This window comes from Staurois parvus, unplaced genomic scaffold, assembly GCF_062004578.1.
Source record: "Staurois parvus isolate SC_StPar_1 unplaced genomic scaffold, SC_StPar_1.0 ptg000670l, whole genome shotgun sequence".
Lineage (NCBI taxonomy): Eukaryota > Metazoa > Chordata > Amphibia > Anura > Ranidae > Staurois > Staurois parvus.
Window position 1 is genome coordinate 2,308,126 of NW_028318466.1, and position 288,358 is coordinate 2,596,483.

The following is a 288,358-nucleotide window of genomic DNA, read 5'->3' on the forward strand; positions in this document are numbered from 1 at the left end:
GCAAAGTGACTAATATATAATAAAGTACATTGACTGCTGAACAAAGATCAGTGACAACAATCAAGTGGTGACACCTCTTCTGTGGGACCTTCACCCCTATGCACTCACCAGAAATCTGGCAAACATACGCCCAAAATGATATAATCTGTGATGGCCTCCTTCCTCACAGCGGACTCCAACCGAAGTGACCAAGATGCACCGTAAGAAAAAAGTTCACACATGGAGCCCAAGGAGATGTGCATAGTGTAGTACTTTATTAAAATAGCAATAAAATCCACATGGAGTACATGAAAACTACTGCGGCCGTACTTACATCAATGGCCGCCGGACCAATCACAGCCTCAACGGTGTGACATCAGCACATAGGCTCCTCTTTGCCAACTTCTTCATTTTTACTAAATGTCCACCTGCAGCTTTAATAAGTAAATAAACATACAGCTTTTGCTGCAATACTTGAATTTTTTCCTGGTGCAGACAAACCTCTTGCTGGCAGGGACGTATCTGCCATGAGGCAAACAAAGCATCTGCCTTGGGCGGCATTTTTAAGGGGGTGGCATCACTGAAAAGGGCTGTGCTTGGGCAGGGGGGCATGCTCGTGTGTGGTAGGGTGGGGGGGTGTGTTCATGTGTTCGAGAGAGCTCGTGTGTGCTCGGGCGGTGAGAACGGGTGAGACGACTGAGAAGCTGCCAGCAATGGGGCTGCCTGGATAGGAGAGGGCTGCATTTCTCGGTTCCCCTATGTGCCACCCAGCCGCCTCTCCTATCCATCTCCTGCATGCGGTCGGCTCCTGTATGCTCCCCTGCGGCCGCCCCTACCCTCCCTCTTCTCCAGCACTGGGGGGATCTGTCAGCATATGCAGTTCCCAGTGCTGACAGCCCCCCCACAACCACCACCAACACACACACACACCCCTCCTCCCGCCCTCTTCACCTATGTCTGTCCCTCCCACATTTCCAGCCAGCCTTGTGTCTTCTCTCCCTTCTCTCTCTCTCTCTCTGTCTGTCTCCTATTTCTTTTCTTTTTTCTTTTTTCTCTTTCTTTCTCTTTATTTCTCTATTTTCCCCTCTCTCTTTCTTTCTCTCTCTGTCTCCTATTTCTTTTCTTTTTTTTCTTTCTGTCTCCCATTTCTCTTGTTTCTTCCTTTCTCTCTCTCTCTCTCTCTCTCTCTGTCTCCTGTTTCTCTCCTTTCTCTCTCTCTTTCTCTTTCTTTCTCTCTCTGTCTCCTATTTCTTTTCTTTCTCTTTCTTTCTCTTTCCTTTCTGTTCTTTCTTTCCTTTCTTTTCTATCTTTCTTTTCTTTTCCTCCTTCTATATGTCTTTTTTTTTCTCTCTCTGTCTCCTGTTTCCCTCCTTCCCTCTTTCCTTCCCTCTTTATTTCTTTCTCTCCTTTTTTCCCTCCTTCCTTTCTTTCTATACGTCTATCTTTCTTTCTCTCTCTCTCTCTCTCTCTGTCTCCTGTTTCCCTCTTTCCTTCCTTCCTTTCTCTCTCTCTCTTTCTTTCTTTCTTTCTTTCTTTCTTTCTTTCTTTCTCTTTCTCCTTTCTTTCTTTCTCTCCTTCCTTCCTTCCCTCCTACAAAAAAAAAATATATATATAAAATTGTAAAAATGTAAATAAAAACCTACTGACACTAATGGCAGAACCACCAGGGTCACAAAGGTCGCTCTTGTGACCAGCCCTGGCATTTCCCCACCAGGCTTCGAGGAAAGGGTCCTGGGGCTTTGGGCTTCTCAGTCCAAAGTGCCCGGGCCTATTTTTTATCCCAGTCTGGGCCTGGCCATGCCCAATAAAGGGCACGATGTCTATGAAGATCTACAGGTTCTACTTGTTTTACCAGGAGGTGCAGTATGTGCGTCTTCTCTGGAGGTGCTGGATGTTTAACTATATTGGTGAAAGCTTGATATAGACTTCATAAATTACTTCATTGTATTTTATATTGTGAATTAGTGGACATGGTGCCAGAGCTGGGATTAGTCCTGTTAACTCTTTGAGTGGCTTCAAGGTCTTACGGGTTGTGCAGCACCCATCTAATGTGTGTAGGCAAACCAGTCATCCATAGTGCTTGGTATAGACCAGGCCTTTCTAGCTGGTTCACAGTCTCTGACCATCTCCTGTATCCCGTCCACAGTCTCTGACCATCTCCTGTATCCTGTCCACAGTCTCTGATCATCTCCTGTACTATGTCTGCAGTCTCTGATCTCTCCTGTATCCTGTCCACAGTCTCTGACCATCTCCTGTAGTATGTCAGTTATATTAACTTTACTTCTCCATACAAGACAGTAGTAGTCATGTCCTGACGAAGCTCAAGGTCATGTAAGTGAAACATGGTGACATAGACAGCATCAATAAGCACGGGCTTCACCCAAATTAGTGGCTTCCAGCTTGCTGCTTCACCTGCCTGCACCCTGGGATGCAATCTGAGAATATAAAAGCTCATCATTATCACTGGCATGGAGCTACACTATAGTGAGGTACAGACCTATTGGGAGAAGCATTCATTTGCTTACAACCGGACCCAGGAGTGGTATGGCATGTGAGCATTGAAGTATTTTGTATAACAGTGTGGGGAGGAATATGATGGACTGAGCTTACGCTATTTTGCTAATACCCCTACTGCCATTCCTGCTTCACAATGCACTATTTCACTTGCCTACCTAACGCTGATATATGGCTTTATGTCTGAAGTAAATGGAAAACTGGCAGATGGATGATGTTTGTATGTGCATGGAAAAGACTTTGGAATGCCAAAGGTTCCCCATGACTATTAATAAGGGTGATGAACGTTGGTAGTCTGGAGTACAGTATATGGCCAGTATTCTAATGGCTGCCGTGTTATTATTTGAATGATTGATCCCAACAGGCTATGCTTCACTTGGATAAAGGACTATCCCATGCTACTACCATCTTGTATGGAGAAGTAACATTAATATAACCCTGAAAGGGTGGAGCACTACTGCATTAGTCCTTAAATTCAAGTGGGTAGCTCCACATTGACTGGCTAGAGCATTAAAATTAGCTAAAAATAGTGGTGCATGGATGTGTGATGTATGGGTGGCCCAGGCTTTTTCTTTTTAAGGTGACAACGTTGTCAGTCATGAAGGTTTAGACTTAATATATTTGATATGTGTGGAATTTTTTGATATTTATACTCTATAAATATACTCTATTCTCTACTCTATACCTCCATAATTTGTGTTGACCTGCTTCAAGACACCTGGATTTAAAGTAACTATGCTGGAAATATATTTTAAACATTAGATTTAGGAAAGACCTTTGTAGGAGGGGTCTGAAAACTTGAGTTGCACTTAAACTTGTGCTGTTCCCTGTGATATTTATCAAATTTATGGGTGTGCTTGTTTTTTTTATACTTGTACAGTGTTTTGGGCTAAGTGGATAGCACCCATTTGAACTGATACCTCAGGCATTGCACATATGCTTCTATGTATGGTGTGCAGGGGACAAATTAACTATTTCTAACTGTATATTTAAAGCAGAACTATAGGGTTATAACCACTGTTAGATTTTTTTTTTTTTGCCATCTATGTCCCATTGGGGAGATACAGTAAATCTTCATTCCCTGTCCCATAGACAACACAAAAAGTGAAAGGAAATCCCTACAAATTAAGAGAAACCATTTGAGACCCCCAGTTCACCAGAATTAGTGTTCTCTTTGGAAGTTTTCTTCCCTGTTTCTTTTCTGGGGAAAACCCATAATTTACTTTCACTTTCAATGATAATGGTAAACAGGACAAATAGAGAGATTTTATCTCCCTAATGCCGACAGACAGCAATAAAAACCAGATGGGTGTTTTAATCCCTCCTTACTCTATTCAAAACTACAGCCTTGGCCAAAAGTTTTGAGAATGCAAAAATATAAATTTTCACAAAGTGTGCTGCTTCAGTGTTTTTAGATCTTTTTGCCAGATGTTACTATGGTATACTGAAGTATAATTACAAGCATTTCATGAGTATCAAAGGCTTTTATTGACAATTACATTATTTTTATGCAGAGTCAATATTTGCAGTGTTGACCCTTCTTTTTCAAGACCTCTACAATTTTCCCTGGCATGCTGTCAATCAACTTCTGGGCCACATCCTGACTGATAGCAGCCCTTTTTTGCATAAACAATGCTTGGAGTTTGTCAGATTTTGTGGGGGGTTTTTCACCTGCCTCTTGAGGTTTGACCACAAATTATCAAGGTGATTAAGGTCTGGGGAGTTTTCTGGCCATGGACCCAAATTTTCTATGTTTTGTTCCCCATGCCACTTAGTTATGACTTTTGCCTTATGGCAAGGTGCTCCATCATGCTGGAAAAGACATTGCCAAACTGTTCTTGAATGGTTGGGAGAAGTTGCTTTCGGAGAATGTTTTTGTACCATTCTTTATTCATGGCTGTGTTCTTAGGCAAAACTGTGAGTGAGCCCACTGTCTTGGCTGAGAAGAAACCCCACACATGAATGTTCTCAGGATGTTTTACTATTGGCATGACACATGACTTATGGTAGCACTCACCTTTTCTTCTCCCTGGGTCAATGTTCTTTCTGAAGGCCTCGGAACAATTGGAAAGGGGATTCTTCAGAGATCAGCTCTGCATTGGTTGTGCCCCGATCCCACAGGTGAATCAACTTTAGGACACCGTCCTGGCACTTGCTGGACTTTATGTTTGCCACCTTAACCCATTATAGTTTTTCTGGCCCCTTCCTACACGCCTTGCAAGCTTTATATTCCTGCCCAACCTCCCAGGTGCAACTGGCTTCCTTCATGTCGCAAACATTTCCCCTTAGTAATGGTACTGCCTTTTATCGCCCTTGCTCTTTGTCCTCTGCTTGGAACCCCATGCCGAGGCCATTCGCTCTCAGCCGGATATTAGAGGGGTATCTTTGCGACAGCGGGAATACAAGTTGTCTCTCTTTGCAGAAGACATCCTCCTGACTTTAACTCATCCCTATGTATCCATCTCAGTTTTACATAAGATTTTGAATTCCTTTGGCTCTCTATCGGGATTTAAGATTAATACTACTAAGGCAAGTTTCCCTCTTCATATTCCATCTACTGTTCTCACCACACTCAAAATGTATATTCTTCCAAAACTTCTATATTTATTTGAGACTTTACCAGTCTCTATACTTCTATCTCAACTAAAATCACTTCAGAAATCTTGTTTGAATTTTATTTGGCACAACTCCTCCCATCACATTGCTAGATCTGTCCTTCTGACATTACAATCTAGAGGAGGTCTGGGGGCACCAGATATTCTGAAATATTATTATGCTATTCATTTGTGGGCTGTGATGTCTTGGTCAGCACGATATGCCTCAAGTCAATGGTCTGAAATCGAAATGGGTATTACGTGTCCTGTGCACATAAGCTCTCTATTATGGTCAACTCTCACTCATTCCATGCCCCAATTATGATATCCCTGTCTAGCTCCAATGCTATTTATTTTGTCAATATGGAAAAAATACCATAAAAGGTACTCTCTCTCTTCCCCATGTCCTCTTCTATTGAATATACTTTTCAACCGAGACATACCAGATAGTCTTTCCTTTTGCTGAATGCTTCTCTGGTCACAAGCGGGGATTTTTAAACTTCGACATTTAGTACACCCCACAACCCGCAAGATTTTGTCTTTTGATGACCTTCAATCTAAATACCATATTCCTAAAAGACTTTCCTATTCATATCTTCAAATAAAAATTAAAAAAAAAAAATTTCTACTAGATCCTCATCTTTGTCTCTTAATAAGCCCATTAGTTTTGAACTTTTATGTGTTAGAGGCCCTTATAAACCGCATCTGATTTCTGCCATGTACAAAACTTTACATGAAGTTACATCCATATCCCAAGATAGTCATTCTTACATTAGCAAATGGGCACATACTGTATTTTAAACCAAACTATCACTGTACCACAACTGTACCACAAGATTTGGGAAGCCACTTCCAAGTTGTCCCGGTGTGTGATGAAGAGAGAGACCACCTATAAAATTCTTATGTTTTGGTTTAAAACTCTGGATCTTTTACATGCCCGCAATCCGGAGGTTTCCAGGGATTGTTGGAGATGTCATAATGCTAAAGGTACCCATTTCTAGATTTTCTGGGAATGTCCTCTTATCAAATCTTTTTGGGTCTATGTTCAATCTCTTTTGCAAAGTTTATTGAATATGGTGCTTCCTTTAGATCCTACGTATTATCTGTTGAATTTACCCTATCCTTGTATTGCTAAAGCTGCCAGGAGATTGATGTCCTTTGTTTTATTAGCAGCCAAAAGAGCTATACCATTCTGCTGACTCTCAGTCTCTCTCCCCAGATGTTCACAACTCCTGTCAATCATAGCTGAGATCCGCAGAATGGAATATCTTACAGCGATGGTGAAAGTTTCAGTGCCAAGATTCTCTAAAATATGAGATACATGGGATGAGTCGGAATTTTGCCCCGAACATATTTCGCCAGACATTTAGTAGGCCACCTCTTGTGTCTTTTATATCCTGATTACTTCTTGATGGAACTTTTTGACTTTTGAGATCCATGGTATACCATTTTGTTATTTCTTGATTGACTAATCTGTTACTTGGCTAGTAACTATGCCTATGCGTTCCTGCTGTATATGTTTTAACTTGGATGTTCTTGTAGTAAGGCGATACACGCTCCTTATCATTCCCAGAGCTTACTTTATTTGATTGTGGTAATTCTCCACTGTTATACTAGGAGTATTGATGACACTGTATAGTCTTTTTACCTTCTGTATACAACCTATTTTGTAAATTTACAATCCTAATAAAGAAACAATTAAATATAATACAGAGGGTCACCTACACAGCTTTGTTCCTGCTTAGTTACCCATACCTTTTTGATCATTCCAACATCAACAAATACTCACACTCCTTTATGGTCAACCTTTGTTAATTCTGGGAATTTCTAGGTATATGGCCACAACCTACCATCTTTCATTAATTTTTCTCTTCATGCCCGTTACCTGTTCAAAACTTTTTTCAAATCTACTTTGCAGTGGAGTAGCTAATGTCCAGGCCTTGTCCTGGGTGGAGCAATTTGGCTGGGGGGAGGGGGCAATATTTGCACAGAGGAGGAATTTTTTGGGAGGGATGAAGGATTTATGAAGGATGGAGGATATGTGTTGCGGGTTAGGATTTGTACTGAAAGCCCCCTTCAGGGGGGGGGGGGGGAGTTGATGAGGCAGCCCCCACAACCACTGCTCCTCCTTTCAGGGACACATTGGCCATGAATGTGGATCATGACACTTTCTGGAAAACTGACCAAGAGGTTCTTTCACGTAACCTCTTTCATATTTGTTCCCTCTGGGATAGTGGGATGGCAAGCTGAGATTTGCCATTTTCCCCATGTATCAAAGATCTAAAATGGTGGCCAATTAGTAATGGTCCCTCTCCTTCCTCTCCTTCATAAAAATATTGCTTATAACAGTGGTCATCACTATTATAAGCAATCATAGTTACAGTTATTCTGGCTGAAAAAAGACCAGAAAGTTATAATCCTATACCCACAGTTGATCCAGAGAATGACAAAAAAAAAACAACAGCAAAGCATGATCCAATTTGCTCCTGCAGGGGGAAAAAAATTCTTTCCTGATCTTTAATGTTACGGAGGGTACACACCAATGGCCAAAGGCATTTAACGTAAATGTTATACCCAGTGACATCTCATAGATAGGAATTGTATGCCTCTCCTTGAACTTCTCTTTACTGTTGGTCTCACGAATGTTCACGGACAGTGACTGCAAATAGGCTAGATTTTGTAAGTAACAGTTTGATAGATAACATTTTTAAATTTGCTGTATGTACTGTATCCAGTACATGTGTACGGGCACCATCCATCACTCCTGATGAATATATATTCAATAATACTATGAGTTGATACAGTATTCTACGTTTATCACAACATGTTATTGAAAAAGATATGAGCAGGAGTGTACCAATGTTTTTATACTTTATAATGTGTGTTTTTATGTACTGTAATTCATAAATAAATCATTGAATTTTATTGCTTTGAGACAGTTTAAATACATTAAAAACCCCATTTATCCCAAAATCCCATACATAAATTTGCAATCATAAGCATTTATATGGACATCCACCAATATTAAACAGGGTAATTACCACTGATAGTGGTGATCATATAAAGAGACAAGAACCACTGACTACCAATATTTAACAGGGTACATATCATTGAGCACCAACAGTTAAAGTGGTATGTATCACTGTTCACCAACATAAAATGGCACATTCATGATCACTACATTCTTTAAACTGTTCTCTGCATTATATATGTAGTGTCCTCTGGTGTACCTAATTGGTCAGAATAGGTAGAGGCTTGCTAGAAGTCTGGGTTTAGTCAGAGGGTTACTTCAGGTCAGGGCTGGAGAGCTCTACAGGTCAGTCCTCTGGTATCTCCCTCTGCTTTAGAAACTTGGAGAAGCTTCTAGAAGCCAGTAGGTGGAGGTGAGGAGAGGCTGATCTGCATATTTATGGGAGTCTGACCAATCCCAGGCAGGAGGTCTGGTAGTGTGGCAAACCAGCCCATAAATATGACAGAACCTGGCCAGCAAGGGGAGTCAGGTGGAAGATGGAGTGCTGAGAGGTGCTGCTATGTAGCCTAGGAGGGAGCCCCAGAGAAGGGGGGTTCTGCTTCCAAGCTGAAGGCTGGAAGCTAAAGGAGAGCTGTAAGAGGGAGCTCCACTGCTCTGTAGTGCACTGGGGAAGAACAGCCTGCAAAGTTTGGAGAGAAACCAGCTGACTGAAAGCAGTTTTATCCACAGCTGCAGGACAAGGACAATGTGTGTACTTCTACACCCCCAGTGCCTAGAAGGGAGAAGTCTGCTGGAAGTAAGTTCCTGGCAAGTTTTCAGGGGACAGTGCATAGCTTACCCAATCCCTTGTCCTGGGATCAGATACTGTTGCCAGGTGGGCTGGTATTTTATTCACCCAGGGGACTGAGAGTTCCTACAAGTTGGGATTTGGTTAAAAATCCACTCATGGGGACTCAGAGCTCCTGCAAGCTGTACTTTGCTAAAAAGACTGTCCTAGTTCTGGCTGGAACATAGTCAGAATTCTGCCATTTTTGTAGCCTAGAGAAGGAAATTGTCCTCAATTCTTATTCTGCAATTAAGTTGGGCATCTCATAACCCCTTTACCCTATCCAAGTTAAATTCCCTAATAAAACAACAACAACAAAAAAGCCCATGGACTGTTTCTTGTGTCTGGATAGAAGTGGAAAATGCGTGATGCCTGACTGTGCAGGAAGTAAAGGGGGGCCCAAAAGAAAAAACACCCAAAAGAAGGTAGCACTACAGATAGTTCTATTTCCTACAGCCTGGGCATTGTACAGTATTATATGCTTTGTTATACAATCCATAGCACTGGTTGCTTTTTTATGGCATTGTTGGCAAACATTGTGTCTTGATATGAGGGGGGGGGGGGGGTGGCAAAGAGGAGAGATTTCTTTCAGAGGTTTAAAAAAAAAAGGAGAGATGTACTCTGTCTGGGAAGGAGGAAGATGGCAAGGATATGTCATTTCTGTCTGGGGAAGGATGGAGATTGCTAGAAGCGGTGCTTACTGCAGGTAGTAGGTGTGGAGGGATAGGTAACAGTCCATATTGGGTGGATGAGGTTGTAGAAAGCAGCAATGTTATGAAGGGACAGAGATGTCCAGTGAGATTGGAAGCAGAGCATTTCATTATATTTGCATTATATGCAATCAGTTGCTATATGTAAACTGGCACATCGATCACAGAAAAAGTCACACAAGTTACAAAATAAAATTGCAGCAAATCAACATGATTTTTCTGAATGCAACTGGAAAAAAGTTGCAAAGCCATTCATAAATGTCCCTCATAGTTTGGACTGCTACAATGTACATGAAATGCTATACATTACACATCTTTGACTCTTGCGTTGTATAAAGGTTGTACAATACATTGTCGTGACCTCTGTACTCTATTGTACATTACACAATCCTGGATCCTGCACTCCATGTCCTATATGCAACATTATAAAATCCTGAATGTTGCACTCCTTATGATATGTAGCACTACCCCCTTAGGAGTTGCTGGATTATTTTTGGGCTCCTCGTCGCTCTAGATCCCTTTCTGAAAGCCCAACCCCTGCTGACACCACAGTGCACCCTTAACCGGGATAAATTACCACCAGGGAGTAAACTCACACACTGATTGGAGTAAACTGGTAAAAGGTTTATAGCAGATTTAAATGTAGCTTGATTACACAGCATAAACAAACTAAGCATATGCAGAGTCCGTTTTTACTTGTGTCAACTTTTTTTTTTAATCCAAACAACTTTTATTGTCAAGATAATAGAGAAAATGGAACAGTACTTACATAATCCACAAATACATTACTGCAACAGCAGGATTACACATAAATAGAACAACGTGGATACACAGATCCCAGAAATGGTAACCAAACAAAACAGAGACCACAGGGATCCAAAACTTCCTTGACAATATCTTGCTTTTTCCTTTTTACGTCTTATTCCTTCCTGACCAGATGTAAACAGAAATGGGGGAAAGGAACAAAGCCCAAAACATGTCTTCGAACAATAAAAAACCCCCACATCAACAACAACCTCTGGTTCAACCGAGATGTCTCATCAAAAAGAATGGGAGATGCACATGAAGTCCCCGGGGAGGAGTGGAGCCACACACCTGATATAAAATATCACACCTGCAGAAGTCGGTCCACTATCAATTGAGGAGGGGCGAGCCCAGGTGTATCCAGCCAACCCTGCCATACCTGCTGGAACTTACGATAAGCATTGCGATATTGATGCGTGAATTTCTCCCGTGGGAGTAAAGAATTAACATAATGTATCCATTGCTTACTAGTCGGAGGAGCTGATGATAACCAGTACCTTGCTATCAACTTCCTAGCCAGATATAAAAGTCTAGATACCATAATATACCTTCCTGGTTGTAACAGTTCTTGGACCAGTGCCCCCAACAGACAATGCAAGGGATCCTGGGGAACAGTATATTGCGATACTAGAGAAATAAGTTGGAGAACCTCACTCCAATATCTATGTAACTTGGGGCAATGCCAGAGCATATGAATGAAATCAATCTGTTAGATCCTACACCTCGGACAATCAGGGGAATCCTGCCTGCCTCACCGATACAGTTGCACAGGGGTCCTATACACTCGAGAATAAACAATTGAGACAATTTATGAGAGGGAGAAAGAGAAATTCCCGGAAGAGATTCCATCTCCAGAAAACTCTCCAATATCCTGGGACCACTGCTCCCTGCTTTGGAGACTAGCTTGATCCTGTACTGTGGAAATTAGCTGGGAGTATACCCGAGAAATCATGCCCTTCTTATGGGCTGCCTGAGTGACATCCTTAAGAAAAACTGAGTCTGTCAATGTGAGATTAGAGAGCGAAGACTGTACCGCATGGCGTAGCTGAAGATAACAATAAAAATGCTTATGTGTAAATGTAAATTCCAGTTGCAGTGGAGAAAAGGACTTTAGGATTGCCTCCGAATACAGCTGATATACAAATTTCAGGCCTCGATCTCTCCAGTTGAGAAATCCTCAAGTTTAGCCAGTTCTACATATTGCGGATTATTCCACAAGGGAGTTCAGGAAAGAAAGATGGTAATATTTGGCAAACAGATGACACCAGAAGTTTCAAGAGACGCAGCCGCACTCTTGAGTGAGCATGGCGTAAAAATAAATCCCTGAAAAACTTTACCCTCTACAAATCCGCTCTTCTCAAATACAACTCCAGCCTCCACGCTGCTAAGCAAACCTACTATAACACTCTCATCAAGACCCTCTCATTCAATCCTCATCAACTCTTCTCTACCCTTAATTCCTTACTCCACCCCTCACTGATTCCACCCACCAACTTACTTACTGCACAGGAGATTGCCAGTCACTTCAAGAAGAAGATCGACACAATTCGTGATGAGATCTCCAGTGTCAAGCTTCCTCCTCTAACCAACATACCAGGTCCAACATCAAACTCTACACTCTCCTCCTTCGACCCTGTTACCACTAAGGAAGTTACCGAACTCCTTTCCAAGGCCCACTTCACCACCTGTCCCCTGGATCCTGTCCCCTCACGACTGTTGCAGCCTCCTTCCTGCTCTATCCTAAACTCTCTAACCCACATCTTCAACCTCTCACTCTCCATGGGCTCCTTTCCCTCCCCACTCAAACATGCACTGGTTACCCCCATCCTCAAAAAACCCTCACTGGACCCCACCTGTTTGAATAACTTAAGACTTCCTGCTCCCGTTTGCCTCCAAGCTTCTCGAGCACCTTGTTCACAACCATATGAACTTCTACCTCACCGACAACAACATTCCACAGAAACTGCCCTACTAAAACTCACTAATGACCTACTAACTGCTAAAACCAACGACCATTACTCCATACTCATACTCCTTCACCTTTCCGCTGCCTTTGACACAGTCGACCACCCGCTTCTCCTCAGTAAACTCCACTCCATCAGCCTCCATGACGCTGCTCTCTCCTGGTTCTCCTCTTACCTTTCTCAGCGCACTTTCAGTGTCACATACAACTCCTCCTCCTCCGCTCCACTTCCTCTTTCTGTTGGGGTACCCCAAGGTTCTGTTCTTGGGCCCCTCCTTTTCTCTCTCTATACCTCCTCCCTGGGCCAACTGATAACCTCCCATGGCTTCCAATACCACCTCTATGCTGATGACACCGAGATCTATCTCTCCACTCCCCAGCTCACCCCCTCAATCTCCTCACGTATCACAAATCTACTAAGCGACATATCAGCATAGATGTCACATCACTACCTTAAACTCAATCTTTCAAAAACTGAGCTTGTAATATTTCCTCCTCCCCGATCCCCCACTCATGACTTTACCATTAAGATCAACAGCACTACCATTGGTCCTTCCCCTCATGCCAGGGTGCTAGGTGTAATCCTAGACTCTGACCTCTCCTTTGGGCCCCACATCCACTCACTGGCTAAATCCTGCTGCCTCAACCTCTGGAACATTTCCAAAATCTGCCCCTTCCTGACCAATGACACCACAAAACAACTTATCCACGCCTTGTTTCTATCACGCATCGATTACTGCAGCTCCCTCCTCACTGGTCTACTGTTACACAGGCTATCCCCCCTTCAGTCTATTATGAATGCTGCTGCTAGACTCATACACCTTACCAACTGATGCCCCTCTATGCCAATCCCTCCACTGGCTTTCACTAACCCAATGTATAAAATTCAAAATACTAACCACAGCTTACAAAAGCCATCCACAACACTGCCCCTAGCTACATCACCGACCTCATCCACAGATACTGCCCAAATCGCCCACTCCGCTCCTCCCATGATATCCTCCTCATGACCTCCTCCCATGCTCGCCTCCAGGACTTCTCCAGAGCCTCTCCCATCCTCTGGAACTCCCTATCACAGCATGTCCGGTCAGCCCCCACCCTGTCTGCCTTTAGGTGATCTTTGAAAACGCCTAACCCACCTCCACCTAAGAACTGTACTTGAATCACCTCCGCCAGATCATCCCAGATGTTGTTGTTGATGTGGGGTTTTTTTATTGTTTGAAGACATGTTTTGGGCTTTGTTTCTTTCCCCCATTTCTGTTTCCCTGACCAAGGAAAAAAAAACCTGACCCTTGACCCTGACCTTGACTTTTGTCCCTGACCTTGACCCAAACACTAACCTTGGCACTGACCTAGATCAAACCTTGATATAGGTATTTTGGTTTATAATTTAATTATTTATTTATTTTTTACACACAATTGTTTTTTTTACTCTCTGAAAAGACAAAGAGAGATACAATGTATCTCTCCTCCATTCAAAGAGAGAAAACAAGAGGAGCAAGCTTCACAGTGACTGATCACTGTGATAGCCAATCAGAGGTGACCCCAAAGCGGGAGTTCTGGGTCCCGATCATTAGAACGGGACCCGGGGCTCTCAGTGGCACCCTGGTCTTTGTGCTAGGAGCACGCCATGCAGTGCGCTCCAAGCAGAAAGCCAGGTACACAAATTAGCGGCCCCACGGAAAAAAGCCCAGTTCTGTGAGGCCACTAATTTGCGCGTGGTCAAGGGGTTAAAAAAAGAAAAGACAACACTTATCACAGAGCCACAAATAGTGTTAGCAGTCTGCTTTTCATAAACTATCCCAATACCTTCAACCTGAGGTGGCTTTTTAGTCCCCAGCGTACAGCAAGAACTATTAGGCAAGGCTAGCTCACTTTGGGTCCTCAGGACCTGATGTAGCCTGGGATGGCAGGGATGTAGACTGAAATTAAAGAGCTCTTTAACCCTGAAGTAATCAATGTTCCATTTAAGTGCAATGAAGAGACTTTTGCGTGCATGATAGGGCCCAGATGGTGCACAATGAGAAGAAATGTGAATAATGTTTCTCTGAAGAACAATGCAATAAAGCAAAGGAGGAACAGCACTCCCCTTGAAAGTGCCAGTGAACTAGTATAATGTCCTTTTAAGTGCATTGGTTACTAGTAAGTAGATTTGATAAAAAAGGATGTTGAGCTGGCAGAAGTGATTGTTGATACAGGGTAGCTCATCTCTGGACTGTAAGACTATTGGCGCAAAAGGAAGAGGTTTCTTTAAAAGGGTAAATTGATGATGATATTGACTGGCTGTCCTGCTATCAGTGCTGTTGTCAAGGCTGTGTCAAGTGTAGTTAAGAAACAGTGGCTGGAAGAACTAGGCCGCAACCTTTAAAGACTGTATGCAATGCCCACAACTGTGTGGAGAAATAGCAACTATGGAGCAAGTGTTAGTGTTTATTTCCCTGGGCAAGACTTTGCACTCTCTCACCCGAGGAAAGGCTTCTGGTGGATCCTTATGATCTTTCTCACTCTCCAGATGGGACCCACTCAAACTCTATGGTCTCACCTGCTACGATATGCCTGGTCACCTGCTGACAGATCAGTTCTCTGCATCAAGCAGCAAGGTCAGCAATCAGCATATTCTCTTTGCCTCCCTTCTCTCTCTTCCCGGAACCTGGTTCGGCTTTCAGGTGATTAACACACTTCTCTCTCTAGATCTCTTCCCTCTCACTTCCTGTCCAGTCTCCCGGGCTTTTACATATGCCCCCTGCTCACACGCCATTTCCTCTGGGAAATCTAGTTTCTAACTGCACTACTTAACCACTAGCCTACAGGGCACTTATACCCCCTTCCTGCCCAGGCCAATTTCCAGCTTTCAGCGCTGTCATAGTTTGAATGACAATTGCGTGGTCATGCAACACTGTACCCATATGAAATTTTTATCATTTTTTTGAGACAGATAGAGCTTTCTTTTGGTGGTATTTAATCACCTCTGGGATTTTTATTTTTTCTTAAACAAACCATAAACCACTGAAAAGTTTGAAAAAAAAAGTTTTTTCTTAGTTTTTGTTATACAATTTTGTAAATAAGCGATTTTCCTCCTTCACTGATGTGCGCTAATGAGGTTGCAGTGATGGGCACTGATAGACTGCACTGATGGACACTGATAGCTGGCACTGATGAGGAGGCACTGGTAGGTTGCACTGATGGGCATTGACAGGCATCACTGATGGGCACTGAAAGGCAGCACTGATACATGACACTGATACATGACACTGATATATGGCACTGTTAGGCGGCACTGACTGGCACTGTTAGGCGGCACTAACTGGCACTGTTAGGCGGCACTGACTGACACTGATAGGAGGCACTGACTGGCACTGATGCACACTGTTAGGCGACACTGACTGGCCCTGACAGGTGGTGCTGATTGGCAGCACTGATAGGTGGCACTGATTGGCATTGATAGGTGGCACTGACTGGCACTGATGGGTGACATTGAAAGGCAGCTCAGATGGGCACTGATATGTGCACTGGTATGCATTGATATGTGGCATTGATGTGGCACTGATGGGCACTGGCACGTGGCACTGATGAGCACTGACAGGTGGCACTTCTGGGGCCACACTGATCATCAGGGAACACTGATCATCAGTGCCCTGATGATCAGTGTACATGTCCCCTCCGCGGAAAGCCAATTACCGGCTCTCCTCTCCTCTCGAGCTGTCAGCGTGACAGCTCGAGAGGAGAGAAATGCCGATAACCGGCATTTCCGTGTTTACATGTGATCAGCTGTGATTGGACACAGCTGATCACATGACCGAGCCGTCATCTTCGGCTTTTTCCGTGATCCGCTGTGTCCGAGGGACACAGCGCACCGGCGATTGACGTGCTGCGCGCTTCCTGAGCCACGCATGCACAGTGAGAATGTAGGATGTCATGTGACGTCCTATCAGAACGAGAGAACCACCTTGCGCCCGTCATTGTACTATAGGGTGGGCGGAAGGTGGTTAAAGTCCTGTGATTCAGCATACAAGTTCCATAGAACTGATCTTCAACATGAGAATGCCACTGTTCTACAGGACACTACCATCTTGTGTTGACTTCAACATTCTGCATCAAACATTTATAGCAGGGTGTTACAGATGTGTTGTATGTTACGCAGTCCTGACCACTGTACTGTATATGTTTTGTTGTACATTACATTGTCCTGATCACTGCACTGTATATGCTATTGGACCCTACATCATTCTGCTGTACTTTACATAGTCCTGACCTATGCAATTTTTATAGTATTTTGTATATTACATTGTCCTGACTGCTGCACTCTCTATGATATTTTGTATGTTAGTCCTGAGCACTGCACTTTATATTCTTTGTTGTGCATCAAATATTTCTGACTGCTGCATTGTATGTGCTATGTTGTGCATTACATAGTCCTGACTGGTAAATTGTATATGCTTTTTTTTTACTTTAATAGTCTTGACTGCTGCACTTTATATACTGTTCTACCCTACATAATCCTGTTATACATTACATAGTCCTGACCAATGCACTCTTTATAGTATGTTGCAAATTACATAGTCCTGACTGCTGTACTTTATATGGTATTTTGTATGTTACATAGTTCTGAGCAGTGCAATGCAGACACTATATTGTACAGTTTCTCTCCTCAGTGAGCTCCAGGGTCATAACAGCCAAAAACAGCCAAAGAGCACAAAAATGAAAAACTAAAGTCCTTTTGATCAGTTAAGGAAGTTCATAGAAAACTCCTTAAAGACAGCTGAAATTAATAGGGTTAAATCCTGAGAAATGTACACTGACGGTGCCTGCTATCACTCCTACTGAAGGACCTGGGTGCTCCAGGGTCAGAATACCAGCAATGGCCCTCGGAACATTCTGTTTGCCAGATTTTCAGTCTACACCAGTCTATTACCCAATCTTCAGTCCTCATGCACACTGGACATGTTGATAATGCTGGTAACATTAGCTGTGTAAAGTCACTTTAAAAACTCAAGTTTTTCAGCTTTTTTTAGCATTTTTGCATTAGCATTTAGCAGCGTTTTGTCGCGTTTAGCTGTGTTTTTCCGCCTTTGCATTTTTTAGCATTTTGTACCAAAAATAAAATAAATATTTTGGTAAAAACAAGTCCAAAAACACAGGTTTGCGGTGTTTTACTGCATTTTACCGTGTTTTGCTGTGTTTTTCAATCTTAGAGCATTTTTACAGCTCCTCTAGAAACCCACTAATCCTGGGTTTTTTTTCCAGCCAAAAAACGTCCCAGCCAAAAAATGTTGATTACAGCCTATGTGTGCATGGACACATGGATAACATGCTGGGGGGTTTACTAACTGTAGAAAAAACCGTCAAAAGCAGCAGCTGTAAAAACATGAAGTGTGCATGAGGACTTAACCATAAAGAGAGAAACAACTTTACAGATCGACAGTTTAAAGCTAAGCAGCCTACCTCACCCCTTCTGGTCTTTATCTACAGGGGAACAAAAGTACTGTTTGGTACTATACCATACATTTTCACTGTATCTTTCTCAGGAGTGGTTTCTCCAGAGCATATTACTAGCAAAAAATAAGTGAACATATGGCTTGCAGAGTCAGTTAAGTGTAATCCAAGATCATTTACAAATTTGTATAGGTAATTTTTGGAGGAACATGCAGACATACGGTTTTCTCTGATATTCTCTAAACCCCAGCTGCATTAAATATATATAAAATTAGTTACATGTTGCTATTATAGATAAGCAGTCTATACAAATTGCCTAATCGTTTGAAAATCATATGATCTATGCCTGTGATCCTGCTACAGTCACTGCTCTGTCTCTTCTTAACTTTTCTCTTTCCTTTTTTAGGCCTCTTCTTAGGCCTCTTCTTAACACCCTTAGCTTTTCTCTTTTCTTTTTAGGCCTTCTATTTCCAATTGTTAATACAATTTATAAAATACAGTACTTGTTAAACAATATCTGCCTAGAACAACAGATATTTGGGCTGGCATCCCCAGGCTGGAGAGCTGAGGGACATTTTCCTGTCTGTTAATCCCTTGGCACAGTGTATAAACACAGACGTATGGATCGTAGGGAAATGAAATGACTTGCTTTTCTAAAAGACATATGGCCCACATGTCTAAACGAGATCCTATAAAAACAAAAACTTTATTTCTCTTTTATTAAAGTGGGACTACAGGCAAGACAAAAAAAATGAAAATAAGATGAAGTCTATTGCTAACAATAACACAGCAGTTTATGTTTTTCAAGCCCCTCCTTTTTCAAGTCCTTCTTATGTTTTGAGTCCCCCCTTTAAGATAGTTGTATTACCTGTTGATTAAAGCCAGCAGATCTGTTATTTTTCATTTAACATTAAGTGGTCAAGCTGTCCAGCAAAAGATGCAATTATAGGTTTGGCACATTCCATTTTACATTTAAAGGAGTGCTTATGATGGTTAGCCTGTGGGTAGGGCTTAAATGCCCACTGAGGGACCTTTTAGTAGTGCTTGCTAATGCCAGCACCTACAGGCTTAGGCCATGATCATGTGATATCATCATTAGGGTGGAACTTCGACATAAAAGTGAACATGATTTACTTGTACAGTTCACCCCTTGTGTATGTGATGCTTCCTTATTGCATTGTTCCTTGATGCTCTGTAACTTCTTCCAATGGATGCAGCACTTTCGGGTGGGTATCATGGAGTGTGTACCCACTCCACCAGCACAGCCTGATATGCCACCTCACTCCCAGTGACATTATAAGATGTCTCCTTTCTCAAGGCCTCTCTCTCTTCTCTTCTGTGATGCCTCTAGGTAACAAACCCTCTCACTACCAGAGCCTTCCATCACCCATGCTGTGGCCGTGCCATCACAACTCCTGCTGGCTGGCTGATTAAGCACCAACATTACTCTGGTTACCGCTAGCAATATAGCCTTGAGTACTTCAGCTCCACTGCCTGTGAGACCTTTGTAATGTTTCCTCCTCTACTTCTCTTCATCCCCATAACAAGCCCCGTTCTTTTGTACACCATATGTGCACCCCTTTAGTGACGCCCAACCAGGCAGATTAGCTTAACTATTAAAGTTCTTTACTGAAGAAGTTAAATATAATAGATTAACTGTTCTCAGTAGCATCTTCCACATCTATTCCTGTACATGCACTTCTAAGGGCCACTTAGTTGTTTCTGCTTTTTAGTAATGCCCCTGGTGCTACCTTCTGCCCCATGAAATATTCATATAATAATTAGGAGAAAAAGCCTTTAAATCCATAGTCCATTTCAACAACACAAGTCCATACCCCCGGGAATCCCAACTGGATTTCCGAAAGGGGTGGTAAGGCAGAAAAGTGGAGATTACATTCTTTTTTTTTTCATTTCCCATGCAGAGAGCAATGACCCTTTACCTAGACACAGTTTCCCTTTTTGTATGAATTGTCTAGCAGAGGGCGATACTTCTCAGAAAAGCCTTGGAAAGCTTGGCTAGCAGAGTTAGCCCTTACCTCTCCTTCAGCACCACTTTTTCTGGGCAGCATCAACTAAATAGTGCAGTTAACACAGTAGAAAATAGGAAAATACATTTAACCCAGAGAATGTTAAACACAACCACCATAGTAATACCTCTGTAAGAAGTCTTTTTCAAAGCAATAGGACAGTCATGACAAGCACAGACTCTTCTGCGGCATCAGTACATCAGGAAGCATTGTGGAAATGAAGGAGGTCATCTTTATGTTTACCCTGGTTTCGGGGCTCAGCGACAGCCCCGAAACCTGACAGTTTTAGAGGAGATCTGTGTGGAGGAGTGGGCCAAAATCCCTGTTGCAGTGTGTGCAAACCTGGTCAAGAACTACAGGAAACGTATGACCTCCGTAATTGCTAACAAAGGCTTCTGTACCAAATATTAACACTGATTTTCTCAGGTGTTCAAATACTTATGTTCAGCAGTGCAAGACAAATAAATTCTTTAAAAATCATACAATGTGATTTCCTGAATTTTTTTTAAAATTCTGTCTCTCAGAGTGGGAATGCAGCTACAATGTGAATTTCAGACCCCTCCATGATTTCTAAGTGGGAGAACTTGTAAAATCGCAGGGTGTTCAAATACTTCTGTTCCTCACTGTATATGTGTATATATATATATATACTGTGTATATATAATTGTATATAGTTGTGTGGATCATGATAAATTATGGAGGACTGTGTTGCAAATGGGAATACCTAAACACATAACACAGTTAATAAAGAACCTTTACAAAAACAAGGAGCCGAAAGGCGTAATATGGTATTAGAACTGAAAATAAACAAGACGAAGATCATGAACACAGAAAATGATAACAATTTTGAGTTTGACAGAATAGAAGTTATAATACATTTTAATCTCTCTCATAAACAAAGAATCAACTAGCAGGGATAAAATATTTTGCAGAATTGCACTTGGTAGCTACATAATAAAGAGTCGCAACAAAGTTTTCAAATGCAAAGAAATTGCACTGAAAACAAAGATCAGACTTGTCTATGTTCTCATTTTCTCTCTTGACAATTACGGTTCTGAAAGATGGACACTACGAAAACAGGATAGAAAGAAGATTGACTGATTTGAGTTTTGGTGCTGGAGAAGGATTGTATGTGTGCCGCGGACTGATACCTCACTTTTTTACATTTACAAAATTTGATCCAAGATTGAGTTCTCTGTTTTCAGTTGATGCCAGCAGTTTCAGCCACACTACAATTTCTAAAACTCTAAAGTAACCAAGAGATGAGTGCATCCCTTTTACCTTTGATATCCTTGTCTGGTACCATACAATGAACCATTTCATACCTAGGCCTTATTTTATGAGTCTGTTCTATTCTTAACTACATGGTCGCTTCTCTTTATTTCTACATACAGTATTTCTAAAAGGAATCCTGTTGAGTGCAAGTTACTGAATTGATAGACAAAGCAGAGCAAGCCATGTTATGGTCAATATTATGATAGAAGGGGGTGGAGTCCAAACCTATATAGGGAAACACATTACATTTTCCAAGGGCCTTAAAAAACAATATCCTAGGCAACTGGTTTATTAAAGGAATATAGAATGGTCAGGAGGGAAAACTGTATTTGATTAGTTTGTGAGGGCAAATAAAAGAAATGGGATTTTTGCTTGTGTTTGTTTGGATAACTGAAATGAATGCAGCTTGAACATTTTTTTACTAAGCTATGCGAATATTTATTTTGTAAACTGAACAAACTACACCTTTATTTTACCTATTCCTATTAATAAGTACTGGTTGGATAAAGACCTTTTTTGCATACAGTATAAAATAATTTCACAGACATTTGTTAGTATAAGATGAGAGGCTCACTGACCAATCACTCAAAAAGAAATGTCACTTGTTTGCTTGCAACACTATCCGAAAGTAATATATGATGTATATAAAGAATCCCCCATTTATTTTATTAATACCACACATACAGAAATAATACATGAAATAATTTTATTGACAACTGAAAAAAGTAAAAAAATGCATATCTAATTTTTCTCCCTACAGCAATTTTAATCAATGGAAAACTACTGCTAAGTGACTGCCACAAATAAACATATAAATGCTATTTCAAGTAATGTTCCTTCCAATGACCTAAATATCATTACAAGACACTGGAGTAATGTGGGGGAAAGCGTGATAACCAGTGAGTGCTGTGGGTGATCAAGGAGATCAACAATCCCCGAAGTGTCAGTTTCTAAGCAGATTTAGTCAAGGCATCTTGAATTGAGGGGTGTTTTGTTGGTGCGAGCAGTAAGTTAAAGGTAACTATGAAGTCTCTTTTTTTGCAGGAATGGCTGTTTCAGTTTTTTTTTTTTTTAAAGACAGGGTTGCTTTAAGTATTTCTGGATCTAAAGCCAAATTTAGGAAACTGTAAAAAAGTTGCTTACTTGTTAATTTTTAACCTTTCCTGTAATACCTGAGATTATCCTCCTAGTAAGTTCTTAAAACTTAGAATAGGAAATGTTAACGTGAGTTACATTGAAAAATTGTCAAAAGCCCCTTTGGACTTTTGGTATAATATTTAACGTGCAACATAACTATGAATAAAAATAGTCCACCTAAAGCTCATAACCTGTGCATAGGTGGACATAGATGGGTCAGTCATCTCCCAGGTTCACAAGTCATTCTGAGATCCTGGAGACAACCACTTGCCCGCCGTCATAAAGTAGAAGTACTGCTACAGGGCAGCAGGGCTGCACAAAATCACATATATATATGTGATTTGCATTTCTGGTTAGGGGCAGCCCTACTCGCGCCGCCATTGGCGGCTAGAGATGTCAATCACCGGGTCAGCAGAGAAATACTAAGCAGCATGTCTCCGTTGTAAAACAGCACATAACGTGAAACACACACAGCACACAGTTAACCCTTTGATCAACCCAAATGTTAACCCCTTCCTGCCCAGTGTCATTAGTACGATATCAGTGCTTTTTATTAGCACTGATCACTGTATTAGTGTCACTGGGGATGTTAGTGGCAGTTAGTCATGTAGAAGAATACATTTTTGCCTGAATTTATGACAAAATTTCTTCTTTAACAATTTTTGTTTATAGCGCAAAAAATATAAACCACAGAGGTGATTAAATACCAGCAAGAGAGCTCTATTTGTTGGAAAAAAGGATATAAATTTAATTTATGTACAGTACTGCATGACCGCGCAATTGTCCGTTAAAGTAGCGCAGCGCCGTATCGCAAAAAATGGCCTGCTCAGGAAGGGGGGTAAATCCTCTGGAGGGCAAGTGCGTTAAGCCATGTATGGGTCACATGCTGAATGACATGCCATTCCAGTTAAAGTTAGGCTGTCTATTCCTTTTTTATGAAGAATAAATTGGAGCAGGTGACCATGTCCAACACAAAGAGCTGTTTTTTGGTGACCAGAGATGGAATTTATGGGAAACGGTTTTTAGGGGGGTGTGGTCAGGGGCGGACTGACAACTCATGGGGACCCCGGGCAATAGAGGATCATGGGGCCCCTGTGTCCTTGCCCAAACTTAAAAAAAAGCCTATGAAAAAGGTACCAGGGGCATCTCATGGCGCCCACTACTGACCCCGGGCCCTCGGGCAGTGCCCAAATTTCCAAATGGTCAGTCCGCCCCTGGGTGTGGTTTACACTTAGCTACCAGAATATTACAACACAGGAGCAGATAACCAGAACCTTAGGATGTCTAGATAAAGCTCAGTCTGTGTGACACTACTTTTTATTCCAAGCTAAATATTATGTTCCCTTTTAAAACATTTAAGGCATTTTATAGTGCCTGAATTTCAGTTATTTTTTCCAGATATGTTGTTAATGCTGTAATGCAAATTTCACATATAATTTCTACTGAAGATCTCCAACAATTATTTACTCTATTAAAAACTTTATTATGTATTTGTGAATCTTACAAAATACTTTTTTGCATTTGCACATTTTAAATTCCTATTGCTATACTTCTTTAAGCATCACAGTACTAAAAAATACACAGCTTGGTGTATTCTACTCTTCTTCTGCGTTATTATGTAATGCTCCAAGGTCCAAAGAGAAAAAAGGGGTACCATAAACTATCTATACATAGCATTTCTTAAATACATTATTTAAAAAAATAATTAAAAATGTTTAAACCTAAGACTTGAACCATTTCCTGGCACATTTTATTTAAAAGGAAACAACAGTGATTTTCCGCTCTGTGATCATTTCCACTGACTAATACAAATACATTAATGCCTGATATCACTGGTCATGTTATATGCAGAACACAGGGTAGAACAAACTAATGACTCTATGATTTAGCTAGACAGACAGTTTCACACTGTTCTTGTGTTTCAAACTGGTTTTTGTTTCCTCCGCAGCCACCATACCAGAACTGGACACACTCGTTCTGATTGGAGTTGTACCACCACTTCAGTACATAATCTTGGCAGTCTCCTGCTTCTTGTTTCAATTGACATATATCTGCAAAGGAGAACATTGGATTTAAAATGTATATTTAAAAGAATGGTTGAGACTGTTATTAGTACAGTACAGGAAATTAAAGCAGTACTCCAACACAAAATAAAATGGCTACTAAAATATTAAATAAAAAGCAGCTTTTGCTGCAATACCCACCTTCAACCAAGCTGTCCCTACTTCCTTTCTGTTACAAGTTCTAAAGTCTTCCAAGTTTAATGGCAGACAGGATCATTCAACCCACTTCCTTTAAGGCCAGGCTATCATGGGCCTACCCTCAGTCTATGACTGGTTAGTGAAGCTGAAGTAAAAGTGTGATGGGCTCATCTTTCACTCACTAGCACATTAACTGATTTGGCTCCTTGTGCTGCTTCTTCTTTAACACTTAGAGACTGCAAGAGGCTGATACCAAATCACATTCAGGTACTTGCAGTGGCTTGCATTTAAAAAGTATATATTTTATAATTAACCGGTTCCTGACCGCCCTATAGCAGAACCACTGCTACAGGGCAGCAGGGCTGCGCTAAATCACACACACACATATATATATAAAAGTGATTTTCCATTTCTGGGTAGGGGGCACGCACGTGCGCCACTCTACTGCCATTGGCGGCTACATATGTTAGTCACCGGGTCCCGGACAGAGATTCCCCGCTGGCACCTGGCGATCACCGAGGAACAGTGACAGGAGAGAGGTCTGCATGTAAACAACATAGATCTCTCCCCTGTCAGCACTGACATGCTGCTTTGTATTGCTCTGCATACCAGAGCAATACAAAGCAGCATATTTCCCTAGTAAAACAGCACACATTTAACCCTTTGATCGCCTCAGATGTTAACCCCTTCCTGCCCAGTGTCATTAGTATAGTGTCAGTAATTTTCATCAGCACTGATCACTGTATTAGTGTCATTGGGATGTCAGTGGCAGTTAGTCAGTTTCCCCCCCCCCCCCATGTCAGAATGCCCGCCGCAGTCCCGCAGTCCCACAATAAGTCGCTGATCACTGCCATTACTGGTATAAAGAAATAAATTCTAGTATATATACCGCCATTTGTAGATGCTATAACTTTCACGTAAACCAATTAATTTACATGTATTGGGATTTGTTTTAGTAGACATGTCCCAGAATACATTTTGGACTAAATTTATGATGAAATTAGATTTTACATTTTTTTACTGGACATGTTTTATAGCAAAAAGTCAAAAATACTGTTTATTTTCAAAATTGGCAGTCTTTTTTTGTTTATAGTGCAAAATATAAAAAACACAGAGGCGATCACATATCAGCAAAAGAAAGCTCTATTTGTGGGAAAAAAAGGACATAAATTTAATTTGGGTGCAGCGTTGCATGATTGTGCAATTGTCAGTTAAAGTAATGCAGCACCATATCACAAAAAATGGCCTGGTCAGGAAGGGGGGTAAATCCTCTGGAGGGCAAGTGGTTAAGTTATATTGTATGTTTTATCTGCCTAAAGTTCAGCTTTAAATGCATACTAAAAACTGATATCTTAAAATATGATAGAGTATTCACAAGTATATACTGAACATATGTTTAAAATCAAAATTTGCTCTCAGACCTTTTTGTTTTCATTGTGTGGGCTTACAGATGTGATAACAATATTGTTATCAAGAAGTATGACAGTATTACTTTGGAAATTTGAATTCCATAGAGGCTTGTAGGCTAAACTTTAAGCAATTTTGTTGCTTAATTAAAATTACACAATTGTGCAACTTATTTACCTCACAGGATAAAAAGATAAATGCATCTCTGTGCTATAAAGAAGGGAGCAGCGCAGTACTGCCAACATCACAGCATCTACATGTCTGCCATAGGGAGACTAGATCATCCACTCACCCTCTGCTTCCACCCTTTGGGGAGAGACCAGGGGGTCCCCCCTTTCTATAGTGAGAGGTCACCACAGCATGGCGGGGACTACTGAGAGGGCTATGATGATACTGCTAGCAGGGGCTGAGCCACTGAGAGCAGGACAGCAAGTGTACCCAATCCATACTGCACCCATACTGCATTCAGTACTGCACCTATTTGAAACTTAGAATGCACCTATACCAACACTATACTGCATTATACCAAAACCTTTACTGCATCTGAACCACATCTACCTTGCACCTGTGCCGAGTCTATACTATACCTATACTGTACCTATACTGCATACATGTATAGTAGAACTGTCTTTAACCAATTCAATACCGGGCAATTTTACACCTTCCTGCCCAGGCCATTTTTCAGGTTTCAGCGCTCTCACACTTTGAATGACAATTGCGCGGTCATACAACATTGTACCCAAACTAAAATTTTATCATTTTCTTCACACAACTAGAGCTTTCTTTTGGTGGTGTTTAATCACCGCTGGGGTTTTTATTTTTTGCTAAATTAACAAAAAAAGACCAAAAATTTTGAAAAAAAAAGTTTTTCTTTGTTTCTGTTATAAAAGTTTGCAAATTAATAATTGTTCTCCATAAATTTAGGCCGAGATGTATTCTGCTACATGTCTTTGGTGAAAATAACTCAAATTAGGATGTATTTTTTAGTTTGTAGGAAAGTTATAGAGTTCACAAACTATGGTATAGATCTGAATATTGATCAATCCTGAAGTACTGACAGCCAATCTAATTTCTTGAGGTCCAAGAATGTCAGAACAGTACAGATATCCCCCAAATGACCCCTTTTTGCAAAGTAGACAGTCCGACGTACTTCACAAGAGGCATGGTGAGTTTTTTGAAGTTGTATTTTTTTGTCATAATTTTTTGGAAAATGAAAAAATTAAAAAAATTAGTTTCACTATTTTTTTCTTACATATTGTCACCAGTGCAGTACAGCATTATCATATAACTGGCATGGTGGTGATCAGGGACACTGACTGGTGACAGTTTGAAAAAATATATATATTTTTTTTATTATTTTTATTTTTTTATTATTATTTTTTATTACATTTTTTACTTTTTGTTAAGATTTTTTTTCACATTTCACAATGACCAAAGTAGTACAATGTTACCATAGTAACATTGTACTACTTTGGGGAAGTGATCAGTATTTTTTTTTTTTTTACACAATTTGCTTATAGAAAAGAATTACTTTGCTATAAGCAAGCATTTACCTGAATGACATCGATTCATTCAGGGTTTTTTTTTTGTGCTTAGCTGTGATTTGGCCACAGCTAATCACATGACATGTGCATGTTATTAGCTGTGACCATTCACAGCTAGACACTAGTATACAATGGATGGCATGAATGAAGCCATCCATTGTATACAACTGTCATGTGACCTGCTGTGGTACAGAGGTACATGGCCAGTGACAGATCGTGCCGCTGCGCCACTCTGCAGGAGCGCAATCTGCGCATGTGTGGGAGGACGCCATATGGCGTCCACACGGAACGCTGATGACATTTGCCGCCAGCCATTCGGCCATAGGGCGGGCGGCAAATGGTTAAGTACACCAAAACTCAAAAGGGCCCCAACAATAGCCAGCAGAAAAACATCTCAAATGACTGCCTTTGACAGACAGAGAACAGAGTATGAACAGCGAGTGCAGAGCAAATGCACAGGACTGGCCAGGAAGATCTAGATATGTGGCTGTGAACACTGAAAATTGCACAGCCAATGTTTCACCTAATGTATGATGTAGGTTAACTACTTTCCCCCGGCTATATGCATATGCAGTGTCTCAGTGGGAGGACTTTAATGCTAAGCAGCTGCATTTATACATCCTTTGGGAAACACTTTACTGCGCTGAGAGAATGCTCCCTGCACACTCTCAGCACAGTTATGAGAAGGTACCAGAAAGCTCCCAATGCAAACCTGTGATCGATCAGGACTTTCCAATCATGTGACCACTGTGACTGCCAATGACAGCCATCACATGATCGGAAAGTCCACCTCTGCCTCCAGGAATTTAGATACTGTTAAAGAGCCAGGAGGCAACCGGGTACGGGGCTAAAATTAGCAGTATAAAACTAATGTTTTTATGCATTTTAATTTAAATGAAAATATGTTATTTTTAGCATACTATGTACAGCATTTATCAAGATTTATATGATTTTTAACTTTTTTTTTTACCATTAATCTCTATGGGGTTGATTTACTAAAGGAAGGTAGGCTGTTCTGTTTTTAAACAGAAAACATCTTTGGCAGATCAGAAGAAGTGGCAATGATGATCTGTCAAATTAATTTATTTTTAGACCAAACAATGTATTTTTTTTTGGATTGTGTCACTGTGTCACACTGACCCACAACATCTGTTCATGTTCTGAAAGAAAAATAGTACAGAAATGAAATAATTTAAGTGAGCTTTTGCGCTTTCCACATCCATGTTTGTAGATTACCTGGTCTGGGTGTGCAAGAATTAGGTTCTATGTCCTGTTGTGGATGAAGTAATAGCCTTAAGCTGGGTACACAATTGTAGTCTTTTTCGTTCAACCCAGAGAGTTGAACAAAAACCCTGACCGAATGCCCTACCAACACAAGCAATGTTGGTGTGGCAATCTCCTCTGCTGTTCTATTGACTTCTGAGAGCAGGTAGGATTCCCCACTCCCCCTTCCCTGCCAGAATTCACAGATCGGCGCTCGAAGGCATTGGCTGCAAGCGCTGAATGAATGCTGGTTTTCCCTTTGACATTGCATCTGTCGAAAAGACAGTTGTACACACTGACCATTTTTCAGCCAGTGTGTGCCCAGCTTTAGACAAGTTTGTCATATCTGGCATATCTATTGACCTCTGACAGCAAGGAAGCTTCCCTGCCCCCCTCCCCTGCCAGAATTCACAAATCAGCACTCGCAGTCATTGGCTGCAAGCGCTGAATGGATGCTGGTTTTCCAGCATGTCACTTTGACATTGCATCTGTCAGAGAGACAGCTGTACACACTGACCGTTTTTCGGCCCGTGTGTGCCCAACTTTAGAAAAGTTTGTCATATCTGGTAAATACCTAAGAAATAGAGCTGTATCCTGTGTTAAGTTTGTTCAAAGTCAAGGTCAGGCTAAGGATTGCTGGAATCAAAATGGAATAAAAAAGTGGATAATAAATGAAAAAACTCAGATATATATAAATATCCGGAAATAATGATGCCAAAGCATTTCTGATCAGTTGACGGGCAATTCCTCTCCGTGGAAGGAAAGTTTGACAGCTGTATATATACACTGTATAAATATACACGTTTGTCCTGGAAGGCTTATTTGCTGCTAATCTACCAATTTTTCATTTTTTTTTTTTACTGGCAGTAGATATATCATAGACCCCTTTAAATGCCTGGTATTACTGAAAAGAGGGAAACTCACATTTAAAGTGGTACTAAACCCAGGACCCTGCATTCACTATATCTGGTCTCCCACAGTACACAGAACATGGAAATGCATTTATTTTAGTAAATATAAACTGCTAAATACCTTTTATCTTTAGCAGTTAAAACAGTCTTGTGACTTCTATCAGTGTCCAGCCCACTGCTAGCTAAAGCTTGTAGGAGGAGTTTTCTTTCTGCTCTAGGAGGATGAAAATCCCCTGACCTCTGTCTGGACAGCACTGATTGCCCTGTTCTGATCACATGCACTCTTCCAAGAAAAAAAAAAACTTCTCTAGCAATACACACCAAACTGAGCATGTGCATGCCTACGGTTCAATCTGGAGATAAGAGGTGGTCATTTGAAAAAGGGGAGGAGCATAGAAGTAAGGATCAAACAGCCCTTTTACACGATGCAGAGGATTAACCCCTTAGGTTCCACAGTGAGTATAACAAGCATGCTTTACTGCATGTACAGACTGATTTTACTGTTGTGTGTTTAGTAACACTTGAAGATCGGAGAAGGCACAAAAATGAGATCCCTCTCCTCTAACTGTTGGGGATGTAGGCCAGGAGGATATAATGGAAGTGAGGGAGTTGAAAGGGTAAGGTTATTTGTTTAATTCATCTATTTATTTTTGTGTCAGTAAAGTTAAAGAGCAAGCACAAGGTGCTGTGACACTTTCCATCCACTTTTTGTGCTTTGTCATGTTAGGTCAGGTGTAGGGAACGTAAGGGGAAGCATCACTGCTCCCTGCTTTGGCGCCAGATGTTTCCTATAGAGTAGCCTATAAAACAGCTTTTACATCTTGGTCTGCACAGCAGAACATTTTCAATAAGTATTTTTTAACACAACCACTACGTAGGCTAAAATATATATATTTGAAACAAATGCAAAATACCATAAGTAAGTGATTACAGTGCTTGTTAAAAAGTAGTAGAAGGCTCTATTCACAGTAGTGCGATTTCAGATGGGGCTGAATCGCATGACAATGGAAATCACATTCTGTTCACATCAAGGTGACTGAGCACATTGGATTTTGAAGAAGGTTCCTGTACTACTTTGGTGCGATTCCAGTGTGATTTTGTACCCATAGAATATGCAGAGCTTATCAAACTTGCATTCAAACTGCATCCAAGATGCACTAAATAATAATCGCACTGAAAATCAGATCAATCCCCCTGCCTGGGGGAGAGGTATGTTGTGCTGTTGAAACCTCTTAGGCCTTCTGCCTCAGAGGGTGACCATGTGGCTAGACAGGGGCCTGGATTTTGGGGCCTTGCCTGTGGAGCTTGGGGACTTGGGAGCCATGGAGCACCTCCAGATGTCTTGGGGGCTGGGAGAAGCTTGGATGTGGAGCTTGGACCTCACTGGAGTATGGTGTCTTCTACCCAGGGTGCCGACAGATGATCTTTAAAGTGATTTACAATCAGGATCCACAATCACATAATTCTGGGTCAGCTTCAAGGTTCTTTATCTGTGTTTGTGTCTGCTAGTTCATGGGTGTCCTGTGCCCTATTCCTCTCTCCTTGGAGTTTTCTGTGTGAGCAATAAATTTCTTTTTGTTTTGCATCGTAAAGTGACCAGTGCCCATCTATACGTAATCTGCATCCTGAAGTGAAATGTCAGCCCACCCTGTCTCTGGGAGTTATCACCATTCCTCCTGGAGGTCAAGGGAGTTCTAATTTTTTTTCTTTTTAACTAAAATTTTGTGTCACTTTAAGGTTCATACTGCAAATACCCAGTTATAATTTAAAATATTGATCCAAACTACAGGTTGTCATTAAGAAAAACATTCAGAAAAAAGCATGGTTGGAGATATGGATTTCACAGGTTAGTCGGTATAAACAACTCTTTTCACAGACCACTTAAAGCTGAATTCCCAGCAAAAATACAAGGCACAAATTAATGTAGTTTTTGTTTTATTATTACAGCATTAAGCATTCCCTTATACAGCAGAACTGAGACTGGGAGAGGGAGAAGGAGCACAATGAGCACATCAGTTCTGTTGCAATGTTCAGGTGCTAATAAGGAACATGTTGGGAGGGGAGGGGAGAGTGACAGAAACATGAGCTCATCAGTCTTCTGCTTCTCCTTTCACTGTTCAGTCTGAGAAACAAGATCTGTAAGATCATATTTAGAGAACCATCTAAGGTGAGGTATGATAAATCTGGTACCACAGCCCACAAAAATATGGATACGAAAACCAAACTAAGTTAGAAAACATGTACCTAGAAAGTCCTATTTTCTGCCCTTGTTTGATTTTTGAACTGCAGAATATTAAAATTAAGTCTCTTCTTCGGCGAAGACAGGACTTTACTGTGTAAATCTCAGGACAGGATTGGCAGAAATACAACTCCTTTAGCAGGTAAAAAGCTTCCGTATATGTGTTTCATCAGTGTATTTAGCTGTTTGCCTAGAGATCAGCTTTGATTTCATTATCTGACCTGACTTTCTGGTATTTGTTTTAGCTATCTTTTTGTTGCTTTCAATTTTTATGTTGTTTTGGACCAAAAAGTAAAAGCCAAAGTGTGGTGGAATCATTCAAAACCATTGCAATGCCAAGTGATTGGCCACAAGGCATTTCTAATCGATTTCCAGTTCAGTTATATTTATTTGATCACATGAAACCCAGAAACAATGAAAAAAGTATGTTTTAACAGCTTGGTGACCTCATATGTGTCCATATCTACACAAACATTAACCAAAGTAATATAAAATATTTTCTAAAACAAATTTAGCATTGACTTACTAGTATGTATATCATACCTTTACTAAGGAGTGCTGTTCCTTTACTAGTTCCTTGACCTGCTTACACAATTAAAAAAATAGAGATTACATATTTCAGCAACTTGATTGAATACAGACTAATTTCATTTGTATGATTCCCTCAAGGGTAAATCGAATAAATAAAACTGCATTCACAAAAAAGATTCCTGCAATTTACAATGTTGTTGCTTATCATTTTATAAAAAGAAAAACATTACACATAAAGAAAGAATTCATGCAATAATATTTTAACACATTAGTAACAGTGCAAATGAAGTTATGGATGAGAGACTGTGAAAAGCAATGTTGTGTAAAGGAAAGTTGTGTAAAGGAAATAAGAAGACCATGGTAACTACAGAAATTAATTGATTTAACCTACAGAAATCTCTGTTGTATGCTGAACACAGCAGGTTTACGCATTTCAGTAAGCTTAAAAAGTGTAACTTCAGACAAAACATTTTCTTTCTGATGATTTTGGATGGAATAGGGAATAATTAATACCTTTGTAATGTTTCCTCTGCTCCTATAGGGGAAAGTTCTCCTAGCGTCAAGGAATTAAGGAAGGTGGGGAAATTCCAGGAATCAAAGCTAAACTATGGACACCAAAAAAAAAAACCTACCCACACTCCAAGGGTTAAATGCTTGTTAGATCTAAAGTTAGAGGGATAAACCTGAAATGCTTTGGCTCAATCTTTATTAGATGGCATCTTCTACAATGCACCACGCACCAAAGTGATAGCGAACAGATGAACATCTAAGACATTCTCCCTATGGACCAAATAGGTCTCATGAAAATGATCTTTCTCCCTAAAATTCTGTGCATTCTTTGGCACTCCTCAATTTATATTCCTCTATATTTCAAAATTATTGACTCTCTTCTTCAATCATTTATCTGGGGAAGCAGTTATCTCAAATTATCCCTTGAAGAACCCTACAACATTAGGGGACACTTCTCCCCCTGACCTGGGCTTATACTACTTAGCAGCTCAATTGTCTCACTTATATCACTTTGATAAATCTGATAGGCAAATGTATCTCTCTTTAGTTTGTGACCCTTCCTGTTCAGCTTTTCCACACCCCTATTGTGATATCTTGAGAGGACTAAGAGGCTCTCATGATGCTGATGCTCACCACAGTCTTCCTTTTCATTACAGATGGATTTGGGACCTTGTAATGTTCTGAATCCTTGGTTTATCATAGTGACAATTCCTTATCCCTTAGCAAAACACTACACAAATTATTGCAGATCCCTGATCCGCAGGTGTGGATCTCCAAAGGCGTATATATGTTCTCGTGTACTTAGGGGTGGATCACTTAAAACATTTGATCAATTGAAAGCCGAATTACATTTACCGAACTACATGTTGTTTTAATATTTTCAACTTCAGCATGCCCTTCAAACTCAATTTTCTGGTAGTTTCCCTACGGTGTCCCTGCTGGAGACACTAGAAGTGATTTATGGTGATAAATCTCATAAACTGATCTCTACCTTTTATTATATATTGCTTTCCCTAGCTGTATCTCAATTAGCATACTCATTTAAGTCGCATTGGGAAGAGAATACTGGTGTTATCGAGAATGAGGACTGGGGCGAAATACTAGAGGCCTGTAAACGAGTATCCCCCAAGGTATCAGACCACCTCATGAAATTATATATTATTCACAGGACAAACATCACTCCGTTGCGCTTAGCTAAATTCTACCCATCTCATAGCGCATTGTGCCTTAAATGCCTTATTGCTCCAGGCACATTTAGTCATTTAACCTGGCAATGTCCTCTGATTCAGGGTTTTTGGAAAAAAGTTGTTCAATTTCTCTATGACCACATCCACATGAGTTCTCCACTGCAACTACACCCCAAGCAATGCCTTTTGGGCTTTTTTATGGAATCTGATATGGATAAACATTCTATAAAATTTCTACATGAAACTTTGCAGCCAGGAAGTTGATACCTAGAGGTTGGTTTCAGGCTGTACCTCCCACTATACAGGCTTGGATGTCTGAAATTAATACTTTACCCTAAAAAAAGTTATCTATATTAACAGAGTCTGCCAGAACAATTACTATATGATTTGGCATAGGTGGTTACAGGCTGATACCACATGTACCTCTTAAAGAGTACACATAGTTTTGCTACCTCTCAATGTGTCATACAATTTCCTGCAAAGGTATTTATGTTAATCCCGTTATAGCTATTTCCTCACACGTGAGGTCTCAGGGATTTGTGTATCATGCACATTGTATTGCTGTGTATTTTGTATCTCAGTTATTGTGGATATCTGTCTATTCTACTTTATGTACTTACTGTTATTGTGATAGAAGCTACCATGCCTTGTTTGAGCCTTTTCGTTTTACTGTTTTTTGGACTATTATTTGTATTCGCTTATCTCAATGAAACTGGATTCTTTGATAAAAAAAAAGTTAGAGAAATAAGGTGTAATACTTACCTTATTCCTTGCTCCAGCTGGCTTTCTCCATCTGTGCAACTGGTCCCTGAATCCTTCTCTCTAAGGCACTCCGGATGGCAGTCACATCAAGTATAATTTAAGACCAATAGTCTTGCATTGTATGTGAGGACCTCAAGGGTGTCAGAGACAAAGAGTTGAGTGCTGGAGCCTTCTGGAGCAAGGGATAGAGTAAGTATACACCTTATTCATCAGTCCCTTGCTGAAAGGATTTTTTTTACAGACCCCAGAGTTCAGTTTTAAGTGAAACCAAGCAATGTGCTACTAACACTAATAATATCCACCACCCTACAGGTGGGCAAAAGGTAAAGTTTGCTCAATGTATTCTGAACATTATGCAATTCATTATATACACAGTACCTACAGATCAACACAGAAAGCAGTAGGAGAGAACAAATAATAATCAAACTTCCCAAGCAGGTCTGAATATGAATGGTAAGAAACATCTTAGTACTGAACCTTTTTTTACACCAAGCTTCTTGAATTTGATAGCAACAAGGATATACCAGAAGTTATTTTCCAAGATTTCAGATTGTAGCTAAAGGAAACTGGGGTAGAATGGTGCACTACAGCATTGTCTGGAAAAAAACAAAACTGAAATACTAAACAGTCAGGCTGTGCTCCCTGCAGGTATCTCAAGACAGGGTATACATGGCCAAAAATAGTCTGGCTTAGTAGGAGCCAGCAAAATGTTGCTTCATGTGTACTGCTGTCTATTGTACAGAAGCTGGTCCAGCGATCGGCTTCTCTCAAATGGTCCTGCTGGAAAACCAGCATTTGATCAGCACTTGCAGTGCTGATCTATATATTCTGGCAGGGAAGAGGGGAGTCCCAGAGTCCCTAAGTCCCTCTTTTCAGGATACAATAGCATGGTAGGGAAGATCCCTGCATCCACATCACTTGTGTTGATTCATAGAACTGTCAGTTTTTGTTTTTTTTTTCGTTTAACCCACAGCAGAAAAACCGCTGCTAATCAAAGTAAACACTACACATATGGGGGTTTATTTACTAAAGCTGGAGAGTGCAAAATCAGGCTCACTTCTACATAGAAACCAATCAGCTTCCAGGTTTTATTGCCAAAGCTTATTTGAACAAGCTGAGGTTAGAAGATGATTGGTTTCTATGCAGAAGTGAGCCTGTTTTTGCACTCACCAGTTTTAGTAAATAAACACCACAGTGTCACAGTATAAATAGTGAAAAAATTAGCGATAATGTACAAAGTCAAAAAAGCTAATTGCAGATAATCAGATTTCAGTATAACATAATTGAATTCCATTGCTATGAACAGCAGTTATTCATACCACACTTAGTTTTTTTTAATAAGCCACACCTTTTTGAATAGTATGCCAACTACCCCAAATTATAAATGCAGTCTGCTGTCAGTATGTAAATGCCCATAAATGCATGTACACCAGGTACCGTATTTTCCGGCGTATAAGACGACTTTTTACCCCTTGAAAATCTTCTCAAAAGTTGGGGGTCGTCTGATACGCTGGTTACGGCATGCTGACACTTTTTAGGGGGGCGGCGCGGTGCCGCCGCCACCCCCCCCTTCCAACAGAAGGGAAACTAAGTATAGGGGTGGGCAGGGGCTGCTGTCTCTTACCTGGCTCCGGTCCCACCACGATCCGGTCCAGGAAGAGCGGCTGCTCCTTCATTCAGTTCGTCCACTGAATGTTCGCGCGGCTGCTCGGCTCTGCCTCCTCACCGGTTATTGGCCGCCAGAACTGTAACTCAGGAAAGGCACACAGGCGGCCAATCACCGGCGAGGAGGCGGAGCTGAGCGGCCCCGCGAAAATCGAGTGAAGGAGATGCAGGTAAGTGTGCCGTGCTTAGGTGCTGCTGCAACCACATATGCTGGCTGCAGCAGCACCATACTGGAACAGGGGTCAGCAAGTGTCAGTGGGAGGAATAGTGCCCCATCATTGGTGTCACTGATACCAATGATGGGGCATTATTCCTCCCACTGACACCAACGATGGGGCACTTTTCCTCCCCCCTACTGACACCAACGATTGGGCACTATTCCTCCCCCCACTGACACCAATCATGGAGCACTATTCCACCCCCCACTGACACCAATGATGGGATACTATTCCTCCCCCCCCCCCACTGACACCAACGATGGGGCACTTTTCCTCCCCCCACTGACACCAACGATGGGGCACTTTTCCTCCCCCCCACTGACACCAATGATGGGGCACTATTCCTCCCCCCCCCCACTGACACCAATGATGGGGCACTATTCCACCCCCCACTGACACCAATGATGGGGCACTATTCCACCCCCCACTGACACCAACGATGGGGCACTATTCTCCCCCCCCCCCCCACTGACACCAATGATGGGATACTATTCCTCCCACTGACACCAATGTTGGGACACTATTCCTCCCACTGACACCAATGATGGGACACTATTCCTCCCACTGACACCAAAGATGGGGCACTATTCCACTGACACCAATGATGGGGTGCTATTCCCCCCACTGATACTAATAATGGGGCACTATTCCTGCCACTGATACCAATGATGGGGCACGATTCCTCCCACTGACACCAATGATAGGGCGCTATTCCTCCCACTGACACCAATGATGGGGCGCTATTCCTCCCACTGACACCAATGATGGGGTGCTATTCCTCCCACTGACACCAATGATGGGGCACTATTCCTCCCACTAATACCAATGATAGGGCACTATTCCTCCCACTGACACCAATGATGGGGCACGATTCTTCCCACTGGTGTGCACTGGAAGAGGGGTCGTCTTATACGCCCAGTCGTCTTATACGCCAGAAAATACGGTACATGGGTTTATTGCCACACAAAATATACTTTGATTGTGGGTGAAAGTCAAGACACCACAAATGACATTCAATAAAAAGTACTGCAGTCCCAGTGTCAGACCCACAAATTTAGAAGCCCTGATTGCACACCAAAATATCAGATTAAATGCTTTTGTGAAACATCTGAGAACAGAAAGGTTCAGTTGAACCTTTCCACCAGAATGGTTTGTATTCACTATTCAACAAAAAAAAAAAAACTACAATAGTAACAAAAAAATCTGAATGACCTTGAGTTTAAACAAAGAGAATGGAACTAAGTGAGGAGATCTTAATATTCAGATGGAAAGAAAACTACAGAATACACTTTTTTCCTTCGGTTAGCTTTATCCTGGCTTTTTAACGTTTTCCTTCTTCCACTTCTGATGAGGAGTTAATGCAATATACTTTCATTCCAATTTTTACAGGGCTTGAATATTTTACTAGCTGATGTTTTTTTCCAAAGAAATTCACTGTGGATTTTTTTTTCACTGGAATAATATAACTTTAGGAAACAATATGAGGATTGCATTTTGTTTCTCTCCTGCAGAAAGTTCCAACTTCATCACACAAGCCACAAAACTAACACATAACATGCTCTTTGTTAGGGTTCCACAGAACTGAATTTGACATCTCTTTCTTGTGGGCCAAACAAAACTTACGTTTGGAAGAGCAAGCTTGTAGGCACTCATTCTCAGTGCTAAATCTGTTCCCGTTGCCATCGCAACCTCCATACCAGAACTGGGAGCATGCATCAACATCTTTTATATAGTACCACATGCGCTGGAAGTCCCTGCATGTTGTGCCTTGGTCCACATCCAATAGGCACTTCTCTGCAACTAAAAGAAGCAGGGTTAAACAGAAATGCCCTCACTACTACTAGTGCCTACATACGTCACATCTAGTATAATATAACTTTTCTTTAGCTTTCTTTAAAATAGGCTGTGCCTAAAACAACATAATTTCCTGCTTTTTTCAGTTTTTTCTTGATTTCTGTGATATAGTTAACTGGTTTTAAAGCTGAACTAAAATAAAAGAGAAATTGAAATAAAGGAGAGAAATTATTTCTTCCATGAGAAAAGGAGCTTAAAGTGTTACTAAACCCTGGACCCTGCATTCGCATATATCTGGTCTCCCACAGTACACAGAACATGGAAATGCAATTATTTTAGTAAATATAAACTGTTTAAAACCTTTTCTCCTCAGCAGTTAAAGCAGTCTTGTGGCTTCTATCAGTGTCCAGCCCACCGCTAGTTAAGGCTTGTAGGAGGAGTTTTCTTTCTGCTCTAGGAGGATGGAAATCCCCTGACCTCTGTCTGATCAGGACTGATTGACCCTGTTCTGATCACATGCACTCTTCCAAGAAAAAAAAGAGCAGTCGTGTGACTTCTATCAGTGTCCAGCAGAGCACATTTTAAAGATTATAGGAGGAGTTTTCATTCTGCTCTAGGAAGATGCAGGACCCCAGACCTCTGTCTGGTCAGTGCTTATTGGTCCTGTGCTGATCACATGCACTCTCCCAAGAAAAACAAACACACTCTATCAATACACACCGAACTGAGCATTTACAGAGTGACTCCATGCGATATGTTTTATCAGGAGTTAAGAGGGGGACACTGGAAAAAGGGGAGGATCAGAAAAGTCAGGATCAAACAGCTTTTTAACACAATGCAGAAGAATAATCCCTTAGATTCCACAGTGAGTATAAGAAGCATGCTTTACTGCATATACAGACTGATTTTACTGTTGTGGGTTTAGTAACACCTTTACTGTTACTTCTCACTGGAAGACATGGCTAAATCTTATTTTTAACACACAAATTTCCATAGGCAGTACCACACAGGAAAGACATTTTAAAATACTAACAAGGTGGTGTTCTTACCCTCGCCTTCTATGCAAAATATTTCCCAGCAAGCAGTCCTGACACATACTGGCATTGGTTAGCTTCGCTGGGACACTATGGCCCACATTTGGTGGGAATGTTCTGTTATGCCACTTTTGGGATACCGATTTTGATTTATAAATAAAAATAACATCCAACCACATTCCTAAAATCTTTGCAAACAAGACTTCTCTCCATGATCCCAGGTTCACTTAAAGTCAAGCAAGGGCTTCTTCCTCATTACAGATCATGCTGTGATTCCTAGACACTGGAAATCAACATTTCCATCTACTGTAAGAGAATGGGCTGACGCATTAAACACTCTGATGCAGTTGGAAGAACCTGCAGCCCAATTACATGATTGATACTCACAGTTGTCTGAAGTGTGGCTTTCTTGGTTGATGTTTTGTAGCAGTTGTGATTTTGCTTCACTAGTGACTTAAGTGATCTACTTTCCTCCTCAGTCCTTCCCAACTTTTACCTTATATGTTAGCACAGTGTTTCTCAACCTTTTTTCATTTAAGGCAACCTTTATAATTATGGACAGTTTTGAGGCCCCCCTCTAAAATAATGGACAGTCTCGATGCACCCTTTAAAATTATGGACAGTCTCGAGAAACCCCATTCGGAAATGTAAAAAAGTATTCAAATAGTTTTATATGACACAGCAACATCCACACACGTAGGGCACCCAATGTCAGAGGTGATTTATTCTTCCAAAGCAAATACACTTTTTCACACTGGTACTGACTACTATTCCAATGCCTCTTTTCTCCCTCAATGTTTCTCCATCCCTCAGCTAATGTTACCCCAGCACTGATGGAGAGGGACAGGGGAGGGTCAAACAAGGATGCTGTGCAGGCAACCAACATCCTCCTTATCAACTGATGATGTCGTTGGTTGTTAGGACACCGGCGGGTAGAAGGTCGTAATGGTGCACATTGAAAACCTCTGTTTTTTTGTAACTAAAAGGTAGGCTTGTTCCACCCACTGTATTTATATACAAATTTTGGGCACTTTATAGACATTTTGCCAAGGCACCCCTTAAGAAACCCCAAGGCACCCTAGTTGAAAAAGGTTTTGTTAGCATACTCAGCCCTCACCCAATGAACACTGATGGGTAATCCTCTCCTTGATACCCCTAATGTTCCCTCCCCCTTTGTTTCAGCCGCTTTGTTCCAACCTCCATCTCCAACTTTTCATACACCCTTGATTCATGCTCCTGCTTCACATTGGTCCTTAAATGTATCATATAGACTAGGGTTTAGCCTATTAATCCCCATATTTACTTCCCCCTGAATCACTCCACTTATCCTTACACAGACCCTTGGCTACAACAGGAAAAGAGATGAAATCCCTCAAAAAGTGAGGAAATTCCAGGTTGTCACCAGGGTCAGCAAAGTGAATGTCCCCATTGGAAGATTTCTCCTTTATTATTGTTCAGGGAACAACTCAAAATTTAGAATTTTGTTTACTTTTAGTTATAATGATAAACATGACAAATAGAGATTGCAAATGGGGCACAGGCAGCAATAACAACCCTGAAAGGTGTTCTAATCCCTCTCCACTCTATTTAATATGAACCCCTTCATGCCAGCGCCTCCCGACACTTTAAGGGGTTTCTGACACCGGGAGGCGGGGTGGGGTTTAGGGTCATGTGACCGCAGTGATTGGCTGTCACAGCAGTCACAGGATTGGAAAGGTCCCAATTGCAAGGAGAGATCGGGACCTTTCCGTGGGACGCCGACATAAATGGTTCGCAAATATGTGGCTGTTTGGCGTCAAGGCCCAGCCGCTGAGAGGCTGCATATTTGTGTACGGTCGGCATGAAGAGGTTAAAAACAAAATGCCTTTAGTTATACTTTAAATACATTTTTGCAAACGCAAGCCAAGTAACTTCCTGCATTTGATTGGTGCCAACCTCCTAATACAGCAGAATTTAGATGATCATGTGCCGGCAAGAGACATGCTGATAGGTGGAGAGAGCAAAGTGGCAGAGATATGAGCTCCTCAGTCTGTGACTATTCATTTCACTGTACGGTCACAGGTTGGGGGAAGAAAAAGATCTGCAAGTATCAATTAGCTGTGGCAGAGAAAAATCAAGTTTTCTGCCCAGTGCTGATCCTGTCTTTAATTTTGTTAGAACTTATGACTAGTGATATTTCATGCTGTTCTGTTTGTCCAAAGTAGTGTCCAGTGCAGTGGATTGTGTTCTGCCCAGCACAGTCCTAACGCACCTGGTGTGAACGAGTCCTATATCTGAGGACTGGATGGACAAAAATACCAATGTTTTGGTAGGTAAAACAGCCTACACAGCATTCTCTGAGATCTGACATGGATAGCAGGATGGCATCACCCTTGCCATGCCCTGCAAGAGGAAGCTGTGGAAAGGGAAAGGTACGTATCCTATCTAACTCTTAATCCACACATTTATTTTTTGTAGAGGTACAAAGTCCACTTTAAGTGATATTTCACTGGTTTCAGATCCACATTGTGCTGCCTTACTGAATACATTTTTATAGCCCATTAAACCTGTTGTAATATCAAACATCCCACTAGGTTCAGAATAAATGTTATTTTATATTTCCCTTTCTCTGACTGGGTGTTTGAAAGAAGAAAGTCTTATTGGCAAGGATAAAATAAAGCTTAGCTTCAGGCAGATATAAAACTGCCATTTAATCTAGTAACCTGCCATTTAAAAAATGTATCTAATGTATTTTATACATGACTACCATAAATACTAGAATCTGTTTTAATATCAACCATCTGTTATATCCTGCACTGTAGGATTTGCAAGAAAAGAAAGAGAGGCAGCATTCTGAGCCAGTCTGGTTATACAACAGTATACAGTACTGTCAGTCTCCTTCCGGAGCAAACTTACAGTACATTAGAGAAAACAATAGGTTTGAACTCATTAGTATGCTTTTGCTCCTTATTGCCCTATCACTTCGGGGCATCGAGGTCAGTAACTGTGAATCCTGAACTGCTTGTGCAAAAAAGAATAGAAAGAACACAAGCTCATCTCACATAGTGATTTAAAATCCAGGACACGATGTGGGTAGGACACCACGCACATGGAAGTTTTTTCACTTCACCTCTTGCCTTTCCTACATGAGGCCCATTCTTCTTGTTTCTTCATATATAGCTTACCCCCCTGAGGCCCAGTTCCAACCCTTCAATCCCTATACGTCCCCCCCCCCTCGCTTTCTTTTGTTGGTTTTGGTTTATAATGTTTTCAGTTTCTGGGTTTCTCAACGAGCCCCCTTTATGTTATTTGCCCATACTAAGTGAAAATATACCCCCTTGAGGGGTTTCACGTGGGCTCCTCTACTTCTCAAGATGTACTCAAATAGTTTTCTTAATAAATATTTACCTACATATACAAGAATGATTTCTTACTCTTGTGATGTAGAGTTTACTGTCATCAAGAGAACATAAATAAAAATATATTCAACCTAAAATCCAGGACACATCTATAAAAATTTTAAAATAATCAACAACAGCAATCCTTCCTGAGTCAGGACCCCTGCATCTTCAGCACAGCTAGCACACTTCATTCAAGTCTAATACATAATACACTATTTGACAACTTCTGATGTGTTTGGAGTGCAAACTGCACCCTTTCTAAAAAAAAAAAAAAAAAAAAAAAAAACACAGTCTACCTACAGTATATACCTCATAAACTCTTTCTCTCCCAGGAAGTAGTTAAAATCAAATTAAATAATAGGATGAAACCTATCCATTTTATATATCCGCTGTCATGTGAGCCAAATATGGCAACGATAAGCAGAGGCAGCAATTAAAGCAATATTAAACCCAAAAGAAAACATTTATTATATTGCAGCTTTCAAGTTCTTAGAGGTGATGGCTGCATTATTCTTTAGGTTTTCCCTCTTTTATTTTCACCTAGTGATCCTGCCAGTAGATCTGTTGTTTTTCAACAGAACAAGCTACCCTGCAGGTATAGGAGTTAGAGAAATGAGACAAACCATTTACTTCAGGGTACCCACAGTGATCAGCTTTTATTCAGTTATGTAAAACCTTTAAAAAATTTTTTGCTGTAACTGCGTATAAAGCACTAGCTGGAGTTTTGCTTAAGTTTGTTAGTGTATTTAAAGCTGCTAGTCCACCTGGCCAGAACACCAGGTGAAATCAGAAAGAAAAAATCCTAGAAAAAAAAAGAAAATGTGAAGAGCAGGGCCTGGCAGCTAAGGGGTTAAGGGACAACTTGTACTAAAGGTCCAAGATAAAACAAGCTTCTATAGCCCTTAGTAGCTATTTAAACCTCATTGCACCATTAAAATCCACCAAAACACCCTTAATTTGATCTTTCCCATTGATCCCAAAGCATTTTGCAATAATAGCAAATTTCTGCAGAAGTCTTTCAATTCATGCCAACATTTTGGAGAAACGAAACTCATTGGCTCTCATTTCTGCCAATAACAGTGCTTGAAACAATCCAAGAGACTACTGTAGAAATAGAAGGAGCATGTGTCAGTCAGATATCTGTTATGCAAGTGCAATTAAGGGAAGAGCATGCTAAGAAGTTTAGTTAGGTATTGGATGTGATGTAAATAGAAAACAAAAAAGTTATACAGGAAGTGAGAATTATCAGTGCAAACCCAGCCTTATACACTATATAACAATAATAATAAAATATTTGGTAAATGCAATTAATTTAATTCATAAGAATTCAAAGAATAAAGTATATGAAAAATCAATTGACTGCATAACTATTGCTCAGCTATTTTCTGTCATGCTCTTAGACTTGTATGTATAGCCAGGACCTTTGTTAGTCCTGAATTGAGTAGGGAAGGAAAGAAACCCCCATCAGGGGGTGTCCCATAGGGAAGATATTACTTTGCTTTCCATCCTTAAAACAGATCAGAAAGAGAGAAGAAAAAAAAATAGTATTTCCCCTTGTCTTCTGTCTTGACCATGGTCACCAGGGGAAATAGAGGGTCAAATCTCCACAATGGGATGCAAACAGCAATACAACTTTAACAGAGACTCTCTTCTAAATTTAGAAATAAAAGTTCTGCCTTTATATAGACTTTAAATACCATGCATCTAAAAGTTCTTAATATACTTTACTAATATACTAATATAATGTACTGTATGCTTATGAACAAACATAGGAAGCAGATTATCCAGTTATTTTTGGTAGGATACCCTACCCTACCTTGGGTCTGTGTGACATGCACTGCAAAAAGCTTCACAGAGTTTGGCAAATAAAAAAGATGCAGCGAGTATCTTGCTTGCAATGCTTGTAATAACCTGACTAAACTATGAGGCATAATTTCAGAGTAGCTCTCACCAATTTCATTAACATTTAAAATTAATTTTCAATTTTATTAAGTGTAGCCAGGTGCTAGCTATATTATTATGCCATTCAGGAACATTTACAGATGAGACTATAGTTAATACTTTTTCCCCCTAGTGCCCAGTACTGAGACTGCTACAGCACTTCCTCTTAGAGTGGATCCAGTTCCTCTGACAGTAGGGGATCCTGGGAGCTGTAGTCCTATAGCCAACACTTACTGTATTTCGGAGTGCTGATTGAACTACAACTACCAGAGAGCTGGGGAACTAGAAAGTTGCTGGGAGAGCAGATATATTCTACATCAAGGAACTGGCTTGCTCTCTTGGGGGCAATATTCAGAGCTGAACACGGGGGACTGGCGTTCTCCTCCAGAGACAGATTGCTGGTTACTAATGTGGGACTCTGCATTAGAGATGAGCGAATCGAAGTAGGCGAAGTGGAATTCATTTCGAATATTAGAAAAATTTGCGTCGAATCCGAAAATAAGCAGACTTCGGATGCGCGAATCAAAATTTTTCCTAAAATGGCGGCGACATGTGCGGCGACGGAGCGGGGATGTCTGGGAAGGCGCGCAGACAAGGCGCGCTGACCCATAATGCATTCATTCATGACATGTGATCGCATTAGCCAATCAGCAGCCAGCCAGCCAGCACAGTGTAATGGTCGAGCTATAAATGGCGGCCATTTAAGAATTCTCCATTTGCCTCCAGTCATTCAACAGAGGCAGACCTGGCTGTATTCAGGGAGAGAGTTAGGGACAGAGAAACGTTACTTAGGGACACAGAAACGTTAGTTAGGGCCACAGAATCGTTACTTAGGGCCACAGAAACGTTACTTAGGGCCACAGAAACGTTACTTAGGGCCACAGAATCGTTAGTTAGGGCCACAGAAACGTTACTTAGGGACACAGAATTGTTACTCAGGGACAGACAGAATTGTTACTGAGGGATACAGAATTGTTACTGAGGGCCACAGAAACGTTACTTAGGGCCACAGAAACGTTACTTAGGGCCACAGAAACGTTACTTAGGGACAGACACAGAATTGTTACTGAGGGACACAGATTTGTTACTGAGGGCCACAGAATCGTTACTTAGGGCCACAGAAACGTTACTTAGGGCCACAGAAACGTTACTTAGGGCCACAGAAACAATACTTAGGGCCACAGAATTGTTACTTAAGGACAGACACAGAATTGTTACTGAGGGATACAGAATTGTTACTGAGGGACACAGAACCGTTACTTAGGGCCACAGAAACGTTACTTAGGGCCACAGAAACGTTACTTAGGGCCACAGAATCGTTACTTAGGGCCACAGAAACGTTACTTAGGGCCACAGAAACGTTACTTAGGGACACAGAATTGTTACTCAGGGACAGACACAGAATTCTTACTCAGGGACAGACACAGAATTGTTACTGAGGGACACAGAATTGTTACTGAGGGACACAGAATTGTTACTCAGGGACACAGAATTGTTACTGAGGGACACAGAATTGTTACTGAGGGACACAGAATTGTTACTCAGGGACAGACACAGAATTGTTACTCAGGGACAGACACAGAATTGTTACTGAGGGACACAGAATTGTTACTGAGGGCCACAGAACTGTTACTTAGGGCCACAGAAACGTTACTCAGGGACACAGAATTGTTACTCAGGGACAGACACAGAATTGTTACTGAGGGACAGACACAGAATTGTTACTGAGGGACACAGAATTGTTACTGAGGGCCACAGAACTGTTACTTAGGGCCACAGAAACGTTACTCAGGGACACAGAATTCTTACTCAGGGACAGACTTAGAATTGTTACTCAGGGACACAGAATTGTTACTGAGGGACACAGAATTGTTACTGAGGGACACAGAACTGTTACTGAGGGACACAGAATTGTTACTCGGGGACACAGAATTGTTACTCAGGGACAGACACAGAATTGTTACTGAGGGACACAGAATTGTTACTGAGGGACACAGAATTGTTACTGAGGGCCACAGAACTGTTACTTAGGGCCACAGAAACGTTACTCAGGGACACAGAATTGTTACTCAGGGACAGACACAGAATTGTTACTGAGGGAAACAGAATTGTTACTGGGGGCCACAGAAACGTTACTTAGGGCCACAGAAACGTTACTTAGGGACACAGAAACGTTACTTAGGGACACAGAATTGTTACTCAGGGACAGACACAGAATTCTTACTCAGGGACAGACACAGAATTGTTACTCAGGGACACAGAATTGTTACTGAGGGACACAGAATTGTTACTGAGGGACACAGAATTGTTACTGAGGGACACAGAATTGTTACTCGGGGACACAGAATTGTTACTCAGGGACAGACACAGAATTGTTACTGAGGGACACAGAATTGTTACTGAGGGACACAGAATTGTTACTGAGGGACACAGAATTGTTACTGAGGGCCACAGAACTGTTACTTAGGGCCACAGAAACGTTACTCAGGGACACAGAATTGTTACTCAGGGACAGACACAGAATTGTTACTCAGGGACACAGAATCGTTGAATTAAAGAGTATGTCAGACAACATGCAGAGGAGTGGCAGAGGAGGCAATGTTTTAGGAGCGTGCAGACGTGGCAGCAGAGGAAGGGGTCGAGGCAGAACTATTCGCAGCCAGAGGCCAGTGCTCCCGGTGTCATCCAGAACAGTGAGGAAGAGCTAACAGAGAGCGGTCAGGAACGGGGGGAGACATCCGCCTCTTCAGCAGCCAGGCGAAGAAGTAGTGGCGAGGAGAGTGGCTCGGTAGCCGGTCTAGAGACAGGTCTGTCTCCTGACCCACACGCAGCCGAGGGGGCTAGTAGTGAGGTGGAGACCCTAATTGATGATGATGAGGCTAATCGCACTTGGCAGCCTCGTCGTCATCAGGCTATTGCTTCCGCATCATCAGGAGAAGAGGGTGGCAGCTTGGCAGCGAGCAAAACAGTCGGTGGGTTGTCTCCATCGCCACACTCTGCCATGTGCCACTTTCAGGTCTCCTCACACACTGCTGGTGTGTTCCATTTTTTGTCATAGGGTGCTGGCAGATTACGGGCCTCCCATAGCTGCTGCCAGGCCCCTAATCTGCCATGGGCCCCTGTACCGCCTCCTCATGCTGCTGCCAGGTCCACAGTGTCTCATGCCATGTGCCACTTTCAGGTCTCCTCACACTGCTGGTGTGTTCCATTTTTTGTCATAGGGTGCTGGCAGATTACGGGCCTCCCATAGCTGCTGCCAGGCCCCTAATCTGCCATGGGCCCCTGTACGCCTCCTCATGCTGCTGCCAGGTCCACAGTGTCTCATGCCATGTGCCACTTTCAGGTCTCCTCACACACTGCTGGTGTGTTCAATTTTTTGACATAGGGTGCTGGCAGATTACGGGCCTCCCATAGCTGCTGCCAGGCCCCTAATCTGCCATGGGCCCCTATACCGCCTCCTCATGCTGCTGCCAGGTCCAGAGTCTCTCATGGGTCCCTGTACGGCCTCCCATTGCTGCTGTCTCCATCGCCACACTCTGCCATGTGCCACTTTCAGGTCTCCTCACACACTGCTGGTGTGTTCCATTTTTTGTCATAGGGTGCTGGCAGATTACGGGCCTCCCATTGCTGCTGCCAGGCCCCTAATCTGCCATGGGCCCCTGTACCGCCTCCTCATGCTGCTGCCAGGTCCACAGTGTCTCATGGGTCCCTGTACGGCCTCCCATTGCTGCTGTCTCCATCGCCACACTCTGCCATGTGCCACTTTCAGGTCTCCTCACACTGCTGGTGTGTTACATTTTTTGTCATAGGGTGCTGGCAGATTACGGGCCTCCCATAGCTGCTGCCAGGCCCCTAATCTGCCATGGGCCCCTGTACCGCCTCCTCATGCTGCTGCCAGGTCCACAGTGTCTCATGCCATGTGCCACTTTCAGGTCTCCTCACACTGCTGGTGTGTTCCATTTTTTGTCATAGGGTGCTGGCAGATTACGGGCCTCCCATAGCTGCTGCCAGGCCCCTAATCTGCCATGGGCCCCTATACCGCCTCCTCATGCTGCTGCCAGGTCCAGAGTCTCTCATGGGTCCCTGTACGGCCTCCCATTGCTGCTGTCTCCATCGCCACACTCTTCCATGTGCCACTTTCAGGTCTCCTCACACACTGCTGGTGTGTTCCATTTTTTGACATAGGGTGCTGGCAGATTACGGGCCTCCCATAGCTGCTGCCAGGCCCCTAATCTGCCATGGGCCCCTATAGCGCCTCCTCATGCTGCTGCCAGGTCCAGAGTGTCTCATGGATCCCTGTACGGCCTCCCATTGCTGCTGTCTCCATCGCCACACTCTGCCATGTGCCACTTTCAGGTCTCCTCACACACTGCTGGTGTGTTAAATTTTTTTGACATAGGGTGCTGGCAGATTACGGGCCTCCCATAGCTGCTGCCAGGCCCCTAATCTGCCATGTGCCCCTATACCGCCTCCTCATGCTGCTGCCAGGTCCAGAGTCTCTCATGGGTCCCTGTACAGCCTCCCATTGCTGCTGTCTCCATCGCCACACTCTGCCATGTGCCACTTTCAGGTCTCCTCACACACTGCTGGTGTGTTCCATTTTTTGACATAGGGTGCTGGCAGATTACGGGCCTCCCATAGCTGCTGCCAGGCCCCTAATCTGCCATGGGCCCCTATAGCGCCTCCTCATGCTGCTGCCAGGTCCAGAGTGTCTTATGGGTCCCTGTACGGCCTCCCATTGCTGCTGTCTCCATCGCCACACTCTGCCATGTGCCACTTTCAGGTCTCCTCACACACTGCTGGTGTGTTCAATTTTTTGACATAGGGTGCTGGCAGATTACGGGCCTCCCATAGCTGCTGCCAGGCCCCTAATCTGCCATGGGCCCCTATATACCGCCTCCTCATGCTGCTGCCAGGTCCAGAGTGTCTCATGGGTCCCTGTATGGCCTCCCATTGCTGCTGTCTCCATCGCCACACTCTGCCATGTGCCACTTTCAGGTCTCCTCACACACTGCTGGTGTGTTCAATTTTTTGACATAGGGTGCTGGCAGATTACGGGCCTCCCATAGCTGCTGCCAGGCCCCTAATCTGCCATGGGCCCCTATACCGCCTCCTCATGCTGCTGCCAGGTCCAGAGTGTCTCATGGGTCCCTGTACGGCCTCCCATTGCTGCTGTCTCCATCGCCACACTCTGCCATGTGCCACTTTCAGGTCTCCTCACACTGCTGGTGTGTTCCATTTTTTGTCATAGGGAGCTGGCAGATTACGGGCCTCCCATAGCTGCTGCCAGGCCCCTAATCTGCCATGGGCCCCTGTACCGCCTCCTCATGCTGCTGCCAGGTCCAGCCGAACGTAGTCACACAGGGGAGGAACTTCTCAGTGTAATGAACAGAGAAATCGACAGATGGCTGTCTCCGCGCAAACTGAAAATCGGAACCATGTTGACCGACAACGGAAAGAACATGGTGTCTGCTCTGCGTCAAGGAAGGTTGTGCCATGCGCCATGCATGGCTCACGTGTTCAATCTGGTTGTCAAGCGGTTCCTAGAATCCACCATCCCACTGCAAGACATCCTTAAAATGTCACGTAAACCTTGCATGCATTTCAGCCATTCCTACACCGCAAAGCACACCCTCCTTGAGCTGCAGCGGCAGAACGGAATTCCACAGCATCGCCTGATCTGCGACGTTGCAACAAGGTGGAATTCAACCCTACACATGGTAGACCGCCTTTACGAACAGCGAAAGGCCATCACCGATTTCATGATGTTACAAGCGGATAAAGGTACTCCCCTGTGTAACTTCGATGTCAGCCATTGGCAGCTCATGCGTGACACCTGCCGCTTGCTCAGGCCCTTTGAGGAGGCCACGCTATTCGTGAGTCGGCAGGACTATGGGATGAACGACGTCATTCCTCTGTTGCACGTCCTGGAACAAATGCTGTTAACAATGGCTGGTCAGGGTGCGGTAGACGTGGCGCACAGATCTCAACGCCACATGACCCCTGTGGGGGCAGGACAGGAAGAAGAGGAGGAGGTAGAGGAGGACATTTGTGCTCAGGAATTATTGAGTGAAATGGGTGGTTTTTCCACTCAGCGGACAGGAGTGGAGGAGCAGGAGCATCTGGTAGAGGAGGAGGAGGAGGAGACAGAGGACCCAGACGCACCGTGGCAGTATGCTGTGGAGATGGAGGCAGGGAGTCCCTCGCATTCCTTGGCACAAATGGCCCATAGCATGCTCGGTTGCTTGCGTAGCGACAGCCGAATAATAACCATCAGACAGAGGGATGACTTTTGGCTGTCCACCTTGTTGGACCCTCGTACCGTTCAAAAATGGTGGCCTTTTTCACACCTGCTGAGAGGGAGGCCAAAATAACGTACTATAAAAACCACCTATGTAGTCAGTTGGTCTCTGCCTTTGTGCGCCAACGTCCATCCTCAGACACTGTGGGCCCTGTGCGCTCGCGTTCCGCTGCCATGGCAGCAAAGGAGGGGTGGGGTGGTAGGAGCAGTGGCAGCTCCACTAGCAGCGGCTGCCTCAGTCTGCAGTCGATGATGAGTAGCTTTCTTCACCAGCGCAGTGAGGAAACTAGTAACCAGCCGCAGCAGCAGCAGCATCAGGTGGACCTGGAGCAGGACCTCAAACAACAGGCTTGGGCCTACTTGGACAGCACCCTGCCAACCGAGGTAGACAATCCCCTTGACTACTGGGCAACGAAACTTGACCTTTGGCCCCAACTAGCTGAATTTGCCCTTGAAAGGCTGTCATGCCCGGCCAGTAGCGTGGCATCGGAGCGCGTGTTTAGTGCGGCAGGAGGTATTGTAACTCCGCGGAGGACACGACTGTCCACCCAAAGTGTTGAGAGACTCACGTTTGTGAAAATGAATCAGGCGTGGATTAGTCTGGATTTCAAACCACCAGTTCCTGACACAACTGACTAAATCCGCCATAAATCATGCCCCTGCCATGTGCCACTTTCAGGTCTCCTCACACTGCTGGTGTGTTCAATTTTTTGTCATAGGGTGCTGGCAGATTACGGGCCTCCCATAGCTGCTGCCAGGCCCCTAATCTGCCATGGGCCCCTGTACCGCCTCCTCATGCTGCTGCCAGGTCCACAGTGTCTCATGCCATGTGCCACTTTCAGGTCTCCTCACACTGCTGGTGTGTTCCATTTTTTGTCATAGGGTGCTGGCAGATTACGGGCCTCCCATAGCTGCTGCCAGGCCCCTAATCTGCCATGGGCCCCTATACCACCTCCTCATGCTGCTGCCAGGTCCAGAGTCTCTCATGGGTCCCTGTACGGCCTCCCATTGCTGCTGTCTCCATCGCCACACTCTGCCATGTGCCACTTTCAGGTCTCCTCACACACTGCTGGTGTGTTCCATTTTTTGTCATAGGGTGCTGGCAGATTACGGGCCTCCCATTGCTGCTGCCAGGCCCCTAATCTGCCATGGGCCCCTGTACCGCCTCCTCATGCTGCTGCCAGGTCCAGAGTCTCTCATGGGTCCCTGTACGGCCTCCCATTGCTGCTGTCTCCATCGCCACACTCTGCCATGTGCCACTTTCAGGTCTCCTCACACACTGCTGATGTGTTCCATTTTTTGTCATAGGGTGCTGGCAGATTACGGGCCTCCCATTGCTGCTGCCAGGCCCCTAATCTGCCATGGGCCCCTGTACCGCCTCCTCATGCTGCTGCCAGGTCCACAGTGTCTCATGGGTCCCTGTACGGCCTCCCATTGCTGCTGTCTCCATCGCCACACTCTGCCATGTGCCACTTTCAGGTCTCCTCACACTGCTGGTGTGTTACATTTTTTGTCATAGGGTGCTGGCAGATTACGGGCCTCCCATAGCTGCTGCCAGGCCCCTAATCTGCCATGGGCCCCTGTACGCCTCCTCATGCTGCTGCCAGGTCCACAGTGTCTCATGCCATGTGCCACTTTCAGGTCTCCTCACACTGCTGGTGTGTTCCATTTTTTGTCATAGGGTGCTGGCAGATTACGGGCCTCCCATTGCTGCTGCCAGGCCCCTAATCTGCCATGGGCCCCTGTACCGCCTCCTCATGCTGCTGCCAGGTCCACAGTGTCTCATGGGTCCCTGTACGGCCTCCCATTGCTGCTGTCTCCATCGCCACACTCTGCCATGTGCCACTTTCATGTCTCCTCACACTGCTGGTGTGTTCCATTTTTTGTCATAGGGTGCTGGCAGATTACGGGCATCCCATTGCTGCTGCCAGGCCCGTAATCTGCCATGGGCCCCTGTACCGCCTCTTCATGCTGCTGCCAGGTCCAGAGTGTGTCATGGGTCCCTGTACGGCCTCCCATTGCTGCTGCCAGGAGGCAGCAGGGTCGCAGCAGTGTCAGTGGAGGCAAACGGCCACGGAGTAGAGCACCAGCTCCACTGCAGCCTACCACCACTGCCAGTAGTGGTGCCGGTGTGCACGGAGGAAGTAGCAGTCAGCCAGTGAGGAGTAGCGGGGGCAAAGTTTCCTACTCGGCGGTGTGGCAATTTTTCGTCAAGCCGCCCGAGGAAGTAAACGTAGCCGTATGTCGACTATGTGGCCAGAAAGTCAAGCGTGGCCAGGGGGCCCATGTTGGGACTACAGCGTTGCGTCAGCATATGCAGCATCGCCATTCGGTGGCCTGGGAAAACCGTGATAAAGATACGGCGGTTCTGCCTGCCCCAGCCCAGGGTTCCATTTTGTCATAGGGTGCTGGCAGATTACGGGCCTCCCATTGCTGCTGCCAGGCCTTAATCTGCCATGGGCCCCTGTACCGCCTCCTCATGCTGCTGCCAGGTCCACAGTGTCTCATGGGTCCCTGAACCGCCTCCCATTGCTGCTGTCTCCATCGCCACACTCTGCCATGTGCCACTTTCAGGTCTCCTCACACACTGCTGGTGTGTAGAATTTTTTGTCATAGGGTGCTGGCAGATTACGGGCCTCCCATTGCTGCTGCCAGGCCCGTAATCTGCCATGGGCCCCAGTACCGCCTCCTCATGCTGCTGCCAGGTCCAGAGTCTCTCATGGGTCCCTGTACGGCCTCCCATTGCTGCTGTCTCCATCGCCACACTCTGCCATGTGCCACTTTCAGGTCTCCTCACACTGCTGGTGTGTTCCATTTTTTGTCATAGGGTGCTGGCAGATTACGGGCCTCCCATACCTGCTGCCAGGCCCCTAATCTGCCATGGGCCCCTGTACCGCCTCCTCATGCTGCTGCCAGGTCCACAGTGTCTCATGGGTCCCTGTACGGCCTCCCATTGCTGCTGTCTCCATCGCCACACTCTGCCATGTGCCACTTTCAGGTCTCCTCACACACTGCTGGTGTGTTCCATTTTTTGTCATAGGGTGCTGGCATATTACGGGCCTTCCATAGCTGCTGCCAGGCCCGTAATCTGCCATGGGCCCCAGTACCGCCTCCTCATGCTGCTGCCAGGTCCACAGTCTCTCATGGGTCCCTGTACGGCCTCCCATTGCTGCTGTCTCCATCGCCACACTCTGCCATGTGCCACTTTCAGGTCTCCTCACACTGATGGTGTGTTCCATTTTTTGTCATAGGGTGCTGGCAGATTACGGGTCTCCCATAGCTGCTGCCAGGCCCCTTATCTGCCATGGGCCCCTGTACTGCCTCCTCATGCTGCTGCCAGGTCCAGAGTCTCTCATGGGTCCCTGTACGGCCTCCCATTGCTGCTGTCTCCATCGCCACACTCTGCCATTTGCCACTTTCAGGTCTCCTCACACACTGCTGGTGTGTTCCATTTTTTGTCATAGGGTGCTGGCAGATTACGGGCCTCCCATTGCTGCTGCCAGGCTCGTAATCTGCCATGGGCCCCCGTACCGACTCCTCATGCTGCTGCCAGGCCCGTAATCTGTCATGGGCCCCTGTTGTCGCTTGTTGGCATATTCCGCTCGTTCAGATGCTCCTTCTCCTGCTACTCCTCTTCACGGATTCCGTCAGCAGTCTTTCTTGGAATCCGTTTCCAAGAGACAACAGTTTGCGAGCACGCACCCGACGGTGCAGAAGCTGAATGTCCTCCTGTCCAAGTTGCTGCTGCCAGGCTCGTAATCTGTCATGCGCCCCTGTAACGCCTCCTCATGCTGCTGCCAGGTCCAGAGTGTGTCATGGGTCCCTGTACGGCCTCCCATTGCTGCTGCCAGGCCCGTAATCTGCCATGGGCCCCCGTACCAACTCCTCATGCTGCTGCCAGGCCCGTAATCTGTCATGGGCCCCTGTACCGCCTCCTCATGCTGCTGCCAGGTCCAGAGTCTCTCATGGGTCCCTGTACGGCCTCCCATTGCTGCTGTCTCCATCGCCACACTCTGCCATGTGCCACTTTCAGGTCTCCTCACACTGCTGGTGGTTTCCATTTTTGTGATAGGGTGCTGTATGGCCTCCCATTGCTGCTGCCTCCACCGCCACACTGTGGCTCCACACTCTGGTTTTGGCCCCGTGACTGCCCAAATGAGTGAAGTGTGCGGTGATTCTAAGATCGACGGCACTCATCTGCATGTCATACTGACTGTCAGTATTATTTCTCTTCCCCAGCAGACTCCAAGGGCATTTAAATTAAAGGTACAGTGTTCTGCACTAATATAAAGGCTCTCTGAAGCCTAGAAACACCCTTTTATAAGTTAAATTCGCAGCGAATATATTCGACTCGAATCAAAATTTTTCCACGAATTCGCCGAATCAGTCGAATCGAATTTTTGAATAATTCGCTCATCTCTACTCTGCATGTCAGTTCAGCACAGTGGTGATGCCGATCTCCACTCTGGGATCAATCAGCATCTCTACATCAGGCCAGTCATCTCTGCTTGCTGCACAGACAGGCTATCAGTCGGTAACTCTGCACTTCTCTGCAAAAAGCCAAAAAGCCTGTGCAAGAATCCTGTTCCTAGGAGGCGGTGCCATCCATGAGATTGGTGAATGGGCAGACCTCTTTCTGATAATACTCTAGACACACTGCATGCAGACACCTTTTCACCTCAGTACCAAGAGATCTTTCAGCAATTACCACAGCCCGTGGCATCTTCATTGAATTACTATTACTCACTACTGTAAATGGACCCCACCATTGCTAGCAAAAGACAACAGCTACTATCACATAAGGAACTTTAACCACTAGCCTACAGGGCACTTATACCCCCTTCCTGCCCAGGACAATTTCCAGCTTTCAGCTTGTCACATTTTGAGATAAATGAAATCTGTGAGCGCTTCAGATGATAGCAGCTATAGCACGCAAGGCAACCAAAAAATAAACCTCATAAATATATACCGGTATATAGAAAGTGCAGCGCTAAAATATATATATATATACTCAAATAAAATATGTTATTTTCAGTGTGCTCTCCAAATCATATGGATAAAAGAAGTAACACAATAAAATATTAAAATAATAAATAAATAAATAGTGACAGCTCGTGATGAGTGAACTATTCAGGAGTTCCTAGTGACTTTCCGATCCTGTGGTCTGGTGACAAATAGTGAAAATGCGCACTCACCAGATGTGTATTTTCAATACGCCTGTAATACATAAACCAGAGGTCCCCCTCATGGGATGGGATGGATGAGCTGAACCGTCTTAGCGGACTCTCCTTCCTCTAGGTGTAGAGCAGCCAAACCATTGTCTCCCTCTAAGAAATGGGCAGGGTACTGGGCAGCCTACATGAGGGCGTGCATCATCCTTAGGGTGGTATCATGTGTCACAGACTTTGGATGCTTGGGCTCAATGTGCAGGCCCCTTTAACGCGTTATGTACGATAGCACTTCATCAGAAAGGCATGGCCATCACGCCAGTGCCATGCGTCATGTATTTCATATGAAATCCTCCCAGAACGAGAGAACCACCTTGCGTCCGTCATTGTACTATATGACGGGCAGGAGGCGGTTAAATATCTCAGGACTCAAGTTGCTATTTCTAGTTAAAGGAACCTCTTCCCATCAAAGCCATTGTTATTCAAATTAGGGTGTCTATACCCATTTAGTGCATATATACAGTATATTTCCAAAAGTATTGGGACGCCTATCTTTACACACACATGAACTTTAATGGCATCTCAGTCTTAGTTCATAGAATTCAATATTGAGTTGGCCCACCCTTTGCAGCTATAACAGTTTCAGCTCTTCTGGGAAGGCTGTCCACAAGGTTTAGGAGTGTGTCTATGGGAGTGATTGACCATTCTTCCCGAAGCACATTTGTGAGGTCAGGCACAGATGTCGGACGAAAAGGCCTGGCTTGCAATCTCTGCTCTAATTCATCCTCACTGTGTTCATTCATAACTGAAACATAGTAAACTGTGTTGGTTTTTTTGGGGGAGGGAGGGGGCTGTCAAGTTGGCTGTGAGAGGCCCCATGGTTTCTAACAGCAGCCCTGGCTGGGTTTTATCATCACTTTCAAATGGACAATAGGCAAGCAGAGAAGATTTTTTTGGTAGAGTAAAGAAAGGTTAGACACTGGCACTCTTCTATCAAATATTGAACTGGGTCATGGAAATACTTTACATTTTGACTCTTCCCTATGTTGTCCATAAAATGGCTGGAGATAGGCTTTAATACATTACTAAGTAAGTTACATATTACAGTTGTTTCCACTAAACACTACAAGTTCCTCAGATCAGTTACGAATATGTTTTCTTTTATTTCATTTATGATAGTCCTATTGACAGTTTATAAAGAAATATATACAATGTCAAAAGTATTGGCCTGGAGTACTGAAAATTTTTAGCCAAACCGAAATGAAACAGTTGCATTACAGTGCATTACAATCCACTTGCTAGTGTATTATGGAGGGTTAAAGCACATGCCTAATTGGTTTAAATAAGCTGCAAAACTTTCCCAAAAGCTGTTTAGCAAATGTCATTTGAAATATTCACTTGGGATAAGTTAGATGAAGATGAAATTCTCCAGAACCTTATTACTGGGACATATTGTGCATATACATGCTAATACATACCAGTGGTTTGGACCCCTGTTTCAGTCGATAGACTCACTGTCTCTGTAGTTTCTGAAACAGTATCACTCTCTGTTTCTTCCTCATAATAGAACTCTTCCACTTTTCTTTCTGCAAACTCTCCCGTTTGTTCTGTGGGTTCAACTTCAACTTCAGTGTAGTAAGCACTAAAGGGATATCCCATTCAATGGTTATTATATTGATGGACATAATTATTGTCATTACCACTAACACACAAAATAACAGATGATATTAAACAAAAAAAAATAAATAAAATAATGCTTTTATCAATAATAATTACTTACTTGACCCTGTTAAAATCTATATCAGCAAAAGAAGAAATCTATTCTGTTTTACTAATTTTTTATTACCACAGCTGTAAATGTGCTTATTTCTTGATACTATAACAATGAAAAATGGATCCATTGCCTACGGCGAACCAAAATATTGTTTTCAGACTTATTAAGTTTCACATACAGTGTCAATGTCTTTGAGTAGCAACCTGTTCAGGGCATAATCAGCTGGGATCATGCTATCAAACAAATTGGTGGATGTGGCACCATCCCTTTCTTAACTTACCCTTTAGACTCCTTATGATTTTTTGAAAGGGTTTGTCATCTCATTCCACACTTACTCAGGGCATACATACATACATATATATATTATTATTATTATTATACAGGATTTATATAGCGCCAACACTTTGCGCAGCGCTTTACAATATACAGTTGCAAGAAAAAGTATGTGAACCCCTTGGGATTACATGGAGTTTTTCATGAATTGGGCATAAAATGTGCTCTGAACATCATCTAAGTCACAACAATAGAAGAACACAGTTTGCTGAACATAATACTATACAAACATTAGATGTTGCCATGGTTTAATTGCACATAACATGTAAACATTCACAGTGCAGGGAGGAAAAAGTATGTGAGGCCCTAGCTTAATGACTTCTCCCAGAGCTAATTGGAGCCAGGAGTGAGCCAACCTTGACTCCAATCAGTGTGATGATATTGGATGTGTTGCTGACAGCTGTCCTGCCCTTAAAAAACACACACCTGTTTTGGGTTTACTCGTTTCAAGAAGCACTGTTTGATGTGAACCATGCCTCGCAGAAAAGAGCTCTCAGAAGACCTACGATCAAGAATTGTTGATTTGCATGAAGCTGGAAAGGGTTACAAAAGTATCTCCAAAAGCCTTGATGTTCATGTGTCCACGGTAAGACAGACTGTCTACAATTGGAGAAAGTTTAGCACTGTTGCTACTCTTCCTAGGTGTGGTCGTCCTGTAAAAATAACTGCAAGAGCACAGCGCAGAATGCTACATGAGGTAAAGAAGAATCCCAGAGTGTCAGCTAAAGACCTACAGAAATCTCTGGCACATGCTAACATTTTTGTTGACACATCTACAATAAGGAAAACATTAAACAAGAATGGAGGACATGGGAGGACACCACGGAGGAAGCCATTGCTGTCCAAAAAGAATATTGCAGCACGTTTGAAGTTTGCAAAAGAGCACCTGGATGTTCCACAGCACTACTGGCAAAATATACTGTGGTGAAACCAAGATTGAGTTGTTTGGGAAGAACACACAACACTATGTGTGGAGAAAAAAAGGCACAGCACACCAACATCAAAACCTCATCCCCACTGTAAAACATGGCGGAGGGAGCATCATGGTTTGGGGCTGCTTTGCTGCCTCAGGTCCTGGGCAGATTGTTGTCATTGATGGGAAAATGAATTCCAGAGTTTATCAAGACATTTTGCAGGAAAACTTATGACCATCTGTCCGCCAACTGAAGCTCCGCAGGGGATAAGTGATGCAACAGGACAATGACCCAAAGCATACAAGTAATTCAACAAAACAATGGCTGCAACAGCACAGAATACGCCTTCTGGAGTGGCCCAGTCAGAGTCCTGACCTCAACCCGATTGAAATGCTGTGGCATGACCTTAAGAGAGCGATTCACACCAGACATCCCAAGAGTATTGCTACACTGAAACAGTTTTGTGAAGAGGAGTGGTGTAAAATTACCCCAGATCGTTGTGCAGGTCTGATCTGCAACTACAGGAAACGTTTGGTTGAGGTTATTGCTGCCAAAGGAGGGTCAACCAATTCTTAAGTCCAAACGTTCACATACTTTTTCCTCCCTGCACTGTGAATGTTTAGATGTTGCCATGGTTTAATTGCACATAACATGTAAACATTCACAGTGCAGGGAGCAAAAAGTATGTGAACCCCTTGGGATTACATGGAGTTTTGCATGAATTGGGCATAAAATGTGCTCTGAACGTCATCTAAGTCATAGCAATAGAAGAACACAGTCTGCTGAACATAATACTACACAAACATTAGATGTTGCCATGGTTTAATTGCACATAACATGTAATGTTTGTGTAGTAATATGTTCAGCAGACTGTGTTCTTCTATTGTTGTGACTTAGATGACGTTTAGAGCACATTTTATGCCCAATTCATGCAAAACTCCACGTAATCCCCAGGGGTTCACATACTTTTTCTTGCAACTGTAAGGGAGACAGTACAATTACAATACATTTCAGTACAGAAGGAATAGGAGGGCCCTGCTCATGGAGCTTACAAGATATATATATATCTTTTTTCTATTTGGACCTAGAAGATTACTATTTCCATCAAGGATTAAAATGCATAAAAGGATTGTTTTTCATCCTTACATTTATACAGCATGAGTCATTGCTTACAGGTAACAATTGAATTTTTTTGTGCTGTCATGGCATGCCATAGTTACAGTATTAATTAATTAAATTTTCCTATCAGCTGGGACTTTATAGATGCTAAACAGATTTGATGCACTAGTACAGACTTCTCTCTTGTTAAAAATCTCCTCATTCATTATAATCAACTTGTTTAAAAAGCATTAATGTGTATACACAGTTGCTATAACATCATCATGCAAAACTAATGAAGGTTCCCCTCTCTAAGATTCACTAGGGGTCTTTATATGTCCAAAATGTAGACACAATGTGAACATTGCTTTCTTTCACAAAGTGCCCTAATTGTCCTCACCCATCAACTTAATATCTATATACTGTATATCACTTTAGTCTTGCATGTTAATCATGACTGTAGGGCCCAGGTAGAGTTTAACATGTTTCTAATATAAACACACTTCACCAGGAACTGTCAAAAAGATACAATGAACTGGCAGTCAAGTATTATGGGCCTCCACCTCACCATATCTTCCACATAGGAAAGAAGGTACAAAGATAAAAGTAAAGGGGTCCTGCTGGGTGATAGGACCTGGCGTAGAATGAAAATATTAAATCATGGCGTAGAGTGGGCCACTGCATATCTGGGAGGATAGTACCCTAACTTGCCTCCTGACAGTGCCTTGTTTTTTATTGAATTGGATCTAGATATTTCATATATATGTTTCTTTATGTTTACCTCCTATTTTTCACCTCTCCAAATCTGGAAAAGCGTTGTGTGTGTTCACATTATAATAAACATTCCCCCCCTTCATTGCTTTAATAGAATAAAGTTCATATAGGCAAGTGACTTATTCTTCCTCGCTATAATCTTTCACATAGAAACTTATTGAGTATCAATAATGTCAGGGCAGGAGCTGTGGAGCGGACAGGCAGGTCTCAACAATGTAACGCACTGGCTGGCGACAACCACCACCCACAGACCGAAGTCCCCCAGGGTGCGGAGTCTAAGTCCCAGGCTGCCCTTCACCAGGGCCCCTGATGGTGGGGATGGACTTGACGCAGCCAGGAACCAGGTCGCGGCCCCCGAGACACCTCAGTTGCGGTAATGGCCACCGCCAATGGCGTGTAGCTGGTGGAAAAGACAATAGAGTAGTCGGGCAGGCCGGGTCGACAACAACGGGACAAAAAACGGTACAGGACAGCAGACGAGAATCACGGGTCACGGGCCGAGTTCAGCAACGGAGGGTTAGATCAAAGGAGAACACAAAGAGTGGTCAGGTCACAAGCCGAGTCAGATACAGGAGAGTCACGAGAGTCAGAACAGAGTTATAGCAACACAAAGACACAAGACACAAGTGCAAAGAGCATGTGCGGACCACAGGCTTATATGTAATCAGCCACACCCCTCTGGGGGATGGACCTCAGAGACCAGAAGGCATAAAAGATTCCCACCATGCTCTGCAGAAATCCAACATGGATGCCAGCACATGGAGAAACATAACCTCTGGGAAAAGGTAGGACCTTGACAAATATCCAGTGCAGCCAACAGTCACTCCAACAAAACAGGGGAGGTAGGTGTAAAACCACTGCCTATCCCCTTGAAGTCAGTATTAATAACATGTTGTTTAATTTTTTTCTGAGGTTCTAAAACATCAGCACGATGTGGAGTTAATTGTGCCAGGCAATTGGTTATTCTTAGATTTCTTTCGTACTCAGTTTGTTTAGACACTGATCCCGTCTTATCTAGAGATTGCTTTAGGACTTCTAATGACGAAATGTGGCCACAGTACCTGACTCGTGGTTTTAGTTCGCATTTGTAAATTTTCCCCTGCATCCTTAAAATATTATCCCCATATTTTTTAGAGTTTACAGAATTGATGTAGTAACAGCTAATAGACACTATAAACAGCCAGAACCATTGTTTGAAGTTGCTCAGCTCATGATATTCAAGGGGAATTAAAGCCAAGTACCATAAATTATACATACAAAAACTCAATTTGTTTTCCAAACAGATTACAACCAATACAGATTGCTCCTGGCTGTTCATCCCCTGACAGATCCTGTTACATGAATGTTGATATATAGATTTATGCATCAAATGTTGAAAAAATACCTAATTATATGATCAAAAACATATCAAATAATCTTAAAACCTTTAATTGTGTCTGATAAATGTAGACCTATCATGCAAATGTACTATGAAAAGTTTGCTCTTGTTTTACAAACCCATAGAAACATCACATTAGCATTTACAGTATAGTCACATTGCAAAATTTATATTCAAGATGTTTTTATTCTGATGCTTAATTAAACGCAAATATTCACATAACACATTGGTATTTATAATCACATTAATCTCTCATACATATTTTGCTCTACCATAGAAAGTAGGGTTCACACAGTGTCAGGAGTGCAGTGCACACACTAATATACAATTCTGTACTCATAACACAAAGCCCCAAGCAGGGGCGGTCTGACAACTCATGGGGCCCCCGGGCAATAAGGGATCATGGGGCTCCTGTGTCCTTGCCCAAACTCAAAAAACCCTATGAAAAAGGTACCAGGGGCATCTCATAGGGCCCCCTACTGACCCCGGGCACTCGGGCAGTGCCCGAGTTTCCAAATGGTCAGACTGCCCCTGGCCCCAAGTGGTTTACATAACTGCAAGAAATTCTTCTTCACCTATCCTCTTCTATTATGGTCTCATCTCAGGTGAGGTTATAATCAAAAATCAAAGGCAGATATTCACTCACATATTTTTTCAGGTTGCATATTACTTGAATATTTCCTTCATGTAAACCAAATATACTGAAAAGGAATAATAATATAATATATATTACCTTTCTGCAAGAGAGATCAGTGAATCTCCGCGTCCTTCACATTCTGCTTGAAAAGCTGATCCTGGATAAGAGTTAATATCATCTTAAAAAAAAAAAACTAAATCAGTGATGAAAATGGCAAATAGCTAGAAAATCAAGTTGCTATAGAATAATAAAAAAATAAGCAGGTTACATTTTAAGTGTCACTAAACCACATAACATAGCAAGAGCCGGGGCATGCCACAGCTCATCTGTTATCACTGCTGACAGCAAAGTGTGCAGCAATCAGGGGCGGACTGACCATATGGAAACTTGGGCACTGCCCGAAGGGTCAGTAGGGGGCCCCATGAGATGCCTCTGGTACCTTATTCATAGGCTTTTTTGAGTTTGGGCAAGGACACAGGGGCCCCATGATCCCCTTTTGCCCGGGGGCCCCATGAGTTGTCAGTCCACCCCTGGCAGCAACTCCACCTCCTCAGTTCCACAGTCATATTTATAAGAGTGAAGAATTACAGCACTTTTGCTTGAATAAAACAGGCATCTTTAATTCATTCTCAGTTATAACATTGACATAAGTATGTGCTTATTCTTTTCAGGCTAAGTGTGCTGCTAGATTAATATGTGGTGTGTCCAGAAAGTAAAAAGAATGATATTTTATAAATTAATTCAATGAAAATGTTACAATTGATAATGGTCTTCTTCACAATATGTACCTTGTGAGTGTACACAACACTCCCAGAGATTTTTCTATTTTTCAGAGCATCCATGGAAGTGTTCAAGTGGAATGGCATTCAGAGCCTGTGTAGTGGCTCTTTGGACATTATCCACATAATCAAAATGGTGTCCTTTCAAACCCTTCTTCATCTTTGGTAAAATGAAAAAATCACAAGGAACCAAGTCAGGGCTGTAAGGTGGATGGGGAGGCACTGTGATGTGTTTTTCAGCCAAAAACTCTCTGACAGCCCTAAGGAACTTTGACTCGGTACATTGTCATGATGAAGGATCCAAGTTTAGCTGACCTCAGGAAGCACATGAAAAACCGTCTCAAGTGACCAAGATTTTCCTGGTAAAATCTTTGATTCACAGTTTGACCAGTAGGTAAAAATTCCTTACGGACAATTCCAGGTGAATAAAAAAAACAATGACCATTGCTTTTACATTTGACTTGGCCATTTAAGCTTTCTTGGGGTGAGGTGACGTGGGCATGTTCTTTTCTGAACTTTCTTTTTTGTCTCAGCATTGTATTTAACTACCCAGGATTCATCTAAAAAAAATCAGGCTCTCTTTCTAAAGGGGCCAACAGGTCTTTGCAAACGAGTTGGCGTAGTTCTTTGGAAAAAGTTTTGCACACACTTTTCTCGAGTTCAAATCCTGAGTCACGATTTCAATGAACAATTGACTTGGTAATTCCCATTTCCTCTGTAATCATTCTGATAGTGAGCCGTTAGTCACAGTTGAGAACAGACCTCACTGCATCCACATTTTTTTCTGTTTTTGATGAAGAGGGGTGTCCTGATCATTGTTCGTCTTCAACACCTTCTCGTCCCTTCCTTGAAGGCCTTGTGCCATTGGTACACTTATACAGATGATAGCGCAGATTCACCATTTCCAAAGCTTCTGATGCACTTTTACCCAATGTCACACAAATCTTTATCACGTATAGCAGTTCCAAACTCATTGATCTTTTTCTTAATACAAGGCACTTGAACGGGATGTCACAAAAAAGAATGTCTCAACTCTGACAGAGCTAAAATGCAACTGATCAGTGTTCTAACGTATGCCTGGCACCCCACACGAAGTGACCTTGGCCAACTTCTCCCTTCACAGAGGTCTTCTCGAATGTAGGAACTTCATTCTCATTATATTCTGGACACACCTCATATATAGGTTATTAGGTTATTATCTTGCATGGCACTAAAGCCAAGAATAGAATACCTGTTTAATACAGAAAAACAAAATTAGCAATAGGTGCTCTGACCAAGTGATATATTAAGCTTCTGGCTGCCTCCCAAATGTAAAAAAAAACAGAGGAAGCTGCTAAGGTATTGCTTTTAATACTAGAAGACCAAGATTTAAGAGACTGCTGGGAAGAGGGCTGTAAGATCATCAAAACAGACCCGAGACTGCTATTTTCTGTACACTGTAATCTGCTATCTGTTAAAATGTTACTAAACCCAGGACCCTGCATTCACTAAACCTCTCTAGCAATACACACCAAACAGAGCATGCGCAGATTGATTCAATATGTCTTATCAGGAGATAAGAGGGGGGCACTGGAAGAAGGGGAGGATCAGAAAAATCAGGTTCAAATGACAATTTTACACAATGCAGAGGATTAACCCCTTAGGATCCACAATGAGTATATCAAGCATGCTTTACTGCATCTGACTTGTCTCATGTCTTGTCCCCCTGCCCTTGTACAGCGCTGAGCAAACCCTTTGGCGCTATATAAATGCTGAATAATAATAATAATAATATACAGACTGATTTTACTGCTGTGGGTTTAGTAACACTTTAATTTCACTGGTATTGTCAGGAGCAAATTAGTTAAAGATGAACAGTGCCAGGCAATTGGACATCTCTTCAAGATTTGATCATTAAATTTTGAGATCAAGCACCTTAGCACAACATAGGAACTTCAGGAAGATACAGATAAGATGGTCCTTTAATTCAAGAAGAAGTGCTGGCCTTCCTAGCCTACCTTTGCTTTTAAATGTGACCACAAAAGCCACATATTTTAATGCTTGCCACTTTGTAGACTGCACAGGGGAGCAACTGCTAATTACACTGTTCAACAAATTTTTATTTTTTGCCAGTTTTGGAAACAAAAGGATCCATTTCTTAATGAATTTCACATTCTGAGTTCAAATATAACAATGAAATTTGTCAATTGGCTCTAGTTTTTCTGTAAACGGAAAGTTTTCTACTATAGGCGTAATGACTACATAGTGCACAATAATTATATAGATAGATGTCTTTCCACAAATATAAAGCAAGTGATATTGACTACATAACAAAGCCTAAATGGCATAATATATTGCATAGGATTACCAAGAAAAATTATAGCCATAAGCTAAGTTGAATCATTTTAATACTTAGGATTCTCACTAGTTTTGTCTTCAGTTTGTGTCGGTTTTGCTTCTCTTGGCTTTTCTCTTGTATTCGAGGAAAGGGCTATCTCTTACAACTGCACATGACTACACGCTTCAGGTTCTTCCTCACTTGACTCAACCACGAAGGATTCTGGTGCTTTAGGAATTGGTAGCCCCTCTCCATGAGGAACTGGACGTATTGCCGATGGAATATTTGGATAGTGCACAGATAAATTTTTCTTCTTATTTAGCCCTTTTGTTGGAGGCACCATACAAAAGTAACAATTACTAACATGATCTGTTGGCTCTCTCCAAATCATTGGCACAGCGAAAGGCATAGATGCCTTTTTTCCATTCAACCATTGCTCCAGTGCCGTCCCACAAGAATTGCAGCATATATGTGGTGCCCAGCTCTTGTCCTGGTCTCCTATCTTGCAGCCAAAATACAAGTTGTAGGCTTTCTTAATCATTCCTGTTATCCTCCTTTTTTGTGAGATAAAAGTTATTTCACTGCAGATATAGCAGAAATTATCTGCTTTATTCACACAAGTTCGAGGCATTACTGAGTAGCCTATATAAGCATAAAACGAAATGTAAAGACGCTGTCGAACTACAATCAGCTACAGATACTGCAGCTTTTATGGAGTGAAGTGATGCAATTAAAGGCTAATATTGCATCATCTCAGTATACATGCAATTTTCTATTGGTCACCAGTATCAATTGCGTAATATGCAGCTGAAGTTGCATCATAATTTTGAATGGCTTACGTCATTAGATGGGTGAATATATCATGGAAACTAGAGCCAATCAACATTTTTTAGGGTCATTTTCGTTTTCAGCACCCCAAAATTATGTAAGATTAGCTAATTTTATGCCCAAAACTTTTTACCTGTTGAACAGTGTTATTGCAGCTCTTTCAGTTTAAAGCTGAACTTCACTCTCTCAATCAACATTGACTATTTGTAATCCTTATGCTGCTAGCATTGCTAAAGAGATAGGAAAGTGTATCATATTTATTTGTATTAAATGGTTTCCATGCCTAGGCAAAGGTTGTCATACATCCCATGAGTCTTCAGGACAGGAGGAGGGGTTTTCTCAGCTAATGGAAAAACAGAATGGTTGGCCGCACAAACAGCAATGTGGTGGATGAAATCCTTTATTGGAATCCTTTACATGCAATATGATAAGAACATGACAGCTCCAAGACAAGACAGAGGAGCAGTAGACGTGTTTCACACGAACATCTGCTTAGTCATTAGTCATAGTCATCAATGTAATGACTAAGCACGTGTTCGTGTGAAACGTGTCTACTGCTCCTCTGTCCTGTCTTGGAGCTGTCATGTTGCATTTACAGTAAAGGATTCCAACAAAGGATTTCATCCACCACAACGCTGTTTGTGCGGCCAACCATTCTGTTTTTCCATTGCATCTGTGATCACGGATCGGGCCAGCACCTGCATGTCTGTGGAGGGGTCATGCAGATTCGGCACTCACCTGGAGCAGACCTTTTGCTCTTCCAGTTTTCTCAGCTAAGCACACCCTCCTGTCTGGCTGCCTGAGAGAAGGGCAGATGGATTCCAGAAAAAAAATCATCTGGCCTTACTCAAGATGGCCATGGCTAGAGAAGCTAGGGGCTATTTCTCAACAAAATAAAGCATTGAGACTTGGATGGGTGAGTTTGCTTTGAATATTAAACATGAATTAAACAGTGTTTTTGGTTTGTGGTGCTCAGATGAAGTGTATTTTCACTTTAAAGTTAATCTAAGTTATACCCACAAAGGGCAAAGCATCAAGTTCATCTTAATTTAGCCCTTCCCAGCAGCCTTTACTTTTGCTCCCCCACTATTCATTTTAGCAGCTTGTAACAAAAGAAATCCCTGTGTAAGTAATGAGTCCTAGCATAAACAGGGCTATAGACTCGCCATGTGACACAAGTGATAGGCCAATGTACACATGGTGCAAGTTACATACTTTTATCTGGAAGTATTGGGTGTTCCCAGTGCTACATGGAGTGTGGAAAGGGAACAAAGGAAGGTAGCTATATACTTGGGAGGAGGTTTTAAAACAACCCATTGGTCTACCCTGAAAGGTTATCATGCTCTTTCAATACTTGCATCATTATCAGCCATATACAGCTGGGATAAGATGACAACCTACAATGGGAATCAGAAAGATAACCCCACTGCTAAAGTTTATACTACCTGTCACACTAATAAGCAGCACATTAGTCACTTTTACCTGGGGTCCAAGGTTGTCATTGTTCTGTTTACACCCAAACATCTATACATTAAATAATACATTGTCACTTACTACTCAGAAGATGAATGAAAGCTTGGGTGAATCTCTCGGCATATATTAGCTCAGGCTTTGCAACTGCAAGTAGATGTAGGGCATGCTGGTCATGGGGGAGGCTGGACAGTTCATTCAGTTCACTGTGGCTTACTTCCTTTCCAAAAGCAAGGACAAATAATGTGAACTTTTCACACTTTGCTTTTCTGGATATTTCTTTTAGTTTCTCTCTGTCCCAGAAACTTGTTTTACTTCCCAGGATTGTAAAAATAACTTTGTGCTTTCTTGGATAGGGAGCCTTTTTGAAAATATTTTCTATGGTCCACTGAAGAGAATAGCCCAATGAAGATGGACCTTCCAGTTGTGTCACAGCTTCCTCAATGTATCGTTTCATTAGATTCTTATCATTGTAACTAACAAGGTCAAACTCTGTCTTGACGGGGCTTATATTTCGATTGGGCAGAAAGCTGGGATTGGCTTGTTGAACCAGAGCTGCTCTAGCTCCAGTGCCTTGTACTCTTGGCCGAGATGATAAAACAATATGATCAAGCATTGAGCTAACAAAGTCTTTGGCATGCAAAAATACATCACTCCTGATGTTCCGAGAACTGTCCAGGATAAAGACGATGTCCATGTCTATTTCAGTGGGAGGTATGGGATCCAATTCACATTCTTCATCAGGTATACATTTATCTGAAACATAACAACATGGGATCTTTACTACTTAATGAAATCCCTAACTACCATATAAAAAGCAGCGGACCTTTTTCGTATTTAAATATAATTTTTTTTTGTTTTATTGCACAAAGAGGCAGTATAAAATAGGTACAATAAGACAGATTTATTTCTATATAAGTGTGCTTGTACAAAAATTACACTACTCCCCCATTCCTTTCTGACCACTAAAGCATCTTTTACATTATGTACAGCTTCGACCCCAAACCTTTTTTTTGTTTGAGAAAGGGTTAGATCCTTAACCCCTTGATGCCGAAATATGCGGCCTCTTGGCGTCTGGGCCTTGACGCTGACATATTTGTGTGCAATTATAAAATACATATGTGCTGAGAGCGCGCTCCCAGCACATATGTCCGCGACTCCTGGAAAGGTCCCAATCTCTCCTTTCGATCGGGACCTTTTCCGATCATGTGACTGCCGTGATGGCGAATCATGGCAGTCACATGACCCTAAAACCCCGCCCCACCTCCCGACTTCTGAAATTCTTAAAGGGCCAGGAGGCGCTGGTGCGAAGAGGTTAAAATGGTATTAAACACAAAAGCAAACATTGATTATATTGTAGCTTACCAATTCTTAGATGTGATGGCTGCATTAGTTTCCTTTTTTAAGTTTCCTTTCTTCTATTTTCAAATGGTGATCTGGCCAGCAAACCTGTTTACTTTCAAAAGAACAAGCTCTCTTACAGATGCTTTAGTTGCTGGGATGAGATAAGCCATTTAACACTGGCAGGGGTGCTTAGAATGATCAGTTTTTATTTATTCATGTAAAAACTTTATCCCAAAAGGAAAAGCTGTAGCTGCTTACAAAGGATTAGCTAGAGTTTGGCTTCAGTTTGTCAGTGTATTTAAATTTAGTTTAACACTCCCCTCCCCCAGATTGACAATGCTGCAGTCCAAATGTGTGCACCGTGTTCCTCCATCTAGAGTGGGGGCGCTCTAATACAGAAGGTGTGTTATTGGCCATATCACCAGGTGAAAACACAAGGAAAAAAAACCTAAACAAGAAAACTAATGCAGTCACCATACCTAATGATTGCTCCAATATATTTATCCTGGAGAGGACACCCAGGCTGCTAAGTGGCGGAGCCGCGGCTCTCATAGGACTGTCATGTGGTCCGTTTTCAGACAGCGGTCCGCCATTTACTGATACATGATTTAGAGCATCTGTCAGACTTTTGTTATTGTTTTTCAATGTGGATGGGAGAATCCTCACACAGAACCCTTGCATTCTAACAGTGAGGCGACTTCCCCGCTGTCAAAGTACACTGATCAGCGCTGCCAGCTATAGCCTGTGGTGCTGATCAACTGGGAAAAACCCAATGATGGTTGTACAGAAGTTGATGGGTAGATCAACTTCTGTATAATCACCCTGCCCATACATAGATTGATATTTGGCTGACCCCTACTGAACCAGACAAATCTGGATTCATGTATATTTATGCAGCTCCCACAGCAGCTACATCTGTTAGTGAAGTAAATTGTTTGTTTGGACCAACGTGGTCCAAATAAATTATTTAAAGTTCATTAGCCTCCCTGGCGTTATTCCCGAGTGTAGCTCGGGGTGAAATTTCAGTACCAAAAGCAGTATCCCCGAGCTCCCGCGATGTGTCCCCTGCAGCGTCCCTGGCCATCTCCTCCGGCCGATGCTGGCATCCGGCTTCCGTGTTCCGGTCCCTGTGACGTTGAGACGTGCGGGGGGCGGAACCGGCGGCAAATTTAAAAATTTTAAAAACTGTCTTTTTTTTTAAATGAATATTACATAGCAAAACATTGCTGTTTCAAAGCATTTCACATACATTTTGTCTCCAGTGCTTTGTCCTGTGCCCTGCCTGCATTTTTACTGTTCTTTCTGCCTGGAAACTTAGGAAAGTCCATGGTGTCCAAAAAGCATCCTTTTAGGTCAAAAGCGGTTTTAGACCAGCTAGAGAACAGCGATCGTAAATCAGAACCACTTGCAGAATTAAGTGATAATGATTTGTGGGGAAATTCATCATCAGATACTGAAAACAATTTTGCGACTTTGCTCAGCAATGTGCGAACTTGGCGCTATATTTCATATTTCAGTGTTTTTGGTTTGATTATATTATTGAATTAAATTTATTATATTATTATTTTTTATGATTATGTATTAAATTATAATTTATGATTTCGTGTTTCAAGTTTTATCATATCCGGAATGTTTACTAGACTCTTGTTCAGGCAGATTTCAGTGAGTTATTCCTAAAAATGACAGGCCTACAATAAAAAAAATACATATTTCCATGCAAAATAATGGTACCGCTTTCAGCACCAAAAATCTGAAATAATCATACCGCCAGGGAGGTTGAAACCTGGAGATTGGCTTTAAAGAAATTGGACATCTTTTAAATATTTCACATTAAGCATATACAGCAAATAGTCACTGCTCCCGGCCAAATAGATTTACTTTTTTAGCACAGACAATTTACATCTTTTATGTGATAGATTCAGCTCCCATTGCTTTCAGTGGGGTTCAAGTTTACCTTCTGAACTTCACTGACCCTGTTCAAACCAAATGTAGGACAATTCAGCTAGACAATACATGTGATGTTCACCAATGACACTACGATTTTAAATCATAAGTTTATTATATTTTCTCTCTAATTATATAAGTTAGAAGATGTATAGGATTTGGCTGGGCTGACTTACCATAACATAAAGTGCAATATAAAATCACTTCCAGACTTTGTTCTTGTAGTCTTTTCCATACAAACAACTGAAATCTTCTGCTTTCATCCACCTAATTAAAACCAGTGATGATTTTTGGAACAAAAAAAATATAATCAGCTTTGATTATTTATTTTATTACAGGTACTTATATATTGCTGTCAATTTACGCAGCACTTCACAGATATATATTGTACATTCGCATCAGTTCCTAACCCTCAAGGGGTATACAATCTAAAGTCCCTAACTTACATTCATACATACTAGGGCCAATTTAGACAGGAGCCAATTAACCTACCAGCATGTCTTTGGAGTGTGGAAGGAAATTGGATTACCCGGAGGAAACCCACGCAGGCACAGGGAGAGCATGCAAACTCCAGGCAGGTGGTGCTGTGGTTGGGATTCAAACCAAATACCCTAGTACTGCCACGCGGAAGTGCTTGCCATTTAGCCACTGCACTTTGATACAGCTATGACTAATAAATATTTTTCCCCGCATATTAATTTGTAATAATTTTGGTAAGCTCTAAACCATAAATAATATCAAACTCTATTCTGGTAGCACAGTGGCTAGGTAATTAGTTGTACTGCTCTAAGGTCCTGAGTATATACAACAGGGACACAAAATTGTATGATCTCCCCACGTTTATCTGGATTTTTTCTGGCATTCTGGTTTTCTGAAACAAAAATAAACTGGTAGGTTCATTACTGATGATACAAACTGGCCATGTCCAAGTGTCTATGGCTTGATCTTGAGAACAGGGACTGATAAGGATTAGTTGGTGTTATCTCTAAAATGATTCTTGTCAAGTTTACATAATCAGATTTCTCCCTACTAGCAGACATGCAAGCTTTAAAAACTATAACAATATGGTTGATAGGTTATTTTTTTTTATAGAAACAGTTCTTCCACTTCACAAACTATAGAATATGCTCACACTGATCAGAGTGGGAATAATTCATCAACTTCATTGTGTCCAGGAGTAAGAAATAATTGCAAAAATAGAAAAAAGGATACAGATATTGAGATACAAACAAGCCGCTTTTAAGGAAACAACAGAATATAAGGAAAAAGAGGACCAACTGCAGGAATATCTGAATAAACAGGATACAGATACTAAACTATAGAATATTTCTGCTAAGATCAGCGTTTTAATGGTAATGTCATTGTTTTATTCTACAGTCAGGATTGAAAACTTTTCCTGATATCTCCCAAAGATGTTCCCTCCAGAGCCTGATGTAATTGCTGTTGCAGACATTATTCCTATGCTCATTCTAAATCATCAATAATATATTGTAATTGTAATAAGTCCACCCACCTTGCCGCATCACTCATTCACAGTATTCTGTAAATGAACTACCACAACGCTGTTGAGTGCTGTTGTAGTTCATTGATTCTTTCTGTCAGTGTGTATCTGCCTGCTCATAGGAGCGCACAAATACACTGACAGTCTGCAGGAGTCCTACATGGCACCAGCTATCTGCTGATTGCTGGTGCAACACTTTCCAGGTTCCCAAAACCAAAAATAGTAAATTCACATTTTTTTCACCTGCAAAAAAATGTGCATGTATTTTTTTTTGATAAAAGGTGAACATATCCTTTAATTTGTCTAGCGCTGAAGATTTCTTGCTGACAGACATAGGGTACATCAGTTTTTTTTACAAGTGTAGTACCCTCCTAGTTCCTACTATTACCAATGAGTTAGATTATTGTTAGCTGATCACAATGAAAACTGTGGTCAGTCCTATGTGAGACAATTACCAACAGATTTGGTGAAGCTGAAGCAAACCTTTGATAAGAAGATTGTCAGCAGTTTACAAATAAAACTATTGGTTACCCCTTAATAAATGAGTTTTCTGTGAGTCCAAGAATGATTGTGTTACATGGCCACTCTAAAAAGTTCACTGTAGTTGCTAAGTGTTAGAACGTGATAGTGATCTTTCTTGGGTAACTGTACTACTGGTGTTGAAAACCTTAGTTATGTAGAAGAATTTATAGTAGGTGATAATAAAGTCAGCCTTGCTTTGGGGATTGTCTGCAGGTCACAAAAAATATGGGTAACTGTTAGCAAATTACAATGATAAATATAATGCATGCTGTCAATTTCAAAATGCACACCGTTGTCAGCTTAAAGTGGTTTGTAAAGGCTGAATTCTATGCATGAAGGTAAAAAACCTTCAGTGTGCAGCGGCCCCCCAGTCCCAACCCCAATCCTTACCTGAGCCCCCTCTGATCCAGTGATGTTCTCGGCAGCCTCTGCTGTCTGGGATTCTTCCTTCTCATTGGCTAAGACAGCAGCAGGAGCCCATTGCCTGTCAATCAGAGCCAGTAAGTCACTGAGTAGAGCATGGGGGGGTGGGGCCAAGCCATGTCTTATGGACACATAGAGCAGTGGCTCGGGGATGAGCACACAGCAGTGCCCCCAGAGTGAGCGGCTTGAGGGGGAGGAGCCAGGAGCACTGGCGGTAACCTGAAGAAAGGAGGATCGGGGCTGCTCTGTGTAAAATCACTGCACACAGCAGGCAAGTATAGACATGTTTGTTATTTTTAAAAAATTTTAAGCTTTTTAAGCTTTAGCGGCACTTTAAGGAAAAAGTATTATTAACGCACAATATAAACTGAAAGTTATCCCTGGGCAGAAGAGTTATGGTTAGATTCCAATAAAAGAAATTGGTCACTGATGTGTATGAGGAATTGTTCACAATGAAATTGAGTGTCAAAACTGGCTAATCAGTTGTTACAGAAAATTGTAGTAATTTTTTCTTATTATTATTTATCACCTAGTCGTGAAAACAGTACTCCCACAAACAAAAATATTGGCAACCCAGTGGAATTTAAGTTGTATTAGCTTTTGAATGAAATGAATGAATTATAAAATAAAGAAATTACCATAGTATTATGACAACAATCAATAACTCACCGCAAAGGCTGTCCTGACATTGGGAACGTCCTCAAAGGCAATAACTGCAGGGACTATATTGAGAGCGCTAAGTTCCAGTACAGCAGTATTTATTGAAGCAGCATCTACTGACCTTCCATTAGCAAAGAAAACAACAACTTTCCTTATGAGAACTCCATGTCTAATACGCTTAAAAATGTTTCTACCCACAAATCTCATAGCCTCTCCAATGTTTCTCAGAGCTGTGGGCTTTTCAGGTTGAATCTTACGAATTTCATCCAAAAGTAGATTTTTCTTCTTGAAGTCAGAGAAACGAATTACATGTTTCACAGTTTTGCCGTAAGTGACCACTGCAACACGAGCCCCTTTGGGGCAATTGCTCTCACTGATTTCCAATTTTTCTACAAGAGAAATAGTTATGTCCTTCATTCTTTGAAAGGCTGCAGGTGGAACATCTTGAGAGGAATCAAGAGCAAATACTACTTCGGTTGGATAAACTGGGCATTTAGAAGGACCTTAAAATAAAAAAGAGATGGTTTAAATTGTATTTTCAATAACGTATAATTAATTAAAATATGATAAAATTATAGTTTTACCTGAGAAGCAGGCTATAAAGAAAGAAATGAAGCATTATTAGTTTAAATTGATTCATAAAATGTTTCCATATTTATAAATATAGAAGATGCATTTACTTACGGCAATTCTCTTTTGTGAAATTTACAAGCTCGCAAGTCTAAAAAAAAACAATAAAATGATCATAAAGTGTTACTGTTAAAGTAAATTCAGCAATTCATAAATATATACACTGTAAAGTGATTTTTTTTTTTCATTTGTCTACTTTTCGTCCTGTTAATGTGTACTAGAAATTCCACCTAAACTGTTCTTTTTATACTACTGAAAAGCTTTTTATTAAATATTAAATTGTTTTGGCTGAATGTAGAGTATTAAAAATCAATTCCAAACTTTTTTTAGTTTTGTATACTCGAGAAGAGTAAATATCTTTGTAAAGTTTGACCCAGTTGGGGAGTTTGCAGTTCACTAATGTAACAGCAGGGCAAGAAATGAAGGGAAGTGGTTGTCAATGGGATAGGAAGACTAAGACAATAGTCATAACCTGACAGAGGTGCCAACACTTCCCCTTTTTAGTAAAAATGAAGAGTTTTGTTGCACTTTGTATGCCCACTGAGGAAATTTCTCATAACTTCCTGCCCGTAAATGGAATCTCACCAAAAAAGACAAAGACCAATGTAAAATCCTGACAGTGTTTTTACCCTGTATTAAAGATCCTGCCTATAGTTGGTCCTTGATACAAGTTGTTTTAATTCAAATATATTAATAATTAATATAAAGTGTAGGTAACATTTGCACTACCTTCATAAAAGGGTTGGCGGATGTTATTTCTAGAAAGATGCAACTAGCCAAATCTAACCAAAGATACTCTCAGTAAAAGTAAAAAGATCATATTTAATATATATTTAAAAAACATGGTTCCTTCTAACAATACCTCAGGTTAGTATATTGTGCAGCCCCTCAGGACTTCCCAGGCCTAGAACTACAGATTTTGTTATTGTTATTGTGATAAAAGTCACTGTCAAATTATAATATAGTCATAACAATAATTAATATTCATATTATTATACTTTGAGGGTTGTTGCATCTAAAAAGATAGACTTAGCCCCGAGCCTCTTTATAAACAGTAGCAAGTTTAAAGTTCCATTGATTAATATTAGAAGGATGCGGACACTGAAGTTCCTTTCATAATAGTTCATAGAGTCAAGAGTCCACTTCTTATTTAAACTGGAAATCCATTTAACTTTTACATTTAATAATCAAATGCTCTTCACTAAAAAGACAAAGCTGGGGGCAGAAATTTAGGAAGCTATAAGTATTTAAAAGTTGCTTTTATAAAAGAACAAATCCTTCAGCATCAAGTAAGTAATATGCAATACAGATAAATAGAAGTAGGTTGCTCACTGTGAAGGACCCTGTTCCTTGTGGTCCTTTGGAACCCTGTGAAAAATAAGAAAAGGTATGATTAGCAAAGTTTAAATTAAAGAATAGTAATGTTTTGCCTTAAACATTGTCCTTACCCTGGGCCCAGGAGGTCCCCTCTCCCCTGGACCACCTTCTTCTCCTGGTCGACCAGAATTACCCTGAAATGTAAAAATGTAAATTTATATAAAAATCTGTATATTTATATATTGTGGTTCATGCACAAATCCTTGATAAAATTCCCACATGCATTACGTAAAGTATAGGCAATGCAGCTCTAGTTGAACACGAGAACATGAGAAAAGAATAGCATAGTGCAAGTCACTGAATTTCCCACTAGTGGCAAAAAAACCTTAAAGTTTATTTAAACTTTTGTAGTCAGATTTTGGAAAACATTAAATAGTGAAGGCCCAATTCAATACTATATTGATCACACTAACACTGGTAGATATCATCCCTATAACTGCCTAAAATTGTACAGAAAATGAAAAAGAATGGGACTTTGATTATACATTACAGTATTATAGACTATAACACTGGTAAGGTATAACCAAAGTACCATTCTTTTTGGTTTTCTGTACAATTTTACGCAAATTTTAGAAACCCTGCTTTTTGTTTGTTATGTGTTCCTATTTACACAACATTCCTAAAAAGAAATAAAATTAAAATATAATAATAAAATTTAAATGATTTTGAGGAGAAGGTGTCATGAATGACTGCAAGCATTACTCAGCTCAGCATGATCTGTATCAATAGCTCGGTTGGGCACTGGCTTAAGCTCCGCATACACATTGAGTTTTTTTTCATTCAACCCAGCGGGATGAATGCAAAATAAACAGAGAGATCGATGCCCTATCTAAGCGATGTTAGTACATGGATCTCTCCCACTGTGCCTTTGTGTTCTCACAGGGACTGGATTGGATACAGGTTTTCCAGCATATCCATTCAATAAAAGCTGGTCCTTAGACCGGATTCTTTTTGGAAGGACAGAGATCCTGATAGTCCTTGATGAGAGCTCCTGATAGTGTTTTAGCTGTGTTAACCCCCGCTGAACTGGAAGATTACAGCTGGGGGTGTGGGGGGCTAAGACAAAGGTAGATTTCCCCTAAAAGAAAAATCAGCACAAGGGACACATGATACTAACTGTACGTTATGTCCCTTTTGCTGATGTTTATGTTTTTGATCCTAGCTAAACTTATTATATCTATGAAAATTAAATGAAGTCTTCATGAAGGATACCTATTCAATGCCTCAGGTGGAGAAATCAGTTCAAGAATTAGGGCCACCTTAATACATCACCACATTTAACAAAGAGTTATTGGCAAATTGCACTTTCCAAAAAGGCTAATGAAAAAATTAATTTAATGTGCTTGTTGTTTCACTGTGCAAGAATGTCATTTGGGTTGCACAGGGCTGCACAGGGCCCTGGCCAATGCTCAGAGAGCCACAAAGAAAGTCTTGAGACCCCATAAGGAATTTTCAGGGCCATGCCTAGATGATAATGTCACCTTTGGCTGGGACTGGAAACATCCTCTAAAAAGGCCAACTAGTGAGGCAGAAGCAGCATTCTGCCAGATGAAGCAGACTTTGTGCCAGGATACAGTCATTGTAAAAATTTCAGAAAGCATTTCTGGTGAAAACTGATGCTTGAAATCTGGACTTGGGTATAGTCTTGTCCTAGCTAGTTGGGAGAGAATGTCACTCTGTTCTCTGTTTAGTCCAGAAGCTCACTCCAGCCATCAAAACTATTCTATTGTACAAAGGGATTCTCTTGCAATAAAGTGAGTATGGAAGGCACTCCAGTACTACTTGCTTGGCCAACCCTTCAAGCTGGAGCCAGATTATGGCCCCTTTTGTGGATATATTATTGTTATGTTTGTGTGTATTTGTTTGCAAGGTGGCAACTTTTTCAGGTGAGCCCAATTAAACATAGAGTGCCTTACCCTGGTGTTAAAACTTTATTGTTTATTGTCATCAGAGTTTATTTTCAGGCATTCCTGATGTGACATTTACCCATAGTTAATTATCTCCTCTAATTTAAAACACATGCACCAGTAAAATTAAATTAACCTGCAGTGAATATTCCATAAATGTCATATTTACTGCTTAATAAATATGCCCTTCCCCGGTCTTTTTTCATGTTTGCTTCTTCCGTTTCCCACTAAGGCCTGGTTCACACCCATACATGTTGCAATCTGCTGTGGGAAAAAAAGTCCCTGACCATTTCCAAAAATGCCATTTATCACAAGTTACTCACAGTAACTAAAACAAACATTTTGGCAAGGTTAATTTTAAATTAAAAAACATATTTTTGTTGTTTCAGCATGCAAATATGTTCTTTAAAAAACGTAATTCTCACCCTACTACCCCTGCCTCCTTTAGGACCTCGATCTCCAGAACTTCCAGGATTTCCATCGTCTCCCTTTTAAAAAAGAATTGATTGTTTTAAATTGGGTTTTATCAGACTTTTGCCCAAAGTTGCTTTACTAAATTAAATGTCTGTTTTCAAATGGCTTACAAAATAACAGGAGTTTTGCACTTCCCATGAAATATGTTTCTTGGAATTCATTAAAGGTCACGGACACAGTTATTCTGAGGCAGTTGGGTTATACTACTGTGTGGGAAAAAAGTGGACACTGACAAACAAAAAAGTCATGAACCAGCATGGTGTATAACCTATTCCACTCCCAACATTATTATTATTATTATACAGGATTTATATAGCACCAACAGTTTGCTCAGCGCTTTACAATATAACAGGAGACAATACAGCAACAATACAGTTCAATACAAGAGGAATAGGAGGGCCCTGCTCCTTGGAGCTTACACTCTAGGAGGGAGGGGCTAGTGGTACAAAAGGTAGTAACTGTGGGGGATGGACTGGTTGAAAGAGTAGAAGATTCCATTATTAGCTGAGGGCAGGATAGGCTTCCCTGAAGAGATAGGTTTTCAGAAATCCCCTAAAAGTGAGCAGAGTAGGCGATAGTCTGATAAATTGGGGTAGAGAGTTCCAGAGGATGGGGGAAGCTCTGGAGAAGTCCTGGAAACGAGCATGGGAGGAGGAGACAAGGGAGCTAGAGAGTAGGAGGTCTTGCGAGGAGCGGAGAGTACGGTTTGGGTGATATTTAGAGACAAGATCAGTGATGTAATTTGGGGCATTTGTTTTGAATTTTATCCGTTGGGCAATGGGAAGCCAATGGAGGGATTGTCAGAGAGGGATGGCAGATACAGAATGGTTAGTATGGTGGATGAGTCTGGCAGCAGCATTAATGATAGACTAAAGAGGGGATAGCCTGCGATTAGGTAGGCCAATGAGGAGGGAGTTACAATAGTCAAGGCGAGATATAACAAGGGAGTGAATAAGTTGCTTAGTAGTTTCCAAGGTTAGGAACGGGCGTATCTTGGAGATATTGCGGAGGTGAAGTCTACAAGATTTGGACAGTGAATGGATTTGGGACTGAAAGGACAGATGGGAGTTTAGAATTACACCTAGTACACTGGCATGAGGGGAGGGACTGATGATTGTGTTATTGATCTTGATGGAGAAGTCAGGGGAGGGGGCACGGGCTGGGGGGAATACTAAGAGCTCAGTTTTGGAAAGATTGAGTTTGAGGAAGTGGAGTGACATCCATGCCGATATGTCACTTAGTAGGTTAGTAATGCGAGAGGAGACTGAAGGGGTGAGGTGAGGGGTAGAAAGATATATTTGTGTGTCATCAGCATAGAGATGGTACTTAAAGCCATGGGAGTTTATCAAGTGACCAAGGGAGGAGGTGTAGATGGAGAAGAGAAGGGGTCCAAGGGGAGAACCTTGAAGGACCCCTACAGAAAGAGGGAGTGAAGAGGAGGAGGCAGTGTTATAGGTAGCGCTGAAGGAGCGCTGCGATAGGTAGGAGGAGAACCAAGAGGGAGCAGAGTCTCTGAGGCCAAGAGAGTGGAGTTTTTTGAGGAGGAGGGGATGATCAACCATATCAAAAGCCGCAGAGAGGTCAAGTAGTAAGAGTATGGAGTAGTGGCCATTGGTTTTAGCAGTTAGTAGATCATTAGTGAGTTTTAGTAGGGCAGTTTCAGTGGAGTGTAGTGAGCAAAAGCCAGACTGTAAAGGGTCAAGAAGGTTGTTGTCAGTGAGGTAGGAGCTCAGGCGATTGTAGGCTAAGCGTTCTAGGAGTTTAGAGGTAAATGGCATCAGGGAGATGGGTCTTAAATTGTTCAGGTTGGTGGGGTCCAGGGAGGGCTTTTTAAGTATGGGAGTGATGTGTGCATGCTTTAGAGGGGAGGGGAAGGCACCAATAGAGAGGGAAAGATTGAAGATGTGAGTCAGGGAGCATAGGATGGAAGAAGAGGGTGACCATAGTACAGTAGTTGTGAGGGAACAGGATCCAGGGGGCAGGTAATTAGATGCGCTTCTGAGAAAACCTTAGTGACCTCTTTGGTAGTAGCAAGGTCAAAAGAGGAAAGTGTTGAGGGAGGTTTAGTATAAGGTATGCTAAGTGAGATGGATGTCTGTGCAGTGGCGATGCCCCTACGAATTGCGTCAATCTTTGTAGAAAAGCATTATTAGGAGTACAAACACAGAGGGGTGGGACTTGTGTCCCTAATGATCGAAGGATTCAGGTATTTTGGGACAATTGGGACATCCAAAAGCAGTCCAAATGATAGCTGGCAAGCAGTAACAAAACGTCAATAGGCTCATTATTAAAAGTAAATTTTGATATTTTGTACTAGAGCCAGAGAAAGAACAATGTCCTTGTTGAGGTAAATGATGAAACCACCATAGGAAAAAAAAGAAGGTTCCAACTCTCAACACCACCCTATACCTGTGTAAGACCAGACAGGGTTCTTTATAGGACATGTCTGCCAGCTCATACACATTCATAGCAGCGGTGATGGCAACAAAGAAAGGAAAGTGGGTGAGAGTAGAAGGAAAAATACCCTAAATGGGCTCAAAAAGCAGTTTTTAAATAGCTTATAGGACAAAATTTAAGTCTGACTGAATCACAGGTGGCTGTACAGGAGGAGCTACATGAGATACACTCAGTACACAAGTATTGACCAACAAATGGGAGGCTTTCATTCTTCGAAATAACATTGCAAGGGTCAAGATTCGCCCCTTGATGGTACTCAGGGCCAAATGATGATCCAGGCCTGATTTCAGAAAGGTTAGGATTCTTCCCACAGCATATTTCCTGTGAAATCTTCTTTCCTTGCACAAGGTGGAGTAAGCTTTAAATATGTGATGGTAGACCCTGTAGGAGGTAGACCTCTTAGCATTTAATAGTGTGAGAACTACTGAATCAAAGGGACTCCTTTCTCTCAGGACTTCAGCTTCAACAGCCATGCCATTAAAACCAGCAACCATGAAGCAGGGTGGTAAACTGGTCCTTGAGATAGGCGATCAAGTTGACCAGGAAGAGCCCACTGGGTGTCAGGTCAAAGTACCATATCTATCTAGGGAAGCTCAGAGCTATGAGGATAGTTGTAATGCCCTCGATACTTTGGAGTGTATGAAGACATTTTACAGGAATCACCAGAGCATCTACTGCTTCCTGTACTGAGTAAGGCTGTACTGAAGGGGGTCTGTGCTGGAGGGGTCTGTATTGAAGAGGTCTTTACTGGGGGGGGTCTGTACTGAGGGGGTATGTACCGAGGAGTGTCTGTCTGTGCTGAAGGGTGTCTATAGTGAGGGAATTTGTGTGCTGTTCCCCTCATATTTGTTTTTTAACTGTGCATTGTATTACCAATTCTTATTTCACCATGTTTGTTTCTATGTCTTGATCTGTTGCTGCCATCTGCTGGCCAGAATTTGCATGCTGCATGCCTCTGTTATAGCTAGTAAGTGTTTTCTCTGCTGGGTGTGGTTTTAGGCAAGCCTTGGTTCTGGTCACTTCCTGCAGCCATTTTATCTGCTATATAGCTGTGTGACAGGACATTCAATACCCTGGGCTTGTGAAGGCATCAGTTTTTGACCAGCAGTTAGCCTCTGGAAAGATATTACAGGACAGCATCAATACCTCTACTACCTTACAGTATTGTATCACTGTTTGTCGCTGTATTTGGACCAAATAAACCCACGCTGATTTCATTCCTGTGTATACGTTTGGATCCATCTAACCTGAACATCTGCCGGTCGGGTCTGCTCCACTGCTTGGATACGAAGGTAGGAAGTTACACAGCCATTATTAGTTATACCTTCATTCGCCTTCATGTGGGGACAGAACAGTCAAAAACTGCCTTAAAGTCCATACCCCGCTACAGATTCCCTCAGAGTCCAGTACCACACTCAGGAATCTCCCTAGCAACAGGCCCACTTGCAGCAAATCTGCCCGGCTACAGTGCATGTTCCACAAGCCTAGGCGGAAGCACTGCACATACGCAGTATCTATAGTCTCGCCTGGAAGTCCTCCACAACTCGCCAAGTCATTCCTAAAGTCCTATATTAACTTTTCCTCGCATAACAGAAGTACTGTTTATGCACGTTCCTTACACTGCCGTGGCCGCCGCAAAACCCCGCAATTCATTCTAAATATCTTAGAAATTTTGTCAAGGTGCCCTATCAGAGCTGTACGGCGATTTTCAGTGTCCAATTCAAGAGTTCATTTTCTTAAAGAGACAGCGCACCTTAAGTCAAAATGGCCGAAAAGGACTTTGCACAGTTCCCCAGTGATGAACTAAAGCAAATGCAACCTGATACTGATCATTATGAAGGGCAGGGAACAGAATCCACACTTCCAGCAGAACAAGTCGTACGACCAAGACGCTTTCTCAAACCGACAGTAAAGGTCATTGAAAATTATCACACCACGAAAGATGAGCTATGTGATAACCTGGAGGAACAATGGGAACGAGTTTCCTCCCTCATGTCCGGACTTAAATCCTCCTCAGGTGATGCCACAAGCTTACAAGTTGCCATCGGGCGGCTGGACACAGCTCAAGAAAGATACAAGAGACTGTCCACAAGGTATATAACCTTTCTAAAAGACTCTAATATCGATGAAGCCCTATCAGAACTGAGCAAGGCAGAATCAATAGCCAGACAAAGAGACATCATGGTGCTGGATGTTAAAGGTAAAGCGGAACTCCGTATCTCGCATTTGCAAGAAACTAGATCACACAGATCAAATTCATCTAAACATTCCTCTCGGTCATACAAATCATCGTGCTCAAGAAGCTCAGCCTTGAGCGACAGATTACTAGAGGCCCGCATAAACGCAGAGCAATCCAAAGCGAGACGCTCCTTCACAGAAAAAGAAGCTCTTGCAAGGGCAGAAGCAGAGGCCAAGAGGGCAGAGGCAGAGGCCAAGAGGGCAGAGGCAGCGGCAGAGGCCAAGAGGGCAGAAGCGGAAGCAGCGGCAGAGGCCAAGAGGGCAGAAGCGGAAGCAGAGGCAGAGGCCAAGAGGGCAGAGGCAGAAGCAGAGGCAGAGGCCAAGAGGGCAGAGGCAGAAGCAGAGGCCAAGAAGGCAGAAGCGGAAGCAGAGGCTCGAATAAAGATTTTCGAATCAGAGATGCAGGAGGAAATTGCGTTAGCTAAAGTAAGACTACTTGAGCAAGCATTGAGCCAAGGTCTTGATCCAGTCTGCTCGCTACCACAGGAGATAGATGATCCAGTTGACCGCACCAGTGACTATGTACTGAATCAGGTATCTGCGCCACCCCCAGTTTGCACGACCGTCCAAGCCGACAACACTGAAACCTCCAGGTCAGCTCTACCTGCGGTACCACTGCCACCCACAGCACCCGAGCAACCTAATAACCGTTACCCGGATGTGCCCTCTGAAGGACGGTTGTTACAGAAAGATCGCTATCAGGCGTTTTCTGGCCTACCTCCACAGCTCAAGCAGCAGTCATCACAATCCACAGAGGCTAAACGAAAGTTTAACCCTGCAGCTACATCATTCTACCCGGAAGCATCTCGCCCTTTCACGCCAGGCAGCCCATACGCCCCAGGGGCATCACAAGTCGTCATGGCAACAAGCAGTGAGAAATCAGATATGTCTGAGTTTGCCAGGTTTATGGTGAGCAGAGAGCTAATCAACACCAGTCTCTCAAAATTTGATGACCGTGCAGAGAGCTACAGAGCTTGGAAGGCAACCTTCAAGGCCGCCATCGCTAACCTCAACCTAACCGCAGAGCAGGAGTTTGACCTCTTGATCAAATGGCTGGGCCCAGGCTCCACAAATCGTGTCAAAAGCCTCAGAACTGTCTACGTGGGACAAGCAGAAGCAGGTCTAGCTGCCGCCTGGCAGAGACTCGAACGTACCTTCGGCAGTGCAGAAGCAATAGAGAAGGCCCTATTCAAGAGACTGCAGAACGTTCCAAGGATCAATCTCAAGGATGTCCAGAAGCTTCAGGATTTAAGTGATCTGCTCATGGAACTGGAGCTTGCCAAGGGTGACCCTCGTCTGTCCGGGCTGTGCTACCTGGATACAGCTCACGGAGTGAACCCAATTGTCGTGAAGCTACCATACAGTCTGCAAGAAAAGTGGGCGGCATCAGTCTCAAGGTACAAAAGAGAGCATGACGTCACCTTTCCCCCGTTTATTCACTTCTGTAGGTTTATTGATGAACAGTCCCAGATGAGGAATGACCCCAGCCTCGACTTCCTGGAATTCAACACTACAGCTTCAGCAATATCATCATCAAGGTATGAAAGCATCACGCATAAACACAGAGACTTCAAGAGCAGCGTGAGTGTTAGAAAGACTAACCTACCATCTCCTGCAGTACCCACGGGTAAACAGTACACTACCTCATCAGGAGATAAGACCTTCAATCGTGAATGTCCCATTCATAAAAAACCACACTCTCTGAACAAATGTAGAGGGTTTAGATCCAAAACCATACAGGAGCGCAAGAAAATCCTCACCGAGCTCGGGGTATGTTTCAGATGCTGCGCTTCATTGGAGCACATGGCTAAGGACTGTAAATCTGTCATCAAGTGTGAGGAGTGTCATAGTGAAAGACATGCCTCAGCTATGCACCCAATCCCACTCTCCAGAGATTCACTCACTGCCGTCACCACCAGTCCTGCTCCAAGTCATGGCGGGGAGCCCCAAAATTACGCTAATGCAGCGACTGCTGTTTCCTGCTCATGCTTGGATGTATGCGGGGAGGGCCAGTGCGAGAAATGTTGTGCCCGAATATGCCTAATCAAGGTCTACCCAGAGGGACTACCAGAAAAGGCAGTAAAAATGTATGCCATCATCGACGACCAAAGCAACCGGTCGCTAGCAGGTCCTAAATTCTTTGAAGCCTTTGGGATAAAGGGACCATCCGAACCCTATACCTTAAACACCTGCTCGGGCCGCATAGAGACTAGCGGCAGAAGATCACAAGGATTCATCGCTTCTCCTGTCAGTGGGGATATGGAAATACCCTTACCGACGCTGATCGAATGCGATCAAATACCCAACCATAGGGATGAGATTCCTACCCCAGAAGCTGCATTTCACCAACCTCACCTAAGGCACCTAGCCAACGTTATCCCACCTATGGACATCAACGCCGAGATTCTACTCCTGCTCGGCAGAGACAATCTAAGGGTACACAAGGTGCGTCAACAGTGTAATGGTCCTGACTATGCACCATACGCCCAGAGACTGGACTTGGGATGGGTAATCATAGGAAATGTATGCTTAGATCAACCAGGAATTGACTCCTTCAAAACGTACGTGCGTGCAGATGGACGCACAACTTGCATTAAGCCGTGTCCTCATCACTATGAGGTGAGAGAGAAGTCTCCAAGCCTCGTACAACTACCTGACGTCATTACTCCCCTCTTCGCCGACAACTTGGGGAGATCAGTCTTTCATACAACCAAGGACGACGATAAAGTAGCCTTGTCAGTAGAGGACAGAGAATTTGTCAAGATAATGGACAGTGAGTTCTTTAAAGACGAAACCAATCACTGGGTTTCTCCATTACCCTTCCGAGCTAACAGGGTAAGACTCCCGAACAAGCGGGAACAAGCTCTGTCTAGATTTAACTCTCTTCAGCGTACCATGAACAGCAAGCCTGAAATGAGAGAACACATTGTTGCCTTTATGGATAAAATATTCCGTAACAACCATGCAGAACCAGCTCCATCCTTAAGGAAGAACGACGAATGCTGGTACTTGCCTTCATTTGGAGTATATCATCCACGAAAACCTAATCAAATTAGGGTTGTCTTTGATTCAAGCGCCAAACATCAAGGTGTATCTCTTAACGATATTCTTCTCACAGGTCCTAATCTGACTAATAACCTAGTCGGAGTGCTGATGAGATTCAGGAAAGAGCTTGTCGCCATCACTGCTGACATTGAACAGATGTTCCATTGTTTTGTAGTCCAAGAGGACCACCGGAATTTCCTCAGGTTTCTGTGGTACAAGGACAATGACACCAACGCAGAGATGATGGAGTATCGTATGAGGGTACATGTGTTTGGAAACAGCCCTTCACCAGCCGTAGCGACGTATGGCCTTCGGAGAACTGCAATAGAGGGGGAATCTGAATACGGTACAGATGCCAAAGACTTTGTGGAAAAAGACTTCTACGTGGATGACGGGCTCAAATCGCTACCAACTGAAGAAGCTATCGATCTGCTCAAAAGGACTCAAAATATGTTGTACCAAGCTAAACTTAGACTACACAAAATTGCTTCAAACAGCCTAACCGTAATGAGAGCCTTCGAGCGAGGTGATCATGCACCTGGATTCAAAGACATTAACCTGGGACTGGACAGTCCACCTGTGCAGAGGAGCTTGGGCCTCAGATGGGATCTCTCGGCTGACTCCTTTGGTTTTCAAATAAGTTGTGCAGACAAGCCATACACAAAACGTGGTGTCCTATCAGTGGTAAACAGCCTATTTGATCCGCTGGGATTTGTAGCGCCCATCGCCATACAAGGTAAATCCCTACTGAGACAGCTTTCTGAAACCATCAAGGATTGGGATACCCCACTTCCCTCTGATAAGGAGCAAAAATGGGAAGCCTGGAAGCGATCTTTGTGTGCTTTGGATGAGATCCACATCCCAAGATGCTATATTAAAAACTCACTTACTTCTAGCGTAAAGAAGGAACTCCACGTGTTCTCGGATGCCTCCACAGAGGCCATAGCAGCGGTCGCCTATCTGAAAAGTCACAGAACCCAACAAGCAAAATCACGTTGGATTCGTCTTTGGTAAGGCTAAGTTAGCTCCCAAGCCTGATCATACTATTCCCAGACTTGAACTCTGTGGGACTGTGTTAGCAGTGGAGATTGCAGACTTCATACAAGAAGAACTAGGTGTCAACATAGATGAAGTTCAGTATTACACGGACAGTAAGGTCGTTTTAGGTTACATCTACAATCAGACGAGACGATTTTATGTGTACGTCAGTAACCGCATAGAGAGAATCAGGAGGTCCTCCAAACCTGAACAATGGTACTATGTACCATCCGAACTTAATCCAGCAGATCATGCCACTAGACCTATATCTGTAGGTTCCTTTACTAACTCTACTTGGCTTACAGGTCCGGAGTTTCTGCTAAGACAGGCGGACGAATGTGTACAGGAAGTTTTCAGCATCCAGGATCCGGATAATGATCCAGAAATCCGCGCTGAAGTCAGTGTATTGGTCACTGGAACAAAGCAAACCTCCAGCCTCGGTAACCAGCGCTTTGAACGTTTCTCCAGTTGGATGAGACTCGTCAGGACTATCGCAAGGTTAGTGCACATTGCGAAATGTTATCACAATACTCACGAAGATAAGGATTGTCACGGTTGGCACGTCTGCCATAAACCCTTCTCTGCGGAGAACATCTCTCATAGTGAGTCCCTCATAATACGTCACGTCCAACAAGAGGAATTCAATGTAGAATGGAAGTGCTTATACAACAAACAGCAGATTCCAATAAAAAGCCCTCTTGCCAACTTAAATCCAGTTATTGACAGTTTTGGCTTGCTCAGAGTTGGTGGTCGTTTGAATCAAGCCCACCTAGGAGTTGCAGAACAAAATCCTCTCATCATTCCCAGCAAACACCATATCACCGTCTTGCTGATCCGACACTACCACAAAAAGACTGAACATCAGGGCAGGCAAATCACTGAGGGCAAATTACGGTCTGCTGGCCTTTGGATTATAGGTATGAAAAGACGTGTGGCCCAAGTATTGCATGACTGTGTTCACTGTCGCAAAGCTAGAGGAAAACAACTACACCAACAAATGGCTGATTTGCCTGCGGACAGACTATGTACAGAGCCGCCTTTCACCTACGTTGGCCTAGACGTCTTCGGGCCATGGATGGTGTCCGCACGCAGGACCCGTGGCGGTCATGCAAACAGTAAGCGTTGGGCTGTACTATTTACTTGCATGAGTGTGCGAGCCGTTCACTTAGAGGTCATAGAATCCATGGACACATCCAGCCTTATTAATGCCTTAAGACGGTTCTTCGCAATCAGAGGACCAGTGAAACAGTTGAGGTCTGACCGTGGAAGCAACTTCATTGGAGCCTGTAGAGAACTGAACATAGACACCAAATCCATTCAAGATCACTTGGCGGAAAACATGTTCTTTGTTACAGGTTGTTCTATATTTTATGGACATTCGTCATAGTGAAATCCCTTATGGAATTTCAGACGGGGAGTGTGCTGTTCCCCTCATATTTGTTTTTTTAACTGTGCATTGTATTACCAATTCTTATTTCACCATGTTTGTTTCTATGTCTTGATCTGTTGCTGCCATCTGCTGGCCAGAATTTGCATGCTGCATGCCTCTGTTATAGCTAGTAAGTGTTTTCTCTGCTGGGTGTGGTTTTAGGCAAGCCTTGGTTCTGGTCACTTCCTGCAGCCATTTTATCTGCTATATAGCTGTGTGACAGGACATTCAATACCTTGGGCTTGTGAAGGCATCAGTTTTTGACCAGCAGTTAGCCTCAGGAAAGATATTACAGGACAGCATGAATACCTCTACTACCTTACAGTATTGTATCACTGTTTGTCGCTGTATTTGGACCAAATAAACCCACGCTGATTTCATTCCTGTGTATATGTTTGGATCCATCTAACCTGAACATCTGCCGGTCCGGTCTGCTCCACTGCTTGGATACGAAGGTAGGAAGTTACACAGCCATTATTAGTTATACCTTCATTCGCCTTCATGTGGGGACAGAACAATTTGTACTTGATGGGGTCTGTTTACAAAGGGGTGTCTGTACTGAGGAGGTTCTGTACTGGGAGGGTCTGTACTGAAATGGTCTGTACTGGGGAGGTCTTTACTGAGGAATGTCTGTATAGGGGGGCTGTACTGTGGGGTGTCTATACTGAGAGGGGTTTTACTAAGGGGGGTCTGTACTGAAAGTATCTGGACTGAGGGGTGTCTGTATTGAAGAGGACCTAAACTGGGGTCCAATGAGAAAAAAAGAAGACAGGAATTGAGGAAGACTCCAAAGTAATTGCAATCCTGGGAAAATTGGTCAAGAAGAGGCACCTTTGGTTATGGTGAGAGGCAAAAATGTGATGGAAACCACTGAAGAACCGAATGTGTAAGTCATCAGGATCATCAGGGATTTTATGCAGTCTTCAAGCTAGAAGTGACCTCTTTTAACGTCTTGTACTAAAATTCTAAACCAAGAGATCTGTTGGCATAGTTCACTGAGTGGCAAACAGTCTCCAACAGCCAACATCATAGGTATGACTTGCTAATACAGGATCCCCCCTTGTAGGTAATGCGTGCTCACCCGAGGCATGAAGTTGAAGCTACACCTTGGTCTTTACGAGAGCACCTTGCAAGGAACGATGAACCTAGTGGTCTATGGGCAACTTTGTCTGGCATATTTTTCCAGGTTGTGGCCCTCAGGTGGCAGGCAATAGTGCTCAGTGTTCAAGCAGAGCTCAAAGTAGGCGACAAGGCAAGAGTAGTTAGTGTCTCTGTATAGGGTGAGACAGGTGGTAAGTGAGAACAAAACAGGAAAGAGTCAGCAACTAGAGCAGGAGATAATGGCAGAGTCAGACTGCCCTGACCAATACCGAGCAAGACATGAATCAGGAATCATGTTACGAACAAGGAAGTTGGTTAGAAGTCACAGCAGTGGCCACCATAAGGGAGGGCTCAGGATTATGATTTGAAAACCCGGCTACTCGTCTTCCCAAATGATTTTCTTTATTATAACAAGTAAGATGTACAGATAAAATGGCTTACGCCGTTTGTAAGGGAAGGGGTTTAAATACCATCAGTGACATGTGTGCATGCCCAACATCAGGGACCCACGCCAAAGCAATTTAACGCCAACAACACATATTTATGCATGCAACCAGTCATGGGAAAAAGGTCATGATGCAACATGCTCGTGACAATCTGCACATAGACAGGATGGATCAGGCCCCCTGGAAGTACAGATCTGCATCCTAGAGGTACTGTAACACTGATGTTGGCAGCAAAAAATAGGTCCTTGGTGTATATTGCATACCATTAAACATTATGCTTTTTTTCTGAGCAAAATATACAGTATGCTGCGTTATAGTAAATCTAGCACATTGATTAGAAATGTATAGTACTGGTATAGTACTCATATCGTCTTGTTTATTCCCTTAACTCAGCCTAGCTAACTTTGAAATTAAATTATATTACAATACATTATAAATATATCACATACTTATTTACTTATTATATTTTTATGTTAAATAATGTTTGAAATAGACAAGAAAGAGACAGTAGGATGAGATGTATTTTATACCTGAGGTCCAGGGTAGCCAGGGAATCCCAGGTGACCCTGAAAATGGATAGTTTGGGTTAGTGATAAAAAGATATAAAGCATTCACACATTTTACAGTTTATTCCTTTAAAATTAGGGATCTTATAGAGGACCTAAACTGTGGAAGCTGTACCCAGAAAAGGCAAACAGAGGACAAAGGGTTTGTCAGCAGTATTCAACGTTGGCTCACTGTTGCTAGAGTTGCCCCTGTGGTGACTGGCTGGGTAATATTAAAAAACAGCAGCAGAGGGACCACAAATCCACAGAATAAATAACGCAGAAGCTGGGAGAACTTTGCACTGTATGTTCCAAGGTCCAGCTTTACAGCAAGGAAAATGGTGAGCGGTACAGTAGTGACATCACCAAATCTCTAGCAATGAGAGACGGCACGGCTTCAGATGATGTGGATAAACAGCTAAGAGGCTCAAGTCATATTATACTTAGGCACACTCATGGTTTAATTCTAATTTTAAAGATGAATTTTAAATACAAAGTGACTTTTTTAGGGTACTGCTTAGGCATGAATTTACATTTCTAAATGTTCCCTATAGGATAGAAAATGTTCTTTTTTTGAGATCATGTTCACTTTAACCATTATGCAGAGTTATGCCAACACAATTCTTAAAATCATAGTTTTTTTTATGAAAACTGACCAGCAAGACACTTCTTTTATGGTGGAAAACCAAATGATGTGTGTTGGACTATAGTATACATTTGTGAATGTATCAAAATGCATGTCCATCACTAAAAGTTAATGTCTTACTGGGATTTTTATGGATGTGAATACTAAATCTCAGGGTTTGCGCAATACAGCAGGAGAAAAGAGATGATGAAATGTGAATGCTTACAAAGCCTCTACCATTACAGCTATACAACAGTACAGCTCAAAAAATAAAGCATTAGAAAAAACAAAGCTGGTTGCTTGAAGATGTTTTAAGTAGATTTAAACAACTCACCTTCTCTCCTTTTTTACCAGGAGCACCATATCCGTCAATGCCATCTATGCCCTGTCAGTCACAAAGAGACAGTAGAAAAGAGGAGATTTAAGGGGCAATATGATCAACATGTACAAATACATCAGTGGTTCATATGGTGAACTCGGTGTAGAGCTATTCACCTTGAGGTCATCACAGAGGACAAGGGGGCACTATTTACGTCTGGAGGAAAATAAATTTAAACTCCAAACACGGAAAGGTTTCTTCACAGTGAGAGCTGTGAAAATGTGGAATAGACTCCCACAAGAGTTGGTTCTGGCCAGCTCAGTGGATTGCTTCAAAAAAAGCCTGGATTATTTCTTAGATACACAGAATATAACTGGATACTAACATTCAGGGGCGGACTGACCATTTGGAAACTCAGGCACTGCCCGAGGGCCCGGGGTCAGTAGGGGGCCCCATGAGATGCCCCTGGTTCCTTTTCCATAGGCTTTTTTGAGTTTGGGCAAGGACACAGGAGCCCCATGATCCCCTATTGCCCGGGGGCCCCATGAGTTGTCAGTCAGCCCCTGATGGACTGATAGGCACTGAAGGGCACTATTTGCCACACTAATGGGGCTACACTGATCACTAGGACACTGATGATCAGTGCCCTGATGATCAGTTTAGATGTCCCCCTGCGAAATGTCGCTTATCGGCTCTCCTCTCCTCACACTAATAACCAGCATTTCCTATTTCCTCGGTGATCAGCTGAGATTGGACACAGCTGGTCACATGGTAAAAGCAGCTGTGATTGACCCGTTCCTTAGTCATGTGATCAGCTGTGTCCGAAGGACACAGCGATCACAGATCGCGTGCAGTGCACACCCCAAGGGGGCATGCGGAAGGGGCACAGTTCTGAGAGGACCCCCATGGAAGCCCTCCCAGAACTAGCAAACCACGCTGTAGCCATCTTTTGGCTATAGCGCGGTCGGGAACTGGTTAACTAAAGAGGCAAACACCTCTCCTTATCCCTGATTGGTTTTGGTGTCACTGCAATCAATGCGGGTTCACACTGATGGAGGTTTGAATATGGAAGGGATCATTCTATTAAGGTATAAAAATATTTAGTACACTATATTCTGCGCTGTATGTTTCCTCTTTCACACCACTTCATTGCATATGCCATACTGTACATTTCCTATTCCAAGCCGCCTTATACTGTATGCTATGCTGTATCTTTTATATTCCACACTGTCTCCTTCCACATGACATACTTTATGTGTCCTATTCCACACCTCCTCATTCCATATGCCATGCTGTAAGATTCCTATTTCACTCCACCTTATGCCACGCTGTATGTTTTCTATGGCACACTACCCCACTGTGTATGCCATGTTGTATATTCCCTATTCCACACCACCTCATTCCATATGCCATGTTGTTAGCCAGAAGGCCAGAAGGTCAGGTTAGGCCAGAAGGGGAAGGTTTGTGTTTGTAATGGAGGGGTGGCTGTATTGAGGGGTTGAGCTGGAAAGGGGGTCTACATTGAGGTGGTGTGCTGAGAGAGAGGATTCAGGGGCTTAGTGGGGGGGATTTATACTTGGGGGAGATTTGGCCATTGGTTGAAATTTGTACTGTAACCATGGCCCTTTAAACCCCTTCCATTGTTAGCACAATTGGCCACACCTGCAGCTTTATTCTTTCAGTTGTTTTTATATTTTTAAAATCAGCCCTGGGTGCCAGATTTTCTAGGTACGCCGCTGCTTCCTATGCCAGAATTTTGCTGTAATGGAAGAAAAAAATTGTTTCCAAACTTCCTATGTGGCCAGCGCCAGTATGCCAGCTTGGCACTTCAACTACTTCCATACCAGCTGGTGAAAAAAGCCCCTTCCTCTCGTTTATGGTCTGGGTAGCCTCACATAAACATTTTCTCGTGCATCATCACTATAGCTTTAGGAAATCTTCGACAAAAAACTGCCCTCTGGCCTATTTGAGTAGCTTATATACTATCCTGCTTTTGCTTATTTTTTTCAGTAGTGTATTTAATATATTAAGCTGTAATTTGTATTGTAGAAAACACACTTGCCTAATTTGTGTCTGTACAGTTTGAATTATTCTACTTACATAGGTACATGCATCAGGCCATATTATTTGTTTTTGTACATATGTTAAACTACCATATTGACTGCTGGTCAGATTTATAGAAGTGTCTCTAGGACGGAACATTTTCATATTTAGTGTAACAAAACCCCAGCTTTATGTCTAAGCTTTTTCCTTCTTACATCCCTTTTTTTGAGGAAATAGGCCAATGCAGGGTTAATGAATGGGAAACGTAAAAATAAAATAGAATGTTTATGAGATTTTATTATTATTATTATTATTATTGTATTTTTGTTTGGGTTTAGGTTTTTATTATTATTATTATTATTATTATTAATAATAATAATAATAATTATGATGATGTAATATATTTTTAAGGGTGAGGGGTTAATTGTTATTTATTTATTATTACATAGCATTTATTTATGATTATTTTTATTTACTTGTGTATTTATTTAACATGTATTTATTCATTTTTTATTATTATTATTATTATCATCATCATCATCATCATCATCACCCTAACAAAAAACAATAAATACATAAAATAATTAATACAATTATTAATAATTTAATAATAATAAAATAATACATTCATTATAATAATTAAAAAAGAAATATAAGCTGATGGTAAAGCTGAAGCAGAAAAACCTAGCAAAAAATGATGCAATAGATGATATTTTTCTCTTTTGGCTAATAAAAAAAACGCCAAAGCTCAAAAACGCTGTATGAAAACACGGAAAAACACACACAAATCGCGGTAAAATAGCCGTAGGTCCACTTTAATGTATAAAGATGTTATTCAGCAAGAATTTTCTGTGGTAGAACGCGTTTACTCTAGTGAAACAAGATGAGCTCTGCCACAGGAGCAAGGATTGGGGTTGCCACTTACTTGACAAATAGGAGTTTTTTAATTCACAGCGATCCTAACATCCAGAGAGGGAGCCTCCACTAGACACAGAGGACTGCACCCACCTATCCCATAAAAGGGAACTCTGGAAGATCCTGATATTGACGAATCCAGAATCCATCCACCCATAGATGAAAGACCCATGATGACCATTAGATGACATCAAATCATTACTAATGCGCATTTACATGCGCTTTATGGTGAGTGCGCATTGCTTATACACTTGTATGCACAACCACCTGGCCCAGGAAGACGCATGATTTTTTGAGCACTTTACTCACTTTATGAACTTTCATCAGCGATTGATGTTTATGTCCATTTTATGTTGATTCATCTATAGACTATTTCTATGATGTTAGCGCCGCACTTTATCTTGTTTCATTTATTGGAGGTTATGCTTGGTCACCTTGTGCTTGGCTGCTTTTTTATTCATTTTTTCCATCACTCATTATCTTGCTTACCCAGTACCTTTAGGCGCTCACATTTACCCATATTTTCTATGCGTTTACTCTAGTAACAGATGTCAGTGGAGCTAGATATAGACCACAGGTAGCTGGCTCAAGCAGCGGCTCTGCAGAATGCAACAGCCTGACTGAATACTGTAAAGCTGACCATACACTGATAGATTTTGCTGTTTGTACAAAAATCTCATGAGTAAATTCCATCTGTACATTCCATCTACAGAGATTTGGCAAATGTTGTTCAAAAGTGCTTCAAAATTTTCATGTGCTCTAGATATTCAATTTTAAAATTAATGCAATTGCCTGAAATAAAACTCATACTGTTAGAAATGCATTTGTAGGAGAAACATTTTCCATCCAGCTTCTCATCACTAAAGTCAAAAACGGACATCAGTTTGACCCTAAGAAATGATCACTAAGAAATGATCTTTTGAGAAAAAAACTTTTCAAACAAAATTCTAACAGTGTATAGCCAACTTTAGTATGGCTGGGTTGTACATGTGCAACATTACAGAGTGAAGGTTGTAGTTCTAGTGTATAGCAATAAAAGACATCTACAATTTGATTGGTTAAAGGTGATCCTGGTTGTGGGCTAAACAAACTTGTGTGTTTGCACTAGTTTTTATAAATGAGATATGTTGCATGATTTGTTTTCTCATATTTGTTGGGAAGAATATATATTTACTGTAAAAATATAAATAAAAATGAATATTAACAAATTAGCGTAACTGTAGTATTAGCCTCCTATTGTATCACAAATTTAATATTTTACTACTCTGCTTTTGACTCGGAAAATGCATTAATGACCTGAAATTGCCAAGTGACCATTGCTTCTTGTTGCTTTTTTCTGTTTTAATTTGTTATTTTAATTAGACAACTTCTGATCTCTTCTTATTTCTTGTATTTTTATTAATATTACACTGCTTGTTGTAATATTATACATTTGAAAAAATAAAAAAAATGATTTTACAACAAAACAAATTACTTATAAATAAAGTTTTCTATATGTTCTAAGACTGTCATCAGCAAAAAACAAAAAAACAAAAAAAAAGGAAGGTACATAAATGATTAAAGTATAGATTCATTTTCAGACACAACATTGGATGAAGTGGTGGGGAAGTGAAAGAAAGATAAGTATGATTAAAAGGCTAAAGCAACTGGTTTTCTCTTTCATATTTTTGCTACATTAATAAATGAAGATTTGTATAAATAAAGATTTGTATACTAGCCACTAGAGGAATCTTTTGACAGCTGAGATAAAACATCATCCACTCAGTAAGGCTAAATTTCTAAAGGGGGTTGAATTTGAAACTTCACTCAAATGTATGAAAATTCACATCAATAATTGAGTCATGTGAAAACAAAACCCCCGATTTCTTTGAATACACAATCAGTTGCCTGGGATAATTGAAGTGAATACTCACACAATTTTTTTAAATAAAGATTCTAATCTCCTTTAGTACATCAGCCCTAGTGAGTGCCTCATTTTTGATGAGTAGGCCAACTCACAGACTTGCCTTGTCTGAGGGAATGATGATGTACAACCATCGTGTTTCACTACAAACAAGTATATGTAATGAGCAAATGTGCCTGCACATATAAATGAATAATTAAAATATTAGCACATTTCATAAGATCATTTTCATCAAACACTTTTAAATAGCCAAGAATGTATTAATCCCCAAGCATTCCTTGAAGGTGCCTCAATCTCTATAATTTAAAACCCATGCACCAGGAAGATACACTACATCTGCAGTGAATGTTTGATGAATGTAACATTCACTGCTTTATAAACATACATCTAAATTATTAGGGAATCAGTGAATGTGCAGGTACATTTTAATCTAAATCTAGTTAATAGGGAATGATGTTTATTTGTAGTCGACTGGGAAATCCAATGAAGTTTCACATATCAAAGGTCAGTGCAATAAAATATAATATTTTCCGGCGTATAAGACGACTTTTTACCCCTTGAAAATCTTCTCAAAAGTTGGGGGTCGTCTTATACGCCGGTATACGGCATTCTGACACTTTTTAGGGGGGCGGCCGCTGCCCCCCCCTTCCAAGGGACACTAAGTACAGGGGTGGGCAGGGGCTGCTGTTTCTTACCTGGCTCCGGTCCCACGACGATCCGGTCCAGGAAGCGCGGCTGCTCCTTCATTCGGTTCGGCTACTGGATGTTTGCACGGCTGCTCGGCTCCGCCTCCTCACCGGTGATTGGCCGCCAGGCACACAGGCGGCCAATCACCGGCGAGGAGGCGGAGCCGAGCGGCTCCGCGAGAATCGAGTGAAGGAGCGTCTGGTAAGTGTGCCGTGCTGAGGTGCTGCTGCAACCACATATGCTGGCTGCAGCAGCACCATACTGGAACAGGGGTCAGCAAGTGTCATTGGTGTCAGTGGGAGGAATAGTGCCCCATCATTGGGGCATTATTCCTCCCACTGACACCAATGATGGAGCACTTTTCCTCCCCCCCACTGACACCAACGATGGGCGCTATTCCTCCCCCCCCACTGACACCAATGATGGGGCACTATTCCTCCCCTCCCCACTGACACCAATGATGGGGCACTATTCCTCCACCCCCCACTGACACCAATGATGGGATACTATTCCTCCCACTGACACCAATGTTGGGACACTATTCCTCCCACTGACACCAATGTTGGGACACTATTCCTCCACTGACACCAATGATGGGGCACGATTCCACCCACTGACACCAAAGATGGGGCACTATTCCCCCCACTGATACTAATGATGGGGCACTATTCCTGCCACTGATACCAATGATGGGGCACTATTCCTCCCACTGACACCAATGATGGGGTGCTATTCCTCCCACTGACACCAATGATGGGGCACGATTCGTTGCTCTGACACCAATGATGGGGCACTATTCCTCCCACTAATACCAATTATGGGACACTATTCCTCCCACTGACACCAATGATGGGGCACGATTCTTCCCACTGGTGTGCATTGGAAGAGGGGTAGTCTTATAAGGCGAGTATAGCCCAAACACTACATTTTAACAGGAAAAGTAGGGGGTCATCTTATACGCCCAGTCGTCTTATACGCCGGAAAATACAGTACTTATTTTTTAGTTGGTTGCTCTGTGCCACTTTTTATTGTTTTTTAAAATAAAAAGCAAAAGTACATTAAAATAAAAAGCAAAGCTGCACCTACCAAAATTTCACAAAAGCAAAGAATTACAATATCACAGAATAAAACTCACTGGCAAACCTCGACGTCCTGAAATCCCCATTTCACCATTTTCTCCGATGTCACCTGGTTCTCCCTATATTTAAAAGGAAGTAGCAGTTACTATTTATGTCAAAGGACTTGGAACTTTTCTGAAAGCTATAACATTGCCTAGGACATTAATAAGGCCCAACCATCTTGAAGAACTGGCTAATAAATTGCTTCAAATAGACTAATAGTAGTAGACTGCATTGATGCTGAACAAGAACAGTTTTGGCTTTCAACTCCTGTTTCTCCTATCTACATCTATGGGAGTCTCATGTTTAAAGCTCTGGGATGGGCAACTAAAGGTAAATAGGCTGTTCACTTTGCAAGAAATTTTCCTCAGAACTTAGTGAATGTGATGAAATTTTACTGTGCACAGAATACCCAGACACATGCAAGGAAAAAAACGGCACATTTTTTTTGCACATGATTGGATGATGGAAATAAACAGAACTTCACCTCATTCCATTAACTCTGTGGAAAATGCACTTGCAAAGTGCAACATCCCTTGCAAAGTGAACACTATATTTACCTTTTGGAAATTGACCCCGTAGTTTCATACATCAGACTAAAGTTATCATCCCATATGGAAGAAAAATATATTTGAAATATATTTTAAACATATTCTTCCTAAATATATTAATATATATTTGAAATACTAAAATTTTGGCCATATTCAATATATTTCAAAATATATTTCAATTATTTCAAATATACTGTATGTCTTTAAAAATACAATATGTTGAAATTAGTTTTATATATGTTAAAAAAAATCTCAAGAATATATTTAAAAAATATATATTTTTAAAAATATATATTTTCAACGACATACAGTATATTTGAAATGTATTTTTAAAAATATTTTTCATATATTTTGTAATAATAACGCATTTCAACATACAGTGTATATATAACCTGTACTACTTGAATGGGAGTGGCCTAGAATTTCAAATGACGGCTGCTAGATACCACTACTTGCAGCCAAATAGATGATAACCTCAGTTGTTAACAAGATGGCATCTGTGCAACCGAAGGCATTTTGTGTTCTCCAATGTAAGGGTGTTTATGTAAGGGGAAAAATCCAGGGTGACCATGCACTTCAGAGGAAAATGTGCAACAAATTCAAGAGGCTTTTCAGCTAAGCCTGCACAAGTCCGCTCGTCATGCTAGCAGAGAACTTGCAATTCCTCATACAACTATTTGGCATGTGTTAAGAGGATATTTGTTTCTGAGGCCATACCGATAGCAAATGGTGCAAGCTCTTCATGAAAGTGACAGAAGAAAATGTTTAAATTTCTGTCATATGCTCTTAGACGACATGGAGGACGACATATTCTTACCACGGTTGCTTTTTAGTGAAGAAACAATGTTTCACCTAAGCGGAAAAGTTTCACGTCACATTGTCTACACATGGGGTCTTGAGAAACCACACAAACTTGTACAGCATGAGCATGATTCACCAAAAATGTATGTGTTTTGTGTGGTTTCCTTTACAAAAATGTATGGCCTTTTCTTTTTTGAGGAAAACACTGTTATGGGACATTCCTATCTTGAAATGCTGAAGGACTTTTCCCACAACTTATTGAAGACTCCGCAAGATAGAGTACCGCTACAATGGCACAACCTAGTTTGTCGGTTTCTAAATTAAACATTGCCTCAATGTTGGATAGGTTGCACGGGACCGCAAGACTTGGCACTACACTCTAGGCCCCCAACATCTCCAGATATTACAACCTGCGACTTTGTCTTGTGGGAATATGTAAAACAACGTGTTTATATTCCATCATTGCCCACTCTCTTGGATGAGCTCAAAAACAGAATCACGGCTGCAGTAACTTCTATGGAAGAAGACCCTCTCAGATGTGTTGGGGATGAATTCAGCTATTGTCTTGATGTTATCCATGAAGCAGGTGGAGGACACATAGAGCTTTTATAACATGGGAAGTGAAACTTGAAGACTTACTTAATAGTTTGTAATGTATGTAACTGTAACACATTTTCACTATTAACCTTTTCACGCCGGCTGCACGTAAATGTGCGGCCTCTTGGCGTCTGGTCCTAGACGCCTAGCGGCCACACATTTGCGTGCAATTAAGAAAAACATATGTGCTGAGAGCGCGCACCTTGTGCGCTCCCAGCACACATGTCCAGTACTCACGGAAAGGTCCTGATCTCCTCTTTCGATCGGGACCTTTCCCGATTATGTGGCCACCGTGACGGCGAATCACGGCAGTCACATGACCCTAAAACCCTACCCGCCTCCCGGCTTCTGAAACCCTTAAAGGGCCAGGAGGCACTGGCGCCAAGGGGTTAAATATAACTATTTGGAATTGGTTCATTCTTTTTCAAACACACTATATTGCATGAACAAAAGCAAAACAGGGCACACTCTCTTCGTGAATTAAGAATTTTTTAGGAAGCATAAAAATGCATACTCACAAACCAAAGGAGGATAAAAACAGACAAGAAGAGTCCATAATGACAGTCTAAAATGACGGTAGACCCTTATGTCATTATGGACTCTTCTTGTCTGTTTTTATCCCCGTTTGGTTTGTGAGTATGCATTTTTATGCTTCCTAATAAATTCTTGATTTACTACGTTAATGCACGAAGAGAGTGCGTCCTGTTTTGCTTTTGTTCACCAGTCTCAAGATTTCCCGATCTTTAAGGGCTGCACCTCTATGAATGACAGTTTCAGTTATCCTAGTTTGCATGAAGATTTGAGCGCTGGTTTAATTTGTTCATTTGGAACACTGTACAGCATATTGGACACAAACAGAATCAATAAATAAATGCATAAAGAAAATATTTTCCAGGTAAACAGTTGCCATAAAAGCCAAGTGAAAACTTTAACAACTTTTTAATTCTGGTTCCATATGCAAATTTAGTATTTGTCCGGTGGTAAAATCTAAAAAGCACACTTTTAGAAACAACTTACCTTTTGACCCTTAGGTCCTTGACTGCCAGGGCCCCCAGGAGCACCCACAGCACCAGGTGTTCCCTAAAAAAATAAGGACATGTCTGGATAATAAACAAATTGACAAGTATTGTTTTAACAGCATTTCCATGCAACAAGTGTAATCAGTCAGTAAAGTAATCCTTTCCAGCAGAAACTTCAGCTGTCTTAAGTGTAAAATGTTCACTCGTTTTATGTTAATGTAATGGTAAATATCAGTAATCCTTATAATTGTGGGCCCGTGATAGTTTTGCAATATATACAATGGAGCTCCATGTCATAATTTCTGGGTATCTTATGCAAGACTATGATAATATATTCATTGCTCACATGTATCATTTTCTCATTCCGTGCATGTAGCGAAATGCATTGAGATCTTAGAACTACTCCACAGCCAATGACATTTTGTAATATTCAATGTATATGTCTATCCTGGATCCAGGTAACTTTAGTTATGATTGCTCCCGGGTTGGATAAAAAAAATGTATGATATGCTGTAGATAGGTCTGTACCCATAGGGTTTGTGTTCATAAGGGTTAGATGTTTTGTATGTTTTTACTGTCTTGGTTTTTTATTTTATTTTAATCAATAAACCTGATGTTTGGTTGAATTGTAAAAATAAATGCTGGATTTTAACAGTTATATATGTGTATGTTGATACATAATATTATTGGGATGTGGTAATCATTCACTCTACTTATACCCTTGGAACTGATATATTTGAAAAAACTACAAATGTTTAAGCACTTTATGCATTAATGGCCAAACCATGGGCAGCAAAATCCCAACCACGGTGCTACCTGCCTGGAGTTTGCATGCTCTACCTGTGAATGCGTGGGTTTCCTCCGGGTACTCCGGTTTTCCTCCACACTCCAAAGACATGCTGGTAGGTTAATTGGCTTCTGTCTAAATTGGCCTAGTATGTGTATGTATGAATGTGAGTTAGGGACCTTAGGTTGAATGCTCCTTGAGGGTTAGGAACTAATGTGAATGTACAATACATGTAAAGTGCTGTGTAAATTGATGGAGATATATAAGTGAAGTATATTGTGTGTAAAATAATTATATATATATATATATATAATATTGAAACAAATACTGTTCATTCTTGGACAGGCCCCAGTGACAAGACCACTTTACACATCAAAAGAACTCTTTGCTATGTTAATGCAAGGTCACCTTGGTATTGAGGAATAGCCTGTTTATCTAATTAGACATTCCAAAGGGTACATTGTTTACATGTTTACTGATGATAAAGAATGTGATTTGATCATACTAGAAGTATTTATTGATGGTAATTAGACTCCAGGGGGGTATTATATGGTGAAAGGATGACTTGATTACCTGGTAAACACTATAGTGACCCTAATTGATATTTATAGTAATGACAAGTGAAGTCTTTTCATGTAAGATCAAAAGTACCTGTAATAAATTAAAAATAACCCACAAACGTGAATGCCTTTTTTTAAGTGTCGGGTGATAACATACTACTTTCCCAGTATTTCAATGCAGAAGGTTTGTAATGAGTTTTCAAATTTTTTTTTTTGTTGTTGATATACTGTGGATAAATCCTGCACTAAATTTTTTGGACTTAAAGAACCACTACAACAAAAACAATCTGGCATTCTGGTAACTGTATTTGGTTAATACCTGTAATGATAATATGTCGTATATACATTCCGTTTTATTTCACATGCATTTATTTATATTTTTCCACATTTGCCTACAGATCAAGCAGTCAAAGTGGCTGTTGGGTTGAGAAAAACCATTTAACACTTAAAACCGTTAGCTTTTATTCTTGTAGTTTAAAACCTATTTTTTTTTAAAAAGGAACACGTGCTGTTAGTGCTTACATGTTAGCTGCAGTGGGGCTTTAAAGTGGTTGTAAACGTCAGACATGAAATATGAAAAAAACACATCCTTCTATACTGTGTACTCGTCTCTCTCCATAGCTCTGAGTGTCATTTATCTCTGATGTCTTGTTCTTCTGTTATCAGCATGACTAAGGTATGGCAGCTTGACACCAAGAGTTAAAAAGGTAATGGGGTGTTAGCTTCAGCACTCAGCCTGTGAATCATATTCACAGTTAGGCTCCATGCACACAGGGCGTTTTAATAATGCTGGTAATGTTAGTTGTGGAAAGTCACGTTAAAAACATGTTTTTCAGCGTTTTTTAGCGTTTTTGGTATTAGTGTTTAGCTGTATTTTGCCACTTTTTTTTGCTTTTTTTCACGTTTGAGTTTTTTAGAGTTTTCTTGACCCAAAAAATAATTTTTTTTTAAATTTTTTTTTTTAGTCAAAAAAGTTCAAAAACACCGGTTTGTGCCATTTTACCATGTTTTACCGCATTTTGCAATGTTTTTCAGCATTAGAGCATTTTTACAGCTAAAAAACTCCTCTAGAAACCCACTAGTTCTGGGGTTTTTTTCCAGCCAAAAAACGCCCCTGCCAAAAACGTTGATTACAGCCAATGTGTGCATGGACACATAGGATAACATGCTGGGGAGTTTACTGGCTGTAGAAAAAAACGTCAAAAGCCAAAAACAGCAGCTTTAAAAATGTCTAGTGTGCATGAGGACTAAGACTCTGTGAAGACTTCATGGTGTCCGTTTATGACACAGAGAATAGTTGCGATTCAGAAGATCACAGCTATTCTCTGGTCATTCACAGTTTATGACACTCAGGAGATCAGCGGAGAACATGTTCAGCCCTTCACTGGAGATCTGTGTTCTCCCTCCAGATTCTCCAGCCCAGAGCTGGAGAATCGGAGGAACCGAAAACTAAGCAGCGATAATTTACCTCTGCTTAGTAAACTGATCTTTTACTGTAATCTTGCGAGATTATAGTAAAAGCAGCCATTTTCCAGCGTTTGTAGACCGTTCTCCCTTCGTTCAGAGAACTGATCTACACCGCTTCATAAATGGCATTCACAGGAGAACTGTGTTCTCCGAGAATTCCGGAGAACTGAGCAGAGATCATTGGTTCATAAACGGACATATATATCCCTGATCTCTGCTCCTAGATCAAAGGAGAAATCCTTTTCTCTATGAGTTTGTTAGATTGATTTACAGAAGAAATTGCTACAGATAAACAGGTACAACTTATGTAGGAGGATTAGTTTAGTCTCCGTATCACCAAATGCTAGTCATGGGTATATGTACAGGTTTATAGCCACTGTAATTTGTTTGTTGATTATGGATAGTCCAAGCTACATGCCCATTTTAGAGTACTCTAGCCACATGGTGACAATTCTGTGCAATTTCACTGCAGAATGACCAGCTTTGTCACCCTGTTAAGTAAGGGAAAAATAATAGATCTAAAATAATAAAACAATGTTAATGGCTCTCCTTTATAAGGTCATGGAAACAGAAATAGAGCTGGCACCTGAATGCTGTCTTATACATATCTTGCTGTTGTCTTTGAGAAAATACAAACGCTCTTTAGTGAATCACCTGATTGACGCAGCCAAATCACTGATTCCTCTTCATTGGAAGTCAACTTACACCCCGATAGTTAAAGATCAGCTTCACAAAGGTAATATACTATGTGACATAGAGGAGTCTCTTGCCAGTGTTACAGACAACACGGACCATTTCCACAACATGTGGAAAGCCTGGTACATCTTTATGTACTCTACAGACTATGATAATTTATGGTGTGGTTGAAAAAACTACCAATGTCTGTTGTACATCTTGCTAGATCTTATATTTGGTGAAATTTATCCTCCAATTACAAATTACTTAACCACCCTAGCAGTCTGATTATGTCCATATTTCTGTGCTCAAAGCGGTACATTTTTTTGCATGGAAATATGTATTTTTTTTATTGTAGACCTGTAATTCTTAGGAATAACTCACTGAAATCTGTCCGAACAAGAGTCTAGTAAACATCCCGGGTATGATAAAACTTGAAACACGAAATCATAAATTATAATTTAATAAATAATCAAAAAAATAATTATATAATAATAATAAATTTAATTCAGTAATATAATCAAACCAAAAACACTGAAATTTGAAATAGAGCACAAAGTTCGCACATCACTGAGCAAAGTCGCAAAATCGTTTTCAGTGTCTGATGACAAATTTCCCCACGAATCATTATCACTCAATTCTGCAAGTAGTTCTGATTTACTATCGCTGTTCTCTAGCTGGTCTAAAACCGATTTTGACCTAAAGGGATACTTTTTGGACGCCATGGACATTTCTCAGTTTCCACGCAGAAAGAACGGTAAAAATGTAGGCAGGGCACAGGACAAAGCACTCGGGATAAAATGTATGTGAAATGGTTTGATACAGTAATGTTATACTATGTGATTTTAGTGTATTTAGTGAATGACACTTTTTGTCATTTTCAAATTTCCCACCAGTTCCGTCCCCGTACGTCCCGACGTTGCAGGGGACGGAACCAAGATGACAGATGCCGGCATCCGCCGGATTACATTGCCAGGGACACTGCAGGAGGGACATCGCGGGAGCGCAGGACAAGGTAAGTGATCGAGGGATCGCGGAACAGCGCCGCATGGTAAGCCCGAGTGTAGCTCGGGGTTACCGCTTGTGGTACTGAAACTTTACCCCGCGCTACACTCGGGAATACCGCCAGGGAGGCTACAGGTTACTGGTGGTTTGAGTATCTAGAAAATGATATGTGAATGGTAGTCACAGATTTCTTCATAGGCAGTATGTCATTTGTTTTATTTTGCTTTTAACTATTAGCAAACTCTGCTTAACCTCCCTGGCGGTATTCCCGAGTGTAGCTCGGGGTAACATTTCAGTACCAAAAGCGGTAACCCTCAGTACCAAAAGCGGTAACCCCGAGCTACACTCGGGAATACCATGCAGCACTGCTCCGGCATTTGTTCTTCCCTTACCTTACCCTGCGCTCCCGCGATGTGTCCCCTGCAGCGTCCCCGGCCATCTCCTCCGGCCGATGCCGGCATCCGGCTTCTGTGTCCTGTCCCTGTGACGTCGGGACGTACGGGCGCAGCCGCCGGCGGCGGGACATTTAAAAATTTTAAAAAATGACATTTTTTTTTTTTTTACATTTTACATAGTAAAACATTGCTGTCTCAACCAATTTCACATACATTTTGTCCCTAGTGCTTTGTCCGGCGCCCTGCCTGCATTTTGTCTGTTCTTTCTGCCTGGAAACTGAGAAACGTCCATGACGTCCAAAAAGTGTCCCTTTAGGTCAAAAGCGGTTTAGATCAGCTAGAGAACAGCGATAGTAAATCAGAACTACTTGCAGAATTGAGTGATAATGATTCGTGGGGAAATTCATCATCAGACACTGAAAACAATTCTGCGACTTTGCTCAGCGATGTGCGAACTTGGCGCTATATTTCAAATTTCAGTGTTTTTGGTTTGATTATATTATTGAATTAAATGTATTAATATTATATTATTATTTTTTATGATTATTTATTAAATTATAATTTATGATTTTGTGTTTAAAATTTTATCATCCCCGGGATGTTTACTAGACTCTTGTTCAGACAGATTTCAGTGAGTTATTCCTAAATATTACAGCCTACAATAAAAAAACTACATATTTCCATGCAAAATAATGGTACCGCTTTCAGCACCAAAAATCGGAAAGAATCATACCGCTAGGGAGGTTAATACTTATTCTAATAAAAATATTAAATAATATACCTGAGGTCCTGGTAATCCTTGCTGTCCTTGTGGTCCTGGTAGACCAGGCAAGCCTTTGAGCCCCTAAAAATAAAAATGTCAGAATTAAGATACGTTATATATAAAATAAAGTTACAAATCCCAGCTGTGTAAACTTTGCTAAATGTCTACCATAAAATATACATTTAATGTGACATCATACATTTATTTCTGACTTTCATACAGTACAAGTCAATGCGCGTAATATCTGCAACACAGTACCTAAAACATAGGTTAAAAAAAACAATAGTTATAGTAATCTTTTGATCATTATATAATATTTAATTAGATATGTGCAGAGACCAGAAGGAAATCAGGTGGGCACCAGGAATGGCGGTATATGAAATTTCTAATGATATTTATATATGCATTACTCCATCTACTGTATATTGTCATCTGAAATGTAGTAATTTGCATGTCAAGGTTTTTTTTATAATCAAATATGATTAATGCATAAATGCATTTAATACCATACAATTAATTATATACAGTAAATGGAAAGTTGTCCAGACTTTATAGACCTCATTTAGATGAAATACGTTTGATTCCAATAATATACCTGTATGCCTCGAAGTCCATTTTCTCCCAAGTTCCCCTTTAGTCCAAGAATTCCACGTTCATTCTACAAATCAAACAAGGCCTTAAAATGAAGGTTCAGATTTTTATACTAATAACCTAAAAATTCAAAGGTTGCAAAATGAAAGCTAGCATCTTCATGTTGCTGATAACAGCAATGTTTTTGAAATAGTTCTATAAAAATATGTTGTGCTGAGGTCTATTCATTGAAGTTTCTCTTTTCTGCATGTTTTCATACATGCAATAACCCAACAGAAATCTTACAAACGTCTAGATTAGAGGCATACTGTGCAATATACAGAGCTAGTAACATTAACTGGTGAGTAGTATTTATAATTTTTTTTACTATTTCTTTTCACTTTCTTTTTACTTGCAAGCTCCCTTTATATTTTTTCACTCTTTCTATTGCTGCTACTACTACTGCTTTCTGTGACTACTACACTTTGTTTCTCCTATTTTTTAACCTTGGCTTTTCTTTTGTTCACATTCTGCTCTCAGCAGGGAATCCCACTGACAGCACATGAGTCATGGTTGTTACAGACGTGGCAGCTGACCGCCTGCCCGCTCCTTAACAACCAGCTATTCATTAATCCATTTTTGTTTCATTTTTATTTATTTCGGAGTTGTTGAAATTTGTTACTGCTGTTATTTGGAGATTAGGATATATCTGAATCCCCGAATAACCAAACTTGTGTACAAATTTGGATTTGCAACGAAACAAATTGCGTGAGCTGAACCACACTTAGATAATAACACTTAATTATCTTAAAGGACTTTAAAGAACATTAACAAATTAAAGTTTTGTTTAGTAATATCAAATATTATGTATATACTGTACAAACATATATGTATATATATATATATATATATATACATATATCAGATTGTAAGCTCCAAGGAGCAGGGCCCTACTAACCCTCTTGTATTGCACTGTATTGTTACGGTATAGTTTCCCTTTACTTTGTAAAGCGCTGAGCAAACTGTTGGCACTATATAAATCCTGTATAAAAATAATATATATATATACACACTATCTATCTATCTATCTATCTATCTATCTATCTATATATAGTATATATTTATTCATTTATATTACAAAAAGAGCCTTTCAATTTGTTATTATCTATACACAGTATAATACTATTACACAGTGACATCAGCCACAGCAAATTTAAAAGTAAAACATTATTTAAGTAATGATTTGAAGGTTTCCTCTCCTTGGCATACAGCAGTTGGATGAAGAGCATCAACTTGAATTAGGAATGACGTTCCACAAATCAGCACTAGCTTTCCAGCACCTCGCCTTCACAGCTCCATGTGATGTGACTCATCCATGCCAGGCAGCATTACTCTACTTGGCTCACAATTCTGTGTAAAGTATGTTTCTTTGAACCTACGTATGTGCTGAACCTGCACAAATCCTCGATGGCAATCAAACCTTTGCCAAGCAAAGCAAAATAAAACATTGAATGCTTATGTTTTATGACACATGTGCTTAAAATCAAACACAAACTAAGTATAATAATAAAAAAATATAAAATAAACATTAAATCCATTCACAAAAATGTACCTCTAGAAATATTTACAATGTCTTTCTAGGTATAAATGAAGCAAATGGGTGCTCACTAGTATATAGAACAGGCTCACCTTTAATCCAGGAGGTCCTCTGCGGCCTTGTGGACCCTTCACAAAAAAATTAAAACGTGTAATGAAACTTTCATCTTCGAACAAGTTAAAGAATATGTAGTTTAATGTAAATTACTAGTTTTTGGAAGAACGTGACCCACATTTGCCTATTGAACGTTCTGTAGTTTTCAGAGCATAACAACTTGCTTGGTGACTTAAAGCCAAACTCTACCTTTAGCCTCTACCAAATTTTACCTGTTGGCAAAATTATTGCTCATGGCTGCTTGGTAAAATGGCCAGAGGTCTAGGCATTGTTACATGAATTCATCTGAAGGGTATTAGAGACTGATGTTCAGGTGCAGAAGACCAATCAAGCTTGCATGAACTCTGATCCTACACTGCAGCATAGATTATATGACCAAATGCTTACCTATATTATTTCATAACTCATTGAGTTTGAAATCAAAGACGCATTTTATGCAACAGACATAGCTCTTACAAGTTTTTGCTTTTTATATAGGTCAGGGGGCAGAATAGGGGCTGTATTTTCACAACACAACCAGTCTGCTTAAACAGGCTTTCTGTTTTTGTGGATGGTTATTGGAGTGTTTCTGTACTAAAGACAATTTATGCAGATCAGACGGTGAGTCAACTAAAAGCAGAACTTCACTCTGTCAATCAACATTAACTATGTTTATTCCTTAAACTGCTAGCATTACTAAATAGTTCAGGTACTTTTTGGTTTCCAGGCCTTGCCAAATGATGTGATATATCCCAGGGGGGGAGGAGGGGCTTTCTCAGCCAAGTACACCCTCCTGCCTGCATGCCTGAGCTAAGTGAAGATGTACTCCTGGATGTAAATACTACATGAATCATCTGCCCCTACTCAAGATTGGTTGGTTGAACTGGATGGACCTGTGTCTTTTTTAACCAAATTAACTATGTAACTATGTAAGATGGCCATGGTCAGCAATGCTAGGTGGCTGTTTTTCAACAAAATTGTTCTCAACAAAATAAACCTTGAAAACACGGATAGGTGGGGAAGTTTGCTTTGAATATTAAAAATTAATGAAATATCTTTTTTTGGTTTGTTGGTGCTCAGATTACAGTGTAGTTTCACTCGAATTTTACCCATTCTAGTAAGCTAGAGAAACTTAGACCCTAGAATAACCCACTCTGGCTAAAGTAACTCTTCCTAATATTGGGGATCTAATTTTGTTGGAAGGATAGCATTAATAAGCCATATGTATTTTACCTCCGGACCATCACCTCCAGACTCTCCTAGTACGCCATCTTTTCCTGATTCACCCTGTGAAAATATATTTTCTAATTAATTGAACATGAAACATTAGGTCATCCTAAACTGCTCATGATATAACTGCCATCTACTGAACTATTCTGTTAGAATCTATAACAAAGTAACATATGATGATTTTATTTTCTTGCCTTTCATGAGATCAGTAAAAGAGAATAATGTGTGAAGTGACTGTAGTCTAAAGTGTAAAATGTATGCTAAGGATTTCTAAAATGATAGAAGTGCTCAGCCTTATTATAATACAGTGATACCTTGGTTCACAAACGCTTCTGTTCATGAACAACTCGGTTTGTGAACAGAAGAGTTCACAAAAATTTGCTACAGTTCGCAAACTCCCTTTCTTTCATGAACACGAGCTACAGCCATCTTCCCTGTTCTGACAATTGGTCGTGACTTCCTGTAGGTCGCAGTCACAGGCAGACACTGAAAGTGTACTGTGAAGACACTTACAGTACTGAGAAGCTTTTTGTTGTGCCTTTTAGCATATACTGTACAGTATTGTACATCCCTGTGCACACTTGCTGTAAAGTTTTTTTGTGTACTTTTTAGCACATACTGTAGCGGACATCCAGTATGACTCCAAAGAAAATTCAGAGCAAGCATGGTGGTAAAAAGAAAGTGTGGAGCTGTAATGAAGGTGACAAAAATGTGCAGAGCAAGCATGTTGTTGAAAAGAAAATACGGAGTGGTAATGAAGGTGACAAGAATGTGCACAGCAAGCATTGTGGTAAAAAGAAAGTGCAGAGCGGTAATGAAAGTGAAAAGAATGTTCAGAGCAAGCATGGTGGTAAAAAGAAAGTGCAGAACAGTAATGAAGGTGACAAGAACATGCAGAATGTTAATGAAGGTGACAAGAATGTGCAGTGCAAGCATGGTGGTAAAAATAAAGTGCAGATCGGTAATGAAGGTGACAAGAGCATACAGAGAGGTAATGAAGGTAAAAAGAAAGTGCAGAGTGATAATGAAGGTGACAAGAGCGTGTAGAGCGGTAATGAGGGTGACAAGAATGTGCAGAGCAAGCATGGTGGTAAAAAGAAAGTGCAGAGCGGTAATGAAGGTGACAAGAGCGTACAGAGAGGTAATGAAGGTAAAAAGAAAGTGCAAAGTGATAATGAAAGTGACAAGAGCGTGCAGAGCGGTAATGAAGGTGACAAGAATGTGCAGAGCAAGCATGGAGGTAAAAAGAATGTGCAGAGCAGTAATGAAGGTGACAAGAATGTGCAGAGCGGTAATGAAGGTGACAAGATTGTGCAGAGCAAGCATGGTGGTAAAAAGAAAGTGCAGAGCGGTAATGAAGGTGACAAGAATGTTCAGAGCAAGCATGATGGTAAAAAGTAAGTGCAGAGCAGTAATGAAGGTGACAAGAATGTGCAGAGCAAGCATGATGGTAAAAAGTAAGTGCAGAACGGTAATGAAGGTGACAAGAATGTGCAGAGCAAGCATAGTGGTAAAAAGTAAGTGCAGAGCAGTAATGAAGGTGATAAGAATGTGCAGAGCAAGCATAGTGGTAAAAAGAAAGTGCAGAGCAAGAATGGTAAGAATAAGGTTGTGAAGAAAATAAATGTAGAGTTGAAGAAAGAAATTGTAGAAAAGCATGACCGTGGTTTTCGTGTGACTGATCTGGCCTCGGACTACAAGATGGCGAAGTCAACAATCTCCACTATTTCGAAGAAATCTGCCATCAAAGGAGCTGATGTGGCAAAAGGAGTAACAATGTTAACCAAGCAGAGGACACAAGTGCTGGAAGAGGTGGAAAAACGTTTGTTAGTTTGGTTGAATGAGAAACATTCAACATTGAAACCAGCAAGGTGGCGTCTCTTAAAGGGACCACATTTAGAAGTGGCTGTAAAGAGCTGGAGGTTGATCCACAGAATGATACTCACCTAAACGCTGTATGACTTATTTCTTTTAGGTCTAATATTAAGGTGAGCAGGCACTGCACTTAGAGGTGGATATTTGCAGCACTGAGATTTGGAGCACTTATATAAGCAAGTTTATGTTGTGTTTGGAGGACTGATCACATTGTATGGGCACATGCAAGTGAATTAGTGTTTAGCATCACAGGTCACAGTATACTGTGTAGAATTAACTTATATTTTTCATAAGTTGTATGACTATCACAATTTGTGTACTGATGTGTTATTTTTGAGATTAGCATTCTCTGTGCATATTTGGTTTATTGATATTCAAAGGAACAGCATGTTATTTTTTCCTATACAACACCTGGTTATAGGTTACTCACATCTGTGTAGATTATGTGGTAATATTCTACCACTCTATGATGGTACACAGAAAATAGACCACAAGCAACTTGTGAAATAATAGGATGAATGTATTATTGAAGGGTACACAATTGCAATGCATAGAAAAATCAAACAGGACAACAGAAACATTAGAATAACTGACAGGTAGGTTAGCCTCACCTGTGGCCATTAACTTATGCAGCAATAAGGTTAAGCCTTATTATACTAGTCCACACAGTATCAGTAACAATTGCATCAACCATGAAAGCATGAATGGCATAAAAGAAACCTCACTATTCTTAGAAATAGCTAATCAATTAGTTGGTGGGTATATGATTTACTGGCAAAGGGGTACTCCTGGTGGTGTCTAAAGTATCTGGCTCCTAATTGTCAAGGTTAGCCAGATGTTAATGGGGCTCTTCTGTAGGGTGGTGCATGTGAAGCTGCCCGCAATAAGATTTAATGGACTATTAAGTGAGGATTGGTCTCTATAGCATCAACTGTGGGCAGTAAGGGATTAGGCTCTGTAGTTCCGATGATCACTCCCAGTATGCATTGTGTCAGTTCGGGTACAGATAGCAATCAGTTGTCCCAGAAGTCTCAGGCCTCATGATCATGTCCTCTATGATGTGGTCGCCCAAGGCAACAGGTCTCCCCAGCTTGGTTTCCAAAACTCAGAGGTCTTATGCTGTTCAACGTGACTGGGTGAAAAGTACATTTTCACCACATTTACTAAACTAAGCAACAATTCTCTTGCAAAGTAATCAGCCTACATGCCTTTAGTAAATCAACTCAAGTGTGTTGCTTTATTGCACGCTCAATGTTTAGGAGCCTGCCATGACTCCTTTATCAGGCTAGAGTGACCTGTCACTGTTTGAATATTTCACATGTCGCTCCAAGCAAGATCAGGCTCCACAATCACATCTCAGGTGCTGGCTTAGCTCGTTTCTATCAAAGCAATCAATTGTACAGCAACAGGAATGCCACACAACAAGATGAAAAATATTGTTCTTTCTTTATTAAAGCAGCCAGCAGGAACATGTTCTATCCTTTTGTTTCAAGCTAGGCACAGAACGTTGGGGTCTTCTTCCCTCTGTCTGTTAATGGTGCCTGATGAAGTCCTTTGATGGTCTAAAAAGGTGACTTTTTCTACATTTGAGCATTAATGTTTCTCTTTGATAGCTATTTGGTGTACTGGAGCTATTTGTGATGCTTGACCTTTATGTTTGCACCATTCACTGCAATTTCAGGAGACACTCCTTTGTTAAGGTCCTTAAGCCATTTGGAGTGCACTTGGATATACATAACTACTTGCTTAATTGGAAGCATTGGGATTGGTGCAAAGTGGGGACTTAGGGGAAGCAGGAGAAAGCTACTTTAGGGTGTACGAACAAACACAATCCACAGCATCTAGTTCATCTTGCACTCTCTTTCTTTACCTGCCGTCCTGGTTTTCCTTTCTGTCCTTTTGGTCCAGGTACATTATTATTAATTCCACGGTCACCCTAAAAATTTAGTTAGCAAGTTATTCTTTATATCAATAAACTGTCATTTTTACAAAATAACTCAGAAGTAATGATAATACTGGGAAACAAAATCACAGATTAAGGGGTATATTTACAGTATAAAGTAATGAATGTGACATTCAGCAAACATTCACTGCACCTGTATCTCCCTGGAACATGTGTTTAAAATTACAGCATTTGATTCACCTGCATTGAATGCTTGCTGAAGGTTCCATTTACTGCTTTATAATTATGCCACCATATATCTTGTTTACAGTGGGACTACAACCTTTTAAAATACTTTCTTATTTGGTGAAGTGAGAAGGATTAGTTAGTAAACTCTGTCAAGTTTAACTGTTGCCTGTTTCCCCACTGGAGAAATGTTCCCCTATTTTTATCCATAATACAGTGCTTACCAGAGAAGAAGAGGGGATATTTCCTCTATGAGGAGTCACACAGCAATAACAACATAACAGAGGTCCCATGCCTTCCACACTACCTCAATTTTTTTCTGTGGACTAACACTGCACAACAGTAGTTGGAAATGGATTGGCTGATAATGACATTTTCTATAAAAACCGACTGTATTCTGGCAAATGCACAGCATGTCTTTGAAATAAACTTGTACTGGATTGATGGAAACGAAGTTTGCTCATACTTACATGGTCCCCTCTAAGCCCAGGTTCACCTCTTTCTCCAGGCTCTCCTCGAGGTCCCCTGTTGCCCTAAAACATTTTAAAGCAAATATAAACTATTATAGCACAACAAGATACATCAATAAATAATTCATTTTTGTAAGTATCTATGAACCAAATGCCCCTGGTTTGGATTTGGGGTAAGATTGCGAACCTAAGGACCGCACGGATACTTTTTCTGAACCCCATTGACTTGATTGGAAGCCAAATCTATAAATCAGTAAGGGCCCTTTTGTGGGCTAATAAGCAAGAGATTGTAAAAAAAAGGACATGGGGAGCTGAGCAGTGCCCTGTCGGCGTGTACTAATCTAAAAAAGGCCATTTATAGTTCAGTGAGGAGAGGGTCTTTTCAGACAGCTTAAAGGTCTACATTAAAAATATGCAGTTCCTTTAAATGATGAGCTTGCAGATGACTCGAAACTATTATGATTTTCAGGAACAGTACCAAAGCCAACATATTGTATAATATGTAATATTATAATTTAATAATAAAAAATAATTTAGTTTACTTTTACATTATTTATTGGCTCACATACAGTACATCTGCATCAACCCAACATGACTGATTTTCATTCCAAAAAAGTCATAATTAGATTGATTTTCAAAAATAATGATTTTTTTTTTATGTGTAGCAGTGATGTAGTGGATTGTGATAGACAGTCCACGTTTTATTAGATGATCAGTAAAATGCCAATTTTATAGTCTTGCTACTTTCTGTTTCTTGCTCTTTAAATTCCTTACTCTCTTAAGTAAACAATCAGATATAGGTTGACAGAACAATGATGATAATTAAGATGGCGCCTTCATCCGGAGTCTCACCCTAGGTGACTCATTAGGAGAAAAGTATCTTTTAATGTAAACAACTCGCCCGTACTGTCATTGCTGCAAGGAGGATCTGAGAAAGTGATAACCCCAGGAGGGGAATTAGGAGATTCCTAGCTGGTCAGAATATCTATTTATGAGCAGCTGTACAAGGGGAAAGAGGAGAGCACAGGAGAACCCCTATAGATCCACACCTACCTTCTGGAACAACTTGCATAAGAGTATCATCCCATCCCATCAATCCTGGAAGGATTAAAAGCGTATTTGCCTGGATTCATTCAGGCAAATATTAAGGTGAGCGCATAGGGAGACCACTAAGCACTCGGCGAGAGGGAATAAGGAATCCACCTGCACATTTCACTTATTTGAAAGACTTTGACTCATTGTTTTTTATTATATGTATTTGCACTTGCACATTTATATATGTTTTTGCACAATATAGATGGAGTGATCACAGCAGATTAGAGGGGCACAAATTTAGGATTGCATTTATTTGAACTTAATTGTATTTTTTCACAGTCACATTCAATTAAGGGCTGATTGTTATCAGTCACATGTATGAAGGTTCTTGATTTATTTATATTTATATAATTTCTTTGATTCACTAGCCATAGTGATTCACTATTGATTTATTATCATTTATTATTTAATAATTTTATTCACTAGTCACAGTGATTTATGAATTGTCTCAGATATGAATTTATGTACCCCAAGGAATAAGAGATTTATATACAAATAATTAGGAGCGCGGCACTATATATTTATAACATTGTATATACACTAGCAAGTGAGTCGGTGCAAGTGCCAGCGCACCAAGCACATTAAACTAGCAGATAACTTTATATTATCCACTGAATGCCTCATTTATAATAGCTCACAAGTATTCACTATTTATATTAAAGAATAATTTTGTATCTATTTTATAAGGCTGAAAATTGATTCTGGTTTGAAGAATACATTTTTAAGCCTTTATTGCATAGGTCACATTTTTGTACAGAGAGAGAAAAGAGAATGAATCCAAACTTAAGGACTTAGCATCTGTCTTGTGAAAAAATGTTACAGATTTGCACCACAGCTATTAGGCCTGTATGGACAGGTTTCAATCTTTGAGTGATGGAGTGGGCATATTGCATCTGAAATTAAAAAATAGTGTCTTGATTCAGAGACTGAAAATGGAAAAATGTAAGCATTTTGCACTACAAGTTTTATTCCTGTACAGGAAGCCAGCCGATTTTGAGTGGGTATACTGCATTTGGAAATGAAAAATTAGGGTATTTTTTATTAAAAAGATATACATTGTACAGGGCAGTAAAAAAAAACACAAAATAGGTGTCAATTTATGTTTATTTGATCACAAAACTATGATTAGAAGTTGGTTAATCTCCAAGCTTTTGAAAAAATTATATATTTCTTATTGGTAATTTAATTGATGATGTATTTTATGGCTGCCCAGTTTGGGATGTAACTAAATAATTATGCTAATTTACACACCTTATAATGGTAATCATTCTTACTTGTGTAGGAGTTGCTGACCCCTGATTATGGTAAAACTCTCCTTTCCCATTACAAACACTTTTTTTTGTAGATACTTATAGTAAAAACCAGACCGATGGCAACCAAATCACTAACTTTAACTTTCCATTTTGGCAAGTTGAATAGAATATTGAATGGTGTACAACTTGTCATCTGAGCACAACACTGTGTTCTATCTGGTACATTAGAGCATAACTCACTGTATATGTATGTATACAGTATATGGTATAAACATTTCTTTTTTTATGGAAGCTAAGAAAATATTTTTAAATGTAAATTATTTTTAATTGTTATTTGGGGGGCCCCTGGCGGTCACAGAACCTTAAGCAGCTGATAAGTTCCCTTATGCATCACATACCCAAAGCCATAGCTGACAAACATACAGCATGAAAAAAGAATTTGAAAGCAACATACCTAATACACTTTTAAATCTAATAGCTGAACCACTTGAAAGTATAAGTAGCAATTAAAACTGAAAGGCATTCCCAGGTGTACTGCCAGTTGACACCTATAGTATATGTGGAAAGTCTTTTGCTTTGTTTAAAAGTTGAAATTTGACTACCTGTGGACCAGGGCTGCCTGTTTCTCCCAGCAATCCAGGTGTTCCATGCCCACCCTGTAATGATATTCAAACACTTATAAGTCTGACAAAGTGAGTCTTATACAGCATAAAAAAAACAAACATACACAAAAATACTGTAAATAAACTATTTGTACTTTTACACTGCACTGTACAGTATGCACACAGCAGCACAACTGTGACAATGTCCGTCAGACACATGAGTTACTTCCGCGATTTGTTCGCATCTATGAATGTTCATAATGCGAGGTCCATTCGTATCTGTGAAAGTTCACAACACGAATGTTCCTAAATTGGGGACTTACTGTAATCTGATTTGGAGCAACAAACATATTTTTGTAATTACATAATAAATGTTTAATTCTCCTAAATTGCATTCTCTTAACAATTAATACAGTCTAACCTTTAACCACTTGCTGCGCAGCCACTGTAGAAATACGGCGGCAAGGTGGCACGGCTGGGCAAAAGCACGTTTTAAAATGAGCTTTTGCAAAACAGGTAGGGGGCGCGCACGAGGCGTGCTGCCGCCCTACCTGCACCGCTGATCCCGGCCGCAGGTGTCAGTCGCCGGGTCACAGCCGGTCATTACTGGCTGTGTCCCGCCGATTAGCAGCAATCACTGACAGAGAGCAGGGCTGCAGTAGCTCTACTTTCTGTCAGTTCCCTGACAGGTCCTGACATGCTGATCGGGAGAGAAGAGTTTATCTCTCCCGATCAGAGTGCCCCCGTGCAGTACACACCCCCGCCCCCTAGTAAAACACTCCCCTCACACAGTTAACCCTTTCAGCGAATAAAAAAGTTAACCCCTTCCTCCCCAGTACCTTTAGTACAGTGTCAGTGGTTTTTTTTTGCACTGATCACTGTATTGGTGTCACTGGGGATGTCAGTGACCCCAAGTCAGTTCCCCCCCAGTGTCAGAATGTCCGCCACAGTCCCCCAGTCCTGTCATAAGTCGCTGATCGCCGCCATAAGTCACTGATCATCGCCATAATTAGTATAAAAAAAAAAAATCTGAGTATCTTTCCCGCCATTTGTAAACGCTATAACTTTCACGTAAACCAATTAATTTACACGTATTGGGTTTTTTTTTTTTAGCAAAGACATGTCGCAGAATGCATTTTGGCCGAAATTTATGACGAAATTTGATTTTAAAATTTTTTTTACTGGACATGTTTTATAGCAAAAAATCCAAAATATTGTTTTTTTTTCTCAAAATTGTCAGCCTTTTTATTTTTATAGCGCAAAAAATACAATTTCACCCACTGATACCAACAATTGGAGCATAATTCTCCCCATAGACACCAATGAAGGGGCACAATTCCTCCCATTGACATCGGGACATTTTCTACTCCCAACGGCAACCCTAAACTCTGAAGGACAGTAAATTGGCCCCTTGTTTAGAAAGTTTGGAGACCCCTGCTTTAAATCAACCTTTCCTTTACCTAACCTTAAACATAAAACTCCAACACTTTATCTGAACTTGAAACTGTGCTTTTTCCACACAGGACAAAGCAATGAGCTCACCTTTTAAGCTGGACTGCCACAGAATCGAATACTTACTGTACCTTCTCATGCTGCTCCACAATACATGCAAGGAGAAGCTACTCCATGTCAACTCCCAGTCAATTCTACTTGGAGCTTGTTTAGGGCTGAGCATAATCTTCTTGCTCTTATATTAAAGGGTTTGGCCAATTACCAAGCACAACTGTTACATGAAAAATTAAAAATGCTATCTATGATTATAAGCTATTACAGTAATTGGTAACCCCTAACTTCTGATCCTAACCTTAATCTTTAGCCCAACATCTGTACCTTGTTTACAACTTTAACCTAATTTTAACCTCAACCCCAAAATGTAACTGTAAGTGAAATTACACTCATTTTTTAAAGTGCCCTGCACAGTTCAGATCTCAGTAGATCATAGACAGTTGAACATATGACTGGCAAGGGTGTAGAGGTGGCTCAAAAAAAAAAAAATTATAACTGTACTAAAAGAGCAGTTGCTCTTTAACGTCCCAAATGCTAGATTTACCTTACTGACACTGAAAGCATCAGTATCAAAGAATAACTGTCCCATGCAGAAGACTCATCAAATCAAACTGTTTGAGAAAAAGTAACTTTTATTTCAAGATCAAGGTTTTAGGAGCAATATAGATAGGAGCAATACAGATCTGTTGTATACTGAGTTTAGATGGCTTCTTGAGTTGTTTCACTGTTTCTAACATGTATTCTTGATCACAAAAACAGAAGATGAGACTGCACTCTGACATTACACCATTCAATCAAGCTGGCTTCTGATGTTGTCCCCATCCATAGCCACACCCTTCTGCTGGATTTCACCCCAGTTGGGCTTAATTGCAGTGGTATAGAGATGTGTCAGTGGGGTGTGGCTATGGGCAGGGTCTGTGTCAAAAGCCAATCTGATTGAATAAACCCATGGTGTGGCATAATCAGAGTGCATCCTCATCCTCTGTATTTGCTTCTATACAGAGTGGGACAAGCTCTTTGGGGCTGGCACCTGGAGCATTGAGGGAATAGAGGAGTATACACAACGTTTGGAGTGGCGTTGTTTCCTTTTGATTCACAACAGTGTATTCTGGATCAACTAAAATGTTGAGTGCTCATTGATATTTGAAGTGCCTTCATACACAGTCCTAACCCTTCTCAGAAAGGTTCTGAACTCTTACTGCCAGCCCTTTAGTAATGTATGTATGATGTACAGTATGTTTACATTTGTCTCCTAATTACATAGACTATCAAGTATAACAGAAATACATAGAAAACACTAGAAAAATAAAGTTAGGGGGCAAGTAAGGTTTCACTGGAATTGGATTTTTATTTTTACAAATAGCTTCTCCAACCACACTGCTCAAAAAAATAAAGGAACACTCTTTACTCAGAGTATAGCATCAAGTCAATTAAACTCCTGGGATACTGATCCGGTCAGTTAAGTAACAGAGGGGGTTGTTAATCAGTTTCAGCTGCTTTGGTGTTAATGAAATTAACAACAGGTACACTAGATGGACAATAATGAGACGACCCCCAAAACAGGAATGGTTTTACAGATGGAGGCCACTGACATTGTTTTTCCTACTCATCTTTTGTGACTGTTTTTCACTAGTTTTGTATTTGGCTAGAGTCAGTGTCATTACTGGTAGCATGAGGCGATACCTGGACCTTACAGAGTTGCACAGGCAGTCCAACTCCTCCAGGATGGCACATCAATACGTGCCATTGCCAGAAGGTTTGCTGTGTCTACCAGAACAGTCTCAAGAGCATGGAGGAGATTCCAGGAGACAGGCAGTTACTCTAGGAAAGCTGGACAGGGCCGTAGAAGGTTCTTAACCCATCAGCAGGACTGGTATCTGCTCCTTTGTGCAAGCAAGAACAGGATAAGCACTGCCAGAGCCCTACAAAATGACCTCCAGCAGGCCACTGGTGTGAATGTCTCTGACCAAACAATCAGAAACAGACTTCGTGAGAGTGGCCTGAGGGCCTGACGTCCTTTAGTGGGCTCTAGGCCCCACTAGTAATAGGTCAGTGATGGTCTAGAGAGGCATACCCATGGAGGGATGTACAGACCTCTACAGGCTAGACAATGGCACCCTGACTGTCATTAGGTATCGGGATGAAATCCTTGGACCCATTGTCAGACCCTACGCTGGTGCAGTGGGTCCTGGGTTCCTCCTGGTTCACGACCATGCCCAGCCTCATGTGGCGAGAGTAAGCAGGCAGTTCTTGGAGGATGAAGGAATTGATACCACTGAATGGCCCCCACACTCGCCTGAACTAAATCCAATAGAACACCTCTGGGACATCATGTTTCGGCCCATCCGATGCCGCTAGGAGTTCAGTGATGCCCTGGTCCAGATCTGGAAGGAAATACCCAAAGACAACATCCATTGTCTCATTAGGAGCATGCCCCGACATTGTCAGGCATGCATACAAGCATGTGGGAGCCATATAAACTACCGAGTACCAATTTGAGTTGCTGCAATGAAATTTCAGCAAAATGGACTAGCCTGCTGCATCATTTTTTCAGTTTGATTTTCGGGGTGTCTTTGAATTCAGTCTTCTGTAGGTTGATAATTTTAATTTCCATCAAACGATGGGGCATTCTTACATTCCTAACACATTACCCAGTCCATATCAGTATAGATATTCAGCATGATATTTTACCTTATTGAGATCTGATGTGTTTTCAAAGTATTCCTTTAATTATTTTGAGCAGTGTATAATGATTATGGAAGCTATCGATCCAGAGAATCAATATGACAGCCTTTGTCAGGGTTAAGAAAGGATTTTTTCCCATATTAAGTAAAAAATAGGAAGCTGTCTCACTGGGAATTTGTTTTCCTTTTCTAGATGAATAGATGGAATTGATAGATTTTTGTAAACATTGTTATATTGCACAAGTAACATATTTTCAAAACATTTGTTTCACCTGTTCTCCGGGTATACCATCAATTCCATGCTCCCCATCATCTCCCTAAAAAAAAAAAAAAAAAGACAGGTTATGTATTTCTGAAACTATGTACATTGTAGTTTTGCTTTATCATGTTTACAGTTAGGAAGTGCCAGAGTACAAATATACACATACAATCTTTACAAATGTTTCTACTTGCCAATTTACAATAACAGTAGAGCACACATACAACATTCCTGCTTCTACCTTTAATTATAAGAATTATTTACGTGAATCAAAGTAACAATCATCAAACTTTAACTAAGTGCAGTCATAGCTCACCTTATCTCCTCTAAAGCCTCGTGAACCCTATAAAAAATAAAACAAACGTTTGTAAATAAAACATACTAAATAATGATACAATACATAGAGTCGAAGTGGCTTTTCACTGGAACAATTCTGACATCACCATATCACAGATTGTCCAAGTACGGCAGGAAAATATGTATCACACCAACTGCCAGGACATTAATCAGATGAGTGTGTCTTCTGATATCTGCTGATTATGCATAGACAAGTCTAAGCAGAGGAAAGCCAATATGGCTTCCCTTCTGGTGTGATTTGTTTGTTCCTGTATATCCTAATAGTTAAGTTGGTGTATATATATAACACCTTACTGTTTAGTTTCGTTTTTTTTTTGCTTTTTTTCATATTGTTTGAGTCTTTCCCTATTCCTCATTGGCTGTTACTTGATTTTTGCTTGCTTTGTTAGTTTTGTAACCCCATTTTTTTCTGATAACACAACCCTTTCTGGTATTTAACTGATAGACTATGATTTTACTTATTTGAGCAATCTAGGCCATCAATGAGTATGCATGTTAGACTATTCTGTACAATGTCTTCTGCCTACTGGCTCCATCATTCTTATTTTGCTCTTTGTGCAATTTGTAAAACTTTGTAAAAATGTAATAAAAAATACAAATATTTAAAACTATGGGGATCACATTGTCTAATTTACCTAGATAGTAAGATCAAAGACATACCATATTTTTCGCTCCATAAGACGCACTTTTCCCCCCAAAAAAGGGGGGAAAATGTCAGCGCTGCTTATGGAGCGAATGTAAAGCGGACGGTCCGGTATTTCTGCCGCCACCATGTCAGAATATCGGGCCAGCCACTCAGCCCTTCTCTCCTGCAGGACCTTACCTATTCCTCGCTCCAGCGCTGCAGTCTTCCCGCGGCGGCTTCTGTGACAGCCGGGTGCCCACTGTGCATGCATGAGAAGCGCTGCGCTTTGTGAATGGTCTGGCGTCTTCTGGGACACATACAGGTCCCAGAAGGCTCCAGGCCATTCACAAAGCACCAAAGTGTCAAATTCAGGTACCCGCTCCCCCTCCCTCCCCAAAGGTCCGCAGTCTCTGGTAATCTCCTTTACTGTCTGCAGTCTCTGGTCATCCCCTGCACTGTCTGCAGTCTCTGGTCATCTGTACTATGTCCACAGTCTCTGGTCATTCCCTGTACTGTGTCTGCAGTCTCTGGTCATTCCCTGTACTGTGTCCACAGTCTCTGGTCATCCCCTGTACTGTGTCCGCAGTCTCTGGTCATCCCCTGTACTGTTGGCAGTCTCTGGTCATCCCCTGTACTATGTCCGCAGTCTCTGGTCATCCCTGTACTGTCCGCAGTCTCTGGTCATCACCTGTACTGTGTCCACAGTCTCTGGTCATCCCCTGTACTGTGTCCGCAGTCTCTGGTCATCCCCTGTACTGTCGGCAGTCTCTGGTCATCTCCTGTACTATGTCCGCAGTCTCTGGTCATCACCTGTACTATGTCTGCAGTCTCTGGTCATCCCCTGTACTATGTATGCAGTCTCTGGTCATCTCCTGTACTATGTCTGCAGTCTCTGGTCATCTCTTGTACTATGTCCGCAGTCTCTGGTCATCACCTGTACTATGTCTGCAGTCTCTGGTCATCCCCTGTACTGTGTCCGCAGTCTCTGGTCATCCCCTGTACTGTGTCCGCAGTCTCTGGTCATCCCCTGTACTGTGTACGTAGTCTCTGGTCTTCACCTGTACTGTGTCCGCAGTGTCTGGTCATCACCTGTACTGTGTCCGCAGTCTCTGGTCATCACCTGTACTGTGTCCGCAGTCTCTGGTCTTCACCTGTACTGTGTCCGCAGTGTCTGGTCATCACCTGTACTGTGTCCGCAGTTTCTGGTCATCACCTGTACTGTGTCCGCAGTCTCTGGTCATCACCTGTACTGTGTCCGCAGTCTCTGGTCATCACCTGTACTGTGTCCGCAGTCTCTGGTCTTCACCTGTACTATGTCCGCAGTGTCTGGTCATCACCTGTACTGTGTCCGCAGTTTCTGGTCATCACCTGTACTGTGTCCGCAGTCTCTGGTCATCCCCTGTACTGTGTCCGCAGTCTCTGGTCATCCCCTGTACTGTGTCCACAGTCTCTGGTCATCACCTGTACTGTGTCCGCAGTCTCTGGTCATCTCCTGTACTGTCTGCAGTCTCTGGTCATCACCTGTACTATGTCCGCAGTCTCTGGTCATCCCCTGTACTGTGTCCGCAGTCTCTGGTCATCACCTGTACTGTGTCCGCAGTCTCTGGTCATCCCCTGTACTGTGTCCACAGTCTCTGGTCATCCCCTGTACTGTGTCCGCAGTCTCTGGTCATCACCTGAACTGTGTCCGCAGTCTCTGGTCATCCCCTGTACTGTGTCCGCAGTCTCTTTTCATCACCTGTACTGTGTCCGCAGTCTCTGGTCATCTCCTGTACTGTCTGCAGTCTCTGGTCATCACCTGTACTATGTCCGCAGTCTCTGGTCATCTCCTGTACTGTGTCCACAGTCTCTGGTCATCCCCTGTATTGTGTCCGCAGTCTCTGGTCATTCCCTGTACTGTGTCCGCAGTCTCTGGTCATCCCTTGTACTGTGTCCGCAGTCTCTGGTCATCCCCTGTACTGTGTCCGCAGTCTCTGGTCATCTCCTGTACTGTCTGCAGTCTCTGGTCATCACCTGTACTATGTCCGCAGTCTCTGGTCATCCCCTGTACTGTGTCCGTAGTGTCTGGTCATCACCTGTACTGTGTCCGCAGTCTCTGGTCATCACCTGTACTGTGTCTGCAGTCTCTGGTCTTCACCTGTACTGTGTCCGCAGTGTCTGGTCATCACCTGTACTGTGTCCGCAGTTTCTGGTCATCACCTGTACTGTGTCCGCAGTCTCTGGTCATCCCCTGTACTGTGTCCGCAGTCTCTGGTCATCCCCTGTACTGTGTCCACAGTCTCTGGTCATCACCTGTACTGTGTCCGCAGTCTCTGGTCATCTCCTGTACTGTCTGCAGTCTCTGGTCATCACCTGTACTATGTCCGCAGTCTCTGGTCATCCCCTGTACTGTGTCCGCAGTCTCTGGTCATCACCTGTACTGTGTCCGCAGTCTCTGGTCATCCCCTGTACTGTGTCCACAGTCTCTGGTCATCCCCTGTACTGTGTCCGCAGTCTCTGGTCATCACCTGAACTGTGTCCGCAGTCTCTGGTCATAACCTGTACTGTGTCCGCAGTCTCTTTTCATCACCTGTACTGTGTCCGCAGTCTCTGGTCATCTCCTGTACTGTCTGCAGTCTCTGGTCATCACCTGTACTATGTCCGCAGTCTCTGGTCATCTCCTGTACTGTGTCCACAGTCTCTGGTCATCCCCTGTACTGTGTCCGCAGTCTCTGGTCATTCCCTGTACTGTGTCCGCAGTCTCTGGTCATCCCTTGTACTGTGTCCGCAGTCTGTGGTCATCCCCTGTACTCTGTCCGCAGTCTCTGGTCATCTCCTGTACTGTGTCCGCAGTCTCTGGTCATCTCCTGTACTGTGTCCACAGTCTCTGGTCATCCCCAGTACTGTGTCCGCAGTCTCTGGCCATCCCCTGTACTGTCTGCAGTCCATTGGTTCAGAATATTTTTTTTCTTGTTTTTCTCCTCTAAAACCTAGGCGCGTCTTACGGTCAGGTGAGTCTTATGGAGGGAAAAATACGGTATGTATCCTTACTATGTGTCCTTTGAACTGTTTTTTATGTATTTTTGTAAGTAATCTGGAATATTGAAAACATTTCCAGTAAACAGCCTAACAGCAACTAACACATAGTTAAAAGATCTTTTATGCGAAAGTCATTCACAGAATTGCAGTTAGAGTTAGCTCTTAACTCAAATGCTAATGCTCTTGCTATAATGGATAAATGAGAAAAAAATGTGTACAAAATATTTTTCTGCATGTGCAGTATACACTTCAGACGTGCTAATAGTAGGAGCCAGTTGCTGTGATAATGTATGCTAGCATGGGAATCTCTCAGCGACCTAAGAAAGAAAATGCTGGGCTGAATGAAGACCAGGAAAAGATGGCAGCAGCAGTGTGGAGCATAGACCTTACAACAATGGAGCAGGTTAAACTAGGAGGTAAGCCTGTCCTAACCTGTGAGAAAGCACATTATGGCAAATGTTTTAGGGTGCTACTATGGCTTTAGTTCCACTGGCACAGGTGGCTTTGATCAGATAGACAGCGTGAAAGTTCATGCAGGAAACATTACCAAAACCAAGGGTTTATTTGCTGTAAATTCTGTAGGTATACTGTTCATTTATGCACATAATTCTGTTTTTTAAACCTTGTTAAGTTCATATTCTTTAAAATCTACACAAAGAAAATTTATTTAGTATGAATATTGATAAAATTCCTCAGCGATTGCTGTTTTATTTATGATTTCGTGGGGAGGCCCTAGAATTATGCAATAGTCAATTATGGGTCAGGCAATTGCCTCTATATTCACAGATTACTGCGCTTGTAGAAAGCTATACATAATACAGCAATATGAAATACGTTGTATTTTACATTGCCTGTAAAAACTTGCCTTTGTTCCTCTGGATCCTGGGCATCCATCTTCTCCCCGTGTTCCATTTAGTCCACGTAGCCCTCTGTCACCCTAAGCAAAAGAGTAAGTTGGAAAGTTTACATTATATTTTTCTACTATAATTGTTATTATATTAACAAGATTTAGAATCTCTACTCAAAATGACAACTGCTGTAATGACGAAATTGTGCAGTATAAGAAGCTACCTACTATGGTGCTGCGAGCAGAAGGGACCAAAGCTGCTGATTTTCTACAAAAGCCACATGCATATGAAGGTAATCATGATTTGTACAATGGTAAAAACTCTTCAAAATAATATGACAATTTTCAAAATGTGAAAACACTGATTTAATATTTATGTGGTGTCACATTTGGACACCATTACAGTGTTTTCCACGGTTGTTTTAGAGCCATCTTCTTTCACATTGGAAAATTCAGATTTATATGACATTGCATTAATTAAACACAGCATCAAAATATTACATAGGAAGAGAATACCAGAACATTTGACATACAGTATATTCAAGCATCTGGCACAATACAGCAATATTAAAGTAGATTCTGCTTGTCTTGTACTCCCTGTCCTAGGCTGACAAGGTAACAGCAGTCTCTCACTGCACTATAACTATAAAGGAACAGTGTTGCCACCCTAGGCTGCTTGCCCGACTAGATATACCTCTTCTGCTTAAGTTCCATTACATTAAAGAAAAAAGTTGCAAACTAACAGAAGATATCTGAGAAAGATGATAACTGATTGAAATTTAAGTCCAGTGCCTAGGAAGTTATAAGGACACTCGATTTTTGGTATGGCCAACTGGTAGTTTTCTTCCTTTGGAAAAAGAAAACTGATGCAGTCAACACACCTAAAGACTGATAAGCTGCAATATCTTCTTTTTTTAATGGATTTAGGTATACTTTCATTTGTTTATGCAAGAGACAACTGCACAATTTTACTTATGTCTTAGAAGTCCTCCATAGTCTTATTGAGGGCACTATAGCCTCACCCCCTCTCTCCTTCTGTGCCTCATCACTGGCCCATCCCTGCCAAAAGAGAGGCGTTGGAGGCAGAATGGAGCCTTTCTAATGGACGCTTATATTTGCATGATAAAGCAACCAAGGTTTTACTGACAACTGAAGACATGTGTAAGCACTTCTGAGGGCCTGAATTATTATTTTCTTGCCTATTTATACACTGTGTCTGAATACAGCTTCACTTTAATGTTCAGCTCCAGCCAGCTCTTGATGCTCACTTTTTTTAACAGAATGAGAAAGAGTTAAAATCCCTGTCATGTTTTTATTGCTAAACACTTTCTTGTTGAGGAGACTCTCCCTATCTTCTTGTGTGAGTACTGGGACATGAGGTAAAACTGAAATTGTCAGCCGTGAATGTGACTTTCACCAAAACTTCTCCAGTGGGAGAATCAATCACTCTCATTCAAATCACCTGGAAGATTAACCTGCAGAATGTTTGCTGAATGCCCTATTGACAACTTCATAAACTTGCCTACAATTGTAGAATGTCTTACCCAACTCTCTAATAAGATGATTTCCCGGTACAATACATGGTTCCACATTTACCCAAACAAATGTCAAATCCAATGTGCTGTAACTTTTTAAATTATATTAAATTTAAATTTAAACTGTTTTTTAAATTTGTTTATTCTAATCAAGTAAGATTTAGTAAATTTTACGTACAGGTCCACCTTCCTCCCCAGGATGTCCAGGAGACCCTTTTACTCCAGGCCTTCCCTAAGGACAAAAACACAAAATACAAATGAGCTCCATACACTCTGTCTGTTCATACAATTAATGGGACAGACATCACATCTGTTCCCACAGTCAAAGTCAACTATAAATGTAAAAATACACTATAAAAATAGAACCTACATGCCTTTTTTACATTTGCAATCATTTAGTGTAAAGAGTGTGAACTCACCTGCTCCATGCTCTTGTATCTTTTGGCATTCAAATTCCAAACTAATAGAATATTCTTATCTTGTCTTCTGGTCTTGTATTTACTCCCCATACTTTTCTAAAGTCTACTTTTTGCAAAGGTTATATTCATCCCAGTGATCATGTCATCACTACTTTTAAAAGGTAATATCTAGGTACGTAAGGTAGGTTTGTATGCTGTGTGGCCATAAAACAATATGTGGCCATAAAAGAGGTTAAATAAGAAACATACACAAATACATTTCCAATTGTAGTCTTAAATTATCAAAGATCCTCAGTACTGCACCTACGTTTGTAGACAGAAAACATCTGGCTAAATTTCACATGGTTGCATACTTATCTCTCTAGCTATGCTAGCAGATTTAACAGACATACAAGAATACAGGATAAATTTATTATAACTCCATTAATTTAATAGTAATACAGTAACACAGACCATGTGCGATGAGTTAGCAGATCACAACACGTCCGCATCCAGTATAAAATAAATACGTGCAGTTTGGGAATAAAACTCTCCAAACAGAGCAAAACCAGCCAATAATTAGGAACAAGAAAACTAAAGAAAAAAATATACAACTGTGAGAAATGAAATAGTGTGCTAAACTGCGTAATTTTCATGTAACCTAGATTTATTTTATTTGGATGAACGTTCCAACTATAACAACTCTAGGGGGCATGGAATAAATAGAGCTACTTACCTTTTACCTTATTCCCTCAGGCTTACTGAAGTTCAGCTTTAAAGATGTCTGCAAAGTACTCTGACTTCACCTTGTCATGCCCAATGTGAATGTTTGTTTCAGGTAAGTGTCCTAAAGTACTGAAGGTGAAAATAGCCAGATAGATAGCATTTCCAGAATATGGCCCACCATGGCATCCCCATGTTTCCCTCAGTCTCAATACTTTGAGGAACGGACCCTGAACAAACTGGAAGGTTGCAGGCTAGAGTCAGAAGTCTCTGCATACTAATGCCAGGCGTGTGCCACAAAGAGCATTGTAGACATTAGATCACCATGGCAGCCAGGCAACTAGCATATGTAGCAGAGGCCAGTCAATTACAGTTTCTATGTTCCCTCAATACAGGTTTCCTTTAAGGTGTATGTATTGAGCAAATTCCTTTCTGCTTTGGATAGTGTTGGAAAGGGTTAGACACCTGTCAGCTTATTTTTTGTTGCATGTGTCCTACTGGGGAGATTTCCCAAAACTTCTGGAGAAACATTAGGAGGAGAGGAAATCTCTATAATTTGGGAAGAGGAATTCTCATCTTAGACAGTTATTACTGCAGCAGATTTCCCTATCATTAGAATTGCCCTCAACTTTTTTTCTGGTGAGAACTGTAATATTTTGGATCTCCACTGACTTTCTGTCTCAGATGCAATAATCATCAGAAGAAACAAATAGGAGGATCTCCCTATAGGAGACACAGATAATAATGGGGTCTAACCCTTCCCTACTTTAATCAATGCTAAAAAAGTGTTTGGGCTATGCACATGAGTAAGAGATAACATGCATCTATTCAAAGAGCATAAGCAATTATGCCTGTATGCAAAAGGGACTGCAGTAGTAGTCAATGTCCTACAGTGTAGAGGATGACAGGAAGTCAATACAAACACCTTCAGGTACTTATCCTAGCTGTATTTAACACAAATGTAACATGAATCATCAGAAAAATAAATATATTGATTCAGTTGAATAGTCTCACCTTTGAACCTGAAGGACTAGGAAGACCACGAGGACCAGCATGTCCGAGACATTTACAAATGACTTTGCAACATTTTCTTTCAGCAACTGTGTCCTGTCAAAATGGACATAAAACTGAGATAGTTATGAAAGCAAACATATAATAAAAATGAAAATAAAAAATAGCTAATGTATAATGTAGTTATTTCAATTTAAAACTTACGATTTCTTTTAGCATTACACTCGGCAAATCATAAATTCCAACACTTAGTGGCTGTTCGTAGGAGAACCCTCTTCCAAACTCAAGTTCCTGTAATTCTTTAAAATTATGCACACCTTCCAGTCCAACCAACAATAAAGCATCCAAACCTGGATAACAAGAAGTTAGATGACATTTTTTATTTGCTGTGTACAGAAATAATACAGAATAGACAACATTTATAGCAATTCCTGATCATGAACATGTTTTAGTGTCCAACTGGATGTTTCATAGAATGACAGTTTATTACATTCCACTGTAATGTTAAACCTTGAATTTTGCCTTTTTGGTTGAATATTACAGAAAATACTCAATAAAAATGGCAAACAGCAAAATGCTGTCAAAACACAGATGAACAAGTGTAAGCTATAGTTACTTTCTTAGTTGCTGATGGCTCCCTTGTACAGATATTTATTCAGTAGAGTGATTAGCACTATTTCTTGTAAGGATTTTCACAACAGGAGTGTAGGATATGAAAACCACATAGGAGAGATTTTGGCAGTACTACTTTTGCATGTTCATTGCAGCTTAGTGAGATAATATAATGGATTTCTAAGTCATAAATGGTATTCCTACCATATTTTAAGCCAAACCAGATGGTGTATATTGGTCACTATGAACTTGTAGTACATAACAACAAATTCTGAATTCAACATTACAAATGCTAGTTTAACAAAACAGGCCTTTGTGAACATAAAAAAGTATATAATTTTGCTCAGTATTTTAGCAGTAAACAATCATTACTAATACACAATTACTCAACCCTTAGAGTTGGCTTTAATCCTAAACATAAGATACATTACAGCATTACAAAAATACATCATGCTACACCCTGCTTCTGACTGATTTGTGTAGTGACATGGATGGAACTTCTTGAGTGCTTAAAATTATGTGAATCATAGGTTTCCATTTTGTGCTATGGATCAGTTTCAAATCTTCAAAGGTTTTATAGCAACACAAGATATACAACAGCTTTTGTCATGGTCTGCTCATAATATAGAAATACCTTTTTTTTTCATAAACTTGGCATGACCCTGAAAAATTATCCAATTTGCTTGGCAAGTTCCTGACAAAGAATCTGATGTGCTTGACATATCTTTGAAAGAATGTCCAAAGTTCTCAGTATTTCTCTAAAATTGCTCCTTGTATTCAGCATGTACCTTACAGAAGGTATTGACATAGTAGCACAACATGTCCCAGAAAAATGTTTGTTGCTCAGCATGTCTTTGGCAGAGTAGTTAATGTGCTCAGAATATCTTTGGCAAAGTAGGCAGTATATGTTCATGACCTTAACAGGTTGTTCAATGGATTCAATGTGCACCTGGTAGAGTGCCATATTTCATCTGGCATGTCTTTATCAGGGGTTCACATGTGCTCAGAGTGCCCAGAGAAGTAAGAGTTAAGCATGTCCATTGCACAGTGTTTAGTGGGATTCACCTTATTTAGCATAACCTTGCCAGGGCTCTACATATATGCAGTCCATGTGTTATAAATATTTATTGCAAAATGTACAGTGCACTCAGTATGTATATTACCCACCTAAGGACCAAGCCTTTTCTGGCACTTTTTGTTTACAATTAAAATTAAGTATTTTCTGCTGGAAAATTACTTAGAACCCCAAACATTATAAATGTTTTTTAAGCAGAGACCCTGGAGAATAAAATGATTCTAAAAGCGACCCAGGGGCTAATCAGCCACTCAGATTGCTTTTATGAGAAAGAGAATAGCTGGTTGGAAAAACAAATACTGGGTTATGACCGATAGCTTCAGCCATAACCCTGGTAAACCACTTCAAAGCTGCAACATATATATATATATATTGTGACAGTATGAACAGCAAAGTGATGGATGGACGATATGTGTCACCTCGCATGAGGTCATACTGTGAGGTGTAAGGTGGAGTCCACTCCGGGTTTTCGGGGCCACAATGGCAGAGGTGGTTCCGAACCAGAGTTTGAACTCCACTAATGACCACCAACAGGTGATATAAAAAGGGCAGGGCTGGAGCAAGGAGTTGCTCGTGGCCTGGGACTCAGAGAGGTATTCTGAGAGAGCTGTGTGTGTACTATACCTACAAGAAAAGGTTTGCTTTTGTTTTGTTTTTGGTGACAGGGAGAAGCCCTTCACCTCTGAGAGAGGAAATGTCTTCTGTTTAGTTAGTGCCTGGATGGCAAGGGTTTATTTTGATGTTTTGTTTATTTTGATATTTTCTGCAAACCTTTTAAATAAAACTGACAACCAGTCAGATTTTGACGAAAGCCTGCTGTGCGGTCTACCTTTGTCCCAGGGAAGGAGATCCCCCACCTGAGCTAACCCCACAATATATATATATATATATATATATATATATTGCGATCTTGAAGTGGGTATTACAGCAAATCCATTGCAATAGGTTTGCCCCTGGCAGTGTTGTTAAATGTTCACCAGGTCCCTGCAAGAGTGTTCAGTGTATTTGGCCTATAATTTGCAGAGTATCATATGGTTAGCATGGCTTTAGTAGTGTAGTCTAAATGGTTAGCAAAAACAAGCAGATTGCTCCTTTTGTTAAATGTGTGTCGGTATGGTAATCTTATGTATAGTCATGTCCCTGGTACTAGCATAGCCCTAGCAGGGTGCCCAATGTGTCCAGCATGTACCTGATATGCTTTTTTGCTATATTAATTAACCTCTTTTAAGAAGAGTGGCATAATGGATAACCATACTCTTGGGCCAAACATTTTGCAATCTAGAAAATCATATTTAGTGTCCATGACCCAAAGCTGCCCCATTGCCCATAATAGAGGTACTTATACAACTAGTGCCCAGAATTAACCTTCCATGTATGGTTTTTGGTGAGCTGGACATGTATAGAAATGGACAGTTTATACGTATAATAAATCTCTGACACTAAAAGGTCATATATATGAATAAATATATCCAAATGAAACTAAAGCCTTAGATCCATGTGTCTCTTTTAATCATACCAAAATATCTAACAGTCAATGAGATCAATACCCACGTTTTACGGCTCTATTAACAGATATATTGCTGAGGACCGGTGCTCCTGGCTGGGATGTTCATTCCCAAAACATAAATCCATGATGAATACAAGCTGCTACCTGGTGGGGTCCATAATGCAAGTCTTTATTTGCTACATATTAAAACAGTGTGTACAGCTGTATTATGGATTATGGATATTATGGATTTAGACTTGGATTTTGGAACATACTGCATAGCTGAATTATATTCATCAGGGATACTAAAATATCTACCAAAACAGCCTTTTGATTAAACGGTATATCTAAGTGAATATTTCCACAAACCTTGCTTACGAAGGGATTCTGAAGTCTTCTTTAGAGCTGCTATAGAATCATCAAGTCCATCCGTAAAAACAATTATGACCTAGAAAACAAATATGTACTTAGCACAAGGAGAATTTTAAAACAAATCAGAAGGGTAACATTGTGATAATGCACAATTAAAAATATGTAAATGCTAAACTCAACATCCCACTCCTAAAGTCAACTGGTAGGCCTGACATGGAGTTATGTTTGACCGTAGTATGGGGTGGTGTCTGACCTTTTAAACCTGACATGGAGGTTTAGCCCTTTGAAAAAACTAACTTTCAAAAAGTCCATATTTGCATGGAAACTTTTGGGGACATCCTGGTAAGGGTGCTTGCCATACAAAACAAGTGTTATTTTGTATCGCATAGAGGTTTACATTAAGTCAGGTTTGTTATTTATATATTTATTTATTTATATATGTAAAAGCACTGCGTAAATTGAAAGCGCTATACAAGTACCTGAAATAAATAAAAATAAATAAATAAGAAATGCATTAAGGGCAGAATTTCCCGTTTCTTTTGACAGACCAAAGCAAATAATGGTGGAACCAAATTCTAGAATCCTGGGGTAAAGTTATGCAGCAAATTACAAATTATTGCTCCAGTTTTGAACAGCCCTAGCATCACAAGTTGGTAGTGACAGTAAAAAGTACTAAATGAACAGATTTATAAAGATGCCTAACGCTGTAGAGTAACAGTCCTTTTTTTGCACATGCAGGATATCTTGTTCTACCAGTAGCATACACAAATTTGGTCATTTGCTCAGGCAGACTTGCCTACTCTTTTGATACTAGAAGCCCCTATTATAGGCATGCATGGGGAGGAGATAGGTATGTAGAATCTACTTTTTGGTCAGTAACATTGCACTAAATATAAGCAAAGTGGTAGACCTGTAAAGTCTATTAAAGTAGAAGCATTTGAAAAAGCAAGCTTTGCTGGAAAAGTAAATGCGTAGGCTTCTTCATTTCCAAGTTTACATTACAACACTTATGATTCAAATTCCAGAATATTAATGTGCATACCATATGTAAGGTGCAATTGGATTCCCCAGGTTCAAAACAGATTTGTTAGTTTGCAGACATAGTATTTTAACTGAAGATATTTCATTACTATTTATAGCTGTGTCAATGGCCAGTATGGATATTTTTGTGACATATTTTATGGCCAGGAGGATCATACCAAAGACCCAACATCATCAGATGCAGATACAAGAAACTCTGTTTTACTATTGGTATGGCAACTGATTTGTAACCACGCAACACTGTAATCATAATACCATAATGAAATTTAACGTAAAAATAAAGAATTTTTGCAAATGAATGAGTTTGTAAAAGCATGAGTATGCAATTTTATTGTGCAATTTTGTTTGACAGTCAGTGTCAGTATGATGCCACAGCATATACTACATTTATGGAAGTGTCCTAAATGAACTATTAACAGAGCTGCTTACTGCCCACGCTTTTGATACTAACCTCTGTGTACAGGTGTCTTTCTGTGAATTCTATGATCTCTCCTCCATGAATATATAGGGGTTCTTTTACAAAAAGTGGAAAGTGCAAAATCTGGTGCAGCTCTGTATAGAAACCAATCAGCTTCCAGGTTTTATTGTCAAAGCTTAATTGAAGCTGAAGTTAGAAGCTGATTGGCTACCATGCACAGCCGTACCAGATTTTGCACTCTCCAATTTTGGCATATCAACCCCATTTCATATAATATTGCCAGTGGCATAATTAGCAGTGATCAAGAGTATACTAAGTGTGGAAACACCACCTTTTGGTCTATAAACGTTTAGCAAAATACTGAGATTGAATTTATACTCTTATTTCCTGCTTTTTTTATAGTCTCCAAGTTACATGACCTTTACGTAGTCATGAATGGCTTTCATTTATTTCTTAATCTGATGTTCATCCAATTTGTTTAGTTTTTACAGTATGTATCCATTAGATGTTTACTCTTATTGAATTTTATTAGCTATTATGTGTTTTTGATTCTTTACGAAAATCAGCAGAAAGATGCATCAGTTTAATTAAACACTTGAAAAGTATATAATTTATGTTGATGTCTTTGTGTTTTCTCCTTCATTTTCTACTCCCTTTTGCACTTGTGCCACATAAGAAATAAGATCTACATTTCTAAAAACTGCCAAAAAAACCCCCAAAATCTCCAACCATTGCTGTTCAGTGATTGCACCAATGGCTGTTACTAAGGAGTAAGTGGATGCCTAGTTTCTGAAAAGCCTCCTAAAATGGACCTACCTTTAGAGATATTGTGTAAGCATGGCTCAGCCAACTTCTGTTGCCTCTTACCTTGTGAGTTGCCAGAAAGCTACGATGTTACTACAATTCCAGTCAGTGATCACTAGTGGAGGAGTGACTGAAGAAAAGCTTTATGTTGACTGGAGCAAGTTAATAACATAATTCCCCCAACATGCATATTTGAGACCTAGTTAATTCCACTATTGCTGTATGAGGTGTGACAATTTAATTTCTGTAATGGACTGTTAAAAACCCTATCAAACACCTCTGCATTCTTCAAAAGATCGGTTGAAATTTGAAGATGATGTTCTTTCTGATCCCAATATTCCCAAATCCTCCATTAGCATCCGCAGCACTGTTTTCCTGTTCATGTTCAATTCTTCTGCCATCATTCACACTTTCAACTTCAATCAGAATGTGCGAGGGTTCACACTCTATCCATGTTTGCGTCTTTGCATTTTTGACTTCCCACTTCTAGCGTCATTGTGGACATCTTCCCATCGTTCCTTAAACCACCTATACCATTCAAAAACACTTAATTGCTTCATTGAATGTTCACCAGAAGCCTGTTGTAACAGAGCTAAAGCTTCACTCGCACTTGATGCAAAATTTGATGTTAAAGGATAAGTTCACTTTTGGGAACATGTAAAATGTTCCCGATCCTGTAGCCGATCCCCCCCTCCCTGTGAAAGAAGTATGGGGAGAAGTTCTCCATACTAGCTGTCATTTTTTAAAAACAGCGTGGCCATGCTGGACTTCACCCAACACAGCTGCATCAATAATTCACAGTGTTTTGTGAGTTAATGGAATACTAGTCCCTACAGCCTTAGTGGCTGTTGGCTTGGCACTGTGTAGTTCATTGAGTCTTCCTGTCAGAAGTATCGACTTAAAATGAAAAATTACTTCCTGAGGACGCCGCTGGGCGAAACGTACGTCGAAGTGTGATTCCATTACTTCCAGGTTCGGGGATGTGACAACTGGCCCCAGTGAGAGCAAAGCATGGAGTGCACGTCGGCCATTTTTGGTATTTACAGGCTGTAAATAATGGTGCTGGTTTATTAGGCACTGCCACATGTGAGTGCATATCTGTTTGATTTTTATCCAATTGCCACATTAATAAATGCTACACTTAGAACACTTTAAAATCATTTGGTTTATTTGAGCGGCTTGTCATTATTTCTCATAAGGAAAGGGGCATTCTACATTGAGTATCCAGTTAAATTGAAGAATTTGTTGACAACCTACAATGCCATATCCCGGGGCTTGTTCTGTGGAGAGCTGATGAAGGGGAGGAACACCCTAGGATTACCAGAGGTGAATGGTCCAATGTACTGTCAAAAAATACGCTTTTGACCGCCCTAACTGGGGTCAAAAAGGCCTGGTGAGTGAGCAATTCACTTATATCTCATTGGCACCTGGTGAAGACACATACATTTATGGGCTACAGCACTGCAGTTCAAAAGGACTGTCACTTTTCAATAACGGTTATATATGGACTTTAATTGGTTAATATATATTAGGATGACCTAGCACCTAAATAGGTGCAATCTACACCAGATGCCTTGAGTTTGGGGCATTGTTTGTTGTTGGCTTCCTATATATATATATATATATATATATATATATATATATACAGTTGCAAGAAAAAGTATGTGAACCCCTTGGGATTATGTGGCGTTTTGCATGAATTGGGCATAAAATGTGCTCTGAACGTCATCTAAGTCACAACAATAGAAGAACACAGTCTGCTGAACATAATACTATACAAACATTAGATGTTGCCATGGTTTAATTGCACATAGCATGTAAACATTCACAGTGCAGGGAGGAAAAAGTATGTGAGGCCCTAGCTTAATGACTTCTCCCAGAGCTAATTGGAGCCAGGAGTGAGCCAACCTTGACTCCAATCAGTGTGATGATATTGGATGTGTTGCTGACAGCTGTCCTGCCCTTAAAAACACACACCTGTTTTGGGTTTACTGGTTTCAAGAAGCACTGTCTGATGTGAACCATGCCTCGCAGAAAAGAGCTCTCAGAATACCTACGATCAAGAATTGTTGACTTGCATGAAGCTGGAAAGGGTTACAAAAGTATCTCCAAAAGCCTTGATGTTCATGTGTACATGGTAAGACAGACTGTCTACAAATGGAGAAGGTTTAGCACTGTTGGTACTCTCCCTAGGCATGGTCGTCCTGTAAAAATGACTGCAAGAGCACAGCGCAGAATGCTGCATGAGGTAAAGAAGAATCCCAGAGTGTCAGCTAAAGACCTACAGAAATCTCTGGCACATGCTAACATTTTTGATGACACATCTACAATAAGGAAAACATTAAACAAGAATGGAGTACATGGGAGGATACCACGGAGGAAGCCATTGCTGTCCAAAAAGAATATGGCAGCACGTTTGAAGTTTGCAAAAGAGCACCTGGATGTTCCACAGCACTACTGGCAAAATATACTGTGGACAGATGAAACCAAGATTGAGTTGTTTGGGAAGAACACACAACACTATGTGTGGAGAAAAAAAGGCACAGCACACCAACATCAAAACCTCATCCCCACTGTAAAACATGGCGGAGGGAGCATCATGGTTTGGGGCTGCTTTGCTGCCTCAGGGCCTGGACAGATTGTTGTCATTGATGGGAAAATGTATTCCAGAGTTTATCAAGACATTTTGCAGGAAAATGTACGACCATCTGTCTGCCAACTGAAGCTCCGCAGAGGATGGGTGATGCAACAGGACAATAACCCAAAGCATACAAGTAATTCAACAAAACAATGGCTGCAACAGCACAGAATACACCTTCTGGAGTGGCCCAGTCAGAGTCCTGACCTCAACCCGATTGAAATGCTGTGGCATGACCTTAAGAGAGCAATTCACACCAGACATCCCAAGAATATTGCTACACTGAAACAGTTTTGTGAAGAGGAGTGGTCCAAAATTACTCCAGATCATTGTGCAGGTCTGATCTGCAACTACAGGAAACGTTTGGTTGGGGTTATTGCTGCCAAAGGAGGGTCAACCAGTTATTAAGTCCAAAGGTTCACATACTTTTTCCTCCCTGCACTGTGAATGTTTACATGTTATGTGCATTTAAACCATGGCAACATCTAATGTTTGTGTAGTATTATGTTCAGCAGACTGTGTTCTTCTATTGTTGTGACTTAGATGATGTTCAGAGCACATTTTATGCCCAATTCATGCAAAACTCCACGTAATCCCAAGGGGTTCACATACTTTTTCTTGCAACTGTATATATATACAGTCATGGCCGAAATTGTTGGCACCCTTGATATTTTTCCTGAAAATCAAGTATTTCACACAAAAAAGGTATTGCATTAACACATGTTTTGCTATACACATGTTTATTCCCTTTGTATGTATTGGAACAAATATAAAACAGAGGCAGAAAAGCAAATATGACATAATGTCACACAAAACCCCAAAAATGGGCTGGACAAAAGTATTGGCACCCTTAACTTAATATTTGGTTGCACACCCTTTGGAAAACATAACTGAAATCAGTCGCTTCCTATAACCATCAATAAGCTTCTGACACCTCTCACCCGGAATTTTGGACCACTCTTCCTTTGCAAACAGCTCCAGGTCTCTCTTATTGGAAGGACACCTTTTCCCAACAGCAATTTTAAGATCTCTCCACAGGTGTTCAATGGGATTTAGATCTGGGCTCATTGCTGGCCACTTCAGAACTCTCCAGCGCTTCTTTGCCATCCATTTCTGAGTGCTTTTTGACGTATGTTTGGGGTCATTGTCCTGCTGGAAGACCCAGGATCTTGGACGCAAACCCAGCTTTCTGACACTGGGCCCTACAGTGCGACCCAAAATCCTTTGGTAATCCTCAGATTTCATGATGCCTTGCACACAGTCAAGGCACCCAGTGCCAGAGGCAGCAAAACAACCCCAAAACATCATTGAACCTCCACCATATTTTACCGTAGGTACTGTGTTTTGTTCTTTGTAGGCCTCATTCCGTTTTCGGTAAACAGTAGAATGATGTGCTTTACCGAAAAGCTCTATCTTGGTCTCATCTGTCCACAAGACGTTTTCCCAGAAGGCTTTTGGCTTACTCAAGTACATTTTGGCAAACTGTAGTCTTGCTTTTTTATGTCTCTGTGTCAGCAGTGGGGTCCTCCTGGGTCTCCTGCCATAGCGTTTCATTTCATTTAAATGTCGACGGATAGTTCGCGCTGACACTGATGCTCCCTGAGCCTGCAGGACAGCTTGAATGTCTTTGGAACATGTTTGGGGCTGCTTATCCACCATCCGGACTATTCTGCGTTGCAATCTTTCATCAATTTTCCTCATCCGTCCACGACCAGGGAGATTAGCTACAGTGCCATGGGTTGCAAACTTCTTGATAATGTTGCGCACTGTGGACAAAGGCAAATCTAGTTCTCTGGAGATGGACTTGTAACCTTGAGATTGTTGATATTTTGCCACAATTTTGGTTCTCAGGTCCTCAGACAGTTCTCGTCTCCTCTTTCTGTTGTCCATGCTTAGTGTGGCACAGACAGACACACAATGCAAAGGTTAAGTGAACGTCTCTCCTTTTTATCTGCTTTCAGGTGTGATTTCTATATTGCCCACACCTGTTACTTGCCCCAGGTGAGTTTACAGGAGCATCACATGCTTGTAACATTCTTATTTATCCGCAGTTGTGAAAGGGTGCCAATACTTTTGTCCAGCCCATTTTTGGAGGTTTGTGTGACATTATGTCGAATTTGCTTTCTTTCCTCCCTTTTTTTGTTTTGTCCCAATACACACAAAGGGAATAAACATGTGTATAGCAAAACATGTGTTAATGCAATACGTTTCGTGAGAAATACATGATTTTCAGGAAAAATATCAAGGGTGCCAACAATTTCGGCCATGACTGTATATATATATTGTATTTTTCACAGCGCTTGGCTATTTAAAATTATTCTTTACAGAAGTATCGGCTGGCCCGTACGGGATATACGAGCAAGCAGATACACTGATAGTCTGCAGAAATCCTGCATGGCATCAGCAATCTGCTGATCTGCAAAAAAATGTGCATTCATTAGTTTTTGTAGAAATGTGAACTTATCCCTTAATCTACTGCTCCAAATTCCTGTCTGTCATTTTCCACCAACAATGCAACACGCACACACATGTTATTTCTTTTACTACTCCATAAGACTAAGTCAACTGGTCTACGACCCAGGCGAGTGTGAGTTAGAACATGTGAGAACATGGTCAAGTGCAAATGGCTGTGTGACTCACCATGTAGTGCTACACCGTGGGCATTCCAGGAATTAAATTGTCACACCTTGTATATCGTTACATGCCAGAAATGTATTTATGCAGACTCAAAGTAATTGTTGGATTCACTTTTATATACTGTACAAACAGACATTATAAAACGGTACTCACTTTTGTTTTCTGTGGAGGCAAAGCCTGCATTTTTTTCCAAAGTGATTCCAGGAACTGGCCATTTAAAAAGTTGTCAACCGTTGACTGAACCTCAATATACTTTCTAAGAATGTCTTCATTATATTTTTCAAAATCAGATTCAAAGTGAAATGTGGAGTCTGGACTGGGAACAGCATATCTAAATTGTATGTTTACTGGTGACCCAGTTATACAGCTCAGGTTGCTCAGGGTAGACACATGCTGTAACACTTCAGGAAGGAAGCGGTTAAGTTTTTGCAGCAGAGCAGATGTAGTGGATGGTCTACTTCTTCTAGAGTAGTCAACAGACACTGTGATGTCTATGCTGCAGTCTGTAACAGGAGAATGTTGGAGTTAGTAACATTAAGAAAACTTACTGATTACATTTAGTGAGGCTCTTAAAAGAAGTGCTGAAAGAGAAAATAAAAGAACATTCAGCTAAAGAAGAGGCTCCTGTATGGAAATGTTGCAGAATAAAAATAATGGAAATTGAGAACAATGGACTTGATTTAGAAAAGTGTCTGCATTACAAATTACAGTCCATGTTTCCTCACATCAAGTGACTGGATTCTTCCTTTGCAGTACCATAGAAAGAAGGGAGATTCGAGAAATACATCAATTATTGAGTGCCAATCAGATTCCACCTTTAATTTTTCTAGTGATGAAATGTATGTAAACCCATTAGAACTACTTATTGCATATAAGCATTGCAAAAGACCCTAACAATAACTGGACATGCATTGCATAATTGCTCTAGGCTCAATTACCCTTTTGTCTATTGTATTGTGTGGTCAGATGATGTAGCCCGTGTACATCAGTTCCCAATGTTCCCAATGTTCCAATGGGTCCTTAAAGAATTAAGCTCTGTCATTTCAAAGCCATTGTTTCTAAATTTTAGGGACTCTTTAATGACTGTCATAGTACCACTGGATTGGCATACGCCCAATGTGGTGCCAATATTTAAAAGGGGGTCAAAATCTTTACCAAGTAATTATAGACTTGTTAGTTTAACTTCTATAGTTGGGAAGATACTGGAGAGTTTAATAAAAGACCACATACAGTTGTGTCCAAAATTATTCAACCCCCAATGCTGTAAAGGGGTTTAGGGACTATAGTGTACATTTGGAATTGTATTCAGAATCAAATCCTACAAGGACGTTGTAACTACCCAAATGCAACTAAAATGACATCAATTGTTTATGTAATACAGTAGTAAATGGTTCTTATGTGGTTTCTTCATTGCCACAATTATTCAACCCCTTAAAGACTACCACTCTGAAGAACAGAGGTTCATACAGGTGCTTTCCATCAGGTATTGAAAACACCTGTGGATGTCACCGAGCAGCAATCAAGCATAATAAGCACCAATTAGGCAGCTTTAAAATGACTGTGATACTCAGCTCCTTCTAGACATTTACTGGTGTGGTTACAAACATGGTGAAGGCAAGAGAATGGTCCAGGAAGACAAGAGAAGAGGTGATTTCTCTTCACAGGAAGGGCAATGGCTATAAGAAGATTGCAAAGATGTTAAACATACCAAGAGACACCTTAGGAAGCATCATTCGCAAATTCAAGGCAAAGGGCACTGTTGAAACGCTACCTGGTCGTGGCAGAAAGAAGATGCTGACTTCGACTGCTGTGCGCTACCTGAAGCGTAGAGTGGAGAGAAGTCCCCGTGTGACTGCTGAGGAACTGAGAAAAGATTTGTCAGATGTGGGTACAGAAGTTTCAGCCCAGACAATAAGACGCACACTGCGTAATGAAGGCCTCCGTGCCAGAACTCCCAGGCGTACCCCCTTGCTGTCTCCAAAGAATAAGAAGAGTCGACTGCAGTATGCCAAAAGCCATGTGGACAAACCACAAAAGTTGTGGGATAGTGTTCTGTGGACTGATGAAACAAAATTAGAACTGTTTGGGCCCATGGATCAACGCTATGTTTGGAGGAGGAAGAACAAGGCCTATGATGAAAAGAACACCTTGCCTACTGTGAAGCATGGTGGAGGGTCAATCATGCTTTGGGGCTGTTTTGCTTCTGCAGGTACAGGGAAGCTTCAGCGTGTGCAAGGTACCATGAATTCTCTTCAGTACCAGGAGATATTGGATGGAAACGTGATGCAGTCCGTCACACACCTGAGGCTTGGGAGACGTTGGACCTTTCAACAGGACAATGATCCCAAGCATACCTCCAAGTCCACTAGAGCATGGTTGCAGAGGAAAGGCTGGAACATTTTGGAGTGGCCATCGCAGTCACCAGACTTAAATCCGATTGAGAACCTCTGGTGGGACTTAAAGAAAGCAGTTGCAGTGCGCAAGCCTAAGAATGTGACTGAACTGGAGGCCTTTGCCCATGAAGAATGGGCGAAGATACCCGTAGATCGCTGCAAGACACTTGTGTCAAGCTATGCTTCACGTTTAAAAGCTGTTATAACTGTAAAAGGATGCTGTACTAAGTACTAAGATTGAATGTCACTTGGGGGTTGAATAAAACTGATAATGCTGTGAGCACAGAAAAGACATTTGTGGTTATTTCATTATAACTGTTATGTTATATTTGTCTGACCTACAAGTGCCTCTTTAATGTAAATGTAAGCAAGATGACTGAATGATCAAAAGCAATGTCAAACTGGCCAAAACACTCAATTTCAGTGGGGGTTGAATAATTTTGGACACAACTGTAGATGAGTTCTTGCTGGAAAAAAATATTTTAAGCAACAGACAGCATGGATTCATGAAAGATAGAAGTTGTCAAACAAATCTGATTTCTTTTTATGAGGAGGTGAGCAAAACTTTGGACAGAGGGGTGACAGTGGACGTGGTATACTTGGACAGAGGCTGGCAGTGGACGTGGTATACTTGGACAGAGGGGTGGTGGTGGATGTGGTATACTTGGATTTTGCAAAAGCATTTGACACAATTCCCCACACACGGCTAATGTGTAAGGTAAAGTCTACATGCTTGGAAAAATCAGTATGTAAATGGATAGAAAACTGGCTAAAAGATCATATTCAAAGAGTAGTGGTTAATAGTTCATACTCTGAATGGTCTGGGGTTGTCAGTGGTGTACCCCAAGGTTCAGTGTTGGGACTCTTACTTTTTAATATATTTATAAACGATATAGGGTCTTGGATTAAAAATCGCATTTCAGTCTTTGCAGATGACACCAAGCTGTGCAGTGGAATAACATCCTAACAGGATGTCTCCAACTTACAAGCCGACCTCAATGCACTGTTTAATTGGGCAACTATGTGGCAAATGAGGTTTAATGTTGATAAATGTAAGGTTAGGAACTTGGGGACTAAGAATATGCATGCATCATACATACTAGGGGGAGTACAACTGGGGGAATCAATGGTGGAGAAGGATCTGGGGGTTCTGGTAGATCACAAGCTTAATAATGGTATTCAATTCCAAGCTGCGGTTTCTAAACCAAGCAAAATCCTCTTTTGTATTAAAAGAGGTTATTAAGATTATAGAGAGAGATATCATATCACCCCTGTACAAATCATTAGTAAGACCTCATCTGGAAGTGCAGTTCAGTTTTGGGCACCAACTCACAAAAAGAACATTGGGGAACTGGAGAAAGTACAGAGAATGGAAACCATGCCTGATAAGAGGCATTGAGGAGCTCAGCTATGAGGAAAGATTAGAGGAACTGAATTTATTCTCTCTTGAGAAGAGGAGATTAAGGGGGGATATGATCAACATGTATAAATACATCAGTGGTTCATATAGTGAACTCGGTGTAGAGCTATTCACCCTGAGGTCATCATAGAGTTCAAGGGGGCAATCTTTACATCTGGAGGAAAAGAAATTTAATGTGCAAATATGGAAAGGTTTCTTCACAGTAAGAGCTGTGAAAATGTGGAATAGACTCCCTCAAGAGTTGGTTCTGGCCTTTATAGAAGGCCTGGATTCTTTCTTGAATACACAGAACATAACTGGTTACTAACATTTATAGGTAAAGTTGATCCAGGGAATATCCGATTGCCTCTCAAGGGATCAAGAAGGAATTTTTATCCCCTGCAGGAGCAAATTGGTTCACGCTTTTCTGGGATTTTTGCCTTCCTCTGGATCAACTGTGGGTGTAGGATTATAACTTTTTTTTTTTAATGGTTGAACTGCATGGACTTTTGTCTTTTTTTCAGCCAGACTAACTATGTAACTGTATAACTGTCTGATAGTGGGGTGGAGATTTGTTTCAACATGTGATGAAGCTCTGAGACCAATCCTTATATGAAAGAACACATTCCTGGCATCCCTTTACACTCGCATGCTCCTCCCTGCTGGCCACTGGGTGTTGCAGACTTTACCTGTAGAATTGGCTGATTAATTTCTTGATTACATTCTTGTAGACATACTGTAGTTTTGGAACATATTGCACAGCTAATGTCTACAACAGCCAGTTGCTGTGAGGGAGCAACATGCACATTTAAAAGGATGACAAGAATGTGTTGTTTCATATAACTCAATGCAGAGCATGGCTTCCACACAGGGGAAGATGGAAAAAGCACAGCAAAAGTGGCAGTCTCAGTGAGTATTTTCTAAGCTCTGTCTACAAATATGTACCCTGATTATGAAAAAGAAGTATCTGTAAGAAAGCTGGTGTATTCAAGTCATAAAGAAGTAATCGCATGACAAGTCACACCCTATTTGGTGGCAATGGAACCACTCAAATATGTGCGACTGCGACTTTGTGCTGCACCAATTAGAAAAAAGGTTTATGCACTATTTTTTGTGATTTCAGATGTGACTTGCATAGACATCTGTGCATGTAGTCGCACAGATATCTTACAAGTCACACCTGAACTTGCACTGACATGTACCTTTGAAATCGTGCGATTTCAAATGAAGTCTGACAATTTAAAAGTTATATTCAGTGTGAACAAGGGCTAATCCTGGAAGCTGATTGGTTTTTCTGCACAGCTGCACCATATTCAGTTTTAGTAAATCAACCCCTCTGTGCTGATTCACACATGTCCAGTGTAGATTGAAACTCAGGTTTCACAGCTAATTGATACATTAGTTCACAGGTTCAGGTCAGGTTCAGGACAGGATTAGCTCAGGATCTTATCTTGTTCACACATATGCGATTTAGAAATGGTTCCCATAGAAGCAGGGGCGGACTGACAACTCATGGGGCCCCCGGGCAATAGGGGATCATGGGGCCCCTGTGTCCTTGCCCAAAATCAAAAAAGCCTATGAAAAAGGTACCAGGGGCATCTCATGGGGACCCCTACTGACCCCGGGCCCTCGGGCAGTGCCCGAGTTTCCAAATGGTCACTCCGCCCCTGCATAGAAGTTAATAGCCTGTAATCTGCACCTGAACCGGACTGCACTGCTCAGACATTGGATATGGCCCTTTTTAAAACCACACTGAATCCACATTGAATCTTCACCGGCCGTGCACTGGATATATGTGAACAGGCACCATAGGAAGCAATATTTTTTCACATGTCATGCAGGCTGGATGCCGTTCAAACGGCATCCAATCCGCCTATATGTGAACCAGCACTAAGTCTCTCTTTTTGTCCTGTTGAACTCTCTCTACTTTTTCTCCCTTGATTACATTCTTAGCATTCAGTTCTGCGATTTCAATGCAGCAGAGACAAACATGGGCAAAGTTAAAAAAAAAGTATTTTTGAGGGTCAATACATTAAAAATAGAGAAATATTTCCAGTGTTCCAGTTATTTTTTAGGGTATTGTAATTACATTGATTTACATGTCTTTTTGTACTTGTCATGATTATGTAGAGTTGTTTAAAAAGAATTTAAAAAAAATGGACAAATGTACATGTATTAAATAGGTATGCTGAATATGTTTTTGTAGATTTTGCCCACACATGCACTTTGGGGTCTATTTAAAAATGCTTTTACATAGCAGGGCTTTTTTTTCTCAAAACATAGGTGCAGGAACTCCCCCATTCTGAGCCCCTTCTTGTCTTCACCCTCCTACCCACCTCCAAGTACCTTCACTTGGTTCCACCCCCTACCCACCTCTCAGTACCACTCCTTTTAAAGAATACAGAGCCAAGTATCATTTTGTGGTGCTAAATCATTTGTATGGAACTTGTTACTAATACCAAGAAAAGCCAAAAAATAGATCTCCCGCAGCCAGCAGAATTAGACACCCCCCGCAACAATAGATTCGTCCAGCAACAATGGACCCCCAAAACAAAATACCACCCTAGCAATAATAGACCCCCAGGAGCTACAACAAATCTTCCAGCAGCCAGCATCAACAGACTTTCCAGCAGCAGTAGACAGTAGACCCCTCCCTCAACAGTATTTATTTCAGGTACTTATATAGCGCTGTCAATTTACGCAGTGCTTTACATATATATATTGTACATTCAAATCAATCCCTAACCCTCAAGGGGTGTACAATCTAAGGTCCCTAACTTACATTCATACATACACATATTAGAGCCAATTTACCTACCAGCATGTCTTTGGAGTGTGGGAGGAAACAGGTGTACACAGAGGAAACCCACACAGGCACAGGGAGAACATGCAAACTCCAGGCAGGTGGTGCCATGGCTGGGATTTGAACCAACAACCCAAGTACTGGCAGGTGGAAGTGCTAACCATTTAGCCACTGTACTGCCCAGTAGATCCCTTCCAGCAACAATTTACCCCGCCATCAACAATACATACCCCATCAGCAACAATAGACTTCCCCAGTAACAATAGATCTTCACACAAAAGTAGATCCCCTTCAGTGACAATAGATCCCACAGCAGCCAGCAACAACAGATCCTCCAGCACACCCTAGCATCCTTTGCCATGACATACTGTCAGTGTTGGAGGTACTGGAACTGCGATCCCACTGAAAAAAAACCCTGTTACACAGGATTCACACATCTTTCACCTGAGATTCACATGTTTTCTAATGGCATACAATTGGAGAAATGCATGAATCATGGGTGAAAGTTGTGTGAATTCTGGGTGAAAATATTTATAAATAGACCACTTAAATTTATATTGGTAATCTCACAATATTTTTTTATTGTGGAAAAATATTTGATACTGCGCAGGAATTGAGCCAACATAAAGTTATATTAAATGTAAAAATCAGCCTTTTTTAATCCTTCTACAGCAGAATGTAAATAACTTTCCATTGCTCTTATGTCATTCCATTCAATTGATGGGCACAAGAAAATACTCAGTATTTCTGGGTATGGAACAGCTGGTGAATCAATCCATTTACAAGTGCTTTCGCATAATGACTGGCCCAGCACCGTCACATGGGGCAAGGAGAGTTCTTCAGTTCTGGCAACTGAAAGGAGCGAAAGAGAGTCAAAGGGAAATTAAGTATGTGCTGCTGCGGAGGCAAGCATTAATGAGCATTTGTTATTTTTTTCCATTATGGGTAAATAAATTGCTCACTTTAAGGGGAAGTTTCATTTTCTAAAGTCTTTTTTTTTTTTTTATTTGCGCATTGTTCAAATTTGTAAACAATACATAGTTTCTGAAAAGATGCTGAACTGCTGAAAGGCAATACAAGTGCTTTGAAATAAATATGAATTACAGGGGAAACTCAAAAAATTTGAATATCGTGCAAAAGTTCATTTATTTCAGTAATGCAACTTAAAAGGTGAAACTAATATATGAGATAGACTCATTGCATGCAAAGCAAGATAGTTCAAGCTGTGATTTGTCATACTTGTGATGATTATGGCTTACAGCTCATGAAAACCCCAAATCCACAATCTCAGAAAATTAGAATATTATGAAAAGGTGCAATATTTTAGGCTCAAAGTGTCCCACTCTAATCAGCTAATTAAGCCATAACACCTGCAAAGGGTTCCTGAGCCTTTAAATGGTCTCTCAGTCTGGTTCAGTAGGATTCACAATCATGGGAAAGACTGCTGACCTGACAGTTGTACAAAAAAACCATCATTGACACTCTCCATAAGGAGGGAAAGCCTAAAAAGGTAATTGCAAAAGAAGTTGGATGTTCCCAAAGTGCTGTATCAAAGCACATTAATAGAAAGTTGTGTGGAAGGGAAATGTGTGGAAGAAAAAGGTGCACAAGCAGCAGGGATGACCGCAGCCTGGAGAGGATAAGTCAGGAAAAGGCCATTCAAAAGTGTTGGGGACTTTCACAAGGAGTGGACTTAGGCTGGAGTTAGTGCATCAAGAGCCACCACACACAGATGGATCATGGACATGGGGTTCAAATGTCGTATTCCTCTTGTCAAGCTGCTCCTGAACAACAAACAATGTCAAAAGCGCCTTACCTGGGCTAAAGAAAAACAGACCTGGTCTGTTGCTCAGTGGTCCAAAGTCCTTGTCACGACTATGGTTTCCCAGGGCGCGGGGTCTAAGCCCCAGTCTGCTTGTTCACCAGAGCCCCTGATGTTGGGGATGGACTTGGAGCAGGCTGGAACCAGATCGTGGCCCCCGGTACACCCAGCTGAGGTGGAGGAGACCACTAGCGGAAGGAGGATACAGGGTGACTATTACGTACCGGACTGGGGAGCCTTAAATGGAGAGAAGGCGTCCTCTTACCACTCCCGCTAGGAGTCCCTGAAGGTGGGAGCAAGGGTGCAGAGCCAGGAGTGACAGAAGTGCCGTGCGGATCTTGCAGCTGTCAGTAGGTAGCTGGGAACTCAGGAGATCCGGACACAAGCCAGGTGCGGGTGCAGGAACGTAGGTGCAGCAGGCAGGTGTGGTGGTAGTCTGGATGCAGAACCGTGAGTGCAGCGGTAGGTATGCAAGACGCAGGTCAGGTGCGGTTGCAGACAGGGTCATACAGCAGAGTCAGGCAGGGCGGGTCGGTAACTAGCGGGCAGAAAGTACAAGAGGAGCAGGCAGGAGAATGGTCAGGAATAGCTGGGGTCGGTGCAGGCGGAGTTCTTTCTTAGGCGATAGTACAGGAAAGCAGGTATCAGGATCAGAATCAGGAATTTCAGCACAGGAACGTATTTAGACCAGAAGGCAATGATTCTTCCTTGCAGCAGGTTTGAATAGCCCGCCGGCCACGACGTGGGTGCTTACTGCGCATGCGCGAGCTTCACGCGCTACCGTGCATGCACGGCCGCCCGCTCCTGCGCCTGTGTGGCTGCACGCTCCCGCGCCTGCGCACTCGCTCCGCTGCTACTCGACGGGATCCGTCGCCGTCACACCGCTGCACAGCGACAGGATCCCTGACAGTCCTCTTTTCTGATGAGAGCAACTTTTGCATCTCATTTGGAAACCAAGGACCCAGAGTATGGAGGAAGAATGAAGACGCACACACTGCAAGATGCTTGAAGTCCAGTGTGAAGTTTCCACAGTCTGTGTTGATTTGGGGAGCCATGTCATCTGCTGGTGTTGGTCCACTGTGCTTCATTAAGTGCAGGGTCAATGCAGCCATCTACCAGGAGATTTTGGAGCACTTCATGCTTCCTTCCGCAGATGAGCTTTATGGGGATGCCAACTTCATTTTCCAGCAGGACTTGGCACCTGTCCACACTGCCAAAAGCACCAAAACCTGGTTCAATGACCATGGGATTACTGTGCTTGATTGGCCAGCAAACTCGCTTGACCTGAACCCCATAGAGAATCTATGGGGCATTGCCAAGAGAGAGATGAGAGACATGAGACCGAACAATGCAGAAGACTGAAGGCCGCTATTGAAGCATCCTGGTCTTCCATAACACCTCAGCAGTGAACTTTTGCACGATATTCAAATTTTTAGAGTTTCACCTGTACATTTGCAGAAGCAATGTCACAGCAAAGAACTCTGGTGTTTTGGCACCACCTAGTGTATTTTTATATACTGCATGTGAAAATATACAGCTTTCATTTACCTCTCACATGTTTATTTAACACATTCTGAACAAAAGCATATGGTATTACACATCCAAAACTTACACAGGAAACCTGATCATTCTACCACTAGCTCAAATAAATTAAAAAAGTAAATGAGATAACATAAGCAAACAAAAAGATGATTTATAATTTCTACTGCTAGGTTTACACCTATGCAGTTTGCATTTGATCAGTTTTTGCAGTGCTTTTTGTGGTGTGTTTTGTGTTTTTGCACATGCGTTTTTGACCTGTTTTTAACATGTTTTTGATGCGTTTTGCATTTTTTTCCAACGCGATGCTGATCAGATTAAAATGCAAAATGTGTCAAAAATGCATCAAAAATGCATCAAAAACACAATACGTGCTTTTCTGCTTTGTCGTCATTGAAGCCTACAGAACCAAAAATGCAACATTTCGCATTTAAAAAAGTCCCTAAACCCTATCCAAAAACCACAGGGAGTGAAAACGCAGAGATGTGAACCTGTCCCATTGGAAATCATGATAAATTGACTGATGTGCGTTCCTGCAAAACGCAGCGTAAAACACAGAGGTGTGAACCTAGACTAAACTATTTGAAACCTAGTTGTACAACAGCTGTAGAGTTATAGCTGACTCCATTGGTAATGCATTTAATATTTACAGTATGAATACAGCATCAACAGATGACAGAGTGTTTTAAATTAGTTTTAAAATAGTATACATTTTAGTTTCTGAATGCTGGTCATAATGGGAAAAACATGAAATTCTGCAAAAATATTTGTGAGCATGTAATAAATGTCAATATTAGCCATTGCAGACTGCCTAGATTACACAGTATATATTGTGTTTTGTATATGCTTTGGTCTATTTATTATCTCCACAACTAAAAAGTAAACATTTTATTTTCTCGTAAATATTATCATGAATATTGCTTATAAATATACTGTACCATATTTACAACTTCATAAAGCAAAAAGTTTAAATAAATAATATTGTATCCATGTACTATGCAATACAAATTGCTTTCTACATGATCATAATTTTTAAAAAAGGAAATACATTAGTTGCCATTTCTGACCCACTTTTTAAAACCTAAGCTGCATGGTTGTCATGATGATCCGCTGCTTTGTCTAAGTCACTGACTTTTCTCTTAAATAATATCATGAATATTGCTTATAAATATACTGTACCATATTTACAACTTCATAAAGCAAAAAATTGAAAAAGATTGTTGTTTTAAGAGCCAAATAGCTCAAACTCAGATTAGGATAAAAGAGAATGAGCCAGAGAACCTCAGATCTTCTATCTTCCTTTTATGCCTGTTCTGTTCTGTTCTGTTCAGATGGGGCTATATAGAGTTTTGGTGAGAGAGAGGCTGAAGGCAAATCTTCTACTGTGCTCTCCCCTTAAAGTGACCCTGTTGCTACATTAAAAAAAAAAAAAAAATTAAAAATCATTTATAACTCTGCCCCAAATTACAACACAAATCTTGTCTCCAAATATCACCCAAACTGTCCTCTCCACTCCTCCCGTGACCTCCTGCTCTCTAGCTCCCTTGTCTCCTCCTCCCATGATCATCTCCAGGACTTCTCCAGAGCCTCCCCCATCCTCTGGAACTCTCTACCCCAATCTATCCAACTATCGCCTGCTCTGCCCACTTTTAGGCGATCTCTAAAAACCTATCTCTTCAGGGAAGCCTATCCTGCCTTCAGCTAATAACAGAATCTTCTATTCCTCCTATCAGTTCATCCCCCACAATTATTGCCTTTTATACCACTAGCCCCTCCCTCTTAGATTATAAGCTCCAAGGAGCAGGGCCCTCCTAACCCTCTTGTATTGAACTGTGTCCTTTCTGTATTGTCTCCCTTTATATTGTAAAGTGATGAGCAATCACTTGGCACTATATAAATCCTGTATAATAATAATAATAATAATAAATCAATCAAAACCATCCTATAAAAGAACATGTTTAATATTTACTATTTCAGCATATGTTGAGTCAAATCTGTGCTCCATTGATTTGCTTTGGACACGACTTGAATTCAACACTTGTCAGACATCAGGTGCCCCTCTGGACACTGTACAGTAGTTCCTCCCACCAGTTCCACCACCCCCTGGAAAGATACATCCTAAAATGTTCTTTTACAAACTGGTTGTAATTTTTTTTTTATTGTAGGGACAGACTCACTTTAAAAAAAAAGCCACAATACTCCACAAATCCTCACATTCCCTTTAACCTCCTTAGCGGTATTCCCGAGTGTAGCTCGGGGTAAAATTTCATTACCAAGAGCGGTAACCCCGAGCTACACTCGGGCTTACCATGCGGCGTTCTCCGGGGGTCCCTGCAGCACTTACCTTGTCCTTCGCTCCCATGATGTGTCCCCTGCAGCGTCCCCGGCCATCTCCTCCGGCCGATGCCAGCATCCGGCTTCCGCGTTCCGGTCCCTGCGACGTCGGGACATACGGGCGCCGGTACCGGCGGTAAATTTGAAATTTTTAAAAAATTTCATTTTTGCTGTCATTGCTGTTTCAATGCATTTCACATATATTTTGTCCCTACTGCTTTGTCCTGTGCCCTGCCTGTATTTTGACTGTTCTTTCTGCCTGGAAACTTAGAAAAGTCCATGGCGTCCAAAAAGCGTCCCTTTACGTCAAAAGCGGTTTTAGAACAGCGATAGTAAATCAGAACCACTTGCAGAATTGAGTGATAATGATTTGTGGGGAAATTCGTCATCAGACACTGAAAACGATTTTGTGACTTTGCTCAGCGATGTGCGAATTTGCCTCTGTATTTCAAATTTCAGTGTTTTTGGTTTGATTATATTATTGAATTAAATTTATTATTATTATATTATTATTTTTTATGATTATTTATTAAATTATAATTTATGATTTCGTGTTTCAAGTTTTATCATATCTGGAATGTTTACTAGACTCTTGTTCGGACAGATTTCAGTGAGTTATTCCTAAAAATTACAGGCCTACAATAAAAAACTACATATTTCCATGCAAAAAAAGTACCGCTTTCAGCACAAAAAATCGGAAAGAATCATACCGCTGAGGAGGTTAATCCAAAACCAGCATCTTCAAATGCAACAAATGCAAACTCACATAGGAGCTGAAAACTTATTTTATTGCAAGTACCTCTATCTCATAGGCAAAAAAAAAAGATGAGGAAGGATCCTAATATCTACTGTAAATTATATAGCACATAGTCCTTACCTGTCGAAGGCTCATCTGTTTGATCGCAGACTTGAGACACAATTTGCCTCTTGATTGAGTCAAGAACATTAAAGTTTTCAACCATAAAAACATTTTGCGGATTCCCGGCAATCTGGATAAGCTCAAAGCTGTTTTTGAGACCAATTCCGATAGAGAAGATTGTAATTCCACTGCTCCTCAGTTCAGCGGCCTCTTCATCTACAGTATCATGTGACTCACCATCAGTCATGACTATTAAATACTGATGAACATTTTGGTTTTTACGACTTCCATTGGTGGGATCAAAAAACTGTTTGACAAACTTCAGACCTTTTCCTGTGTAGGTATTTTCTTTCATCTGAACAATCTGGTCAATATGATCTTTCATTTTTAAACTTGAGTAGTGTTCATTCAAGAAAAATTCTTTCTTTGGGTATTCACTGTACTGGGCCACCCCAATTCGTACCCTGTTCTCTGCAATAGTAAAACTGTCTACTATGTCTTTCATGAAAGCCTGTGATGTTTCAAAGTCACTTTTACTAATACTTGCAGAACCATCAATCAAAAACACAAGGTCAAGCTGTTGATGATCACAAGCTGAAAAGACAAAAGAACAACGAAAATGTGATTTTACAGTATATATATTAAATCTAAACACTAAACTTGCATTTCCGTGTTTACTAGATGGGTACTAATAGATGGATGGATTGTGAGGTTTTAAAAATCAAGTTTATATTGGTGTAGGTAACCAATGTTTCCACCCTTGAAAGCCTAGCTCCAGACATTTTTTAAGTTTTGAATAGAGTGGGTAAGAGTTAGACATCCCACCAGGTTTTTCTAGAAACATAAAAAGTGACATCAGAAAAAGACTGTTTTTGTGTGTGTTTTTTTTTTTTTGGAGGGGGATATTTGTTTTGTTTTTGTGTGTTTTTTTTTGTAGGGGAGTTTGTTTTTTTTTTGTTAACATCTTTGTCTAAGTATAGATCTATGCTTGTCTCAAGCATATTTGAAGTTATTTATTGTTGACTGGCTCACTACCTCTTTAACGTGATGTCAGAAAAAGACCGAGTGGTCCATCGAGTCTGTCCGTTGTTTTTTTTCTGTGTTTTTTTGTGGGGGTTTTTTTGGGAGGGGAGTATTTGTTTCGTTTTTGTGTTTTTTGGTTTTTTTTTGGTGGGGGGGGTTGTTTTTTTTGTTTTGTTTTGTTTGTTAACATCTTTGTCTAAGTATAGATCTACAGTATGTTTGTCTCAAACATATTTGAAGTTATTTATTGTTGACTGACTCACTACCTCTTTTGGAAGTTTACTTCAAGCAAAGGTATTTTTGTCTTTGAGATTTGTTTTTAAATCCCATTCTTCAATCCCATATTAGAAATGGAGGTTGCAGATGTCATTAGGCCAGGAAAGCACAGACAGCAATAAAAGCATTGTCAGAAAATTTAACCCTTTCTGATTGTAATTAGGTTCATATTTTGTATTTGTCACAATCTTGTATTTGTATCCTGGCACAATGACAGCATTAAAGTCTACAGAGGGACCAACCCTTATCTGCTCTATCCAAAAAATTAAATATGCTTGGTTGGAGTTGGGCTTTGAAAACACAAAAAATTATTAGGCAGATTTTAGTATCGTTTAACTACTGGCAGTGCTTCAAGCTTTACACAGTATATCCACCCAGGGGCAGACTGACCATTTGGAAACTCGGGCACTGCCGAGGGCCCGAGGTCAGTAGGGGGCCCCATGAGATGCCCCTGGTACCTTTTTCATAGGCTTTTTTGAGTTTGGGCAAGGACACAGGGGCCCCATGATCTCCTATTGCCCGGGGGCCCCATGAGTTGTCAGTCCGCCCCTGTATCCACCACATGGCTGCAGTTTACAATCATTTACAATCATCTTAGGAAATGCAGTGCTTAGATCCCAATAAGAGACAGCAGTCTGTAAGAGCTCAAGTAAGTAAAATAAAAGTCTCCTATGTTTAAATATTATTATGGTAAATCCCAGTCTTACATAAACCTCACTGTATAGTTTAGAATTTTGAAGACATATCAGGAAATAACTTAATTACCGTATAACAACTGTGTAGGTGGGAATACAACTTGACATAACCTTGACATAACCTTCAAATCTAACATCTTTTGATGAATCATATCTAAGCATCATCCCTTGTCATAAGCATTCTTAAGTAAAGCCTTCTCTTGTGGAACAGGTGTGAACTATCATGTGATAAAGCCTCACACAACAGGATATTTTTGTTTAAACCAGGGGTCTCCAAACTTTCTAAAGAAAGGGCCAGTTTAGTGTCCTTTAGACTTTAGGGGGGCCATACTGTGCTCGGTAGGAGTAAACAATGTCCAATCTTTGGTATTAGATGGAGAAATAGTTGGTTTCAGTGGGAGGAATAGCTCCCCATTGTTGGTGTCAGTGGAATGAATATTGCCCCATTGTTGGTGTCAGTGGCAGGAATTATGCCCCATCATTGGTGTCAGTGGAAGGAATAGTGCCCCATTGTTGGTGTCAGTGGAATGAATATTGCCCCATTGTTGGTGTCAGTGGCAGGAATTATGCCCCATTATTGGTGTCAGTGGCAGGAATAATGCCTCAAGGGACAGTTAAAGGCAAGCAAAGGGCTGCATCCAGCCCCAGGGCCATAACTTGGAGACCATAGGTTTAAACCTACACTTTTTTAAAGGAAACCTATCAAAAAGAACATGAAAGTTGTCTTTAATCGCTTCATCTACTAAAAAATCTAGACTGCCAGACAGATCATTGAGGTTGACTAATTCATTGCAGTGGCATAGACCTGGAACTGCAAGTTCACATTTTACATTTATTTACAACATATTAGTAAACAGACACTATATTCTATACAAATGGACAGACAGACAAATATATATTCTATACAAATGGATAGACAGACAAATATATATTCTATACAAATGGATAGTCGGACAAATATATATTCTATACAAATGGATAGACAGACATATATATATATATTCTATACAGATGGATAGACAGAGAAATATATATTCTATACAAATGGATAGACAGACATATATATATCCTATACAAATGGATAGACAGACAAATATATATTCTAAACAAATGGATAGACAGACAAATATATATTCTATACAAATGGATAGACAGACATATATTCTATACAAATGGATAGACAGACATATATTCTATACAAATGGATAGACAGACATATATATATTCTATACAAATGGATAGACAGACATATATATATATATTCTATACAGATGGATAGACAGACATATATATATATTCTATACAGATGGATAGACAGACATATATATATTCTATACAAATGGATAGACAGACATATATATATTCTATACAAATGGATAGACAGACAAATGTATATTCTAAACAAATGGATAGACAGACAAATATATATTCTATACAAATGGACAGACATCATAAATTAAATCATTAAAGAGTAACTCTATTTTTGTTGAATGAAAAACAAAACATTCCCCCGTGGTGAAAAAAGTACATTGCAAGGGTTTTAACCACTTGCCTACTGGCCACTTTTACCCCCTTCCTGCCCAGGCCAATTTTCAGCCTTCAGCGCTGTTGCACTTTGAATGACAATTGCGCAGTCATGCAAACCCTGTACCCAAACAAAATTTTTATCATTTTTTTTAGACAGATAGAGCTTTCTTTTTGTGATGTTTAATCACCACAAACTAAAAAAAACTGAACATTTTGAAAAAAAATGTTTTTTTCTTAGTTTCTGTAATAAAATGTTGTAAATAAGTATTTTTTCTCCTTCACTGATGTGCGCTAATGAGGCTACAGTGATGGGCACTGATAGGCTGCATTGATGGGCCCTGTAGGCGGCACTGATGAGGAGGCACTGATAGGCGGCACTAATGGACATTGACAGGCATCACTGATGGGCACTGAAAGGCAGCACTCATATATGGCACTGATAGGTGGCACAGATGGGCACTGATAGGTGCCACTGATAGGTGGCACTGACTGGCACTGAGAGCTAGCACTGATTGGAACTGTTAGGCGACACTGATAGGCGTCACTGATGAACACTGACAGGCTGCACTGATTGGCACTAATAGGTGGTACTGATGGGCACTGATAGGTGGCCCTGCTAGGTGGCACTGACTGGCACTGATAGACAGCACTGACTGGCACTGATATGTGGCATTGATGTGCACCGATGGGCACTGATATGTGGCATTGATGGGCACTGACAGGTGGCACTGATGGGGCTACACTGATCATCAGGGCACTGATGATCCGTGCCCTGATGATCAGTGTACATGTCCCCTCTGAGGAATGCCGAGTGCACTGATAGGTGGCACTGACTGGCACTGATAGGCAGCACTGACTGACACTAATAGTTGGCACTGAAAGGCAGTTCTGATGGTCACTGATATGTGGCATTGATGGGCACTGACAGGTGGCACTGATGGGGCTACACTGATCATCAGGCACTGATGATCAGTGCCCTGATGATCAGTGTAAATGTCCCCTATGAGGAATGCTGCTTACCAGCTCTCCTCACACACTGTCAGCATGAGAAGAGGACTGCTGATAACCAGCATTTCTATTTACATGCTAGAGCGGGAGGACATCACATGATGTCCTCCCAGAACGAGCTAACCGCTGCCCTCCCATCATTTCTTATATGGTGTGCTGGGGGGGATTAATAAACTGTGTAGCCGATTCTTAAATTATGTTGCTCTGAAGAAGAAGCTGATTGTTTCGTTAGGCCCTTTGCAGACTCAATCAAAATGGGAGGGACTTGTTTATTTTAATCAGCTGATGCACTCTCAGTTCTAATTAGAAAAGCTGCAGGGTCTGCATCCCTTTAGAAGCCTTTAACCCTTGGGGAGTATCTCACCAAAACTAAACTTTCTTTTGCAGAGGGTGCTTAAAATTTGACCTGCATCCCAGCACAGACTTTTGGAAAAATCAGTAGACTGATCACACAAGCAGGAAATTACATCTCTCGAGGCATTCTCTACACCAACAGTGTACAAAATGCCATCAGTTTGCTATATTGAATTTTACAAAAAATTACAGGGGCTGCAAATTGAAAAGGAAAGATAATTGTATATACACATATATATCTGTATATATATAAATCTAAAACTGGTTTAGAGGCACTCATGGGTCTTGCTGAGGAGGAAGATCAAAAACAGCAGTGTTTTTATTGTTAACATTTCAATTGAAGCTCAGTCCATGGACTGAGCTTCATCAAAACGATGACAATAAAAACACTGCTGTTTTTGATCTTCCTCCTCAGCAAGACCCATGAGTGCCTCTAAACCAGTTTTAGATTTATATGGATTTGTGGGTGAGCACCTGGGCATTTCAAACATAGGGTGCCTTGGCTACCTTTGGAACTGTTCTATCTGTATATATATATATTATTATTATTATTATTATTATTATACAGTATTTATAAAGCGCCAATAGTTTGCTCAGCGCTGTACATTACAAAGAGGGACAGAACATGTGACAGAACAATAACAATACAATGCAAAACATGAGGGGTTCGAGGGCCCTGCTCTTTCAAGCTTACAATCTAGGATCGAGGGGATGGTGGCACAGGAGGAGAAAGCTGTGGGGGATGGAGTGGTAGGAAGAGTGGAGAAGGTCGGCAAGTTAGCAGGGGGTTGGGTAGGCTTCCCTGAAGAGGTGGGTTTTCAGGGTGCGCCTAAAGGAGAGGAGAGTAGGTGATAATCTGATGGGTTGGGGCAGGGAGTTCCAGAGGATGGGTGACACCCTGGAGAAGTCCTGGAGGCGGGCATGAGAGGAGGAGACCAGCGAACTAGAGAGAATAAGGTCTTGTGAGGAGCGGAGTGTGCGTGTTGGGTGGTACTTGGATATTAGGTCGGTGATGTAGTTCGGGGCAGTATGGTGGACGGCTTTGTATGTTACTGGCAGGCCAGTAAGGAGGGAGTTGCAGTAGTCGAGTCGTGATATGATGAGGGAGTGGATGAGCTGTTTAGAGGTTTCTGGGGTTAGGAACGTGCGTATTTTGGCGATGTTGCAGAGGTGGAGTCTGCACGAGTTTGTTAAAGATTAAACTTGGGGCTGGAAGGATAGGTTGGAGTCCAGAATGACACCAAGTACTCTGGCCTGCGGGGCGGGTTTGATGGTGGCGTTATTGGATGTGATGGAGAAGTCAATGGGGGGTGGGCATGGGAGGAGGAGACCAGGGAACTAGAGAGAAGGAGGTCTTGTGAGGAGTGGAGTGTGTGTTCTGGGTGGTACTTGGATATTAGGTCGGTGATGTAGTTCGGGGCAGTATGGTGGACGGTGGACGGCTTTGTACGTCAGTGTTAGGATTTTGAATTTGATCCGTTGCGCAATCGGAAGCCAGTGGAGGGATTGGCAGAGGGGGGTGGCGGAAACGGAGCGGTTGGAAAGGTGAATGAGTCTGGCAGCCGTATTCAGGATCGACTGAAGCGGGGATAGCCAGCGGCGAGGCAGGCCAGTAAGGAGGGAGTTGCAGTAATCGAGTCGTGATATGATGAGGGAGTGGATAAGCTGTTTAGTGGTTTCTGGGGTTAGGAACGTGCGTATTTTGGCGATATTGCAGAGGTGGAGTCTGCATGAGTTTGTTAAAGATTGGACTTGGGGCTGGAAGGATAGGTTGGAGTCCAGAATGACACCAAGTACTCTGGCCTGTAGGGGATCGATGTTGAGTGTGGTTAAAGGCGCTAGTGAGTCAAGTGCTGCGCGTTGTTATAGGCAGTCATAGCCAAGTCGGGGCAGGACAGGGGGAGGATGATGTCATGGAGTTGATCAGCTGCAGAGTGGAGGGGGGCAGGGTTAAGGTTGCGGAGGTTATGGCTGGTAGTAGTGTGACATTTGGAGGGGTAGGCATTGGAGGATAGGAGATAGAGAAGGTATTCAGGTTGTGGTCAGAGAGAGGGAAGGGGGTGTTAGTGAGGTTGTGGGGAGCGCAGCAGTTGGAGAAGACGAGATCAAGGATATTACAGTCGGAGTGGGTGGTGGATTGTATGCACTGTGCAAGTGCAAAGGAGGAGGTTAAGTGGAGGAGATGGGATGTGGCTGGGTTGTTGAGGTTGACAGGGATGTTGAAATCCCCAAGGATGATGGTGGGTAGCTCATAGGAGAGGAAGAAGGGTAGCCAGGAGGAAAAGTCATCCAGGAAGCGGGATATGGATCCAGGAGGCCGGTATATCACAGCAATCTTCAGGGGGGTTGGGGAGAATAGTCGGACGCAGTGGGCCTCGAAGGAGGAGAAGGATAGAGAGGGGGGGTTTGGGAGGACTTGGAAGGTGCTCTGTGGTGACACGAGCAGACCAACCCCACCACCTTTACGACCGTTGGGTCTGGGTGAGTGGGTCCAGGTGAAACCTCTGTAGGAGAGTGCAGCAGGGGAGGTAGAGTCAGTGGCCTGCATCCAGGTTTCCGTGATCGCTAGGAGGTTGAGGGAGCAGGAAACAAAGAGGTCGTGGATGGCGGTAAGCTTGTTGCACACCGATCGGGCGTTCAGGAGTGCACATGAAAACGGGGGGGGGGTGATTTTAGGGTGCAGGGGGACAGATACTAAGTTGCGGGGGTTGCGGCAGGACATGGAGGCGGGAGGGTGTTGTGTGGGTGAGGGAGGTGGTGGAGGGCCAGGATTCGGGGAGATGTCCCCTGCGGTTAGGAGGAGGAGAGGGGTGACAAAAGTGGCATAGGAGCGGGATGTGCAGGAGCGTTAAACTACTAGTGGAGGTGTTTGGGTCAGTGGGAGAGTGGATTATTAGGAGGAGGTGGTGGGTGCCGTAGAGGGGTGAAGGAAGCAGTGAGGACACAATATACAATTGTTTGGGAGGAGCAGAGGGATATAGTGAATGGATTTTGGGAACGAAGGAAAGGAAAATGAGAAGTAGGAGTGGAATAGGCATTTTAGGGAGGTGCCCAGGAGGGCGGACAGGAGTGGTGGGAGGCTTAGTTGTCGATACGCCTCTGCCCAATGGACTATCTCATTGATGTGTCTTCTGGTGGCTGGAGTTTAGGGGAGAAGGGAGAGGGGATCGGGTCTGGATGGACGGTTTCCAGGGGCGCTTGAGTGGCGACAGTCTGGGGTGCAGAGGGGTCTCTCGTTGTGGTGGCTTTCAACAAGGGTTCAAGTGTTTAGGTCAAGTTGAGCTGGGGGTTGGTATGAGTGGAGGTGCTGAAGGCCCGGCATCTGGAGATGGAGTGGGCTAGGCGTTGGTAGGCACAGTAGGGCCCGGCGTCAGTGGGTGTTGTGGGTCAGTGCATGTGGATGCTGCGGGACAGCGACTGAGGGTGCTAAGGGGCCCAGCATCTGTGGGAGCGGTAGGGTCCGGCGATCGTAGGTGTTTTAGGGCCCGGCGTCAGTGGGTGCAGGAGGCCGCGCGGCAGGCTTGCCTCTGCCAGATTGGACAGGGCTCGGGACTGTGCGGTGGCAGGGGCACGGCTGTGTGGTACACAGTAGGGAGCAGGGAAGCAGATCTGGTAGTGCTGGTTTGCCCTCTTGGTGCCCGTGGGGGTGGTTGCTGCTTCTCCTCTCACTCTGGCGGCTGTAGGTAGGGGAGGCGGTGGTGGAAGCTCCCCTCTCATTGGCATCCTGGTTCGGGCATTGGGCAGGAGCAAGGCTTAGAGGCAGCGGTAGGCCGCAGGGGACAGGGCCCCCAGTACTCCTCCTGGGCGATGGCAGGACCTCCGGAGCGGCTGGTGAGGGTACCGACGTTCCCTCAGGAGCGGGGGTTGCGTCCCCCAGAGAAAAGCAGCAGGAGTCAAAGCGTTTTCCTAATTAAGAGTGGAGATAGGAGATAGGTGCATTTACCCAGAGAAAAGCAGCAGGAGTCAATGTGTTTTCCTTGTTATATATACTGTATATATATATAAGACACACTTTTTTCCCCCCAAAAAATGGGGGGAAATGTCTGAGCATCTGTACTATGTCTGCAGTCATCTCCTGTACTATGTTTGCAGTCTTTGGTCATCTCCTGTAGTATGTCCGCAGTCTCTGGTCATCTCCTGTACTATGTCCCCAGTCTCTGGTCATCTCCTTTACTATGTCTGCAGTCTCTGGTCATCTCCTGTACTGATTCTATGGTCTCTGGTCATCTCCTGTACTATGTCTGCGGTCTCTGGTCATCTCCTGTACTATGTCTGCAGTTTCTGGTCATCTCCTGTACTATGTCTGTGGTGTCTGGTCATCTTTTGTACTATGTATGCAGTCTCTGGTCATCTCCTGTACTATGTCTGCGGTGTCTGGTCATCTCCTGTACTATGTCTGTAGTCTCTGGTCATCTCCTGTACTATGTCTGCGGTGTCTGGTCATCTCCTGTACTATGTCTCTAGTCTATGGTCATCTCCTGTACTATGTCTGTAGTCTCTGGTCATCTCCTGTACTATGTCTGCAGTCTCTGGTCATCTCCTGTACTATGTCTGCAGTCTCTGGTCATCTCCTGTACTTTGTCTGTAGTCTCTGGTCATCTCCTGTACTGTGTCCGCAGTCTCTGGTCATCTCCTGTACTATGTCTGTAGTCTTGGTTCAGAATATATTTTTTTGTTTTCCTCCTCTAAAACCTAGGTGTGTCTTATGGTCAGGTGCATCTTATGGAGTGAAAAATACAGTATATATATTTTTCATCAAAACGTTGACAATAAAAACACTGCTGTTTTTGATCTTCCTCCTTTGCAAGACCTGTGAGTGCCTCTAAACCAGTTATAGATTTATATGGATTTGTGGGTGAGCACCTGGGAATTTCAAACATAGAGTGCTGTGGCTACCTTTGGAACTGTTCTATCTGTATATATACAGTGGGGCAAAAAAAGTATTTAGTCAGCCACCAATTGTGCAAGTTCTCCCACTTAAAAAGATGAGAGAGGCCTGTAATTGGCATCATAGGTAGACCTCAACTATGAGAGACAAAATGAGAAAAAAAATCCAGACAATCACATTGGCTGATTTGAAAAGAATTTATTTACAAATTATGGTGGAAAATAAGTATTTGGTCAATATCAAAAGTTCATCTCAATACTTTGTTATATACCCTTTGTTGGCAATGACAGAGGTCAAACGTTTCCTGTAAGTCTTCACAAGGTTGGCACACACTGTTGCTGGTATGTTGGCCCATTCCTCCATGCAGATCTCCTCTACAGCAGTGATGTTTTGGGGCTGTCGCTGGGCAACACGGACTTTCAACTCCCTCCAAAGATTTTCTATAGGGTTGAGATCTGGAGACTGGCTAGGCCACTCCAGGACCTTGAAATGCTTCTTACGAAGCCACTCCTTCGTTGCCCGGGTGGTATGTTTGGGATCATTGTCATGTTGGAAGACCCAGCCACATTTCATCTTCAATGCTCTTGCTGATGGAAGGAGGTTTGCACTCAAAATCTCATGATACATGGCCCCATTCATTCTGTCCTGTACATGGATCAGTCGTCCTGGTCCCTTTGCGGAGAAACAGCCCCAAAGCATGATGTTGCCACCCCCATGCTTCACAGTAGGTATGGTGTTCTTTGGATGCAACTCAGCATTCTCTCTCCTCCAAACACGAGTTGTGTTTCTACCAAACAGTTCTATTTTGCTTTCACCTGACCATATGACATTCTCCCAATCCTCTTCTGGATCATCCAAATGCTCTCTAGCAAACTTCAGACGGGCCCAGACATGTACTAGCTTAAGCAGGGGGACACGTCTGGCACAACAGGATCTGAGTCCCTGGCGGCGTAGTGTGTTACTGATGGTAGCCTTTGTTACATTGGTCCCAGCTCTCTGCAGGTCATTCACTAGGTCCCCCTGTGTGGTCCTGGGATTTTTGCTCACCGTTCTTGTGATCATTTTGACCCCACGGAGTGAGATCTTGCGTGGAGCCCCAGATCGAGGGAGATTATCAGTGGTCTTGTATGTCTTCCATTTTCTAATTATTGCTCCCACAGTTGATTTGTTCACACCAAGCTGCTTGCCTATTGCAGATTCAGTCTTCCCAGCCTGGTGCAGGTCTACAATTTTGTTTCTAGTGTCCTTCGACAGCTCTTTGGTCTTCACCATAGTGGAGTTTGGAGTGTGACTGTTTGAGGTTGTGGACAGGTGTCTTTTATACTGATAACAAGTTCAAACAGGTGCCATTGATACAGGTAATGAGTGCAGGACAGAGGAGCCTATTAAAGAAGAAGGTACAGGTCTGTAAGAGCCAGAAATCTTGCTTGTTTGTAGGTGACCAAATACTTATTTTCCACCATAATTTGCAAATAAATTCTTTCCAAATCAGCCAATGTGATTGTCTGGATTTTTTTTCTCATTTTGTCTCTCATAGTTGAGGTCTACCTATGATGCCAATTACAGGCCACTCTCATCTTTTTAAGTGGGAGAACTTGCACAATTGGATGTCTGACTAAATACTTTTTTGCCCCACTGTATGTATATATATATATATACTGTGTTTTTCGCTCCATAAGACACACTTTTTTCCCCCAAAAAATTGGGGGGAAATGTTGGTGCATCTTATGGATTGAATAGTGACCAGGCCTCCCCCACCACCCAACCCCACGTTGCCACCGCCATCATGATAGAATACCAGGCCAGCCAGCAGAGAGGGGGCAGGGCCAGGGCCAGAAGCTCCACTGACCTCACCTCATGCAGCCTGTATGCTCGAGAGGGAGCTGCTGTAGTACAAGTTGTGATGTGTGTGGGAGCCCCGCCCCCAGACCTCAGAGAGGATGCTAAGCACCTCTGGCCAGGTATGTCCTTCCCCTCAGACTGGCTGTGGAGTGTTATACCAAATCCTGAGCTGTTTTTCACAAGCTGTACATCTGTGCATTGCTGAAAGAACTCTGTTCATCCCCTTTAATATGTCTGCAGTCTCTGGTCATCTCCAGTAGTGTGTCTGCAGTCATCTCCTGTACATGTTTGCAGTCTCTGGTCATATCCTGTAGTATGTCTGCAGTCTCTGGTCATCTCCTGTACTATGTCCGCAGTCTCTGGTCATCTCCTGTACTATGTCTGCAGTCTATGGTCATCTCCTGTACTATGTCCGCAGTCTACGGTCATCTCCTGTACTATGTTTGCAGTCTCCGGTCATCTCCTGTACTATGTCCGCAGTCTCTGGTCATCTCCTGTACTATGTCCGCAGTCTCTGGTCATCTCCTGTACTATGTCTGCAGTCTCTGGTCATCTCCTGTACTATGTCTGCAGTCTCTGGTCATCTCCTGTACTATGTCCGCAGTCTCCGGTCATCTCCTGTACTATGTTTGCAGTCTCTGGTCATCTCCTGTACTATGTCTGCAGTCTCTGGTCATCCCCTGTACTATGTCCGCAGTCTCTGGTCATCTCCTGTACTATGTTTGCAGTCTCTGGTCATCTCCTGTACTATGTCTGCAGTCTCTGGTCATCTCCTTTACTATGTATGCAGTCTCTGGTCATCTCCTGTACTATGTCTGCAGTCTCTGGTCATCTCCTGTACTATATCTATGGTCTCTGGTCATCTCCTGTACTATGTCTTCGGTCTCTGGTCATCTCCTGTACTATGTCTGCAGTCTCTGGTCATCTCCTGTACTATGTCTTCGGTCTCTGGTCATCTCCTGTACTCAGGGGCGGACTGACCATTCGAGCACTTGGGCAGTGCCTGAGGGCCCGGGATCATTAGGGGGCCCCATGAAATGCCCGTGGTACAATTTATAGGCTTTTTTGGGTGTGCTTTGAGTGTGGGAAAAGACACAGGGGCCCCATGATCCCCTATTGCCCGGGGGCCCCATGAGTTTACAGTCCGCCCCTGCCTGTACTATATCTATGGTTTATGGTCATCTTCTGTACTATGTCTGCGGTGTCTGGTCATCTCCTGTACTATGTCTGCAGTCTCTCGTCATCTCCTGTACTGTGTCCGCAGTCTCTGGTCATCTCCTGTACTGTGTCCGCAGTCTCTGGTCATCTCCTGTACTGTGTCCGCAGTCTTTGGTCATCTCCTGTACTATGTCTGTAGTCTATGGTCATCTCCTGTACTATGTCTGTAGTCTCTGGTCATCTCCTGTACTATGTCCGCAGTCTCTGGTCATCTCCTTTACTATGTCTGCAGTCTCTTGTCATCTCCTGTACTATGTCTGCAGTCTCTGGTCATCTCCTTTACTATGTATTCAGTCTCTGGTCATCTCCTGTACTATGTCTGCAGTCTCTGGTCATCTCCTGTACTATATCTATGGTCTCTGGTCATCTCCTGTACTATGTCTTCGGTCTCTGGTCATCTCCTCTACTCAGGGGTGGACTGACCATTCGAGCACTCGGGCACTGCCTGAGGGCCCGGGATCATTAGGGGGCCCATGAAATGCCCCTGGTACATTTTATAGGCTTTTTTGGGTGTGCTTTGAGTGTGGGAAAAGACACAGGGGCCCCATGATTCCCTATTGCTTGGGGGCCCCATGAATTTTCAGTCCGCCCCTGCCTGTACTATATCTATGGTTTATGGTCATCTCCTGTACTATGTCTGCGGTGTCTGGTCATCTCCTGTACTACGTCCGCAGTCTCTGGTCATCTCCTGTACTACGTCCGCAGTCTCTGGTCAACTCCTGTACTGTGTCCGCAGTCTCTGGTCATCTCCTGTACTGTGTCCGTAGTCTCTGGTCATCTCCTGTACTGTGTCTGCAGTCTATGGTCATCCCTGTACTGTGTCCGCAGTCTCTGGTCATCTCTGTACTATGTCTGCAGTCTCTGGTCATCTCCTGTACTATGTCTGTAGTTTCTGGTCATCTATTGTACTATGTCTGTAGTCTCTGGTCATCTCATGTACTATGTCTGCAGTCTCTGGTCATCTCCTGTACTATGTCTGTAGTTTCTGGTCATCTCCTGTACTATGTCTGTAGTCTCTGGTCATCTCCTGTACTATGTCTGCAGTCTCTGGTCATCTCCTGTACTATGTCTGTAGTCTTGGTTCAGAATATATTTTTTTGTTTTCCTCCTCTAAAACCTAGGTGTGTCTTATGGTCAGGTGCGTCTTATGGAGCGACAAATACAGTATATATATATTTTTTTCCCCAGCATCCTTTAAGGTGTTACATCAAATCAGAGACTGGCAAATTTTGTACATTTGTAAAATTATCATCCAAGGTTTTTCATAGGACAATACATACAGGTACATATAAGAAAGAAATATACAATGTAATAGCATTCATTTATGTAGATTATGAGATTTACTTACCTGGTTTAGACTGATCACAAACAATGTGTGTTATATTCTCATGCAAAGCTTCAAGGCTATTGTAATTATCTACTAAGAACCATCTATCTGGCTGTCCAGCAATTTTCTCAAGCTCTTCTCGTTTGGCTTCTCCCACTCCAACAGCAAAGATTATAGTACCATTATTTCTTAAAGACTGAGGTACTGTATCTAATTTGGGTCTGTCTGCAGAAGTTGTTTCCCCATCGGTGATGAGAATAATAATCCGTTCAACTCCAGGACGACCGCCATGAATTGGATTAAACCTTTCTTGTGTGTACAATAAAGCTGTTGCAGTATATGTAAATCCCTTTGTTCGTTGTAAAGAAAATATAGCCTTGCGGACTTCAGATTTGGTAGAATAAGCTTTCAAAGGGAATTTTTCTTCAGGTGTTGTGCCATAAATCACAGCACCAAACTGGACATTTTCATTCCCAACCACGGAGTCATTGACTACAGCTTCCATAAACCTTTGCATAATTTTAAATTGGGAAACGGTGATGCTTGAAGAGGTGTCCACTAAAAATATGATGTCTGCAACCTCTGTCCTTTTACATGCTGTAAAACACAACATAATATATTAATTATCAATATAGCTGAGATTTCCACAATGTAGGCAGGAGGTGGTTGTTCTTTGAGTCTTTAGTTACTAGTTGCTAATAATAACTTGACCTGTTTTACAAAATGGGAAAAAAGAAAATGTTCTATGTCCACCAGGAAGGATGGCCCACTATATGGTAATGGAGCTTGATAAAAAATGTTTTAATTTAACCATTAACCAAGCAACAAAATGTCCTCAGAAAACAAGTGGGATCTTACTTCGCAGATGGGCTGCTGTTAATCAATTTACAGTGAAAATGCAACAAGTACCTATGAAAATCAAATGCTTTTTTACATTGTTTCAGCATTTGGAGAGCTGTTATAAATTAATTATATAAAAATAATAAAAAGTACCACCTTTGCAATTTTCACATTATTTGCTGTCAAATGCAAGCTGTTTAGTGGAGGGTTTACAAAATGGAAGTGGAATGACAGGTGGCAGGGCTCAATGCTAAGAGTAGAAGGGCTTGAGGTCAACTTACGCAAAAGTAAACTCTTCACCACTACACATTGGGCCTATAGTGCCAGGGGCACAAGGTCATAGCAATTAATATAAAGACTGATATAAGAACTTGCAGTTAGCACAAGGTATGTAGTGAAATCTACTGTTACATTAATAATACTTTATGAAAGGTTCACTTTAGGGCTAAAGTTAACTAATGTTAAAGAAATAGTTTGTGGGTAAACTTACAATCTTGAGGATTGCAAACCTCAAACATGATCTGCTTATTTAGAAAAGCCAAAGCATCAAAACTGTCCTCGAGAAAGACGTGGTCTTGCTTTCCTGCAATCTCCAAAAGCTGTGTGTTGTTTGCATTCAGCACACCAATAGCATATATATCAACACTCTTTTTCCTAATATTAGCAGCTGCTTCTGCCACTGGATCTGAAGACTCTCCATCTGTAACTATAATAAGATATTGTTTTGTTTTTGGCCTTCCTCCCCTATCCAAGCTGAAATATGGTAATGCATTTTGTAACGCAACTCCAGTCAAGGTTCCTTGATCCAGTTTCTCCATACTTGATATGGCATATTGAATTTCATTTTTCTTTTTATACTTGTTCAGTGGGAATTCTTCTTTGGTTTCAGAACTAAACTGGATTAAGCCAATCTGAACTCTGTCTGGACCAATTTCAGACTGCTCAACTATGGAATTCATGAATTCTTTCATCTTCTCATAATCATTGTTATTGATACTGCCAGAACTGTCAATCAGAAACAAGATATCTGCTCTCATGTCTTTGCAAGCTGGAGACAAGAAAAAGACAGACATTAATATATGAACATACTGTAAACATGTTTATACATCATGCTTTTAATCTAGCATACAAAATTATATTCAAATAAAGGCTAAAAAGTTCAATTAGTAATAAAGAATAGCTGAGTACTGTCCATCATTTTTAGGTTTTAGAAAAATGCTAGGTATGCAAATTTGCAATCATCCTCTAAGAAGGAAAAAAAGGAATACTCTGGGGGTTATTTACTAAAACTGGAGAGTGCAAAATCTGGTCATCCTTGCAAAGAAACCAATCAGCTTCCAGCTTTTATTGATAAAGCCTAATTGAACAAGCTGAAGTTATAAGATGATTGTCTACCATGTCCAGCTGCACCAGATTCTGAGTGCACCAATGTTCACAGACCTGTACACTGAAAAATCTTTTTAAAGACCAGTATCTGTTCACATCAATTAATCGATACCTAGCTACTCAATTTACTCAACTTTTTTCTATTTGTTGGGTTATTTTCTTTTTTGCATTTTGCATTAAGGTAAAAAAAATAAGTGCAAGAACAGTGTGCACTTAAACCACTTCACAATATATGGCTCATATTCATCCCACCACCACCACCCCCCTTTATAAAATTAAGATTAAGCATAGATCAGTTGTCCTGCTGCTAACCATTTTTACACTGCTGTATCCTCTGCAGTCTCTATTTTTTTTTTAGTAATTTACCTGCCTGTAGTCTTTATGTATAGCATTTTTCAGGCAATTCTTCCTCAATAAAAATGTCCTGCTGCTGAAATTTGTTAAAATAGATTATTAATTTGAGCTTTGGGTGATCACAGGATTCAACTCCACTGACCTCAGCAAATATCCCTGCATGGGCTACAGGTCGGTTGATGACTATTAGCTGTTACAGGTTTGACACAAGCTTTCCACTTTACCATATCTTCATTTTTTGTGGACTGAACTGGGTCTTCACTTGACAACCCCTTGTGCTTCAAGTATCCAAGGCATCTATATATTATGCATATTATGGGCTCCACCAAGCTATTACGCCATCTGTATGATACATGTCTACATGATAATCATTGACCGTCTAAATGACCTTTGGGATATTGGGCATATTATGTCATATATTGCCATTTCCCTTCCATTATCAAACCACTCTTGCAATATTGAGGAGATGTATTCTACATAATTTTTCACCACAAGCCTAACCACATATTTTTGATGAGAGATCTGTAATACTTTCATACTTTACCTGATACCTGAGGAATGACTTTCAGCTCTTTACCCAGATACTAGGGATTATACCAATTATTTTTGATGGTTGCATCAAGGATCATGTTTATCTAGATTGATTATTATGCACTTCATGTATGTTTATATGGTTATGTGATTTATACATGAATCCTGTCCTTGGTACTCACCCTACCTTCTTGAGCTATTTATCTCATCACTGTCTTGTTCAAATTTTGAGATTATACTATTCATCACAGGTCTACTATTCATCACTTCTTTATGGGACTTTTTGCATGTCTAGTGCTGTCCAGGTTGATCTTGCCATTCTGCTTTTGACTTCTTTTCCCCCTGGGTGGTGGTGAGGTAATTTCTTGTGTAATTTTTTGTATATTTTGGCTTACCATGTCATATATGTCTTTGTGATATTTGTACTTTTTTTTACTGCAAATTAAATTATTTTTGTCTATTATTTGGTTTTCAAGGCTGAAGTTTGTCTTCATTTAGACCCCTTTTTGGCCTCTGGGTCCTTTACCCTCTGGTCTTTTTTCTTTATTTTCCCATATATGATTAGGGTCCCGAGGACACCACATATATATATCTATGTGAGTCAGCATTATTTATAATTGGGTCATTATCTTTATTCGGTAATTTCTGACCCTGAGCTTTGGGAATCCTGGTGTGTTTTATTTTTTTATTTGATTACAAAACACAGCACATTCCCACTTCAAGTTAGGAGAGAGGAAGGAAAGAGAGAACGAAGACTTGCCTCCTACTACCTCTCACTTTAGGTTTGCCTGTCATTTTCTTTTTGTTACCCTTATGTGCCGAAAGGCAGGCAGCATATGGCCCTACAAGACAAAGTCCTGGACAAAGTCAGATGGATGAAATGTGTGTATGGCTTAACAGCAACTGGATGTGACGTATCGAGTTGTGGGTAAGATATCGATACTTTGGGCTGTAGCTCCTGGTTTATGTGCATTAACCACTTGCCGCCCAGCCACTGTAGATATACGGCGGCAGGGCGGCACTTGCAGGCAAAACCACGTTTTAAAACGTGTGTTTTGTAAACAAATAGGGGGCGCACGCGTGGCGCGCTGCCGCCCTATCTGTCCCGCCGATCACTGCCGCAGATGTCAGTCGCCGGGTCACAGCCGGTCCTTACCGGCTATCTCCCGGCGATCGGCGGTAAACAGTGACAGAGAGCACAGCTGCAGTAGCTGTGCTGTCTGTCACTTCCCTGTCAGCTCGAGGATGAGCTGATCGAGAAAGAACAGTTTCTCTTTCTCGATCAGCCTTGTCCCGTCCAGTACACACCCCCGCCCCCTAGTAAAACACTCCCCTCACTCCTATAACCCTTCCCTGCAAAATAATCTTAACCCCTTCCTCCCCATTGCCATTAGTACAGTGTCAGTGTTTTTTTTTTTGCACTGATCACTGTATTAGTGTTTTTGGGGATGTCAGTGACCCCAAGTCAGTACCCCTAATGTCAGAATGTCCACCGCAGTCCCGCAGTCCCGCCATAAGTCGCTGGTCGCTGCCATAAGTCCCTGATCGCTGCCATAATTCGCTGATCAACGCCATTATTAGTATAAAAAACCCCCCTACAAATCCCAGTATCTTTCCCGCCATTTGTAAACGCTATAACTTTCACGTAAACCAATTAATTTACACGTATTGGGGTTTTTTTTTTAGCAAAGACATGTCGCAGAATGCATTTTGGCAGAAATTTATGACTAAATTTGATTTTTGCATTTTTTTTTTACTGGACATGTTTTATAGCAAAAAGTCCAAAATATTGTTTTTTTTTCCTCAAAATTGTCAGCCTTTTTTTTTATAGCGCAAAAAATAAAAACCGCACAGGCGATCAAATACATCCGAAAGAAAGCTCAATTTGTGGGGAAAAAAGGGATGTAAATTTCATTTATGTACCATATTGCATGACCACGCAATTGTCCGTTAAACTCGCGCAGCGCTGTATAGCAGAAAAATGGCGTAAATTGCAGTATCTATACCATAGTTTGTAGACGCTTATTGGGATTTTTTTTACCAAAAACATGTAGCAGAATACATTTTGGCCTAAATTTATAACCAACTTTGAGTTTACTATATATTTTTTATAGCTGAAAGTAAAAAATGTTTTTCTTCAAAATTTCTGGCCTTTTTTTGTTTATAGCGTGAAAAATAAAAAGCGCACAGGTGATCAAATTACACCGAAAGAAAGCTCTATTTGTGTGAAAAAAGGATGTAAATTTCGTTTGGGTGCAGCATTGCATGACCATGCAATTATCAATTGAATTAGTGCAGCGCCCAGTAGCAAAAAGAGGCCTAGTCAGGAAGGGGGGTAAATCCTCTGGAGCTCAAGTGGTTAAGGACTGCCATGGTCACTGTGGAAATAAAAACTTTATGGTTTCATGGGATCACAATATTGTTTTTTACTATATCCCACCTAAGGGAGTCATGCATATGGAGAAGCAGGGGCTGCTGTTAGAAACCACGAGGCCCCACAAAGCGTCCTCCCCCCCAAAAAAAAAAAAAAAACCCACAGTTTAATATGGTTCAGTTATGAATGAACACAGTGAGTGATCAGTATCAATCACTCGTTGTGTTCATTCAGGAAGGGAAGGGCAGATAAATGTGACATATTTACTGGACCCTTCCCCTACTCTTCATCCTGAATGATCCTATTGTGTGCTTGCAGCTGCAGGTGGGAAGCTGGAAGCACTGTGAGGGTGGGGGGCACACAGGGGGACCTGGGAAGCGGTTGTAAGAGTGTGGTGCACAGGGAGGGTGATGGATGCAGGGGGGGCAATTACTGGAACTTATCCCCTGTATGGCTCTCTCTGCAGCAGCTGAAAGGCAGTGGGAGGGAGAGAAAAAGCCAGCATTCAGCTGCTGTAGAGAGAGCCATACAGGGGATTGGTTCAGTAATTGCTCCCCTGTCGTGTCGATCACCCTTCCTGCACACATCAGATTCACCAGCTGCCTCGGCCTACCCTGCTGGCTTGGGCCCTGTGCAGAAGGACTGGTGGTGGGAGGCATTGATATGAAACTTTGATACACTGAAGCACTGGTTGCTACACATAAGAAGACTTGTGTGTCTTATTTCACTTCATTGGATTTGAGAAGACTCTCGCATTTACCTTTAAATTTCTCACCTACCAAGCAGTGGTGGATTATTGCTTTTGTTGGATGTGTATAAATAAATGCATAACTTTGATGTTCACATCACCACATATTTTCTTTATTCTTTTATGTTTAATCCCTTTGAAATTCTTTATAGATTGTGGCAGCAGTGATGCACTATTTAAAAAATTAATATAGGGGTTGCATTGTGATTTGGTATTTCACAGTGCAGAGTAGGGGTGATTTATAGGCTACACTATCATTATTTCAATTGTGTATATTATTTAGTATGTTTTAAATGTGAAACTTCAATTTGCTTACCTTCAGGTGTACACAAATCACGAGTCAGTTCATGTTTGATCAAATCCAGGGAATCAAAATTATTAACAAAAAACATTTTGTCTTTGCTCCCAGCTATGTCCTCCAGCTGTTCTTCTACAGCATTTTTGACACCAATGGCATATACGGTAATGCCATCTCCTCTGATTTCTGCTGCAGCTTCAGTCACCCGATCTTGAGATTCTCCATCTGTAATGACGATCAAGGACTGGGGAACTTTATTGGGTCGTTCTCTTTCAGCTTGAGCAAAGAGACTTTTCATTGATTGCAGAGCCTTTCCTGTTTGGGTTCCTCCTCCTAGCTGGTAGATTTTTTTTATTGCTTCCTTTAAGGTTTTCTGTGCAGTGAACATATTGATAGTGAATTCAACTCTTGGGTTGTCGGAGTACTGCACCACTCCAAAGCGTACTCTATTTGGTCCAACCTGAAACACACCTACAACTTCAGTCATAAATTTCTTCATGTCATCAAAGTCTTCTGGGTAAATGCTTCCCGAACCATCAATCAAAAAGTAAATATCAGCTTCTTCTGTATTCACGCAACCTATGAGAAAGCACTTTGTAGATCACATGCAAACAAATTATGGGGCCATAAGTTCACTTTTAAACAAAGCATACTCTTACATTGTACAAGAAAAATAACTTCAAGCAGTATCACCTTCCATAATCCCTCCATATACTTCCAATGGTACTCACTAAATGCCAGCCAGTGCTTCCAACAGGATTTGCAGAATCCCTGCCAAGACTACACTGGGCATATCTGTTGACCAAAAGGGTTTTTAGGCTCCAGCCTTTGAAGTGGCCAGTGCTCTGTCTTCAAACCCATTAGTAGAACTCAGATTGCTGAACTGTTCTCTTGTCTTTCTTCATTGCCTACCCAGACTGTCTCACTAACCATTGCTTGTGGTCTGGACCCCTGCCTGAACTTAACAACCCTTTTGTATCCAGCCCACTTGTTGGTAACCTGGATTATATGTCTTCTCTCTGCTTGCCCTCTGCCAAGATCCCTTCTTTATCCTAATTGTGCACTGGTCCCCTGTCCCTGTATCATAGCCCTTGTTCATCAGCTTACCCCTGATGAGGCAATCCCCAATCCTCATGTGATCTGATGCCAGTAGCAGTAAAGATCACTGGGGACCACTAGGGTTTCTGACTCATCTCCATCTTCAGAAGCTCTAGTGAAGACCAATTAATATTTAGATAATGTGACCTGGAGGAGCCCATGTCACCTACCAGGGTGTATCATACCAGAGTACTTCTTGTGGTAGCAGTCATCCAATTGAGAGAATTGGAGTTCTTGACTATAGTGACTAATTAGAATCTTGGCTTAAAGAGTCAATTTTATTGCCATAATTTTTGCATTTTGTATTTAAATTAAAAATAATATCAATAAATAAATAATATTGTATCCATGTACTGTGCATAGCAATACAAATTGCTTTATACATGATCATAATCATTAAAAAAGGAAATACATGAGTTGCCATTTCTGACCCACTTTTAAAATCTAAGCTGCATGGTTGTCATGATGATCCTCTGCTTTGTCTAAGTCACCGACCAAGCTCAAGTACACAGTAAGTGAGATCAGAGTCACAATTCCTGATCTGCAAAAGTCAAGACTTCAGTATTTCCTCCCCACCACACACACACACACACACACAAACACACTTCTCTATCATTTTGTCTTCCACAGTCAACAAGATTTAAAGCCCAATTTGAGTTTGGACAATTAATCTTAAAAATTATACCCTGGCAGTGGATGAAAAAAAGCAATTTTGGCTGTTATACTCACCTGATCTCCTGCGCCGTTCCCATAGACACACCCGTTTACCATTCCAATGCTGCTTCTCTCTTGGGATGAGTGAGACTTGACACCTCTTCAGGGTGTCAAGACTCAGGGCCTTGCCATGGACTCGCAGGTGAAATTCTGTAGAGTGCGAACTTCATCGTTTGCGGTCGCTTACTGTAGAATTTAGAAAACCTCTAATGTTTAAGGAGAAAGAAGCAAAAAGGACATGTGATGTTATCGGATCTGACAGTAGACACCTGGAAAAAAGTAATCTCACCAGCCACTTTATTAGGTACACCTTGCTAGTGCCAATAAAACATCCCCCACACCATTACACCACCACCAGCCTGAACTATAGATACAAGGCAGGATAGATCCATGCTTTCATGTTGTTTACATCAAATTCGGACCCTACCATCTGAATATCACAGCAACCAGTCTCCTCTGACCTCTAGCCTCAACAAGGCATTTTCATCCACACAACTGTGGATATTTTCTCTTTTTCGGGCCTTTCTCTGTAAACCATAGAGATGGTTGTGCATGAAAATCTCGGTAGATCAGCAGTTTTTGAAAAACCCAGACCAGCCCATCTGCCACCAACAACCATGCCATGTTCAAAGTCACCTAAATCCCCTTTCTTCCCCATTCTGATGCTCGTTTGAACTTCAGCAAGTCGTCTTCACCACGTCTGCATGCCTAAATGCAATGAGTTGCTGCCATGTGATTAGCCGATTAGCAATTTGTGTTACAAAGCAACTGAACAGGTATACCTAAGAAAGTGGACGGTGAGTGTATATACTAGCTTATTTTAAATGGTGCCAGGGGTACTTTAATAAGGGTTGGGGCCTGTGTGTGTGGGGACTCTTTAATATTTTACCATTTCATATTTAGGAATGAGGTTCAGGTTTGTCACTACCATGGGTTTATGGTGACTCCTGTGACTTCAAGATTTTTGGCCCCAGTGGATTTACATGTGCAGATCTGATTTTCATTAAGCATAATGCACTGCATGGCCTTTCATCTATGACCGGGGGGTTGGAGGGGCCAGTAAGGAGGCTTTTGTTTAAAAGAAGGGGCACAGAGAAGCCATAGTGTCAGTGAATTGGAAGTGGTTGTAAGGAGGGCTAACAAATTGCGTAGGGAGAAAATAGGGTTACATAGGAAACTTAAACTAAAAGCAGAACTACGCTGCATATGAGCACAACAAATCAATTTTTTTATTTATTTAATTTTTTATATTCAATGCAAACTCACCCATTCATCCATTTCTCTATGCTTTATTTTGCGGAGAAATCACTTTGAAAAACACCCCCTAGCATTTTAGGCTGTGGCCTGATGAGCTGTTAGTGTATGTTGTCACTGAGACTGTCTATAAAAATTGTACTGTTCCATAACACCACATACAGCATTAAAGCATCCCCCAAGTATGTTAATTAACACCTTCCCACCCAGGTCATATTACAATGACTTCCTCCTAGGATCATGCCTCAGTGCTCCAGACACACCGGTGACTCACTGTACTGGCCACTACTGTTACCATGTAATAGCTGTGACAAATCAGAGCAGATCACATAACAGTTGCAAATGATGCATGGCTTCCTTTCATGCCATTCATTGCTTACAATTGTGTTGCTAGCTGTGATTGGTCACAGTGATCACATAGTACAGATAGAGCCAATCACAGCCCATCTGTACCATGTATTCAGCTGTGGTCAATCACAGCTAATCACAACAATAACTATTGAATGACTTTGTTTCATTCAGTAAAAATGGTTGTTTATATTTTAGCATTTGGGGGGCATTTGTACTGTCCTGGCATTTTGGGCCTCAAGAAATGTTAGTACGTCAGAATTGATCAATTTTCAGATCTACACCATAGTTTGTGGACTCTATAACTTTCCCAACAACTAAATAATAAACATTGATTGGGGGTATTTCACCAAAGAAGTGTAGCAGAATACACTTTGACCTACATTTTTGAAGAAAGATTATTTATTTGCAAAATTTTAGAACAGAAACTAAGAAAAAAGCATTTTTTTTTCAAAAATGTTCAGACTTTTTTTATTTATAGCACAAAAATAAAAAAAAAACCCAGGGGTGATTAATACCTTTAAAAGATATCTCTATTTTTGTGAAAAAAATTATAAAAAATTCATATGAGTACAGCCTTCCATGACCGTGTAATTGTCATTCAAAGTGCGACAGCGCTGAAAGCGGATAATTGGCCTGGGAGGGAAGGATATTAAATGGACCCGGTTTTGAGGTGGTTTAAAGCCACATGAACCACATGAATACATGCTCTTCCCTATGTACATTATTTTTTTCTTTGTTTTTAATTGTTTTAGGTTGCACAGATTCCCATGCCTTTTTGAAGGCCCTAAAAGTTGGCAGAATTTAAAAACAAGATTCACTGCCAATATTCTTCACTGATTTCACATCTAGGTTTGGGATTCATCAAGTCTTGAACAAGATATGAAGACTCATGGCAAATCAAATAGAACATTATTATGATTTTTCATTCAATTTCTCCTATTAGATTGTAATGCAAGTTCTTGGTTTTCACTGGAACATTTTTAACACATCATACAGCTGTAGGTCTATTTATACCAATGCCATACTATAGGGGTCAGCAACCTCCAGCATGTGTGTCAGACATGGCATGCTGCCACATTTATGGTTGCATGCCAGGGAAGCCTGGGACACCTCCCATGCATTAGCAAAGCTGGCCAGCAGTTGCGGCTGGCTAAACAGGAGGTAGCTCTGCTGTTTCTTTCCCACCTGCCTCTCCTGCCTATCTCTGATCCTGCCCATCTCTATTCCCACCCACCTCTAATCCTGCCCACCTCCATTCCCACCCACCTCTGATCCTGCCTACCTCCATTCCCGCCCACCTCTGATCTTTCCCACCTCCATTCCCACCCACCTCTGATCCTGTCCAGCTCCGTTCCCACCCACCTCTGATCCTGTCCAGCTCACTCTGCTTACCTGCATTTAAATGACGCTGAAGCATATCTGGATCGCCCTACCCCCATGGATGTTGTGCTCAGGTTGGTAGGCTCCTTCTCCCATCTTCTGACTGGACCCGATACTGCACACAGCTGAAATCAGAAGCTTTTTTCAAACACAATCTCAGTCTATAAAGCGTATACCTGGCTTTTGCAGTTATTGGAAGAAGCAGAAAAGCTGCTCATCTGTAATATAATCTGATCTCAGCTGTGTGCAGTGATGGCAGGAGCAGCTCTGTTGAGTGCCTTTCCAACAGTGACCCAATGCTCTGCCCTGTGGACCCAGTTCTATGCCCTGTTAACCTCTGACCTGCGAACTCCATCATATGCCCTGCTGACCCCATCCTCTGCCCTACTGATCCCTGTCCTTTGCCCTACAGACATCATCCTATGCCCTGCTGACCCCATCATATGCCCTGTTGAACCCATCCTATGCCCTGCTGATCCCAGTGCTATGACCTGCTGACCCAAGTCATATGTCCCACTGACCCAAGTCCTATGCCCTGTTGACCCCGTCCTGTGCCCTGTTGAACCAATCCCATGCCCTGCTGACCCCAATCCTATACTCTGCTGACCCCTGTCCTGTGCCTTGCTGACCCCTGTCATATGCCCTGCAGACCCCATCTTATGCCCTGCGGACCCCTGTCCTATGCCCTGTAGACCCCACCCCTCTGCGCCGCTTACCCCGCCCTCTGAACTGCTGAACCTTGTCCTATGACCTTATTGACCCATCATATGCCCTGCTGATCCCTGTACACTGCTCTGTTGACCCCATCCTCTGCCCTGCTGACCACTGTACAGTACCCTGCTAACCCCTGTCCCCTGCAATGCTAACCACTGTACACTGCCCTTCTGATCCCCCGTCCTCTGCTCTACTAACCCCTGTTGTCCACCCTGTTTGACCATGTCTCCACTCTATCGACTCCTGTCCTCTGCTTTGCTGACCGCTGTACACTCCCCTGCTGACCTCCAATCCTCTGTCTTGCTGGCCGCCTCTGTACACTACCATACAAATTGCTGACCATATCCTTTGCCCTGCTGACCACCCAATCCTCTGCTCCCTGACCTTTTTATTGCACCTGCACATCAGGCTGGCTAGATCCAGTCCTGGATTTGGACACACCAAGCTGCTTGCTCTCATTTTGGACTGGTAATTAACAAGCCATTGGGAACTGCTAATTTAGAGGTGCAGGAATTGGGACTGATTTGAGGTGTGAAGGTGCAGGGATTGGGGTAATCTGAGGCATAATCATCCAGGAATTGGGGCTGATCCAAGGTATGACAGTGCATGAATAGTGTCTGATCTGAGGCATGAAGGTGCAGGATTTGGGGTGATCTGGGGTGTGAAGGTGCAGGAATTGTGGTCATCTGAGGTGTGGAGGTGCCAGAATTGGGATTATTTGAGATCTGAAAGTGTGGAAGTTGGGTTGATCTGAGGTGTGAAGATGCAGGATTTTTTCTGATCTGAGGTCTGATGGTGCAGGATTTTGGGCTGATCTGAGATGAGAAGTGTTGCAAACGCGCGCCTCCGAGATGGACGCGGTGCAACCATTTTGGTTTCAGACTCCATCTTACTAAGGGTATCCATTTCTCTCCTTCCCCCCTTTCCCTTTCTGAGAGGCCAGTGTGTGTGTGTGTCAGGAATGTCACAGGACGGTCATATGAGCTAGGTGCCGAGAGGTCTGTAGAAGTTGTAGCCTTCCTCACCTAAGCCAAGATAAGGGCAGCTTTTCCCAGAGAGCCAGAGTCTCTCTGTTCAAGAACCTGTGTAATTTCACACCTCGCAAGGAGATAAGGCAGCTCTCCCAGGAATTTAAAGAATTGTAACCTCATAAAACCTAGCTCAGCATAGGTCACAGAGTCAGATAACTTCTGGTAAAATCAGTTTTTCCCCTATGTCTCATATCTTGGAATATGGAAGACTTACATAAAAACCGGGCACCTCGTCAGATGGCCAATGAGCAGACGAACATTTTGATGGGTCACTCGTCCACCTCAGACCATCAGGGGAGCCAAAACATAGAACTCGTACACCGTGTAATGGACAATTTCATAATTCATATCTATATGATCCTCAGGCTTATCTGCATAATAATATACCCGCGGGTAGACTGTTGCTTGTGCAGATGGGAAGTTATGAACCAGAATATGAATTATGAAAGATGTGGGCTCCAGTGTAGGGTTCTGCCCAACGATCCCTCCCTGCACAAGGGATTGGTTTGTTACTTCAGAACCACCCCCTGCCCGGAAACTTTAAAAACGGCTGTCAGGCCTAAGAAAGGTGAATTAAGACATCTCCCATTTTTACATCATAACAGCGGGAGATCAAAGCACCATTCTGCTCTAAAAATTTGGATCTGCTCACATCAAAGGCTTAAATGGCAAGTAACTTAACCCTTTAACTTCTCCCTGTTATCTCTTTGCTGTGCTGTGCTGTTTTCTGTGTATATATATATCTTAGTTACATCTTCTCTGTAAATATTTTTATTGCACCTGTTTGACCCTTTTAGTAATAAATCTTCCTTTCTGAAAGTGTTGAACTGTTTCTATAGCCCTTAATTGCAATTTACGAATTCCTGCCTCTTGAAGAGACGCTACTGTTGGTTTAAACCTCTGTATAACCGGCCTGTGGACCGTTTTATACAGACGATTATTTCAATCATTATAGTGTTATAACTGATAACGCGAGTTTCCTCTTTCTCTGTACAAAAAGGAGGTGGTGGCAGTGTAAAAGGGGTTAATTGCGTAATTAACCTGACCCAGTAACAACCGCTCAGGTCGCAGGTACATGGATTGTAGTCCATTAGCTGGAAAATCTTTGTGCAGGGTGCGGCTGGGCATGGTATTGTTACGCACGTCACATTGCAGTTTGGATCGGCCAGTTCTTCGGTCATGAGTTTGGTGAGAAGGTCTGGGGTCTGACGCCACAATCGTGACATATTGGTGGCAGTGATCGTGGGATTGTCGCAGGTTGGTGGCGGCGACCTTGCAATCCGTGACAAGAAGGTGTATCTGAGGTGTGAAGGTGCAGAAACTTGGCTTATTTGAGATCTAAAGGTGCATGTATTGGGACTGCTTTGAAGTTTGATGGTGCAGGAAGGGGGGTGATCTGTGGTGTTATGGTGCAGGAATTAAGAATGATTTGAGGGGTGATGGTGCAACAATTATGGCTAATCTGAGGCATAAAGGTGCATGATCTGGGGTAATCTGAGGTCTATAGCATAGGAAATGGTGTGATCTGAGGTGGGAAGGTACAAAGCTCAACAATAATTTCTTACTAATATTCAAGTCATTTATAGCATTTCCTTTATAAAAAATTATTTTTGTGATTGAGAGTGTGAAGTTGACTTATGTTTTATGTAGCTGACACTCTCAATTTCTTTGAAAACATTTTTTGGCACACTATACTCAAATGGTTGCCTTCCCCTGCCATACTACGTTTGTTACTATGTTTCAATAGCTGTATATTGGGCTTGAAAAAGGACATCGGGCTGAAACTGTTGCCAGATTCATATTTGTTACATGCTACATTTCTTTGAATGAACATGGTACTGCAATTCATTGAAACATATTCTCAAACCCCCTCTCTCTCTATATATATATACAGTTCCAAGGGCAACCATGGCACATGGCACTCTAGATTTGAAGTAAATGTCCAGGTGCTCACCCACAAAGAAATCCATAGAAATCCAAACTGGTAACTGGTTCAGAGGCACTCATCGGTCAGCGGTATTTTTATTGTCAAGGTTGTCAAGACATCTTGAGAAAGATGGACTGAGCTTTCTTAAAACTTTGACAATAAAAACACTACTGTAGATATATATATATATATATATATATATATATGCTATATATATAGGCTATATCTGGTGATAAGCGATGAGATAAGAGATGAGATTTCAATCTCTTTCTGTAGAGAAACCAAAGAATAACCCACAAATAAATGCATTATTGAACACATATACCAATTTACTGTTTGCTGTCCTTTTTTTGGATAGGGGAATTTACTGGTCGTTCTTACCATCCTTCAAACTGCGGACTAGAGCTGGGACTGCAAATGATTGAACAACGATCTCCCGACATAGAAGCTTCTTTAATCTAAGGTCAATATTTGAAAGCTGGAGAAAGGATTTTACATTAGTGATATGTTTCCGTGGTGGATGTGAAACTATGCTTTTCAGCTCTGTTTTGTTAGCATTTTGAAAACCAACTGCAAAGACTTCAACTCCAGACCTTCTTAGTTTTGCTGCAGGCTTAGTGGGATCATCTTTTGATTGTCCACTGTTCATGACCACAGCAATTTGCTGAACACCTTGGTGTGCTCTGCCACCATTTTTCTGAGAGAAAAGTTCCTTTCTTACAAAATCGAGAGCAGCTCCAGTGTGTGCTTGTCCTCCTCTGTATGGCAGCTTAGTTATATAGTCAAGAACTTCATACTTTTCATTAAACGTATTGAGTTTAAACTCTAAGTTGGGCTTGTCACTATAGAGAACTAAGCCTACCCGAACTTTGTTCAAGCCAATCTCCAAAGCATTGATAACTTTGTGCAAAAATACTCTTGTTAGCTGAAAGTTGGTATCACCAATACCACTGGATTCGTCAATCACGAAAACAATATCAGCGACCGAGGCACTGCTGCAAACTAGAGAGAGAGAAATAGAAAAATTTTGAAAGAACAAAATATAAGGGTGTCTTATTATTAAGTCATAGTACAGTGTTGATGTCATCTCAGTTTTATGTCAATTCTAAGCTCAGAATTTTTAGCAGTGCTGATATAGTGTCAGCAAGTAAAAATATATTCTGGCAACATCTTAGAATCTCAGATGAAAGCCTTGATGTATATTTTAAGATAAGGCTACAAAACTGCTATTGGGCATTATAGAGTGAACCTGTGCCTTGCCCATGCACTGCAAAGCAACAGGTTCACGAAACTGCCCCTCTCCCCAGCTACAAACACTTATCTTCCTTTTGTTTCCCCAAATTTGACTTCTTGGAGCAAAGAGATGAAGCCCAATGTAAGCTATAGTTCATGACTTGGAGCATACAAAGGACGGTGTGGACTCTTTTCCTGACCCCGCGTGAAAGCACTGGGTGATTAAGTGGTCAATTGCCAAGCACCAGCATTATGGCGAGGAAGGAAGAATCACATGCTCCCCTCATAAACCCCATTTTTAATTTTCCTAATGATTGTAATCCCTTGTACAGAAAGTGCCTGTGATTGTAAACCTTTACAGCTGTCACCAGATCAGTTGGAGACAATATTTTCTGTGACCACTTACGTAGATAAATTGTAACATTTCCTCTTTTTTAGAGAAGAAAAGTGTAAAAAAAGAGAAGTGTGTACGAAAAAAGTAAAAAATAAATAAAAAATAGCCAGATTAGGATTTGATCTACGTTAGTGTCTGGGTTAGAGTTACAGTCAGGGCCATCTTAAAGGAGGGGCAACAGGGGTAGCTGCCCTGGGCCCAGTCATTGCTATGGGGCCCAAAGCTGCTGCCCCATCAACTGTACTGCTTTATGCTCCCTTGTGCCTGGAAGTCTTTGTCACAGGCTATGTCTGATATCTCAGTGTGAAGTGCTGCCCAGCTCTGTCCTATTGCCATGTACAGATGACTGGTGTGTAGAAGTGTCTGCATTCACATGTAAATAACATCAGCATTCATATGTAAATATGGTCTCCAATGTGGCATTTATATGTAAACTATATGTAAACTATGCCACCCTCATTGGTTGTTGGTGTAAAATCCTCCATTAAATGGAATGTCAGTGTGAATTCTTCATTACATTGGTGGTCAGTGCAAATTCCCCATTACATTGGTCATCAGTTTTAACCCCCCTAGCATTGGTGGTCGGTGTAGAAATGTCACCTCCTATCCAGCATTGCCACTGATCCCATCCACGCCAAGCACTGCCACTGATCCCATCCCTCCATCAGCACTGTCACTCATCCCATCCCCCCACCAGCACTGCCACTTATCCCATCCTCCCCACCACTGCTACTGATCCCATCAACCCCCCCAGCACTGCCACTGATCACACCCTCTCACCCAGTACTGCCCATGATCGCAGGATACCAAAGAGTTTTCTGTCTATTGGTAGGGTCCCCTAACCTTCTCACTTCATAGTGTGCAGGCAGCGAGGAGATGATGTGCTGTAGCCTTCAGTAACCAATCAGTGAGACGTAGTTAAGTGCTGTAACCACTAGTAATCAATCAGTGAGTGATAAGGATGTGCAGTAACCTCTAGCAACCAATGGGTGAGCGGAAACGATGAGCAGTAACCTCTAACAACCAATCAGTGAGTGGCAATAATGTGCAGTAACCTCTAGCAACCAACCAGTGACCAGTAATGATGTGCAGTAACCTCTAGCAACCAATCAGTGAGCAGTAAGGATGTGCAGTAACCTCTAGCAACCAATCAGCAAGCAGAAATCATGTGCTGTAACCTCTAGCAACTAATCAGTGAGCCGTAATGTGTGCTGTAACCTCTATCACCCTGTCAGTGAGTGGTAATGATATGCTGTAACCACCAGCAATCAATCGCAATTACTGCCTGATCTGCTGCAGTAAACTGATTTTGAGTTTAGCTGCTATTTATTGCATGTCTCAGAGCAGGTGTGGAGAGCAACATTTCATGGGGGACCCAAGGAAATGTTTGCCCAAGGTCCCATCAATATTAAAGATGGCCTGGTTACAGTCAAGGTTAAGGTTAAAGGTCATGGTCAAAGTCAAAGGTTGGGATCAAAGGTCACAGTCAGTGTATTTTAGGTAGGGTAAAAAAGCTTTTTTTTAATTTAATATCAGTGTCAGTTAGTGTCAGTGTGTTTTAGGTAGAATTAAAAAAAAGCAAAATGTGCACTATTGTTTCTGCGCTGTACTATGGATACAAACAACAAATAATATACACATATGTAGTATCACTGGGATCATCAGGATAATTTATTTTGGGTTGATCTTTGGTGGTAGGTTATGGTAATAGCAAGAAATATCCAGCAAATGTAAAAAAATATATATTTTTACTATTTTGTGCCAGTTTTCCTTTGATAAAAAAATCAGGAAATATTCAGTATTATTACTGAAAGCCCAATTTGTCCTGAAAAACAGTAAGATATATTTCGCCTGGATACACTAAGTGCCCGGCCACACCGGTGCGATTTCAGGTGCGATTTTCTAATTGAAATCACACCTGAAATCGCATCTAATGATTGTGAATGTCAGTGTCTTAGCATGCACGATTTGCTGCAGCGTGATTTCTAAAGTAGTTCTTGCATTACTTTTCTGAAGTTTTGTTGCAATTTCACATACTGTGCGCTTGCTGGGCATCACGTGTGCCCCTGTGCCTTTAAGGAGGGGTGGGCTTTCTCCAGGCATACCTGCCTTTAATCTATACATTTTTATATGTGCTCCTACTAAGGAGGCTCTGGAGAATTAGAGTTTGGACCGCAGTATATGCAGAGGTTCTTTGACATGGGCACTGCATATATTATGTACAGGGCTTGAAATTTCCACTCGCCTGCTCGCCAATGGCGAGTGGAAATTATGGTGGGGACGAGTGTGACCCCCAGGGCCGTCTTGCTGAGCAGATTCGGAGCTCAGGCCGGATCAGTCATTGGCACTGGGAGCCGTCAGACTGCTCAATAGCTGAGCGCAGTGAAAGCAAAGCAAGGAGTGTGTGCTGTGCTCTCTGCCTCCCCCTAGAATGCAGTACCCGAATCAGTGAGTGAACAACGAAGTACTGCAACTTTTTATGGGGGGAGGGGAGGGTGTGTACGTGTACATCTGTGTGTGTTTGTGTGTGTCTGTGTATGCATGTACAATTTTACATGTGTCTGTGTGTATGTACATGTGTGTATCTGTACATGTGTCAGCGTGTATGTACATGTATGTGTGTGTGTACATGTGTCTGTGTGTGTGTGTGTACATTTGTCTGTGTGTGTGTGCATGTACGTATGTTTGTGTGTATGTACGTACGTATGTGTCTGTGTGTACATGTGTCTGTGTATGTATGTACATGTGTCTGTGTGTATGTACATGTCTCTGCATGTGTATTTCTGTGTATGTACATGTATCTGTGTGTATGCGTGTCTGTACGTGCCTGTGTGCGTGTGTGAACATGTTTCTGTATGTATGTACATGTCTGTGTGTGTGTACAGGTGTCTCTGTTTGTGTGTGTTTGTTGGTGGCGAGTAACTCTAAGGCCTGGCTAGTAGCTCAGGACTTGAAATTTTAAGCCCTGTATTAGTATGTGTGCAAACAAAACCCTCTGTTTTTAACGCAGTGTTAGACAGAGTCACTTTGGTTGTTTTGCAGGCTGGTTGGTAAGTGTGCTGGAAAATCCTTTGTTTGTCATGTTAATTTCCCTTCCATGTAAACCTTGCTGCAAAGGCCAGTTATAAGTTGGGGTGGTTGCCATTTTTTGTGAAGTTCTTCTTCAATGTACGCTGAAAAGCATGGTTTTTTTAGTTATTGTGCTGAATGTTGTACATGTCTGTTAGACTCTCCATTGTGGTACAGTTATTAAAGCATACTGTGCAGATACAAGGACTCTGGCATATCTGTGTCATTGATGCAGCAAGCAGGTTTTATTTAACCATTCCCTTTAACACCCTCCCAACGTTGGAACAATTTGGCCCTGCTCACAATTCAGCACTACGTATGCATTTGGTTGGAACATAAAAATGTGAACTCCACAGGGACAAGTACCAAAGTAAATGGCAAAAACTCTCCATTTAATTTACTGCAGCATAGGTTGGAACTACAAAGATTCATAATTAAACAAAAAATGTGATGCCTTAACTCCTGAAACTGTGGAACATAAACTTTAAAAACATGCAATATCAATCCACAAACGTTCAAATGTGAAGTTGTATCAGTCCAATCCAACATATATAACTCCTAATTGTGCTATCATCCAACAATATCCAACGCTGTGCTTGAATTGCAGACCCACTCCCTGCTCACCTTGAAGTGTGACCTATAAATTATAATAAGCCAAATGCACTTTTAGAAGGACTGCGAAGCCTCCAAATTTCTAATCCATGTAGTGTTCCTTCCATGTGCTATATGTTCATTGGACCTTTAGCTCCAAAACTGTGCATGAAAAAGCAAAAATAAATACCATAGTACATCACCGTTTTTAAAAAATTGTAAATTATATGCATTCAGATACACACTTACATTAAAAAAGAAAATGTGCTCCAAGATGCAGTAATCAAATGGTCACACCTCTGCTTAGGCATTCCTGTGTTTACAGCCTCTGTCATGTGCCTTTGTTGGAGGCCGAGTTGAGGAGAGGGCTCTGATCCGAGTACCCCTGAATGTGGTGACAGAGAATCCCACTGGAAGTCCTGAAGTCTGTTCCCTTAAAGGGCCAGAGTCAAGGAAATAGACACTAAAGGCCAACGGTGGACCTGCAGAAGTTGTCCAGTATCCCTAAGTGTTTATGACCTACTTAATAGGTCAAGGCAGAAGGTGAGTGTATAGTGCACCCAGGCACGGACTGACAACTCATGGGGCCCCCGGGCAATGGGGGATCATGGGGCCTCTATATGTCCTTGCCCACACTCAAAAAAAGCCTATAAAAAGGTACCAGGGGCATTTCATGGAGCCCCCTACTGACCCCGGGCCCTCGGGCAGTGCCCAAGTGCTCGAATGGTCAGTCCGCCCCTGGGTGCACTTATTCGGTGTTAGGAAGCACTATGGATTAGCTTGCACGCTGGAGAAATGTGACCATTTGATTACTGCATCTTGGAGCAAATTTTATTTTTCTAATGTGAGTGTATATCTGAGTGCATATAATTTCAAATTTTTTTAAAATGGTGTTGCACTACGTTATACATTTTTGCTTTTTCATGCATGGTTTTGGAGCTAAAGGTCCAATGAAGATATAGCACATGGAAGGAACACTACATGGATTAGAAATTTGAAAGCTACACAGTCATTCTAAAAGTGCATTTGGTCTATTATAATTTATAGGTCAAACTTCAAGGTGAGCAGGGAGTGGGGCTACATTTCAAGCACGGCGTTGTTGGATGATAGCACATTAGGAGTTATATATTTTGGATTGGACTGATGCAACCTCACATTTGAACTTTTGTGGATTGATATTGCATGTTTTTAAAGTTTCTGTTTCTCATTTGGAGGAGTAAGCACATCACATTTTTTGTTTAATTATTTAATTTAAGTGAGAATACGCTTGACTAGTGAGTGCAGCAATCTCCTCCTTCATTTGTTATTTAGGGTGTAGCAGCACACAAGTCTTTATTATTTGCATATATAGATTCATAGTAAAAGGTAATCTGCTGTACCTGCTGGAGCATCTGGTATCACAGCAAACTGTAGCATTTCTTGAGTGACAATAATATCAATTATCTGCTGTTCTACATCTCTTATGCCTCGCAAATCTCTCAGTTGGAAAACAAAAGGATCAGTTGCTATTTCTTCCAATTCTCCTTTATTTGAGTTCCGAATTCCTATTGCAATCGCTGTTACCCCAATGCTTTTTAGCTGCTGGGCATATTCAGTGATGATATCTTGAGATTTTGCAGATGTTATGATAACTGCAAACTGTGGTAATCCTTGGTTAATGCGGCTCCCAGCTTCTTCTACAAAAAAGGTTGTGCGCAAGTAATCTAAAGCACTTCCTGTATTTAGAGGACCACCTCTAAAAGCAATAGTTTGAACATGATCTGTCACTTTTAGCTTGGTGTCATAGGTGTTCAGTAGGAACTCAGTTTGCGCTGCCCCACTGTACTGTGCTAGTCCAACACGGTATTTATTAATACCCACATCAAGTTGTTCAATTATTCCTGTAATGAAAGCTTTGATTTGCTGAAATACTGCAGTTCCAATGCTTGATGAAAAGTCAACCAGGAATACAACATCTGCGTAACGTTTTGAAGATGCTGAAGAAAGATGAAAAAACATGTTATATTATGTACAATAACATAACTCAAACTTTCACTATTGCTGTTGATTAGATTTTATTTTATTTTAAGATTTAGACAAAGAGATTTCCAACTACTTTACTCGAACAATCAAAATGGTCAATCATTTCTGCCACTTAAGAACTTTCAATGACAGGGTTCCTTTTTTTCAAACCTCATTATCTTTCTAACTTACTTTGTTTGAATAGATTGCTGGATATCACTCATAAGCAAAAAATGTTTCCCACTTCCTAATCACTATTTACATCTAAACCACTGACAACCTAATATGACCCCACAGAAGCTTTAGAAAATAACATTTTCTGTGGGAAAAACTCTGTTCATAGATTCCCAACAGTCAAGCCATAAGTAAGAACGATAGTTATTACCCTCAAGACCATCAAAGTGATATTTATTAATTAAAGTTAATGAAACTGATTTGGGAAAATCAAGTACCCTGAGATGGCCAGATGATACCAATTCTTCTACATAAATCATGTACATCACACACTGGGCCCCAGGAATCCTGACCCATCTTTTGTCCGTGATACCCTGTGCAGGGTCCACTACTTTAAGGTCAAGGACGCCATTATGCATGAGGCCAGCACGCAGAACACCATCCTATTTAACGAAGTGCCAGTGATGCTCCTCCCTGGCCTTTCCTGCCAGACTCTAGCTATGCGCAGGGCTCTGCGCCCTCTCACTCAGATGTTGCAGGAGAGGCATATCCGCTACCAGTGGTGTTTCCAGTTTAACTTCACACCTCGCAGAATGGTAAATCTGCTTAATTCCGCACCCTTGTGGACTTGCCTACATTTCTCGGTGTGTTCGAACTACCTCAGATGTCCCTCCAGGATTGGCCCTTCCAACTACCGACCCCTGGTCTTCCATTCCCCTCTTCCTGGCAGCAGTCCGATCGCAAGAACAAGAAGCGTTCCAGATCTTCCTCCCAAAAGATCCCGGAGGGATGACTCCCTATCTGTGTGAATCAGGAGGTTTTTCCCTTTCCTCCTCTCCCTACAGTTTTTGCACATGTTTTGCTTTTGGTTACTTCTATTAGATCTGTGCCTTATATTTGTACCTGTTGTTTTTTTTTAGGTTCTGGGGCTGTGGCCTACGGCTGGTCCCTGGGTTTCCGCCACTGCCATTTGCCGAGACAGGCAGGGGCACTTTCGACCCTAGTCTCAGGGGCTTTAGGCCCTTCCTTTATTTATCTCATCCACACCCCGTCATTACTGTGCTCTGTTTATGTTTACTTGTTGGGGGCGGGGGCCTACTTTTTCATGCCTGTTTGAGGGATTATTGAATACGTTTTGTAGAGGGGGTCGTCCTCACCTGAGGGTGACCTCCCTCAAATTATCATTTGCCTGTGGGGGGCCTGAGTCGGGATCAGATACATTTGCCTTTGACGTTCCCCACCTAGGCCTTCGGTGTATTACGGAGTTTCACACTGTATGTTATTTTGACAGTTCGCCTGTCTAATAGTTTCTCCTTCTCATTTATCTCTTTTTTTCTCTGCTCTTCTTTTCTTGACTCCTTCCCCCTTTTTTTTCCTCTTTCTCCTATTTGTTCTCCCTCAACCAACTATGACACCGCTTAAATTATCCTCTATTAATTGCAGGGGCTTTAAAACGCTGGAGAGGCAGAGCCAGATGCTCTACCATTTCCATAAATGTGGAACGCAGATCTTGCTACTCCAGGAGACTCATTTTCACTCCGATGGTATTCCAGCCCTCCACAATTGTCACTATACTCAGTGGTATCATAGCACTAATCCGCAGGCTAGGTCTAGGGGGGTGTCAGTGGCCTTTCATCATACCTTCGGCCCAGAGGTCCTGGACTCCTTAATTGATCCAACTGGTCGCTATCTCTTCCTTAAATTGAAATACCAAGATTTTGCTTTTACAGTGGTGAATATTGATGCTCCCAATATAGATCAGGCTCCGTTTCTGGCAATGGTCCTCTCTAGGCTGTCCGCTTTTGGGGGTCCCTGTTTCATCGTCGGAGGGTACTTTAACGTAGCTCTTTCTCCAGACTTGGACACTTCAGTGGGTAAATTTTCTCTCTCCTTGTTGGCCTTATCTCAACTTAAGTCGCGTTTGCATGACTTACACCTAGTGGATGTTTGGCGCATCCAACATCCTTCGGAACGAGACTATAGTTATTACTCTGCAGCTCATGCATCATACAATCATATAGATTATTTCTTTGTTTTACAGTCTTTTCTAGATTGTCCTATTTCATCCTCTCTCGGCCATTTCTTATGGTCAGACCACGCCCCAGTCCATCTTACAATTCAGGACCGACCGTCGTCTTTGCGTCGCTTTTCATGGCGCTTAAATGATACCCTACTCAAAGATTCTCTATGTATCGCGGAGGTTGTGAAGACTATCAAGGACTTTATTCTAGACCACACATTGGACACTACCGGCCCTCTTAACCAATGGGAGACCCTCAAATGTGTTCTTAGAGGGGTTCTTATTAAGCATGGCTCTCGCTTGAAAAAAGCTCGTATGTCGGAGATGCGTCGCTTATTTTCGCTCATTGCACGCCTTGAATCGTCCCACAATCGTACGTTGGACCCGGTGCTTGCTCTCTAATGCTCGTAGAGATTTACTTCAACTACTAGATTCATCCTCCCTTGTTGCATGAGACAAAGCATGCAGCACTCATTACTCTCTAGCTAACAAATGTGGTCAGCACCTGGCGCGTGTACCTCACCGTCAACCAGCCCATCGTCCGATCCAGCACATCAAGGCGCCTGACGATACTAAAATCTATCACAATAAGGGCATCTGTTTTGTGTTTGAGTGCTACTATTCTCAACTCTATAAATTCTGGAGGAGCCCTTCTCGATTATAGAAGTTCTTGGGGCCATTAAGGCCCTAAAAACTGGTAAGTGCCCAGGTCTGGACGGATTCACTCCACGCTTTTACAAAACATTCGCCACCCAATTAGCCCCACTTCTGGCCCAAGCGTTTAATGTTATCGATGATTTGAATACACCTTCCTCAGCTTTTTTGTCCACCGCTATCTCGGTTATTCCTAGGCAAGGTAAAGACCCTTTTTGTTGCGGTAGTTATAGCCCAATCTCCCTACTTAACCTGGACGTTAAGCTTTTTTGCTAAACTTTTAGCGAACCGTCTTTCCCCTTCCATACCAACCTTGATCCACCACGAGCAACACGGCTTAAAAGCTTACCTACTTTCATTCTATGCTGAGAAGGCGTTCGATCCCTTACATTCCCGTATCGAAGGGATTTGACTTCATGGGGCGCTTCAGGCCTGGCCTGGTTTGGCTGCATCAACACCCTCAAGATGGATACTTTGCCTAAGATACTATACGTTTTTCAGACTGTACCGATCACTGTCCCTTTGAGTTTTTCCTTTCATTACGCTCCTTTCGATTAGATTTATTTGGCACCATGGGTTTTCCAGGTTAAAACACAGGTTACTTACCTATCCGAAACTCAAAGGCGGAGTGGGTTTACGGGACTTTGAGCTTTACTACAGAGCCACGTTACTAGTGCAGATGCTTGATTGGTTTCCTAGACCCCTCCGTAAAGCCTCTTGTATGATTGAACAGGATCTCTCTCAGGTTGATCATCAGGCATTACCATGGGGGCATGATCGGGAATATTTGCTCTTTCCCGGGTTGTCCCTTTTGACTTTAGCTGTTCTGCGGTTGTGGTATAAACGAGGCATAATTACTCTTTTATCTTCCGATCCCTCTCCCCTATCACCACTATTTGATAACCCCACTCTTTCTCAGGGGTTGGGCTCTTCCATTATTGGACCCTTCACACGCGCTTCCTGGCCCGTGGCTCAGGACTTTATCTGCCCCCAGTCGGGTCTTCCACTCCTTCAGGGTTGGTCTAGGGATTGGTTAACCACTCTACACCTATCCTCCTTTTGCAAGCACTTGCAGTCTTCCTCCAACATTCATCGCCCACTTTCTGAGATTGAGCGGCTGTGCTCCCTCTCTGACCCACCAAGGCACGTCCTAGCTTCTCTCTGCTCCACAATGCTCTTCACTATGAACTCCCTCCCTACACTAAGGCGTGGGCTCGAGACCTAAGTAAGGATATTTTGGCGGAAGACTGGTTCACGTCGTTCCACTTTACTCATAAATCGTCTATTTCTTGCTACTCACAAGAAAAGAATTTTAAGCTTCTTTCTCGATGGTACAGGGATCCCCTCTCTCTACACAAAATCATTCCCTCTACACCTGATCTTTGCTGGCACTGTATTAGAGCTGTTGGTACACAGCTCCACATCTGGTGGGATTATGATCAAATACAACCCTTCTGGCAACAAGTCTTTGCTGTATATAACCGGGTCTCTGGTGAGTCCTTGATCCTTTCCTCTTGCAGTTTTACTGCATCATTTTCATACATCCATATGGATCATACTCTCATCTGTGATGTTTTTTTTTTGTTTATTTACTTGTACATGCTCTTTATACTTCTCATGTTATGTCTGTTAAATGTATGCAAAATAATAGAGACAAATTTGCCTTTAAATGGGTCATAGCAGTAACATGTGGTGTTACTATTGTCAAACATAAAATTATCTATGCATCGGTGAGGATGTTTCCATATACGTATGTTGTATATGTATTGTTGAGTGGTATAAAATATATTTATACCCAATGCAGCTTCAGTTAGTCATTGCTTATAATGACCCTCTTTTAAAATTGAACAAGCAGAAAATCAGAACATGAACAGCATAACTGCATGACAAACTCAGTCCATATTGCATGGTGCGATAAAGTGATAGGTGCAATTGTCCCAATAATCCATGTTCAGAGAAATTCGTGACTCTTGTGATCTCGTGATTTGTACAAAAAATGCACTAACCAGATAGCGCAATAAATGCGCATGGAGCAATTAAGACCCGCTCCTGGTGCTCTGGACTTGTAATATTAGGAGGATGTCATCTGCAGGTTTGGCCACCAGATGTCATCAATCCAGGTATATTGGTAAGTCATCCACCAGAGAGATCATCAGCGGGGGAGGGGGTGATCATACATCATTCCCAAACAGGCGTAACCTTCAAAAACGGGCTCCCATACAATAGATGAGACCCAGAGAAGCCTCTGATAGTGTAGTATGTCTTTAATAGGTAAAACTTACACCAAGTACAATTGAAGGAAAAAACTTACATCAAAGCAAAGTCTGGCCACCAGGGCGTCAGTCAGGATGGCCTTGTGGTATGGATACAAAGGTCAGGGGCACCTCCCTAACGCGTTTCGTGTGAAAACACTTCCTCAGAGGGAGTGTGCCCTGGATTGATGACATCTGGTGGCCAAACCTGCAGATGACATCCTCCTAATATTACAAGTCCAGAGCACCAGGAGCGGGTCTTAATTGCTCCATGCGCATTTATTGCGCTATCTGGTTAGTGCATTTTTTGTACAAATCACGAGATCACAAGAGTCACGAATTTCTCTGAACATGGATTATTGGGACAATTGCACCTATCACTTTATCGCACCATGCAATATGGACTGAGTTTGTCATGCAGTTATGCTGTTCATGTTCTGATTTTCTGCTTGTTCAATTTTAAAAGCGCTGCATATTTTATTTCTATGTTTCTATCTGGGTCCCAAGGTTACCTTTTATGCTAGCTGCTTCACTTATATGTTCCCAGCGCTCTATTACCTACTTATACAATGACCCTCTTTGGTCATTGGTCTTTGGTCATTAGCTTAATAATTTTTTTGTGTGTAATTTTCATAATCGTATATGCCCCCATAATCGTATATTTCCCCAGCACAATACACCAGAGGAAATTGTCAAAAAACCTAGAAATGTAAATTGCCTTTGGATGAAAAATATTTTCTATATACATGTATTTCCATCTGGAGACCTATTTATATGTGTTAACATAAAAAATGGTGATTTGTATAGAAAATTAATAGATAAACTTTCTACCATTTTCATTGCATTTATTACCTTGGCTAGGGTTGATGATCTTAGTTTCAAACTAATTTAAGGATATGCCTTGCCAGCTACATAAACATCTTATTTTTAAGAGAACTTGTGCAGTTGTGTACAGTCATTATGTGTAATAAATTTTTGTCTAGGCATTTTGAATAGTTGCTCTTTTTTTATTGGCTTTATTCACATTGGTATATGTATGGTTTTTGCCTGAATGGTAAATATTCTACACATGTGCATTATCTTGTTTAAAGAAATGAATTGCTAGGGAATGTTTAGTGTAATATTTGTAGGTTGTTAAGTCACTTCCTACTGAATATCCAACAAAATTCAACATATTCCACAAAATTCTACCCACTAGTTATGTGTAGGGATCAGGGGCGGACTGACCATTTGGAAACTCGGGCACTGCACGAGGGCCCAGGGTCAGTAGGGGGCCCCATGAGATGCCCCTGGTACCTTTTTCATAGGCTTTTTTGAGTTTGGGCAAGGACACAGAAGCCCCATGATCCCCTATTGCACGGGGGTCCCATGAGTTGTTAGTCCACCCCTGGTAGGGATCTTGCAGTTTTTTTGGTAATAGCTTTTATATTTCTGTGAGATCTGAAGGGAGCAGCTGGGCTGCATCCAGCCAATATTTTTTCTGATATTAAGTCTGCCTAGCACAGGTTATTCTGCTGTGTCTGCCAGACACAGTTGAACATACTCCAACAGTCTGTGTCAGAGGGGCTAACAATGTGCGCTATGAATGCTTCACAACTCTACCAATCAACAGGAGTTTGACCTGCCGCATGGTATTTTCTCCCTGGGCTTAGACCCTAGGTGGGTGGTGTGGGCTTAGCTCTTGGGGATTCTATGATGCAGAAGTCTTGCTTTCTGAGAGGCTATGGAGGATGCTGGGTTGCTGAAGGTAATCAGCCCTGAAGAAGCATCTGTGGCTGTCGCCCACTAGAGAGGTGGTGAGTAAGGGCTAAGGGAGAAATTCACAGAAAAACTCTCTCAGCTCTCCTGTCTTGGAGGGATATGATCAAGACACACTACAAACTGGATATCTAAAGAGTTGTAGTCTTAAGGAAAGGGTGCTCGACCTCTTAAAGAGCGAGGGCCGTTTAAGTGATTTGTTAACTGATTGCAGGCGACAGTGAAATAAAATGGTTCAGAATTTCGATTTTTTTATTTTGAATACCATAATAAACATTTTCCTCCTGCAGCCACTGAATGGCAGTGGGAGGAAGAGAAACTAGATTTCAGCAGTTGCAGGAGGAAAATGGAGGGGATCGATTCCTGCATATGCTGCTCCCACTGTCCCTCCTGTTCAAGTGTAAAACAATGTGGCAGGGAGGCCGCATGCGCCTCCTGGAGCATGGGGTGGGGTAGTCATTGCCACCCCTGATGCTACACCAGTGGTTGGGGAGTGTAGGAAAAACAGATATCAACTATAGGGTTTTAATGCCCCCCAAACCACAAATGTAAACAAGCCCTTACTGTCTTGAGCCCCCTATAAGGCTATGTTCACACTGATGCTCTGCTTTTTACCCGCACTGCAGGCGCAGAGCAGTGCAACTGCGAGTTAACTGTGCTTTACTATAGATTTCTATTATATCAAGAGCTTTGGTGCGCTTTCAGAAAGCGCACCAAATCAGCAGGATATAATAGAAGTGGGCTTCCTGGTTTGAGGTTGAGGGCCACAGCTTGAGCACCACTATCTTATGGGGTAGCCGCAGAGCATAAATCAAGGGAATAGACAGTATGGTATATTTATACAGAAAAGTGGAGAATGTGTTGAGCAGAAAATTTTCAATTATACTCTGTCTCCTCACCTTCCTTTCTCACTCTCTGTGCACTTCATTTTCAAAGAGACTGGCACATGTACCCTGCTTGAGTAGAAGCAACCCAGAGACAGATGTTCATGGAATTTTACAGTATGTAAGTGTGTGATGGATATGGTAAAATGCCTATTTGGTTTCTTGTTGAATATATAATTTTTTTCTATATATATTTACTTTTATACCTTTATATTTTTATATTGCTAAATGCTTTGTATGAATATATATATGTGTTGTGTGTATATTTGTTGTCTGCTGATCTTTGTAGTCCTCTTTGCTCAAGAAATGTCTGCTCACCAACCCCTCCCTTCGAGTGAACTTGAAGACAAAGGAATGTTTTTTTTTCTATAGATAACACATTGGCCAAGATCACGCCTAAACTCTGAAGAAGGTTGTTTTCGTGCAGAGTGACCAATCAAGGACTAATATAAAGCTTATGCGGTTCTCACGTGATGTTCACATAATTTTGCATATATAAACTCACTTTTTCATTTCAATAAATTAGAGAAGTTTTCACAGACCAAACGTGTCAGTGTGAGTTTCTTTATGTACGCACATTCCTGAGCTAGCCAGCAAGATTAATTAGGACAGGAGCAGATGACCACCGGACATTTAGTCCTCATCTAAATCAGCTGAACTAGGACATTCACAGAGTAACCTGTTTTACAATCTATTGGTCATTTCTAGTGTCTTCCAGGGTAAAAAAAACATACACATATGAAAAGTACGTGTATTGGACCTTTCTAAAGGAAAATTACATTCCTGAATTGGCAAACTATTAACCCTCATGCACACTGTACGTTTTGATAATGCTGGTAACATTAGCTGTGTATAGTGACATTACAAACGTGAGTTTTTCAGCTTTTTTAGCCTTTTTGCATTAGCGTTTAGTGGAGTTTTGCCTCGATTATCGGCGTTTTTCCACATTTGCATTTTTGTGACCAAAAGAAAACTTTTACCGCATTTACAGCTAAAAAACTCCTCTAGAAACCCACTAGTCGTGGGGTTTTTTCCAGCCAAAAAACGTCCCAGCCAAAAAATGCTGATTACAGTCTATGTGTGCATGAACACATAGGATAACATGCTGGGGGTTTACTAGCTGTATAAAAAAAGAAAAAAAGTCAAAAGCCAAAAACAGCCGCTGTAAAAACGCCCAGTGTGCATGAGGACTGACAATACAATGTTTCTAACCACATGCCAGATAGCAGACAAATTGCTTACCTTGAATTTTTGCACCAATGTTGGAACATACATTATTCAGGAGTCTTTTAGTTACATCTTCTGCAGCATCAAAACTCTCTTGAGGGTAAATAAACTTTCTACTTGGCCTACTAGCCACCTCCTGCAACTCAGCAATGTCTTTAATGTTATGACCAGTAACATAAACAGATATGCCTCTAGATTTTAATTCTCTAGCTGGCTGTTTCACCTCATCAGCTGATTTGCCATCAGTAACTACAACAAGAATTTGAGCAATGTTGTCTGTGGCTCTGCTGCCTGCTGATTCAGTAAATAAACTGTTGTTGACTATTTCTAGAGCCCTTCCAGTGTAGGCAGTGCCCCTTATATATGATAAGCTTTGAATTCTCTCCAGAATTTCACTTTTCGTGGAATAATCATTAAGTAAAAAGACTGTATTAGTCTCATCACTGTACTGGGCAAGCCCAATGCGAACTTTGCTGATGCCGACATCGAGACTGGATACAAATCCATAGAGGAAGTCCTTCACTTTTTGGAAAGCCGAATCCCCAATTCGCGTGGAACTCTCTACAAGGAAAACAATATCTGCCTGATTGGCATTTCTACAACCTGAAAAAGAGGAAGTATAATGTATTAATAAAATACAATTGGTCACTATTGCTAGATACAGTAAGCAGCGCAGTTATACTTTAGGGAATCATTTAAGAGTTAAAGGTGCATGCAAACATATTTATCTATACTGCTTGTTAACTTCAAAGAAAGTAAATCCACTTTTGTCGGTCATATGCCTTTGCAAACTCAGATATTGCCTTGTACAGAGCTTGTGCAAATACAAATAGTCTACTTGCTACTGGCAGCCCACAGGAAACTAGAGGGGAGAGATACAGGACCAGGCACCCTATACAATCAGAGAGAACGAGAGCAGCGACTGGTCATTATTACAAGCAATATTGGATGCTGGATTGCTACACAGATCTAGAGGAAATATGCCATATAACTCTGATGAGGTATAGATTTGTATATTTATTATGCGTAAAGATTTTTTTTAGAATACGCTAATGCCATCAGTGCTAGCTGACTGCCATATGTTAAGTTCTGGCAGCATTACCTTGAGGCACTTTCCATATAAAAGGTATAATAAAAACAATAAGGATATATAAAAATGGTGATGCTTTGTGTGATCTCCAAAAATATTTTTTAATTTCTATGTTACTCTGCTAGTTCTAGTTTCTATTTCACTTTACTAAAGTGAAAGGATGTGGCACAATTGAAAGCAATTCTTTTTTTCCCCAGATGGTTCAGCTTCTCCAATTTCCTTACAGATGTTTATAATCATGGAGAACAGACGGGTATAATGAAAGTTCATTGCATTCTGTGTCTAGAATTTCAACCTGCAGGCTTAAGATTGAGATGAAGAGAAAGATGACAAGACTGAATAATAATTTACCTTGGGCAATCTGACCAATCTGCCTGGTGACTTCTTCTACCGTAGTGCACAGAACCTGAAGCATGTTCTGGGAAATGCCCTGTAAGGCTGTGAAGTCAGCCACATTGTAAACATGTTTCTCATCAGGATCGCTGGCTATTTCATTAAGCTCTGTCAAGAGGGCATCCTTTATACCAATAGCATATAGAGTGATGCCTGCCTCCTTTACTTTCTTGGATGGCTCTTTAATATTATCTTGAGATTGTCCATCAGTTATAACAACGGCTAGTTGAGGTACTCCATTGAGAGCTCTTCCACCGGCATTTTGCGTGAAGTGATTATCCAACATAAACTGAAGACTTTCACCCGTTTTTGTGCCCCCGCCTTTATACTTCAAGGTCTCTACATACTGTAATATGTCATCTTTCTTATCATAAGAGTTTAAATAAAATTCTGTACGAGGCTCATCACTGTATTGGATAAGGCCAATTCTGATCTTATCTTGACCAACATCGAAGCCATTTATCAAGGTGTACAAAAAGTTTTGCATGCTTTTAAAGTTTTCTGTTCCAATGCTCCATGATCCATCCACAAGGAATACAATGTCAGCAATGTTTGCTTCCTTACATACTGAAAAAAAATAACAAACGTTACTTCTGCATATGATGTTGTATCTCCCACACTTTTTTTAAATACTACTAAATTTGTGTCAAACAAAATAGTGGCTTCACTACTAAAAATGTGTTTTAGTTTTTGTCTTTGTCCCCATTATAGAGATTTGCAATTACTACCTGTAATCCTCCAGGAAGTGAGGGGAAATCTTTCCAGCAGTAACACATAGGGTGATAGAAACCTCTAACCCTTTCTCGCTCTATCCATTTAAAAAAAATCATATTTTTCTGGAACTGGAAATTAAGGAGTACGTTCTCCATCAAAGACTAACTTCTTCAGGATGCATTGACTTGTGGTGCCCATAAAGGAGGTTTTAATGCACTTTCTTTCTCTCCACAGTTAAAAGATTTGAGCCCATTTACAAAAAATAGTGGAGGGAATTTATAAAGAGACACTCTTTAGAATTCACTCAAACCCAGGGGCGGACTGACAACTCATGGGGCCCCCGGGCAATAGGGGATCATGGGGCCCCTGTGTCCTTGCCCAAACTCAAAAAAGCCTATGAAAAAGGTACCAGGGATATCTCATGGGGCCCCCTACTGACCCCAGGCCCTCAGGCAGTGCCCGAGTTTCCCAATGATCAGTCAGACCCTGCTCAGACCCCTACATCAAAGTTGTCTTTACTTGTGCCAGATTTATGTACCTGTAAGAAACAGGTACATGAATCTGTGAGAGGCTGACACTGAGGTTGGAGTGTCCATACAAAACGTTAGTTCCTCAGTGAGCTCTTTCCTCAGCCACTGTGTCCATCTCACAGACGGATGTATTGCCAAGGAGTTTGATAGATGGATGGGTGCAGCCTGATACTAGTTCCTCCTCAGGTCCATCTAATCAGTGCCATTATTCAGTCCAACAGTGGATTTCAAATCCACCCACTGCTGGCTGCTGTCAATCAAATGGCAAAGCAGACCTGATGGGGAACTAGCTTCTCAATTTCCAGTCTGCCCACCCAATAGACTCTACAGCTGTGAGGACTAGTTCCTCATCAGGTCCTCCTCCTATGTGAGCTTGTCATTCCCCAAGCAGGGGCATTGCCAAATTTGGGTAATGACATTACCAGTATTCTTGGCTCCTTTGTTTATATTTATCTTTCTGCCTGGGAACCTCCTAGCCAAAAGCTAAATGAGGATAGAGTCCTGTGCAGGAAGGTGATACATCCATGACAGCTTCCCAGCACATATATGCCCCGCTCTGAACACTGGCATACCTCTGTATTCCAATTCTGAGCCAGTCTTAATTATGCCAGTCTGTTAACATGTCAGCTGGCAGCAATTCTTTTAGAATCTATTGCAGTCCTAGCAATGGGTTATTAAAGTGGCAGTAGTAAGAACTACCTGGATTTTCACAATGTTTCAAGAATGTTACCAAAATGTTTGCCTGAATTATGTACAATTAGTTTTAATGGGAAATACCACCAGAACATTATTTTTAAAGCTTTATTGAATTCACCAGGGTGTGTTTAAACCTCTGCAAACCCTGCAGTGTAGAGTAATGTTAGTGGCAACATACTGTGAAATATTTGAAGGTAAAACTAATTACCTTTTAAAACTATTTACTAATAATCTTTTTATAAAATTGGCCTCATAGTGCTTTCAGTGATATCCAGCTTGTGATAATGTCTCCATACATTTCTGTTCAGTAAAAAGAATGTAACACCAAAATATGATTCAGCCAGAAGATTTTGAGAAAAATTAACTTGATGTTAGGTTCCCGAGCAAGGTATTAGTAATAAAAGATACTAATGCCCAGTTATTTCAGTTTGGGATAGAATAAGAGGATTAGAGCCTCTCTCAGGTTTTACTGTTGTCCTAGCCCCCTAGGGAGATTTACTTTCTCAGTCATTGTGACATTTGTCACCGAGGCAGAAAATCTAGGTAAATACAAACTTTTAACCTCCAGGAATCCAGCCACTTTGTAATATGTACAGGCACACTGAGGGTAAGTCCAACGAGGTGCATGTCATCTCCTTTACATCTGACAGTTTTATGATAGCTCCAGAGTACACACTCCTTGGACTCTGAAAGGAGAGATGCTGTCTTCTCCATACAGCAGCTCTGCCCACCCCTCCCATCTGCTGCCTATTCACAGAAGGCTTTGTATTCTGTAAAAGGGTTCACATAACATAAAGGATTTTGTGAATGGGCAAGAGGGGCACAGAAAGAACAAGAAGTGTTGGAGCTCCAGTAGTATGTGACAGCTTCACTACCCAGAGCTCCATAAAACCATCTGCTGTATATAAAAGAGATAAATCCAATGACAGGCACCTCATTCGATTTTACTCATAGTAAGCCAGTATATTGCAATGTGTCTGAATTCCTGGAATTCAGTTTTAGTTTTGGAGAGATTTATTCTCACTTCATGTTGTGTGTACAGGGAAGAAAATGACTGGAAATTTCCCCAAGTGGAACACAGATGACAAAAAAAAACTGATAGGGTTTTAACAATTCTCTACACTTACGATAATGAAAAATATAAATATAACTTAAGCGCTTACTATAGTCACAAAAAACAATAATATATAATTGTATAAATGCGGTAGCCACTAGTGTACACAACCTATGTCTCAATAGGCTAAATAGTGAATTGGTATGTATGTGAAAAAAGTGTTGCGGTACATAATCAAAAATACAAAATCCATATAAAGTAAAACTATAAAAAACCAAAAACACAGAAAGTGAATAAAAAATTTATATAAAATTTAAACTCAAAAGTCCAAACAAGTCCAAACAAGTAGTGTTCTTCTGTGGACAATCCTTGAGATTACGACTAGAGATGAGCGAATCGAACCAGGCGAAGTGGAATTCGATACGAATTTCAGGAAAAATTCGATTCGCGTCGAATCCGAATATTTGCCTACTTCGGATTTTTCCCGATCAGCCGGCAAAAGTGTCCCTGCAGAGAGCTCCGCTATTTCTGACAGTTCTCTGACAGTTCCTTCACATGTACAGTGGTTGAAACATTGTATCTATTTGTTTCCATTTAGGATACAGATGTTTTTATTCGGAAACAGATGTTTCAACCGCTGTACATGTGAAGGAGCTGTCAGAGAACTGTCAGAAATAGAGGAACTCTGCAGATACACTTTTTGCCGGTTTGGAATTATTCTTATTTTCATCCTACTTCTTCTTCTTCTTCTTCTTCTTCCTCTTCATCCTCATCCTCATCCTCTTCTTCTTCTTCTGAGGATGAGGATGAAGAAGAAGAAGAAGAAGAAGAAGAAGTAGGATGAAAATAAGAATAATTCCAAGCCGGCAAAAGTGTATCTGCAGAGCTCCTCTATTCTGCAGATACACTTAGAGGAGCTCTGCAGATACACTTTTTGCCGGCTTGGAATTCATCTTATTTTCATCCTACTTCTTCTTCTTCTTCATCCTCATCCTCATCCTCAGAAGAAGAAGAAGAGGATGAGGATGAAGAAGAAGAAGAAGTAGGATGAAAATAAGAATAATTCCAAGCCGGCAAAAAGTGTATCTGCAGAGCTCCTCTAAGTGTATCTGCAGAATAGAGGAGCTCTGCAGATACACTTTTTGCCGGCTTGAAATTCTTCTTATTTTCATCCTACTTCTTCTTCTTCTTCCTCTTCATCCTCATCCTCTTCTTCTTCTTCTGAGGATGAGGAAGAAGAAGAAGAAGAAGAAGTAGGATGAAAATAAGAATAATTCCAAGCCGGCAAAAAGTGTATCTGCAGAGCTCCTCTATTCTGCAGATACACTTAGAGGAGCTCTGCAGATACACTTTTTGCCGGCTTGGAATTATTCTTATTTTCATCCTACTTCTTCATCCTCATCCTCAGAAGAAGAAGAAGAGGATGAGGAAGAAGAAGAAGAAGAATTAGGATAAAAATAAGAAGAATTCCAAGCTGGCAAAAAGTGTATCTGCAGAGCTCCTCTAAGTGTATCTGCAGAATAGAGGAGCTCTGCAGATACACTTTTTGCCGGCTTGGAATTCTTCTTATTTTCATCCTCCTTCTTCTTCTTCTTCTTCTTCCTCTTCATCCTCATCCTCTTCTTCTTCTTCTGAGGATGAGGATGAAGAAGAAGAAGAAGTAGGATGAAAATAAGAATAATTCCAAGCCGGCAAAAAGTGTATCTGCAGAGCTCCTCTATTCTGCAGATACACTTAGAGGAGCTCTGCAGATACACTTTTTGCCGGCTTGGAATTCTTCTTATTTTCATCCTACTTCTTCTTCTTCTTCTTCTTCTTCTTCATCCTCATCCTCATCCTCAGATGAAGAGGAGTGATGAAGAGGAGCTGTATGGAGTGAATGTTTTTGAAACCGCTGTATGGAGTGAATGTCACAGAACTGTCAGAAATAGGCTATTTCTGACAGTTCTGTGACATTCACTCCATACAGCGGTTGAAACATTGTATCTATTTGTTTCCATAAATGGAACCATTTATGGAAACAAATAGATACAATGTTTCAACCGCTGTATGGAGGGAATGTCACAAAACTGTCAGAAATAGCGGAGCTCTGCAGATACACTTAGCGGAGCTCTGCAGATACACTTTTTGCCGGCTTGGAATTCTTCTTATTTTCATCCTACTTCTTCTTCTTCTTCTTCATCCTCATCCTCAGAAGAAGAAGAAGAGGATGAGGATGAGGATGAAGAAGAAGAAGTAGGATGAAAATAAGATGAATTCCAAGCCGGCAAAAAGTGTATCTGCAGAGCTCCGCTAAGTGTATCTGCAGAGCTCCGCTAAGAAATAGCGGAGCTCTGCAGATACACTTTTTGCCGGCTTGGAATTCTCCTTCTTCTCATCTTTCTTCTTCTTCTCATCCTTCTTCTTCTTCTCATCCTTCTTCTTCTTCTCATCCTTCTTCTTCTTCTCATCCTTCTCCTTCTTCTCATCCTTCTCCTTCTTCTCATCCTTCTCCTTCTTCTCATCCTTCTTCTTCTTCTCATCCTTCTCCTTCTTCTCATCCTTCTTCTTCTCATCCTTCTCCTTCTTCTCATCCTTCTTCTCATCCTTCTCCTTCTTCTCATCCTTCTTCTCATCCTTCTTCTCATCCTTCTTCTCATCCTTCTCCTTCTTCTCATCCTTCTCCTTCTTCTCATCCTTCTCCTTCTCCTTCTTCTCATCCTTCTCCTTCTCCTTCTCATCCTTCTCCTTCTCCTTCTTCTCATCCTTCTCCTTCTTCTCATCCTTCTCCTTCTCCTTCTTCTCATCCTTCTCCTTCTTCTCATCCTTCTTCTCATCCTTCTCCTTCTTCTCATCCTTCTTCTCATCCTTCTCCTTCTTCTCATCCTTCTCCTTCTTCTCATCCTCCTTCTCATCCTTCTCCTTCTTCTCATCCTTCTTCTCATCCTTCTCCTTCTTCTCATCCTTCTCCTTCTTCTCATCCTTCTCCTTCTCCTTCTTCTCATCCTTCTCCTTCTTCTCATCCTTCTCCTTCTTCTCATCCTTCTCCTTCTCCTTCTTCTCATCCTTCTCCTTCTTCTCATCCTTCTCCTTCTCCTTCTTCTCATCCTTCTTCTCATCCTTCTTCTCATCCTTCTCCTTCTTCTCATCCTTCTCCTTCTTCTCATCCTTCTCCTTCTTCTCATCCTTCTCCTTCTTCTCATCCTTCTCCTTCTCCTTCTTCTCATCCTTCTCCTTCTTCTCATCCTTCTCCTTCTCCTTCTTCTCATCCTTCTCCTTCTCCTTCTTCTCATCCTTCTCCTTCTCCTTCTTCTCATCCTTCTCCTTCTCCTTCTTCTCATCCTTCTCCTTCTCCTTCTTCTCATCCTTCTCTTTCTTCTCATCCTTCTCCTTCTTCTCATCCTTCTCCTTCTCCTTCTTCTCATCCTTCTCCTTCTTCTCATCCTTCTCCTTCTCCTTCCTCATCTCCAAGGGCATTTAAATTAAAGGTACAGTGTTCTGCACTAATTTAAAGGCTCTCTGAAGCCTAGAAACCCTTTTTATAAGTTAACTTCGTAGCGAATTAATTCGCATCGAATCAAATTTCTTCCTGAAATTCGGCGAATCGGCCGAATCGAATTTTTGAATAATTCGCTCATCTCTAATTACGACCACCATGTGCAGCTATCACAAGATGCAGGTGCGAACTATCCTCCACCATATATCTGCTCACCTCCAACAGTGTGACCTCACATTATACAATGTTTTGGTCTAACTGCACTTTTGGTCCCAATAGTATGGACTCTGAAGTTCAACTTGCTGAATAGTATCTCCAGAAACAACCACTCCAGCCTGGAAGCTGGAAGGACTACATTCCACTGTGTGATTCAAGCTCGCTAGGTAACCCCTCTCTCTCCCAGCATACCTCAGTTTTGTAACAAAGCAGTACCAAGAGCAAGGATCATAAACACAGTGGCCTGTGTTCCTCAATGGACTGCAAGAAAAAGATTTTATGGTGAATACAAAAGTCCAGTTTTTCTTCTCTTTCATTGAGGGATACAGGATTCAGGGACAATTGCAACAGCAGTCCAACTGAGGGTTGTGCAACACAGTAAATAAAATGCTAACATGCCTACATATGCTAACCCTTTCCCAGTCTATTCAATTCAAAAAAACTTTGGTGAAATAGTCCTGGCTTACAACCAAGAAGGTTACCAAACCCAACAGAGGCAGATGGAAAATAGAGACTCAATCAGATAACAGCATAAAAAGACAAGCTCAAACAGTTTGTAGATGAGGACCTGACTGAAGAAAAAATAATCTTGAAAAAGCCAGTAATTTAGAAAAATGGTTAAATGTTTCTCAGAAAATAAAAGGTATCCATTTTCCTAGGACACTTGGAAAAAACTGAAGCCTGCTGGGAGGGGTTAAACCAGACTGGTCACTGTTTTTTTCTGTTTTTTTGTTTTCCAGTTTCCAAATCCTCATGTAGGGGGCAGTATAAACCAATTATCTCTGAATCATTTGCCACTCAATGAACTCCAAGAAAAGGATTTTATGGTAAGTACAAAAATCCATTAATATTTACTATTGAATGTGGTCATAGACATTTTGAGTTTTTGGTAAAATGTAAGTAAGGTTCTTCAGTTGTAAATCCTGTATCCTTCAATAAACGAGTAAAGATTTATAATTCAAAGTTAAACTTCCAAAGATGGTTAAATTCCTAAAATATCTGGTTGTTAAAAGATATTTCTGAAAGTAGACACATTTATTTAAAAATAAATGATCCTCAAAGGTTTAATAGTAACAAGCCAATAAATCTAGTACTTGTCTGGAGAATGCATGTTTGATGTATTTCTCCAAAGAATTACAGCAAAATAAGATCAGATAATCTCCCTTTAATTAGCCAGTAAAGGATGATATTATTTATCTTTATATACCCTTTCCAGCATTAAAGAGCAATGGCAAAAGTGAAATAAAGATGTTTAAAGTTTGTTTATAGGAGTTTATCATGTATATTTTGTGAGCAAAGAAAAAGCAGTAAAAATAATTTTACAAGATGTATTACAGTATATTAACATGGTTGTGCATAGAAAGGAATTGTAGTTATCAGGAACACAGCTGATTTATATGTACACAGCTGTTTAGCCTTTGTTTGCCTTTCAGAGATACCACAGGAAGTCCTATTCGTGTTTCATATTTAATTTAACTGGACCACAAAAACAGGGTCATGGATCCTTATCCTAATGTTTATGGAAACATTATTATATATTAGGTTGTCACAACTCGGAAAACATTATTATATATTAGGTTGTCATTGGATTAGGTGATTAAACAGAAACTGTGTCCCCTTATATCATATGTCTCTAGCATTAAGAGTCCTCATCAGAGTTCCACTTTACATGAGACTACTCAGTAGAGTCCCCTTTAACATGAGGTGCCTATAAGAAAGCCCACTTACATCAGGTATCCCCATCAGAGTGTCCCTTTACATATGATCAATAATCTCCATTAGAGAGACCCCTGGGTACCATCAGAGTGCCTCTCTTACATGGAGTGTCCCCCTCAGAGTGCCTCTTTACATCAACTGTCTTCATCAGACTGGCTTTTGGATCAGTGGATGCACACTCAGAGACCTTGGGGGCACAAATAAAATCTTGGGGGGCAAAGTTCCCCCCCAGATTTATTCCTGTGTTTTATAATATGCTTTTCTAATTATTAATGAGAGTTTGATAGCAATTGTCCAGTCGGAGGACAGTTCTGCATCAGCACAGCGAGAACAGGGACAGCCTCAGCTACCTATTGGCTAATTTCTATCTGACAGCTAAAGTGGGATTATCACTGTATAATGAAAAAACATGTGATGCTGTTAAAATAATTATTCAGACCTGCTTTTGTATGTAAGCCAAGTTAATTGCAGAAGAAAAAATCTATTCCAGAGTCAAATACAGGTGAAACTCAAAAAATTAGAATATCGTGCAAAAGTTCATTTATTTCAGTAATGCAACTTAACCTCCTAGGCGGTATGGTTCTTTCCGATTTTTTGTGCTGAAAGCGGTACCATTTTTTTGCATGGAAATATGTAGTTTGTAGGCTGTCATTTTTAGGAATAACTCACTGAAATCTGTATGAACAAGAGTCTAGTAAACATTCCGGATATGATAAAACTTGAAACACGAAATCATAAATTATAATTTAATAAATAATCATAAAAAATAATAATATAATAATAATAAATTTAATTCAATAATATAATCAAACCAAAAACACTGAAATTTGAAATACAGAGGCAAATTCGCACATCGCTGAGCAAAGTCGCAAAATCGTTTTCAGTGTCTGATGACGAATTTCCCCACGAATCATTATCACTCAGTTCTGCAAGTGGTTCTGATTTACTATCGCTGTTCTCTAGCTGGTCTAAAACCACTTTTGACGTAAAGGGACGCTTTTTGGACGCCATGGACTTTTCTAAATTTCCAGGCAGAAAGAACAGTCAAAATGCAGGCAGGGCACAGGACAAAGCAGTAGGAACAAAATATATGTGAAATGCATTGAAACAGCAATGACAGCAAAAATGAAATTTTTTTTAAATTTCAAATTTGTTACCGGTTCCGGCGCCCGTACGTCCCGACGTCACAGGGACCGGAACACGGAAGCCAGATGCCGGCATCAGCCGGAGGAGATGGCCGGGGACGCTGCAGGGGACACATCGCGTGAGCGAAGGACAAGGTAAGTTCTGCAGGGACCCCCTGAGCAACGCCGCATGGTAAGCCCGAGTGTAGCTCGGGGTTACCGCTCTTGGTACTCAAATTTTACCCCAAGCTACACTCGGGAAAACCTCTAAGGAGGTTAAAAGGTGAAACTAATATATGAGATGGATTCATTACATGCAAAGCAAGATAGTTCAAGCTGTGATTTGTCGTAATTGTGATGATTATGGCTTACAGCTCATGAAAACCCCAAATCCACAATCTCAGAAAGTTAGAATATTGTGAAAAGGTGCAATATTCTAGGCTCAAAGTGTCCCACTCTAATCAGCTAATTAAGCCATAACACCTGCAAAGGGTTCCTGAGCCTTTAAATGGTCTCTCAGTCTGGTTCAGTAGGAATCACAATCATGAGAAAGACTGCTGACCTGACAGTTGTGCAGAAAACCATCATTGACACCCTCCATAAGGAGGGAAAGCCTCAAAAGGTAATTGCAAAAGAAGTTGGATGTTCCCAAAGTGCTGTATCAAAGCACATTAATAGAAAGTTATGTGGAAGGGAAAAGTGTGGAAGAAAAAGGTGCACAAGCAGTAGGGATGAACGCAGCCTGGAGAGGATTGTCAGGAAAAGGCCATTCAAAAGTGTTGGGGACTTTCACAAGGAGTGGACTTAGGCTGGAGTCAGTGCATCAAGAGCCAACACACACAGACGGATTCTGGGCATGGGCTTCAAATGTCGTATTCCTCTTGTCAAGCTGCTCCTGAACAACAAACAACATCAGAAGCGTCTTACCTGGGCTAAAGAAAAACAGACCTGGCCTTTTGCTCAGTGGTCCAAAGTCCTCTTTTCTGATGAGAGCAACTTTTCCATCTCATTTGGTATACCGAGGACCCAGAGTATGGAGGGAGAATGGAGAGGCACACACTGCAAGATGCTTGAAGTCCAGTGTGAAGTTTCCACAGTCTGTGTTGATTTGGGGAGCCATGTAATCTGCTGGTGTTGGTCCACTGTGCTTCATTAAGTCCAGGGTCAACGCAGCTGTCTACCAGGAGATTTCGGAGCACTTCATGCTTCCTTCCGCAGACAAGCTTTATGGGGATTCTGACTTCATTTTCCAGCAGGACTTGGCACCTGCCCACACTGCCAAAAGCACCAAAACCTGGTTCAATGACCTTGGGATTACTGTGCTTGATTGGCCAGCAAACTCGCATGACCTGAACCCCATAGAGAATCTATGGGGCATTGCCAAGAGAAAGATGAGAGACAGGAGACTGAATAATGCAAAAGAGCTGAAGGACGCTATTGAAGCATCCTGGTCTTCCATAACACCTCAGCAGTGCCACAGGCTGATAGCTTCCATGCCACGCCGCATTGAGGCAGTAATTGCTGCAAAAGGGGCTCAAACCAAGTACTGAATATACTGTATATGCATGCTTATACTTTTCAGAGGTCCGTTATTGTTCTATGTACAATCCTTGTTTTATTGCTTGCATGTAATATTCTAATTTTCTGAGATTGTGGATTTGGGGTTTTCATGAGCTGTAAGCCATAATCATCACACTTATGACAAATCATGGCTTGAACTATCTTGCTTTGTATGTAATGAGTCTATCTCATATATTAGTTTCACCTTTTAAGTTGCATTACTGAAATAAATGAACTTTTGCACAATATTCAAATTTTTCGAGTTTCACCTGTATGCACTGCCAGTGTATGCTATCACTGCATGTGTCCATGAAAATCATACAGTTCTATAACACAGTACCCAGCTTTAAGACATCCCTAAAGCACGTTACTTTAACCTCTTGGCGCTGGCCGAACGCAAATGTGTGGCCTCCCGGCGTCTGGGACCTTTTCTGATCATGTGACTGCCGTGATTGTGTCACGGTGGTCACATGACTCTAAACCCCACCCCACCCCGCCTCCTGGCTTTTGAAACCTTTAAAGGGCCGGGAGGCGCCGGCGCCAAGGGGTTAAAGATTTGCTGCATGAAAAGACCCTCTCCCTGCTGTACAGTATTTTTTAAAAACTTTTTTGGTACAGGTCCCCCATGGAAGTGTCCAGTTTGCTATGCATTTTGCCAGTAGTTTGCCCATTAGCCCTAAAAATGGCCAGAATTAACAACAGGATTTCTCCCTTAGACCTAAAAGCAATTTGCCTCTAAATTGGTCAAATTGGCCAACTGGCACTGAAAATATTTTTCTTAGTCTAAGAATCCCATGTGGTCATCAACCAGGATGGTCTGTATGTAAATGCCATTTGCCTAGGAATGCTCATACCTCCACACTGACATCCTCCCATCATGGGCTTTTGATATTTGCAACTTCTCCCATGGGTCAGCCCACTGCTTGAATCAAGGATAAGGGCTCATTAGAGAAGTACTGAGGCAGGGTGCTGTGTTTTTTTATAGGGAGCCAGCTCCTTCCATCAGCCATATTCTGTCAGCATTGCAGAGAGAAGTACAGAGACTCAATGATGAACTCACTGAGACAAAAATAGATCAAGTTATAAAAATGGAATGGTTTTATTTAAAAATGTCATTTGCACGTTGATAAGTGTTTTCCTGGGAAGCCAATTTGACAGCAGTTATTTAATAGTATCTGTTTCTTACTACGTGTTAACAATGATGAATGTAGAATATGAACAGCTAGATATTTTGAAAAATGCCTAAGGCCATGACACAGTTTAGCATCCCAAGGAAATTGAAGATTTAAATGGCATAACAGGCTAAACAAATTATTCAAACATACAGAACAAATACATAATGCATATAGACTTATATAGATTATATACAAAGCCAAAATGTTTTCCTTAAGTTTTGAATAAAGTAGGGAATTGTTAAAACACCTGTACAGTTTTCATTTCTATCACTCCTCAATGGGGAGATTTTCTTTCACGTCCCACTACAAGATCCCCCCTCTTTTGCTGTTCTGGTGACAACTCAAACTCACCACACAAATTGAGGATCATTTAATGGGATGGAATAGGACAGAGGGGCGACCTAGAGAACAAATTAAACATGACTAGAGGTAAAGAACAGGATATAAAGCAATATATATATTGTTTATTATATGAAACACAAATGCATACCTGTTTTCTGTGTATTTGTTAAATGAACAGTAAATCCAAAGAGTAAGACGGATAAAAGTGATCTCCAGTGTCCCATTTTTTATGATATCTGTAATGTAAAAAGAAAAAAGTATATATATATATATATATATATATATACATTAACATTTAAAAAACATAAATGTCTTCACATGCTACCTAAGAAGTTGAACATTTTTAGATTCACATTAAAAAGTATATTAATCTTTTCATTATATTTTGTGTTCTTCAAGAAGCAATAAAATGATCTCTGTTTGCAATAGCCAAAGTGATTCATGAAACAAATTGGTGTTTTGGGCACCAATTCACAAAAAGGATATTAGGGAACTGAAGAAAGTGCACAGAAGAGAAACCAATATATGATAATAGCTCAGCTATGAGGAAAAATTAAAGGAATTGAATTTATTCTCTCTTGAGAAGAATAGATTAAGGGGGGATATGATCAACATTTATAAATACATCAGTGGTTCATATAGTGAACATGGTGTAGAGCTGTTCACCCTGAGGTCATCACAGAGGACAAGGGGGCACTGTTTATGTCTGGAGGAAAATACATTTAATCTCCAATTATGGAAAGGTTTCTTCACAGTAAGAGCTGTGAAAATGTGGAACAGACTCCTTTAAGAGTTGGTTCTGACCAGCTCAGTAGATTGCTTTAAAAAAGGCCTGGATTATTTCCTAGATATACAGAATATGACTATTTATAGGTAAAATTGATCCAGGGAATATCCAATTGCCACTTGGGGGATCAGGAAGGTTTTTTTCCCCTGAAGGAGCAAATTGGATCGTACTTTGCTGGGTTTTTTTGCCTTCCTCTGGATCAACTGTGGGTATAGGATTATATCTTTTTTTTATGGTTAAACTAGATGGACTTTTGTCTCTTTTCAGCCAAACTAACTATGTAACTATATAAACAGGTTTAAGCTGTCCCTACCCTGATTCAGTAAACATACAGTATATCTCATCTACCATCCACCTTACTGTTGTATGATGTGCTGCTTTAACTTACAGTTTTTGGTATTGGTTTTCATTGCAACAAAAATGGACAGTGGAATGGACACCTCTGTTTTGTTATTTCAAACAGACTCATATTTTATGTTTATTACACATACTACAGTGTGTTTGGACCATATTAAAACTCTGCTAACTTAGCTGATAGCTGAGAGTAGAAAACAAGATTTCACAATATTAGTTATTATTATTATTATTATTATACAGGATTTATATAGCACCAACAGTTTGCGCAGTGCTTTACAAAATGACAGTAGACATTACAGTTACAATACAATTAGGTACAAGAAGAAACAGAGGGCCCTGCTCATTAGAGCTTACAATCTAGTTGTAGCAGTGAACATCAATCATTCAAAACTCAATAAAACACTTAGTATTCAAATAATCTTCATATGTGGTCCATCCAGTGATCAAACCACCTTTCCAAACAAATGAGCTTACCAGAAAAAATTTGACTCTGAATGTATCAGCATTATATGCATCCACCGATCTGCAGTCAGTGTGTTGGACTACATAGCTACCACTTCGCAGATATAAATAAATATCCCCGAACTGATACTCAAAAAAGGCTGGCATAGTGTAAAGTCATCCATATATAGCTTATTAAAACTGTTAAAAGCACTTACAAAAACATAGGAAGAGATCAACATCAAACAAACTACAATTCCCATGGAGACATACCAATGGTGGCCTCATAAGCGTGGTGACATCACACCAGGATACACCCTACGCGTTTTGTCACATATGACACCATCAGTGTTTAAACACATGAGAACGAGTCGGAAGTGTTTTATTGTTATAGAATAACAACAAAACATGCCAAGTCCCTTGTGGCACATATGAGATCAGGTGAGTTCTCCCTGGAAGGCACTGATGACATAGCCTTTCCAGAGGGTAGCTGTGAGGCACTGGCTATATCACCAGTGCCTGTTGAAAATCAGGATATTTGGCTTTGGGGGAGATAAAAGTTGCTTTAAATCTAAACTAATCATGAATAAGTATTGGTTAAGTTTTGTCCTCCCTTTGGTTCAAACTTTGGTAAATATGTGTTTTTTTTTATATGAAACCAATACTGAATTTATTTTGCTGTGGAGTTTATTACTTTATTATCATCTTGACTTTATAAAGAAGTCAGCTTCTAAAAGCCTATGTTTCCTTTCCATATATGAATATCATATAGCACTATATTATGTTTACTCTGGACTAAACCAAATAAACATTTGAATTGGGAAAACTACTGTGGGAGGCAACCCTGGAAAGTAAAGAAAGTCTGTATATACTTGTTTTTTTTTAATAATGTATTACAATTTACAGGAACGTGTGATCTCAGAATGTTCCATAGCTCCAGAAGAAAGCCCTGTAGCTGTTTTTTTTTGCATTGAAAGCTTTTTTGTTAAAAAGGTACATTTCACACAATTTTTACATTCCATTTAAGACACCAGCTAATATATAATATATTTACAGTATTGAAAATTATTTTTAGTCACATCTTTGGAAATACAATAGCAATTTTTTCCCAAAAACATTTTTTTGAAAAATGTAAATGACATACAACACGTTTCTATGTATTACAATTAGTACTGAGACATCAGTCATAAAAAGGATTAAAATAAGTGAGAAGAACAATTTGAAATTATGTAACACAATAACGTTTGCTAGCACAGAACATAATATCACACCACATACTGTGGATGAAGAGGTGGGTGGAGGCCAGTTATATTTAATACCCTCCTTTGCATAATGATTGTTAAAACTAGAAAGTTGGGAGCTGTGGCGATATAAAGTTGTGGCCATCTGAGCGTTCGTTCCATCAGTCTTGCCAAACACTTCAATTGCCCAGGATTGTACAACTTTGCTTTTGCTACTCAGATTTTGTTTTTGATCTATGGCATTTGCCGCATAGTGTACAAAATTATACCATACATGTTTGTGGTGTGCTGCATTATCCTATGTCTGGCTGCAGCTTCAAATAGCAAATGTGTTTACATGTTGTTATAAGTATTGTAGCACTCATTCCCGGAAGGGCCGCTGGAAATGACCCAGATCCCCCCTACTTGTTCAGAGGCTACCAGTTCCAAGCACATCGACAAACACAAACTCAGTCTAGGGGATGTATTTTTGTAGATTTCTTGCAGTAATTTAACAGGAGAAAGGGATGTGGGTGCATGATGCTCCAAAAATGCAACACAGGAACAAGAGGACAGATTCTCGAGTAAAAATCCTTTATCAGCAGCCTTAAATGTTGCTGAAGGTAGTGGGGATAGACAGCTCATCTGAGACTCTGTATAAGCAGTCACAGTCCATATAGTAAACTCTGCCTTCCAATCCTCAAAACACATGCATATCTGTAGTCCTAGGCAAAGGACTTACTCACAATGCCCAAGGACAGCTGTCTCCAACCAGCTTCCATGTGACTCTTCAGTGAAAAAGGGGTCCTTCTCCAACCCAGCTACCAAAGGTAGTGTCCTATAGCAAATGTCTTTAAATCCAGGTTCTCCATGCCCTCAGCCATCCACATACTAAGGCAAAGCAGCCACAGCATCCCAGTAACACAGCTGCCTCCCAGGCTAGAGACACCAGGAGAATAGAGCTCTGAACAAACCTGTTCAAACATTTATCTTCCCCCAGACACCTTCTAAGCACCCCTTCCCAGTGATTGGCTAAGGTCAGATAAATATTTATAGCCCAGTGGCTAGCCCTCCTACTCAATCTCTAGAACCATCTTTCAGAGGCGAGCAGGAGTAATCAACTGCCAGGTTAAGGGATAGACTGGGTACATCTGGGTACAGCAGAGCCATACCAAATATGGAGAACAGTGTTTTTGGGCTCTCTTCTCCAAATAAATGAGCAACAAGATCTTTACCATGACTTTATTACATAGTCATGTCATCACTTACTACAGTAGCTCCTTTGGTTATGATATGTTTTGGATGTCTAGCTATCCTTCATGAAGCTCAGATCATATACTAAGTAAATATGTACATGGCTAATGGTTATCTACAATATAATCAAACAAGTACATATTTGGAATAAAGACATGGACAATACTAGTACCCACTCAATCATGTTTGATTGATTTCTGTACGTACACAGTGAATGGTCATCTATGACATAACCAGACAAGTAAATACTTGGAATAAAAGCATAGACATCACTAGTGTCCAACTGCCCGCTCATGTTTAATTGAGTTACTACAGTGAAGCTGTACTAGGCTTCAGGAGGATAATGGTGTTGATATGTTGGAGAAGGGTTTGGTAGGATTAAATCAAATGCAACCCATAAGCTATGCAGTAAAACATGTTTTATGTGTTAACCTTTTTCAATTGAGTACTGTTTCAATAGTATATGAATCAGTGTTACATACAAAGGCATATTTACCATGAGGCAAACTAGGCATTGGGCTTTGGGTGGCATTTTCGGGGGGGGGGGGGCGCTTCCCCAGGCTGCTTCAGATGCTGAGCAGTGCAAAGTACTCCTGCCCATCAAATTCAGCAATGGGGGGATGGAAGCAGAGAGGAGCCCTGGGCATTTTGTGGCAATAGAAAAAAAAAATTTCCAAGCCAAGTTGACTTTTTAATCGCTTTCCGCTTGCATTCGAAGTAATGTCCTGTACTACATTTCCCGCCAATTAAAATATTAAAATAAAGACCTGGCCTGCACAGAGGATTGATATAGAAGAGGCAATGACTTAGTTATGGAAATGTGGCATAGGACATTACTTTGCCTGCACCCGGAAGTGATTAAATAATCCGCTTTTTGCCTGGTTAGCTGTCACAACCATCCAATCGCAAATGACAATGGTACAAGAGTCTGGGGCGTAATTTCTTCTGGAAGGTAAGATGTTTGTGACAGACTTTTTTTCTCCCAGAAGGAGGAAGGATGGACATGCCATTCATATTCTGCAACCTGGGATCTCTCCCCCCCCGTCTCCCTCCCTCTCCTTCCCTCTCCCCCCCCTCTGTCTCTCTCGCTGTCTCCCTCTCTCTCTCCTTCCCTCTCTGTCTCTCCCCCCCCCCCTCTCTCTATCTCTCCCTCTATCTCTTCCTCTCCCCCTCTCTCTCTAGGTCTCTCCCTCTATCTCCTCCCCCCCTCTCTCTCTCTGTCTCTCTCTCCCCCTCTCTCCTTCTCCCTCCCCCCCTCTCCCTCTCTCTCTCCCCCTTCCCCCCTCTCCTTCTCCCTCCCCCCCTCTCCCTCTCTCTCTCCCCCTTCCCCCCTCTCCTTCTCCCCCCCCTCTCTCCCACTTTCTCCCCCCTCTCTCCTTCTCCCTCCCCCCACTCTCTCTCCCTTTCTCCCTCTCCCCCTCTCTCCCTCTTTGTCTCTCCCTCTCCCCCCTCTCCCTTTCTCCCCCCCTCCCTCTTTGTCTCTCCCTCTCCTTCTCTTCTCCCTCCGTTTCTCTCTCTCTCCCTCTCCCTTCCTTTCTCTCTCCCTCTCTCTCTCTCTCTCCCCTTTTCTCTCTCCCTCTCTCTCTGCCTCTCTCCCCCTTTTTCTCTCGCTCCCCCTCCTCTCTGTCTCTTCCTCCCTCCATCACTTTCCTCTCTCTCTCTCTCTCTCTCTGTATCTCTCTCCATCATATCTCTCTCTCCCCTCTCCAAAAAAAAGATTTTATTTTTAAGAACAGGAGATACAGGCCAGTTATTGTCATTCTAATATATATTCACTTACTGACTGAAACACGTTGGAGTTTAGACTTTGCTATCCCTGGTATCTTTTTTAAAGAAGCCAGTGATAGCCCTTTGTTTTATTTGATTTATCTTTATTTTAAAGTCTCATGAACACTGAAATTTTTAGCTTGAAAAATTTCCCAAGCCCAGGGAGCTGCAGATGTCTTTTTTTTGTCAGTGTTTCCCATGCTTGCCCATATGGCGTATTTCCCCAAATGTGCCATTTTTATGTTGGGGAAAATATGATGCGTGCTTAGGTAAGTGCCGGTGCAGAAGTGATTCACATATATTGGCAGGTGTATGCAGCACCTGTTGCTCCCCGGGTGCATGAAAGCTCCAGGGATTTTTTGCTAATAAACATCCATGTGCATAAAGCCCAAGGTTTCTTCAAAGTACATATAAACTCCCTCTCTCTTTCCTTTTTTTTTTAAATTGTAGGGGAGGGGGCACCCGATGATTGTATTGCCTAGGGCAGCACAAAAACAAAATACACCACTGGTTTCATATTGTTGGATTTCACGGAGGTGACATAATTTATTGTTTAAACCTAGCCAATTTCCATTAAGCTATCTATCTCAAAATCTTTTGGCTTGACCGGATAATCTATAATGATGACCTATCATTACAGAGTGATTACCAAAGCTTCATTTTTCCCATAGAAATTCATGTGATCTGAAGTACTTACTAGTAGTAATTAGAGATGAGCGAATTATTCAAAAATTCGATTCGGCTGATTCGCCGAATTTGCGGGAGAAATTCGATTCGATGCAAATTTATTCGCCGCGAATTTAACTTATTTAAAGGGTTTCTAGGCTTCAGAGAGCCTTTATATTAGTGCAGAACACTGTACCTTTAATTTAAATGCCCTTGGAGTCTGCTGGGGAAGAGAAATAATACTGTCAGTCAGTATGACATGCAGATGAGTGCCGTCGATCTTAGAATCACCGCACACTTCACTCATTTGGGCAGTCACGGGGCACGACGAAGAAGAAGAAGAAGAAGAATGAAAAGAAGAATGAAAAGAAGAAGAAGAAGAAGAATGAAAAGAAGAATGAGAAGAAGAATGAAAAGAAGAATGAGAAGAAGAATGAAAAGAAGAATGAAAAGAAGAATGAAAAGAAGAATGAGAAGAAGAATGAAAAGAAGAATGAAAAGAAGAATGAGAAGAAAATGAGAAGAAGAATGAGAAGAAAATGAGAAGAAGAATGAAAAGAAGAAGAAGAAGAATGAAAAGAAGAAGAAGAATGAAAAGAAGAAGAAGAATGAAAAGAAGAATGAAAAGAAGAAGAAGAGAATGAAAAGAAGAAGAAGAAGAATGAAAAGAAGAAGAAGAAGAATGAAAAGAAGAATGAAAAGAAGAATGAAAAGAAGAAGAAGAATGAAAAGAAGAAGAAGAAGAATGAAAAGAAGAATGAAAAGAAGAAGAAGAAGAAGAAGAGGAATGAAAAGAAGAATGAAAAGAAGAAGAATGAAAAGAAGAATGAAAAGAAGAAGAAGAAGAATGAAAAGAAGAAGAAGAAGAATGAAAAGAAGAATGAAAAGAAGAAGAAGAATGAAAAGAAGAACAAGAAGAATGAAAAGAAGAAGAAGAAGAATGAAAAGAAGAATGAAAAGAAGAACAAGAAGAATGAAAAGAAGAATGAAAAGAAGAACAAGAAGAATGAAAAGAAGAAGAAGAAGAAGAAGAATGAAAAGAAGAATGAAAAGAAGAACAAGAAGAATGAAAAGAAGAACAAGAAGAATGAAAAGAAGAATGAAAAGAAGAAGAAGAAGAATGAAAAGAAGAATGAAAAGAAGAAGAAGAAGAATGAAAAGAAGAATGAAAAGAAGAAGAAGAATGAAAAGAAAAAGAAGAAGAATGAAAAGAAGAAGAAGAATGAAAAGAAGAATGAAAAGAAGAAGAAGAATGAAAAGAAGAAGAAGAAGAATGAAAAGAAGAATGAAAAGAAGAAGAAGAAGAATGAAAAGAAGAATGAAAAGAAGAATGAAAAGAAGAAGAAGAGAATGAAAAGAAGAAGAAGAAGAATGAAAAGAAGAAGAAGAAGAATGAAAAGAAGAATGAAAAGAAGAATGAAAAGAAGAAGAAGAAGAAGAATGAAAAGAAGAAGAAGAAGAATGAAAAGAAGAATGAAAAGAAGAAGAAGAAGAAGAAGAGGAATGAAAAGAAGAATGAAAAGAAGAAGAATGAAAAGAAGAATGAAAAGAAGAAGAAGAAGAATGAAAAGAAGAAGAAGAAGAATGAAAAGAAGAATGAAAAGAAGAAGAAGAATGAAAAGAAGAACAAGAAGAATGAAAAGAAGAAGAAGAAGAATGAAAAGAAGAATGAAAAGAAGAACAAGAAGAATGAAAAGAAGAATGAAAAGAAGAACAAGAAGAATGAAAAGAAGAAGAAGAAGAAGAAGAATGAAAAGAAGAATGAAAAGAAGAACAAGAAGAATGAAAAGAAGAACAAGAAGAATGAAAAGAAGAATGAAAAGAAGAAGAAGAAGAATGAAAAGAAGAATGAAAAGAAGAAGAAGAAGAAGAATGAAAAGAAGAATGAAAAGAAGAAGAAGAATGAAAAGAAAAAGAAGAAGAATGAAAAGAAGAAGAAGAAGAATGAAAAGAAGAATGAAAAGAAGAAGAAGAATGAAAAGAAGAAGAAGAAGAATGAAAAGAAGAATGAAAAGAAGAAGAAGAAGAATGAAAAGAAGAATGAAAAGAAGAAGAAGAATGAAAAGAAGAATGAAAAGAAGAAGAAGAAGAATGAAAAGAAGAATGAAAAGAAGAAGAAGAAGAATGAAAAGAAGAAGAAGAATGAAAAGAAGAATGAAAAGAAGAAGAAGAAGAATGAAAAGAAGAAGAAGAAGAATGAAAAGAAGAATGAAAAGAAGAAGAATGAAAAGAAGAATGAAAAGAAGAAGAAGAAGAATGAAAAGAAGAAGAAGAAGAATGAAAAGAAAAATGAAAAGAAGAAGAATGAAAAGAACAAGAAGAAGAATGAAAAGAAGAATGAAAAGAAGAAGAAGAAGAATGAAAAGAAGAAGAAGAAGAATGAAAAGAAGAATGAAAAGAAGAAGAAGAAGAATGAAAAGAAGAAGAAGAAGAATGAAAAGAAGAATGAAAAGAAGAAGAAGAAGAATGAAAAGAAGAATGAAAAGAAGAAGAAGAAGAATGAAAAGAAGAAGAAGAAGAATGAAAAGAAGAATGAAAAGAAGAATGAAAAGAAGAAGAAGAAGAATGAAAAGAAGAATGAAAAGAAGAAGAAGAAGAATTAAAAGAAGAAGAAGAAGAATGAAAAGAAGAAGAAGAAGAATGAAAAGAAGAATGAAAAGAAGAAGAAGAAGAATGAAAAGAAGAAGAAGAAGAATGAAAAGAAGAAGAAGAAGAATGAAAAGAAGAATGAAAAGAAGAAGAAGAAGAATGAAAAGAAGAAGAAGAAGAATGAAAAGAAGAATGAAAAGAAGAAGAAGAAGAATGAAAAGAAGAAGAAGAAGAATGAAAAGAAGAAGAAGAAGAATGAAAAGAAGAATGAAAAGAAGAAGAAGAAGAATGAAAAGAAGAAGAAGAATGAAAAGAAGAAGTATTCCAGTACAGCAAAAAGTGTATCTGCAGAGAGCTCCGCTATTTCTGACAGTTCTCTGACAGTTCCTTCACATTTACAGCGGTTGAAACATTGTATCTATTTATTTCCGAATAAAAACATCTGTATCCTAAATGGAAACAAATAGATACAATGTTTCAACCGCTGTAAATGAACTGTCAGAACTGTCAGAAATAGCGGAGCTCTCTGCAGTGACACTTTTGCCGGCTGATCGGGAAAAATTCGATTCGTGCACCCGAAGTTGGCTAAAATTCGGATTCGATGCGAATCAAATTTTTCCCGATATTCAAAACAAATTCCACTTCACCTGGTTCGATTCGCTCATCTCTAGTAGTAATATAACTGGTGAAATCATCAAACAACCCTGTAGAGATCATGGCTGAATTTAAGGGGTGCTGGGGTGGGCTGTGTCCTCCCCCAAATTTCAGATGTGTCCCTACCCATGGATGTTTTGCCTGGCCTGCTGAGTTCCTCCTCCAATTCCCACACTGCATATAGCCTGGGCACAAGAGGCAGCAGAGCTCCTCCTCCCCACACAGCACATAACTGACATTTCTTTAAAACACATCCTTGATCTGCACAGTGTGTAGCTGTACGGGTATGTTGCAGTTCTGACCTGTGAAATTCCTAGATCGCAATGGCAACATATCTGCAGTAGCCATGTACACATTTTGGAGATTAAGGCTATGCCTGTAAGGGAATTGCTGGGCAGGGAGGAGGAGATCTGCTATGTGCCCTGCCAGCAGTGACTCCTGTGCTCTTGCGGGTGGTGCGGAGCTGGTGTATGCCTACTGTCCATTCCATGCTATAAGTTCATGGGGTTCTAGGACTATGCAAGGCAGTGTGGGTCGGGTCACATGCTCTGCATGCTGGGCACCTTTTGGCATGGATCACACTCATCAATGCCCGGGACCAGGCAGAGACTGCTGTCATGTGAAAAAATGTGAAAAACGATTACCGCAAAAGTGCCTGCAGAGCTCAATCTCAGTTTTCATGGGACTGAGATTGAGCTCTGCAGTCAGTTTTGCAGTAGTTGTTTCTTATTTTGGGTCTCAATCCTGTGCAATGTCCTTTTCGGTCAGTTTACCATATTGACCGTGCTTATGCTTATCAGGTGATGTTTTTCTTGAAACTGTATATGCCGTCATAACCTTTGATACTGTTCTTCGCGACACGGCAAAGAAATTGGCAACTTCAGTTACAGAGGCACCAGCTAAGTGGGCACCAACAATTTGCCCTCTTTGAAGCTCAGTAAGCTCTGACATGACCTTGTAGTACTAGCAGCACACGCAGTGAATGACGAAAGTGAGGCTTCCCATCAGTTAGCTAGGTGTCTCATCACACAGCGGAAGCAAAGGAATGTTACACCACTTCCTCTTTCAATGCGAAACGTCATCACTTTCATACCTGTAAATTATGTAGTGTTTCCATTTTATTGTCTAACCCCTGTATATTGATGTGTACAAATCAAGATTTTACTCAGATCAGATCTATACTTGGACAGATGTTTGCCTCAGACCAATGATTCTATATGTAATGAACTCAATGAACTACCGTAGTAAAATGGCATTTAGGCCTCTTACAAGGTAATTTAGGAATCCCACTCTTCTTACAAAAATGAAAACATTCAGCTTCTCTCTCAAAGATCTGCAGTTTGTCAGCAAACGGTTTCCAAAGGATATACTGCTTCTACTGGATAATAAAAGACATAGGCGTTTATTTGGAGTCCCAGGTCTCCAGCAATCTCCAATTCCTCATTACTACTCCTAAATCTGGGGTACATCAGCTTTGACATTTCATGGTAGTGTCAAAGGTAGCCTATTCCTTCCTGACTTCCACACATGCCTGCTGGTCCACCACTATGATGTACTGCCTTACTGACCAGTAGGAATAAGCAAGAAGCTGGGGAGGGGCAAATTTCCACAATTGAAATGGACCAGAATTTGGAGGTTTTGAAAACTGCTGAAGGTATGTGTAGGCATTTTTTAAGCAATGTATATTAAACTTACTTTTTATACCATCAGCAATTTCTAACTTTTAAATGAAGCAAGATGGTACATGAAACTGTGCTACAAATAAAGCAGAGCATGCCTCTTAAACACACAGCTGGAAGGAATTACCAGTATTAACCTTGCTTACATATGGAGCAACAAAATACGTGTTCTTAGAACAATGTCTTTGCTGTGTGTGGTTCCTGTGAATTAACACATGCATAGCGCTAGTATTGATTCCAGTCATAGATGGTTACAAGCATATCAACAAGAGATATAATGAGATTAGTAAAAATAGATAAACGTAAGCCATGTCCAAGAAGAACAGTGTCAGGAGGTCCCAGCACCCATGCAACCAATATCCAGTAAATTAGGCTTGAAATCCCAGAAGGTCCTTTTAGAGCTGCTGCCTAAATGGTGTGTCCACCCCTGAATCATATCTGCTTTTAACTGTGCAGACCAACAAGCAAAAGAAAGGAGAGGTAATCCATTAGTGGTTGCCAGAGGAGGAAAACAAAATCAGAAAAAGTTATCATATCATAGCATACATTTGTAGGATTGACCATGCCCCCTTTACCTTGCTGCCCTGCCCATTGACCTACAAGGATTAAATGTGCATAACTAAATCTGAGAAAGACTCTGACAGAGGCCAAACATGTTGATCTTTTGGCATTTAGAAATTTGGAACAAGTAAAATAGTGGTGCAGCTTTTTGCATTAGCTGCAACATTGTGGGCGGGTGGGTTCGTGGTAATGGTTGTAAGTGAAATAGCACCTTAATACCAGAAATTTTATTTGATCTCAGAAGCTTTGTTTCACTATTGCAGAAAGTGTATGCTGTAATCAGTGGTGTATTTAGTTGTTGTGCTGCCCCAGGCAACACTAAAATTGGGTGCCCACCCCAAGCCCCACAACCACCACTCTCCGCCGACCACCCTTCCCCCCCGGGCCTCGCTGCCGCTATTCGACAAACACTCCCACCTTGCCTCGCCACTCTCTGCCAAACATCCCCCCTGTGTCCTGCCATTCTCCACCAACCACACCCCGGCCCCGCTGCCTCCACTCAATGCCAACCACAACTGCCAGGGCCCGCTGCCACCACTCTCTGCCAACCACACCCCCTGGCCCCACCGCTGCCACTTGCCACCAACCACCCACCCCCTGGCCTCGCTGCTGTCATTCTCTGCCAATCACCCCCCTTGGACCCTGCCACTGCCACTCTTGGCCAACCACCCCCTGGGAACCCTGCTACCCCTCTCCACAAAACACACAACCCTCCAGGCCCCGCTGCCACCACTCTCTGCCAAACACTCCCCTCCTTAGCCCCGCCACAGCCAATCTCCATCTGCCTAACCATTGCCTATCCCTGCCATTAGATCTCTCACCAGTTCTGGAAGTGTCCTTCTCCTTCCTTGGCTTTCTCGTTCCCTGCCATTCTCTATCTCCTCTCAGGACTGGACCTGCTTACTCCATCCTGCTCCATCCTCCCAGAAGCCTCTGATGGGTCAGTCCGCCCCTGCTCACCAGGTCCCTTTTTCCAGGGAGTGGCACCACCCCTCTAAAAATTGCCACCCTAGGCAAACGCCTTGTTTGCCTCACCGTAAATACACCACTGGCTGTAATGCAGAAATACACTGGTATTGACACTTTTTAATATGTTCATAGAAGTATGAGTCCTGTGAATTGAATGTGAAAGACAGAAGGCATCCCACTGGAATGTGAAAGAATGTGAGTGTATAGCTATGGGTACAAAGAAATTGTCATTTTCACCTCCAAAATGGAAAATGGTAGTACTTTATCTGCTCACCCCTATTAGATGTTTGACAGATAACTATAAAATAACCCTTTATTAAAGAAATATGAAGGCTGCCATTGATATATTTTCTGAGAGTTCCCTGGCTACTTTGCTAATCCAGTGGCCTTATTTCCTTCCAAGTCACTGACTTGGAAAAAGTAAGTATATTATAAATTCTGACATCATTTTGATTCTTCAGGTCAGCGTATTTGTCCCAAGCCAGGTTCTCAAACTATCGGAGCCAAAAACAGCCAGGCATTTGCTTTTTCAGAAGGAAGTCCGCAATGGCAGCTTCCACATGATAACATATGATATGTGTTTTTAGTTTATAATGCCATTATTTATAGTCTTGTCCTAATTTGCCTACAAACCAAGCTGACCAGAGCTGTAACATACCATAATACTCTCAGTGATGCAGTAACATTTCTTTGTTTTTTAAGCTGCGAATAATAGGTATGCTTAACCACTGTCACTGCAACCTCTCTTAGACAACTTTCTTTGCAGAAAAACACTAAAAATGTGAGAATATAAAGATGTTTTTATATTTCCAGCATTTACCTTCAAAGAAAGTTGTCTAAGACAAATTGACAGAAAGGAATGAAAATACAAAATACGTATTTACATATTACTTACATATTACATATATTAACCTCATCTACCTAGCCAGAAAACAATAATTTCACAATTATGGTCCTTTAACCATTTTAAGAATAACTACAATTCATATTTGCTCAGCTTTTTTTGGGACTCTAGTAATCAATTTAGTTTTGATGAATTTCTTAGAGTGGGAAGTGTCATGCCTGACAAGTTAAACAGGTCTGAGCATGTAACAGCCTTACAACTTTATAGTATTGATTTTTGTAACCTGGACTGTAGCTGATAACTGCTGGGGAACTTCTCCTTTTGTTGCTGCTGTAGTATTCTTCTGCAGTGTGGACAGGGTTAAACTGAATATTCATTAATGAAGAAGTGCAGCAGCCATCTTTAAGGAGGCCACTTTGTAATGCTCATCTATGGATTTTCTCCAGTACAGGGGCAGCCATCTTGGCTGTGTCTGGAGGATGGTGATTGACTGGATGAAACAGAGCAAGGGGACAGTGAACTGTTGAAAGGGAGCACTGTCATGCCACCAGCCTGTAGAATGCAGGCAAGAAGCCACTGTGAGGATAATGTGCTGCTGCAACCATTTTCTTGTGCTGAGCAGCTGATCGAGAACCCCACAAGGTTGCAGTAAAGGAAGAACATTTGTGTGCAGCCAGAGTTTGCTGCAGATACCTGCCCAAGAGAAGAGGGCTAATCAGAGACTGCTAATGCCATCATACTCTGTGAAATGCTGCATGTGAGGTGGATGGTCCTGGAAGCAAGCAGGTGAGTGGGAAAGAGACTGAGATTCTACTGCTGCTGGATGGACTGCCATAGCTGACCACAATCGGGTGAAAACTCAGAGAAGCAGAGAGACTGAGAACCTTCTCCCTGGGAGGGTGTAATTTGCATGCCTGGTGAGATTAGACTGTATTACAGAGAATTCCCACCATTTGTAAGGAAGGAAAGAGGGACAGTCTCAGCAGGAATGAAAGAGAGAGAGAAAGATAACAGCAACTTCTGTCTTTGTCTGACTTGAAATAGACCCTTACTGATTCACACACACATGTCTAGAGCCCCAGAAAAGGGTGGCATGGGACTAGTAAGAGGCTAACATCATACAAGTTAATCTGTTGACTGCTGAGAACTGCTGTGCTTTCATTAACCACTTGCCCTCCTGAGGATTTACCCCCCCCCCTTCCTGACCAGGCCATTTTTTGCGTTACAATGCTGCGTTACTTTAACTGACAACTGTGTGATCATGCACCCCTGCACACAGATGAAATTTACGTCTTTTTCTTCCCATGAATTGAGCTTTCTTTAGGTGGTATTTGATTGCCTGTGCATTTTTTTTTTTTGCACTATAAGCATAAAAACGACAATTTTGAGAAAAAAACAATATTTTGGACTTTTTGTTATTAAACATGTCCAGTAAAAAAATTTAAAAAATAAATTTTGTCATAAATTTAGACCAAAATGTATTATGCTACGTCTTTGCTAAAAAAAATCCCAATATGTGTAAATGAATTGGTTTATGTGAAAATTATAGCATTTACAAATGGCGGTATAGATACTGGGATTTTTTTTCCCTACTAGTAATGGCGGCGATCAGCGACTTTTAGCGGGACTGTAGTGGGCATTCTGACACTGGAGGGGAACTAACTAGGTGTCACTGACATCCCCAGTGACACCAATACAGTGATCAGTGCTAAAAAAAACAGTACTAATGACACTGGGCAGGAAGGGGTTAATGTGAGGGGCGATCACAGGGTTCACTGTGTGTAGGGAGTGTTTTACTAGGGGGTGTGCTTCACTGTCACAGCCATCCCGAGCAGTGTGCCTGAGCTGACAGGGAGGAAGACTGTAAAGAAAACAGTCTTCCTTCCGATCGGTGATTGCCAGTAATCACCGGCCGGGACCCGGTAATTGACATCAGCGGATGCTAATGGTGGCGCGGGCAGGGCGCCCCCTACACGGAAATGCAAAATCATGTACATATACGTGATGTTGCGCACCTGGGCCACTATGTTGCAGTATATCTGCTATATGGCGGTGGGTAAGCGGTTAAGGGCCTCAACTTTACTGCCCAATGTTGTTTTTTTGGCAAGAGGGATAAAATTAGTACTGTTAAAGCAAGTTAAGACTGTCTTTATATGCTGTTGCTAGGTAAATGCAGTTCAGTTATGTTAGTTTCTTTTAGTCAGAATACTACAGCTGTTTAACCAGAACTCTCAGAGTAATGTAACTGTTGTCCTATTGAGTATATAAGAACACTTGCTAAATGGCTAAGTGCTGGGTGAGCGAGGTGCGTCATCTTCAGCAGTGCATAGAAATCACAAAACAATTCAACAGCTAGTCTGGGGATAGCACTACATTTCAAACAGCTATATTTCAGGGGTAGAATGGGGTACACATGTTTTTCTCTTAAATATAACAAACATATAATGATAATTTTGTAAGCATTTTTGTTACTTTTCGGGGGCAGCACAGTGGCTAAATGGTTAGCACTTCCGCCTGGCAGCACTAGGGTCGTTGGTTCAAATCCCAGCCATGGCACCTCCTGCCTGGAGTTTGCATGTTCTCCCTGTGCCTGTGTGGGTTTCCTCCAGGTCATCCAGTTTCCTCCCACACTCCAAAGACATGCTGGTAGGTTAATTGGCTCCTGTCTAAATTGGCCTTAGTATGTGTATGAATGTAGGTTAGGGACCTTAGATTGTACACCCCTTGAGGGTTAGGGACAGATGTGATTGTACAATATGTAAAGCACAGCATAAATTGACAGCACTATATAAGTACCTGAAATAAATAGTAAGAATAAATCTAAATATTCAAATCCTTCAAGATTATAAAACTCTAAATTCTGTAAAAGAACAGACAACTATAAAGTAACCAGAAAAAATGTACAAATTGAGTCTTTTGATGTGAAATAATCTATAAATAGAGCAATAAAAAAACAGATGCCAACATAACATTATAAAGTTTCTCATGCACTGTCAGATTCCAGCACGCCATTTGCAAGTTTATTATGTGGGAACATTTTGGTCATTTGTTTTTGTAAGCCACAGTTTCTAGAATTACTAAAAAGTGGGGCTAGTATGTTTATAAATTCGTATCATGTAGTTCCATATAACTAGAAACAGCAATAAATAGAGAAATGTTACAAATGCAATAGGATACTCTCAAAAATTAGTATTTAAAGGGACTGATTAGAAGGAAGGAATAAAGGAATCAAGCTGTCACTGCCACTGCATAGTAATACTCATGTGTTGCCTGTTCTTACATCTGCCTTCCTCTCCCACTACTGGCATCTACCACAGCAGCTCCAGAATTGTATGGTACATAAACTTTGCCCCCATATATTCAGATCGGTAACTGGACAACCAGTGCTGCATTGTGGAAGGTGGGCTGCATATACAGTATGTCCACCCATACCTGGAATTACTACAGCATCTATTTATAAAGCAATGAATGCAACATTACTCAAACATTCTCTGAGATAGAATAAATCACTGTCATTTAAAAACATGAACTGGGAAGATTCTCCTGCAGAGAATGTTTGCTAAATGTCAGATTCACTGCTTTATAAATATGCTCCTACGTTTTTGCTGGAACTCAAACAGCAGAGGAACAAGACAGCAGTAAGTTCAGCTACCACTGCAGTTTTGTATAGGTAAGCCCGTCACAAAGCTGTCAATTTGGATTAATATAGATACATAAGGAAAGGTCAACTTTGGTGAAAACCACATGTCTAAATAATCATTAAATCCAGAGATTCACTTGCAAATATTAACTTCTTCTGTAAAGCTGATGAGTTGACTGGGTAAGTAGCAGGGGCGGACTGACAACTCATGGGGCCCCCGGTCAATAGGGGATCATGGGGCCGCTGTGTCCTTGCCCAAACTCAAAAAAGCCTATGAAAAAGTTACCAGAGGCATCTCATGGGGCCCCCTACTGACCCTGGGCCCTCGGGCAGTGCTCAAGTTTCCAAATGGTCAGTCCGCCCCTGGTAAGTAGTCATGTCTGGGGTGGGGTGGGAGCGGTTAATATGTGCCCAATGTCAGTCTCGTTTAGAGAACACCTGTATATGAACAGATTCCTTTTAAGGCATAACTAATGTATGCAATCAGGGCTATTCTGTCTGTTCAGCTTAACAGAAAAGTATGCCCCAACAATATTATATTTATTGTGCCATCAAACTGTTGAATCCTGGCAACCTGTCAGGACTTGTGTCAGTACCTGGGTCACCTGTTGGGTGTCTCCCAGGAGCCAGGTTATCTGAGTAATTAGGCTGCATCTAACACTGGCTGCTGGGAAGTATTTAATCCCGCCCTTAACTGAAGTTCAGTGCTTCTGTAAGCCGTGTACCGGGGTGGGCTCCCCAGGATACAGTGAAGTCACGAACGAGGAAAGCAACCCCAACACCAGCTTTTGCCACAACAGAATTTTACTTAGATGTGGCAAATAAACAAAACCACAAATGCTGGGAACATACAATAAATTTACATACACCCAGCACAAAGGCGGAGACCCTTGTGCTGCACAGCACGGCGCCTTCTGATGGATGAAGGTAGAAAGTGAAGTAATTTACCTACTGGCGGGCACAACTAAGCTGCCACACCTTACCTGTTATTACCCTAAAAGAGCAGGAATCAGTGTATGGGTGTATGGTATGGGCTAGCCTGCGGTGCAGCACAACAGCTTACAATCTAACACAAGTCTACAGTATTCCCTCTCCCATAACAGGTCCTGTAGCACATGCCTGAGTATTCCTTCTGAGCAAAACGTCAGTCTGGCTTGAGTTTGTAGGATTTTATCAGCTCTCCAATGTGAAATGTCACTTTAAGTTGTGGAGTCCTTCCAATGATCAGTAACAACACTTGTGGCCTGACACAAACAGAGACCCTAACTAACTAACTATAGACCTGGACTCAGTCTCAAGGCGCCAACACTGAAATGAGGTGCGAGCACGATCTTACCGACCCGAGTCTGCTTTGCATCCGCTGGTAACTCTGAACAGAACAAATGTCTCTCCAACAAGCATGCGGTCTCGCCGTATATGTTGCTTAGTTCCTCTGCTCTCATCAGCTTCCTGGCAGCAATCTCATCAGCATTCCGGGCAGCAATCTCATCAGCTTCCTGGCAGCAATCTCATCAGCTTCACTTAGATGCAGCTCTGGTTACGGAGGGACGCTTTCACATCTGGATGTCATCAGATTCTCAGCTCACAGGGCCCCTTATTCACCATGTTCCAAAACATGGCTTCTCTCTCTCCTTCCTGTTCTCTCCAACTCTGTGTGCAAAAACCCCACCTCTTCATGAATATACAAATATCTATGCAGTCTGAGGCTGTGTTAGAAAAACAGTGACTTCTTGTGGCTAAACCGCAGAATGTCAGTCAAAACATTAATTTACTTCCACACAAACAGTGTTCAAACAATGAGAGCTGTTTCCCTATCTCACACTTCATTGTTCTTCCCTGAGCCATAACCAGGCTTAAGCCCGATTCTGTGCCTTGTTACAATTCCTGTTCCTGATCCTATACCAGATCCTGCACCTTGATCCTGTAACCTGCTCCCTGCATCTAGTACTCTGTACCCTGCTCTATTCCCCTTGTATTCTGTCTCAGTCCTGACCTTGCCCTGCTCATGTGTGCTCCCTCCACTTGTACATTGTTATTTAAGTTGTCATTTTGTTTATTATTATTATTATTATTATTATCATTATACAGGATTTATATAGCTCCAACAGTTTGCTCAGTGCTTTACAATAGAACAGGAGACAATACAGCAATAATACAGTTCAATACAAGAGGGTTAGGAGGGCCCTGCTCCTTGGAGCTTACAATCTAAGAGGTTGCTGCACTGTAACCCTTATTTTGTCACTTTACATTGTTTATGGTTTACTGGTGTTGGAAGAGTGATATTTATAATTTTATTTAGCCTTATTCAGTCTCATTCCTGATTTCTTAAGGTTCAGCCCACTGATCTGGTCATCCTTGCTGGATACCTGCATTTGGTATTCCTGACATAACACTGTAGCCACTAGCAGGGGCGGACTGACAACTCATGGGGCCCCCGGGCAATAGGGGATCATGGGGCCCCCGTGTCCTTGCCCAAACTCAAAAAAGCCTATGAAAAAGGTACCAGGGGCATCTCATGGGACCCCCTACTGACCCCGAGCCCTCAGGCCCTCATTTCCAAATGATCAGTCCACCCCTGGCCACTAGTGATCAGATCGGCTGCACCTGGGCATTGGGAAGTTTCTGGTCTCAGCAATTGTTGATTGCTGCAAGATGCAGTCACAGGAGGTTTTGTATTATATACTGCATGTGACAGAGGACAGAGAATATCACCATCAAATATTGAAGGATCAGAAAAGGGAACAGTTGTTGGAATGCATCTTTCTGGCTCATTTTCTTGTCGATAAAGGCAGGGTTTTGTTTGGTGAGGTTCAGCCACTAATTCAGGTCTGGGCAGAGTTGGCTATGTGGTCTGTTCCTAACGGTGGTGATGACTTTTCTCCTCTTTTTAATGTGTCTCAGGTAGAATCTTTGGTGTGGCTACTTGAACATGATAAACCCTACTTTTTTGAACATATTTAGTATATTCATGAGAAGGCTCTGCTGGATTGTATCAATGCTCTAGTCAAACAAAGGAATTGTAACTTGAGTTTTGTTCAACCCCTACTCCAAGCCTGGTTAGATATATCCTACTCAGTCTCAGTTAACATGCACCAATCCACTTCTGCTTCTAGACACCAGTTTACTCAAAGATCCCCCTCACCATTACCCTTAGCAACCACATCTGCAGTTCAGTATACTTCCAACTGTACATCAGTACCCTGTATCCACTAGCTGCACATTCCCTGCATTGTATCCAGTAAAGACTCCCTCTGCTGCTCCACTGCTCTTGGCAACCCTTTAAATCTTCCTCAGCAACTCCTCCTTTTTCACTATCTCTCAATTCTGCTATTACTCCTCCATCAGCTGCACAATCTGCTTGCCCTGCAATCACTCGCAGAACTCCATTGTCCAAACCTTAAAAGAAAAGGAAGATTTTCCCAACTCAACAATTCTGCCACTATCCGCATCTTCCTCCATGCTTGCTGATCCTGTCCAGTCTGCCTCCATGCTTGTTGATCCTGTCCAGTCTGCCTCCATGCCTGCTGATCCATTTCAGCTTGCCTCCAAACCTGCTGATCTCATCCAACATGCCTCCATACCTGCTGATCCATGCCATCCTGCCTCCATGCCTACTGATCCATGCCATCCTGCCTCCATGCCTACTGATCCAGTTCAGTCTGCCAACATTAGAGTTACTCAGGTCAAGCCTGCCACCATGCCAGCTGCTCTAGTCCAGTCCGTGTCAATCGAGCCATCTGCTCTAGACCTGCTTCTCACTGCCTCAGCTATGGACCAGTCTACTCCAGACTTATCCTCAGTTCTGCATTCTGCCTTTTCATATTCAGAACTTTCAGTAAGCAGGACTCACCTTATTGCAATTACATCTGTTCAAGCCCGTCCTAGAAGTGCTGTCCATCCTTGGGACAAACTGTCTCCTTCGTCCATGTGGGGTCCTGGACCATTTCCCAAAGCCACTATTCATCAAGCCCATGTTCCAGCCTTCCAGTCTGATCTTACTGAGCTTCAACCTGTTACTCTCATCCAGCTTGATGCAGCTGATTCCATGCTAATTCCAGACTGATTCCATTGATTCTCTGCTTAACTTCTCTGATCCTCTGATCGCTGCCCAGCTTGATGGTCCTGTACCTGCTGCCCAGCCTGTCAGTTCCATGTCTGCTTCCTAGCTGGATGGTTTTGTGCCTGTAGTCCAGCTGGATGGTTCAGTGCCTGCTGCCCAGCCAGATGTTTCCATGCCTGCTGCCCAGCTGGATGGTTCTGCACCTGCTGCCCAGCCGGATGGTTCCACGCCTGCTGTCCAGCATGTCGGTTCTGTGCCTACTGCCCAGCCTGATGGTTTCATGACTGCTGCCCAGATGGATGGTTCAGAGCCTGCTGCCCAGCCTGATGGTTCTGTGCCTGCTTCCCAGCCTCTCAGTTCCATGCCTGCTGCCCAGTTGGATGGTTCCATGCCTGCTGTCCAGCTGGATGGGTCTATGCCTGCTGCCCATTCAGGTGGCTCCGTACCTGCTGCCCAGCCAGATGGTTCCATGTCCACTGCCCAGCCAGATGGCTCTGATGATTTGATGTCTGAAGTTCAGCCTGCCTCTGATGGTCTGTTGTCTGTTATCTAGTCTGCCTCTGATGTATCTGTGATCGATGTTCAGCCTGCCTCTGATGGTCCAGTGCCGATGTCCAGCCTGCCTCTGATGGTCTGGCACCCAATGCTTCTATGCCAGTTTCCCAGCCTGCCTCTGATGCTCCTGTGCTTTTTGCCCAGCCTGCCTCCAATGATTTTGTGTCCTTTGCCCAGCTAGTCTTTTGTACCAGAGTTTGGGTCTCATCATTTGTTGGATCTAATATTGTTGTGCCTCCATGTATGTTGCCTGCTTTTCCTGGGTTACCTGATTGGTCTAATATCCCTATTGCTGCCAGTCCTGAATTCCCCTTGCAGCCATTTATTTCTGTTGCGCAAAGGCGTGGTAGACCAGATACCCACTTTGGAAGTGAGAGCTGCCTTCGCCAGTTCAGCCCAAGTAGTAGAGGTCTTCTGGGAAAGGACAGAGTTCCATCTGAGCCTTGCCCTGACCCAGGTGAGCCAGGTGTATTAGGGAACCCTGGTTGGTTGACCAATGCTTTGGGTAAATCTGCGTCGCTGTTAGAGTGTGGAGCAGTTTCTGAAGACCCAGATGTTGAAGGTCCAGTTGTGATGGGCCACCCTGGTGTCAGGGTAAATGTATGGACCAGGGATTATGGGGTTAAGACTTTGGAGTCCTGTCCTTTGAAGTCCTGGCGTTGGCACATGTGCTGCATTAGGGAAGTATAAGATTCAAGGTCAGGTATATGGCTTGTGGGGAACCCAGACAGCTTTCAGACCCTGGTGGTGGGGTAACCAGTCAGCTTCCAGACCCTGGCACTGGGACGCATTACCAGTTACCGGACTCGGGTGGCAAACCATCCAGTGGGTCTTCAAACCCTAATGAGGGGAAACCTTTTTGGACTTATTCTTCACCCAAATGGACTTTCGGGTTCAAGGCAGAATGGAGCATCCGGAGGCCGCTCCTCAAAGGGGTCAGTACCTGCTGGTGGCACTGCTGTTTCCACAGTCGAAGGGCACAGTTCCAGTGGCCGCAAGTAGATGTCTCCTGCCCTTGCTTGAAGTTTAGTGCTTTACTGTTCTTCCTGTGAGCCTTGTTGCCACCTGATCCTGATCCTGTGCCTTGTTTCTGTTCCTGTACCTGATCCTGTGCCTTTTTCCTGTGACCTGCTCCCTGTATCCAGTACTCTGTACCCTGCTCTGCTCCACTTGTTTTCTGTATCAGCCCTGACCTTGCCCTGCTCATGTGTGCTCCCTCCATTTTTACATAGATAGTTAGGTTATCATTTGGGTTTACATTTATTTTGTCTTTTTACATTGTTTATATTTTACTGGTGTTGGTGTTGGAAGAGTGATATTTATGTTAAACTTTTTTTTAGCCTTATTCAGCCAGGTTCCTAATTTCTTAAGGTACAGCCAACTGATCTGGTCATCCTTGCTGGATACCTGCATTATGTGTCCCTTACACGAGCACATGGATATTGCTTCTCCAGAATGATCTGTCTGCTGTTTGGGTCATAAGTCTGTTAATAATTTTTTGTAAATTTATCCATCCGCCTTATTCCTGCTTGCTCTCTTTCTCTTTTCCTCATTTTCTGAGCATAACTGTATTTCTAATGAGTTGATTCATCTAGTAATAGGGTTGATTTGCTAAATGCAAATAGGCTGTTCACTGTGCAAGGGAATTTTCTTATCACTTAGTCAATGAAGTAAGGCTCTACTGACTTCCATCATCCAATCTCGTGCAAAAGCAAAAATGCTGTTTTATTTTATTTTCTGTATACAAGATTTGGTATTCTTTGCACAGTGAATTTTCATCACATTCTCTAAGCTAAGCAAAAATTCCTTTGTAAAATGACAAGTCCCTTGCAAAGTAAACAATCTATTTGCTTAGCAACTTAGCAACTGCATTACATTCAAAATAAGACAGCTTCAGCCTAGTCATTTAGTGAAAGGTTGGCCTTGATTTATTGAGGGGTCCACTTGTTTCTTTTGTCCGTGGTATTTACAAAATTACTCACCAACACCAAAGTTCAATTGCTCCAATACATTTCCTGACTTGATTCTTCATTGTCCGGCTTTCACATCCATAGTGATAGAAAATACAAAGCCTGGACAATTCCGATCTTTTTACTTAAAAACATAGTATTTTTAAAGATTTTTTTTAGGTCTTTCATCCTTGCTTTTCGAAAAGCCATTGTATTACTTGACTGCTTTGTTTGAAATTCATCCAAGGAGATGTCCCTCAAAAAATCCCATCATATCCTGAAGGTTCTCTTTCCTTGCCCATTATGCAATGCAGAAAAAAAAAACTTACATTAACTTTGCAGGTCCACATAAATAAATTCCTGACATGTAATAGAACACAGAAACAGTGTATGTTTTTAAACAAAAGCTTTACCTTACTTAATGTATTTTACATACTTTAATATCTGCTGTATCTTTTATCCCTCATTTCTACAAAAGAAGAACAAGAAAATCCTCCTAAGAGTTGTGCCTATAGTGTGGCTCCATTGACTTGTAGGGTCTCTCTGAAGCAACACTTACTTGCACAATCCCAGGACTACAGCTGTCTGCCAAAGCCAGCTTGGACAACTTCCTTTGTAAACCATATCAGTTGCTAACAGTTCCTTTCACTTCTGCATATGTAACGTGCACCTTGCTTGCCCCTCAGCTTGAAGTCTGGGGAAGCAAAGCTGAGTGTCACACAGCAGGGGTTATCTTTGGATAAGATAAAAAACGTTTGGGAGTAAGTTAAGATACATAACTTTAAACTGCAGCTATTAATATTGATCTAGAGGGAAACGTGGAATAAGAGCTGAGAGTTTAATATTATTATTAATTATTACATTATTTTGGAGCACAGTCCTTGGACTTCAGTCAAGTGGCTGCCTAGGTTGAAATGATATCATTGTTCATTATTATCAGCAAGCTGTGCAGATCGATATTGCAGTGAGCTGTTGCTAACAGGGGAGGCTGGACCAAGATGGCTGTCAGCACCCACAGGAAATTTTTTCACACAGATGTTTATTAAGGTTTTACAAAAAGTTTCTGCAGCACAAGAAAACAGAGTGAAAAATTCTGAGTACAAACAGAGAAGCAAAAAGAGGTGTGCAAGTAGGCCACAAATATCAATGATTGATGAAGATAAATGAATCATTATCATATTATCATCAAATGGAGTGGGTATTAGCAGAACGTGGGAATGTATGCTACAAGAGAACAACCCTACTGTGCGCTGTCTGCTCCTCCTATCTAACAGGTGGAGTAATCCATGACCTGGGGGCAGGGGAGGCCCAAGCACTGTTGAAGAGGCATGTAAACAAAAGAAGTCTAGAAGTAGTAGGGGGGATCAGAAAGGGAAGAAAAATGTGGATGGGGGGCGGGTAGAGAGGGGGGATCCACAGGAAATTCTATTGATATCACAGATGTCATATGTGGAATTAGTTTTGTTTACACAATGCTATAGAGCACTTTTATAGCATATGCTAAAGCAAGATTGGAAGCCTAAAAGCTGGCTAACTGAATTCCTGGACAATCAGGGCATATATGCATCCATTCTCTGCAGGTGAATCTTCCAGGTCACTGCTTAAATGATAGTGATTGATTCCCACCAGAGAAAATTTATGAAAGTCAGATTCACTGCTTTATACACCATTATACGTTAGCTCTCGGCTGTCACCAGTCCTGAACTTGCAAATGAACCTGAAATGGCGCTGCTTTTAAGTGACAATGGGGAGAAGAACTGTAGTTGCAATTCCTTTTTAAATCAGCCTCAGAAAGTTTAAAGCCATCTCCAGCTTCAAGGGACCTCCTTGAGCCTCCCTCACTTTTCAATAAAATGATATATACCTTTTTTAAGGGTTCTCTAACCAGTGTTCTCTAGCCAGGTCTTTCCGCTGCTCCCCTGGCAGTGAGCGACCCTTACTTCTGCACTGAGGAGTACTCATGTAATGATATATGACCACTGTTCAAAGCAGTGGTACTATGTGCCTAGAACATTGTGATGAATCATCCCCAGGGTGTGTGTACATGACAGTCTGGGTTCAGAAGAAGTGGTCTGAATTTTGCTGGTCATTTGATACAGTAGCCCATAAATGCAGTTGAGGTATGTTGGCTTTGACAATAGTGTATGTACCTGGATAGAAGACTGATTACAGGAGTGTGTCCAGAGGGTGGTGATAGATAGCTTATATTCAGAATGGTCTGAAGTTGTAAGTGGGATGCCCCAGTGCTTTGTTTTGGGACCAGTTCTATTCAACTTGTTCATAAATGATATAAAGGTTGGTATATATAGTTCAATCTCAGTGTTTGCTGGTAATACAAATCTAAGCAGGGTAATCACCCCACCTCACAGGACATAGCAAAATTACAGGAAGTGCAATACTATGATAGGTGATGCTGCGCTGCTATAGGTGATAGGTGATAATTGATATAAGTGATATTAAGAATATATATATATATATATATATATATATATACTTATAGTCTATTCCAACATGTGCAAATATAAACTCATTAATTGCATCAAGACATAAAGTCCACATTGTGTGCGTGATTATTCAACACCAAAATTATACTCGTGCTCCTTATGAACTTTGCACAATTAAGTGCCACCTCTGTGCTCACAGAACCGTCACCTCCAGATTTATACCATAATGCGTATATATATGAAATTCCATTAAGATTCAACCAACTCTTTTTGCCTCTTTCTCCTCCAGACCACTAGGGACTCTCCACTCCTTCTTTCTTACCAATATATTTATTTATTTACTTATTTATTACAATTTAGTTATTCACAAGTGTTTTACACAACAAGGGTTTCATATATACAGGGGCGGACTGACCATTTGGAAACTGCCCGAGGGCCCAGGGTCAGTAAGGGGCCCCATCAGATGCCCCTGGTACCTTTTTCATAGGCTTTTTTGAGTTTGGGAAAGGATACAGGGGCCCCGTGATCCCCTATTGCCCGGGGGCCCCATGAGTTGTCAGTCCGCCCCTGCATATATATATATATATATACACAGTGCATCCAGAAAGTATTCACAGTGCTTAACTTTTGCCACAGTTTGTTATGTTACAGCCTTATTCTAAAATGGATTAAATTCATTTTTTTCCTCAACATTCCACAAACAATACCCCATAATGACAACATGAAAGAAGTTCGTTTTGATATCTTTGCAAGTTATTAAAAATAAAAAATGAAAAAAACCACATGTATATAAGTATTCACAGCCTTTGCTCAATACTTTGTTGAAGCACCTTTAGCACCAATTACAGTCTCAAGTTGTTTCGAGTATGATGCTACAAGCTTGGCACACCTATTTTTGGGCAATTTCTCCATTCTTCTTTGCAGTACCTCTCAAGCTCCATCAGTTTGGAAGGGGAGCGTCGGTGCACAGCCATTTTCAGATCTCTCCAGAGATGTTCAATCGGGTTCAAGTCTGGGTTCTGGCTGGGTCACTCCAGGACAGTCACAGAGTTGGCCTGTAGCCACTCTTTTGTTATGTGTGCTGTGTGCTTAAGGTCATTGTCCTGTTGAAAGGTGAACCGTCGCCCCAGTCTATGGTCCATCAAGGATGTCTCTGTACATTGCTGCATTCATCTCTCCTTCAATTCTGACTAGTCGCCCAGTTACTGCCACTGAAAAACATCCCCACAGTATGATGCTGCCAGCACCATGCTTCACTATAGGGATGGTATTGGCCAGGTGGTGAGCGGTGCCTGGTTTCCTCCAGTAGTGACGCTTGACATTCAGGCTATAGGGTTCAATCTTTGTTTCATCAGACCAGAGAGTTTTGTTTCTCATGGTCTGAGAGTCCCTAAGGTGTCTTTTGGCAAACTCCTGGTGGGCTGCCATTTGCCTTTTACTGAGAAGTGGCTTTCGTCTGGCCACTCTACCATACAGGCCTGATTGGTGGAGTGCTGCAGAGATGGTTGTTCTTCTGGAAGGTTCTCCTCTCTCCACAGAGAAACGCTGGAGCACTTTCAGAGTGACCATCGGGTGCTTGATTACCTCCCTGGCTAAGGCCCTTTTCCATCAATTGCTCATTTTGGCCAGGAGGCCCACTCTAGGAAGATTCCTGGTGGTTCCAAACTTCTTCTATTTATGGATGATGGAGGCCACTGTGCTCATTGGGACCTTCAATACTGCAGAAATTTTTCTGTACCCTTCTCCAGATCTGTGCCTTGATACAATCCTGTCTCGGAGGTCTACAGACAATTCCTTGGACTTCATGGCTTCGTTTGTGCTTTGCCATGCACTGTTAACTGTGGGACCTTATATAGACAGGTTTATACCTTTCCTAATCATGTCCAATCAACTGAATTTCCCACAGGTCGACTCCAATCAAGTTGTGGAAACATCTTAAGGATTATCAGTGGGAACAGGATGCACCAGAGCTCAATTTTGAGTGTCATGGCAAATGCTGAGAATACATGTGTTTTTTTTTCTTTTTAATACATTGCAAAGATTTCAAGCGAACTTCTTTGACGTTGTCATTATGGGGTATTGTTTGTAGAATGCTGAGGAAAAAAATAAATGTAATCTATTTTGGAATAAGGCTGTAACACAACAAAATGTGGTAAAAGTTAAGCGCTGTGAATACTGTCTGGATGCACTATATATATATATATATATATATATATATATATATACTTAATATCACTTATATCAATTATCACTTATAGCAGCATCACCTATCACAGTACTGCATTTCATTCAATGTTGGAAAACATTTTGATGTTAGCAGCAGCAATAGACATTTAAAGAGATACAAACCCAGTTCACCTGTACTTCATGTTACATTAATTGAATAGCACAATCACTCAGTTTAAGGTAGTTCAGGAGTATTTATTATTTAATTTAAATTTACAGGAAGACCTATGTAATATAGTGGGGTGGGTAACTACATGGAAACTGAGGTTTAGTATTGATAAATGTATAGTAATACCCTTTGGGACCAAAAATTCAAATGCAAGTTACTCACTAGGGGGAGAATCTCTGCTCTGTGGGAATCAAAGATTAAAAAGGATATTAGGGTCCTAGCAGATCACTGGCTCAGCAATAGCACACAAGGCCATGCTTTAGCAAGCAAAGCAGCCAGACAATTAGCATGCATTAAAAAGTGTATCTACTCAAAAGATAAGACTATAACTCTACTACATTACAAAACTCTGGTTTGGCCATATCTTGAGAATGCCAACCAGTACTGGCCACCAGTCCTCAGGATGGATGTGCTAGAACTGCAGAGAGTCCAGAGAAGGGCTACAGAGCTAATAAGGGGACTGGAGGACCTCAGTTATGAGGAATGATTACAAACATTAAACTTATTCTCCCAGGAGAAAAAAATACACTTGAGAGGAGATATGATCACAATATACAAATATCTAAATAGTGATTCTATCATAGGGAGAAAATTTTTCAGTCTCAGGTCACTCAACAAGACACATGGACACTCCATTGAAGCTGGATGAGAAGCAGTTTAACCTTAAATTGTGTGGGGGGTTCTTTACTGTTAGATCAATAAGGATGTGAAACTCTCTTCCACAGTTGGTGGTGTCAGCAAGGAGTGTCAATTATTGCAAAAATCATTTAGATGGGGAACTTATCGAACGCAATATACAGGAATATGGGAAATTGTAGAGACATAGATACATACACACTCACACAGGTTGATATCAATGGATTGGTGTCTTTATTCAACCTTACCAACTATATAACTAAAAAATATATAAAATTCAACCTGAAAGTGTCATCTTCAAGAGTATTGTGCTGTCTATTTTTTTTTTCATTGCAACAACTGGAGTTCTGCTTTAAACCTGTCCCCACTACATTACATAATGCCATGTGGATATTGTCTCCAGAATATACAAACAGACTTTGAGTTTTACTGGGGTAGAGTCTGTAGGAACCTGATTCCTCTACAAGTTCATGTAGACACTTGGTATTTTATAGCTTCCATGCACAACTTACATTTACTAGTTTTCCTAAGTTGCACTTATTTAAAAGCAACACTACCCCAAGGCATGTTCACATTAGGTTCCTTTATCTTCAAATTATCTGTAGCTTCAAAGACTATTCGTGAATGGAACCTTATAAAAAAAAAAAGGTGCCATGCTTTGGAACTAGCCAACATGTATCTGTGCAGTCTACACAAATAGCATTTGATCATAGCAGCTGCACAGCAGCTGTACCTTGTAAGTTCTCTGGCTCTGCACACCATTTTCCTTTTCTAAGGAGCATGATAAACACTGAAACAGCTCACTTCATTAGATATAATACAGGACTCATAAAAGTAATGCATTCATGTATATTTAGGCAAGGACAAGGACCACACATAGATATTTGCCAGAAACGGCATCATATGTGTGTTAATAGGCTATGCCTAAAATAAATAGAAAAGAAAGGCAGGTCATTAATTACAGCCAACATATTGGGACAATAGTAGGTAATGTACTCAGTTAGCAGCTGTAGATGGTAAAAAAAAGATAAGAATATGCACCTTTTCACATTTCTAAAACAATGAAAAAACTAAAATAAAACATTAGTAAAGGTTTTGCAGCTAAATCATGATGATATTTTATATACAGGAACTCCTTGGCTTTTTCCTTGGAAATCCTGGCTAATCAATTTGATTTAGTAGTCTCCAAACCACTGGGATTTCCCTCTAGCTTAGTAGAGCCCTTGTCACTACTACTGTAAGTCAGCAACTGGAGCAGCAAGCCAGTGCTAAAGAGAAGAGGACCACTGAAGGTGCAGACTGTGTTTTCTGTACTTTCAGCTCCTTTCTTTGCAGGAGGGATTGAGGACGGGTGGTAGGCACCCAAGAGGGAAGGAAAAAAGAATAAAGCAACCGAATGCATGTACTCCTGAGCTGGAAAGTGGGCTCTGAGGAAGAGATACAACCTCGAAACACGTCAGCCACCAGCTATCTAGAGGTCTACAGTCCACAACCAGACCACTTCCAAGAGTTTTGGACCACATTGCATCTTTTGTGACATGCTTTCCATTTGATTTTACTTCTCTTGTGAGTATTTTACTATTTATACTAAATCAAATTTTTAAAGGTAATGCACTAGGCCCGTGTGCCCTCTCTTTGTTTCTTTTATACCCAAGAGGGAAGAAATGGCCCACACAGGGGTCCGAGATTTCAAGGAAGTGTACTGGCAAGAACGTTCCAATCACGTGTTAAACAGGGTTTATGCAGAGGCTTCAAACTAGCAGAAACACTCACAGATAATTATGCAGTGTTTTTGGGGAGCGATGCTCGGAGACCGACAGTACCTGGCACAGGAGGAGGCTGGTAGGCAGCATTCAAAAAGGAACTATTGGCAGTAAGGATCCTCCCAGCAACACTAGCAAACAGTAGCAATAATGTCTCTCCTCCTCTGGAATCTTTCCCTACCACACTCTCCCTGTCCAGCGGGTTCCTGTCCCTGACCTAACCACAAGCAAAATGAGTGCCAACTGTGACAAGGCAGTGCTTTTTATAAGCACTGCCCTCACTAAAGTTGGCTGTGGAGGTCATCTCAGGCAGCAGCATCCAATTGGACAGCTGCTCTCCTGATGACACATACAGAGGCTTAAGAGGAACATGAGTTCCTTCTGTTCTCCACTCTCCCTTCATTGTGCCACCTGTCTAGGGAGGTCAACCTACACCTGCCTACACACATATGCTCAGAAGGATATGCTGCCCAATTCTCCAGTACTGGAGTAAAGGTAGGGGGAGGTGAAAAAAGCCAGCTTGGGCTCATAAAGGGTTACTGTTATTGTCATTAACTGCATATTATAATGAGTGACCATTTGTTGCCAGTACATAACAACATCTGTCCATCTATTGCATTGATTGCCTGTTTGTTACCCACGTCCTGGAAAGATTGTCTGTTTGCTGCCCGCATATTGTAAGAATGACCTAGGGAAATGAGGGGGGGGGGTTCTTTTAGTTGGCATGCCACTTTTCAGTTGTGTTAGGTTGGTATAGTACATTTGGGTGTACAGCTTTTATAGTCAGTGAGATATGATTTCATGTTTAAGTACTTATGCTCTTCCAACATAAATCCCCTCCCAAATAGTTAGCTCTCCTCCTAACCCAATTGATAAAAATCATAAAAAGAAAATCCTCAGCATGTAACCTAGCACTTGGCAAGTAAACGTAACCCCCACAGTAACCCTGAAAATTAGTCCTGAACACGGAAACTAACCGAGCTGGGGAATGGAAACCCAGAAGGTGTTAATATACTTATAGACTCTATTAGCAGAAGATTGGATCTCAGAGAGATCCATAAAAATACTCCCTATACTTGATTCTTTTCAACTGAACCTGTAAAAGGAGTGATTTTGTGTAAATATCTTTACTTATTATGGTCAGGAATTTTTATTAGTCAGGAAAATATTAAATACACTGGTGAATACATAAATCAATAAATATGATTTTTGTGGTCTAGGTGACAGGAGGTGACTTTCCAGTTTTCTTGCAAACCCCCAGTCAAAGTCTAAAATGTTTATCCTACGTGGCTTTAACATAGCAAGTCATATGGTAACCTCTCCCATTGGGCTCAATATGTACAAGTATAATAAACATTTGTTAAGCTTGTGCAGATGCTTACACTCGTATTCAGGTACAAATAAATCTTATGAGAGTAAGGTTCAACAAGTCAGCACTGTCAGAAAAGTATATATTTAGTAAAAACAGACCAATTTGCTAATATAAACAGCTCACAGCTGTAAGTAAAGTGGAATCCCATCTCTGTAATCAGAGACATGGCAGTAAGTCATGAGTGAACTGCAATCTGTTGCTACTCCTTGGTAGTTAATCAAGTAAATCAAGCAAACGTAATTTGGCCAAATTGCTGCCAGGATATTGACTGATAACATCATGCACAAACATAAACTTCAAAAAATTTTGTGTTAAGAAGATCTAGTAGTACGGCTGTATATCCTCACAGCTAAAGATCACATCCTCATCTGCTTTTTCACCTATTTACTTCCCAACTGCCAATTTACTGATGTTCAAGACACCGCATTGTTTGATTTTATTGTTGCATATGTAATGATTTTGTAATTTTATTGCAGAAGATTCTGGATTAGTCCCCAGTCACACCGATGGGAATTGTCATGCGATTTAATCGTTTCAAATCGCATGACAAGTCGCTCCCTGGAAGTAGTTAAATCTGTGTTACTCTAACTCCATCTGAGCAAGGGAGAATGTCACCAGCACACCGAGGATCACCAATATGGGTCCAAAAGTTTTATTGAACGATCACATAGGCTTGCCTTGCTGTAACTATGTGATCGTGTTCATTAAAACTTTTGGACCCAAGATAAAGAGATGTGACATAATCAGATTTATACAATAAACAGAAAAATGTAAGGTGTCATCCTAGGCCATATTTCAGACCATACCTTCCCAGGCCTTCTGAAGAAGTGGACACTAATTCCACTAAACACATTGAGAAACTGAGTTCCTCCAAGCTGTGGCATGTATCATCTGTGGACATATTTTGCAATATGGAACAAGGTCTTGAATGATTATCTTTAGTGTATACATTTGATGATGTCAGATCTCTTTATCTTGACATGGGAGGGATTAGTATAATGCAGTTTTTTGTTCAACAATGCGCTTTCGGGTTTTAATAATTTTACAAATTATAAGAATAAATATTAACTATTTTTATACATAACTGCATTTGATTAATATGGTACCATGAAAGTCCCATACAACAACAAAATTATTACTTTTGAATCAATAATTGGTGATTTAGGTACCAGCCCTTTAGAGCATCATACAACCCACATTACACATTATTAAATTTTTTGAGTGGAAGAAGGCTAGAACTCTTGTTGGTAAAATTGTGGTCACTGTGTTAATGTGAAGTCAGGAACAAAACTGGGGTCGATACACAGATAGACTATATATGAGCAATGTCAAGAACGAAGCCGGGGTCAGTACACAGATAGACTATATAGGAGCAATGTCAGGAACAAAGCCGGGGTTGGTACACAGATAGACTATATAGGAGCAATGTCAGGAACGAAGCCGGGGCCGGCACACAGATAGACTATATAGGAGCAATGTCAGGAACGAAGCCGGGGTCGGTACACAGATAGACTATAAAGGAGCAATGTCAGGAACTAAGCCGGGGTCGGCACACAGATAGACTATATAGGAGCAATGTCAGGAACGAAGCCGGGGTCGGTACACAGATAGACTATAAAGGAGCAATGTCAGGAACTAAGCCGGGGTCGGCACACAGATAGACTATATAGGAGCAATGTCAGGAACGAAGCCGGGGTCGGCACATAGATAGACTATATAGGAGCAATGTCAGGAACGAAGCCGGGGTCGGTACACAGATAGACTATAAAGGAGCAATGTCAGGAACTAAGCCGGGGTCGGCACACAGATAGACTATATAGGAGCAATGTCAGGAACGAAGCCGGGGTCGGCACACAGATAGACTATATAGGAGCAATGCCAGGAACGAAGCCGGGGTCGGCACACAGATAGAATATATAGGAGCAATGCCAGGAACGAAGCCGGGGTCGGCACACAGATAGACTATATAGGAGCAATGTCAGGAACGAAGCCGGGGTCGGCACACAGATAGAATTTATAGGAGCAATGCCAGGAACGAAGCCGGGGTCGGCACACAGATAGACTATATAGGAGCAATGTCAGGAACTAAGCCGGGGTCGGTACACAGATAGGCTATATAGGAGCAATGTCAGGAACGAAGAGGGGGTCGGTACACAGATAGACTATATAGGAGCAATGTCAGGAACTAAGCCGGGGTCGGCACACAGATAGACTATAAAGGAGCAATGTCAGGAACGAAGCCGGGGTCGGCACACAGATAGACTATAAAGGAGCAATGTCAGGAACAAAGCCGGGGTCGGCACACAGATAGACTATAAAGGAGCAATGTCAGGAACGAAGCCGGGGTCGGCACACAGATAGACTAAAGGATTCTCAGTAGAAACACAAGGGAGCTTCAACAACAACACGTTGCTCAGGCAAAGTGGGACAGACTGAGCATGTCTTAAACAGACAAGCCAGCTAGGAGGCCACCCAGGAAGTGATGGAAGGGAAGGACATAAAACCCAGGGAATAGCAGACGACGCCCACAGGTGAGCACAGACAAACACATATGTGAGAAATCAAGAGCAGCAAGGAAGTAAGAATAAACACACAAGAAGCTGCAGGCTAACTTGTGGCAATCTCCATATTCACATATAATCCCAACCACGGCACCACCTGCCTGGAGTTTGCATGTTCTCCCTGTGCCTGCGTGGGTTTCCTTAGAGTACTCCGGTTTCCTCCCACACTCCAAAGACATGCTGTTAGGTGAATTGGATCCAGTCTAAAAATTGGCCCTAGTATGTGTATGTGTGAATGTGAGTTAGGGACCTTAGATTGTACACCCCTTGAGGGTTAGGAACTGATGTGAATGTACAATATATATGTAAAGTGCTGCGTAAATTGACAGTGCTATATAAGTACCTGAAATAAATAAATATAAAACTTGTACCTTTGTGGGCAATAAAGTTCAACAAATGAATCTGTAAAGCAATCTAAACAAGTATCAAATTCAGTTGCAATGCACAAGCCTCATAAAGTAAACAAAAATCTTCCTTCACTTTCCCTAACTGAGCCAAATTCTTCTTCAGTTGTATCTCACATGCTTTCCCTCCCAGACACTGCAGCTCATGGTGGGTGGGCTTCAGCAGCAGAGGCAGAGCTGTCAATCCAGAAAGCACTAGACAGAACTAGTTGTGATCAGATGCTGATTACAAGCTACAGACTTCAGCAGTGATAATGTAGTGCAAGCAGGTACAGCCTATATGCGAATGTTGATTCTGCTCTGAATTTGAAGCAGTGCAACACTGTTGCCACCCTAGCTTAGGGTGAGATAACTGTAAGTGTGGATGCATATAGCAATATGTAACATTATGACCACTGACAAGTAAAGTGAATAACATTGATATTACCATGTTATTACCATGGCATCTGAAAGTGGGTGGGATATATTAGGCAGCAAGTGAACATGTTGACCCTGAAATTGATGTGTTAAAAACAGAAGGGGCAGATTGTAATGACTAGACAACTGGGTCAGAGTAACTTCTAAACTGCTGCACTTGTGGGATGTTCCTGGTCTGCAGTGGAGAGGACCTTCTAAAAGTGGTCTAAGGAAGGTAAACTGGCAAACCTCCAACAGGGTCATGGGCTTCCATGGCTCATTGAGGCACATGGGGAGAGAAGCCTGGCCCGCATAGTCCAATCCAATAGAAGAGCTACTGTAGCTCCATTTGCTGAAAAAATTAATGTTAGTTCCAACAGAAAGGTGACAGAACACACAGTGCATCGCAGTTTTTTGTGTATGGGGTAGCCGCAGACCAATCAGGGTGCCTATGCTGACCTATGTCCACAGCCAAAAACACCTACAATGGGTATGTGAACATCAAACCTGCACCATGGACCAATGGATTCTCCACAGGGACCTTTTTATAATAAAGGTGCACATTTGCGTGGAACTTGTTTAATTAAAAAAACTCAGAAGTAAATTAATTATGAAATATAGACAGATAAAAATGTATTATTTTTTATTAATCTCCTCCTATTGAGGAGTCCAAGATACCTTACAAGTTTACTTTCTTTGAAAAAATTAAATATTTTAGAGAAAATTGATTTATTAAATAAATGTAAAGCTATTTGGGTTTAGTGACAATAGGAGAGAATGGCACTGACACTTTGCTTTGGGGGGTGGGATAAAGAAAACACTGCTGTTTTTTTATGACTACATAAGCTTTAACCAATTGCCCTCCAGAGGATTTACCTCCCTTCCTGACCAGGCCATTTGTTATGATACAGCGCTGATTTACTTTAATTGACAGTTGCACGGTCATGCAACGCTGCTCCCAAATTAAATTTATGTCCTTTTTTCCCATAAGTGGAACTTTCTATAGGTGGTTTTTGATCACCTCTGTGTTTTTTAGTTTTTTGCGCTATAAACAAAAAAAGACTTACAATTTTGGGAAAAAAAACAATATTTTTGACTTTTTGCTATAAACCATATCCAGTAAAAAAATTTAAAAAATCAAATTTCATCATAAATTTAGGCCATAGTGTATTCTGCTACATGTCTTTGCTAAAAAAAATCCTACTATGTGTAAATTAATTGGTTTATGTGAAAGTTATAGCGTCTACGAATGGAAGTATATATACTGGAATTTTTTTTTATACTAGTATTGGCGGCAATCAGCAGTTTATAGTGGGACTGCATGACTGCAGCGGGCATTCTGACACTGGAGGGGACTGAATGCTAATAAAAAGCACTGACATTGTACTAATGACACTGGGCAGGAAGGGATTAACATCTGGGGTGATCAAAGGGTTAACTGTGTGCTGTGTGCTGTTTTTTGGTGTGCGCTGTGTGTGTTTTACTATGTAAGCATGATGTCTTTGTATTGCTCTGCAGAGCAATACAAAGCAGCATGCTGGTGCTGACAGGGGAAAGATCTGTGTTGTCTACATGACAGACCCCTCCCCTGTCAGTGTTCCTCGGCGATGGCCAGGTGCTAGTGGGGAATCTCCGGCCGGGACCTGGTAATCGACAGCTGTATCTGCCAATGGTGGCAGTAGTTCTTCTATAGGGCGGTCGGGAAGCAGTTAACCTGAATTTTGTGAGCTATGTCCAGCCTAAATATGACAACATATTTGGACCAATTTATAGTTTTTCAGCAACTTTGTTTATTTTCAACTTCACAGATTTTACAGCCCAACTGAACTTTCAGTTCAAATCAACTAAATTTATTCCAGGTGTATCAAAACAAAAGTTGTGCAAACTCTATTTGAGCGATTTGTAGCTTGACTCAAATCTTCAAAAATGCTCAAACTTTAATAATCAATTGTTCTCTATGGTGCCTGTTCACACCTGATAGCGTGAACAGGCACCATAGAGAACAATCGATTTTTTTTAAGCTTGAGACTTTTTGGAGCTTTGAGCTCCAAGCTACAAATCACTCAAGTGTGAATGCAGTTGGTTTTCTATTAAAAAATAAAGGTAATACAGCCTGAAAAGCCTGTCCCTCACTGCACTGCTGAAGAGAAGGACATTTGCATCCTGCTTAGGCAGAGCTAGAACTCTAATCAGTAGGTAGCATGAGCTTTGCTCATTGAAGCGTTCCTCTAGCTCTGATTCAGCAGGTGTCATGTATGACTTCTACAGAAAGACCATAGCTTCCAAACAGAAAGCAAGGGCCTTTTTCTGTAGCATGCTGGCAGGGTATATGCTTCTCTTCCCTCCGGTGGCTGATTTGTACAGAAAACCAACTGTAAGACCGTGAACACTTTTTTCATATACTGTACCTGTAATGTATTTATCTGAAAGTTTATTTTGGCTTTAATAAAAAGACCTTTTGAAAACTGGTTTCTGAATAATAGCAATGTTTTGCATTTATTACTAGCATTTACAACCTAAAGTATAAAACCTCAATTTGTTCGTTACGTACCACCCTCTTCCTCTAATCTCCCTGCTTTTTGAAAAGATAACTGACAGCTTCCAATTAACTGTGAGGTTCAAATAGTTTGACCTTAAGAGAAGGGTTATTAAAACTAAAGTACTTTCAGTCAAAAGGGTTCTTTCACATTGATGTACAATAAAAGCATTTTCATACTCCTGGTAGGGCTGGATTTCCATCCCTGGAACCTATAAAAGCACAAGCTTTGGTATCAATTGCACTAGCCTTTTTGGTAAAAACTGTACCAATATGGAGACACGGGTGATATCATTATGCCTTCCTGCAGAGCCTGGAGCTCAAAAGCCCACAAGAATGAAATTCAGCTCATTGTAAGGGTGAATTTGTGTCAGGTTTCGAACACCTATCGCAATGTGTGACGTAGTGACATCACCCATGTCTCCCAGAAGTGTAGCAGGCTGGGGCAAAGGAAAGTAGTTTTTTCCCAGGTAATCTGTTTATTTACAAATGGCTTTTAAAGCAATTTGTGTTGGGAACACAGGGAGCTTGCACATAGGCAGACCTTCCTTTTGGCATGGAAGATGCTTTAAGCTGTGTATCTATCTTTTTTAGTTTTAGATAGAGTTGGAAAGGGTTAAAACCCCTATCAAAATTTTTTGCTTTCTGCGCCATACTTAGGAGATTATCCCTACCTTGTCCAGGAAATGTAACAGGAAATGATAGGAAATCTCTCTAAAGTTGCCAAATTCCCAGCTTAGAGCATGCACCAGAACAGTGGCGGACTGACAACTCTTGGGGCCCCCAGGCAATAGGTGATCATGGGGCCCCTGTGTCCTTGCCCAAACTCAAAAAAGCCTATGAAAAAGGTACCTGGGGCATCTGATGGGGCCCCCTACTGACCCCGGGCCCTCGGGCAGTGCCTGAGTTTCCAAATGGTCAGTCCGCCCCTGCACCAGAACATTTGTCCCCATTGGAGTATTTTTCCTTTCCTCTTGCTCTGATGACAACACAAAATTTGTTGGCTTTCCCATTATATTCTGTCTGAGTAAGTGGTCATCAGTACAAATAGAGTGGTGAATTTAGCAACAAAAACCTTAGAAATAGGTAAAAGGCATTACCTATACTCACACAGCCACAGTATAACTCACAGGTCCTCTGCTATCTCCACCCCAACTGTGAGTGCCGGCCATCTCCAGGATCTGTTCCCTAAATAATTTCCAGCAGTACAAATGTGAGGACACATTGATCCAAATAGCTCAAAACCAATTCTTGATCCAGAAAAAATTAGGACATTCCACCCAAATCTTTTTTTGATACAACTCACTCACTCACCTGTTGGGACTTAGTCGTAGCTCTCTATAATTTAGCCATAGACAGGGGACATGTCAAAAGGAGACACGGGTTGATTTACTAAAACTGGAGAGAAAATCTGGTGCAGCTGTTGAAAGTTGAAATTAGAAGTTGCACCAGATTTTGGACTCTCCAGTTTTAGTAAATCAACCCCTAATGGCCCTTTCACACTGACAGGCATACCCAAGCCAACCACACATTGTTCTAAATGGGGAGGCGGATGTAAACAGACATGTGTCCATTACACGCGCCTGCATCCGTTCCACTAAAAACAGACAGGTGGGGGATCTGTTCCCCATCCGTCTAGTGGATCAGATGACAGTCAAATGTAAATGGACAGGTGGTCTGTTCACATCTGACCACCCCATAGAGAACAGCGAGCTGTGTCCTCTGACCTGTCTGCTGATCCCCACTGGGCAGGTGGATGACAGGTCCGTGTCATCTCCACTTATACAGAGCGGACACGGACCTGTCATCCACCTGCCCAGTGGGGATCAGCGGACAGGTTCTCTGCTGAGCAGGTGGATTTGCTTGGCAGAGTTCACCCTTGCGAAAGGTCCTCATTTCTGCTGGATTAACAAAGTTGTTTGGAGCTATTTGAATCATTGGTATGCAGCCTCATGTACAGTATCTACTACTGCAACATGCAATACCTGCTTGTTGTGCAATACGTGGGCTGATGGCCTTACAGTGGTCCTGATAGTGGTAGTTTATCTTCTTGCCTATTTACAGCCCCCCTCGCCCACTCCCCAGAAACTTTATAAATGGAACCACATATCACCAATTTGCAGAATTTCAGGATTACAATGTGTGCCCTGCCTGGGGCAAGCACAGCATTTCTGTCCTTTTCTAGCTTGCTTTCATATCTGAAGACAAAGGCAACCATTCAGGGTGCATGAATTCTTTTAAAGTAATTCAGTGCCAATACACAGGTGTACTGTGCCAACCGTGGGCAAATTAGAAGTGTAAATTTGGTTCAAGAAATTGGTATTTGGTTTACTTGCAGATTGCTGTACAGGGTGGGTGTGGAGACTACATAGATTTGTATATACAGTAAGCTGAGCATGTCCTTTAAAATGCTTGTGCAAAAAGAAAAAAAAATATGTATATTTGGGGGATATATATAACATAAACATAGTTAATTGTTTTTCCCTTTACAAGTACAGAAAATTAATTGTGGATCTGTCAGAAATCCAGTGAGCTCATAAATTCCTGTTGTGAGCTTACAATGCTGTCTCTGCCGCACTGAAATCCCAAGCAGTGTTGTCAGCTCTACATGAGATCTCCCTCGCTGGACTTCAGCATAACTTCATCTATGAACTTGCAGCATTTGTAATAGGATAAAATATGGAAAATGTGCATGTGTTGCAGAAATATGTATACTGCTGGACACATTTTTTGACATATACTTCAAAAATACCAACCAAGTAACCTATGAATGATATTTCCTGCTTTATAGAATCAGCTTTATATGCAGACGTTCATTGATCATTTCCTAAATAAGAGCTTGAAGGGAAAGAGTTGTTATTGACTGTAATAGCTCCTGCACATCTTTTATTTCCGCTGCTGGATTTATGCTTGTGTTTAGTAATAGCCGTACACTGTGTAACAGGAGGCATGTATCACCAGGAAATCTGGCAAGCCCCTTTAGCACCAGTAGGCTCTTTCCACAGAAGGAGATATCAAGCAAAACTGTTGTAACTAAAAATCACTTGGCATAATTGTGGAACCCAATTACATTGCAATTACAAGGAATGCCCAAGAGTAATGAACATGAGCAGGAATCTTGCCTGAAAGTAATTAATGTGTATATGTTAATAAACCTGAAGGGGGATGATAAGCAAAATTTTTTATTGGAAGAAGAGGAAGTCACACTTATATAACTTTTTTCTTCAAATCATTTTACTTTAAAGAGCAGCTGGCATTATAAAATTACATAATATAAATACATATCAATCATCCTCTTTATACCTCTCAAACAACTCATGGAACCTTCAAAAAAAGTTAAACAAGCTGAAATAGTCTTTGTTATGCTGTCTGGAACATTCATAAAGTTTGATTGATTGTATAGAGTAATTGGGGTTTTCAGGATTATTGAGGATGTTTAATAGCCTTCCAAGATCAGAAAAGGAGGAAGAAGTAAGCAGTATTTGATGATATTTGAAAGGTACTTTCCATGGCAGCACTCTCTGATTTTGGAATACACTGATCACCAGATGAAGCTGTTGATCAAAAAAAAAATTCCAACATGGCCCTTTAACAGCAGTTGGTCAAACAATCTACTTCTGTCAAGTGGTCAAAATTCAGCCGGTCCCTGCTAACCCTCCTAAACCTTGTCCACTGTCTATATAGCCTGACCCTTTACAATAGTTGTTACTACTCCATAAATCTTTCCATGCGCAAAGCACATTTCTGCCAGTTCCTGATAAAATAGCCAAAATAAGATCTGTGGGTGACCATGTCAGCAACCTCTAACCCAACATCCTACAATCCCAAAACTGTAACTAGGCTCAAAATTGTCAGCTAAATCTAGTTAGCTGCTGGGTGTCAGAATAAGGTATGTAACAAATGTAGTGCAGTCAATATGTAGAGCTACTATATATAGGCACCCCGACACATGTGTTTAATTTTGCTCTTGTGTCTTTTTGGGGGCAGTGCAGACACATTTGTTTTGGGGGGGGGGGTGTAAGTGCTTGGGCATAACGTTATTTATTTACAATTTTGTTCACTAAAACATTATTTATATCACTTAAGAAGCAAAAGTGTCCTATGTGTTACAATTATGTTGTGAAAGGTTTTCTTTATGGAGACATCAGAGTCCATTAGACCCCTGATGCCTCACCAGCCCCTTTAATTAAGCTAATGGAATGCAGGAAAGAGACAGTCAATCTCGGAGGTGATGCAATGTAAGTTCTTACTAGGTAGGGGATATCAACGAATGGACATTTGCTGGCTTCCCTCCCTTCTACCTGGAGGCACCGACCATGGGGTTTGTGGGACCAGAGGCGGTAAAGCAGAGTCCAAGAAACATGGTGGGGAGGATGGTATCAAGAGGGGGGATGTATGAATTTGAGCGGTAAGTACTTTTCTCTATACAACACAATATATAGAGTACAGCAGTATGCGTCACACTGCCCCTATATTGGTGGTCAAAGGGAGGAAAGAATGGCCAGCCTTGTTGGTCAGTGAGAGAAAAATATTCCAGACATTGATAGTAAGAGGGAGAAACAATGCCTAGCATCAGTGATCAGGGGAAAAATGCCCAGTGTTGGTGATCAGGAGGAGGAAAATTACCAGGTATTAGTGGTCAGGGGGATTTAAAAAGGGTTACTGTCAGTGGGGGGAAAATGTCTGGTGTTGGTGGTTAATAGGAGGAAAAAATGACTGGAGTCCATGGACATTGGGTGGAAGAAAATATGTGGTGCCAGTGGTCAACAAAAATGCACCCTTGGGAAGAAAGAGGAGACTTTGGCACTCTGCCAAGGCCTCTCTCCTGCCCAAATCTCTCAGTCAATGCCGTATCCACAGCCCTTCTTCCTTGCAAGAGAGGTGATCTCCTGTTTGAGGCAGCTGGGCACAACCCTATGTAATAGCTGGACAGCTCTTGTGCTGTGTGGGAAGTGTGCATGACCTTGTTTCTTTGCCATTGCCTCCCTCTACCAGAACAGGATTGCTAATGTTAGGCAGGAGATCATTCGACCGGGAAGCTGAGCAGGAAAGAAGCCAAAATCAGATGCAGGAATGAGCATTTCAGCACTTGATAGCAGAACACAGCCTGGATCCACATTTTGTTAAAATCCTAGGATAGTTCCACGGATTCTGGGATTAGTGGAATGTTTGCAACTGCTGCTGCTGAAACAGCACACCAGCATAGAAAATAATGGGTACCCAAGTCAAATGTTTTAGGCCTAGGAGTTGATTTCTTCATCTAAACCTGGCATGTGTTCAACATTTTACTTCACTCTGGGAGTTTAAGGCCCCATTCACATTATCATGTAGCTGAAATGAGCGGTCCCTCATTTGACATGTAATTTTCACGCAATTCCAACATGTCGCATAGGGCAGCCCATTCACTTGGATGGGCTGCCCTATGTGTAATTGTCGCTGGAAAGGAAGCTCCTGCTCCTTTTTTGGGTGACAAGCTTCATGTTATTTGTGAAGGCGCAGTATGCCGCTATTGCCACATGATCCAGTCATGTGACAATTGCGGCATAATTGCATTTGGGGTGCTATTGAAGAATAATGGCACCCAAATGAGCTACAATTGCCATGTAATTTGGGATCGAGGGCAGAATTATAGCTACTCTGCCCACAATCCCAGATTGTCAAATGTGAGTTGGGCCCAGGGGCGAACTGACCATTTGGAAACTCGGGCACTGCCCGAGGGCCCGGTGTCAGTAGGGGGCCCCATGAGATGCCCCTGGTACCTTTTTCATAGGCTTTTTTGAGTTTGGGCAAGGACACAGGGGCCCCATGATCCCCTATTGCCCGGGGGCCCCATGAGTTGTCAATCCGCCCCTGGTTGGGCCTATACACTGCCTGGACTAAGGAAGGCCTAGCAATAAAAGTTTGTATAAGTTAGAAACTGAAGTGATTACTCTGAAAATTTGATATTGAGGTTTAGGGACTATGATTTTTCATCTGCGGTTTGGACACAGCCTTTGCAAGAACAACATCCTGGCCAAGTATTTTTGTGTTCTGGCTATACTTAGGGGGGTGGGGGTATAGTTAAAGAAAAAAAGTAAAGGTGTCCTTTAAAGAAGACTGTAAAAAATAGACATGTGAGTTTCATTTTGTTTCAGTTCGCAACAGTACACCTAGACCAACAAATATGCGAAACGAATGCCGAAGAATAGGAAAAACAAATCGGGTCAACATAACAAATATAACAAAATGAAATTCTTCAATGAACGAATGTATCTGAAACAAAAATTTCCAGAGTGCCCATGTCTAGTAAGAAACAGTAAAAGTAAATAAAGGTATAGGACACACTGCACTGGGGGTGTCACAGTACACAAATAGGCCTTCTGTGGTCATGGGAAATATGCATATATTTGATTTAATAACTTACTATCTATGAATAAATTTCCAATTATAATCTCCCATACATACCCTTTTTTATCTGTCAGCATGACGCACAGGGTTTTTTGACATGCTGCTTTACTAACTACATGCGCATTTTATTGCTTAACCAGCTTGTCACATTAATTTTTTTTTTCTTTAAAAACACATAGTGTACATTATTAGAACCCCCCCCCCACACACACACACACACACACACACACACACGCACACACACAAAATTACATTATTTGGATGTTCAATGCACAAGGCAAATTGGGACCACATGCATTAAACATTGAACTATTTAGAGCTAGATCAGGCATCACGTTCGCCTTGTGAACAAACATCATTCATGCAAGAATACCATATGGATTCATTTATGATTTTGTGCATTTATTTTAAACAATATCCTCCAGTTCATTTAATGGTCAGGTCATATGCTATTTGTCGGTAAAATCTTTTAGTAAAGATCGAAACAGATGAGAATCATCTTTCCATCTGCAGGAGATAGATCAGCATCCTCCACTCATCCTTACATCAAAATATTTGTATTACACTTATCGGAGAATGGAAATATGCCTTAGCTCATTCAAACAAGATCGTTCTTACGCCTCCTGCTATCAGCACAGTAAATCAGTTGTTTATATGCAGCTTTTCGTAAAGAAATACAGCCATACTTAAACGTCACAAACCTTGAAAAAAGATGATCGACTTACCTTAATTCTCCGACTATGAAACAATGAACATTGTCAATGAAATAACATGTGGACTCTGGAGCAACACATGGACCTGTCAAAATGAACAGAACTTTATAGACAGATACATGCAAACTTGCCGAAAGGAAAAAATAAAAATAAAACCTCAAGAACACCTGAATAAGTAAGAGTGCCTGAGGACATCAAAGGTGCTCCATGCAGCTGCTAAATGTAACCTTGCCTTTTAGAGAAAGCACCAAGTAAGGCAATGGAAATATCAACCCCTTCATAAATATAGAAGGGGGAAAGACTTGTGTGGATAAACCACAAATCAGCTTTTTGATATGCACATGCATACAGTTAAAAAACAATGAAGTAAGTGAAAAAATGGAAGCAGTAATCACTTGAAAAGACTTGCCTGTTTAGTGAGAGGTATACGAATGCTGATCTTGGTGTCACAGACTGGAGGTGCTGTCCCAGACTGGAGGTGCTGTGTGATCTATCAATCTCCCACTCTCCAGACTAGTACAGTATGAAAGCCAGCAAATTCTACATCTCAGCCCCTAAGGATGGAAGAGAGAAGCAAAGATCAGAACTGGGTGGGTGGGACAGGAGCTGGAGAGGACTGACTGGAGAAGGGTTAGAGGTACACACTTGAATAAACGTACAGTCATAAAGAGTATGAGTCTGTATAAGCTGACAATTATACCCACACACAGATGACTAACTTTTTAAAATACTTTGTTATAATAAAGAAAGAGCAATAATGTGCATTTACAACAAAACAAAACTCACTTTCTCTAATCTTCAATTCTCCAGCCGCAGCAACCAAATATTTTCAAATGGGGTGAAAAAAAGATCAAAAGTTCTTTTTGACTGGCACTGCATTGTTTTTTTTCTGAGACCACCTTATGGAGGACATAAAAATTTTGATAATTGCTTGATTTTGATCTCTTTCAATCAGAATAATCAATCTATAGCAGGGGTAGGCAACCTTAAAGAGGTGGAGATCTACCTGACCAACATGGGAGAAGTCAAAGATCACCGGGCACAGTGTTGACCAGTGTCACCCCCTAACACCTGATTTAAACCTCTAATTGCTGTACTACCATGTCAAGATTGTGTGCATTGCATAGCAATCATGGATTTAAATCAGGTGATGAGGAGGCAACATATCACCATCTGTCAAACACACGCGGATTGCTTTACAGAGGAGCAGCAGTGCCTGCTGCACTTGTGAATAAGCCCCTAGTTGCATCCAGCAGCAACATCCTTACGGCTCGTTCACATGTAAAGTTGGGGTGTGGTAAAACTCTGTAGTTGAGTCATGGTTTTACCACCCGCAATCCATACCCCCTTTAGCTGCTGAGGCAGCAGCCAAAGGTGTACACATGATGCAGCAGGAATTACACCCCCTGTTGCTTTTGGTGGGTGCTACCGCCTGTCAATAACGACCCATTCAAGTAAATGGGGCCACTCTGCAAGTGCCCCACAACTGCATGCTTCTGTGGGGTCCAAGGGGTTAAAGAAGGTGGTGAGAAAGCAACACATCGCTGCCTGTTTACCACTTATTTGTTGTACTGCTCAAGGTTGCAGGGCACTTGCATAGAGGCCTCATTCACTTGTATGGATCATGCTTGGCAGGTGCTACACCCACCAACTATGACAGGGCCTAGGAGTCGGCACTACAGAGGAGACATCAACTTATGTGGCTCTTACTCCCTAGTACAGCTCTAACTTTACAGGTAGTTCTTCTGCATTGTACTCTGTTTGATGCTCTGGGATAGAAGGTTAGCAAACCATGATCGTGATCTTCCAGTCACTTGGCCAAGATCTACTGGTAGATCATGATCTACTAGTTGCTGACCCCCGATCTATAGTCAACAACCAATTCAATCATCATGCCACACAAGGGGTAAGTTGATTTCGATAGTTTACATATGCTTATAAGTTACTATTGTAAATCATCTTTTGGATCTCAATTTCCACCACTTAATCTCATAGTCTGATCAACTGTATTTGCAGTGCTTCCCTCATAGGAGCTGCTGGTAGTTTAGAACAAAAATGGTCACATGAGTGGGTATAGCCCACCCTATGAGACAAGTGGTTATTTCGCTAGCAAACAAGGCTTTTATCAGTTTGTACGATTTAAAAATATTTATTGATTCTTAGAAAAAAACATATTGCAATACAACAAAATAGGATTAATGCGCAGTGCTCAGTAACCATAGCATATGTGTAGACATCGTACGTCCGGACGTCAATTATGCTATATGCATGAAAGTGATAACAGAAAAACTTCAGCGCAACTACCAGACTCTACTATATATCATGTGCTGCTGGCATTCAATGTGTTCCCACATGCGTAATCATTAGACAATCAATAATCAATGCCGCACATAACAAATATCATATGTGTAAATATCAATCTTCGTTCAATACCTTAATATTAAAGTGCTAGTGCAGTGGTAGTAAAATTAATAAACAAAGTGCTTAAATTCAACCACATATGTGCATCAATTTTGCATAGTGTAGACTCCCCCAAACACAAAAGTCCAATTATGTGCTCAGATTCCACTTAAATGATTGAAATCTGGTGCATGTTAATATGATTCTTCTATGTGCAACCAACTCAGCACCCTTCAGTGTTCTTCTACCTCTGGCACACTTATGCTCTCACCTCCTTGTTTGACCCATAATGACAGGTCAAATCACACTTTTCCCTTTCACCCAGGCAGGTATAATATCTTTAAATACAACTCTTCTCCGCACCACTCTTTTTCACCATATGCTTGTTATTTGTTATCCACTATATTCTCTTATGTCATGCAGAGAGAAAACGCTCAACATAGTGTAGTTTGTACAACCATCAATATTTATTTAAAATATAATGAACTCACTTTAAAAAGTGTCCATCTGGGACACTACAGTAGATAAGCTCACAGTTTGTAACATCCAGCGTTTTGGGTCACTCTCAAAATGACAGCTCGTAAACTTACGGTTTGCGTCTTGACGTCATCAGACCACCCTACACGTTACGTCACAACACATGACCTCATCAGGAGTTCGCTATAGGTGTCATTGACGTCACACCTTCACGCCCCCTGGCCTTACTAAGATGGCAATGGTATGTCTGCAACCGGAGGAACAGCTGCTACACTATGGCCTGGACAGCCTATAGCGATACTCACATACTAACCATGGATAATACTACTATCGGGATGGCTGTGAATCGGTAAGACTGTTCTTGTATATTGCCCAGAATAGCACTGCGATTACCGAGGAATCAACATATCAGGCTGCATAGATTTTCTATTTAACGGTCAAATGGATGACTGCCCTTGTTCTTTAGACACTAACACATGGCTAGGGAGCCTGCAAACATGCTACACTCTCTGTAGACTTGACTCCCTCACTGAATGACTCAAAGGTGGAGTCCTTGTTCCGCGATTCACATTCTGCTGTGTTGTGGATAATCACTGTTGTACCTACTGGCAATTCTCTGCTCTAGTGCCCTTGAACTATTCAACAACCATCAGCCGATACCAGTTATGTGGCCATATTATTATGGACAATCACTGTTGTATCTACTGGCAATTTGCTACTCTAGCGCCCTCTGAACTATTCAATTACCGTCAGCCAATACCAGCTTTATGGTTATATTGTCCAGGTCAATGTGTCATTTTATCCAGCTGATTTACACAGTCTTATGACTAAACATCTAATTTGTATGCCCTACTGACTTGCAGATGACATTTATGACCACTTTGATTTCCAATAATAGGATAACCAACGGTAATCTGTGGACTTGCTATCTGGCTCTATTGCCATGTCAAACCACAGGGATAGACAATTTATTTACCATTATCTATATTATATCCATCCTATGTGAATGGGCTCAGGGGCTTATATGCATGTAGACCTTGTAGTGCTGTAACTGAACAATTGATAGTTGATATACCCTAATTTAGGACAGCTTCTCACGGGGAATACATGCATTGAGCATAATTGACATCCGATCGTCTTACTATGACATTGTTTTTAATTTTAATTATTGTATGTATGTCTACACGTATGCTATGGTTACTGAGCGTTAATCCTATTTTGTTGTATTGCAATATGGCTTTTGCTAAGAATCAATAAATATTTTTAAATTGTACAAACTGATACAAGCTTTGTTTGCTGCCGAATTAACCATTTGTCTCATAGGGTGGGCTATACCCAATCGTGACCATTTTGTTCTTGTCTATTCTTGGTTTAGACAGCAACACTTTAAAAGTGATTAGGCAATCAGTGTTCTAAATATTTCGCCTGTTTTTGAGCTGCTGGTAGTTTGCCCAGACCTTTTCCCATATCTTCACCAGCGTCCAAGCACACAGTATTTCCAATAGCCAGGTGCACACACACTTTGGCTCATTGTCTCCAATGACCAGTCTAGGGGATGTTTGTTTTGTTGTTTTATTGGAGAAATTGTATAGAGATGGGAAATTTAGTAGGATATTCCAAGAAAAAAACTAATTACAACAATGACACTATCTGACTTCTGGTTGAGCTTTAGGTGAAGTCCTTGCTGGGTGGGCTATACCCAATCGTTACTGTCTTTATCTGCCACGATTGGGTGGGCTATACCCAATCGTGGCAGATAAAGACAGTAACAGTAACAGTGACTTCAGGCTAGAGCAAAGTCCTTTGTAGCAAAGAATAAATGGACAGAGCTCTTCAGAATACTAGCCAGTGTCAGAACCCTTAGTTGACTCTATAGCACCATGAGGGGGTTAAAAGCACAAGTCTACAGATCCTTCAGGTTATCTATACTCATAAAATGTCCAGGGACAGTGGGGTTCCTCCTTCCAACTTCCAGGTGACACTCTATACCAGCGATACTAGACCAGATTTTCAATAGACAGCACCCTCAGCCAGCGCTCTGTAGAACCAGGGTCACTCTCTCTGACTTCAGACTCTTGGGTCACCCACCTGAGGCCGCATGGCAGCAGATGCCAGGGAAGTTAATCCTGCCTCATCCCTGTCATGGTGCAATCCACTCTTGGAAAGACACTGAGCCCATGTGCTCACAGAATACAAATACCAGCTCCCAGCATGCAATGGGGCCACCCTGCCCTGTAATTGGCCAGAGTTGTATCCATATTCATGCTGTTCATTTGCCTAGTTTCCACCTAGGTTTTAAAAGGATCTAGTTGCTTCCAGAAGGCAGGAGAAGCAAACTCAAACAGCACCGGAGCATCATAAGCAGTCCTGGCTAATAGACTGCAGCACTTTCTTAAGCATGATGCCAAACTAAAATGACTTAACAGTCTCTCTGTTAAGTAGAGAACACAGCTATACTATCCTAACTGTACAAATCCTAGCACCTATCTTGGAGGGTGATACATGCTCATGAAGAAAAGTATATCAATGCTGTGGATAGATGTAGAATGATCTATAATTTTCCACCCTGGACAGTCGACTGAATCCAATCAAAATTAAGTCTAAACCAATTGGAAGGAAAGTTATGGCTATTCATTTTTTTTGCATCAGTTTGATTGAATCGCAGATTGATTGGATAAAAAACTGAAGTGTATTTGGTCACCAATTGTTTCTAGTGTTTGGTCAGTCAAGACCAAGAAATGATTAAAACAGTGGATAGAAGTATGCTGTTTAATTCCAAGTCACGTCTTATCATTAAAAGCTAATGGAGAGACTCTAGAATGTTCAAGGCAATGCAACAAGGTCAGTTAATTAATTTGTTTTAAACAAGTAGCCTAATTATATCTGGGAGTTCTGGTAGATCACAAACTTAAAAATGGCATGCAATGCCAAGCTGAGGTTTCTAAAGCGAGCAAAATCCTCTCTTGTATTAAAAAAGGTATAGACTCCAGAGAGAGAGAGATGATATTACCTCGGTACAAATCATAAGTAAGACCTCATCTGGAATATGCAGTTCAGTTTTGGGCACCACTTCACAAAAAAGAACACTGGGGAACTGAAGAAAGTACAGAGAAGGGCAACTAAACTGATACGAAGCATGGAGGAGATCAGTTATGAGTAAAGATTAGAGGAGCTGAATTTATTCTCTCTTGAGAAGAGGAAATTAAGGGAGGAAATGATCAACATGTATAAATACATCAGTGGTTCATATAGTGAACTTGGTGTAGAGTTATTCACCCTGAGGTCATCACAGAGGACAAGGGGGCACTATTTACATCTGGAGGAAAAGAAATTTAATTTCCAAACACAGAAAGGTTTCTTCACAGTGAGAGCTGTGAAAATGTGGAAAAGATTCCCTCAAGAGTTGGTTCTGGCCAGCTCAGTGGATTGCTTCAAAAAAGGCCTGGATTCTTTCTTAGATACACAGAATATAACTGGATACTAACATTTATAATTAAAGTTGATCCAGGGAATATCCGATTGCCTCTCGGGGGAACAGGAAGGAATTTTTTTCCCAGCAGGAGCAACTTGGATCATGCTTTGCTGGGGGGTTTTTTGCCTTCCTCTGGATCAACTGTGGGTATAGGATTATAACTTTTTTTTACTATGGTTGAACTGGATGGACTTTTGTCTTTTTTCAGCCAGACTAACTATGTAACTGTATTAAAAAAAAGCAGCTCTACCTGCAATACTTACTTTCTCTGTGGATACCCTAAAGACTCATCAACCCATGGTTTAATGCTGGTTCTCCTATTGGTTGAGTGATGCCCAGCATCATTCAATTCACTACCTATGTAACCAGGGTGTCATAGACCTACTTCCAGGGAGTGCATCATCACAGAGCCTGACTCTCACAAAACGGTGCTGCAGGAAGTAGGACCAATGTCATTAGGCCAGAGTGCTTTTTGAATCACTGAGGACCACCCAATGCCAGAAAAGGGGTGAAGCGGTAACCCTGATCCTGCATGTCATATAACTCAGCTGATTATACTTACCTTTCTTTTGTTCCCCTGCCACTCCCTGCAGCTAAAGGAATTGAAGAGAGCAATCCCTGGGACATCTGATGGGCAGGTCCTCAGTGACATCTGATGGGGCTGGGTGGGCAGGTCCTCAGGGACATCTGATGGGGCTGGGTGGGCAGGTCCTCAGGGACATTTGATAAGACTCGGTGGGCAGGTCCTCAGGGACATCTGATGCCAATAGGTTCCTAACTAGCAGGGGTGTGAGTTATATACTCTCCATACTCAGAAGTTCTGGATGTTTTTCCTCGCTTCTTGTGCCTAAACAGAGTAGTTGAGAAATACAATGAAAGTCAAGTATATGCAGCTAGGAATGACAGCAGTTATCTGAACCTGTTGCTTAGCCCTGAATGAACAAGGCATTAAAGTGGACCAAAACTTAAAAAATAAATAGTTTATGTTATTAAGAACAGCTTGCCATAGTAGTTAACCAGGAATAAATGCTCTGGTCAAGGCTCTGATCCTCTCAGCCTCACTGATGACACGAGCAGGTTCTTTACAGTAGTAGACTCCTAGGATCGACTCTACAGCAACTCCAGATGAAGAGAGAGCGAATTGCTTACTGTAATAAATGCCTCATATTCATTATTTCATCAGTCCAACAAAAAGATCAATCCAACCAACAAGTAAATACTCCAATGCTCCAAATAAAACTTGCAGTGCCACTCTGAGCTGAGACAGAGACCTCCCTGCTGGTTGCAGTGAAGGGAACTGGCGTCTGTGCACCATTTAGAGGTGTAAGCATTATCAAAGAGAAAAAAAAGGTCACCAACCCAGTGCATTAGTATGTACAGTAGATGAATGTGGCTTTAGGCAGAGCCGCTCCATCCACACCCCCCCACATGTTTCCCTCCGTGACCATTTCTGTGACCAAGCCCTCGGGGATCTCAATCCAATTCTCATTATAGAGGGATATGCATTGTTCATATTTCATGTCCGAGGGTTACAGCCATTTTAAGGTAAAAAACCCTTCTGTGTGCAGCTCCCAACCCCCCTAATATCTAACTGACCTCGATTTAAATCCAGCTCTGTGCCCAAGAGCAGCAGCTCTCTCAGTTCTCTCTTCTTACTGGCCATGGAGCCATTGGCTCCTGCTGCTGTCAATCACAGTCAGTGAGGGAAAAGCACAGGGTGGGGCCGAGCTGCGCTGTGTGTCTATGAACACACAGAGTGTGGCTCGGGATTGAGCCCACTCAACAGGAGGCACTCAGTGGGGGGAGCCAAGAGTGCTGGTGGGGGACCCCAAAAGAGGAGTATCCTGGCTGCTATGTGCAAAATCAGAGAAGGTAAGTATGATATCTTTGTTATTTTTAAAAAAAAACCCTTTACAATCACTTTTAACCACTTCCCACCTGGCCATTGTATATAAAAGGCTGGACGGTGGCAGTGCAGGGTCGGGTGGCCGTTTATAAACAGCCTCCCCGCACCCTGCTTGTGCGCGCTCCCTAGGAGCGGGCAGCACCACGATCCGGTGCCCACTGTGTCCTCCGGACACAGTGGAACACCAATCGTCGGACGGGACCTCTGTGCGAGGTCCCGATCATGTGATCACTGATTGGCCAATCAGTGATCACATGCAGAGTAGTAAGCAAGATGTCACTTCTGACATCACTTGTGACATCATTGCTTACTACGTGTGAAATCTGTGAATGATCACAGAGGTCACATGGTACAAGGCTATTCACAACAGCCTTGTACCATGTGACAAGCTGTGACCAATCACAGCTCACACAGTAGTTTCAATGGCTACAAGAATGCAGCTAGAGAGAAGGTGAAATGATTGCTTTTACAGCCTTTATGTGTGTAAAAGCAATCAGTGTAAAAAAAAATAAAAATCTTCATCACCCCCCACAAGTAGTACAGTGTCACCATGGTGACACTGTACTGCTAGGGTGACAGTATATATATAAAAGATAACTAAATAATATTATAAAAAAATAAAAAAACAATAAAAAAATGTTTAAAAATTATAATTTTTGGTTATAAATTAATTTGGGTTATTTTTATTTTACTAAAAAGATAACGGAATAAATTTTGGCCAAGATTTATGATGAAATATTATTTATTTGCAAAATAAAAAAGAAAAACACTTTTTTTCAAAATGTTTGGACTTTTTCATTTACATAGCAAAAAAAATAAAAATCCCAGTGGTGAATGAATACCACCAAAATAAAGCTTTATCTGTCTCAAAAAAATGCTCAAAAATTCATATGGGTACAGTGTTGCATGACCGCGCAATTGTCATTCAAAGTGTGATAGCACTGAAAGCTGAAAATTGGCCTGGACAGGAAGGGGGTAAAAGTGTCCGGACTGGAAGTGGTTAACAGTCCAAACACAATGCAGTAGTCTACAACAAATTCTGATAGAGGTATGTACTTTTAGTGACACTAAACAAAATTCTTATTCTCCAGTTCTTAACAGACCTGTAATCTAGTTTAAGTTAAATTGTTTCTTACTGTGTTTATCTGCCTTCTTGTAATGTTCTCCATCAAATCACAGCAGCAAAAAAATTGAATAATTATTTTTTTTAGATAGAGTTTAAGTGTAACTTTAACCACTTGAGCCCCAGAGGATTTACCCCCCTTAATGACCAGGCCTTTTTTTGCTGTTTGGCGCTGCACTAATTCAAATGATAATTGCGCGGTCATGCAATGCTGTACCCAAACAAAATTTACGTCCTTTTCTTCACACAAATGGAGCTTTCTTTTGGTGGTATTTGATCACCTGTGCGCTTTTTATTTTCGGCGCTATAAACAAAAAAAACACGAAAATCTTGAAAAAAAAACAATTTTTTCTACTTTCAGCTATAAAAAATATATCGTAAACTCAAAGTTAGTCATAAATTTAAGCCAAAATGTATTCTGCTACATGTTTTTGGTAAAAAAAATCCCAAGAAGTGTATATTGATTGCTTTGTGTGAACGTTATAGCGTCTACAAACTATGGTATAGATACTGTAATTTATGCCTTTTTTTGCTATACAGTGCTGCACTAATTCAAATGATAATTGCGCGGTCATGCAATGCTGTACCTAATCAAAATTTACGTCCTTTTTTTCACACAAATAGAGCTTTCTTTTGGTGGTATTTGATCACCTGTGCGCTTTTTATTTTTGGCGCTATAAACAAAAAAACACGAAAATCTTGAGAAAAAAAACAATTTTTTCTACTTTCAGCTATAAAAAATATATCGTAAACTCAAAGTTAGTCATAAATTTCAGCCAAAATGTATTCTGCTACATGTTTTTGGTAAAAAAAATCCCAATAAGTGTATATTGATTGCTTTGTGTGAACGTTATAGCGTCTACAAACTATGGTATAGATACTGTAATTTATGCCTTTTTTTGCTATACAGCGCTGCACTAATTCAAATGATAATTGCGCGGTCATGCAATGCTGTACCCAATCGAAATTTACGTCCTTTTTTTCACACAAATAGAGCTTTCTTTTGGTGGTATTTGATCACCTGTGCGCTTTTTATTTTTGGCGCTATAAACAAAAAAACACGAAAATCTTGAAAAAAAAAAATTTTTTTCTACTTTCAGCTATAAAAAATATATCGTAAACTCAAAGTTAGTCATAAATTTAAGCCAAAATGTATTCTGCTACATGTTTTTGGTAAAAAAAATCCCAATAAGTGTATATTGATTGCTTTGTGTGAACGTTATAGCGTCTACAAACTATGGTATAGATACTGTAATTTATGCCTTTTTTTGCTATACAGCGCTGCACTAATTCAAATGATAATTGCGCGGTCATGCAATGCTGTACCCAATCGAAATTTACGTCCTTTTTTTCACACAAATAGAGCTTTCTTTTGGTGGTATTTGATCACCTGTGCGCTTTTTATTTTTGGCGCTATAAACAAAAAAACACGAAAATCTTGAAAAAAAAACAATTTTTTCTACTTTCAGCTATAAAAAATATATCGTAAACTCAAAGTTAGTCATAAATTTCAGCCAAAATGTATTCTGCTACATGTTTTTGGTAAAAAAAAATCCCAATAAGTGTATATTGATTGCTTTGTGTGAACGTTATAGCGTCTACAAACTATGGTATAGATACTGTAATTTATGCCTTTTTTTGCTATACAGCGCTGCACTAATTCAAATGATAATTGCGCGGTCATGCAATGCTGTAACCAATCGAAATTTACGTCCTTTTTTTCACACAAATAGAGCTTTCTTTTGGTGGTATTTGATCACCTGTGCGCTTTTTATTTTTGGCGCTATAAACAAAAAAACACGAAAATCTTGAAAAAAAAACAATTTTTTCTACTTTCAGCTATAAAAAATATATCGTAAACTCAAAGTTAGTCATAAATTTCAGCCAAAATGTATTCTGCTACATGTTTTTGGTAAAAAAAATCCCAATAAGTGTATATTGATTGCTTTGTGTGAACGTTATAGCGTCTACAAACTATGGTATAGATACTGTAATTTATGCCTTTTTTTGCTATACAGCACTGCACTAATTCAAATGATAATTGCGCGGTCATGCAATGCTGTACCCAATCGAAATTTACGTCCTTTTTTTCACACAAATAGAGCTTTCTTTTGGTGGTATTTGATCACCTGTGCGCTTTTTATTTTTGGCGCTATAAACAAAAAAACACGAAAATCTTGAAAAAAAAACAATTTTTTCTACTTTCAGCTATAAAAAATATATCGTAAACTCAAAGTTAGTCATAAATTTCAGCCAAAATGTATTCTGCTACATGTTTTTGGTAAAAAAAATCCCAATAAGTGTATATTGATTGCTTTGTGTGAACGTTATAGCGTCTACAAACTATGGTATAGATACTGTAATTTATGCCTTTTTTTGCTATACAGCGCTGCACTAATTCAAATGATAATTGCGCGGTCATGCAATGCTGTACCCAATCGAAATTTACGTCCTTTTTTTCACACAAATAGAGCTTTCTTTTGGTGGTATTTGATCACCTGTGCGCTTTTTATTTTTGGCGCTATAAACAAAAAAACACGAAAATCTTGAAAAAAAAACAATTTTTTTCTACTTTCAGCTATAAAAAATATATCGTAAACTCAAAGTTAGTCATAAATTTCAGCCAAAATGTATTCTGCTACATGTTTTTGGTAAAAAAAATCCCAATAAGTGTATATTGATTGCTTTGTGTGAACGTTATAGCGTCTACAAACTATGGTATAGATACTGTAATTTATGCCTTTTTTTGCTATACAGCACTGCACTAATTCAAATGATAATTGCGCGGTCATGCAATGCTGTACCCAATCGAAATTTACGTCCTTTTTTTCACACAAATAGAGCTTTCTTTTGGTGGTATTTGATCACCTGTGCGCTTTTTATTTTTGGCGCTATAAACAAAAAAACACGAAAATCTTGAAAAAAAAACAATTTTTTCTACTTTCAGCTATAAAAAATATATCGTAAACTCAAAGTTAGTCATAAATTTCAGCCAAAATGTATTCTGCTACATGTTTTTGGTAAAAAAAATCCCAATAAGTGTATATTGATTGCTTTGTGTGAACGTTATAGCGTCTACAAACTATGGTATAGATACTGTAATTTATGCCTTTTTTTGCTATACAGCGCTGCACTAATTCAAATGATAATTGCGCGGTCATGCAATGCTGTACCCAATCGAAATTTACGTCCTTTTTTTCACACAAATAGAGCTTTCTTTTGGTGGTATTTGATCACCTGTGCGCTTTTTATTTTTGGCGCTATAAACAAAAAAACACGAAAATCTTGAAAAAAAAACAATTTTTTTCTACTTTCAGCTATAAAAAATATATCGTAAACTCAAAGTTAGTCATAAATTTCAGCCAAAATGTATTCTGCTACATGTTTTTGGTAAAAAAAATCCCAATAAGTGTATATTGATTGCTTTGTGTGAACGTTATAGCGTCTACAAACTATGGTATAGATACTGTAATTTATGCCTTTTTTTGCTATACAGCGCTGCACTAATTCAAATGATAATTGCGCAGTCATGCAATGCTGTACCCAATCGAAATTTACGTCCTTTTTTTCACACAAATAGAGCTTTCTTTTGGTGGTATTTGATCACCTGTGCGCTTTTTATTTTTGGCGCTATAAACAAAAAAACACGAAAATCTTGAAAAAAAAACAATTTTTTCTACTTTCAGCTATAAAAAATATATCGTAAACTCAAAGTTAGTCATAAATTTAAGCCAAAATGTATTCTGCTACATGTTTTTGGTAAAAAAAATCCCAATAAGTGTATATTGATTGCTTTGTGTGAAAGTTATAGCGTCTACAAACTATGGTATAGATAATTTGAAATTTACACAGCTTTTACTTTCTGACCGCCCATCACATCTCTTGAGGTGCTAAAATACCAGGATAGAACAAACACCCCCAAATGACCCCTTTTTGGAAAGCAAATCTCAGGGAGGGGGAGGGGGGGCCATTTTCTCCCGCTGCTTGTAAAGGCAATTCTGCAGCTAATTAACCACTAGGAATGCTTTTACATGAAAGCCCATTTCCGGCTGAAAAAAATAAAACCAGGATGATGCCTGCAGCTGCAGGCATCACCCTGGTATAACCATTCAAAGTCCAGTGATGTACCAGTACGTCACTGGTCCTTGTTGGGTGTATATGCTATGTTCTTTTTTTCTTTATGCAGCCTGTGGGCTGAATGAAAAAAAAGAGAAGAAATCTCTGCCAGAAAAAGTGTGTGGTATGCCCACCATTAGAAACCTCCCTCAATCCACCCACTTCTAATGGTGGGCACATATGAAATGTGCCAACAAATATAAAATATATATGCCGAAGCATGGGGGCCATCCACCCACTGGCCACCCCAGGCCCCCATGCTTTGGCATATATTTTCTTTTTTTTAACTGCGGATGAAAAATCTCATCCGACAGCACTGCACACACCTACTTATGTCTATTCTGAAAGCAAGACCCTGTTGCTGTCAGAATAAACAGGTCAGTGCTGCAGTTTGACGTTCCTGCAAAGAAATCAACAAGGGTTAACAATAAAACATAAACTCAACAACTTTATAATGAAAAGTGTGTGGTGGTATGCCCACCATTAGAAACCTCCCTCAATCCACCCACTTCTAATGGTGGGCACATATGAAATGTGCCAACAAATATAAAATATATATGCCGAAGCATAGGGGCCATCCACCCAGTGGCCACCCCAGGCCCCCATGCTTTGGCATATATTCTCTTTTTTTTAACTGCGGATGAAAAATCTCATCCGACAGCACTGCACACACCTACTTATGTCTATTCTGAAAGCAAGACCCTGTTGCTGTCAGAATAAACAGGTCAGTGCTGCAGTTTGACGTTCCTGCAAAAAAATCAACAATGGTTAACAATAAAACATAAACTCAATAAAACAACTTTATAAGGAAAAGTGTGTGGTGGTATGCCCACCATTAGAAACCTCCCTCAATCCACCCACTTCTAATGGTGGGCACACATGAAATGTGCCAACAAATATAAAATATATATGCCGAAGCATAGGGGCCATCCACCCACAGGCCACCCCAGGCCCCCATGCTTTGGCATATATTCTGTTTTTTATAACTGCGGATGAAAAATCTCATCCAACAGCGCTGCTCACGCTGACTTATGTCTATTCTGAGAGCAAGTTCCTGTTGCTGTCAGAATAAACAGGTCAGCGCTGCAGCTGAAAGCATTCCTGCAAACAGAAATGGTTAACAATAAAACAACAATAAACCAGTGAAAGTCGAACAATCACAAAAATGACAACAACAAAAAAAACTATAACTATTTTTGGTTTTTACATTTTTTTATTTTTTTGGGGGGTATTTGTACTTTTATTTATTTTTTTTATTTTTTTTTACTTTTTTTTCCAAACTTCAAACATTTAAACAGCTGGTAGGGTCTCTCCAAATGCGATAGCCAGTTTCCTGACTACCGAACATCTTTTGAGACCCTGTGTAAATGTGCCCTGATCTGTGCCGTGCTGTACCCTATACTAATAGTTCACTAGTGTATGGTAGAGGCGGAAGCAGGGCTTGATGCAGAGGCCAGGTTGGCCAGGACAGGAGGGACAACAATAGCGGCTGTCACGCCTAATTCCACGTTTGCTGCAGACACGACATCTTTTTTGGGGTCTTCTTTGGGTTGGGGTACCAGGAATGGTATCGAGAAAATGTCTCTCATGCAGACGGCTAACTGCATCTGGGAGAGGGATTTGGGGCACAGCACCTTCTGGATACAAAAGGGCCCTGATGTTCTCTAACTGGAAATTTAGGTATGATCCACTATGTCCAGTTGCTTTATAGAGAACAAAAGCATTATATAGAGCCAATTGAAATAAATAAACTGACACTTTTATGTACCAGCGTTTGGATTTTCGGGAAACTAAATACGGCTGCATCATCTGGTCATTGAAGTCCACCCCTCCCATGTTAAGGTTATAATCGTGGACACAGAGGGGCTTCTCAACAACACCAGTTGCCGTGGTAATTTGGACGGTCGTATCTGCATGAATGGAAGACAGGAGGTAAACATCCCGTTTGTCCTTCCACTTCACTGCGAGCAATTCTTCATTTCTCAAGCAGGCTTTTTCCCCCTTTTTAAGACGGGTATTTACAAGCCGTTGGGGGAAGCCTCGGCGATTAGATCGCACAGTGCCACATGTGCAAATTCCCAAATTGAACAAATGTCTAAATAGTGGCACGCTTGAATAAAAATTGTCCACGTATAAGTGGTACCCCATGTGGAAATAGGATGACGCCAAGTCCCAAACTATCTTGCCACTGCTCCCCATGTAGTCTGGGCATCCGGGGGGCTCCAAGTAACTATCTTTTCCCTCGTAAATCCGAAACTTACATGTATAGCCTGTTGCCCTCTCACAGGTCTTATACATCTTGATCCCATATCTGGCACGCTTGCTGGGGAGATATTGTTTGATTACAAGGCGGCCAGAATATTGAATGAGGGACTCATCGATGCAGATGTTTTTCTGGGGAGTATACACATCTGCAAATTTTTGGTTAAAGTGATTTACGAGGGGCCGAATTTTGTGGAGCCGGTCAAATTCAGGGTCACCCCGAGGACGACTGAGTGAGTTGTCGTAGAAGTGCATAAAACGCATTATACTCTCATATCTATGCCTGGCCATGGCAGCAGAGAACACGGGCATGTGAACAAGAGGGTCGGTGGACCAATACAACCGCAATTGATTTTTATCATTAATGCCCATGTTGAGGGTTAGGCCCAAAAAAACTTTAAATTCGGAAACCGTAATGGGTTTCCATGCGAATGGTCTGGCAAGGTTTGAATTTGGGTTGGCGGCGATAAATTGGCGTGCATATAAATTGCTTTGATCCACAATCAATGCATAAAGATCTTCTGTGAAAAACAGCTCAAAAAAATTAAGGGGAGTATTTAAATTTGCTGTTTCCACCTGAATTCCGGGTTGGGCAGTGAATGGGGGAAGTACGGGTGCTGCAGAATTTGTGGGCTGCCAATCGGGATTTGCAAGCACATCCGGAAGGACACTAGGGGCTCTACGGGCCTGTCTGCGAATTCTTGGTGGCCGCGGGACACTACTTGTGCTCGCCACCGCACCAGCTTGTACTGCACTTATGGGACTCGCCACGTCACCAAGTGATACTGCAGTGCTGGTATGCCTACGACCAGGACGTACTAGGCCGCTGGTGCTCGCCAGTTCACCAAAAGATACTGCGGCACTAGTACTGGCACTCTGCTGCATATGAGAGTCATCATGCATTTGTACCACCTCAGCAACCTGTGAATGGGATCGGGTACGCCTGACCTTAGCAGGGACCACTTCCTCGTCGCCTGAGCTAGCTGTCAGGGTGCCGCTGCTGTCTATAGGTTCGTATTCTGAGCCTGATTCTGCCAGTGAGTCTTCCCCTTCGCTCTCACTTGACATGCTCAGAATCCTATAGGCCTCTTCACTAGTGTACCTTTGCTTAGACATTTTGGCCACTAAATTTACAGGTACCTAGTGCGACTCACGGGAAAAAGAGCGCCTGGCTGTCAGGGACTGCTTGAACCGCTACAAAAAATTTACCGACAAGTGCTAACAGATATCAGGCCTGATTCTGTGAACACTGCGGTTTTGTGTGTAATATGTATCAAGTGACAGTTATCTACTGACACTGCACTTGCCGGGGGAGAAGGGGGGGGCGTAGGGGCTAAACGCAGGTGCTGGCAGGTGTTGGGGCTGATCCCGCTAACACTGCGTTTTTGGGGATACTAAAGTAATGTGAATGCTGGTATAGCGCTGATCTGATCAAAGATATTGATCCAATCAGACACTATACTAGCAATGAAGGTTTAGCGTGCAAGTAAGCGTGTTCCTGGCAATCAAGGGGTCAAATGTGATTATCTGTGTACTAGCGGGCAAACTGGTGCTATCTGGGAGGGGCGCTAACACTATTGGAAGTCGCTAGCGACACTGATACAGTGATCAGTAAAAATTGGTTCACTGAGCAGTGACACTGGTGACAGGGCAGTGAAGGGGTCAACTCAGGGGGGAGGGGGGGGGCGATCAAGGGGTTAGACGGGATCACTGGTGTATTAGCGGGCAATCTGGCGCTATCTGGGAGGGGCGCTAACACTAACGGAAGTCGCCAGCGACACTGATACAGTGATCAGTAAAAATTGGTTCACTGATCAGTGACACTGGTGACAGGGCAGTGAAGGGGTCAACTCGGGGAGGGGGGGGGGCGATCAAGGGGTTAGACGGGACTACTGGTGTATTAGCGGGCAATCTGGCGCTATCTGGGAGGGGCGCTAACACTAACGGAAGTCGCCAGCGACACTGATACAGTGATCAGTAAAAATTGGTTCACTGATCAGTGACACTGGTGAGAGGGCAGTGAAGGCGTCAACTCAGGGGGGGGGGGGGGGCGATCAAGGGGTTAGACGGGACTACTGGTGTATTAGTGGGCAATCTGGCGCTATCTGGGAGGGGCGCTAACACTATCGGAAGTCGCCAGCGACACTGATACAGTGATCAGTAAAAATCGCTTCACTGATCAGTGACACTGGTGACAGGGCAGTTAAGGGGTTAACTGGGGGGGTGGGGGGGGAAATTAAGGGGTTAAATGGCTTTATTGGTGTACTGGGGGGCAAACTGGCGCTATCTGGGAGGGGCGCTAGCACTATTGGAAGTCGCCAGCGACACTGATACAGTGATCAATAAAAATCGCTTCACTGATCAGGTACACTGGTGACAGGGCAGTGAAGGGTTAACTGGGGGGGGGCAATCAGGGGGTTAAATGTGTCCTAGAGTGTGTTCTAACTGTTAGTGTAGTGTTTTACTCACGTTTAAATGTCTCTTCTTCTCTGTCTGGAACGGAATGTGTCCAGGCAGAGAAGAATGACATCATATCCTGCCCTGTGTAAATATCAACACAGGACAGGATAGGACAGGGACCGATCATCCGATTTCAGCCAGAAATCACTGGCTGAAATCTAATGATTGATCCCTCCTGGATCGAATCGGATCACCCGCGGGTCGGCGGGCGCGCGCGCGCGCGCCCCCTGCCCGCGAAAGTGTCGGGAGCGCGGAACCCGTTTTTAAACGTGGTTTTGCGCTCCACTGCCGCCCTGCACACGTATAAACACAGTGGCAGGGCGGCAAGCGGTTAAAGAGTTTTAAATCCAAAACAAAAATAAGTACTTATTTTTTAGCCTAAAAGAAGAAAAATAATGCAGTCACTGAATCTATGGGCTGGTAAGCTGCTATATATAAATTATTTTTGATTTTGGCTTTGGTTATCTTTTAAAGTGGTTGTAAACCTCAGACATGAACTATGAACAAAGCATATCCCTCTATAATGTGTACATGTCTCAGTCCAGAGCACTAAGTGTCATTTCTGTCTGTTGTCTCATCCCTCTGCTGCCTGCATGAGTTGCATCTGACAGGTTTTCCTGACACCAAGAGACAAAAAGGGTACAGGCGAGGGAGCTCCAGCACACAGGTTGTGTTTGACAGCCACAGCTTTATTCCTGTGTGCTGTGTGAAGGGGCAATGTCCCTTCACCCCAGTCAATTCTCACTGAGATCTGCAATGTAACTTCAGCCCCCCAACCCCCTGCTTTCTGAAAGCTGAGACAAGCATTATAAGTCCTGCACCTTCAATGGATGTAGAGAAGAGAATTCTACAAATAAACAGGTACAACTTGTGTAGGAGGATTTGTTTCTTCTCTGTATATCACCTGAGGCCGGTCACTTCACTGGGTCTATTTTATAGTTTACAACAACTTTAGCTACAGTATGTTAAATGTACTCTCACCCTAATCTCCAGTACTTTATGTTTGTCATGGAATGATGGGGATCCTTTAAGTTGCCAGTAGTAGGTATGGGCTTGGAAGTGCAGTTCAGAGTGTGCACTGGATTCACTGCAATATCAGTACAAATATTGTTCTCCTTTCTCTGGAAAAGTTGGATTTTAACCACTTCCCGACCGGCCGTTGTATATAAACGGCCGGACGGTGGCAGTACAGGGTCGGGTGGCCGTTTATGAACGGCCTCCCCGCACCCTGCTTGTGCGCGCTCCCTGGGAGCACGCAGCACCGCGATCCGGTGCCCGCTGTGTCCTCCGGACACAGTGAAACACCGATCGTCGGACGGGACCTCTGTATGAGGTCCCGATCATGTGATCACTGATTGGCCAATCAGTGATCACATGCAAAGTAGTAAGCAAGATGTCACTTGTGACATCATTGCTTACTATGTGTGAAATCTGTGAATGATCACAGAGGTCACATGGTACAAGGCTATTCACAACAGCCTTGTACCATGTGACAAGCTGTGACCAATCACAGCTCACTCAGTATTTCTCAATGAGTGCAGGAATGCACACAGAGAGAAAGAGAAATGATTGCTTTTACATCCTATATGTGTATAAAAGCAATCACTAAAAAAAAAAAAAATCTTCATCACCCCCCACAAGTAGTACAGTGTCACTGTACTGCTAGGGTGACACTATGTAAAAAAAATAAATAAATAAAAAATAATAATATAAAAAAATAAAATAAAAATGTAAAAAAAAAATGTTTAAAAATTATAATTTTTGGTTATAAACTAATTTGTTTTTTTTTGTTTTTATGCTAAAAAGATAATGGAATACATTTTGGCAAAGATGTATGATGAAATATTTATTATTTGCAAAGTTTTATTAAAAAAAACACTTTTGTTCAAAATATTTGGACTTTTTCATTACATAGCAAAAAAAATAAAAATCCCAGTGGTGAATAAATACCACCAAAATAAAGCTTTATCTGTCTCAAAAAAATGGTAAAAAATTAATTTGGGTACAGTGTTGCATGACTGCACAATTGTCATTCAAAGTGTGATAGCGCTGAAAGCTGAAAATTGCCCTGGTCAGGAAGGGGGTAAAAGTGTCCGGTCTGGAAGTGGTTAAAACAAAAAGATAATTACACTGTTATCTACAAAATCCTCAGCTCCCCCCTATAGCAGTATCCTCTGCCCCCTTCATACACCCACTGTTAGGAATGGACTGGCCAGCAATGGTGGGACTCACCTGCCTTTTGATCTGCAGTACCAGGGCTGGCCAGCGGGTGCTCCCAGCAATCAGAGACTCAACCTTTCAGCCAGCTAACACCTGGAACTGATGATGCTGGGGTATTTAAGGGATGGCCAGACTTGCAGACTCTGCCTTGGTGTTGTGTTTGTCCTGGGCCCTGTATCTGTCCTGCATCCTGTTTCTGTTCCTTTGCTGACTTCTCCTGCTCTGATCCTGGCTTGTGACCCTGACCATTCCTCTGTCTGACCCTCTGTACTATGCTGCTTGCTACCTGCTGAACCTGGCCTGTGACCCCGACTATTCTCCGCTTGCTCCCCCTGTACCTACCTGCCCAATTGATATTGACCCGGCCTGCCTGACGACGCTTGCTTGTATATACTGTTATCTGTGGGTGGTTTGGTTTGGTTTGTTTGCACTGTATTATGTTTTAGTATTGCACTGCGTTTATGTTTGTACTGTTAGTGTTAATAAATTATATTGTTTATAACATATCTGAGGTCTGCGTTTCCCTGCTTCAGTCACACACCTCTGGTCATACCTGGGAGCCCTGACATTACACCAAGGCCAATCCTGACCAGAAGTGGCTGCACAGGGAAGCCATCTTGGCTTGTTGATGGGAAGGATGGATCTAGATGAGGTTGAGTATTTATCTCTGCTAGTGCTTGATGACAGAGAGTATGCTTATCAGACTCTGAAGGAGTATACCCGGGATGAACTGCTAGAATGTATACGGCTCGCTCATGTTCTAGTAGATCAGGGCACAGTTTCCTCTATGGTGCAGCCATTGATTCAGGTTTGTGTTGAGTTGGTTTCATCTGGTTTCCCCGAATGCAGGGATGAATTTTTGCCACCATTTAGTGCAGACCAGGTAGAGTCCCTGGTGTGGTTATTAGAGGATGATGTGGGTTACTTTCTGGAGCGTTATTCCACATGTTCACCACAGACACTGAGAGATTGTATAAATGCAGTGCAGTCATTGACCAGACAGGCTTTGTGTAAACTCAGCTTTGTTCAACCCCTACTGCAGACATGGACAGATTTGTTGCACCCAGCCTCAGTCAGCTTACAAAGACCCAGTCCTGCTTCTAACTCTACTCCTGTATTCCCACCAGCTCCTCCAGTTACAGCCCAGTATACTTGGCTATCTACCGCATGTCAGTACCCTGTTCCCACTCGCTGCACCTATCCTGCCTTTAACCCTGTAAAAAAGCCCTCTGTAGCAACTGCTCCCTCTCCTGTTCCATCCTCCAGTTCTTCTCTGTCTCCAGCTGCTCCATTCGTTTGCAGACCTGCGTTTACTTGCAGTGCTCCAGTAGTTAAAACCAGAAAAAAGCGAAAATTCTTTCCAACCAATACCATCCTGCCAGTATCCAAACCGGTGAGCCTGCCTTCCGTGGTTCAGACTGATGCCTGTACGCAGCCTGATGCCTGTACTCGGCCTGATGCCTGTACTCGGCCTGAAGCCTCTACGCGGCCTGAAGCCTCTATGCGGCCTGAAGCCTCTCCTCAGCCTGATGCCTGTACTCGGCCTGATGCCTGTACTCGGCCTGATGCCTGTACTCGGCCTGAAGCCTCTACTCGGCCTGAAGCCTCTACTCGGCCTGAAGCCTCTACTCGGCCTGAAGCCTCTACTCGGCCTGAAGCCTCTACTCGGCCTGATGCCTGCATTCAGCCTGATGCCGCTACTCAGCAGGATGAACTGATCCAGCCCGACGATCCTATTAGGCCAGTTGACTCGATGCCCGCTGTTGATCCAGATGATCCGGTACCTGATCCAGTGCCCGCTGTCGTGCCAATTGACTCAGAGCCCGCTGTCATACCTGGTGACCCGGTGCCCACTGCCTTGCCAGATGACGCGGTGCCCGCTGGCAAGCCAAATGACCTGATGCCTGGTGACCCAGTGCCCGCTGTCATACCTGGTGACCCGATGCCCGCTGTCGAGCCAGACGATCCAATGCCTGGTGACGCGGTGCCCACTGCCTTGCCAGATGACCTGATGCCTGGCGACCCAGTGCCCGCTGTCATACCTGGTGACCCGATGCCCGCTGTCGAGCCAGACAATCCGGTACCTGATGCCCCGGTGCTCACTGTCGTGCCTGTTGACTCGGAGCCCACTGCCTTGCCAGATGACGCGGTGCCCGCTGTCGAGCCAAATGACCTGATGCCTGGTGACCCAGTGCCCGCTGTCCAGACAGACGATCCAATGTCTGACCCAGTGCCCGCGGTCATACCAGTTGACTCGGAGCCCACTGCCTTGCCAGATGACGCGGTGCCCGCTGTCGAGCCCAATGACCTGATGCCTGGTGACCCGATGCCCGCTGTCCAGCCAGACGATCCAATGTCTGACCCAGTGCCAGCGGTCATCCCAGTTGACTCGGAGCCCACTGTTGTGCCTGGTGATCCGGCGCCCGCCGCTCCGCCTGAGGGCCCGAGACCTGTCGCTCCACCTGGGGGTCCGGCGCCCGCCGCTCCGCCTGAGGGCCCGAGACCTGTCGCTCCACCTGGGGGTCCGGCGCCCGCCGCTCCGCCTGAGGGCCCGAGACCTGTCGCTCCACCTGGGGGTCCGGCGCCCGCCGCTCCGCCTGAGGGCCCGAGACCTGTCGCTCCTCCTGGGGGTCCGGCGCCCGCCGCTCCGCCTGAGGGCCCGAGACCTGTCGCTCCACCTGGGGGTCCGGCGCCCGCCGCTCCGCCTGAGGGCCCGAGACCTGTCGCTCCAGCTGGGGGTCCGGCGCCCGCCGCTCCGCCTGAGGGCCCGAGACCTATCGCTCCATCTGGGGGTCCGGCGCCCGCCGCTCCGCCTGAGGGCCCGAGACCTGTCGCTCCGCCTGGGGGTCCGGCGCCCGCCGCTCCGCCTGGGGGCCCGAGACCTGTTGCTCCGCCTGGGGGTCCGGCGCCCGCCGCTCCGCCTGAGGGCCCGAGACCTGTCGCTCCAGCTGGGGGTCCGGCGCCCGCCGCTCCGCCTGAGGGCCCGAGACCTATCGCTCCATCTGGGGGTCCGGCGCCCGCCGCTCCGCCTGAGGGCCCGAGACCTGTCGCTCCGCCTGGGGGTCCGGCGCCCGCCGCTCCGCCTGGGGGCCCGATGCCTGTCGCCCCGCCTGGGGGCCCGATGCCTGTCGCCCCGCCTGGGGGCCCGATGCCTGTCGCCCCGCCTGGGGGCCCGATGCCTGTCGCCCCGCCCGGGGGCCCGGTGCCTGCTGCCCCGCCCGGGGGCCCGGTGCCTGCCGCCCCGCCCGGGGGCCCGGTGCCTGCCGCCCCGCCCGGGGGCCCGGTGCCTGCCGCCCCGCCCGGGGGCCCGGTGCCTGCCGCTCCGCCCGGGGGCCCGGTGCCTGCCGCTCCGCCTGGTGGCCCGCTGCCTGCTGCTTCGCCTGGTAATCCGATGTGCCTCTGCCCGGAATCCTGCCCGATGTGCCTCTGCCCGGAGTCCTGCCCGATGTGCCTCTGCCCGGAGTCCTGCCCGATGTGCCTCTGCCCGGAGTCCTGCCCGATGTGCCTCTGCCCGGAGTCCTGCCCGATGTGCCTCTGCCCGGAGTCCTGCCCGATGTGCCTCTGCCCGGAGTCCTGCCCGATGTGCCTCTGTCCGGTGTGCCTCTGCCCGGAGTCCTGCCCGATGTGCCTCTGCCCGGAGTCCTGCCCGATGTGCCTCTGCCCGATGTGCCTCTGCCCGGTGTGCCTCTGCTCGATGTGCCTCTGCTCGATGTGCCTCTGCCCGGAGTCCAGCCCGGTGTGCCGCTGCCCGGAGTCCTGCCCGGTGTGCCAGTCTTTGATATCCCGCCAGTTGCCAGACCCGGGCGGTGGAACATTTTGCCCAGCTAGGACTGTTTGGAGCGTCCTGAGGCCGCTCCTTGAGGGGGGGGTACTGTTAGGAATGGACTGGCCAGCAATGGTGGGACTCACCTGCCTTTTGATCTGCAGTACCAGGGCTGGCCAGCGGGTGCTCCCAGCAATCAGAGACTCAACCTTTCAGCCAGCTAACACCTGGAACTGATGATGCTGGGGTATTTAAGGGATGGCCAGACTTGCAGACTCTGCCTTGGTGTTGTGTTTGTCCTGGGCCCTGTATCTGTCCTGCATCCTGTTTCTGTTCCTTTGCTGACTTCTCCTGCTCTGATCCTGGCTTGTGACCCTGACCATTCCTCTGTCTGACCCTCTGTACTATGCTGCTTGCTACCTGCTGAACCTGGCCTGTGACCCCGACTATTCTCCGCTTGCTCCCCCTGTACCTACCTGCCCAATTGATATTGACCCGGCCTGCCTGACGACGCTTGCTTGTATATACTGTTATCTGTGGGTGGTTTGGTTTGGTTTGTTTGCACTGTATTATGTTTTAGTATTGCACTGCGTTTATGTTTGTACTGTTAGTGTTAATAAATTATATTGTTTATAACATATCTGAGGTCTGCGTTTCCCTGCTTCAGTCACACACCTCTGGTCATACCTGGGAGCCCTGACACCCACACTGCAATGTCCTCTGCCTCCTCAAAACAATGTCCTCTGTCCCCTTCACACCCTCCCCCCACTGTAGTGTCCTCTGCCCCCAAAGCAATGTTCTCTGTCCCCTTCACACTCTTCCCCCACTGTAGTGTCCTCTGCCCCCCCCCCCCAAAGCAATGTCCTCTGTTCCCTTACCCCCCCCCACTGTAGTGTCCTCTGCCCCCCCCAAAGCAATGTCCTCCATCCCCTTCACACCCTCCCCCCACCATAGTTTCCTCTGCACCCCCCCACAATGCAGTGTCCTCTGTCCCCTTCACCCCCCCCCTCCACTTAGTGTCCTCTCCCCCCCAATGCGATGTCCTCTGTCCCCTACGAACTCCCCTCACTGTTGTGTCCTCTGCTCCCCCTTAATGTATTGTCTAATTTTCCCTATACACACACCACCTAATGCAGTGTCCTCTGTCCCCTTTCCCTCCCCCCAACTGTCATGTCCTCTGTCCCCTTTACACTCCTCCTCCACTGTAGTGTCCCCTGTTCCCCCAATGTGATGTCCTCTCTCCTCTGCACACACCCCTCCCTCCCACTGTAGTGTCCTATGTCCCCTTCACATCAGTGTGTAGGTAGCACTCTCCTACCTTACACTGGGTATAGCAGAGCAGAGAGCAGGAAAAATTACAGTACTGGATAGAGGACAGGGGCAGGAGCTGCCAGACTTAACTTTTTACATTAACAAGCTGGTGATTTGTTGCTAGGACCCTTTAGCAACCAATCACCTGCTGTTGTCTCCACCTCCATACCGTCACATCATAAAAAAAACAGCAAGGAGATGGATGTGTATTTCTGAAGTGCCGTGTATAAACAGCATTTCAGAAAACACACTTGAGCAGTCAGTGCAACTGTGAATAGAACTGTCATTGGACAGCTCGGATCACAGAAATTGTCAGAACCTAGATCACCTGCTGGTGGCACTGTGGTTCCCAGAGCCAAAGGTTGTAGTTCTGGTGTGCACTAGTGGGTGTCTGGCTATCACTGAAGCACAAGGTTAAAGAGGATGAACTAAATATCTTCCCAGCAGCCAGCATGACGTGGAGACTAATAAATGGGATCTGATGGCTGTCAGGAGGGTATTTAGTTCTTATTCTACATGCCCTTGTGCTTCAGTGTTTTGCTGATAGCCAGATTCTAGTCATGCTCCTGCTCTGTATCTGTACCCTGTACCCTACTGCCTTGTACCTGCTCTCCTTGTTCCTGATCCCAATCTTGGTTCTCCTTTCCTGACTGTTCCTTACATCTCCAGTTTACACTGTTAAACCATGTTGCCCATTTTGTATATATTGTATATAATTATTGGAACCATATATGTAACATAATATCCTGGACATCTCAGCAGTATGCAAATATATACCGTATACTGAAATATTGTATGCATGAACAACACTGGTATAATGAATAGGCTACAGGGAATTTTCACTATTAACAAGTGTGACTATGTCTGAGCTGCCCCAACAACCCACAATCCCTTACAGACAGCTCAAACCTTCTGCCAAATGCCAGAGTTATCAGATTATCAGTTTGGGCCTGATATGAACTCATATGACCCATTCCACTCATTTCTTCTTTATATTTTCTACTTAGTTTGGCAGCTAAATAAGATATCAAAGTATTTCTATCTGACTGCAATTCAGTGTTTACAATCAGGGAAATTTGGCTAAAAAAATGTAGGCTTTTCCATCCTGACAAATTCCTAATCTTGTCATAGATGAAATAGTGTGACAAAAATGTGTATGGTGTTCTTTTTAAATGAATTATATTTTTGTATTAGGTCAAAAGAGCAAACAATATTGTTTATAAACTCACTGGTAGTGAGATTAATTGAAATCATAGCAAATCCTGAATGTCTGTTTTTATTTGTCTATAAATGTATTTGAAGTTGTATATTACTGCTAAGTGCTTTACAGATCACATAGAGCTAAAATGTACTTGTTAAGGGGAAGTTGATCTTTTCTGTATTGGGACAAGTTTAAATATGACCAACCATGCACCAGTGGACACAAAAAACCAGCTGGGGGCCAAATACCTTTCTGAAATTCTAGCATTTCACACATAACAAAAAAGGAAAAAAATACACTGTATATATATATATATATATATATATATATATATATATATATACTGTATATATATGAAAGACATAAAATGTTAGACACATAAAGCCATTTATGAAAAATATTATTTACGTATTGTTGCTTTAGATAAATCAGACAGTGTGTCTAACATATGAAGTTAATGTTCCATGGTAGTAGTGACACATGATCAAGAGTGAATTGCCAATTGCATTTGTAAGACTCTACATCTATAAAGTGGTTT

At 41.8% G+C, this 288,358-nt stretch overlaps 1 protein-coding gene across 1 annotated transcript; it reads right to left on the reverse strand.

Annotated features, from left to right (window-relative positions):
• Nucleotides 1-21,732: 21,732 nt before the first annotated feature.
• LOC149447777 (collagen alpha-4(VI) chain-like) lies at nucleotides 21,733-215,748 on the reverse strand. The gene is made up of 41 exons (XM_089652063.1): nucleotides 215,659-215,748; nucleotides 202,867-203,475; nucleotides 201,441-202,028; nucleotides 191,835-192,431; nucleotides 185,550-186,170; nucleotides 176,718-177,278; nucleotides 171,499-172,056; nucleotides 170,190-170,765; nucleotides 156,029-156,604; nucleotides 143,015-143,364; nucleotides 135,321-135,399; nucleotides 131,983-132,128; nucleotides 131,782-131,874; nucleotides 129,825-129,878; nucleotides 128,130-128,201; nucleotides 123,581-123,607; nucleotides 123,278-123,322; nucleotides 118,816-118,869; nucleotides 115,866-115,928; nucleotides 115,138-115,203; nucleotides 111,396-111,449; nucleotides 110,162-110,197; nucleotides 108,498-108,560; nucleotides 107,921-107,983; nucleotides 102,249-102,311; nucleotides 99,300-99,362; nucleotides 92,632-92,682; nucleotides 91,658-91,693; nucleotides 79,325-79,387; nucleotides 77,064-77,126; nucleotides 76,948-76,983; nucleotides 75,670-75,706; nucleotides 75,570-75,581; nucleotides 74,995-75,488; nucleotides 72,056-72,146; nucleotides 68,676-69,347; nucleotides 63,294-63,375; nucleotides 57,768-57,931; nucleotides 38,295-38,471; nucleotides 32,342-32,380; nucleotides 21,733-24,284 (listed from the first exon to the last, which is right to left on the reverse strand). The coding sequence occupies exons 1-41, from the start codon at nucleotides 215,732-215,734 to the stop codon at nucleotides 24,112-24,114; spliced, it is 8,343 nt and encodes a 2,780-aa protein (XP_089508189.1). The 5' UTR covers nucleotides 215,735-215,748; the 3' UTR covers nucleotides 21,733-24,111.
• Nucleotides 215,749-288,358: the final 72,610 nt, after the last annotated feature.

What these genes read in the sequence shown, in the direction of transcription:
- LOC149447777 (XM_089652063.1), bottom strand. Translation starts at nt 215,734, where the DNA reads ATGGGACACTGGAGATCACTTTTATCCGTCTTACTCTTTGGATTTACT. An exon ending in TGATTTGTGTACACCTGAAG is followed by an intron (nt 172,057 to 176,717) that starts GTAAGCAAATTG and finishes TCTTGTCTCCAG; the next exon opens with CTTGCAAAGACATGAGAGCA. An exon ending in GGGGACCTCCTGGGCCCAGG is followed by an intron (nt 76,984 to 77,063) that starts GTAAGGACAATG and finishes TATTTTTCACAG; the next exon opens with GGTTCCAAAGGACCACAAGG.